At 28.8% G+C, this 253,900-nt stretch overlaps 3 protein-coding genes across 7 annotated transcripts; 2 read left to right on the top strand and 1 right to left on the bottom strand.

Annotated features, from left to right (window-relative positions):
* The first annotated feature begins 34,448 nt into the window (after positions 1-34,448).
* On the top strand, positions 34,449-126,575 carry LOC123296662 (anion exchange protein 2). Of its 5 annotated transcripts, none has more exons than XM_044878231.1 (10): positions 34,449-34,572; positions 93,677-93,938; positions 100,685-101,183; positions 117,230-117,944; positions 120,120-120,275; positions 122,674-124,230; positions 124,871-125,127; positions 125,197-125,411; positions 125,674-126,053; positions 126,351-126,575. In XM_044878231.1, exons 1-10 carry the CDS (start codon positions 34,516-34,518, stop codon positions 126,423-126,425), a joined length of 4,173 nt encoding a protein of 1,390 aa, XP_044734166.1. In that variant the 5' UTR covers positions 34,449-34,515; the 3' UTR covers positions 126,426-126,575. The 5 variants fall into 5 exon arrangements, with proteins under 5 accessions (XP_044734166.1, XP_044734164.1, XP_044734167.1 ...); XM_044878229.1 differs by lacking the exon at positions 34,449-34,572 and adding an exon at positions 76,393-76,554; XM_044878230.1 differs by lacking the exon at positions 34,449-34,572 and adding an exon at positions 79,419-79,504.
* Positions 126,576-131,743: 5,168 nt separating this feature from the next.
* Positions 131,744-133,175, top strand: LOC123296073. Its single transcript, XM_044877534.1, has 3 exons — positions 131,744-132,018; positions 132,184-132,628; positions 133,147-133,175. Exons 1-3 carry the CDS (start codon positions 131,836-131,838, stop codon positions 133,173-133,175), a joined length of 657 nt encoding a protein of 218 aa, XP_044733469.1. The 5' UTR covers positions 131,744-131,835.
* A 1,473-nt stretch (positions 133,176-134,648) lies between these two features.
* Positions 134,649-135,369, bottom strand: LOC123296683 (U6 snRNA-associated Sm-like protein LSm5). Its single transcript, XM_044878264.1, has 3 exons — positions 135,216-135,369; positions 134,952-135,148; positions 134,649-134,870 (listed from the first exon to the last, which is right to left on the bottom strand). Exons 1-3 carry the CDS (start codon positions 135,259-135,261, stop codon positions 134,829-134,831), a joined length of 285 nt encoding a protein of 94 aa, XP_044734199.1. The 5' UTR covers positions 135,262-135,369; the 3' UTR covers positions 134,649-134,828.
* Positions 135,370-253,900: the final 118,531 nt, after the last annotated feature.

Genomic DNA, 253,900 nt, shown 5'->3' with positions numbered 1-253,900 from the left:
CTTCGTCCCACTAACAGGGGTAATTCAGTGCCAAAGTGCTGGGACTTCAGCATGTCTCGAAAAGTGCAAGTACAATCGTAAAAATCCCGTTATTTTGAGAATTAATGATCGAAATTTTACGTACGTTTAAAGATTTCCTTTTCCACCCAAGTATTTTTTCTTTTCAATTATAAGAAACTATCCAATTGTCTTTTCATTCAATACCCCGAAAAATAAATAAATCTATATATATATATATATATATATATATATATATATATATATATATATATATATATATATATATATAAATGTTATGTTGGTTAGTGTACGCTTCAAAAAGTTCTGCATCGATTCAGCTCAAATTTTTACACGATATACAACCCGCTTAAAGGGTGGTTTTTACCTATTTTTGTTCTCAGCGCAAGTGGGTTATGGTGGGGGGAGTGGTGATGAACAATCAATTATTTTCAAATATACCCAGGTAAGGTATCGAATAAAAGAGCATGACGTGTACAATATCTACATAACTATAATCCCCGATGCAAGGGGATATGGGAGTGGAATGGAAGTGGGGATGAACAATCTGAACTCTTTTATCGGGAGGTTGTCAAATTTTATAAAATTTACAAGCTGTTAAACTTCTCATCTATTTTCATGCAATCATAATGTGCCACAGCGAAGCGTGAAAGGGTACAGCTAGTAGGTAATTTGGATGTTTTAAGCGATTATTCTATAAAATATTTAAATGTTATAAAAAAACGTTTACTGCCCAGCTATGCTATTATGTTTTACCTACTTATTTTCTGTTTATGAAACTTTTATGATGATAAAATTTTATTTGTAATCAAATCGTAAAAATAATGTATTATTGCATATCGTTGTAAAAATTGTTTTAAAATGTGTTATTTTAAATTATTCGTGATTTTATTTTTTAATTATTGATGTACCGTTGATTTATCAATTTTGCACTAAGGTAAATTGTTCATTTACTTGTTTTTTAAAATACCATTAAATTATTACTAAAACTGTTGTGTTTTTATAAAAGGGTATCTCAAACAAATATTTGAAATTTTGTAACTGTATTGTACAGTGATTTGGAGTTTAAAGTATAATACAGTATATCTTGACTTATGCTACCGCTTTTGGCGCAAATTCTAATTATTTTTCTCTTTTGTATACATTTCATACAAGAGTGTATAGGATAATATATAACTTGATATACGCGAATTCGACTTAGGTGGGGCTGCTATTAGAATTCGACTTAGGTGGGATTTGTAGGTAGAGCTGCTATTAAGCAGTGCCACCTACAGTGTGTCGCATTTAAGATGTAGGCACCCTCATATTTTCGTTATATATAGGAGTATCGATTTGAAACTGTATACTTTCATACAGGGTGATGGGTCACATTTTTGAACATCTTTGAACATCTGAACTTATAACTCAGCCTACTATCAATTGACAAATAGGGCCGATTCTTAATATTTGGCTGCCTAGCATCAGAGATGGTTATAGATATCGAAAAAATTATTAGAATAAGTTGCTTAGAATATTTTTTTAAACCGGGTTTCATGACAAAATTCGCATTTTTTCATTATTTTGGTCCACACTCATAATTATTATAAGTTTATTGAATTATTTGAATACATAAAACTATTAAATTATCAATTTGTTCAGTTTTTACATTCATCCATAACACATCCATAACATTTTATAACTAGTGTGCTATGGAATGTTAAAACTGGAAAAATTGATAATTTAATAGTGTAATAGTGTTTTGTATGAAAATATTTCAATAAACTTGTAATAAATTTGAGTAAAGATTAAATTTAATATTAAGAAAATTAATTAAGCGAATTTGGTCATGAAAATCGGTGTATTGATATAAAAAAATATTCAAAGCATCTTTTTCTGATAGTTTTTTTTCGATATCTCAAACCATCTTTGACTCTAGACAAAATATTAAGAATCGGCCCTATTTATCAATTTGTAGTAGAGGCTGAGTTTACAATTCTGATTTCGTAAAGTATCTTAAAAAATGTTCCAAAAATTAGTTTTTCGAAAACGGAATATATTCCGCAGGAATTGAAATTCTACTAACACTACCAGTTATTATCATATAAAATAAAAATCGCCATAGCTAATTTTAAAAGAATGGAAGTGTATTTAAACAGAATAGTAATTACTGCCTTCAATATCACCAATTTTGTTGTCTTAATAATTCACGAAGCGTGTGATATCAAGTTTATAAAAATAGTGATATCAAGTTTATAAAGAATGACTTGATGCTTTCTACGATGTTTACAATGTTGTTCAAACTATAAAATTTTTCAATCTACAATGTTGTTCATCCGTTTTACTGGAAGTTTATTGAAAATGTTATTTGTATTATTAGTTATTTTTCATTTAATGACTCTATTAATAGATTTCTCTAGGTGCTTGTTTTATCTATTTATATGAACTATTCCAGTTATTAGACCCGGTAAAATCCGTCATTGAACATGAACAATTTTTGCATGGGAACATTTTTACAGGATCCTGTTTAAAAAATGCTTCTGAACGTAAAAGTGCTGGTTGCTGGTGGGTAACCTGGTAGGATATTGTTTAAAGTAATTTTTTTAAACAAATAAATAATAATGACCGAATCGCTTCGGAATTAACAAAAAATTTTCTTAAACATTTTTTTCTAAACCCTCCAGTTTTCGAGTAAAAAATTCGTAAAATTCATCTCTGAAGAAATGTATGAAAAAATCAGATTTTTTACAAGTATAAAATTTTTATTTGTAGTAAAAAGCTTATTCAACAACATCCCGTAAAAATTGTTGACCTAATTGCATTTTAATAGGTTGATTGTTGATTGTACGCGCAACAAACCACTCAAAAATACCGATTTTCTCTTCTATACATGCTAGAGAGATGGAATTTTCACCAATCGACTCGAAATAAAGTCAAATAAATAGAAAAGTTCGAAAAGAAGCTCGTAAAATTGCGATTTTTTCAAATTTTACGAATTTTTTACTCGAAAACCTAAGGGTTTAGAGATAAGAGTAATTACAATTAGCTTTCAACCATCTAAAAATGAGGCAAAAAGATCTATTTTCTGCGTTAAATTAAGATTATTATTATTAATGGAGAACCCACTCTTTTCCTTCTCTTTTCCTCAGAATCTCTTTTTATGATTTCTTAAATATTCATATTTTAGGAAATATTTTTGAAAAACCAAATTACTCTTTATTTATCTTTAACTGCTTATAACTTTAGCAAGTTTTTATGTGCTTTAAATATTTCCGGCTCATTTTTCTAGACATCATGTCGAATCCAACGAGCTATCACATGTATTTCTGCGACCAGTATTTCTGTATTTCACCAATTTGAACTTGTTGCTTAAATTGGAAGAATAAAATGATTAGTTAAAATAATTTCCTGAAGGAGTACGCCTACTGAGTCTATTTTATTTACGTTTATTATGTAAATATATATATTGATCGCTTTGAGGTTGTTGGTGCAATGGATATAGCAAATTTGAAAAATTCTACAAAATTCGAAATAAAATAAAAATCCATTATTTTTCTTTAAAATTACAGGCTATTTTATTAAACTTTGGGGTGCAGTATCTCGAAAAATGGTTCAGTTCACGCAAAAACCTTTCAGAGATATTTTGATATTACTCATTTGTAACAAAGACAATTTGAACAAATTCTTAAGTAGATCGGAATCACGATGTTGCAACCCCTTTAAAAGTGGTGAAGGAAACTGTGACAATTTTCAATCTAGAAACTTTAGTTTTTGTGTTTCTCAGATTCTCATATAAGTACCATATAAAACAGATAACAGAATTCGTTCCTCATATTTTCTATACTCAATTTTCAGAACGCGATCTCAAAATGTTAGATTACGTAACTCAATATTTTTTTAATTAATCTTAAGCTGAAACCTAGCACTGAATCTCTTGTACTAAACCAACCGCCTTAATAACGTCATTTGTTATTAATAAATAAATAATACATAAACATTCTGTTCTTTGAAGAATTTGATTTCGTCAATTAGTTGTTTTCCTATTGAAATAAACGTGTTTAAAACTAATTTATCGAACGACGCAATATGCACAAGAATGTAAAAACAAATTGATTAAATGCTTAAGTATGAATGTATGTTTAAAGACTAGTGCGTCATATGCCATAAAAATGTACTGACTTGATACATTTCTGCCACCAAGTTAAAACAATATAGCATAGAGGGTGAATTATATTGCTTATAGAGGTAACTAATATTTCTTATATATGTTGTTTTTAGCAAGTGTAGCACCAGTTTTCAAGACCAAATATCGCGAAAATTTTACTGAAGAAATTTTGACCGTAGTGTGGTATTAAAAACGATATTTTTACGGCTTTTTTTCTTTTAAATATTGTAATTTATTCTTCAAAAATATTTTCTTTAATTATAAGACGGGTGCCACCTGTGAATGGGAAATAGAACTATTATTAAATTTTAGAACACTAGCGCTACTTGTGTAGGGAAAATGAAATTATTGTTAATATAATAAAAAGAACAAAATGGATTGATTTACAAGTTTCGAAACAATCTAATGTAATGGTGTCACGTTTTTTTACCGATCCACGCCCTGTATTTCTTTTTGAGTCGTGAGCTAAAGAAGTTTCACTTCTAAAATCATTTTGCAAATGCTTTAAGAATTGTCACAATCGGTTTTTGGGAAACTGCCCAGAAACAATAGCAGGTTCTATAAGAAATATTGCCTACATCTTTTAAATAGTTTTATCATGATATCAGGGCAATATCAAGTCGACGGCATTTGACGATCTATTAAATATATATGTTCATACACATTTATAAAGAAATATATATTAATTATAATGAGTAAAATTCAAAGAAAAGAACAATGGTACAACAATTAATTCGCGCCTACAACCATTATTTCTGATACTTTCGTTTTGCAAAGAAATGTAATATAGAGCGTATTTGTCAAGTAAGAACAAAAATTTTAACCTCTTCTCAATTTTTTGATTTTGCGTTTCAAAATATTACGAAAATGCAAACAAAAATATGGTGTTATCTAAATTTCCACCACGATTTTAATGGCACCTCAATTTTTTGAATTAATAAAGTTGTTTTATCTCCATAGTAAAACAACTGAATTTTTCAAATAAAACAAAAATTGATCATGAATTTTTTTTTAATGTTACACCCCTAAAATGCACAAAAGTTGAATATAACAACGAATGAATTATATATAACACAATCCAACATTGTAAATTTGAGTCTACATTTATCACTGTAGGATATCCGGTTACGTAGCTTTTATCAAACAAAAATTTATAAGACTGTTGAAATATACTGATAATATCAAATGTTATTGTTTATAAATGTTAATATACAAGGTGTCCCGATATCCCCGTATATAAATTTGAGGGTATATTCCAGAAATAGACAGCAAGCGATACGACTACGTCTCCGTTTTGATTACCACTTGCGTTTACTTTGCCTTCCCCGCGCCGTACTCCCGGCCATGCGACAAGGGGAATCCTCACCTCTTTTCTTTTCAATTGAAAATATCTTTTTACATAACTGGCAAAAGCTAAGTGAAAATGAAATATTCATAATAATCACAATAAAAATAGTAACGATAATTAAAATTAATTTAATTTGGGTTATACTCTGTCATATTGCCGCGGTGTTCTCGAGCACGGCGTTGGAGAAAGGAAAGTTAGTGCCAGTGGCCAAAAGAAGACGTACCTGTCTGTTGCCGGGCTATTGGGGTGATTTTATTGGCTATCTTTGAGCGTTAATAACTCTGTTAATTTTGAGTTGCGAATAAAACGGAAAAAGAAAAAATGTCTTAAAATTTTGCATTTACCTCAATTTTATATTCGAATGATTTCGAGACGCCCTGTATACAGAATAATTCGCAAATACTCTGACAAATTTCGGAAATGGGTTCCTTGCATCCAAACTTTAAATTTTATTTTGATTAAATGAAAGGGTTTAGACGATATTTACAAATGAAATGTTTTACTTCATTTGGTACAAAGGACTCCCAAAATTTGTCCGAACATTTTCTAATCATACTGTATATTGTTGAAATTATATTTTTCGAACATATTCAGACTGCAAAGTAACTACTGCAGATGGTCATGGAAATTGTCTTATCTGATTTTTAGTCAACAAATATTAATTACCAAGCGTGAATCATTTTTCGCTGTGCTACGCACTTTCATTATCCATGTCTAATTTAGGCAAAAGCTAGTTAACAGATAGCTAGTTAACTTGGTTCATGACATTTGGTTGATTAGTAGACAAGGATTCAAATATCATGTCTGTTGCCATCTCCTATTTGGATAGCTCATATGGTCATGCATCAGAAATTGATTTTATTCGCCACTCCAAGAAACTATTAGTGACACTGGTACAAACAACCCAAGGTACAAACAACCCAAGGTACAAACAAACAAAAAATTAGTAAAAATCATCTTTTTTGGGTCATTTAATAATAATAGGCTTTATTTTCGTTTAAATCCAGAGAACCTTGTGGAGTGGTATTTATTTATAAATTTTCATTTATCCATTGAAGCTGATTAGTTCGGATAATTTGTTGAAATATTTTTTAAAATCTAAAATCCATATATAATTAAAAAATTTATATAATATATAGTATTAAAAATATGAACAAATTTAATTTAATTAAAAAAAAAAAAATTGAATAAATAAATAATTGAAAATTGTAAATAATAGCTATTGATAGTTAGTCTTTATATTCTAAAAATAACATTTTTTTATAATAATATTATGACAATAATGATACTCTGGTTTGATACTAGTTAATAATAATTTTATAATACTGCCATTATTTGACATTTAAAATCATTGAATGTAAATACAGGATGATGCAGAATATAAATAAAAGTGTGCTATTTTGAAATCGCTATAAAACAAAACAAACCATTGGGTGGGTCTGGTGTAACCCTTGAGGTCCACACAAGTAATGAATTCGAACATCCCAGTATAATAAAGAGTTATAAAAAAAAATTCGACCGAATGTTACGAAATTCTTTTCGGATCATATTGTTAATACTCTCCGTTCGACACCTCAACGAAGTCGATATCATCTTTTGTTCGCGCGATATCGATGAGGAATAAAAAAAATAATTTGAAAAAACAAAAAACCAGACTGAGTTAAAAATAAACTGAAAAGAGAAAAACAATATCAGCAGTTTCCATAGCGACTTTGACAGAAAGGACCCATTATTGGGAAGATTTGAGCTGGTGTAGATTTTAATTGGTCCCGACGGTTAAAGTCGCTATGGAAACTGCTGAACTTGTTTTTCTCTTTTCATTTTATATTTACCTCAATCGGGTTTTTTGTTTTTTCAAATAATTTTTATTTTATTTTACTTTTTTTAATTAGAATGTCTGTTGGTCGCTATATTGAATTTCCAACACTGCCATATCTTCAGTAACACTCGCATGGTTAAGACAAACATAAACAGACTGATAAACACACTACCACCCTCAGTCGGGTAAAAAGTAACTATGAACGTACATACATACACACACAGACACACCCATACTTGCTGTTCTTCTCCAAATGCCTTGTCCTGACCATGAAATGTAAAAATATGTTTAAAATTTCCATTTCAAGAGTCGGACCCATTACAATAACTTCCTATGCCCGGAAGTCAACAAAAAACTATCAGCTTTTGTAAATTATTTTTTGCCATCTTCAAATACGTAAAAAAGTATTTTTAAGAGGGGTTTGAAAAAATTCAATACTATCCCCTGTTCCTATAAACTTTGTGTAATGTTTTGTTGTCAAGAATAAATTTAAGTTATAAACACATATTTTTATACACCCTGTCTGTGTAGGTATGTATACATATCATATTATTTTATTAGTTAATGAATTGTGAAAAAATTTAATTAGAAATATCAGCGCAATTGTAATTGAATCAAGAGGAAAAATAATATCTATGGAATTATTATATATAGTTATTCTATAACTTCCATTGTAGTATGATAGTGTGCTTTTGGGAATTATATTAATAATAACCATAGTGCTTTAATACTATTAATGAATTTTAATTGCTTCTTGGGCTTCTTATACGATCCAATAAAAGAGAATATGCATGACTTCTATTTTTATTTTTTTTAGCTTTAAAGCTCATTCATGTAACAAACAGCAGAGAAAAATTATTTTTCGAATAACTATAAAAACAATCACGATAAAAGCCTTCAAAGATTTCTTTGTATATGCGTATGGCCGTAGTAGCCTCTAACGTCATAGTCGGATCTCTCTGTATGTCTAATTAGTACTTTAAAATACTTAATATCATTAATATTTCTTGGCCGATTTTAATTTTAATTTCATTTTTTTTCGCCTCTTGTACGGTGTTTTCATATTTTTATATATGAAAAATATATCAAGGTATACTAAGTAAGTCCCAAGTTTGTAACGCTTATGAATATTGATGCTACGGACAAAATTTGGGTATGGGTGTTCATAAAATCACCTAATTAGTCTAATTCCAGTTGTCTATCTGTCTGTTGTCTGTCGCCACGATAGCTAAAAAAAGAAAAGAGTTATATCAAGCTCAAATTTGCATTGCGTAGTTAGGACGTAAAATGCGAGGTCTAGTTCGTAAATGAGCAACATACGTCAATTGGGTCTTGTAAACCGTTAGAGTTAGAACAAAAGTTTAAATGTAAAAAATGTTTCTTATAAATAAAAAAAAACTTTTGTTTGAATCGTTTTTTTTTGTAAACATCACTTTTTACCCACGAGGGCGCAAATTAGGTGCAAATATAGTATGTATTATATGGGAATATCAGTTATAGAATAGTGGATATCTTTCTTATGTGACATCAAAAAAATAAACGATTGCGTCATCCTATACATGGTATTTCAACAATTAACTTAGTCAATTGTTTGTTTTCACTTGTTTTTATTCAGTATACCTTCAATTCAAATAATTATTTTTGATATTAAACTCATATACCTCAGTAAAGGATAACCACACATCGATATCGATAAAACATATCCAGTTTGTGGTGGTATTACTATTGACAATTTTAATCGTCAATCAAATTATGTATTTTTCTTTGATCTTGTATGATGGAAGTTGAGAATAAAAGAGGTAACTTTTTAGTATTTTATTACATTCAGCATGATAGTTGACAGTTACGAAATACAGATAAAAATAGATTAATATTCCTCCAATAAATTCTTTTCATTTGATCATGATGTTAAGACGATTCACATTTCAAATATCAAATAAAAAAAAAAAAATGTTGTCTAGTAGAAACTGAAATATTCCTTCTATGTGTCAACTAATCAATAAACGAAATATAAGGTATAATTTTACTGCAAAGGAACAATCCAGCTGCCTTCACCAGTCTTTCCAAATTTCGGATTCGTCAATTTTGCTCATATTGCAGCAAAAGTTTCGACATGGACGTTGGAATGTCAATATAATGCCTGCTTCTAAAGAGTTTTGAAAAATATTTAATGCGTTGATTAAAAGTTGCGTTGAATTTCCCAGAATTATGTAGAACTTTTAAAAAATTTGCTGGAATATTGTAAAATTTTTGAAAGTCCTAGAGAAAAATTTGAAGGCCATCTCAAGCTATTCGACGCTCTTTGGATAGTAAGAATAATGAAAGTATTTAAAAATCTTCATGTCAATCATTAAAACCATCGCTTCAATAAGGTTTGTGCTCAGTTAAAAAAAGGTAAATTCACTTTAGACTTCACTTTGGATATTTGATGAAACTAAAAACATACCTCAGCTTATAATCAAAGCTTTCGCCTCAAAGTGAGGCGAAAGCGACAAAACTAACTCTCATCCAGGCGTTTTTATCTGTTTTCAACTTGTGTCGAAGCTATGCATATTTTGAAAAATTCGTAACGCAGGAGCTACGTTAGCTAAGCGAAATCCCTCAGAGATTAAATTTTTATTTCGAAAACTAAGCGGTTAGAGAAAAAATCCCAGGAGTATTTTTTTTGTTTAAAATTGATCAAAAAATACAAACATATTTTTTATTTTGTATTTTGCGCACATACTTTTCTTCGAAAATTCGCTAAAAATACGAACGATACACGTGTCAGATAGCGGGCTGTTTCAACATTTTCTTGGTATGGCATATTACAACATGAAAAGATTATTCTGATGTTTTGTTACAGATCCATAAAATCAATAAAATTTATTTCTCATACATTCATTTCATTTTTTATTAAACGCCTATAATTACATATTTTGTGAATAAATGTAGTGTAAAAAACTTGTTGTTGTAATATGAGAGTACCTACCTGAAAACTGTATTTATTGAAAAGTTAAATAAACTTTGGTTTCAACAAAAATATCTGTAGGCGCTCTTTTTAAATAAAAAAAATTGTTATTTAATAATTTAGGTGCAGTGGTTTGGATTCAGTATTTTTGAAAGTGTGTCAAAAACGTTTTTTATAGTTTTAAAATTCTGTATGGGTATTGTTGAAATGTTTGATGTGTTCTATTCGATGTGTGCAGAATAGAATTTAGTGCCGCCACGCGATATCACTCTTTTTTTATTAATTATATTAGATAGGTAAATTTTTAATAATTTATTATTAAAATAATACGGTAGTTGCCTATTGTCGATTTTGCCATCCCTATATGTTATAAATGTGAAAGTAAGGATGTTTGTTTGTTTGTTACGCTTTCACGCAAAAACTAATAAACGGATTTGAATAAAACTGAACAATAACGTAGCTCATACATCAGAATCACACATGATCATCAGTATATGAAATATACCAAGGTATACTCTAGCCCGAAGTTTGTAACGCTTAAAAATATTGATGCTATGAATAAAATTTTGGTATGAAAAGAGATATCAAGCTTTTATAGCGTGCTGAGGACGTAAAAAGTGAGGTCGAGTTCGTAAATGAGCAACATAGGTCAATTAGGTTTTGGGTCCGTAGGATCCATCTTGTAAACCGTTAGAGATAGAACAAAAGTTTAAATGTAAAAATGTTCCTTTTAAAAAAATAAACAACTTTTGTTTGAAACATTTTTTCGTAAACATCACATAGTTTATACCCGTGAGGGCATAAACTATGCGCTAGTTGTATAGTATGTATTATATGGGTATATCCGTTATATATGTATGACATGTATGAATGTGTAATGTGACAGAGTAATGAACACCGTCTATACATGGTATTTCAACAATTAACTCAGTCAATTTGTTTTCACTTGTTTTAGAATATTTTATGGCTATTGTCAAGAAGAGCAGTTGTGCGATAAATAATAATGTTTAGAAAATTGAGATCATGAACAGGAAAATGTATTGTTCTGAGAATTCTTCATTTCTTTACTTGCTGGCGATTACTGCTGATGTTAATAGAATAGCTAAGTTCAATTAAATTTCTCGTTAAAAAACCTTTAGAAAAATTTTTGCACTTTTAAACTGATTTCATATAATTTTGCATTTTGGTAAGGTCAATACACACCTAACTTTTTTGTGGGTCTAACTATTATTGATTTATTATTGTATGAGAGAATATTTTGTGGATTAAATATCTAATGAGCTGATATTTTTATAACCTGTTTATATTTTGTGTCAATACATATAAAATCCTCTACAATACGCCTTTACAATGAATTTATGAAAACCTCTTGTGTTTGGGAAGTTTGTTAAATATCATTTATCTCATGAAAATGTTTAAAATTAATATCCAAATTGGTTAGCTAGGAGCATTTTTAGTGTAAAATTAAAAATAAGGGATACTAATTCTTCAAAAGATTGACGGAGAGCATTTTATTATTTAATTATACCTTTGATTTTGGTTCTAGAAGCCACTTTTTTCGTTCTTTTAGACCTTGCTTATTCAGTTTAATTATTTAAATTGAGTGCCTCAGTGCACGATGTGGCGATCCAAAAGATCAAGTGTGTATCTCTGTACGACATTTACTGCGCGGTCGCATTTAAGCCGATTTGCTTTATGCAGGAAAAAGTGACTAATCACACAAATTTAATGTTTCTTGATGAAAACTGTCAATATCCCTTCGATTCGGCTATCAAAATAAGTGGATTTTATGGCGTGTCTGCTTCATATTCATCCTCAAATACAGAAGGCAGTGACAGATTTCACTCGACGTTTTTCTCGTTTGCCCTTTGAGAATATTGAAAGATGTGTAATATCTACTAACTGGCGAAAAACTTGAGGAACCGCGGTTTGCCAATCGCCTCGAAAATTAAATTTACAATTTTATACCAAAATGGAAGTCTAAACAATTTTTCTGATGATGCTTCGTGTATGTACTAAATGGCTTTAAGAGTATAGACAAGAAGTGACAATCATATCAAATGCAATACTTTTGTCATTTTTCAACTATTTGGCTATTTGCAAGGCTTATTTTTACCGTTTCCCGCAGCTTTTATGCATTCTGAAAGTCAATTAAAACCGGATAAAACCGTTTAGACTTCTATTTTTTTATGAAAGTCACGTAGCAGCTGTTCAAATTAACCCCATATTATATTAATTTCTACATATTTTTCCGTATTCTTGGAGTGAAATTTGTCACCATCTCCCAGTTATATAGTGTGTGTAAACTGTATATAGAGGTAATGAACAAATATAGATGTGTTTTAAGTCATAGTGAATTTAGTATAATATTAATTCATGATTTATTAAAATTGCTAAATTTTGTTTGTCATTAAACACATCATGATCATTATAACATGTGGTTATTACCAATTTTGCACGAATGGAAAATTACTGCTGATTATAAATATGATATGTAATTATTTGTTTGTAATTATTTCTAAGAATTTAAATTCATAACATTCATATGATGATTATAGATAGCCATGTGTAATTCGAATCTATAAAGTGTTTGATACGTGAATGTTTATATCTTATATCGTTATAAAAATTAAAGAATTCACTAAAAATACTTCCTAGGATCTAGAAAAGAGAGATGGACGTCTTTAAAAGAAAATAAATTTTATGCTGGAGAATAGATAGAGCCTAAAAAATGAGCCTGGATTCCATTTGCATTTGGAGGTAAGAATACTTCCAAAAAATATTTCTAGTCTACTCCGATAATTTTCATTCACGTTTAATTCGAAATGTTACGTTTAAAATGTTTTTTCTTAAATCTTACTACCATTTAAATCATTGATACCATGTTTGATTAACAAACGTTGGTGACCACGGCATGCCACCCGTTCCTGTCGTTGGCGAGATGAAGAATATCAATATTTGATATGTTTAATTTTAAGCTTTCAAGATAACTATGACGTTTTCTTTCTCTCGCCAAAGATCCACAAATTTTTCCTGTAAGGATATCTTATTCTAGTCACTTGTTTCTAATAATATGACCCACGAAATTGAGCTGACGAAATCTTAGTCTTTATTAGTTCACGGCCTACACCCGTTTTTCGTAGAACAAGTTCATTTGTTGTTCGTTGGGTCCATGATATCCGCTGGGAGCGACGCAGGAACCACATTTCTGTCGCAGCTAATAGTTTTTCAGCAGCAGTTGACTCTGTCCATGTGTCGCATGCATATATTAAAACTACCGTCATATACTTTTGCTTAATTATTTGGTTCATTCTAAAATATATAAAAATTTTGCCACTATTTGTCAACTTAGTTTTATTTTTTTTAACCACAGCCAAGATAGTATAAACGTAGCCAAGGTCCAATTTACGTAGCATAAAAAAAATTGTTAAATTCGTATTTTTCGAAATAAACGTGATTGAGAAATATTGGAGTAACTATATATTATTTGGAGGAATTCTACCCCTATGATTGAAAAGTCTTTATTGCACAGAGTCGATTAACGGACAGGATTAAAGATGTTAAGATTAGCTTAGATAAAGCAATAATAATTACAGGCAGTACATTATGGTTTGCGTTAAATCGAAGTACAGCAAAATTTAAACATTGGGTTGGATGCGTCCATAGAATGCAAAACCTAAGTTTTCCTCCTCCAAAACGGGAGATTATTTCAAATGGAATGAAGCATTTCCGTAAATATTAAATGGATGGACCATTTTGACGCTAAGGATCCTACGATTAACGAAAAATTGACGTTTAGGCGTTAAACTATGATTGTCATAGATTGTCGCCACGAATCCTCCCGCGTCTTGTTAATCGATTCTGACGTTTTATAGTTCTATGGTGAACCAGTGAATGCTTTTATACGCAGGAATATGAATCAGCCGGGCAACCACTTTCCGTTAATCAGGTAAACAGAATGAGCAGTCTGATACTTGACATCTGTTTTTTATACCTACAAAAAAATATTATAAAAGGCGAGCGATATACTATTTAAATTATTTGGAAAATTTATTTAAAAATGATTTGCTAATTGACATGAATCAGGTCAATAGAATAAATCAAAATTACACGTAAATAAACCAACATTTAAAAAAAAACACACCCAAAATCCAACCTTGAATATAATTTGAATACAATACTGACATATTGGCATTACAACAGCGAAAACAGGCAGACTTATTCTCATTATAAATTATAAATATTATACATCTCATTTTTAAAATTCATGAAGATGATTGGAATCAATAAATCAATATAAGTGGATTAATAAATATTAATAAAGTCAAGTAATTGTACGTGTCAACTTTTCTTCACAAATTTTTAATGGCATTAACGGTTTTGTTGGATGACGGATATTGGTATCGTGAATAATGGAGAAAATAATTTCTTTAAAAACTGTTGGAAGCTGGGTTTGCTCTCAGTAGATTGAATGACCCCATTTACACGCCGGAAAAAAATTAAAATAATCGGCCGTTTCATATTGAAATAAAGTAAAAATAGTTTCAAACAATTGCCTAACGATTCAAACAAGTACAGCTAAATATTTGTATTTACAATAGAATGAGATTGAATTTAAAATATGAATTCATTGGTACAAAATCACTGAAGTTAAATAAGCAAAATCATTAGGTTGATTTTAGTTTAAAGTCATGCATTTTATTGATGCAAAATAAAATTGTACTTAGTTAGAATATATAATCGTGTAAATAAAGCGATGAATTAAAAGAAAATTTCTTTGCGTTTGCTTTAAATAGAGGATTTGGTTATAATGATCGCATATCTATCATGTCTAGTCCATATCTGATTGAGCCCACTACATGAAGATTGCTGGTATTAAGAAATTTTTTTTCAGTGCACTGTAAGTCTTAAGCGAGAGTCTCAAAGTATTTCAGAATATTTGAAAATAGATTTAGAAGTTTTAGAACCAAAGGCTGTTTAGTAAGATTAAAATTCGATGACCAAAAGTGAATATGAAATCTATGGAACTAGAGTTACAAAATCTGGGAATACTGACATTTCTGACACCCTGACATTGCATATAGTTATTTATAAATGGCAATAACCAAGTAGTGAAATGTTATTTATAAACCTATGTACCAGTTCTGAATTTCTCAGAAACAAAGATCTGCTTATATATTTCTTTGAATTTTTAAAGTAGTTTATATTTTTTATGCATATATTTGCTAACTTTTATTTATTTTCTTAGGCATAATATAAATTATGTAGTATAAGTATATTCTTTGAAACGTCCAGGAGATCTCACGCGATCCGTAATATTTTCAGTATTCAGTTGTTTTTCTTCAGTATTCAGTCTTCAGCAGTGATACCCATTCCAAATTTGCAATATTTATCACAATTTTATTTCCTTAATTTCGATTTTGTATGTTTCTTGTTTTAACGAATTTTTGGCAACGGATAATGGCCGAGGATATGTGTTGCTAAAAAGCCTTTAGAAAGTTAGAAAATGGAAAAGAATTGGCAAGATAATGATTTTGTAAGAAAACAATTTTCTGCGTTTTAAAAGTTTCTGCCAATCGAGTGTGAACGTGGAATCGTGTGGCCAACAAAAGATATAATTATGAGATCTGCGAAGGGCCGAGTAAGATAAATAAGATATGCGAAGGGCCGAGCGTTTGAAGAATGAAAAACAAATTTTTTGAATTTTTCAAATGTGGGTGGGGTCACAGTGGAACAAATGTAAATCTGTAATTTATGGTAATGTCAAATGACTATTTTTACAGAAATCTGTAATTTATTGTAATGTCAAATTAAATTAATTTTTATTTTATTTTTTATTTTTTTTTATTAAAATATTAATATATCTTTATAAATAATATTTCATGTGTTATTCTGAAGTATGAGCTATATTGCTGTACAGTTTCTTTGAAAACAATTCTCTAGTTTTAGCGTGAAAGCGTAACAAACAAATAAACAAACAAGCAAACATGCTTACTTTCGCATTTGTAATATATAGAGATAAGCAAGTATTCCAATTAAATTAATTCTATGTAGAAATTAAAATCAATTACACCGGATAATCTAGATTCTTCGTAAGACATAATGTAAGCTATTCAGAAAAGCTATTCATGTTTTATGTGTTGTAGCGAAATAAAAATGTAAATTGACATAAGAATGGTTATTTCTTGTTTTAAAATTTTCAATTAATTTGTATGAATTAAAAATAAAAATTAACACAATTAATTAAACATTATAAACACACATGCTTCGTGTAATGGTTGCAATTGTTGTTAAATAATAATAATTAACATTTGTTCATATAATAACATATTGGCTGGCATAGAATCCGGCTAAATGGTTTAAGGATAATGCGTCCTCTTGTACAACTGTAATTTACATTAATTATCCTTGTGTTACTTGTGTGTTAATTAAATAATATCAATTTTTATTTTTCTTCGTTTTTAGTATTCCGTACCAAAATGTTATGTTAATTGCTATTAATGCCTACTCTAAATGTCTGACAATTCTTTATATATATATATATATATATATATATATATATATATATATATATATATATATATATATATATATATATATATATATATATATATATATATATATATATATATATATATATATATATATATATATATATATATATATATATATATATATATATATATGTTATTGTTAGTTATTTATCACTAGTACTTGAAGGTCTTGATTTAGCGTCTATACACCCAGTATTAACGTGTCGGAAGATTTTAGAAAAAAATATTATAAAAAATCATTGGCAACATTTCTCAATCTAATTAGTTAATCGAAAACTTCTAAGTAAGATTTCCTTAAATAACTTTTAACGGTATTGAATTTCAAACTTTGGGTTGAGCTTGAATTGAAACATTTTGGAATTTTATGCTAATGTCGAATTTCAGGTAACAGCTTTGTCGCTTTTTCTTTCAAATTTTCAATTTAGAATCGCGAGACGCAATTATAACATCAGTAACTGCTTTAACTTTTCCATGTGATTCATTGACGCCGAGACTTAACTGATATTATTATCTATAAAGGTTCGAGTAGACTCGATTTTGATTTGTTTTTGTCTTTTCATTTTAGAGTACAATATATGAGGGCGTTATTGATGTCATTAGTATCTGAATTTAGTCGATAATATTATGATGTTCGATTAAATTTCGAGTGTATATTTATTCACTCGAAAAATTTCGAGTGGGAAAAACTATCTTCTCATCCTACGTTAGGTCCTATTTTAACTTCAAACCAAGGTAATAGAAATAATATCTAAAATTGAAATAAAAGTCTTTAAATAATTTTATTTATTTTCTTTGTCTATTCTTTTTACGGTTTAAGGTATTTTGATATCGAAATAATTTCAGTTGTTTGATAACACTTTCGTTTTGGTATCGAAACACCTACAGCTAAATATTGTAAAATTCTTATTTTTTTCGATTGACCAGTAGGTGTAAATAAGGACATTTACTCTTCCAACCGGCAATTCAATTTCATTTTAACCATTATATCATACAGCAGCAATTCCTCTATTTACTTCCATATTCAAAGTCAACAATAAGCGATTCCGACAACGTTGTATATTGAAAGGTTTTAAAAATACAAAACAAGATGAAATCATTTTTAAATCCCCTTCATTAATTTAAAATATATATTAAATGTTGAAATAATACTTTGTGCTAGTTCCTTACTGCAGGGCAGTTAACACTACCTTGACACGATTCATTTATCACATGAGCTTGACATCCACTTAACAGTTGATATTTTTTATTTTGCTAGTAATGTATGATATTGATCTAAATTTATAATCGAAAAAAGGATAATTGTTGTCTATTAATAACAATAAGGTTAACTAGACTATTAAAAGTTTACTAACCTCAGCTCAATAAGTATAAACAGCTGCAAGTTTTAAATGTAGACTATGTGAATAGGATATTGCACAGCTATCTTTCATCGATGTGAATTAATTTTCAATAGCTCATACTTTGGTAAAATAGAAAAAATATTATGTAATTAGTAATAGAGCGTAAGACAATGACATTAACTTGCTTCTACCTACTTTCGAGAGGGCTAAAAAGTAAGCTTCTAGTTTTATTTTTCCATTCATCGACCTTAAACCAATTTTTTTGTGGACCTTGAGTTTCTTTACAAAATCACGTTTGTATTTAAACCTCTTTAGGTACAATTTAAGGCAGTATTTTGATCTAAACAAATTGAAGAAATCAATTTTCTGCTGCTTCAAAAGAAGGCAAAACAACTCGGTTAGAAGAAATAACTTTGCAAGACATTTTATATGGCCCAATTTATGGATCTGGGATCGCCGTTTAATCCAAAATGAGTATTATTATTATTCGAGTTTCTACGCCGGAATTGTCTATCAAACTAAAGACGCGTTTTTCTTGAAACTTATACATTTTTCGAGGTGGTTGACATGATATCTCAAGTTCTATACTTGATCGATTTCTTTGAAATTCGTAGGGAATCTCCTTTATCGCCTGAACCATGAATTATAAAAAAATTCTTTACCATTTATAAAAAATTCGATAATATAAAAAAAAAGAGTAAAACAAGGTTGAGGTTCTTTTTTTGGCTGAACATCTTTACAAATTAATAATTTTTTTAATTTTTTGTTTCGGATCACTACAAGGGCTGGAATCGTGTCAACCAGGGTGTCGTGTTTTCATAGCTCCCACTTTACCGCCCTGTTCGAAGAATTTTTAATTTTTTTTTACAATTTTTTAAAATTATATTTTTAAAATGTCAATAAATATTATATGGCAATAAAAATGTTTGTCATTTATTTATAATCTTAGTTTGAAAAATGCATACAATTTAGGCTTCTAGACCAGAATACCTCTTAAATAATTTTTAACAATTGAAAATTGAGAATCAAACAATCTGTAATTACTCTTCAAAACTTTACAAAAGATATTCAAAGATGATTTTAAGATTTTGAAAAGCTCAATTTCATTTATTTGCATTAATTTTTAGTTTTGAAAATAACCTTTCTGGAGTTTTTCCAAACATTAAACTCTTAATAATTGAAAAAAAGCTGAATTTAAAAAAAAATCACCAAAGCTCCTTTTTGACGTCAAATTTCCCAAAAACAACGAGAAACTTCATTTGGTTCAAAATCATTGACATTAGTTTCTGCGTAGAGTGTGGGATATACAAAAATTGGACCAATAAGATTTATGGCAACAACCGGAATATTAATCTATAAAGTTTTTTGAACAAGAATCAATTGACAATATTCGGTCATCAACTTTTGCACACTATATATACCTAGCGCCTGCTCCAATTCTGAATCTTGTGATCTTTGACACAACTGAAGCTAGGCATTCTCGGAAAAACATGTAAATTCTGTGGTTTTACAATGAGTTCATTAGGTGCGCTTTATTGGTGTTTTTATTGTGGCGAATGTTTTTTCCCAACCGTCCAGAAAATTTTTTAGAAATTATTTGAAACCTCTAGTATCCCAACAAATTTAATTTAATTTTTTCTAAATTAGCATATCTACTATAATTTATGAGATATTTTTCAATTTATTGATACATACTTCACTTTTTTTTTATGCATATTAAAAACAAAGCATGCAGTTAGTGTAACGACCCTGAATAATGATTTTTCTTTGACATGATTCGAAATCATTCTTTAAATAACAAAAAAAAGTATTTAAAAGTAAAATCAAGTGATCTATGATTTGCATTTTTTTAGAAATGTGTGTATAAATAATAAAATCATGTGATTTATTTATTATTAATTATTTAGATATTAACATGTAGATAGGGTCTGTTTTTACCCGAATACAAAATATAGTAATCAATTTCAATACCATAAGTATGGATAAAAGTTTTACTTGTACTTCTATAGCAAGTTCTAAGTAAATTTACCATACTATGAAAACTAAAGAATTAAATAAATACTTGTATCAATAATTTGCTCGTGAGAAATTACCTTTTGAAGTCTATGAGTAGATTAAGGCTGTGATTGGCGTCAATTTGAACAGAGTTAAACATGTTACCTTTGAGTAAGTCTGATAAGCTAAATTACCAAAATGTAAAGTTATCGTTATGTTACGTTTTAAAAAGGTTTTTGTTCAATTAGTTTAATAAATGGGTTTTCTTTAATCTGTTTGTTTTATTTTTGATTCCATCGATACGTTTTGCTAAGTACAATAGGAATTATAGTTGCGTTGCCGGGATTTAGAAAAAATGGACTGAAAAAATGAGACCCGGAAAAAAGACCGAAAAAAATTTCTGTAATAGAATCCCATTTTTTAACGCAAGGGCTAAAAACTTCAGTATTCAACCAACTCCTCTATAACCTACTCGTAATTACAGCAATACTGCTGGTTTATAAAATTTTCAGTCTTTTTTGCCGGGTCAATTTTTTCCGATCAAGTTATACATTTTTCAAGGTATACGTCATAACTAATATTATAAATGCGAAAGTTACTCTGCCTGCCTGTTACACCTTCACTTCTGAACCAATTTTGATGATTTCCGGTTTAGAGATAAATCGGACATAGAAAAAGAACATAGAGCACTTTTTGTCGTGAAAATAAAATAAAAAACGGGGTGAAATAGGGGATGAAAGTTTGTATGAGGAACCAATAAATTCTTAAGTCTCACTTTAAGCCCGTTATCGTTCTATTTTAAGGCAGCGGTAAATGTGGTTTGAAAAGTGAATATACATCGCGAAGACTAACGCGTTAATCGCCGTGATTTATCTAAATCACGGCTGATTAGCTATGGTCCTCACGGTTGTCAGCATATCTATGCTCGTCACGAAAATATGAGAGCTGAGGCTCGATTTCTGATGGCTGGGATATTTGTTCACTTTTATGTCGTGATAAATAAAACATACCCAATTGTCATGGTAGTATCAAGATCTAGGACAGATTTATTATTTAACATTCTCTTGGTCAAGGATTGTTTTATTTTATTTTTATAAGAATTTTTTTTCCACACGTAATTATACTTGCAATGATATCATTTTTTTGCAATTAAAAATTATTAATTTCACTGTTTCAATGGTTACCATGTGATTCTTGTTAAACGAATTGTTAATTACCAATATTTATACACATATAAATTGTTGTTATCTTATCATGTCCATATCGACGTGATAATCTAGGAGCCCAGACTACTTATTAGAGAAAAGTACTGCGATTCGGAAGTTTTCAATGAACATCGGATGCCAAAAATTAAAAATTTGATTAATTATGCATTTTTGTTTTTAGAGAAAAGAAACATATTTATACGCGAAATAAATGATATATTCATATCAGCCACTAACCGGGAAAATCAAAAATTATCAGTAAGATGATGAATTCTTAGGAAACCGAGAAAATTTTAAATTGTCAGAGAATACGATTGATCAAGTTATTATGGAAATCGTGGAAGCCTTAGAAATAACAAAAAGATTGAGAAGTGTCGTACCTTGGTAAATTACAAATGTAGCGCGTACTTTTTTTGTTTACAAGATATCTTAATGAAACTTTAAGGTATTCATTTAAGTCAAATGCGTGTTTTATTCTTTAAAGAATTTAATTTTATAGCTACTTTTAGTTTTTACTGCATGAAATTATGTAATATTAGTTTAAAAGACATACTTCTGATCTAGTAGTCAATCCCACATGTGCGTACATTACGTTTGGTTTGATCAGGATATTTAGTATGATATAACATACAAAATTTTATTGTACTGACTTGAAATTATCTCTCTCATCTTTAACTTCTGATAACTTTTCAACTCAATTTTTTTAAATGATAAAACATAAAGTTTTGACAAAAAATACAAATTGATAGTTATAAAAAGTTTTTTTCATTTTCACAAAATTCAGTCTGCTGCAGTCTTTCTGGTTTTAACTCCCAACCAGCATACAAATATCTTGCAATAAGGAATATAGTACCAAAAATTTTGAAAATCTTGAGATTTTACGAATTAAAAGGTACGATTGTACGTTATTTGAATGATCTAGATTATTCAATTGATACGCAATAAATAACCACCGATTAAAATAGATTTATTTAAATTCAATGTTTCATTCGACAAATTATTTAAATATATTATATATATATATATCTATAATTAATTTCAAAGTTATAATTAGATTTAGTTTACATAGATTTTAGTATTTATTTCAATATGTTGTTCAACGGAAATTTAATTATATCTACAACTATAACAAAACTAAATGAATGGAGATGCATAGAGAAGATGTCGTTAACTCATATTAAACTAGCTTTTATTTCAAAATTGTGTATCATAATGATATACATTGTTTCATTAGTAGAAGGAACTTGTTAAACTGAGTGAATCGGAAGGAACTAGTTTATTGACAAACCGTTTATTGACGGAACTATTTTATTGACAACCAAAATTTTTCCAGTTCCCGTGACGGAATACACTTCTGAGAATGTTCTTTTGAAAAAGATTATCCAACGGAATATAAAAAACACAAACCTCCTCAGAATTTGTTGCCATGTGTTTGAAAGCTCGTAGATTTAGAAAATGAAAAAAGTTCTACCAACCGTTATATTATTCGTTATTATTTCAATAAATAATATACGTAATGACCTTGTAATTTATAAATAATTAAGTTTTTTTGAGAAAATTATGTATTAATTTTCTTGAATGATTTTTAATTTTTGGTATAATTATCTTTAAGTTAGTTAAAAACATTTATGCATGAAATCATAAGCTTACTCAGTAAAGATAGTGCAGTGACCGAAGATTAAAATCATAAAATCTCTGAAGTGTTTCTATCGCCTTTTTTTTTTTAAATAATAGGGATAGGAGTAATGGCATCTAAGGATGAGTACTAATAATCTTTGATGGATTTTAAAGTATTTATATCAAACAACTCGTTCTTTAAAAAAAAAAGTTTTAAAATGAGAAAAGTTACTTGTTTTTATCATGAGAGATAGAAAGCCTTTAACTTCATTGTTATCATTTAAAAATTGACTAAAAACTTCATGTTAAGAGAAAATAATGTCCCGGACATTTTTTGCCCATGGGAAAAACCTCTGCTAATCTCAGAGGTTTTTGCAGTAAATGAACCGTACTATAATTTTAGTTTTCGTTGGTATTTTTTTTGTATTGTTTATTCTTATTCAATTGAAAATGACTTGGTATTTTTCTAAAAATTAAAAAGGTAAAATAGTATTTATGTGTTTATTAAAATTCAATTAATTTTTTTTACATTAATAATGTTTTACTGTAACTTTGGAAGTCACGGTACAAAGTTTTATGTTCTGCTATAAATGTGGTTTTTTTTGTTGCACCTTAAACTATGTCAAAAATTTCCAATGAAATTTTATCATGATTAGATTAAGGTCACGAAAAATACGTTTTTTTTTTGTAGAAGAAGATATTTGTATAATACTGATTATTATGATAACTGATTTAAAATAAAGCTTAACTTCGAAGTAATTTAAAATTGCGAAAAAATTATGGATTATTCTAAACACATAAAATAATTTATTACCGTTGGAAATTTATCTTAAAATTAATGTTTCAACTTAATTTTAAACTAAAAATGTTGATATAATTGGCGTAAAATTTTTTGGGTTCGTTAAGCTCTTATAATAGGTTGGCTGATAAGTCCCCGGTCTGACACATATATGGCGTCGCTAGTATTAAATGCATATTATTTTTATATAGTACCAACCTTCAAATGATTCGTGTCAAAATTTGACGTCTGTAAGTCAATTAGTTTGTGAGATAGAGCGTCTTTTGTGAAGCAACTTGTGTTATTGTGAAAAAAATGGAAAAAAAGGAATTTCGTGTTTTGATAAAATACTGTTTTCTGAAGGGAAAAAATACAGTGGAAGCAAAAACTTGGCTTGATAATGAGTTTCCGGACTCTGTATTTTTTCCCTTCAGAAAACAGTATTTTATCAAAACACGAAATTCCTTTTTTTCCATTTTTTTCACAATAACACAAGTTGCTTCACAAAAGACGCTCTATCTCACAAACTAATTGACTTACAGACGTCAAATTTTGACACGAATCATTTGAAGGTTGGTACTATATAAAAATAATATGCATTTAATACTAGCGACGCCATATATGTGTCAGACCGGGGACTTATCAGCCAACCTGTATCAATATACTTAACAAGATCATGTGAAAAGAGTTTAAAAATTTTAATACTTTGTTTATAATAATTTTTTTAAGTTAATAAAACATGAAAAATCATACATTTTTAGTTAATTTTAAAAAATTATTATAAACAAAGTATTAAAATTTTTTAAACTCTTTTGACGTGATCTATTTTTTTTTCATCTTTAATTGTTTATAACTTTTACAATTTTTTATGTGCTGAAAAACGCTTCTGGCACATTTCACCAATTTGAACTTGTTGACTAGACTACTACTGCATAAAAAGAAGAGAAAAGAATTTCGTCTTTTCCTTTACACTCTATGTTATTTTCGCACGAAAAAAGTAAAATATACTATTCTTTCGGGGATATTGTTTAATTGATGTTTATTGCTAGATCTATATCCTCATCATAGATATGGAATTGGGATTTTGAACCAAATTTTTTGTTGAGAAAAATGGAAAGATCTATAAGTTTTATAACAAAACTGTTATTATTTTTTCATAATTTTAAAGTTGCAGTTTTAAAAGAACTTTTCAAAAGAGAAACGAAAGTGCCCGACAAAAATAATGTTCGTAAAACATCGTTGTGACGTAATAATGTTAATTGAATAGTTTACACCGTATACAGTTATTGATTAACATTATTAAATTATTTTTTTTTTTACAAAATTCCAATTGTTGGTTAATTTTAGCCATGGTATACTTATAATTTCACAAAGACTATAAAAACAATTAGAACACTGATAACAAATAGGTATCTACAGTGAATGTAATATATTGTTCTTGTTATTGGTAAAAGTAATCCAGTTTTTTATTTTATTTTAAATTATATTATTTCATTTGAAATAATATAATTTATTAAAATTAAATGCGAAATACTAATATGACTACCATGTATGAATAATAATCAGTTGAAAGAGATGCTTCTTAATTCAATTCAATAACATTTCGCTTTTAAACGAAAAAATTTCATTAAATCTTCATCGATCCGACCTAATAGATGTCAAAAATGACCATCGTTAAAATTTATATATACATTGAATTTCAAACACTACGATTATACCCTTTACTTTATCCTTTTTAAATTTGGATATGATGTTATAGGTGTTCATTTTCTACCTGTCCTGGTTTTATTTTTCTAAAATCCTGTTAATATTCGAAATTTTCATTGTTTAAACCCAGGTACTTTTTCGTTATTCCACTGTACCTGAATGTAAACAAAGAACATTTGGAAAATTAACCGGATTTTCGAAAAATAAAAGCACACAGGGCAGATAGATTATGATTACTTGTAACATATCCAAATGACAATAAAAATGGATTTTAATTTTTGGTGCGGAGCCCTAACTTTTTTGAAAATAAAATTCAGCTAATGTGTTACTGGCTTATAATGTAGCATTCTATTGGTGAAGGAATTTTTACAATCGATTAAGTAGTGAACTCAAAAATGACGGTTTGTATATATTTTCATACAAACTTTCATCCCTTTAAGACATGAATTTCGAAAAATCCTTTCTTAAATGACACCTACATGTATAAAATCAATTTCCTCTCGAAATTTCAAACTTTTATGATTAAGGATATAGGCTGGACGTTGATATATCTGATAGGTTTCTGATTTTAAATAATATATAAAAAGCATTAAGTAAACAATGATCAAAATCGGAGCTACTATTGAGGACTTCTGAGTAAAAACATTCATTGATGCGACTATACCTAAAATTTAATTATAACTAGTCAAAACCTCGAAGGTTATACTATACAATTTTCGTGTGTATGGAAGTAAAATTATTGCATTATCATGTGTGTAGATAGGATAAATAGATAGTAGTTATATTTATTATATTTTTTGTACCTATAACTTTTAAATGAATAATATTTTAAAGGTCATTGTATATCAACAACACACTTACAATTCACTTAATACACTCAACATCAGATAATTGAATACACTTTGAGTAAAACATTACTTCGAAAGTTTTCTGCAATAATTTATTTTTCAGTGCAATCTCGATATCAGAAATCTATTAACTTGTACTAAAGTACTAGTAATCCTTGTACTTTAAATTATCTCTATTATGTTGAACTTCTTATAACTCACAAGTCATTTTTTGAATGAAAAAACATAAATTTTGGAAAAAAAATACAAATTGACAGATTGTTAAATGTTTTTGCATACACTAAAACTCATGGCAAGCTGAATTGATTAAAAAAGAAATCTTAACGTTCGATAAGGAACATAGTTCCAATAATTATTTATAAAAAAACTGAATATATTTAGAAAAATATACCATGTACCTACTCTTATTTTTTTGGCATGTGAATCGCCGTGTTACAGTGACGCCATCTGTTTAGCTACAACTCTATACACAGCTTCATTAAAGAATAACAACTTTAGGTTAAGTAATAATAATAATTAGTACGTATGGCCAAACGAAAAAACTTATGTCAGGTCAGTTCCATTTATTGTACATGAATGTGTACAAAACATAGCAAAACGTACAATATAAATTTGCAAATGTATAAAATATGAAAGTAAGTATAAAAAATTATATTTAGTTATTAAATAAGAGATAATGATTGATAGGTTTACATAAAAGTCAATGAACTGCTCTTTTTTATAGTTTTTATTTATTCTTAAGGTAAATTTGTAGGTAATGCTTTGGCTAGTGTTTTATATTTATTGCTAACCAAACAAATTTTTTATTGAAGTCAAATCTAAAAGAATCATCATGTGACGACTCTCTATTCAGTTTATGCAATTCAATTTTATAATTAATGTGAAAAAATTAATATGATTTATTATTGAATGTTTCTAGTAATATTATTTATTAGTTTTTATACCTTGCTATGGAGTTAAAAATGGGAATCTATATAGGCGCAATCGGGGCAATTGCCCTCTTCAAAGAGTAAAAAATATAAAAATCCATTATCAGTAATTTTCGTGGTATCACCAGAATTGCTCCAAAAATAGAAGCTTTGCGTCATTTCGTGTAAGATTATAGGCGATATCTTAAAAGTTACACACCCAATCATAATAAATGAACCCGAATTTGTACTTTTTGGGTCGAAATTTCCCATGATACTAAGTAAGTTTTACAAAATACTGAAATAATTCTTTTAATTCGTAATTTTCCAGTTTTTCAAACAGTTATAGCCCTTTTTGCGTTCGATTTGAATAACAATAATTAGAGCAATTTTCGCACAAAAAATGCAAAGATTGGATCCTTTTGATGTTTAGTTTTTGAGATGTTTTTTTAAGTAAGACCCAATGTCAGTACGCAACGAAACAAACTAAAAAGTAACAGCACAACATGTATAAAATTAATAATTTCTGATAAATTTTCATTTTTTACAATTATTTCAAATCATTTTTCTGTACCCGCTATGTCCTAAAAATTGTCTGCAGTGATAGAATTTTATTTTTTAATACAACCCAATCTATTATTTAAGACAACCTATAAAAATAAATTCTAGAAACGACACATGCATATCTACCAGCAAGTGTATAAATAAAATTTATAACAATAAAATGAATCTTTAATTCTTGTGTTGAATTTTCTCTTCCTGTAAACAAATCGGAAGTTATTATTTATTAATATTTCATTAGGGAAATAGAGAATTAAATAAGTTTTCTTACATTACATCCAGATAAGTAATAATTTTAGATATTAGCCGATGTTGCATTATTTTTTTATCAGATAAATTACATTATTTACATTAAAAAATACATGTCATTTATGTGATTATACACTATGCCTCATTTTAATATTTATCCGCGAATATTTCGCCAGGGTAGCCCTTTATGATTATCATATTCTGTCTTATTTTAGTGTTGAAACTGTCATCGTAGAGGACTTCCTCGATTATTTAGTTACTGATGTTGCTAATATTTACACAATAATGTTCTTAATCAAAAACTGTCCACGGTGCAATTTGTTCAATTCGAAGGATTTTTATTATGACAATAAATTTGATTTGAAAATTCAAGACCATTTAAGATCAACCAAATTTTCATTTAACACTGAAGAACTTTTGAAACTTGTATAAGTCCGATATACACTAGTTCTATAGGGAAACGCAGATGGGATAAGGCGGCTTTCCTAACTAAGCAATATTTTGTGAGAAGCTGGAAATTTAAAAAAATTCCAATTTCGTCATATTTAGTTTACTTCAACTACATCAAAAATATATGTAATATAAATATATTAGAAATTTGTACATTTTGTGCATCATTTTGCATGAAAACTATACGTCAGTTTGTTTTGGCATTAATCTTTAAGTGTCTATCAACAATTATCGCAAGGTACAGACACATCACAAATTTTATACAAGCATGACTCGATCAAAACGAACAAACATGAAAATTCTGTACGAACGTGACTTAAATAGAACGAATATAAAAGTTTTACAACTGACTTCTTATCGTGATACCAACAAAATAAGCTGAAAAGTTCTATAAACACTAAAATCATGAGCAAAATAAATTATCACTACTCTAGTTGTTCAGGTCAAATCCATCGTGGTGGCGATTCAGCAATCATAGTGTTAATTTTTGATTTTTGATCCTGACCACGCGGTGACCCAGCAAAATTTTCAAAATCTCAGCCACCCTTCACTACCGGGAGAGGCCCGAGCAGGTGGCAACTCTACCAACGGTCAAATTTGACAAGTTTGATTTTTTATGTGTATTAAAGGCTTACAAAAAATTATAAGTGATTTAAAAGCGATAATAAGCAATCTCGTATAACTCAATTTAATATAATATTTTTGTACATATTTGTCATTGGTGAATGTATTGTATATTTGATATTGAAACTGATCGTTAAGTTTTGTATGGCTAGATAAATAATTTTTTATTACATGTAAACATATTATATATGCAAAATATATGGGTATCATTATATGTATATAGATCACTTATGATAATTACCATAAGAAAAGAAGATATTATGTTGTTTGTACATTTGCAGAGTATTTAAAATTTACATATTCTAAATTTCATTATGTAAATCTATATTGACATTTGTCGCATTTTAACTTACACGTACATACAATATGATAAATATGTGGTTATGTATGACATTTTATTTTAAATTATAATCAAGAAGACTAGAAAAGAAGGAAAGTTAACTCTGGCTTTTAGTGGGCCCTTATATGTGAGGCACTTCTAAATTCGTTGATTGTCCTGAGAAACCATCAGCGCCGCCAAATTCAGATAAGCGAACTTACAAGTACCGGGTGTATATGGGTCCAGCGAATACATTGCCCGAGATCCAGTGTTACCTCTCCCTCTTTTATAAATATCTAAATTATAATGAAGTGCAATTCATCTATAAGTCTGTTCCTAAATACAAACCGTCACGAGAAACCATGATGGGCGGCATGATATATGCATTTCAAAGTGTTCAGTGTTATGCATAATGTGTTTTAACGCGACTGTCTCTTTTTTTCGATACTACGCCCCGATATACCCGTGGAAAACTTTAGAACCCGTTGTCATTTTAGAGTCAACAATAGGTAATTTATAGTTTATTAAATTTAATGAACTCTACGGCGGAGAAGAGGTGAAGAAAAATGAATGGGTGTAAAATGCTACACATGATGAGTGGTGTCTTCGGGATACTGTCCCTTAATTTGCGGTAATGTCCCATTTTGAGTAAAAATAAAAATGACTTGGTCGTTAGCCGTCGAAGATTTAAACATAATGACCGCTAGTCTGGAATATAGGTTATATCGTGTTTGGTATCAAAAGTAAACCAATGAAAAGCATATTTTAAGCGAATAATGCATTTGTATAAGGTACCTGTGGTAAATAAGTGCCACGCGATAGTAAGTTTACTCACTATGCACACATGCGCTTAGTCGATGTAAACGTTACGGCATTGGTCCGCAGCCCCTGCCACCTTTTCATTCAAGAAAAAACTACCTTCTCATTGATTGAAGGATCTTTTTATTATACCACCGCTATATAACAAGACCCAAGGAACCTCTACACGTGGATCTAAATGCCTACTATAAGCCTTATTGTTTACAAAAGTCGAGATTTTTTAAAGATTATTTGAAATTTGTTTTAGTATCACCTGTTTAAAACCTAAATAAACTGTTGAATATAATGAAGGCCATACATTGCATTTAAGATTACAGAGTGATACAGAGAGAAAAAAAACTGTTTAAGACAGGTTAAAACTAGTCTAGACGCGTTTATATTCTTAACAAAAAACAAATCTTTTTGGTTGAATCTACTTTCAGTTTCAATTCTTGAATAAAACCATATATGCACCTGTTCAAGTATTATATTTACCTTTATACAGTGTAGATAGACCTTTTAGGATATAATACTCTGGTTATATGGTATGAACGAACAAAAGTTAAAAGAAATTGTTATGGTGTTGCATATAATTCTGGTTATAACCGGTTAAAACCTGTTTAAATGTTTAAACGTACAAGTCACATGATTTATAGTATCAAATGACATTCCATTTAATATAAATATTATTATATTTCTATAATTTTTTTTTATATCAACAAATCACGTATCGCTATGATTGGGGAACCATTTCATATGAATAAAAAAATCCGTTTTACTTGTTATCAAGTACGCCAATTCCAAACTCTCTCCACTTCCAGATTCTATTTTTAGTATAACATATAAGACCGATACTCGAGAGAGCATTGCACGCTGGAATCTGTTTGTGGAATGTTTGAAACTATAGATACTTGTTCAAAGGTACACACACTATCTAATAGCATGCAAACCTACTAACTTGCTGGGAATATCATTTACTATTAACAACTTTTTTCATCCGTGAAGCTAACCCCTTTGAGTTGACAGAAACTAACTGAGCTAGTGGAAGCAAAGATAAACATACTACGGATACATACTACTGTATATAAGTATGCTTTTTAAAAAAATGATTGCAGTCGTAGGACCCCCGTTGGGAACGAAGTTCCTTACGAAGCTGTTTAGAAACAAATGTAAACGTTAAATAAATACATATAGGTATCTGATCAATCTGTACCATTTGCCATTTTTGTACTATTTTAAAGCATATTTTGTTATGACGATTTATGCCAGTTTGCTCACCATGGCAAGCCGCGTTAAGGAACTTTGTTATTTTAACTAGTGGAGTACTAGTGGAGTACTAGCGGAATTTTACGAGTGTAATATTTGATTTCGGATCTTTCACGATTGTGTCTCAGTTGTTTAATGACCTTAAGTGAATCATTGAAAAATATTTTGAACTTGAGCTCAATTCAATTATAGATGATATTTCTTAAAACTAAATCAGGCTTTTTATCAGAGCACTGCTTGGTAATTGAGAACAAAAAAATTCCAGAAAATAATTTAAACATTCCTTGTCTCAGAAAGTGATGCAGAATACATAAACAGTGCAATGACAATGTAGGTGATAATCTTAAACTGCAATAATACATCCTATTATTTACGATTTGAGTCTAGATACTAAGAGGAAAGAACATGTTACTTTCACTGAGTAAAAATGGTGCAGGTGCAAAAATGTACCTTCATGATACTATATTTATTTATGTTTGTTGAATTGGCTGCAGGATATTTTAATCAAAGGTACAAAATCTATCGATAAAGTGCTCAAAATGTAAACGATTTAACACCTCGCTTGTGATTATTAAATAAAGTGTGGATTGTTATAAATTACATATCATCAAATTTGTATAATGCTCCAAAAAGACATTGAAAATTTAATTACAGCTGTTGATTATAGCATTCTAGTAATCAATAATCATATAACATAAATTGTTAAATTATGAATTGTTGTTCTTGACATGTGTTGTCATAATCATTTTGTGACAAAAATTAAATAATGATATTACTCAAATAATGTGTGGGAGATATTTAATTTATTTCGGTTATGTCACCTTTTTACAATTTTTGTTTGTTTGTAAAAATTCATATTTAATAATTTTGCTTACTATGACTTGAATTGTTTGAGATGATCGGTTAATTTTCCTCATGTAACCTGATTATCTGAGAAATTTTTGGTAACACCTAGGTGATTTGAGAGTGAGATTTAATCCAGTAGGTAACGATTCTCGTACATTTTAAAGTATACACATTAAAATTATTTGAAAAGCAAATGCTGCAAGCTAGCATAAATTAAAGCCAGCACATGAAATTTCTACTTTTAAGAACACATCATTCGGCTTTTATGTTTAAAATATTTCTTTTGTGTTTTATTTTAAAACATCATCTATGACGTGAATTTTAATTGACAAATTATGGCCTGCAAACATTTTTACTTCTATATAAATGATTAAAAATTGATGTTTTAACGAATTTTCATATTTTGAGATTTTCTGATGCCAAAAACAACAGTTGTGAACATTTATCTGTTTGCACGAAGTAAATAAATTGATAAACACTATGTGCATATGTTATCATAGACTCTGAAAGAAGCTGGGTTGTAAAATATGAAGAACGAAATCGGTTACTGATTTGTATATTTGTAAGAATTTGGAACCAAGAACTCATATTGCTAGAATGAACATTTACGCAGTTATCCACTCCAGATTTTAGGAGGTTGCCAACAACAACATTCTTCTGATCGATCTAATAATTTCCGAAAGAGATATGTAACTTCTATTTAATATAACAAAGCTTTGTCATCATAAGACTCAAAAAAAAATATCAAAAATATCTTCTTTACTTAGTATGAGATTTGCAGATTTCCATTGCAATGCTTTTTTGAAATAATTTTGTACTTGTTCTTGTCCAAATTCTGAAGACTTCAATTCTTCTCGTTGAAGTTTCTCATTTTCCAAAAAATTTATGCATGCTAACGCACTTGTGTCACTATTAAAATACTTTGTTCTAAATCACACTGGCTTAGTGTGACATGCCAGGAAAGTATTCTGGCTTAAAAAATGTGCTCAGATATATCGAATATATCTATTTTTTTAGATAGTCTTGTATGAATGTGGAAGTTGTATGAGTGTACGATGAATAATTTTAAAATAATTAATGAAGTAATCAATAATCATAAAATTGATTAGAATAATTACATAAACAGAATATTAAATAATATTATTTTTTATATTATTAACAGAGTTTAGCGAGTCAATCAGCAATCACATAGCTTAGCGTAACAAGCAGTTAACAGACAATGTATTATATATAAACAATGAAAAAATGCAATGCCTCTTTTTTTACGTCTACAACAGACATATTAAAATTTTATTTATTTTTAATTTCCAGATAACAAACCGTTGGTAATATAACAACAATTCAGATTGGTGTCGTGGTGTGGGGGGACTATTTTAAAATACACTTTGTGCAGAAAGACTGAAAGCAAAAATAAAACACAAGACATTAGAGGAAAGTGGAGGGTACACGACGTGCTGGCGACGTTGTACATTTATACACACTGTAACGTAGTAACACTAACACAGCACTGGATGGACATCATCTCCAAGCAGACTTAGTGTGTGCATCATCAACAAAATATTCTCTCCTTCTTGTGTTTAGCTTGTCGACAACAACGATATTCTGTCTGGTGTGTTCGACGAAGTCTACCATCAAAATGCAAACAACACATTTAAATGAAAACTAAATATATGAACTATTCTTGTTGTAAACAACATTAATATTATTGTGAAGGCGATTGATACACCACAATTTGAAAAGTAAATCGAAACCACGCGACTTTAATTTGTTACAACAAACATTAAAATAATAAAGAACAATAATTATTAATTTATTATCAACAGTGTTTGTGTTTAGAACAGTTTCCATCACGGCTCCCCAACGCCTCATGCGGTCCTCAACGCAACTATCTCGTATTGGTCGTGCTCCACGAAAAAAGATCCACCAACCTTAAATAAACGCGCGAACTTTTAAGTGTGTGTTTGAAGTTTTTCTTTAATGTGACAGTTTTAATTTTTCTTAAAAATATTTCTTTTTAAAATTACATTTTGATTTTATCAGTGAATTTTAACATTTTCAATTTTAAACATCGATTCAGTATTTATTTACTTAATTTTTGTGTATATGTAGTTCTTTGAACGGATATTTTTTATTTGGATTTTAGTTTTAATTATTTATTATTTATTTGTGTGAAGATGAGTCGAAGATCTACTAAGAAGTTGTCCTTTTTGGGATTTCGGAATAGAAGTTCGGTAAGTTTTATAAATGTTTTTACTTTTTTTTATTTATTTTGTGAAATTTTAATACCTACGTTTTATATAGCTGAATGTAAGCAGGTTTGACTGTAACGCCATAATTTTAGGTTTATTTATTTTTTCCCCGGTATTTTAGAGTAGTTCATACAAACCAGTTGCGTCTTCACATGGAAAGAAACATGGCCAGTTCTATGGCCCTTTACTTTACTTAACCATTCAAAGACCTCGTGATCATACTTTTCGTAGATATTTCATATTTTCGACTGGAATATTTCTAAAACGCAACAAATTTCTGGTTTTTTAATGAAATCAGGTCCCAATTGGATCCTATTTTACTTACAAATTTTATCCTTGTTGTTTTCCAATGTTTCTATCATAGAATTCATTCAATAAACATGACCTTCAGAAACATATTCGACAAAATCATAGCATTTTCGAAAGATTCAAATCGTATTTTTCGATATGCTATACCCGAGTAACCCTCGGAAAATTTCCCTCATTAAAGTAAAAATTGTGTCAAAGAGGACATCCTAGAAAATAAAATATCCTCGCTTCAATTCGTCTTATGATCTATTAATGTGCCTTCATGAAAAAAATAGGACAATCAGATATTATAGAAGTGTAGTTATAGCAGTAGATATCTACTGGAAATTTTCCATCGATATAAATATTGGTGAAAATTTTGCTGAAAGCACATTTTTCGCATGTTTAATTATAAAATGAGGCGAGATAAGAGCATCAGAAAAATTCAATTAACAGAAAAATTGGAAAAAATTTCATTTTCCACAACGTCACCTCCCGGAAAATCGGAAAACTGCTTTATTTGCACTAGCCAAAATCACGAAAAAACCCACAATTCTTGTAAAGTGCGAAAAAGCACAAGTACAATAAAGGTGGAGCCTTTGGAAGTCTCTGATGGCGTGGGCAGGATATTAGAGTGTGCCATATAATATTGAAATCTGTAACCTTTTTTCTGCCCAATCACAAAGGGGAAAACTTTGGAATTATTTCCTTTAATAGAATCACATAATATTTAAAAATTCTGAAAGATTGAACGTTAAAATATTCAAATAAACGCCGTTCTTCGAGCAGATATTTACAAAATGTAAAAATCTTTTATATGTAAATCTTAATATTTTTTGTGATTCTTTTTTAAATGTTTGATTCAAGATGAGTTGAGCACTCAAAAGAAGTGAAAAGTGGCATTTTTTTTATGAGTTGCTTAGAGGATTCAGTTAAGTATGTGAAAACATAAAGTCCCGGAAGTTTCTGTATTTCTTCCGTGAATCATGGACCGAATTGGTCGGATCATACTTCTGGAGAATAAATTCAATGTATTGTTTTACTACATTCATTCAATAAATGTACTAAAACAACAAGACTAAAGTAATGATGGTAATATCCTATCTTAAATTAACGTATATTTTGTTCGATGCCTCCAAATGGCCCAAAAGATTACCAAATTTCACTTAAGAATGTACCAGCACCAAGGTAATTTTAAATAGAAAGCTTGATTTTTTATAAGAAATTGGATTAAGTCTAAATCAATTCTAAAAATTTTAGGGGGTTTGCCCGATTATTTAAATAAATAAATGACTTCAAAAGTAGGCATACTTAACATTGATTTTATGGTAAAACGGTAGATGGATGATATGTTTCCACATATTTCTCCAAAACTAGTCGATAGTCGGATATCGAAAAATTGTATTGTTATTTTTCGTCTACATTCATAAAGTTATAACAAAATTCATCATCAAAGCTGAAAATAAGGTACAAATAATTTCAACCACAAGTCTAAACTTGCCTTGGTGCTCGTACTACCTTAACTGCGTTCAAAACTTTGTACTACTTAAATTCAAAACAAAATCGTTAACCTTAAAATTGTTATCTAGTTAGATATTATATACAAACAAAAAACATAACATAATAGATGAAATACAATGAATTGAATTGTAAAAAATATAAAATAGTATTATTATTTTGAATTCGTTTAAAATAATAATATAGAAAATAAAATAAATAATTTTGTTGGCAACATTTTAATTATATTGATTTATTTCAATTGATAATGGAATGCACTTCATTTATTTTATTCTTGAATATTATTGATATGGGTCGGCTGCTAACAACACTTCAAATTATATTCATGTCAACACTTTAAATTATCTTAATGTCTGCCATTGATGCAAGTATTTAGTTTACTGTAAAATATAATAGGGAATATTCATGAAATTTAAATTGGGTTCAAATTTTTTTTCCGTAATTTTATTGGCTGGCCATTTAAACTAAACCATTATTTTAGTAATTAAAATCTTTTTAATTACTTAAAAATAATTAATAAAAGTACAAATTCAGAGAGAGAAATTCAAATTTCTAAAACGGACGTAACGTCAAAGTATGCGGCTTGTCAGACTTGTTGACATACTGTATGATATTAATTAGTTATATTTTGTAGGGTATTACTATGAAAATATACTATGATTACTACATCCGTGGGTATTACACCTGTAAGAAACAGTACATTGAACTGTCACCAAATACCAGCTCACATATTAACACGTCATTAACTCAGAGCGCCAAAAAGACTGCGTTTAAACATAAAAAAATTATTCTCTATTTAAAATATTTTTTTACACTTATATTTTTTATTATGTTATAACGGTGTAAACAACGAACTAAAAATATAAAAAAAATAACCGAATATTCCTTAATGGTGCTAACTTTAATTGTTACCCTGACCATTAGATATTGAGAACTAATAAATAGCTTAAGTTCACAACAAGTAAGAGATACAAGAAAATTTATTGTAGAATATTATTTTCACTTTTGTCTGAAACATTTTCCCATCAACTTAATAAATTTGGAGGAAGTCAAATAATCAAAAGCAAAATCAAAATTTATCGATTCTATCCAAATTTTGGTTACTCTGGGTGGGAATTAAATTATTGCCAACCATCATTTTTAATAGCTAGTGTATGTATGGTGTAGTTAGCTGCCGGTCCATTATTATTATTCTTAAATTAACTTAACTGTTTAAATTAAAGAATGGATGTTTTCGTATTTTGTTTTTATTTTAAAATAAATACTTTTAAATACCTAAATATGTGACATATTTTTTTATTCAAGACTTTTAATGATGATGTATTGTATATAATTAATTATGAAACTTCTAGCAACTTCCATTCATGATTTATTGTTGATTCATATTAATAATGCTAGTTAAGAGAGATTAATAATGCTAGTTAAGAGAGATTAACATCTAAAAAAATAAAGCAAATTAAATAATTTAGCCAAGAAAATGTGATTTTTTTGCACGATTAAGTTATAGTGGCTGCTTCAGTGTAGATCATAAGCTTCGTAGTGATATTTAGGAAAATACCATCCCTTTCACAGACACTATCAACGGTTTCATGAACTATTTGGAGCTGTTAATAATAGCATAAATACCAGTTTATCCAAGTGAGTGACCCTTTCCTCTTGCTACGTCCTCCTATATTGCATTTGGAGACTCTTGCAAATTTGATAATCTCTTCAGAACGTCACTGATTATACCCCGACCATGCCTGTCTTACACTACCTCAAGTATAATCTTCTCAGTTAAGGTGGATTTCTTTTAAGATAATTTCATTAAGGGCAAAGTTGTAGTTTGTGAAAATTACTCCCAAACTCCCATAAATTGTATGAACTAAGTATCATTCTTCAACGGAAATATTCCTATAACGGAATTGTTCCTAAGTCTTGTACCATAAATATATCATGGTATACTAAGTTTAGTCCCAAGTTTGTAACGCTTAAAAATATTGATCTTACAGGCATCCAACAGGCACCAAACCATTATTACCAATACTGAATAACTTTATTTCTCTAAATCAAACTTACGGTTCAATATCAAACCATATAGAAACTCTCTAAATAGTAAGTAACATAATATAGGAATTGTGTTTATTAAATAAACTCTCGAATTAATGCTATAACATCATGAAAAACTATTAACTTTATACCTGTCATTGACCTGCGTAACATAAATTGAATAATTAAAAATAGATATGTTTTAGATAATATGCAGTCTATTTCTATATTTAATTACTAAAAAATAGATGATCATAAAAATAGTATTGCATTCGTGTTACATGGCTACATCGTCCAATCACCCAACCGGAGCAATAAATGGACAGAAATAACAAACATATATCATTATGAACTATACAATCATTTGCTAACTTAGAAATAATTTCACTAAGATCAGTGATTTTAGACGTATCAATTTGTTGATATACATACCAGTTTTTAGCGACAAATACCAGCTTTTAACGGCATCTGTACCAGATTTATTGGGCCACTATTTGACTTCATTGACTGAGATAGTCTTGATGGAAATATTAATAATCAAAACTAAAATATTCTTCGTTACCATGTTTGAAATAATAAGCATTAAAAAGATATATTAATATAATTTTCTACAAATTCAAAATATTTTTATATTTTCAATTTTTTAAATGTTCAAATTTAGGTACATAATACCAATAAAATTTTTTTGGACTCCTTAGAAGCACATTTCCTTAGTTGGGCTTGCTCAGTGTTGTTAGACTGTCAATGAATTACGTTCAGTCAAATTTTTCACTATGCAATCTTCATACCTAATACGGAGAAATAATGCTCTTTAGATAAGATCGTTAACTTTCAGTGATAATGGAAGTAAGCTTAATCAAAATTTAATGGATTGAAAACTAATTAAAGTATAGTAAATTTATTTTAATTGGCTTTGATTTGTTATTGTCATCATCTTTCAATGCGCGATATATTTAAATACTAAACAATTAAATTTTTGATAACAGCGAGCTGAGCTTTATTTGCTAGAGAAATTATTGTTTTCCGTCATAAAATTCGTTAATCAGTGCTATTCAATCTTTTATTTTTAAACTTGAAGCATACTGCAAAATTTTGGTTCCTACATGTAAATTCAAAATTGTGTCTCAAAATATATTTTTACCTTCAAAATTTCCTATTTTTAACTTAAAAAACCCATACTTTTTAATAACTTTTCCCATTATCATAAATGCTTTTAATATATTTTATTATTTTTAATGTTATGTTAATATTTTTTGAATTAAAATATGTGTTTCTACAAAATTACAATAATCTGTGAGTCACCGGTAAAATCTGAGCTCATACATTCATTTAATGGCGGAGCTTTAAAAATCAGTACGTAATAACTGCATGAAATTGATTATAAATAAATTATTAATGCTTGTAAACAGGAAGAAATGAAACCTACATGACTAATGAATTATGTGTAGTTAATGGAAATAAATTTTCTCGATAATATGGATTAAATTTGTAAATATTTGTAGTATATTTGTAGATTTTATCTGTGATAAAATCAAAAACTATTTGATAGTTTGTCCAAACTACAAGTTGGTATTTACGCTTCAAGCAGTAATGAAACGATATGAATCTCGGTAAAGGCACTTAAGTTTCAAAAATGTAGGATTTTGCTCTGGTTGTATGGATAAAATTAGAATGCTTGTGAAGGTTTTTTAATGTTAATTTTTTCCAACATTCCCGGCGAATATCGGCGTTAAGCTCAAGTTTTAAGTCGGCTGTGAAATATGCCAGAAAATATGGGTTTATTACGAAAAATGATCAAAAAACTTGCTTAACTCATTTATAAACAAAAATACCAAGAAATGTTGTTATTGCAAAATAAATTAATAGCATATTTTCTTGTCATTTTTAATGAGTAATAAAACAATGTCATATGTGTAATAAGACAACGTTATTTTATGGTATGTGCTTAAATGTCATCCTATCATATTATTTTCATCAGAACACACACAGATGCAATATGACAAAATAAGTTTAAAAGCAAGATTTAAAAAATATAAATATTTTGAGGGAAAAATCTTTATTATGAAATTGCTACAAGATTTCAGGTGGTTGTGCGATTATGGCGCAAACCTGAATCTTCAAGAAAAATTATCTGAAATTATCCGAAAATCGTGATAAGAAATACTAGTCATCAACTCGTACAAGACTTGAGCTTTTTTTGTGTATTCTACATGATTAACTGAGCAAGAGAGATCGAATTATTCCATTAATTTTATTGTTGATAATTATGGAACACAAATTTTACTGAATATTTTACTAACTCCATGAAACTTGGATTAACCTTTTTTGACAGCTATGTTTAGCAGTAAAATTGTGCTATCTTATACCGATTCATGTTTATTGACACCTTTGTGTATCACATCGACCGTAGTGACACCATTGCTTGCAGCATAACCAACTCCGTACGCGGTATGCCTAGGGTAGCGGGTTCGATTGTCGCCGTCGCAATAAAAATTAATAATAGTTATGATGGGCTGGCGTTGTACATGAAATATGCATGAAGGAGGTGTACACGGCTATCAGCCGAAACGTGGGAATACACATAATGGTATCACAATGGATCCTATGACCTAAGTGTGTCCCTAGTGGAAAGCCAATATAACCTTACCAAACCTATCACATCGATCCGATACAATTATTGATTTGTCAAAGGATGTCGCGCCATCCTTATGTAAAATGACATTTTATCAAACTTTTAGCAAAATTTGGGAAATGTTTCTAGATAATAGGACAAAAGTATCAACTTTACAAGGCCAATATCTCATTTATGTGATTGTGACATTTAAGGTATTTGTATGATTCATATAATTTCCATAAACTTAATATTAATCGCCTAATTTTGAGATAAAATGAGTCGAAAATTAAGAATTTAAGAATTGTATTTACTCCTTCCTTCTTTTTTTGGGATCTTTTGATTCTTTGATGAAAATCAAAGTTACGCCCAATTTAAATGATGCACTCTTTATTTTACCACCTTTTATTTTTTGTTATTTGTACTTGTTATTGTCAATTAGTCGTCAAAACAAACCTTAAGTATGAATGGATAATATTAAATAACATCATATGATTATTGCATAGTAAGTAGGTACATAATTGTTGTTTTTTTATAAATAAACCTGTGAATTATACGTGATGTAAGCAATTATTTGTTTGTAATTGAACTTGTAAACAATATGTTATCGGTATTAATGAATTAACATTACAGTTTATGCTATTTGACTAAGGTTTATTGTCATATATCAGTGCGAAATCTGTTAGCTTTTTTCTTGCCTAAGGAGATTTTGCCCACTTTTCACTCTCTTACTCTCTTTCCTTATCAGAAGAAAATTGGGAGATAGAAAATGGAATAAAAGATAGCCATTTATAGTGCAAATTCGTTATCGATAAAGATTTAGTTTAGTTATTACATTGTTGCCATCCTAAAATCAATTTCAACAATAAACATCACCATCTAAATTAAGCCTCCATCGACAATGATACGGAATTATTTCATTAATCGATTAGAGAATTCCACTACTGGTAATTAAATCGAGCCTATCACAATTCAGTTGGAATAAGTGATATTCCAGGTGATAATCTACCTGAAAAAATTTTGTGAATTTGGAAATATCAGAGAATTTTTCAATTCTGAAAATTTCAAGGAAAAGCAAAGGGATTTGATTTTTGATTTAACATATTGATCATGAAAAATAATAAAAGTATTTTCTTCCAGTCTTCAAACTCTGAAGATCTGATTGTTTATCGATATTAATCCCTACAATCAGCATCAATTTGTTGGTGTCCAATTTACCTTAATCAAAGATTTTTTTTTTCAAAATCTTATTAACGCATTCAGTATTTCTTTATTTTTTGCACCTTTATTAGACTAACAAAAACAGAGAATTTTTGCTATATGATGAAATAGTCACTCAATAGGTTAACAATAGGAAACAGTTAACAATAGGTTAACAATAATTCTAGTACAGATCTCAAAGAAGAATATAACTGCTTTTAGGCTACTTTGAACCGTGGATGAATGTTGTAAATGAATGGGTTTTACCCAGGTAAATAGGATTAATGATTATTATCGTTTAATGATTTTATTTTAGTTTTATTTTGCTAAATTATAGGATATTCATCATGATTTTATTATTAACAAATTGAATAATAATATTAAATGACTTATTTTGTAAATTATTTTTATTCATTTGTCAAAATAATTATGACATTGACACATTAATATATTCTACTGCTTTTTACTGGTTTTTACCTATTATAAAAATGATTGTATTTTATTCACAAAAAGATATTTTATATATTCTTCTTTTCGAATAAAGTACCAGTTTTAGAGTAGATTTATCCAAATAAAAATATGCGAATAGAGGGAATAGAATAGACCTTTGTCCTGATGCCGATTTCAATTTGTGTTTTGTTAAAATTTGAAAATGTGGTAGAATAGATGACAAGATCTGAAATCAAAATTAAAATCGATTGATAAACATAAATGATATAAGCAATTAAATAATTTTTCTATCTTATTATTACAAAATAAAACAACTTTTGATATGTAGTCTCCATGACAATCGCTGGTTTGCAGGTTATGACGCCAACAAGTGCTATTTTCCTTTCTTTCTATTAGTACATTTAAATCCTTCATATTTTCGTAGTTATTGATGTTATCCAAAAAATGATTTCACACGATTTTTTGGTTCGCTAACGAACTACTTTTGCAGCAATAAGTAAATTTTAGAACAAAGGCTCATTTTATTTATATTGGTATTGTTTCCCAGCGCTTCTATATAATAAGTTTTGCTGCTTCAATAATTGCATAAAAATTTTGAACACAGAATTTCGTCCAAATAGAATTATCCAAAAAATTGACGTAACTTCAGAAACCTGTACACTTTCAACCATTTTAATAATGTAGTTCTATTGTAATTATCATCGTCCTACCACTTTGCGTCGAGAATTCAAAGGTTGGGGAAAATGTTTCCTTTTTTTATGATTTAGCAAGTTTGTTTTTTTTTCTAGAAAATTCAGCAAGCTTACACTTTTGACTTTGAAGATCGAGGAAAAATTGAAGATCATTTATCGCGGATATGTGCGTATCCGAAATTTGGTCAATTTTTTAAGAATTATTTTCTGACGAAATTCTATGCCCGTTAGTGTAGTACCTACCAAATATCTTTGGTAAAACGTAACACTTTACGTGACACACCCAGTAAATGACATGAAGTTTTCATTACCGTTATAATTAAAAGCTTATAAAACTATAATATATTTCAATAAAATTAATTGATAGTAACTTGCTGTAATATTTATTGTTTATTGACATGATTTGACGATTAGGTAATGTTTTTACGACAAGTTCTTACGTTTCGGTTAATGGCTGTAAAATTTGAAATGTCAAAATACATAAAATACGAAGACATTTTTGAATATTTTGAGAATACTGTTAATGTATACTTGATAGGAAGCCAAAGTTCGTATCGATTAGAAATATTCTTCATAGAAACAAAATTCCTGTTGTGTCGCGTTTGCCCAATAATATTATGTTCTGAAAAGAGAGCATGCAGGAATTTGTTCAATGTCAAATGCCAGAAAGCAAATTAAAAGATCATGTGCTGTTTTCAAAAAACAAACATTTTTGTTTGAACTATTTTTTTCTTAAATCCAATAGCTTTCCGTATTAACAGAGCATTTAAATAATTAACTCTGTTAATTGTTATGTCTCTAATTATTCTTAAATTATTCTTGTTTTATAAAATTCAAAGGAATTGCATTAAGTTTTTTGGTACCAGATCAAGCAACGTTTGAAAGAGTTTATTTTTTTCTTCCTTATTGTACCTCGGTAGGAATGAAGTACGCCTGACTTTTGCAGAACAAATTAAAATAACATTTCTTAATTATAAAATTAAATCGTATTAAAATTACTACAACGGCAACACGTCTGGCAGTTGTAATTTATAGTGCTAAAAGAGCATAAAAATTAATTTATTTTGCAGCTTTTTCGGGAACATGGACTGGTAAATCCCTACCCAATTTCTATACGAAAAGAAATATAAAAAGTCTAGCCGCCTTGTAACCAAAACTTTTTATGAAGTTGCTATCCTTGAAATAGTAATTGGAATACCGTTAAAATGGAGCATTCCTTCACTTGTAAGTGATGAGTTACAGATACTTCCCAAAATTACCGTAAAGGGTCATGGATTTTGATTGTGACAAATTTCAAAAGAACCAATTTATTATTTGTCCAACCAATTTTAAAACATTGAAATATATGATGAATCGTCTAGTCCCTAGTCATTTGCGACACCCCCGCGTAAAAGTATTACATACAATAAGGAAGTTTAATAATTTTGACTTGGTATTATGTATATGAGCTATATTTGGAAGCTGTTAGATATTTATAGATTTAAACACGCTGCTACATGCTACTTGTTAGTATGTAGAGTGAGAAAGGTATATTTTAGTTTCGTTCTATTTCACATCTGGAGGTCAAGGTTGGGAAACTACATACCGTGCCATGGCGCACTAACAGACTTTACCAATTTAACCATATATAGGCGAACAGTAAAAAGGATCGTTTACAATGAATATCGCTTGTAGAAAAGTCATCTACAAAATTGCTATGATGAAAATTGATAGCTATTTATGAGAAATTTGTTGCCCCTTGCTTGTCTTGCTGTTTTCTGTTGCAGGCACAATACATCGCTCAGTGTGTAGTTTTTATCAACAAATTAAATCAAGCATATAGATAGAGTATGTATTCTAAGATATAGGATAAAGAATAAGCTCCTGAGTCGATGTGTAGCATTTCCTAATGGCAGATCTGGCATTTTCGAGATAGAGGGGGGTGTAGAAATCTAATAACGATAACTCAAAGCATCCTTTATTTTATAAACCGAGAAAAATAGTGGCAGGCAAAATTTTTTGGAGTTTCGCAGGGGGGTTGGATTGAAGTAAACGGAAAAAAGTGGGTCCTAACTGGATAAACTCAAGTGCGATTTTCTTGCTTGTGGACAAAAAAGTGCGAAACTTTGCTGTACATATTTGGTGGTTGAATAATATACATTAATTAATACAGCTAAGTGTCGCATTTTTTTATCCACAAGTATACTTATATGGAAAAATAGTGGCAGGCACCGTAAAATGAAAATGTGATGGTGAGTACATGACTTGGGTCAAGTGTCGATCTTTTTTAGCGGTAAGATGGATCGGGTTTTTTGCATTCGATTGGTTACCTCGGGGGTTTTTGGGGTAGCTGAACTCGAATATCACAACGAAATAGGCCCTCGAGGTACCTGGTGCCCAGGGTGGGCAGTATATACCTAGTCTCTTGGAGTTTTATGCGAGTATGTAACATATTTTGTCACTGTGCGTCCTATTTTCGTTCTTTCTAGACACCATGAACCTCGACAGGAACCTCAAAGACCATCTTAGTAGTGATATTTGAGTTCAGCGCCCCAAAAACACCCGGAGTAACAAAATTATAGTCATTTATTTCCATCGATATTTTCCCGTTTTTCCGTTTTTCATTTCTACCACTTCAATTTTGTTCACAAAATTTGTAGACGACTATACTTACGAATCGAATGCAAAAAACCGTTTTCCGATCCGCCTTACTGCTAAAAAAATCGACAGTTTATTCCTTTATTTAGTCGACCAAAACTTTTTTTAAAATTTGGATACTATTTTAATTAATTTCTGAATGAATTGTCAATATTTTGTTTAATTAAATATTTCAATTTATAAAATGAATCTGAAATTTTCTTTTTGTGGTGGAATTAAAAGTTAACATCTCTTTTCTTAGCAATTGTCGTTTCTCCATTATTAGTAATACCTACATTCATTGCAAACGTAGCAGAAGTAAAACAGTAGTAGTGTAACAGCAAATATACGCAGACACACACGACTACCATGTCTTTTTGTACATAAATGGTGGAAATGATATGTACTAACAAAGGATGAAAAACATAATGAGAAAAAGATGAAAATATTTGTGCCTACTACTCGTGAGAAATCGATTTTCACAACGACATATCCTCTCCATCCACCACTCACTACTAACTGTGGTGTGTTGGTATTGTCAATTTTCTCAAACATTTATTCAAGTAGCTACCTACCTATACTTTTTTTTTTTCTGTGCATTTATTCTTGTATATAATATATTTCCTGCCCTTTCGGTTTTCTTCCACCCTTCTTGTATTAGTTTAACTTTGACCTTTGTAATATTTCATAAATATCAATATCGCTTTATTAAAAATAGAAAATGCATGTGTCTAAAAAGTTTCAGACTTTTAGATGATTGATAAAATCATTTAGGATTTTCTCAAAGGACGATTTAGCAATAAAGTCAGGATTTAGTAACCGTAATAGGAAAGTTATTCAATGAATATAAAAGTAAACAAGGGAATGTACTGAAAAATATTTTAACACTTTTTTACTTCTATGTTCAATGAGTCTCCGTTATGCAAGGTGCCCCAGATCAAGAACAGAAATACTTCTAATTTCCAGCCAATAAGATTATTTGCAGTTTTTCGATTATAATTAGTTATTTAGAAATTCTTAATAATGCTGATAATCAAAGTTGTAGTTAAATTTTATGGAAATTAACACGTTTATTAAATACAAAAAAAAAAGGAAAAGTACATGGTTACGGAAGAAGCGATTTTTCTCAAATCGCCATTTGTAAGGATGTAAGGAGAACCGTTTGTAAGAATGTAAGGAGAAAAATTGTTTGCACATTTTTAAGGATTTTGTGCAATCACATTCAGTACGTGATGTACAAATGAACTGTAGTAATTTTGTATTTTAGAACTTTGAACATAAATATCTTCGTAAATATTAAAGTTAGAAATTTCCAAGAAGATAAACTGTAAATTCTATTTCCTACTACAACTACAACTAAAACTTAAGTTATCATCAAAATTTGTAAAAAACTCCGAGGAAACCAAAGTTTTAGTCGAATCCTACAGGCTTTGAAAAAATCACTTAGCCACCAATGATTAGTAAAATTAAATCACCTGGACCAAATAAACTGACGAGATTGGTCTCTTATAAACAGTTATCACAGTTAAACCCAGTCTCTAAATCCACTTTGTAATTTTTAACTTCAAGCCTAAAAATTTAAATTTTTCAACGATGTTAGCCACTTGTTTTTCTCACGACAAGAAAAGTAATTGAGGTGAAATTATCGGCCTGTGTAACTGTCACTGTTATTGTACCTCGCAATAGAATTGACCGATTTAGTTTTAGGGTTCAGAGCTTACACAACACGCTTCAAAACATAAAAAGAACAGAGTATTGAAAAAAATTTTTTATATCAATATTAAATGAAAGTAAACACCACGTGATTTCGATTCGTTGTTCGTTATAGTTTTTAGTTTATTTTGTATATTTATTTTACATGTTTTGTAAATAATGAAAGGAAAGCGAAATACGAGACATAGAAAATGTATTATTTACTCGTATACAGCGAACATTGTATTTCAATAAATTATTTTTTATAATTATAGGAATAAAAAAGCTTTTACCCAGGGCTTCACCCAGATATTGTAATTCAACATTTCAAAATAATATAATCTTAAACAACATTATGAGAGCAATATACATTTTAATGAGATTTTTGTCTATGGGAACAAGAAAATTTATAGGAATTCATAAAAATTCATTAATTAATATTCCAAGAGATATTTATTATGATTTTACTTATAATACAAATTATCGAAAAACAAGTGAAAACAAACAATTGACTGAGTTAATTGTTGAAATACCATGCATAGTCAGTGTTGATTTCTTTATCACATAACACATACATACATGTCACACATGCATAACTGATATTCAAGTATACATATACATACTATAAAATTTCCGCCTAATTGACGCCGTCACGGGTAAACAGTGATGTTTGCGAAAAAATGTTTCAAATAAAAGTTGTTCATTTTTTGATAAGGAACATTTTTTTTCATTTAAAGTTTTGTTCTATCTCTAACGGCTTACAAGGTGGGTCCTACGGACCCAAGACCCAATAGACCTATGATGCTCATTTACGAACTCGACCTCACTTTTTACGTCCTGAGTACGCTGTACAAATTTCAGCTCGATATCTTTTTTCGTTTTTGAGTTATCGTGTCCACAGACGGACGGACGGACAACCGGAAATGGACTAATTAGGTGATTCTATGAACACCTATAGCATAATTTTGTGCGTGACATCAATATATTTAAGCGTTACAAACTTCGGACTAAACTTAGTATACCTTGCATATTACATATATGCATGGTATAATATATTTAAGGTAAATAATGGCAGTTCAAGTGCCAGGTTTTAATAATTTAGCCACTTTTGGCTGAAGTCAGAAGCTGAAAATATATCTAATCGATTCAGCATAGCCAACCTCAACTTCGTTATTTACCAAACAATTTTTTTCTCCAAATTGCAGGTAAAATGAATCATAGAATAATTTTCCGTTTATAATGGACTCACGGTCTAAAAACTATTATAACTAATTTTATGCATATTTTATCAATGGACACGCACATTTGTTCTGATTATTTTTATTTTATCAACAATAATTTTCATGATGTATTTGACATTGTAATATAATAAAGTATTGACAAAACAAGAATTTTTTTGTTGAGATAAGTACAATATCTTTGGTACCATACCGTGCTCACGGATCCTAATATTAGATTTTTATTTAAATTAATTGAAAATAAAACATTTTATAACTAAATGGTTTTCGTTCACGAAACAAAGCATGCGATTGGTCTTTTTATAAACTATTAACTTTTCAATATTTAACTTTTTCGTAATTGATGGTAGATATTCATACTTCCAACGGTTCACGGCACGGAAATAATTTGACGATTGTTTATGAATATGTGACTTTCTTAAATATTTTAGAAGTGTGGCATAGTTTCTTAAAACTCCAAGAGTAGTTATATTTCAGTCAATTCACTTAAATATTTGGAGGCTGATCAAAGTAGACTTTTCTCAATGTGGGTGGGAAATAAAGATTGCATATGTATCTGAGTGTTACAAAAAATGCACGGATTGCATGTAATACTATATGCTAATTCGTGCATTTTTTGTGACACTGAGTATAAATTCATTTAAACTTTATATAACTTTAATAGTTTCTAGATATTTCTTTCTACACGGTAAGAAATTTTTTGTGGATATCAATATGTCAGTATCGGTGTGAACGTCATATTGTAAAATGTATTGAGGGAAAGTAGTAACATTAGCAATGGTTATCGCGGACGAGTCAATGAAGTATGGACGTTAGGTCCATTCTGGTTGACGATACTTCTAGTGGATAGCCCTATTCAATACTGTAATGTTTATGCTAACATAGATACTATATGTATCTGTGTTTATACCATATCAGCATTGTAGTAAACGCCATGCAATTCTTGTATCGATATAAAATCGTAATTTGCGTGCTTTTTAAAAGATAGATTAGATAAATGCCGTATTTTGCATTACCATACCGAAGATACCGTATCATGCGTTACAAATTTGTTTCAAATAATGCTATTATTTTCTGATATCCAGGGTATTTGTCAGATCATTTCGATCAAAAAGCGATAAGATGCATCTTAAAAATACGGTCGTTCTGGTAAAAAGACGTAAATTTCCATTGTTACTTAAAAATTTAAGAATTTGCTAAACAAAATTTGTAAATCTTAATTTTTTTTTTTTTTTTCTGGAAATGCCTTTCTATTACGTTCAACTATTTTCTTAAATGATAAAATAGTTCAAAGACCTTAAAAAGCCATAGATTTAGAAAAAAAGAAGTAGATCTATAGATTAAGTTTGCTTGTATTACATGATTTTGGTAAGGAAAGTAACGTCAAAGCATTTTATTGAATTAAAAACGTATAGAAGCCGATATTCTTTCGACTTGATTATAAAACATGAATTTCGATCGGAAAAAAGCATATAAATATTGGTCAAAATCGCTTCGAAATATGAACTAAATGAACAAAAAGACTTTCACGAAAATCATTTTCATTGTTTACAGTTTAGACATTTAAAAAAAATATTCGCGGATATTACTTACTAAGATAATTTAATCATATTTTTTACTCTATTATCGGTATAACGTCTTTCGAAAAGGATAATGTACTCTTGTTATAAGGTTTGGGTTTTTTTGTAGACATTGAGGATAACCTCTTTTCTGCAAAGTCAAATAATAAAATATTATAAATGTTGAGAACTTTTAACATTCGTACTCGTTATTCATGTTATTTTAATTCATTTGATTACAAAATACAAATATTACTTTTCTTATCATAAATTGATAATCTAAACTCATTTGCATGATACCTTACTATGTATAGGGTGTCCTCCACTTATCAAGAATTTTACTAATTAAATTATTAGTAATATATCCAATAGGGAAAAATAATTATTTTTGATTTTTTTTGTTTTAATAAAAGTTTATTCACGTAACAAACAGCAGAGAAATATTTTATTTTTCTAATAACTATAAAAACAACCAAGATAAAGGTCATTAAAGATTTGTTTGTATTTCTTTCTAGCAAACCAGAATTTAGCATGGAAATCTTATGGCAAACATATATCATGGTCTTTTTCATTAATTTTTTAATACTCGATAATCGGAAAAGTCCTTAATCGGAACATTTTTCGTACGCTCGCTTTTTCCAAACCGCTATCTGCCAATCACTCAAAAATGATGTTGTTTGTTTGTAAATACATCTAACATAATTTTTATGATTCTAAAAATACAATAACATAAGAGTTCCATTTATCGAGACTTTACTGTACTAAAGAAAATGGTTGATTTAAATTTATAATCCTTGTTGGACACTCTATTCCTGTAGGTATTATGTCATTGTTATGCAATGTGTAATTGATATGATAGCACGCACAATTATTATACATACCTACGTTTTATTTTTCCATAAATTGCTTGGTATAAATATTATCAAGTACATAAAAGTCTTAAATCATTTTGTATTTTTACATGTCCACAAATTTTAAATAATTATTTCAGTTTTGCATATAAATTTTTAATTATATCCATATCGATTAAAACATACAATCTGCGTCTATATAAGGTGGTGCAAGCTATAAAAGCAAGACCTCAGCAAATGTTAGATATCGTTAAAATAATGACAATTTCTCAATACACTTATAGCCGGGAAATAATTTTTGAGAGTAAATAGGTATTACCAAATTTACTTAGAAAAATTGCTGAAAAATTACTGTTTTTTCCCTTCTATAAAAAATTTAAATTAAACACATTGGCAAAATTTGCTTTTTATGAGATAAACGCAATCAATTTGTTCCTAAAATTTTTTTCTCTATTCGAGCATATTCGGTTTTTACTGATTTCAGGGACGAATACGAAACATATTTTTTATTTTAAAAGAAATTGAACTGAATAATAAATTTTCCGCTGCCTTAGCCCACTATTTTAATGTAATATTATAAAGAAAGGCTTATGAGAGCGTTCAGATAATTTGTATGTAAAACCCTCAATTTTGGACGTATCAAAAATCTAGCGGAGTATAAAGGGCACAAGTACACTTATACGCTCTATTTCATCTGGCTAATCAGTTGGTATTCCGCGTCTCTTGTTTTTATATTTAGACTATTCATTCCGTTTTTAGTAATATTCTTTATGATAAAAATAAAATATGATATTATTGAAATAATGTATTATTAACCAGTGTTTGGAATTAGATAATATTCTAACTTTTTAAGTAGGTGTATATTATAATGAAAAGAGATAATTGTATAAAATTTGATACAAAAGAAACAAAGATAAATGGTGTTTGATTAGTATTCAATACCTAACACATATAATGGACACAAAATACACATACATTTTATAAATACATATATATTATTCCTTATTCCTTTTATATAACGATAAAACGTTACCTTGTTAACGTTGTCGACAGCTGTTTTCTATTTACAGCTTTTTATCCAGTTTATGTTTCTCATACAATAAATAAGGGAACATAAAAGCTTTTCATCAATAGATACTTTCACTTTGAAAGCTGTTCAGAAATTAAATTTTAAAAAAAACAGAAGTTCTTGGAAAATTTTTTTAGTGGAAGATATTCATTTTGTATTTTGTATTGATAGTGTATTATTTGTTTACAATGTGAACGTGGCTTGTATTATGTGTGTGCCTATTTGGAACATTGTATGGTACATGGAAAAAGGAAAATGTACAAATGACTTTTCTGTAGTTTTTAATGGGAAACAAATTTTTGTGGTTGTAACACCAGTAAGTTCAACTAAAATTTATTGTTTAACATTAATATCGTGCATGCGTCCCATTTTCTCATCATTTGTTTTACAAAAGCGTTAATTTTCTAGATTTTTTTCAAGATTTCCGGATGTTTCTTACGAAACTATAGAAGCTAGAATATGTCTTTGTCGGTATCTTCAGTTAATCGTGGCAATTCGGTCTGATAATATTCAGATGATAGGTCGTGATAATCTTTAAAAAGTGGAATTTTTTACTGTGAAAATTAATTGTCCAAAGCTTTAAAATGTAGATGGTTCCAAAATATGTTGATAATTTGAAAAGAACAACAAAATCAGGCAAAATAAGAAATTCTTTTTCGTCAAAGTAATGAAAGATATCCAATAATTAAGGCATTAATCAGTCTTTCAAAAGAAATAAATTTAGTTTTTCCCTACAAAATCAATCAACTGCTGAGAAATCAATTAAAACACATTTCAAACAAAGCCTTAAAACTTGAAATTTGTTGCAAATATTTCAAGCACTTGTCGCAGTTTTAACGGTAAATTTTTCTCCCAATGAACCTATTTCGAACTTAGTGTAAACATAGGATCAACGACCTAGTACCCTTGGGTACTTATAAGGTATATCCTGTGACATTAAAATTAAATGAGTGGAAAGTATGCATGACTGTTTTTCTTTTTTTAAAGTTGCAACATTTAATTAGACGATTAATTAGTATAGAAATCTTAATATATATATTTCTTGTGTGCGTGTGTATGTAATTGAACTCCTCCTAGACGGCTGGACCGATTTTGATGAAATTTTTTGTGTGTGTTCGTGGAGATTCGAGAATGGTTTAGATTTACAATTTGGTCCAGTACAACTGTTTTTGAGGGCTCCGTACCAAAAAAATGAAATTTCATTAAATGGTGGGAGCGCATATAAATCATATCACATTATGTATACTATGTGTACTATGTATTTTTAATAGTATTCAGGTATTGTCAATAGGCATTTATTAGAGCCATATGCGAGCGCAGCGAGCTCTACTATCAAAGGTCAGGCCAAAGGTCGAAGGTCAGGCCACTCCAATAAATAGGAGTTAAATTGGGGTTTAGCGGGATGGGTTTAGCGGACAGGCTAAACGTAGTATAGGTATTCATGAATTGGAGTTACGTTTTTACGGGACAACGTCCGTCGGGGCCGCTAGTAATTATATAATAATCCATGACATTGATTTCTCGAATATATCCTCTCTTCAATGTCTTGTTATAAATCTTCCATCCACTGTCATATCTCATAAATTGTAAAACCTTAGCAGAACATCCGTAAAATCTGTAATAAAAAATTGGAATAAATAGGAAAATATTCCCTATTTATGAATATGGTCTAAGAGCCGGTATAAGGTCCATCTTCATCCATCTGAAAACCAGATGAGACATTTTAAACATTTTGAGAGATTTTTAAACACTCCTCCTATCATATTTTTTCTATCGAAAAGTGTTCATGGCCAATTTTAATTAAATTAATTTTTATCAATTTTTCCAATGAACGGTTTTTTCTGGCAAGCCTACATGATTATTTTCGTAATAAAATTATCTTTCTTCTGATACCAATTTCCATTGGTAAACAGATCGGTGCAGTTACTAATATTGACTTATTCATATGGTATGAGCAAGATCTGTTAGCAAATCGAAATTAGTATCAGAAGAAAGACCGTTCATGGAAAAAATTTGCTAAAATTAGTTTAATTAAAAATAGCCATCAACACTTTTCGATAGAAAAACTATGAATAGGAGTGTTAATCAATAAAATTTCATAAAAAGTATGTCCCATCTGGTTGTTAGATGTGTGAATATGGACCTTATATCGTATCTTGTACTATAATAGGATTTTTTTACTAGAGATATACCCTAATAAAATCAAGAAAGTTTTTTGTAACTTTCAGTAAAGCTTACAAATTTTTCGCAAGAAATTTCATTATTCAAAAGGACTGAAAAGTGTGTTTGAGTTTACATTTTTCGTAACTGCTAAATTTTTGTTGCATTTTAACTGAAAAAATTCAATGGTGTAACTGACCATCGAAAAACGATAGACATTGGTTGAAATAAGAAGAACGTGATTTTGAAAAGAAATGGTATCGGCATTCTCTGTAGAAACCAGTTTAGTGCTCAGTTATTCGACTAATGCTTCTTCTAAAATTTAGTTCAATACGGGGGTCGTTTATTTTTCAACGATTTTTGTATTTTTCCATATAATATTAAGTTATTTAGTATACCGACTAATTCTCAGGAACTTGTAAGTAATTTAATTATATCCTTTTTATACAACACGTCTATTTACTGAAAGATTTCAGTTAAACGGGATACTATGGTATCGTGTATAATCAATCTGCTATATTCACGTCTCGTTTGTACGTCATTCTAAAGACTAAATACTAATTAATTCAATATTAATACCGGATATATCAAGTGATCATATACATAAAATCGAAGGATATAGACTACAACGTAACCAGTTTAACAATGTAATAAGTTAATCTTTATAGCAATCAAGTGTAGAATGCAAAATTTTTCCATTTAAAAGACAATTTGTGCCTCTTTAAAAACACTTAAGTATGAAATATTCTTCATACACTGAAAAAAATTCTTAATAACAGCCGGTATGAGGTTGTCACAACCTCATCGCGAGAGCAAATATGGCGGATGAGGCCACGAATGCGGTACAACTACAGTAGGGGGTTGAGTGGTGAAGTTGCCACAAACGCATGAGTTGTTTATATGAAAGTAATATAATGTCTAACAAATTTCATATATTGTTGTTTTGAAATGCAACATAGTTTAAATCAGTATTTTTTTTGATTGGTTCTACCACTTATAAATATCATAACAAAATTGTGATGTGATTGGTACAACCGCATGAGCAGGTTTATTAGGAGTCGGACTTGAGCCAGCGACATATGGATTACTTTTGATTTAAGTGTCTCAAGTCCACCGCTGTATCAACTGGGCTTCAGATGGTTGTTATATATTATAAAAATGATTAATAAGTTTATTTCAAACTCTTTGTAAATTAGTAACAACAATCTTCATGTAGTTGACACAACCACACATTGGCTAGATATGACCGGTATGTGTTCGTAGTAAAAATCTTATATATTTAAAGCAAACGCAAATAAATTTTCTTTTAATTCGTCTATTCGTCAACGAAGATTTTCCATCAATAAAATGCATGACTTTAAACTAAAATCAATGTCTTTCATAAAAGTGATGATTTTTTTTTTGTATTATTTAACTTCAGTGATTTTGTATCAGTGAATTTATGTTTTAACTTCAATCACATTCTATTGTAAATACAAATATTTAGCTGCACTTGCTCCAATCATTAGGAAATTGATTGAAAGTATTTTTATTTTATTTCAATATGAATTTTTTCACAATTGTTGTCTAAATTAAATGCCCATTTTTACTCAATATTTATCGAATATCTAACCAATTAACTGAACTTAGTTATAAGTTATTATTTATTATTGATGTCTATAGAATATTACGTAGGCCACAATTATATACGTCAAACAAAACCAAAGTACAGATTCAAAAATATACACGGTGTTTGCTAAATGAATTCTAAAATATGTTTTATATATATATAATTATTGCGTAATTTTTATTAACTTTGATTTTTAAGGTTCTAAAATGAGCCTTGATATTATATCAAAGATCGTCTCCATTATGAGCTCTATAATCTCTCACAACTATTAAAGATCAGAAAAATTTGGAACAACATGTTATACAGTGCATCCAATTAAGTCAGCACCATATAGAAAACTTTTTATTATTTTTTGACTGAAAAAAGTTACTTTGATAACAAGTCCCACATGGCCTAGAACGCAATATGAAATAATCAGATATCAATTTGTTGCATTCGTATACGAGGTCTGTCGAAAAATGTAAATTTTACTCACGTTCTTTTATTTTTACAATATCGACAATATTTATTCAGAAACAAGTTGATTCTAATTGAAAGGGGTCAGATATTCAATATTATCTATCAACCATAAACAAATAGATATTTTATTTTTACTAACTCTTCTCTGCATTAGCATTGGTAATTTATATCTACAGATCAACATTAAATCTAGGATGCACTGACAAATTCTAGGTATAATGATGCGTTTTATCGAGTCCAACATTTCAAAAAACAAAGTAAATTTTTAAAGCACACAGTTTAATTTAAGCAGTTTGATTTTGGAATTCTGATTTAAAATAACTTATATTTACCAAAAATATAAATTTGAATCAATCAAATTGTACCATTAGGTTCGAAAACATACTTTAAAGTTCAAAAAGTAATCCTCGACAAAACGCATCAAGTATAGTATCGAATTGTCTACACGTCGATCTGTAGACATAAATAATCAATGCTACTACTGAGAAGATTTAGTAAAATCACAAAACCTATTTTTTCGTGATAGATAGTGTTGGAAATCTGACCATAGTTTTCAAATAGGCCCATCTTTTATCTATAAATCTTGTTGAAAGTGTAAAAATAAAGATACTTTCACTCTATGGAAAAATTATCGTTTTCATGTTGCAGTATTCTACGTTATGCAGGGCTTTTTATTAAGAACAACTTTTTTCAAAAAACAAATAATAAAACGGTTTTCCATATAATGACGACTTAATTGGACACACTGTATAATGTTATGTATTGTGTGCCTCATTTCAACACAACAAAATTCAACAAAGGATTGTGTGCTTACGATATATAACACATACAAAACAGCATGAAAATCTATTGGCCTTGACCCATTTTATTTTAATATATGATATCCAATGTGTGCTATATTTGGCATGGTTATATTATTATTATATAACAACAAACATATAAAGTTTGTTGTTTTTTGGTTCGGGTGTAGTACACTGAATATGAGTAGAAAAAGATAGTAATTTTACTATATAGGACTATATTATAAACGAGCGTCGTGTTCAAAGATTTTCCTTTTTCTACTCTAAACTCAGTGGGATTAGTGTAGGTATTCATTAATGTACAAAAGGAACAAACGTAGTATACATAACCGTCTTTGAAGCTACATACACAAAGCTGCATCGATGTCCGTTGAAATGTTTCCAGATGAGTTCCCGTATATAGCAATAATAAACCAACAAACGATAATACTTTTATCTTGAATCTGTATCCAAAAACTAGGTATTTTATTAATTAGTACATACACACAATTGCAAAGTACCTATTTCACTAAATCTTTATCGGAAATAGTCTCTTAGTCGTAGAGTATAAAATTTTAGGAAATTTAGGACAGAACTCTTCAAGAAAAATGTCTGAATGCCCTCAAAGTTCGAAAATTTTTAATTTTCAAGATATTTGGTTCGTATATTTTATTATACAAATAATTTGTAAGAAATAGGAGATAATCCTGATGTCGAATTGACCATATTACCCAAAAAATGTAAAACTAGACTTGATACCATAACAAAATTTGAAAGTGAAATTAAAATTGATTAAAAACCGAAGAAGTTATATGCGATCAAATATTACATTGAAGGTGACTCACCTTCTTTAAGTAAAACAAAGTTTTATATGTAATTTTAAAATTCGTCGCTTGGATAAGAACAAAGTAACCGACTCCACCCACATCATAAATTTAATTCTTTATGGATGTAGTATAATAAATAAAGATAAAAAACTAATGATGTGGGTGGCCTCTATTATAGACTTATATGTCAAAGAAACGGAGGTTAAACCATTTTTTTAAATATGTAATCTCTATGGCGATACCCACGTATTACGTCACCAGTGGGTATCTTCCTCTAACATTCATAACTTACATACTATACTAGTAAAGATTTTTAAAAACCAACTTCACTTTTCTATTCGTGAAGTGAAAATTTTTCATCTGAAGTGATAAAAATTTAGCCCGATCCCCTATATTCAATTTTTTTAATAAGTTTTACCCCTTTTAAGCGTTTTAATGAATAGACTCTTAACCCTTAATATTCTAAAAATCCAAACAACGAAAGATTTTTCTATTTTAGTAGCGATAAAATCATAAAACAGTACCGGTAAAATGGTCGAATGTTTTTAGATTTCTCTGAATTCCAGATCAGAATTTATTATCTTGATGACTTCGCAATTTTTCTGTTTTATCGCTGCTGTAAAAGATAAATGAGACAATTTATACGTTTTGAAGTCTTTGAAAAATAACCATGAGTATTTTTTTTGACTAATTTGATCGTCGTATGATGTTTATAAGCTGGGATTTTAAAAAATCCTTTGTACCTTTAACAGAATAATAAATTCTACACACTTAATAAAAATGTTTTTTTGCATTGCATTAGGAAAATATTAAATGAATTTGTTTCTATGCATACTTGTTTACGTATGAGACTATAATTATGTTTTAAACTATGAACAGCCTTTCAAAGATGTAAAGTAGTTTTTTACTCTCAATTTCAAAAACACAAAAGAAAGAAAATATTATTTTCATAAATATAACATACATAAAAGTACTAAGTTAATGTTATTAATTAGGATTGTTTGTCGTTTGTATAATTAACGTAGTAAATCTAACTCTAACCAACTTTTTATTTAATTTTAATTTGTTACTTAAATATATTATAAATATAATGAAGTATTGCGATCGAAAAAAAAAATCGATATCGGGGTTTCAACGGAAATACAAGTTTTGAGGGTCCCTGATTCCAAAAAGGAGGTTTTTAAAAAATGTTGCGTCAGTCGGTATGTCGGTATGTCTGTTACCAAGCTGAAGCCTTCAATTTTCAACCGATTTTTCTCAAACTCGGTACATAGGTTCAGTTTGGTCATAATTCCAGACAATTTTTTCATTTTATCCCTAGGCCTTTTTTTAAGGGTACTTCCCTCTAGGCCAAAACAGGATTTTTGGGGTTTTCTCAAAAACGGCTCTAACAATTTCGATTAAACTTGGCACAAGGCTAGACCTTAAGGTGTTCCTAAGATTGGTATAAGCCACATATTCGGAAAATTCGAGAAGGCCCACACCCTAGAGAAAATCTTTCCAAATACAGGAAAATGGGATTTTCTAGGGAGAGGCTGAGGGTACAGCAATGAAACTTCGTATCAGGGTTTATATCAGCAAGGTCCTAGGTTTTATATAACTCCCCTCTGGGACCCCACCCCTTGGAGCCGTGGAGCAGGAGGGGATGAAATCGTCAAAAGTGGTCATATCAACCCTCCCCAAAATTGATCAAATATTATTTAAAATGTCTTCTTAAGTAACTTTTGTAACTTGGTAATCTTTGCTTAACCTCATCCTTACCAAACTACATCTTTCTAAATATTATATTAAATCCAACAAAAATATTACAAGAATAATATATCAATTTTATAATATAATAAAGTCTTGTCCGATATTTCGCACCGTTTATTTATCCTGGCATAACAGAAATATTAAAAAACCCATTCCTCAACATGCTTAAAGTCGTTTTTCTACATCGAAGTCCTGGTTCTGGTAACATTTGAATTTCAAATCTATCCCAATATCTAGATCAATTTTTGCTTTAGCCTGGTGGTCGTTACGATTTTGTGCCAAAAAATTTGACCAGCTTTCGTAAGTTTGTATAGACCCTAATTCTAACAGAATGTTCCGCTACACTTGATTCAAATTTGATTATATGAAAAGCTTTGGACATTTCTTATTCGAAAAGGTTGAGCTGAAGGGATCTGAATCAATTCGATTGATTTGAGTCTCCGACGAAATTGACACTAAAATGCAGTCAGAATCTTACGACTCGCAACAAATCGCAAACCCCTCGCCTTTTCTAATAGTCGAGTAAACTTACCAATCAAGAACACTTAGTTTTAATGGCCTCCACCCTACATAATGCCCTTAAGACTAAAAGAAATTTGATAAATGAATTAATTATTCATCATATATTTAAATGAAATATATATTTTAGAGAAGAATTAATCTGAAATGTCTGTATTTACTTAACATTTAGGTGAAATAAAATATGACTTTTACAACACAATTATTAATTTACACATTGTCATACTCAGTCAACTCAATAATGTAAATATTGTTTTATTATTATTATTAATATTAAGTACTATTTGAACTATTATTATATGCAAATTTACATATATCTGTTAAAAAATATACAATCAAAAAATACGAGAGCCAATGCTAAATAATGCGATAACAAATTTGATTCATTATGACGTATCTTAAGAAAGAAAACAATCATAGGAGTCAAAAAAAAAAAAAAGATAATCATCCAGAGAAGCGGTCTAAGCTAGTATCTCATATTACTTTAATTTATATATACAAAATGTCCTGAATGACTGATCAACGAACAGCCTAAACCGCTCATTGTAGAGACCTGGAACTTGAAGGGTGTGTTCTTTGTATGACGTAGACATCCAATAAGAAATTATATCCCTAAGGTGGTGAAATACGGTACAAAGTGAGGGCAAGGTCTATATCGCGGTGGTCTTTACTGTTAAGTCGAGCGAAACGGGTGGGTATCAAGCTAGTTATTTATAATCAGAGTACAAATAAACGCGCCGACTACTCCTTGCCTTTACAACAAAACAAACACTTATTGTTAAGCATTTTTAGAACAACAACATGTCTGACAAAAAAGTTAGATGCTCGTCGTATCTGGAAGAATAATATCTGCACTTACCTAGATGTAAGAGTGTCTAACGTAGAAATCGAAAAATACACCGGGCCCTTAACTTTATGTTATTCCGTATGTATGCTGTGTTTAACTTTACACTATCATCTTTTTCTCGTTTTAAGCAGTGCTCTAGGGATTATCGTGCTTCATTTTGAAGTTATTGAGTCATTGATTAAGGTTTCTATGTTCATGGGTACGTATTTGTTGTTAAGGTGAGATAACTCAAGAATTATGTGTTTTTTGGATATGAATAATGATATTTGTTTAAAATATAACGAGGGAAATCTTAAAATTTAAAAAAAAATTTCTGTGGTTCTTGGTCTAATATTTGCAAACGAACTATTCATCATGTTTCTATTATCAATAAAATTGACTAAAACCAGCTATGTGTGCTTGGATTTACTTAAACAAGTTAAGGTAGTTTCTGAGAAAAATATTAAGTGAAATTTTGCAAATAAAAAAAATCCTCGAGCTGAAACAACAAATATATTTGCAACGGTTGAAAAAGAGCAGATGACCTTCAAATAACTGATAAGATTTCCATTCAGTTGAAAATAATTTCCACTATTCAAGCTTTTAAATGTAAGGAAAATCGCTTTGAAATCCATTAGGGATTATAAAACGAAAGTAAAACTTTTAACATCTTTTTTTTTAATAGAGGATTTCTATGAATTTATCCGGTTATGATTTCTTGAGCGATCAAATTTTAATTGTTAGTTTTCCGTGAACTGGAAGAACAAGAAAATTAAACGATTAAATGAAAAATACACCGGAAAATTTTAAATATTTAATAGTCGAACAAATTATTGGTTCGATATTCTACTGAATTTTTTTTTGTACAAAAATTATTTATAGATTAAATGCATTTTCCTTACTTTATATATCACTTTCACTTGGCATTTTATTTATTAACATATCATGTGGTGAAAAACAATTTTCACATGATGGGGGAAAGTTGTGGAAAGTTGTTTAAGTAGCCCCGATATCTAGGTCGGCTTACTTCAATTTTTTTTAATTTGATTTTCTTTTATTTCACATGAAATCTGTTAATTTATTTTCATTAGTAATGAACTTTTTCTAAAAATTTAGAAAATCTTAGCAATACATGTATTTTGAAATTAGTTAGTTAGGTTAGGTTATTTTGGCTGTCCACGGCTGTACAACACACACCGCTACCCTAAGCATACCACGTTCGGAATTGATTACGCTGCAACCAACTGAGCCACTTGGGTCGACAAATTAGTGAGTTAAAAATTTAATCAAAGTTTTTAATTTAGTTTAAATAAGTGGAACAGAATTATGAAGGCGAAAATTGTCAATGTGAATGTGAAATGTTAATACCGTAAATTTCATTAAAATAATATAAAAACTCATGTATTTACTCATTTTCCGACAAACTTCAGAACCATCGACCAAGTGATCGAATCATCATAAATCTTGGCGAATGTAGTTTGATCATAAGGAGTATAATGGTAGACCACAAAGTCGAGGAAATTATTGGAACAAATACTTTTGTGGAGATTTTTAAACAAAAGTTCGACAAATTAAAAAATTCTTATGGAAGTTAAACTGAGGCTTTTCTCCTTTACGAATACTAGTCGAGAGATAAGAGTGGATTCCAAATAAAAAAAACCACCGTAACTTGAAGATATTCTTTTAAAATTTCCGCGATTCCTCTTTCTTACCAAATTCTCCTAAGTGGAAAATGATTTCATAACAATATTACTGTTTTTAGGAGCATGCATTTCTTTTAAGTTACTTCATTCTCAAATCCTTTGTATTCCAACACTGGTAGTGAAGACTCCCTGCTTTCTTCTGACAATGAACAATGAGCCTGGAATTAAGTACAAATCACAACAGGATACTCTTTTCTCCATCTATAGAAAGTAAATACATTTGTGAAAATAATATTGTATAATAATTATAGGGCATTAGAAATAAAATATTACTATTGCAGATATTGATTGTTTCAATGAAATACACATAAGGAGTTCTGTTTTAAATGAAATCTGACGCTGTTCGCTTTAAGGGTGTACATAGTGCTGTTCAAATCATCAGAGCGTTTATCTCTATATTTTAGTAAATACTTTTTCTGGAACATAGTCAATGTTTTTAAGATGAACCTAAACCTTCTTTGGATCAAACCTCTTTTAAAAATTGGAAGCATTTAAAAGTTTTGGTGAAAGATCGTGTTTTGCGTTTTTTCATAATGCGAGATTAAATTTAGCAGTTATTTAAAAAAAAAAGACAAAATGGAGTTCATGAATGTTGAACATTTATTTGAAATATTTTTTCTGAGAATGATACTTTCTCAAATATATTGACATCAAGTTTTATAGTGAAACCTTTAAAACCTAAAGTTCTCAGTAATTTATCTGAAAAACTAAGAATTATTTCCAATTGGCAAAAATTTTACCTAAAGTTGTTGAAAAATAATTTTCAAATCCATTCAGTATACTCAAATTGTCGAAATAAATTTGTTCTCTTAAAATTATGAAAAATCCCAAAACCTTTTAAATACTTGCTTTATTTACTCATTATAGTCATATCATATTAATGACTAATAATGTTTACCGACGTATAATGACAAATAATTTTTATCTAAAACCATAAATAATAAATAAAAATAACCGTGATACGATGACAGCACGACCATGCTCAAAATATAAATTTTTTTACAAAACAACATATACAGATAAAATTGAAATTTGATCGTTGTAATATTTCAAGGATTTTGAATACGATTGCCGTCGAATCTATTGTTATTACGGAAAGTTTGATTTTCTTTACCAGCGTCAAATAAGAATCTCAATAATTTAAAGATGCTTAAACATTTTTTATCCTCAGAATAGAGTAGCAAGGTATCCGGGTGTTTTTCAAAACAGAATTTAGTTGTTTACATAATGTAAGCTGTTTGCAGATACCCGGGCACCTCGTTACTCTGATTAAATTGTCATTCAAAAAAAATTATCTTATAAAGTTATATTTTTCTATAATAACTCTAAGCTTAGCAGCCTTTACTATTAAATAGACTTTATCATTTAATGAATCAATCGGACAAAGCATTGTAACACAAGGCAAAAATTAAACTGAAAAAAGAATAAACCTAACTTAAAAGAAAAAAAACCTAAAGAGAAAATCATTAAGAAAGCATATTAACCATTATGTCAGGATAAGTATTAAGTATTATACTTATTTAAGTTGCATCCTCTAAAAAAATCAAAAATTAAGAATAATATTAAGATCATAAGATAATGCAAACAACTGATCAGCTAGATTTGCAAGTGTGGGAAAATGGAATCCCTAAGTGTACAAGGTTATTCATGTTTACGCACGTTTTTTTTTTTTTTTTTTTGACATTGAGAAAGGAAAACACCTTTTAAAAATAGATGATATATTTATTTAATTAATCATAATCACACTTATAGCTTTATAAATGGTCTATTTTTGATGTCACTACATATACAAATAATAAAATAACACTGCGAATGATTATTATAGAGCGTTTATTTTCTGTTTGAATGATTTTTTGTCAGTTTAATAACATTTTCTGCTACGAAATTTTACATATCCGAGGATCCCTCATTAAGAATACGTGGAAAATCTGTAGTTGAAAAGCGAACTTATAGTTGATGGATCATTGAGGGTAGTATACAAAAAAAAGAAGATAAAATTTTAAATTAGATGCCTTTAACCAACAACTCGAAGTCACTTATTATTCAATATTTTTAAGTTTCAGGAACTTAAAACTAATTATATTTAACGAAAATTTATTATTTTGCATTTACGACTGCCATGTACTATTGATACACATAACCTCAAATTTTTAGGGGTAAAATATTTTTTAACTTTTTTAATGTTCTACATATAATTTTCTGGAACTTCGAGACTTATAAAAACATTTTTTTTTAAACAGAGGTAAGCCTTTTTTGAAGAATTTTAATCTAGTTAATTTCAGATGAACCATATTAAAAAAAGGAAAATTTTCGAAAAAAATTAATATTTTTTAAACAGAAAATTAAATCATATCTTTCTTAATAACTTACTATTATGTAGTAATTCTAAAATCTAATCATTGTTCATAATCACAACATTGTTAATTCTCATAATCATAGATTTATTTCATAATTAAATAATATAAATATAAATAATAAAACAGATTTTAAAATCCGTCTTTCTTTGGTGATTTAATAAAATGGGCTTTTATAAAAATCAGAGCATCAACAGCTTTGTCCGACAACCTTTTTCTAATTTTTGAAACTCGTTTGTTTATGTTGCTCTTGCTTTTTTCCCAGACTCTCGGGTACATTTTCTTGGATATTTTTTATTGCTTGTTCAATTATTTGAAAATAAAAATGATTACATAACAATTTCGACAATTTTGATTCGTCTTAAGTCTTGACCAGAAAATCCCGGAACTCGAGACAACTAAAATTATGAATTATACCGCGACTTCGAGACTTCGGGACTCAAACTCTAGTTAATAATCTTATCCCACTTGTATCGTAAATAACTATTTCCTAATTCGATGACAACAACTTCTATTCTAATTTTTCTTTTTATAAAAAGCTAAAAATGAACATTATTATAATCAAAGTGATAATTATTCTCCATGGACGTGACAACACTTTTATTAAGTAAATTGTTCATAGTCATTCGTTGATGATGCTGATGCACCTCCAAATAAAAAGAAAACATTATAATGCACATTATTTCTGTGATAAAGTGACACGGTGTGACGCGACTCAACTCAACCCGCATCCGACCCCGTTTAATAATGGTTACAGTACTGTGATATTTGATATTTTTGAAAGCATGTGATGTTCGGTTTTTCTTCTTTTCTACTATCTTATTATTATTTATATTATTTTAAAAAAAAATCTTTTTCTTGAGAATATCATCTTTTAAATATTATAATGGTATGTTATTTTTTTTTTAAATTATTTTTCCATGCTTTTCTTTCTTAATATATACTAAAACCTTGTTCATATTTCATAATAGATCTAAAGCCAGTAGTGGTTGTTGTTATCAAGGACATCAGATGAGATGAAAAGGATACTTAGAGAGCTATCAATTTTTGGGACAAATTTTGGAAATATTTTAATTGAAATTGAAATATTTGAGTTGAGCTTGTTCTTTGAATTATTGTTTTGAATTACCTTATTATTTTACCATTTCATTTTTCAAATGAATTGCCAGGTTTATTTGAACCATTCACTTTCATAGTAATTATTTATATGTTAAAATTATGTCATACTTGTTAAATTTTTAGTTTTTTCGAGTACGGACCCTAAGCTCCCACTTGAACATAGCTAAGAACACTTTCCGTTAAAGAACCTTTTAAATGAAACCAAAAAAAAAATTAAAATCAGTTCATCCGTATAAGCGCTACGATGCCACAGACAGACACACACACATAGCGGCCGAACTTATAACACCCCTTTTTTTTCGTTCGGGGGTTAAAAATGATTTTTGCATTATGTATTCAATTATACACTAAGTGAGAATTTTTGATATTGTTTTATACCTAGACCTTGTTTATTTTTCAGTAAATTTTGCTTTGCTAAATTCGAATTCGAGCTGAAAATTCTCCAGCAACTCTAGTCTTCGAGGATTTCTACTCTAAATCTAGAAAAAAATTATTTTTCCTCAATATTTTCCAGCAAAACGATTTACACTCTCAGAAAGTATTAGTCATTCCTTTCCTAGCATTAACTTATTGGTAAGTTTTTGACGTGCTCAATCCATATTTAGAGTAAAAATTTTCGAAAACGCGAGCTTTTGAAGCAATTTTGACACAGATTCGAATTTAGCGCACCAAAATCTTACCAAAAAGTGATAATGTTTCTTAAGAAAGAAAGAATTTCGATCAATTTTATCATTATGTGAATATCGCCCTCAATTTATTAATATGCATCAATTTTAAGCTAGCCGCACAATACGAATTTTCTAGGCCTTCTGAAAAAGAAATCCCTGCCTATAAAAATTTTTATAAACCAATTACAGTCTCTGTATATTTTCAGCTGCTCTGAAATGACTATCAAATACTATGTCTGGCACTAGACGCTTGTTCATATTTTATAAGGATATAGATCAAACAAAAAGGTTTTGTTATTTATATAAGAGATGTTTTTCAGAATCAAACTATTTACGGTATGAATAGAAAACTTTTAGATCGTAAGATGTTGATAGATCATGGTGCCTTATTTTTTGCTTCTGTGTCGCGTTTTAGGAGACTGAAATGACATTATGATCAATACATTATTGAAAATTGGATAGGAAAAAAATACTGGATTGAAGTTAATGCGTTTACTTAACTGTTCATATTTTTATAACGTTCTCAGTGGCGGATGTACACATTTACCGCCAGTAGGCTATACAATTTTTCCCACCCCTACTAACTTCTGCAATTCAATACGCTAGTTCACAATGGCTTTTTCTCTGTATTACCTAGTATGATTTTGAACTAAGGGATCGTTGAGTCAATTATTAGATTTTTCTTACATCTTAAGGTTTAGTGAAGTTTACTCAAGAAATAGTTCATGTAATAGCTCGCTCTTTCCCTTTTAAAATATCTGACTCTATGCATAAGAACCTAACGTGTTTGGCCTTTCTTGACTTAGAGTAAATTGTTGATAGTTTTTCAACCGCTTTAATCAAGAAACGCTTCTCTGACCAATTATCAATTTGTTGCTGGTGTACTTTGAGTCATGCAAAGTGCTATATCCAAGTTTGGATAAATGCTCTGCAAATTCTATTTTCGCAGGAACGAAGATAGACTTTTTCATAATCCAGAATAGGTCATAATCCAGGTTTATTAAAATTATTTCAGACAAAACATTGAAAGTATTCCTGAACACTTTCATCCACTTTCTCATTAGAATACATTTTCTCCATGAAAAAGGCTTTTTCCGTCCGGGTCGATGGTAACAATTCACTCATTTTGATTAAACATGAAAACTTTTCCGTTGTAGACCTTCTATTTCCTTAATTTCTTGAGATCTTGATTTTTAAGCGCTAATAGAGCATGCGTTTGAGATTGATTATATGGGTCTAATAAGTATGGGTAAAATTACTAAATTTAATATAAAGCGTTTAGTAATTGACGTTGGAGTATTCGGTTTATTGCATAATACTAAAATATTGTAATTTTTGTTAAATTTTCGAGACTTCTTTTCTACGTGTATGTAATAATGTTTTTGTTTGTTTGCTTATTTTATTTTTTTTATTTTTTGTAAGAAGACTCAGAAATCTGGTGAGTCAATTATTTTTCACATCCTAAAATTTCCCTCTATAGGTTCCAGCCTACTCAGCTTGTTGGTAAATCCACCACTGAACGTTCTTATAAGGTAAATATTTATTTAGTCAACAATCTCCATTTATCTAAGAAAATAAGTATCTGACTGTTCTTCTTAAACCAAGAATGAATGTATTTAATTGTTGCCAATGTTGAGAGCATATTTTCATACAACTATAGATTTTTTGTTTATAGTGTTTTTTATAGAAATTTGCAACCTTACTTATATTTTTTATTATATAAATTATTACCAAACTTACTAAAATTGGTTACGTTATTTTTCTCCCTCCAACGCTACTATTGCCCTCACTACACTGCCTCCGTTTATTCCGTTTTCTTATTGCTTATAAAATAATTAAAAAATATAATATAATTATTATCGACTTAATATTTTGAAAGACACGCATTTAATTAAATAGAGTAGAGAGTTTGGGCGCTGACATTTTGAAAATACATGGATTGAAATTTTTGTTGGTATTAGTTCAGAGGAACGAATTTAAGATTCATATACCGAACAACAACCTCGGGCGGTAATATTTGAAATAAAAACAAAAATAACATTTTTCTTAATCGGACAATTCCATTCAAAATAGATATTGATACGGAGAATTCCATTTTCTAAACTCTTTTGATCAAGCCTAATTTCAACACTTTTGCAACCTGCTACCCTTCTTTTTATCGTTTTCTAATGCTTGGTATTAGGTATTATATCAGTAAGCATTCCATATCCGAAAAAGAAATTTCATCTTGTGGATTAGACATTACATGTATTTGTCATGAATATTGACTCTAAAACACTTGATTTGCTTTAAAAAAAAAAAAATTACGAATTTACGCTGCAATTTCGGCACCCAGATCTCCTGTTCTCGAGACCGAGTACTGTTTAAATTGTAATTAAAAAGAAATTTATAAAAAAAGAGAATATCAATAATTCACATCTTCAATGTTACATTACATTTGAATAACCTTCAAATTGAATGGTTTAAAAATATATAAAACCTAAATTGATTTCATGAAAAATTATACAAGAAAATTTATTCAATGAAAAATTACACACTTAAAATATTTACCAAAGCCATTTAAAATTAAAGTTGACATTTACATTTGTATATTACATTCTTTTTATTAATTTATAGCTATTACTATTGACGTAGCCTTGCCTAATATATATACAAATTATTCATTCTTATCAAATTCATATTTTATTTTTAAATTTGAATTTAAAAAAAAAAAACAAGTGAAAACAGACAATTGATTGAGTTAATTGTTGAAATACTATGCATAGACAGTGTTGATTACTCTATCACATTACACATACATACATGTCACACATACATAATGGATATTCCCATATAATACATACAAAAAATTTACGCCTGATTTGCGCCCTTACGGCTAAACAGTGATGTTTACGAAAAAATATTTCAAACAAACGTTGGTTATTTTTTTATAAGGAAAATTTTTTGATGGGTCCAAGACCCAATTGACCTATGTTGTCCATTTACGAACTCGACCTCACTATTTATATCCTGGGCACGCTGTAAATTTCAGCTTGATATCATTTTTCGTTTTTGAGTGTTGACAGACAGACGGACAGACAACCGAAAATGGACTAATTAGTTGATTTTATAAACACCTATACCAAAATTTTGTTCGTAGCATCAATATTTTTAAGCGTTGCAAACTTGGGACTAAACTTAGTATACCTTGTATATTAAATGTATAATACATGGTATAAAAAAAACGCTTCAAATGATTCGCAACAGTGAATTGTGCAATAAGTGCGAAAAATTGAGAATTACACACGAGAACAGATTTTAAAGACTACAAGCCCATCCTAAAATTTTCCGGGTGAAATGACCCACCATAAATTTTGAAAAATATGCTCCTATATGTAAAAGTAACTTTAGCACCATGGCGTTACTTTTGAGCGGTACAGGTGAATACAGCTGACAATATGAATGTCACACCCCTTGGTGTCTCACCCCTGCATCAGCAAATATGTACGACTTTGGTGGATACTAACTCAACATAGGCCTTTGAAGCGAATTACATAAATGTCGTACAGAAACAAGTCCGGTAACTTGAAAATAGTTGATAATCTTGATGTCGAATTGGCCATATTACCCATAAAAATGTAAAACTAGATTTGATACCATGACAAAATTTGAAAGGGAAATTAAAATTGATTAGAAAACGAAGAAGTTATAAGCAATCAAAGATTGCATTCAAAGTTTAATCATTTCTTCATTTCTTTTAGGAACTTGGAACATAGAAAAAAAATAGTACGATTCCCTATTATGAAGAGAGTTTATAATTGCCAACGATTCAAGCTAATAACGGCTAGTATTTGGTATATTGCTAGATATTAGAAAGAGGCTTCTTTGCCTTTCTTCAATATTATTAGACAATTTAGCCAATACGCATGCATTTCCAAGATTAATTATTTAGTGCTTGCCTTCAAAAGTCTGTGTGATTCAAGTTAATGAATCTATGTATTAATTTCTTACTGACAAGCGCATATTTTTTTTAATTAACAATTTTCAATGAATATTGATGTTAGTTGTCTGCATTTGAATGAAAACTTTCTAAAAAAGAAAAATTTAAGCTTAGAAATTAAAAAAAAAGTCAACTCCGATTGGTAAGATTTGCTTTTGACAGGTTTTTGTTATTTTGCCAGCGCCGGTTGCGGAGTATCTCTTTTTAAATGTTATGAAATTTATGATGGTAATAATTATGATCACAATACATGGCAGAACTACTAATATTACATAAAATGCTGTCGAGATACTCTACACATGATATTATGATATGTGTAAGTAAATTTATGTGGCGTGGCTTGAATAAATATTGAATATTAAGTATTAAATATAAAATACATACATAATAACATAGGAAGGAAAAGCTTTAAAAACTTGAATAAAAAATGTGTACACTTTTGATCAAAAATGTCTATCATTCACAATTATTCTAATAGACAATAGCAAGCAAGTAAAGAGTAATAATTCCTAGACGGAAAGTCCCATATAAAACAAAAGTGGTGATGTTTGAAGAATTTTGTTATAACTTCATGAATGTAGACGAAAAATAAAATTTTTAGATATCAGCCTTGGATTTCGAAATATTGAAAGCTAAATAATTAATTAAACAAAATTTTCAATATTTTTTTCAATTTGTGTTCCCACTACCGTGCTCATTCATCCTTAATTAGTAGGACAACAGGTTTTTTTTCTTCAATAATTTATTATGGTTTTTACTTTAATTTAAATAGTTTGTTTTTAATTTCCACCTACTAGTTTTGGAGAAATCTATGAAAACATACAAACCATCTACCGTTTTCCCCATAAGACCAATGTTAAATATGCCTACTTTTGATGTCATTTATTTATTTAAATAATCGGGCAACCTCTCCCCCTCCAATATTCAGAATTGATTTAGACTGAGTTCAACTTCATAATAAATTTAAGCCTTTTATCTAAAATGGCGCTCGTGCATCATTTTTGTTTATTCCACTTCAATGATTTTGTATCAATGAATTTATATTTTCTATTCAATCCCATTCTCTTGTAAATACAAATATTTAGCTGTACTTGTTCCAATCATTCAGAAATTGTTTGAAAGTATTTTTTTTTATTTCAATAAGAAACGGTCATTATTTTAATTTCTTTTAGTGTAGTTTTCAAATTATATTTAGATTTTGAATTTTGACCAAATATTTTTCGTAATTTTCGTAACAGCATAACAGCAACTGTGATTGTATTATACATGCTATCAAATACTTTTCGTCGAGCCCGAATTATGCTCGCCATTCTGCTATCGTTAGAGTTATATACGTACTATAGACAACAAAATAAAAAATATTAGTAAACTTTCTTTTGCGATTAGATTAATAGCAGTGGCGGATTTACCAGCAGGCTGAGTAGGCTGGAGCCTAGGGCGGCAAATTTTAAGGGGCGGCAAATTTAGTTCATAAATTTTTTATTTCGATTGACAAAATTTAGAAAAAATTATAATACACACACAAAATACGAATTTCAAAAATTATGGAGGAATTAAAATATTCAACAAAAACCGAAATATAGTCCTATATACAGTGCTAAATAATAAATATCTCAAAATCTCTGCATAAACAATTGCTAAACGCTTTTGATTATAATGTAATGATCATGAATTTTTAGAATATCGCAATAGCGATTCCATATTATAGTCGAAATTTAGTTATTTTTACATATTTTCTTCACTGATAATTACTATAATTTTTTCTCCGTGTACCTAATAATTATGAGATCTCCTTACACAATTCAATCTTGATACAATATCGATGGTCTAATCATGATTGCTGCAGCAAGTTTGCAAATTGTCAAATTCTATTCCAGAAAGTTATTTCTTTATGCGTAAAAAATACTGACTAATTTTTATTAAATAAAAAACTAGTTCGATATCTTATAGAGATTCAGAATAAGTATAGTCTTTTTGTTTAAATCAATCGAATAACTGATATTTGAACGATTGCAACATGACAATAAAAAAATTCCCTCTACTAAATATGAAGTTAGACAATTTGCGGATTAGAAAATGGATACATTTTATCAGTTAATTATTTTATTTGTAGTAAGAAAAAGTTTGGAAAATCCAAATGATCATGCCTTAAGCGCTTATGTCGTACACGAATTATTTAAATTGAATGTTTACATTTGTTAACTTTTTCACAAAGCGAACTTTTTTAGAAAATACAAATAATTTTTATGAGCTCAGCGATTATTTTTCTTTTTGATAAGTTGCTTTTTAAATAATATACATGTACATCGTATTTGTTAGACACGGTTTAATGTGAGAAAACATCGGATTTAGATTTTTAGGCTAGATTTTTTGTGTAAGCTTTATTCCTATTACATAAGTATTGTATAGTTTTAACACATACCTTAACTTACTTTAAAATTGGTACATGTTTGAGATATTTTTTGCATAAAATATTGTTTTTTGATAATTCTTTGCTGTAAAAATAATCAAGGATCTAACACGGTACCATAGTTCTCGATGATACTAACCATACGGGAAAAGTTGATGTAATGAGGATAATGGAGCACAAATCATAAAGTTGCAATTTTATTGATAGATAATTGATATGATTGTGAACTAAGATATCAAAATTTAGAGGCGGCAAAAATTGAATAGCCTACGGGCGGCAAATCTCTAAATCCGCCACTGATTAATAGTTAAAATCTCGATTGTACCTTGATATGAAAGTTAAAGTAAGTATACGTGCATAAAGGTTAAAGTTCATTTTATTAAGTGTAAATAATATAATTCATTACCATAAAGCAAGCAGGAATGTTCCATGTTTATTAGTATTAAGAAATGAAAAATACAATTAGTATTCTAAACATGTTTTCACCTTGTTTTTTTCACATACAGTTATTGAATCGGCATTGATCATTGTGACAACTTTTTTTTTTTTTTGGTAATTTTTTCACAAGAAACGGTAACATTTACGTAAATTATTAAAATGACATCCTTGTACAAAAAGGAGGTTGCGTAATTGTACTACTTACATTCATAGCGAGTAATTTGGTGAAGTTTAAAACTTGTTACATATAGGTACTATGAAAACTTTTTATTTATCTTCGAAAAAGATGATCAAATATAAAAACGATTGATTTAACGTTTTTGTATAGATGTCCAAAAAATCATCTAAGTAGTAATAGTAATATTGCATACTCAGAACGTAAAAAGTGAGAATTTTTGTTTGAGACATTTTTTCGTAAATATCATTGTTTTTCTGTCAACGCGCAAATTAAGACGAAACTGGTGTCCATTTTCGGCAAAACTATAAGATTGGGAGTTGAAAACTTGTATACAGGTGGTAATTAATTAATTTTTTATTTAAAAACTGAAAAATTTTAAAACTTAAAAACACCGATTTGTATATATGAAATAAGTTTACTTCAATATCCGGAAGAAAGTCAATCGCAAAATTTTAAGTGAATCTGTAAAAAAAAAAACTGAATGAAATGATGATGGTGTTACAGATAAAATCTGATTAATCGGCTATACTCAAGCATCAGCATCAGTTTCTTTAAACATGCGTAAGATGTGCGTCTGCACACTCAAAATTCGAAATTCAAGCATACAGGGTGTGTCATTTTAATCTATAATAGCTTATAGCTCGTTTTGTATTAACCAATAAAAAAAAAAAACACTTAAACAACAGCTGCAGAGTATGATGGGGTACATCATGATCTGACATCAGATTGGATCTAGTTCTTCGGTTTTCTTTATGAGAAAATTTCTATCCTAAACGGTAAGAGCTAGACTAACACTTTAAATTAGAAAGTTGATCCTCATAAAAAAAGTAACATTTTTCGTCTAAACCATTTTTTCGAAAATCGTCAACTTTCGGAGAAAATTCGACTTTAAAAATATGCCATTATTGCATTTAATCGAAAGAAAATACGCTAACTAGGGAAAAATGCTTTAGCCAAAAGTTGTCAAGGGCAATAAAAGACATTCGTCTTGTATTCATGACCTACAATTATCAATAAACTTTAAGCGCATTTTCTTTCGATTAAATGCAATAATGGCATATTTTTAAGTCGAATTTCCTCCGAAAGCTACTTTTTTTCGAAACAAAAAATGCTAGTCTTTTTATGAGGTCGAAGACCGTTTAAAGCCTAAATTGTCTATTAAAGTATCCCGCAGAACTAGGTCCAATCTGATGTCAGAATATGATATACCCCATCAATCTCTGCAAATTTTGATAAAATTATTTTTTGATTGCTTAGCTACAAAACAAGCTATTAGCCATTATAGATTAAAATAACTCACCCTGCATGTCAACTTAACAAAGACACGCTGTATATTTTTTGTTCACATCTATCGTCAACAATGAAGCTTGTCATTTTGAAATAAAACGAACAAGTTTTCTATATATATATTATTAATAATCCAAATTGCAGTAGAGAGTATGTACCACATATATTATACATATATATTTTAAATCAAGATGAATTATGTACACACAAATATGTACATAATATACCTTTAGTTAAGGGATGATGTTGCGCATTGAGGAGTCATCATTGTGCGTCGGTCCTGACCTAGACGACGCGCTGGTCCGGGGTTGGTAGCATCGTCGGGACGGTATCACCAGTGCTGTTCGCACTAGGTCAGTGTTCGAGTCATATTTATACAATTGTCTGTTATAAAAAGAAGTTATAACACATATCCCGTTTTACTATAGTACATACAATATTAACTTCCGTGTTCGGAAAAAAGTTTGTTAAAAGTTAATTTTAACTTAATAAGATAATTGAACTTTTTCTTCAATGATTATTAATTATATCTATTTAAAAAGTTTATCGGCTTAATTTAAATTAATATTTTTAAAAAAATGACAAAAAAAAGAGCTCGATTTAAATCGTTTCTGAACACTGATGATGTAGATTGATTTTTGTAATTAACAAACAAAAAATTATTATTTTTTAATTGTTAATCTCGATGTACCTATAAAAATCGGCCTTAGTATTAAAATATTGAAGTACCTCAATTTAAAAAAAGAAACAAAATAATAAATATATAAAAATATAAAAATATTCCCTACTTTATAAAAATTTAAAAAAAAATTATATATATTTATATACATGGTGGTTATAAAGTCTATTTACATATTTTTGTTAAAATAAAGTGCGGAACAAATATTTTACATACATATATTTATTTTTTGGGAAGCCTAAAGTTATAATAAATATGGTTAAATTAAATTTATTTTTGGGATATTAATTTTTGGATGCCTACTTCAACCGCAGCTGAGAGAGGGTCTCAGAACGTATCACAGAAATCATTTCTGCAGAAAGCTAGCGGTAAAGTTTTAAGATGGTTACGGAAATTAGGACAGCAGGTTAGTTATTTTTCATTTCACGTTTAATAATATGATGCATTGAAATAAAATTATGATTGTTTCGTAATAAAATATATATTATTGATTTTATTTGTATGCAAATAAGGTGTAATTATTTGTTTTTGATTGGAGGGAAATATTATAATCGCTGTTGTAAAATTTTCTAATTGTTCTAAATTAAATTTTATTGTTCGTGTAATAAGTATGTAATTTTGTTTGTACCGGGAGAGAGATGGAAACCTGCTATGTACAAATTTTTGATTGACGTGAAACTTTATAATTTTTTTAAGAATCCTCTTAAATATTCATTGGTGGAAACAAAAACTATAAAGAAAAGTGGTTTTCCAGATAAGAATGATTAAAGCTACAATTGAATTTCAAGTAATGTGTAATATTCTACCTGCCCTGGATACTTTATTTTTCAAAATTTTTTTAATTTTCCCCATTTTCACACTCAGGTACAGTGGAATCTTCTTTAATAGGCAGATATTTTTACCGACCTTAGGACTACAGAAATTTTTCTTATTCCACTGTACCTAGGAGTACTTCGCCAATAACTCGCCGAATTTTTTATTCCAAGTGTTCAACCGTTTCTGGTTTATCGGCGTTGATTTTACGTGACTTTACGAGAGGTGTCGTGGAACACCCGGTAGGAACTATATTCCTTTCGTACCTTGATACATTATAAATGTACCGCTTACTTATTTACAAGATATTTTTCTGAAAAGGTATTAATTTTAGAATTCAAATACTTGTTTGATTCTTTAACGAATTCAATTTTATAACTACTTTTAATTTACTGTATAAAATAATCACTATAAGTTTAAAAAAGACATATTTTTTATTTAGTCTGTCAACCCAATATGTTTGGTTTGATCAGAATATTTATTATGAGATGAAAATTTCATTGTACTTACTTTAAATTAGCTTTGTTATCTTTAACTTCGGATAACTTTCACAGCTAATTTTTTTTAATGATAAAACATAAAATTTGGACAAAAAATACAAATTGACAATTATTATAATATTTTTAAATTTTCTCAAAATTCATGGCAAGTTGAATCGATTGAAAAAGTTTTAATTTCCGAGGTTACCTAAATGAAAATAGTTGAATTTTGGTGTCGATTTTTTTTTCTTCACTTTTTTGGTTTTACCTCCCAACCAGCAAACTAATCAGAACGATAACGTGCGATAAGGGATATAGTTCCGAAAATTGAGTTTTTGTGTAAGTGCGATCTGGACAGATTTAATGTGGTCGACTCTCCAGCTATAATGAATAATAAAAATGTATAATTTTAATCTGATTATTGTTAATTGGTTTAGGTAATCTTTATTATGCATGTTTACTTCTAGCGCTTATAAAGTATATGCCAACGTAAGAGTATAATTTCCGTTAGGTTGTTAACTAACTAGTCAATTTGTATATTATCTGGAGAAAAAAACTGCCAAAAACCACCCAGCCTGTACTAACTCGACCTGAATAAACCAACTTAACATATTGCAATGAGTTGATTTTCGTTAATAGGTATTGAATTAGCGCTAGTTGAAGTGGTTTATTGTAACTAGTTTACAATCTGCCAAATTTTACAATATAACGTTAACATGACAATAATGACGATGCTACGAATATACTACGTTTTAATACAAGAGCAATGTAACTAAAAAATTATGACTATCCGCGAAAATTTTATAGCTGCTCTACTGAAAATTATTTACTGTTGTAATGCTGAACTTGACCAAACTTTCACCAATATCTCGGAACGCTGAAAGAAATTTAGTTTTTAAACTTTCAATTTTAGATTCAGCACCTAAAAAATATCACAAAAAACAGGTTATTTGAATTTTTTGCTCGAAGAACTTTTTTTCCGCACATATAAACTTGACAAAGTCTCGTTAAAGAATGTTATTTCTACTAGAAATAATCTAATTTTATATATTGATAAAATAATTTGGCGCTACAAAAAAGGGGGAGAAAAATATAACTAAGATAAGAGGCTTAAACTGGATTTCAGCAGGCATTGAATAAATAGATGAAAGTTAATAAACCATAGTTCGAGCTGGTAGACAAGCTCTTCGATGCAGTATTTTTGTCGCACAAAATATTTCATTCTTTAATAAAATATTATTAATTTTATCAAGTGGTCATAGTTTCCGAAAAATTTCTTCCTGCGCTTTTTAAGACCGATAGCTTAAATATGACGTGATCATTTTCATTAGAAAACGCAGCACTTTCGAAAAACACGTTTGATAGATTCGCGTAGTTTCAAGTATATATTGATCATTTAACAAAAACAGGGTGCTGTCCCGCGAACTAATAATAATGTATAGTAGTTGTCATTCATTGCCCGTTCTTTTAATGGTATAGTTATTCCCAAGCCCACTACAGGTTTTTTAAAATTTCAGCCTGCTTATGAGTGAGGTTTAAGCCATATTGACTGCTTGGCGACATCAGTGATTTTCTCAATACTGATGTGCAGATTGTTGCTATTCTTCTAATAAATCCTTGAAAGGATGATGTTTAAGCACTCTAAAATTTCTTTTCTGAGAATTTCTATCTATTTTAAACTAACAATATATAAAATTCCTTAAAATATAATCGTGTATATGAATAACTTAAAATTTAATAAAATGTATGAGTTGTTTTTACAATCACACCTTAAATTTTATTACAAAATAATATGCATGTTCTTACCGGCATAAAATTTGTTATCAAATTAGTCAATTTAAATGGCAATAGTAGCGAGCCATAATAATATTTTTAGGTAATTTTTACATAACCTAGTTTTAAGTTGTATGAAATTTTAATAGAATGTAATTAATTTTATGATTTTAAAAACTTGTATCTATAATATTTTTTATTATTAAATTTATTGATTTGTGATAAATGAACCATGGAAATTTTAGTTTTGAGCAAAATAAATTTGTGTGTACATTAAAGACAATTCCTGAGGTAGGCAAATCATAATTTTGTTACGATTTTAGTTTTATTTATATTTTAATTCTTAAAAATCGCTGTATTTTCTACAGTTAATAGCTATTAGATCCAATATTCGTTATATCAGATTTGTAATAGTCTATTTTGTTCAATTAGTGGTTAATAAAAAAATTAAGGAACCAAAATAATAAATTTAAATAATTTTTAACTTCCTGTCTTTTAACACGCTTTTTTAGCTCAGTGAGTATCTATGTAATGGAATCTTGGAACGTGATTTAACCTACTTCAAAACGTCGGATTGAATTGAAATTATTTTAAACTATTTATTTTTAATAACCGGTTTTTTCACATATGATACACTTAAAAGATGATTTTTCGTTACTAGGAAATTGTCATCGTTAAAGACTTAAGACAACTTAAAAAACAAGTTTTTGTATCTAGCTGAACTAAAAAGCAGAAGATAATTAAAGTTAAAAAAAAATGTGATGAGTGAAAAAAGTCATTTTCATCGTAAAAAAATCTAGGGTGCTTTTTAAGATAATTAAGTTACTTTTACTTTTACCAATATCCGTCACTATAATATTTACAATAATTGGAATCTAGCAACCCACGCTTTTTTACCATAAAATGATTTTTTTTAACTTATAGAAATTATTTTCTACTTTTTAGTACCATAGCAACAAAAGCGTGTTTTTTAGTTTTTTAAACTATAATTTATTTTTATTTTGACGTAGGAAAGTCACCACCGTGTATCTAATTGTGCGAATTCCTTGACAAGTGTAAATAAAATTGATGATAGTAAAATTAGCTTGAGATGAGATTTATCAATTAATTTTTAGCCTACAAAAAGGGTCGGGCATATATGTAAACTTTCTGTTTATATTTGGCAAGAGAACACCTAAAATAGTTTGATGCAATTTTAAAACACTTTAAATTATGAAATACAAAAATTTAATATTATATAATAATAAAATATTGATATACTTTATAATATGCGCAATAAGAATATTGTTCGTTTCGTTTGAAAAGGTCATTAAAAAGAATTTTTATTAACATTGAATTTTATCAATTTAAGATCAAAATAAAAATTTATAAATAAAAAATGACGCGATACACACTTATATGGTGGCTTTTGTTAAAAATAAAATCGACACACAGGAGCTGCGTAAACTAACCGTATGCTAAATAAATTTCGATTTTTGCCCCAATTTCCTATAGATCAGTTTTTTGTATTTTTAAAATACGTATTTTCGACTACCAAGTAGTCATCATCAGTAAGAATTAGCTAGTGATTACTCTTATTATGAATGTTACTCTTTGCTAATTTGGTGGCGGACTGCACTTGAAGAAGTGTCATATATGTATTTGTCATTTGTTGAACAATTAAATTTTGTAACATCAATTATATATATAATAAACACAAGATTCGTATGTCTTGTGAGAATTACAATTCTAATAGACGGAGCTTTGATTCAAAATTTCTCAACTTGAACTTGAATTTACAAAATAACTCTAATAGTAGTTGCTGTGGAAAAATAACTAGGTACTCTAAAACAGCTTTTACGACAACGATAAGCTTTTTCTGGAGAAAATAATCAGCTCACCAGTGGTGTTTTCCGGTTTTATGAAAAATAATTTTATATAATATAAAAATAAGAATAAATGGGAGAGAATATCCCACTCTTTCAACTTGGTGCAAAGCGATAGGGAATGATAATATTTTTTGATCATTTTTAAAGTTGAAAAACTGCACACTTTTGAATGAATTGCATGCAGGGGCGGACTGGCGGTAAACGGACTACCGGAAATTTACAGAAGGGTCGATCCAAATCGCAAATAAGGGTAAACGGATTTTACTGGTAACGAGGCCCAATCTTGTCCGGTTTAATTATTCTGGTTTTTCGTTGGTGATTCCACCGGCTCACCGAGAATTGACCTCAATTTTCTGTATGGCTAGGAAGCTCCTGATTGTATACGGTCAAGATCATTTTTCGCGAAAATATAGAGATTTGAAATGTTTTTTTTTTTTTTTTTGTTTTTTTTTTTTGATAACTCTCCATAGCTCATTTTAACTGAAACGGAAACTCGCTAAAAAGTCAAATAATAATAAAAGTATAAATAAATAAAAAACAATAAAAAGACCATCATTTTTATCTATGCATCAAATTAAGTAAATTACTTCAAATTATGTCATTATTAATAAATATACCGACTTGAGCTGACTTAGCGCATCACAAACTTATTAACTTATTAATTTATTAATAAAATATTTGTATATTTATTTAAGTGTCACATCATATGATTTAGCGATGGATGATTGTTTGCGACTTTTTTTTAATTAAAATCATTTGACAATTTTTATTTACAAAGATAATTAAAAATAATAATAATTACGGTTATTTTTATAAACTCAAATAAATTGTAAAAACGATAATAATACAGGAAATATAGACATGGCAATTATGTAGGAAAGTCGTCAAAGTCGGCGACTTTCAACCGATTTCGATCATATATCTGACTCACTTCCATAACATTCGTTGAATGAATTTGGGAAATCTGAGCACAATGTTACAAAGGTCTGGGAAAAATGACCTTTTGCTATAAACCGTCGAGTAATGGGGATTTTAAAAAATGTATTGTTTCAGCATTACCGTCAAGATTTCTGAAATACATTTTGTTAAAATATATCTCCTTTGGGACACACAATAAAATTATTAATCAGCTTGATTAATAGTAATTGTATAAATCTGATTAATAATAATTTTATAAATAGCTACATATTTTTATTGTGGGGCCTGAAGGGGATATATTTTAACAAAATTCATAATACAGCCCACAGAAATGCTCATCTTAATTTAAACATGCTGAAATGATTAAAAACGACGTGAAATTTCAATTTCGGAAATTTTCGGAATATCAATATCACGAAATTTTCTCCAAATATCGCCTCAAAGTAATTCATAGTAGGTTTTATAAACTTTCACCGTTCTCTATGACCCAAGTTCAATAAAAATATATAATCCATAAACCAAATATACAACGATTCGATCAATTTGGTCTCTGGTTCCGAAATGTAAACCAAATAAAATAGAGATAATATATGCTTTTGGACATTTTGCTCAGAAAATTGAAATTTTCTAATAATCAGTTTATTTTCTTCGTATTTTCACATTCATTACGACGATGATTTCATGTTCTTTTTAATACACGAATTGTATAATTGTCATTTTCAATGAATTATTATAATTTTTTTAAAGATTTTCATTCGATTCATTAAAATTTTTATTTTATACTTAAATTATAATAATATAATGATAAATTTTTATCACATTTTTATGTTGATTGTCTCTTTAATAATAATATATTTAGGGGGGCGTATATGAAAATTTTATCAAAATTTGCATACTCCTATTTTATGCAAACTCCTATTTACACGGGGAAATTTTCCTGATATATTGTGGATGATTAATATAATGTATCAAGACTATACAATCATAAAAATATTCCAGACACTTATGTAATCGCTACTTTTTTTTAAAATAATCTTAGTATAATTAGTAATTTATTTTTCGAAATTAATCCAGAACAATGTTGTCGAAACGAATCAATCCAATTTGAAGATACATTTTTATAGCTAGATCATTGGCTTTATTTTTATAAAATTAAAAAAAAAAATAAATATAGACAAAATAAAGCCTTCAAATTTTTTCTTTCATATCTTCAAAATTTGCCACTGTGAAGATACACTAATAACGTTTTCGAGATTAAATTTTAAGGTATATTTCGAAGAAAAAAATTAAAAATTAAATAGTCGTCATGTATGGGAAAAATATATGATTTATAAGAAAAATTATTTTCTACTTTTTAGTATAACAAAAACTTTCCCCTAAAACGTATTTTTTATTTACATTTTTTAATAACTGAAATATCTAAATCCCCATGTCATGAAATCAACTTTTTCCTACGTTGCCAGCTAATACAAGTACAATAATTTATGAAGGGAACAATTTGAAATTATAATTTTTTATCGCAAAAATGAGCCATTATTTCATCTTTTTATTTAAAATTTCAAATATTTCAGCTTTCACAAAAACGCTGTGTTCGATGCTGCATTTTTTTTTCCTTTTTCGTAAAGGTTCCAGAACACTTTGTACTTTGATAGATTATATTAATTGACATTATTATTGAAACTACGATCAGCGCTGGATTTACACTAGAGGCAGTCGGGGTTCACAATATTTTTAATTAATTCTCTTAATTAATTAGGTTTCGAATCCTCTTTAGATGACTCGAGATAAATTTGTGCACTTCTATGCTTGTTGTATCGAAAAAATAATGGAAAACAATTCACCTTCAGATCTTTTGAACTTTTTGCATGTAAGCGACCATTACACTGAGTTTCCGAACGTAGAAATCGCATATCGAATATTCAAAACATTAGGTGTAACAAACTGTAGAGAAGAACGATCGTTTTCATGTTTGAAAAGAATTAAAAACTACTAACGTTCTACAATGAGTTCAAATAGACTCAATAGCTAAGCTATTCTATTGCATCGAATTAGAAGTACTTCAACGTTTGGATGTTGAAGATTTAATCGACCAATTTGCGCAATTATTATATATATACTATAATCGCAAAATTTATAATTCTGAAAACAAAAACAAATTTTGTTATTGAAGTATATAATGTATAGTAAATTTTCTTTAATAAATTATTTAATTTTTGAAAAATAAGATATGAAAATCATAACTTTAAGTAAAATTTCAGCGTTGAGACGACATTTTCTACAATGCCCAGAGGCGACGCTAAGTTTAAATCCGATCCTGACTGCGATGGATAGTTTTAACACAAAAGATTTTACCGATGTATTTCGTCATTTTTTGTAGCGTAAACTAAACAATATTATACTATTTACTTACTTTACGTATAGTGTACGTATAAACCGAATACTTCAATGTTAAGAACTACTCTATTCTCCGTGTCTAATAGTTTGATGAGGTTGGCAATTGTATATATTTTGTGTAATGTTTATTGCATATATTTATAATACTTGTGTTTGAATTTGTATAGCAATTTATGCTAAATTCATTTATGCAGCAAATTTAATTCAACATTCAACTTTCTATAAGATATTATTGCAGAACGAGAAGAAGTAGCTCGTTGAAAACTCGACGCTATTCTTAATTCAATTTCTGCACTTAATACGGATATTCGATAAAGTATAAGCAATCGAGATTTAACGATTAATTCTTCGGGCTCAATCAAAATTTAGGTAGTTGATAGGATGTTTAATAAATAATATATCAAAGTTTCTGGCATGAAGAATGTGTGACAAGTTTGGAAATGGAAAGTAAAAATTAAAAAAAAAGGTCTTAAATAATTTACGTTCTCATGGGTAAACAGTGATTTTTACGAAAAAAAAATGTTTCAAACAAAAATTGTTTATTTAAAAATATTATTTTGACCATTTAAACTTTTGTTCTATCTCTAACGGTTTACATGATGAGTCTTGACCTATACTGCTCACCTACGAATTCGACCACACTTTTTATGTGCTGAGCACGCTATGAAAATCTCAGCTTGATATCTCTTTCTTTATTGAGTTATCGTGTTTACAGACAGACAGACAGACAAGCGGAAATGGACTAATTAGGTGAACAACTATACCAAAATTTTGTTGATAGCATCAATTTTTTTAAGCGTTACAAACTTGGTATTAAACTTAGTATACCTTGATATATTTCATATATAACAGGTTGGCTGATAAGTCCCCGGTCTGACACATAGATGGCGTCGCTAGTATTAAATGCATATTATTTTTATATAGTACCAACCTTCAAATGATTCGTGTCAAAATTTGACGTCTGTAAGTCAATTAGTTTGTGAGATAGAGCGTCTTTTGTGAAGCAACTTTTGTTATTGTGAAAAAAATGGAAAAAATGGAATTTCGTGTTTTGATAAAATACTGTTTTCTGAAGGGAAAAAATACAGAGTCCGGAAACTCATTATCAAGCCAAGTTTTTGCTTCCACTGTATTTTTTCCCTTCAGAAAACAGTATTTTATCAAAACACGAAATTCCATTTTTTCCATTTTTTTCACAATAACAAAAGTTGCTTCACAAAAGACGCTCTATCTCACAAACTAATTGACTTACAGACGTCAAATTTTGACACGAATCATTTGAAGGTTGGTACTATATAAAAATAATATGCATTTAATACTAGCGACGCCATCTATGTGTCAGACCGGGGACTTATCAGCCAACCTATTATATATGATATCAAAATAGAAAAACAGTATAATATTCAATATTTTCTATCGAAAAAATTATATTCGTTCTTACGATTGAAAAAAAAAATTAAAGAAAGACGTTGCTATATCTCAGAGAAAATAGTGACAAATGGCATTTGGATGAGTTTGGCATGGAGGAATTGTAAATAATTACGTTTTCTTCGTGTCCAAATGCCAAAACTTTATTTATTTTTTAAATGCATTGTAATCACTATGATTTTACCATCGACAATTTCCATTAAATCTGTCTGTTAAAAAAATATGAAAAGGTTACATTGAATTACGATTACTTTTTGGATATCGATCATTGGATATTTAATAAAATATTGTATAATAAAGTTATTTTATAATATTAATATTTACTATTCAAACAACTTTGGCTATAAATGTTATATCATTTTACATTTAGTCATTATAAACTTAACCGTATACTATCACGAATATTGAATATGGTGTATACCGTAACTATGACGTTAAAAGACCAGGCTAGCAGAGTGAGTGATATGGACTATATAGAGTATAACTTGTAAGAAGTTTCTTTGTAGTTTTTGAATCCGATTTACCAATTACGAGATAGTCTCCGTACAATATTGTAAAAATGTTTTGGATCACACTTATAAAAGCATGTATAACTAACTATACTACAAATGCGTAGTTAACCAATGCGTTACTTTTAACTCTTATGTACAATGCGGAAATATTCTCGTAAAAAATAAAATGTATACATATAATTTTATATACAATAAATAAAAATATTGTATAGTATACAATAAAATTCATGAACTTTGAGTAAGTATATCTCAGAAATTAAACGGTTAATAATTTTGTTTTGTTATTTTTTTTTTAACTCAGAACAAGTACATTAATGCTCAGTTGGTTTTTTTTTTGAAAAAGTTTTAAATCTAGTTTTATTTTTTCTAAAATTAAAAAACTTGTTAAAAACACCTCTTCTCCTATGCTCTTCATGTTAATTATCCGAACTTTAATTTAATTTTTCTCTAGTTAATCGACTTCAAATTTCCATGGTAATTGTATTATAATATCCTTAATAAGTAACAAGACATCAGCCTTAAATACAAAATTTGAGATTATTTTGTATTTAAGTTAAGTTGTAAATTGTCGATAAATATTGAACTTAATGAAAAAACAAGTGAAAATAAACAATTGATTTAATTTTTGAAACACCTAGGCATGCAAAAATGATTAGTTTAGGATATTTTTTACATAAGTAGTTTTGTAATATAATGAATTCACTAGAAAATAATATTTCATTTTACTAGAATTAAATAATTTTATTCTAGTATAATATTCAAATTATAAAAAATAACCAAACATGTGAGGTGTGACAAAAAGGTGTTCTTTTTCATAAGAACCAATGTGGTATATTGGTATAGAACTTAAAATTGTTATTCATAATAAAAACCGGAAAAAATGTAGTCAAACGTCTGCAATATGTATAACTCGAATAATATAACTGTTATACTTTGATGACAAAAGGATGGTTTCCTTGATATCATATACATATTGCAGACGTTTGACTACATTTTTTCCGGTTTTTATTATGAATAACAATGTAGGGAGTTTTTGAGGAGAAAAATCAATCTAGCTAGGTTTCATTTTTAGAAAACGTCGATTTATTTCGGAAGCTTTAATCTCGGAAACGGCCCCAATGATGTTCATGAAATTTAGTATGCAGGGGGGTGAGGGGGCTATAAATAGATCTAGCTAGGTTTAGATTTACCACTAAAAAAATTAATATATAGTGTCCTATTTTTCAACTCAAGGGCTCAAAACTTCAGAACCCAACCAACTCCTCTATAGTCGAGAAACTCAATCCAACCAACTCGTAATTACAACAATACTCTGAGTCAATAAAGTTTTCGGTTTATTTTTTACGGATCTATTTTCCGATTTCTCATATTTCTCTACTAATAAATAGACATAAAATATATTAAATAGGCAATGGATTTGGATAATTTTTTTGCTAATGCCATGAACGAATTATATTATACGCATTTTTACGTGTGGTGGCCGAAAAAGACGATTCTCCACAAAACAATGTGTGTGTTCTCCACAACACACTTTTGATAATTATAAATTAAGTAAATTCAAGTTTAATTATTATCCTTCTGGTCAATTTACTAGAAAACGCAATTATATCGATTATTCGCACCCATTAATTTCAATCATTGCATCCCACTAAATAATCTTCCTGGACAATTTTGTATTTTCTGCACAGTTTTTACTGTAAACTCGATTGGATTTAAATTTCTTTGCATTTTTTAATAATATTTCAACTAAAAAACATAATCATTAAAAGCATTTTTTCTCAACTTTATTAAGAACTAACTGCGCCCCGGGGTGTTACCCAAGAGAGTAGTTTTATTCGCGATTAAAAGAGATTTTGAGAGTTTTAACCGTTACTGTGTAAATTAATTAAGCCTCCTTGAGAAAAATGTTCTAAAACTCTTTTTCACGAACTTTTACTAAACCCTTTAAAAAAACACAGTTCCTGTATGATATCCCACAGGAATCGAGCATTTTTTCAGGATTAAAATTAGCCTTGTTATTTTCTGACCTCTAAACTACCACTACCTATGCAAAAAATCGTGTCGATCTTTTTCTCTATGAAAAATTAAAACAAATCTATCCCACGGAAACCATATATTTTACCGAGATAAAAGACTATATCTATCTTTGTGCCAAATTTCATTCGGTTCCGTTCAGTCATTCTGGCGTCATTGTATAACAAACATCCTTCCATCCATCCAAACTTTCAAGATTATAAAATATATCAGATTGTTTGATTCTGATCTCTTACTCTTACTCTAGTTACCCTAATATGGGTAGGTATCTCTACTTTTAGGTGTCTTTTTGAAAGTTTTCTTAAACCTATTTATTTTTCAATTTTTACGATCGTTGTAAAATTTGTATCATTGTATCGAACAAATATCTGGAGTAATGCAAGATTTTATGAATAAAATTGATTACAGAGCTACCTCTGACATTTGCCAAGAGTCAAATAAGTAATCAATAAATGTATAAGAATAATTGGAAGGTATACAGATATACTGTATCGAAATCTAATGTAATTGAACATAATATGTGAAGTGAGATATTTTTAATGATAAGTCCATGCGTTACACAAGCATATAACTGCAAAATATACAGCTCTGAATTTGATATGATCACCACCAAACATATCACGATCGCACACCAAAAAAGTGGGCAGGATAGTTTTCACCTAGTTTTCATCTATTGAGAATTTTTAAATATTTAAGAATAACCTTTGAATATGGAAGTAAACAGAGCAAGCGGCATTTCTGAATATTTATGAATTTTTAGTTTTAAAGTGATTAATATAATATTAAATTAAAAATTAAAAGCAACCCCCGGCATAAATCCTAGTGTGTCCCAACCCAGAACAGCCACTCTAACCTAACCTAATCATGAATCTGGCCCAACGAATTTTTTTCCTCTTCGAAATGAGGACCTATGAGAGCAGCAGGCGCTGGCGGTCGACAGCTAGAACTTCCTCGAAGGTTGAGGTCGGAGCGGTCCAACGATTTTTTACCACAACCTCTTATTTTATCGCTGAACTGAACCACACACTCTTACCCAGCGCCCCCACACATAATGTTTTCGCTCAACTGAACCACTCACATTCTCACACTCACGTACACAGACTCTAAAACTATGTTTCATCTCTATGTGATTTAACATATAAGGCTTGCCTTTTTTGTGTATCATTTTGTCACAGAATCGGCTCAGTACTCCTTTGAACCAAATTTATTATTATTATTATTTTTTTTTTTTGAGAGGTAATTTGATCGTATGTAATTAGGTATGTCTTAAGAAAATCTGCTCATTGATAAGAAGATCATCTAAACTCAACCTTGAAACATTACTAAGGGTTTCGTATCTGTGAAGAACTAGAAAAGAAGTGATGATGTTCTAACGAATGAGCAGATTTTCCTGAGACATACCTAAGAACACTCTCGATCAGATTATCTTTCAAGTAAAAAAAAAACAAGATTGGTAAATTCGTTTAAGAGCTACTACGATGGAACTATTTTAAGCCGAAGATCAATAAACAATAAATTAATGAGTAAATTATACGAGCCGCCATTAGTAGTTAATTAATTCATTTTCATAGCTTCCAAAATGAATTTTTTTAGCAACTAAATTTTTTAATTGGCTAAACAACTTTTAAGTCAATGGTCACTGTATGTAAGAGAAAAACATAAAAATTGTAATGCAAAAAAGGATCTCTTTCTCAATTTGGTATAAGACGCTAAAATCAATACTAAATTTTGTATGTCAGTTTCTCTTACTTTTGTGTTCAAATATAGTACAAGTAACTCAAGGAATGTATATGAACATAATGTTTTCTTAGATGTTAAATTAACAATATATGTTTAGCTAGAACCTTGAAACCTTTACTTAGAATCATTCTCCATTAAACTAAAGCCTTTGATATTAACATAAATTCTCAGTATGCGTAATTTACCATATGTTCGAATAAACTGATCGAATAAGCTTTAACCAGAATCATAATCCATTAAAATGGAGCTTTAGATATTTGCTTAAATTCTCAGTATGCGTAATTTACCATTATATGCTCAATAAACTGAATAAAAATTTTCTTATCAATCCTATTTGTATATTTGCATTTAGTTTTAAAAATTAGACTCGCTTTGGACGCAAGGGGTCAAAAAAAACGTAAGTTTTGGACATTTTTCTAATTTCTCGGAAGATTTCAAAGAAAACAATGAAATTTTCCGATTTTTCCGTAAGTTTCAAGAAATTTCCGTGTCGAATGCAAAATGTAAACATCTTTCTAGTATGTATATAACTAAAAAACGTAATTTTGGGGGTTGGAGATGTGGGTATGAAAGTTTTCGAAATATTCTGATAATTTTACTTTATTTCGGATGAAAATGTACACAACAGTAAAAAGTTAATTTGGGAGATGTTTTTCCGTTTTTCTAGGTAGTTATAATGAAAAAGATCCAATTTTTTTCGTAGATTTCAAACAATTCCGCACCGAATGCAAAAAGCCATGTCTTTCTAGCATGGCTAGAATTTGTGTACTTATGTCCGACTAAACACTTTGTTCACTATATCATCTCAGCTTAAAATTCGTTTTTTGATTTAACGAATGCAGAATTTAAGTTAGTAAAAATTTAATTTATATATTAGTAGTGTCAAAATAACGTTAGTTTTGGATTAAACCGTTCGGACTATAAGGTATTCTATATTGTAACACGTATATATTGGTATCGTTTATTTTATTAAATTCCATTAACATGTAAGCTATATTTTAACCTTCAGTGCTTTCAATGTCATAAGGATTGATTGTAAGAACTTCTACTTTATAATAGTGGATATAGTATTAAAGTGGGTATTTCTATATAAGTAATGAGTATACGTACCTTGGAAACGATCAGTTAAGACATACAATTTCACTTATACAAAAGTAGACAAAAATAAAATGTTATTATAACTTTTTGTACAAATATGAGTGTCGTTAACTTATCGCACGTCATTTGCTTACAGTAACTATTTACATTTTGTCGTTTATTTAACAAAAACTATTAAACCTATATAATAATCGGTTATAAACTTGAAATGGAATCTACAGTAAAATCCTACCCTAATTTTGCGTTTTAATTTAATCAAAATTCAATGCAAAAAAAGCAGATCTGTTTTAGCTATGTTCAATCAAAAAAAATTTGTGTCTAGGGGTGTGATCTAAAAGCACAATAGATAAAATCAAAGAAAATGATTTGCTCGTTACTCAATTTTATCTCGTTTACGAACAAGTTTTTACCATTCATTATCAATCAACAAATTTTCATCATCATTAGCTTCGTTAAATAGCAAACAATTTCGAACAAGTAAGATGCACGATATAAAACCGATTATATCTACATTGACATAGCTACACGTATACAAAATAAATAATAGTAATTTTAATCACAGGGTACAGGGCAGCTACGAACGATAATCAAAAAAGATGAAACTCTATTCACATAAATCGCTAGAATTTATTAGCATATACACAATATAATTCTGTTAATAGCAATATTACAGTAATCCTATCCGAAATGCTATATAGTATATAGTAAATCTTATTTTTGAGGGAAAGTTCGATTTTTTTGTTACGGTTAGGCTGGTCAAAGATAAGTTTAAATTTGAAAAGGCGGGATGATACCCCTTGGAGGAAGGCCCTCATCTTGGTTTGAAGGGGTGAGATGGTTTTTTTTCAATAACTGCTCCACTATTGATTTTTCGACATTCTCTACAAAAAAGGTCTCATGTGTTTTTTTCGTTAGTCAAACAATAAACAATCTACTGAAAAGTTAGTTCAAAATTTGAGAGAATAGGCAGCATAACAAGCAATAACATCTGTATAACAATAATTATTTACTATGACTAGTTGTTCTCGTGCTAGAGGTTGCCATAGTTGCGCACTTTCGAACAAAGCGCATACAGAGTTATTTAAAAGCTTATGCGCCTCTAAACCATTAATAACCCTATTTGATATTAAATACCCATATAAATGTTGATGATATGGAATATTTGCAATGTGAGCTTCAAAATTATTTGTTTCAAATTTTGCACTTACTTTTCAGTAGATTGTTTAATTTGTAACTTAAAAAAATAATGCATCAGACCTTTTTTTGTAAAAAAACTACTAAAATCAATAGTGTAGCAGTAAAACACAACTTTAAAACAAGATGGCGGCCTTTCCCCAAAGAGTAGCATTCCACCTCTTCAAATTAAAGCTTTTCTTTGACCAGCCTAACCGTAATCAAAAATTCGGACTTTCCCCCAAAAATGCGATTTAAAAATCTAGGATGACTTACATGACTTTTGATTAAAAAACTCATACACCTAAACCATACTTGCTTATCATTTACTTATAGTCAACAAAACATTCAAGAGTTTTTTAGATCAATCGTTAATTCTTCTGAATTTCTGAATTAATAATAAGAATATTGGCCTATTTTGATTTAAAATCACTCTATTGATTTAGAAAATCATTCATGATTGCTCCTCATTAGTTTAAATTAAACTTTATATACAATAAGCTTGGAAATTGTTAGAAACTATTCAAAATATTCGTGTAACGTTGTATATATTCTGAAATGAATTTCATAAACGATAGCTTCGATAACTTTGAATAAACTAATTAAATTATAGTTTTACAATGATACAAGATGTCTTAGTAGCAATATCTCGTTCTTCAGGATCCTTCAACAGAAGTAATCATCTGCAACTAATTTTGAGAGAATTCGATGAAAGAGCTTTTATGGTATGGTAGCTTAGACTACTACAGTGTAAGCTATTATCATAGAGCTAAAATTATATTCCAAAACTTGCTATTCAAATTCAATTATCTTCAAAATTAGCAATTTTTGCTGTTTATAAAGCTTGTTTAATTGGCATTTACCCGAAGAAAATTTCAAAAACTTACCGTACACTTCAAAGAATAAAAATATCATTTTTACTATTTTATAAAGGCTGTATATTATAATGGCGAAAATATATTTTAAATTAAATCCATTTTAAATATTACACTAGTTTTGGTGTGATATTAGCAGTGTAATGTTGAACTTTTGGGCAAGGATTTATTAATTTGATATGGTGCCCATATCAGATTTATAATTTACAAAAGTTGTTATTTTTGGCACATTTTTCTTGATAATTGAAAAAAGGCAAGGTTCGAATAGTTCATCATTTTGGGACACCCCGTAAAAGTTTATTTATGTCAATAATATTCGATATATTAATATAATATTTCAATGGAATTTTGATATATTCTATGATATTCATCAAATAGAACATAAATAACTAATTCTATCATCGCTTTTCTCATTGATTACAGAATGAAAATGGTAGTCATGGCGGTGGAAGTGGCACAGAAGTGCGTTTGGATGAAGAAATGGAGAAAGTGTTTGCAATGTCAGGTGGTATACACGATGATAAATTTGATGTATCAATACTTACAAGTGGTAATGAACCACCTGATCACAGTCATCAAGCAACTGGTACACAAAATGGTGATGGTAGTATTGATGGGACAAATGGGATACCACAAACCACCACATCAGCAGCGGCACGTCAATATACAGAACGAGAATATAGTTGTAAGTACATTCTAAGTTCTACATCATTTAGATTAGTTTCCTCGAAAAACGATTATAAGCTTTAAACCAAAAGATATTTTAAACTTTAAAAAAAAAAAAAAAATATTCAAATTTTTATACGAATTTCATCAAGTTTTAAGGATGTATGAGCATGACAACAATGTTTGATTTAAAGGCTCAAAATTTGTTTGTAGGTAGTCTTTTACTCAAAGAATATGTGGTTAAAATTTCAGCTTAGGTAACCGTGCAAATTTTTAAGAAAAAAGTCATTAAATATCGATATAAAATACATTGGCTCTTATGGAGGAATCTCAAAAAACGACATATTTTGGAAGTTTTTGATAATTTTCATTTGGAATGAATGAAAACAAATTAAAAAAAAACTTTTTAATAGAAAGTAAACATATTAGCAATGAATTAGAAAAGAAAAAAACTAAGTGTCACCGTCCATATAAGGGATGTAAGAGCAGGGTAGAATAAGGGTTGAAATTATTTTTTTCTTATTTTCAACTTTGATGATGAATTTTGTTATAACTTCATGAATGTAGACGAAAAATAAGAATAAAATTTTTCGATATGTGTCTTGGTTTTCGAAATATCGAAAGCTAAATAATTAAACAAAATTTTCAATTTTCGATATTTTGAAAATTAAGCCAGATATCGAAAAATTTTATTCTTACTTTTCGTCTTATATCGTCAAGTAATAATATAAATTAATCATCAAAATTGAAAATATCTATTTTTAAATTTGTGCCCCCACTACCATGCTCATACATCCTTAATACGAATATCAAAAATTCAGGTTTCTGTCCGTACATTGTCTGAATGCCCGGTCAATCTTAAGTTGTTGAATAAAATTAAAAAAGAATTATATCTTACTATACTTCCAACCACCTGTTTTGCCACCCTTAATACAAATTACATTTCGGATAGTACTAATTTTTTTCTATATAGAATATTATTTAGCAATGTAAGTAAATATTATGTATTCTAAAAACAAGCGAACAAACACAGAATAACGAAGTAAAAAAGACTTAAGAATGAAATAATGAGAAAGAAACACAAAGAATAAATGTCAATTTTATATTATTTGTATTGATGTGATACCATTTATGTTTATTTACTAAATATACACCCAGGCGTAATCAAATATGAGCCTTTTTTTAGGAATCCGTAGCTCAATAGTGGTAATAGAATCCTTTTTAATGGATTATTCCTTGCTGACGCAATGCCACCACAACCATTTATAAGTTGATCATCATTCAATTTCCACAATAAAATTGTGTTATGAGGATGACTTTCACTAATATTTTCAACTTATAAATTAAAATGATGAAAATTGATTTACGCGCATATCAATATCATTATCGTTATAAAGACACTTAAAAATGTAATAAAAATTATTTTATATATTTATAATGACTATTTAAAATTTTATTTCCGTGCACTAAATTGTATGCGTCATTGCTGTCTAAAAAATAGAGAGATTTCTAAAATGGCAGCGAGTCTTCAGTCTGTCCATGTATCATAGCTTTTTCCGAATCTTCTGAGCAAAAAAAGTTGAAGCTGTGCATATTTAGAAATAACTCAATCTCGTATGTTTATTTTAAATAAACGAAGTATAATTTTTGGGAGTTAATTTGGGTGTTTACACTGGTTAGTGGAAAATCAAAAAATTAAAAGAAAAAACTTGTGTCAAATGCATCGTGTTACATATCAAATGAAAGGCTCTTTATGATAAACTTATGTATTTTATATGTAACTTATTATCACCCGGAGACTTCGTATCCAAGTTCTACTTAGAGAATACGAAATAAAAAGTATGAACAAATCTGCTAAAAAAAATACTAAAACCTGCCTTGAAAGTCTCATTGAAATCTCGAATGAGCAAAATTCTATAAAAATACCAAGAATTTCTAGTTTATTATATATTTCCAATATTCCAAGGAAATCGAATTTTCAGTTTTCGAACTAGCGCAAACATATTGTCAGTCGGACAATTAAGACATTCAATTTTATTCATGTAGATTTTAAAATGCTCTTTGAAATAATTTTAAAATAAAATTTACAGAAATTAAACAACCCTTTGTATTTAAAAACTACTATTCATAGATCACAAGTTGCCTGAGTTTTTAAATTTCCACAGAAAACGGTAAATAATAGTTTAAAGTTTTTTTTTAAATTATTTTAAAAGCTTCTTAACAAGTATAAATAACTACTTGTTAAGAAGCACACAATAAAAGTGATTTAATATAAATTAAATTTTCTTTACAAGAAGCTCTTTCTTGGAAAAATATGATTTGACTTGACACAACAAATGTTGTTATAATAACAATATTGGTTTATATTTTCACCAGTGTAACGCTGAAATTTCAACCTTAAAATTTTAATACTATGCACAGTGGAGTATTTATATCAAATTTCTAGCCAAAAGTAATAAAACTCAACTCTTTTGTTTTGAAAATTGTTTATGGGTGTAGTGAGATAACCACTTCATCATCAACCGGCCACTTGAGTTACCTCAACCTCGTCCTCCGCCTGTTTTGTAAATCACAATCTATCTGCTCTTACGGATGCATGTTATTATTGTTGTCGCCTTCGATTTAACGTGTCATTCAATTTACGTTTATTGTGTTTGTTAGTGCAATTAAGTAAGGATTTGTTTTTATATTGAAAACGAAGGTTAAATTATAATATAATTAAAATTTGTTATCTCTTTATTAATATAATTAAAAATTTGCCGTTAAAAAAGTAATTTTTTTCATTAAATTTATCATACTCAAAGCTTTTTGTTTCTATCAGATTTTGTCGAGCAAACAAAGCAAAGTTTAAGTATTTCTATTTCATGTTTATGAAAATAAATTTTGCGCGAGCTTCTTTTAAAACTAAATAAAGATATATTAAGATAGCTTAAAGCAAAAAAAGGAGCAAACAGTTTTTCAGTGAAACTTTGTAACTTATAATTATAAAATCACATTACGTGGAAACAAAAGCAAGCATAGATAAGACAAAAAGTGGTCCAGAATTAGAAAAAATTGAAAAAGAAAAGCAATAATTAAAGACCAATACGACTAAAAATTTTTTATTATTATTATTGTCAAATAAAAGGTATTTTGTATCTAAATAGTCTTTTGATTCAGTTTTGACCATAAAAACTCCTTCATTATATTTTGTCCAGAAATTTGATATAAATACTCCATTGTGCGTCGATACGCCCGTTCGGCTCGCATTTGACCGGTGCTTTATAATATTGATGAACACCAATGAATGTTTTGATATTCCTACTACACGTAATAAAGTAGTGTTTTTTTTATTCAATTTCTACATACATAAAACATGTTCTTCTATGTATAAAAAGGACTGAACTAATATTGTTCTAAGTATCTATTCTCGTATTTATTTTCATTTTCTTTTGTTTTGCAAGTAGAAAAAAATCTATCAAAGCATATATATAAAATAATAATAATACATGTATACTAATAAAGTATTTTGTTTGTGATCACAATACCATCACGATTGTCGCAATAAGATTAGCTTAGCTTGTTGTCGTCTATTTTCCATAAAGCCATCCAATGACACAATAATAATATATTCTTCATGATCAGTATTACACTCTGTTTTCTTTCTGCTTTGCAACAAACAGATAGATTGTTTCATTTAATTTCAATTTGTATTGAAATGAACACAGTATATTGTCAAACGTTTATATACGCCCGTGAGATAAGAACTACTTACTCCACCCATTTTTGCGTGGAATAAATAGTTTATTACCGCACACATTTTTACTTCTCACTGCTTTTCAGCCAATCAAACTGACCAAATAACTGTCAAAATCTAAACTAAAATAAAGACTAATGTGTATGGTCATCGCCCTTGCGTAAAATGCGTAAGCTAAAGATAGCCATATTAAACTTGGCTAATTCTTGATGCTCGTCAGTGTTGTTTAAATACATTCTGTCTGGCAATGAAACAAAAACTTTTGGGAACATTTGAAACCCTTTTTATACATTAAATGCTCTCACCAGTCTCAATGGCCATTCAACGCTCGATTGCCAATTGCTTCTTTGACTTCCCATAAGCCCCATATCTCCAAACTTAACTACCGTTGCAGCTTCAAGCAGAAAAATTTCTCGTAGATAAGGGTGGAGGCCAGCACTACAAGGGTGGTTTGCAGTATCTTTTTACATTTTAGCTCAAGGTGATTGGTTTTACCCAAAATTAGTGGGTATCGAAAAGAATTCCAATTAGATCGGATCAAATTTGCTTGTGCAAAATTAGTGGGTTTCAAAAAAAATTCCAGTAAGATCAGATCAAATTTGCCTGTGTTATCAAAAAAATCAAATTTTTTAACTTTGTGACGTCATCGGAATCCAAAAAATTTAATTTTGCTCTATCAAATCCAAATTTTATCCAATTTTGATAAACCAAGTATATAATCCTACTAAATTTGGGACGTTCTTTTCAAATTTGTTATCAAAATTAACCTAGCTCTAATAAACTTCAAGAATGTGGAGTCCTGGTCCCGGAATGAAGCAAATAAGTGATAACTAGCGAAAAACTTACATCACAGCTGGAAATTATGGCCCAAAATTAGTGGGTTTCAAAAAAAATTCCAGTAAGATCAGATCAAATTTGCCTGTGTTATCAAAAAAATCAAATTTTTTAACTTTGTGACGTCATCGGAATCCAAAAAATTTAATTTTGGTCTATCAAATCCAAATTTTATCCAATTTTGATAAACCAAGTATATAATCCTACTAAATTTGGGACGTTCTTTTCAAATTTGTTATCAAAATTAACCTAGCTCTAATAGATTTCAAGAATGTGGAGTCCTGGTATCGGAATGAAGCAAATAAGTGATAACTAGCGAAAAACTTACATCACAGCTGGAAATTATGGCCCAAAATTAGTGGGTTTCAAAAAAATTCCAGTAAGATCAGATCAAATTTGCCTGTGTTATCAAAAAAATCAAATTTTTAAACTTTGTGACGTCATCGGAATCCAAAAAGTTTAATTTTGCTCTATCAAATCTAAATTTTATCCAATTTTGATAAACCAAGTATATAATCCTACTAAATTTGGGACGTTCTTTTCAAATTTGTTATCAAAATTAACCTAGCTCTAATAAATTTCAAGAATGTGGAGTCCTGGTCCCGGAATGAAGCAAATAAGTGATAACTAGCGAAAAACTTACATCACAGCTGGAAATTATGGCCCAAAATTAGTGGGTTTCAAAAAAAATTCCAGTAAGATCAGATCAAATTTGCCTGTGTTATCAAAAAAATCAAATTTTTTAACTTTGTGACGTCATCGGAATCCAAAAAGTTTAATTTTGCTCTATCAAATCTAAATTTTATCCAATTTTGATAAACCAAGTATATAATCCTACTAAATTTGGGACGTTCTTTTCAAATTTGTTATCAAAATTAACCTAGCTCTAATAAATTTCAAGAATGTGGAGTCCTGGTCCCGGAATGAAGCAAATAAGTGATAACTAGCGAAAAACTTACATCACAGCTGGAAATTATGGCCCAAAATTAGTGGGTTTCAAAAAAAATTCCAGTAAGATCAGATCAAATTTGCCTGTGTTATCAAAAAAATCAAATTTTTTAACTTTGTGACGTCATCGGAATCCAAAAAATTTAATTTTGCTCTATCAAATCCAAATTTTATCCAATTTTGATAAACCAAGTATGTAATCCTACTAAATTTGGGACGTTCTTTTCAAATTTGATATCAAAATTAACCTAGCTCTAATAGATTTCAAGAATGTGGAGTCCTGGTCCCGGAATGAACCAAATAAGTGATAACTAGCGAAAAACTTACATCACAGCTGGAAAGTATGGCAAAAAATTAGTGGGTTTCAAAAAAAATTCCAGTAAGATCAGATCAAATTTGCCTGTATTATCAAAAAAATCAAATTTTTTAACTTTGTGACGTCATCGGAATCCAAAAAATTTAATTTTTCTCTATCACATCCAAATTTTATCCAGATTTGATAAATCAAGTATGTAATGCTACTAAATTTGGGTTATACTTTTCAAGAATTTTCCGTCGATATGCCCACAGTGCTAGAACAGCCTTAAAAGAATGAAAATTGAATAATAGTTTCAATGAATTTAACTAAGCTAATAACGAATATTTTTGTATGCATTTTATAACATTAAATTACTTCCAAAAATTTCTTACATTAGATAAACATATATTTTTAATTTACGTTAAGTGTATATCCTGATGATGTACTTCTATTCCCGGAATTGGGTACAAAGCTATTTTGTATCACTAAATTAGAGAAAAAACAAAAGTTTTCGCAAAATTTTCTAGTTTTTGAAGCGTTTTCTAGAAAACATTTTTGCCCTCTCTCGAGGAAACAATGATGATTACGAAAAATGTTAACATAAGCAAAACTCAAAATTTTAATATTACTGAAAACCATGTAAATATTTTAAGCAACATATCTCAAAAACTATAAGACATACGGAGCTGTGGGTTGGCTTCAATTGTTTCAAATTTAATATACTTTAAAAATGATAACAGTAACAATTGTCAAAAGCTCAAAGTCAAATGCTCAATTTTTTTTTTTTTTTTTTGCTTGCAAAATATTTTTTTACACTTTTCTAAGGGGTCCAAATAACATACCAAAAAATCACCTTTAGATCGCGTCTTACGATTTTTTTTGTAATTTGACTGGCGTATTAGTTTTTATTTTCATTTCATTTAACTAATAATTTGATTTTCTTTTCCAGTTCATCGCAAGAAGAGCTACCCACATATGCATGCACCATTAAAAGCAATACATTCACGCTCAATGAAACGTCGCATCACATCACCACAATTAAGTGAATCTGAACAATCTGTACAAGATAGTCCATCGTTTAATTTACAACAACATTCACAACAGCAACAATCATTACTATCATTCTCAACAACAGACGGGGGCGTTGGTGGTGATGGTATCACATCATCACCACCAATTAGCGTTATTACACCAATATTAACCAGCCCCGATGGTGGTGGAACGTCATCAGAAACTGCAACAAATGTACCAGAAGATGAGATATTCAGTTCTGGTTCAGAGGTCTTACAGATTGGTAGCGATAGTCCTGTGTTAGGGTCACCACCTGATAAACGTGTACAATTTATTACTGGATGTATATCGGATATACCAGAACATTCGGATGATAATGGTGTTGGTAATGGAAAAGTAGATGATGGTCCTACTGGAAGAAAAAATCGAAGGAAAAGGTAAGTAACTTTTAAGCCATTCTTAAACTAAGTGTGAATTTAGAAAACAGCTATCGGCACAATATTCCCCTCCAAAAAGTAAGGCTATTATTTTAACAAATAACGTCTCTAACCATGATACCAATAATACAGTACTTAAAATTTAAAAATCTTAGGAACAAAAACATTCAGCCCATTTGATGGGTTAAGTATTTTTCAAAATAACTCCGAAATTATAGCTTTTGCTACAGGATTTTATGCGATATCTCAAAAACTACTTATCCAATCGTTAAATGAAACCTACCAAGTTTCCTAAAATTCTGAAACATACAATTTTTTATGATTTTTTCGATTTTTTCAAGTTGTTCGCCTTAAGGATGTACGAGAGCCATGGCAATTTTGAAGGAAAGGCTTGATTTTTTTTTTAGGAAGTTGGACTAAATCTAAATGAATTAGGATAATTTTTGCGGGAATTTCCCGATTAATTAAATATATAAATAGCTTCAAAAGTACGCCTATTTAACATTTGCCTTATGGGAAAACTGTAGATGGAGGTTATGTTTTCATAGATTTCTTCAAAACTAGTCGGTGGACATTAAACAAAAACTATTTAAATTAAAGTTAAAACCTTAATATATTATTGAAAACAACCAAAAAAACCCGCTGTGCTCGACTAATTAAGGATATTAAGACAGTTTTTTTAAATTTTGTAAACACTTGTATACAAATAATCCATAACAATAATTTATTCTCGACCTTAAAACTAATGCTGATCATACATTTGACTATCTACAAACGTATTCCTTTCTACTTTGACTTCTTTATACGAATAACCTTCAATTCTTTTACAATCTTGATTCTTGGCATTGATTACTATTATATTCTAAGTGATAAAATAATCACACTTTGAACATACTATCGAAAAATTTCACTGTGTCTGTCTAATAATAATTGGCTGTATGTAATAAAATTTCACAGTCCTATTCATCTATTGGCATACGTAATTAGTTGTTCACGTGAATAGTTTTATTTTCGATATCAACACATGTATCTACATTGTTATGACTAATATTTCAATTTGTAAACCGGGTGCTCAGACAATTTATACACATCGTTTAAAACGCAAAATGTTCTGCGAATGTGAAATTTGAAATCGTATATCAGTAAGTCGAGCATGTAGGATCGATTATATATGTTCTCAGCTTCCTGTGGCTTATCGCAGACTCGTTCGTAAGAGAAAGAACCACACTTAAAATTAGTTCGTTATAAATATAAAATAACTAAAAACTTTTGCTAGAAACATTTTTTAAAAAATGAATACTAGAAATTTATTGTAAAATAGAAAGTTTTTAAATCGATTTCAGCTATGCGTTTTTAAAAAAAAAACTGTTCCCACAAGAGTTTTAGTTTATTTTATTTTAAAAAAAAAAACTGATTAGGCCCCTGCCCTGAAGTCGATTTCAATGTATCTTTCATTAACATATGAAAATGCACGAGAAGGTCTTACTTCAATCAAAATTAAAATCGATTTCCTTTTCAAAATCTTTAGAAGTACGCAAAATATGAGCGTTTAAAATTCCTAATTTAAAAAAAAGAGGGAAAAAAGAGGAGATATAGGTCAGTGACGTCATTTTCCGATATTCTCATAGAGATTACATATAAAACTTTATTCTTAATCTTAAATCCTTCATATTTTCGAAGTGATTGGTGTTATCCAAAAATTGATTTCACACGATGTTTTGGCTGGATAACGATTTTGAAATGAGAAGCAATAAAAAAATTTTCGAACAAAGGCCCTTTACGAAAACGAGTCTGAGTAAGGTAATTTTATTGGGAATAGGAAACTGTTAAACGTGTTTAATCGATCCAACTTTGCCAATTTATTATTAACAGCAGGTAATAAGTTTTACATTCATCGAAACATCGTTAGGTTTTTCTTTCAAATACTTATTCCCGTTGCTGATAGAGATACAATGTATTTAAAATTGTATTGAAAACATGCTCAATAGATTCGTTATAGGCGTTATTCGTTATTCTCATAAAAGAATCCAAGTTTTACATTCAACTACATATTATTTTGGATTTTAAATATAAAAGAGGGTTACCGGCAGTCTGAGACACTCGGTATACTTACTGTTTGTTTTCTTTTTTTAGTTATATAATGTTTTGAGGTGAATAATCGTATATTTCTCCACCGATCTTTAACACAATCTTTAGGCACTTAAGCTAGGTGGGTCAGTTTTTAGAAAATTTGCAAGCATTTTAAATCAACTTCAAACAAAAATAAAAAGTTTGTTTCAAAAAGATTTCAGATTCCAAAATTAATAAGAATTCTCTAAAAAAATATGTTTATCAAAAAAAAAAAACTTTTCATTTCCCCAATATTAACCGACTCGGTGGCCGTGCGAGTTAAAGCGGAATCTACTGTACTCGTTTGGCTACTGATTGGGTGGTTGTGGGTCCAGGCAGCGGCAGTCTTATCTATTATAATTATAATTAATAGGGCGGTAACTTGATCGCAATGCCGTCGCTTGGACAAGAACGAAGTAACCGACTGTACCCACATAAAAAATTTAATTTTACGTATGTATGTAGTTTAAAAATAGAATAAAAGATTAAGAATAATGATGTGGGTGGCCTCTGTTATGGATAGATATCGGAAAAACGGAGGTTAAACCCTATACATACTATACATATATTTCCCCAATATTATCATAATTTATTGTTGTATTGGAATCTTTATTATAGAGAAAGAAAACAAACAGATCGAGAAAATAAAATTCGAAACGAGAAAATATCTAACAAAAGATGATGAGAAAAGACATTTTTCTTTTAAATTTTGAGTGTAGGGGTAAGGATTTTTCATAACTTAAAAAAGCTCCGATAAATATTCGTTAATCAAAACATTTGGAGTAAATGGTAATATTTGATTCAACAAGCATTATATTTTGCATATCGGGAGACAAAAAAAATTATTTTAATTACCTGAAACATTCCAACTATGTATTTATAAAAATGTAAATACATTCCTAGCAAATAAATATCAAATTCTTGACCTTATTTATTATAATAGTAATTGAAACAAAATGATTAAAACTAATTCGTTTAAGTTTCGAGAAAAGTCATTCAAAAACAGTTTGCCAAAGGTCACAAATACAATTAATACATTAAGAAAACTCAGTTAATTATCGATCGAATGAGCTTTTATCAACACAATCGTACCATTTCAAGCGAAATATATTACTATTGTATTATAAAGTTATAGGAACTACCTACAAGTGTTTAAAAAAAGTAATTAAAAAGAGAGTTTTGTATTGTTTTAGAAACAGCTGTTGGCGGTAAATTAAAATTGTTACATTTCTTATATAATGTTTTAGCTAAAACAATTTTAAATTACAGAATTAATAAAGTTATTTTAAAAAATTATGAGCGAAGTAATCACATAACTTCCGTTTTGTTTGCAAAAAATAAACTTAATGAATTCCTCAAAAAAAAAAAATAGAAACGTTTTGTCCCAGTATTTAACTTATATGCTTGGTTTTAAGATGATACAAAAACTAATCCTATTTTTCGATAACTTATCTTCGATATAATCTTGATGAGTTCATAAATTTGTTTCGAATAATGTGGATAAGAAGATAAGTTCGCATTCGCGGGGGTAAAATTTTTCTATTCAATTTTTTTGCTTAGTCTTTCGAGAAATGTTTCTAAACAAGAATAATGTAATTGTTCAAAAAAATGAAAAGTTTAGAATGTATCACTCCGTAATTAATCTGAGGTTTTTTGAAAGTATTAGGAAAGATTACAAATTTTGACCAAATCAAAACATTCATTTTTTATTCAATTGTTTTCAACTTCGAAACTGAAAAATGTAATTTTTTGAACATTAGAAATTATTTGCAGCTCGAAAAATCAAACCAACCTTACGAAAAAATAAAAGCAGATCTTTTTGTGTAAAATGGCGCAAAAACCTACAATAAAATTCATTTGCGTGAAGAAAAATTTTAAAAAAGGAATTCGGATCAGATTCTTATCCGGTGCGCTTTGCAAAATTGAGCTAAAAAAATTTCCCCGGTGAATGCGAACTTACCTCGTTTAAATCAAATAGCTTCAAATCTTCGTAACTCATGGAAGTAAAATTTCATTTAGTCGTTTTGTTAAATAATTGTAATTATTCTTCATTTATCTATTTAAATCGATGGTTCTATGAAAATTTAATTGTTTTTCTTTTCTTAATTTGTATTCTTTTATTCTCCTAATTATTTTAACAAATTCCGTCTTTACACTAATTTAAATTCCTTTTTAATTTTTATGTATTTTAATTTTTATTTCGGAAAGAAAACGAAAAATTTGAAAAAATTAAAAATTAACAAAAAAAATTAAATGATCTCACTGGAATTCGAATCCGAGAGTTATTACTCGCAAAGCAAAAAAGGATAATTATCACAAACAAATACGCTGTTGATTTTCCGCTTTTCTATATATCCCAAATAACCCAAATTGATCGCAGAATGTTGAAATTTTGGATGTAGGACTATTCCTTCTAGTTTTCACTTTTTGGAAAATGACTTCTGATTGGAATATACCTAAAAATTTCTGGATTTCAAATACCTACTATATTATACTTTGTGATATTTAAATAACCGAAGCATTTCCCGCCCACACAGATTAAAAGCTTGGTTTTCCGAGAATTTTATAACGTTTATGTCATAAACTTCTCGATGCTACAAGTCGTTGTTTCTATTTTCAGCCATCAAAATTAGTATTTGAAAAAATCTGACAAATAAATAATGACAAAATGTTAAAATGATTATTATTTTTCTGATATTAACACAATTGTGCTAATGAATTTATTTTTAAAACCTGATGTTAATTGTGTTAATAATTTGATAGTTTGTAAAAACAAACTGTATGGGATAACTTAAATTAGGTTTTTGTTATGTTTACTTTTAATAACATCACCAAATAATAATCGTAATTTTAATTAGTTCAAATTTTCTATGGAAAATTTCCTGCTGGGTATAACGCCAACTTAAATGCAGTTACCAAACTTTTACTAATTTATTCAAGAAAAGTTATGATTAAACATAAATATACGTATTTGATATCAGAATTTATAATGAGCTTACTAAGTAATTTTAAACTAAATAAATTGATACCCTAATATTAACAGGTTGTATCTGAATTACGCTGCGTTATTTTAGAATTGTGAACCTACTAAAGGGTCACTACAATCTTCCGATTTATAGCCATTAAGTAAGTTATTTTCTTTAACTGTATGGCTTATTTATTGCATGTCACCTCGATAATAGCTATCTATAATCGAGACATTATGTATTATTTAAAGTTGAGAAATATGTTTATATAAACTTTTCCGGTTTTTTCGAGCGATAGAACACATGTCTAAACAAGTGAAAACAATTCATTGACTGACAGATGAAATTAAATAAAAGCTCGTAAAATTGTGCCGCATAATTCTGAATATCCTGTACACATAATATTTATAACAAAAAGAAAAAAATGCGAATATAACGGATAAGAACGGAATAATTTAAGTTCATATGTTCAAATTCTATCAATTCCATTTGTTTTGGGTGAAAATAATACAAAATTCATTGACATTGAACCGTATGATTTCGGTACAATCAATTTAAAAAAGAGGAGGGGGGGAATGTCTTTTGTTTAATCTTTCAACAATATTAATAATGATAAACAGTTTAAATAGCATATACAGGATATTTAAACAGTTACTCTTATTATGTTCAAATGCTTTAAAAGAATTTACAAAAGATTTTTTAAATATCACTGAAATTTTTTACATATTAAAAATTATACAGGGTTATCCAAGTTATAGATAATAATCAATACACTTATCACTCAGTTAAAGATGCAATTTGACGGTATGAGCCAAAAATCATTTCTTATTATAGGCTTATGAGGATAAATTACAAAAACCAGCGAGTGAGATATGATTGTGTTATGATCCGCTTTACAGAAACAATTATTGTGCCACTCATTTTACTGCAAATACAACAACGTCTTATGATGCCCTATCTATACTTTGGGTATTGCGTGCCAAATTTCCAATTCTTCTACGCAGCCGTTTTCATAACATTAATATCCTTTTTCAAAAATTCTAAAGCTTGTAAACAGAGAGGACGTTTTCCCGACGTGAATGTTAACGTTATCCTACCATTTGATAATGTACTGATGTTATAACTTGGACCACCCGGTATTTATTATTTAAGTATTTGTACAATCAGGGAAGGTTAAACTTATAGGTACTAAATATTTTTGTTAATTTCCTCTTTTTACGTTCATTATATGATCACATTTAAAAAATAAATAAATAAGAACACTAATAATTACTTAATAATGATATGTCATTTAGCTTTTTAAGAACATTTAAAACGTATTTAACACAATTATTATTATTTTAACATATATATAAATTCACAGAAACTATTCTATCTACTTCACTTACTTACCTACTAAATGTACTTAAAACTTTTTTTAATAAATATTTATCCTATTTATTTATCTAGTGCAGTTTTTAGTTTTTAATTTATGTGATTATTATTTAAAAGTGTTCAAGAATCAATTATTTTTTATAAATATTCAATAAGTGCATATTTTAATAATTAATAATTATCTATTTGTAAATAACATTTTTATTCATTAATTTTTTTTTAATAAATTTTAATGCAGTCAATTCGTAAGTTAGTATAGTATGGTGATAAATCTATTTTAGAAATAAATGGAAAGTGAAAAAATTACACATCGGCTGAGAATCGAACCTCGGACTTTTAGTTTTCGTGGTTTTTGGTCATGTGGTCGATGTGCCTTATTTTTCGTTATTCACTATACATATTTATCTTAAGGGCATGGATTAATATGACTCCAAAAATAATTATCCAAATGTAATAAAATTTGGAAAGCACAATTTTAGCATGAAAACGGAGGAGGGAACTCAAAAATGTTTTTAAAAAAATTAGAAATCAGTTTTCCCGTTTTCATGTTAAGATTATACCTACCAAATTTCATAACTGGATAATTATTTTTTTTAATGATCCAATGAAAATTTTCTTCCAATCGAAAGTGTTCAAGTGAATATGGCGAGCATAGATAATAAATATTTATATTATACTAATGTCGAGCCCATAAAAAAATTAGCACTAGGTCTTCGAATATTCAAGATTAAGAAACAGAAACATCTAATTCGAATTTCTTGATATGTTATCCACGCAGTTGACTATCAAATTTCTTCTTTCTTCTTCAAACTTTATTATAGTCTACTTTCTCATAAGAAAATGAGACACCGTAATCTGTTTTTATGTAACTGTCTTATTATACTTAAATTTCATGACTATTAGGTGTTCACCGATCATTAATGAATAATAAATCCACTTAAGTATCAATAATTAATTGATAGGTACTTATTTTTAAATAAAATTTTCATTCATTAATATTTAAATTATTAAATTTTAAATTTAGCTATTTATGTATTTCATCATTAATGCAGTCAGTAATATCCGTAAGTTGATGTCGTGATAAATCAATTTTTTATATTGACAAACTATCTTAAATTATTAACTACAAGGTCAATTTTGAGGGTAATTTAGTTTTTCTTGTCATGAATTAAATATACTTAATCATTAACTTATTTTTCTTCAGAAATAAAGTAATCTTGTAAAAATTTTCTTGGAATGAAATATTTTTTGATTGAATCTTGCTGTTTATTATTTTTAACGATTCTTTATCATTTTGTCTACTGGTATTTTTACGAGATTCTTTATCGATTGGTATTTTTACGAGAAACATTTTCTTCAACTACAAAGTACAATGCAATTAATGATGACATTAATTACAATTAACATAGGCTTATACCTACAACTTTGTGCTTTTACACAACATAACAAAAATTAATCGAACACAACTCAATAATATCGTCCGCGAATATTTTCACAAAGGTGTGTCCCTTCATACTTTTCTAATCAATAATAAACTTTATTATATTGTATTAGTTCCTTATACCAAATTTAATAGTGTATTTCGTATCTGCCGCATGGACTTAAGCTAATCTTAAGAACCGTCAAAAATGTTATTCGCACCTAGCATAAATACAAATCTTCTATAACTAGTGCCTATCACCTTAAATGAATTAGCGAGGTGACAAAGCACAAAGATAAACGGGCATATCACAGCGGTGGTGTTAAACGTCCAGCTGTTGATTAATCACAAGGAAAGAAAAAGATTGTTTCGACGGTAGCACGTTACATGCATGTGATTTTTAATTTTTAAATGAATCCATTCTTATGGTTGACGCGTGATACCATCAAGTTAGTCCGGTTATTTGAACAATTAAATTGAGTTAGTTTGAATATTTATATTCATATTTAAATGTGCCGTAACTTTCGAAAAAAATAAACGATTTTGAAAAAACATTTTAGTGTTGTTAACTTAATTACTTTTAAAATGCGCAATAAATATAAATTGGTCTACCTGAAAATCGAAAGCTGCATTTGCTAAGATGTGGGAGAAGAAACGGTTGAAAATGAATAAATACATGAATTAAATCCTAAGAAAAAAAAAGAGGGTGAAGCATAAAAACTGAACATCCTGTATATTTATAGTATCCAGTTGATGTGCACGGTGTATATGTGGTTCGATTCTATATTTGAAAAATTCGGTTGTACATTCGACGTTTGTATATTCTTACGCGGTTTTATCGGCTCAAAATTTCATGTTGGTAACTGACGGTCTATAATATATTTAAAAATGCCATCGTATAGTAAGCAGATTCATAAACAAAAAAACGTGTGTTGCGATTTTTGTGATAATGTAAGATAAAAAAAGTTTTTGAGTGATTTTGTGTGTGACACCATATATCTCGCATTTTTCATTCATATGGTTTTTTTTCTTCTTTGTTGTCTCACTTTATTTTTTGAATATCACCCTGTAAAGTAATAGTTTTTTAAACTTCAACCACTTCCGGTTTTTCTTAAAAAATATTATTGAATGAGGATTTTATTTAATAACACGTGCCTACCTTAACAAAAACATTGTCATAGAATTCATATTATTACGTTTGCTTGAAAAAAAATAAAAAATAGAAGACCTAGTACTTGACAATATTGAAATCATTGCCAAAATATTTCATCTTGAACTTTTAAAATATGTAATGAATATTGTTGTCATAAGTTTTATAACTAAATAGTCGTGTTCAAACAATCAAAACTTCAACAATGAGACATCGATTCAAAAATTATTATTAATTTTAAAACAAATTTTTAGATAAAAGTATAAAAGAAATAACTTTTTATAAAATGTTTATAAAAAATTGATATAAAATTAATTTATTTATTTTTAAATAATTATTTATTTGTTGAGTGAAGTGTAAATTACTTTTATAAAGTTTAAATGATATTTTATTTATTGACAAATTGCCAATTAATTTATAAATTAGATTATAATTTATTATATATTTTAATAATAAAATAATAATAATATAAAAGTGTAAAATTATGAATCCTGGTAATGGGTCTGATGAACATCATAACGAAAAATGGTATGCATTTTATTATTTTAAATAACTTATGTTTGTTTGTCTTAACCAGATTTGATTGACTTAAAAATTCAAATAATTTTTAAAGTAAATAAAAATTATTAGCGGTCTTTTTAATACTACGTCACATATCATAGTAAATTTTAATGTATTTGGATATTTTTTTAGAAATAAATAATCGAATTCAAAAAAATCTTATGTGGGTACAGAGTGGGTCCACTATTTCAAATTGTGAGGTGGAATCAGATCCCAGATAAAAAACAAATTAATTTAAATATTCAAATTGATGTCCCTGTTGGTTGATAACTTTCGATTTTTCACTATTTCGGGCTTATGGGCCAAAAGCGATCCAATAAGTAATACATGGTTTAAAAAAGGAAACCAAATCTGTTTTAACTAAGGCATAGCCAACTATGCTTCCTAATTTAAAAAAAAAAAAACACAACTTTGGATCATAACTCGAAAACCGATCGTTTTATAAAAAATGCCTTTAGTATGTCAAAGTTATATTCTCTTAATTTTTCAAACAACGACGTTATTCACATAAGTTTAAAAGTCAAAAACTCAAACTTTTGCTTAAAGCTCGACGCCAATGAACTTGTCTCAAAAATAGAGATCGAGAGAATACTATGCATTTTTTCCTATCTCGTTTAGTTATTAAGTTATGATAAACAAGTGGAAACAAACAATTGACTGAGTTAATTGTTGAAATACTATGTATAGGCAGTGTTGATTACTCTATCACATTACACATATACATATACATGTCACACATGCATAACTGATAATTTCATATTAATATATACTATAAAATTTGCATCTAATGTGTGCCCTCGTAATTAAACAGTGATGTTTACAAAAAAATGTTTCAATCGAAAATTGTTTATTTTTTGATAAGGAACATCTTTAATATTCAAACTTTTGTTCTATCTCTAACGGTTTACAAGATGGGTCCTACGTATCCCAGACCCAACTGACTTATGTTGCTCATTTACAAACTCGACGTCACTTTTTACGTCCTGAGTGCGCTGTAAAAATTTCAGCATGATATCTTTTTTTGTTTTTGAGTTATCGTGTTCACAGACGGACAACTGAAAATGGACTAATTAGATGATTCTATGAACACCTATACCAAAATTTTGATCATAGCATCAATATTTGTAAGCGTTACAAACTTGGGACTAAACTTTATATACTATGTAATTTCATGTATGCATGGAATAAAAAGCAGTTTTATTCAAACAGGTGTTGAATTTTAAATAATACCTAACGTTGATTATATACTTGATAATACCAACTATAGAAAAGTCCATGCGAAATTTACTCGTTCATTCGTTACTTTACAAATTATTTCTTATGAATTCGTGTTTTAAAAGAAATCACGAAAAAATTTAATTTTTATTAGTTTATCACAGAAATTTATTTATATAGAAAACATTTTATTTATTAAGATATATAAACTTTGAAGTAGTTCGGATTTTTGAGCAAGTACGGTGAATGTTCACTAATTTTTGCGGTAAATGATCGTTCAAAGTCCATTGATCACAGTTTTGGAGCCTCTTGCGGTGCAAAATTGTGAATTACTTCATTTTAAAATTGTGATTTTTAACACAGTGCCTTATAGAAGAACTCACAATAATGTTAATTGTATAAAAATTAATCGGAGCTTCAAAAAAGTTTCCATCATGAAGAAAATTTATCACAGATTCGTTCTATGCAAAAAAAAAGATTACCTTACGGTTCTTTCAAAAAATAAAACAAAAAAAATCTAGTCAAATTGACGTATAAATTTTATCTTTTACGATATTTTTAAAGCTTTTTATTATACAATAAATATAAATTAGTTGCTAATTTGACTAGTACTATAATGACGGTCGAACTACTTTAAACCACATTTAAAAGAAGTAAGCAAACCGTGCATGCTACAAGTACATCACTTGCACAAAGGTAACTTATTATTGATAAGCGTGTCAAGTGATCCTAGCTAGTAGCCGTTTGATAATGAAAGTTAAAGCAATATGGATGCAAGAATTTTAATTGTCTCTAATACTTGTTATGAATGATGACATGTTAATATTTATGGCATGTAACAGCTGTTTATTAGTCATGGTATGATGTCTAGTTTACACGAGCTTCAAGCTTGTCGTCATATCTTATATCTTTTCTTAAGTTTAAGTTAAGGATGTAGCGCCAGGACAAGTTTGGATAAAAGGCTTGCCCCTTATATACGAAATATATATCAAGGTATACTAAGTTTAGATCCAAGTTTGTAACGCTTAAAAATATTGATGCTACGAACAAATTTTTGGTATAGGTTTTCATAAAATCACCCATACCAATAATTCATAAAATCACCTATAGAATAATGGAATTATTTTCTATAGAGTAATGGAATTATTCTATTTCCGGTTGTCTGTTCGTCTGCCTGACGAAAGCTGAAATTTTTATAGCTTAGTCAGGGCAAAAAAGTGATGTTGAGTTCGTAAATGAGCAACATAGGTCAATTGGGTCTTGGATCTGTATGACCCATTTTGTGAACCGTTTGAGATTACAAAAGTTTAAATATAAAAAATGTTCCTTATAAAAAAATAAACAACTTTTGTTTCCATTTTTCCCAAAACTATAAAAGATAGGGAGTTGAAAATTTGCAAGTAGCTTCAAGTAGTGGTCTTGTGAAACATTTTCGAAAAAAAAAAGTCTAGAAAACACTTTCGAAAACCAAATAAATGGCGGCCGTATAATTAGTTAGTTAGTTTTCTATAGTTAGTTTTTTAAAGTCTTCTAATTTATAAAAAATAATACAAGAACTGACATTCAAAACTTTGGTTTTTCAACAATTGACTCAGTCAATTGTTTGTTTTCACTTGTTTTTTATATGAAGTTGGACTATTTAAACTTTAATTTATTATTGAAAACAAAAAAATTCCGTTGTGTCCGACTAATTAAGGATGTATGAGCACGGAAATAACTTGACAATATAAGACGAAAAGTAAGAATAAAATTTTTCGATATATGGGGTAATTTTCAAAATATCGAAAATTGAAAATTTTGTGTATTTATTTAGCTTTTAATATTTCGAAAACCAAGGCAGATATTGAAAAATTTTGTTCTTATTTTTCGTCTACATTCATGACAGAAAATCGTTATTTTATTTAACAATCAAGCACTTAAAATGCAATTTGGCCAATAAGTAAGCTTTACACAACAAATACAAATTTTATACATATTAAAAATCTGATTTTTTCTGATACACTTTTTGAAAAGTAAAAATCGTAACATCGCGTTTTTTCAAATTTTACAAATTTTCTTCTCGAAAACTGGAGGGCTTAGAGAAAAATTTCTAAGAACATTTTTATTAATTTTGACCACAATTATATGATAAAAATTTCGAAGCGAAAAAATTAGTTTAAACAATTTTCCATTCGAAAAATAATCATGCTCAATGACGGATTTTGCCGGGACTATAGAGTAAAAAAGACCTTACCTAAATAAAAGCATTACTCACTCTGCTAGTACTTTAAAGTCTAATACAACTATATTGAGCCTGCAAACTATTGGATTATCCTATTTATCTGGTACTATATTTTCTTATTTAATTATTATTGATACATTTGATGATTGAACTCTAAATAAAACGATTTAATTAAAAATAATCAGTGATGCATACATTATTAAAATTATTATTCTATCCTGTGTTTATACAGCTATGAAATTGTTTATCATCATTTTGTATGAATACTTATGCTAATGTGGGGGGGGGGGGGGGGGTTATATGTCTATTTATATACTTTTATTTGATGAATAGATAAAATTCTATGTGTACAATTGAATGATGGCAATTCGAGGAAATGAAAAATGATAATTCGAGGAAAGCTAAAAATACATATTATGTATTTGACTAATTGATAATGACACCCTCTATACTATACACCCTCTGTTCAAAGCGAAAAAATATATTCCCATCACCTCCAACATTTAGATTACTAGTTCGAATGATAGTTTCGAATTCCGTATTGAAATCATGCATATTAATGTATTGTTTTATAGGTTTTTAAAACGTATGCAATGTTTCAATTATTCAAGTTGGTGAAAATTAAATTAAGTTGAAGAACTCAAAGCTACGAAGTAATATCACTAGAATACCTAAAATTAAGGTAGTACGAGCGCCAAGGCAAGTTTAGACTTGTGATTGGAAAAAAACCGCACTTTATAATGTAATTTATTCAGGAACAGACAAAGCCTTGAGTACTATAATACATAAAAACTGTCTGATGAAATAATTTATGTTTTTATAAAAATACACTGTGTATTTCTATTTCTAAAACAATAACATTTTCTTATCATTAGTTAAACATTCAATGAACACATGTGTATTAATATATGGCATCTTTGTTACACTATTTTTAATTCGTATGTACACATCTTCTTTCATTAGAGATATTAATTAATGGTGTATTGTAACCCTCAATAGTCTGCTGTAAAGTGTAATTGTTGCCAAAAATAAAAAATCTCGTGTGAACGCAAGTATACAACCTCTAAACAGAGTGTCCCCAAAAAATGTATACGCTGGTGAAATTTCAACAGAATTCACAATTACTTATTTGTGAGATTAATTTGAAGAAGAAATAACAGTCCAAAGTATCCGGAAGACTTTTTTCGGAAGACCTCGTTCATCTGCCGGCTGCACAAAAGAAAGAGGAGTCTTCGAAGTATTAGTAATCTCCTAGAAAATTCCTTTTTCTCTGTGGGAGCATTTCAAGCACAATGTTTATAGAATAAGGCCATCTACAATCAGTAAGATAAAAGCCTTAATTATCACCTGTACCTAGATCACAATGGCCACCAATCTGAACGGACTAAACCGTTCAGAGAATCGAACGTATTTTTCACCAAAGGCGTATTAAAGGATGATTAATTGATAAATTAAACGCTAGAATACATTTTATATAAAATAATTTTATTTACGTGCTTACTTAAATTACAAATTACAACTGTGGTTTTTTTTCGTGAAAGCGTTGATTAGCGTTAATCGTGCCCATATGGATGAATCCGCCACTGTCAAACTTTTACAGTTAAAATTAAAAAAAAAAGATTGTGTTCCTTCTTGTGAGCAATTTTATCGTTGGCGACACACTGTATATTAATATAGATAGTATCGATAGTATCGATATTTACAGAGTATATGATTTAATCACTTTTAATATTTGATATATACGTATAGATGTGTAAAATTTAATTTTGTGTTTATGGAAATATTATAATCGTTGTTAACCATAGTAAATACGAATGAATGAATATTGTAGTATATAAATGTCGAAACATAACGAATTTAATATTACGGTATTGTTAACGTCACTATAGAAATAGAAAAAGGAATATTTGTGAAATCATCCATTATCAATTATATTATTGTATCAACTGCCAAATATTCAAATATTATTTCATTTCTATTTTCATAGTTTTCCCCTTCTATTTATACTTTAATATATTTCTAAAAGTTTTCCTACTTTATGTAATGTGCTGTCTCTAATGATTTAATTTTTTTTATATACAGGCTGATACTATTAAGATGAGCCTTTGAAATTTTAACAGAGACGAAAATACAGCATAACACAATAAGTATACCTATCATGTGCTAATATTATTAACAATCAATCTCTTTCATTTATGAAGCAGTGATTGCGTACTAAATTTAATGTGAGATTTCTTGCTCAAAAATATTAAAAAGGGTTCATACAAAACAATATTGTAAGACAATAATTTGTTTTGAGTATTTAATGCAAGGTTGAGAAATAACAAAAAAAATTCCATTGATTATTTCCTTAGAGACTTATTTTCAAAATTTTGATATAATATAATACCTTAAATCATCTACCAACACACTTGCAATTTCTATGTTTCAATGGCTAATCTTAAAGGTAACAGCGTGTACACAAGATCTATAATTCAATAAAAATAGTATTTTCATAACATTTCCTGCACAAAAGAGAAAGCGGAATAAAACTAAAAACTGATTTGACTAAGTGGTTACTGATTTAATGCGGCAAAAAAGCTAATGTCTATCTTTAAAGTGCAAACTGTCTACACTACATTCAACTGCTATAAAAAATGAGAATCGTACAGTCACAGTTTCGCATTTCTTTAGCAAATCTGTTTTCACCATCAAACTGTCAATAAGAGTTTGTACCCTAAATCTCTGAAAATGGCAATGAAATGGTAGATAAGCGCTCTATGCTTCGTCTCCAAAAGACTGATCTTTAAATATATTTTATAAAAAATCGATAATATGAACTTTTCAAAAAATTTGATTCTTTCCAGTAAATTATAATTTTTTGATCAACAGAAATGTTATTGTAATTTTTTACGTAAAATTACACATTAAAAATTTTTCAAACTAAACTTAGTTTTACTTTCCATATTATCCGCCTCTCGGCTAAAAAACATTTAAAATAAAAATATCTATTTTGAAAAATTTACTGATGTTGGTATTTTTTTTCCACAGCCGGCATCATCACAGCAGCTACCATCATCGATTTCGCAAATACTCATTACAAGAAGATCCAGAAAGTCGTAAACGATCTGGAAGTTCAGGTGGTGATCGTGAGAATAACAGACGTGTATCAATACAACCAGAAGATGCTACCTTACAAGAAGCTGATATTGATGATTTAACAAGTCATCGATCAGATGATGCTCGTGGTTTACGGCGCCATAAAATCCCACAAAAAATTCCAAGTACTGTACATATCGGACGACGTGAAAATGTCGGACCATTACACCATGTGCTGCCAATACAAACGCTCAGAAAAATATACGATCATAGTCCACATTCCGTGTTTGTACAATTGGATGAACTACAAGGTGACGGCGAGGAACGAGAATGGAAAGAAACGGCACGGTGGATCAAGTATGAAGAAGACGTTGAAGAAGGTGCTGATCGTTGGGGTCGACCACATGTGGCATCCCTTAGTTTTCATTCACTATTAAATTTACGTCGATGTCTTGAAACGGGTGTTGTGCTATTAGACATGGAAGAGAAAGATTTACCAGGTGTTGCATATCGTGTTGTTGAACAAATGGTTACAGATGAATTAATTCAGGAGTCCGATAAACCAATTGTGATGCGGGCACTTTTATTAAGGCATCGGCATGTTAACGAACATGAAAGAGGTTTTCGTTTTGGCAAAAGACATTATTCAAGCTACACATCACTACAGGTATGTGTCTATGTTGTTTAAAAAAAATTTACTTTGTTTTTGTGAATTCTTTTCAGTGAATTCGGCAAAATCTCATTTCTTCTAAATTTGTTTACGGAGGCAACATTACTGATACATTCTGTAAAAAATTTAAATAAAAAATGCTTTGCCTTTGCTCTAACGCTTACTTATCATTCATAAAAATTTTAAACAAGAAATAAAATATATGAAATTTTTATTACAGTGTTGTAACGGATATCCAAGTACTCAAGAATTATCATGTAATTAAAATTCTTATCCTGTCTCGTATATTCATTTCGTTTATAATCTTATCCGTTACATTTCTCATAACTGAAGAAAATAAAAGACAAATGTTTATTTATTTTGTTTTAAACCATGGAAGAAAAACGTACATAAATACCATTTAAAATTTGTAGATACAACTTTTTATCATTTTATTTAAACCTTTGGTAATTATCAAAGAAGATAAAATAGACAAGAAGCTAAGTTGGTAGTAGTACATACGCATAGCTAATCGAAAATGATAGCATTGGGTTAAAAAAGCACAGGCCTGTTTGGGTTAAAAAAGCACCCGTATTATTTATTTATTTATAAACGGGCAGCTAACCCTTTACAAATACAATAGTACTGACATTAAAGTAAATAAAAAAAAAAAATTAAAATACGAAAGACAATTAAAGTTATTTAAAAAAAAAAACAACAATATTTTTAATACTGGGTGCTTTCAAGTAAGAAGCACAGACAAGCTTTTTGACTGTTCTTTTAATGTATGCAATTCATTAGATTCCCATGACAGAGAGTAGTTCTATCATACTGTGCTTTAAATTAAATGAAATACATACTCTGAAACTAAAGTGTGTTATGTATAATTGATATAAAAATAATTTTTTTTTTCCGCGAGGTCTTTTACTTTCAAAATTTCACAAAGCAACACCCTTTGGTTTTCACCGAAGGTACCTCTATCAATCAGTCAGGGATAATGACAGGAATGATACCTCTATCAAGGAAAAGTTATAGTTCTAAATGCTCTAATGGCTTTAATCTTTGGTGATTCTATTTTTTATATGAATAATATAAAATTCGATAACACGTAGAAACAGTATGTCTTATTATTACGTAGAAACAGATCATAGTATTCTCTTCTCTTTATTATCCTCTTTGATAATCATCCAAATTCTTATTGGATTGTTCACGTGGAGATAAGATCAATATTTTTTGTGATCGGTGTAAATTAATTCGTGACGAAAAGTATCGCCATGGTGTCTTGATGGAATAATGTAATAAAGGAATGAACATTTTTCTCTAATCAGAGCAGTGAAACAAATGACTTTCCATTTTGAATTTTCAGCGAAAAATGTTAAAAAACAATAAATGAAAACTAACATTTTACAATAAATTATTCTCATTTGTGAATTGAAACGATTAGCTGATTATATTTACCAATATATGGCCAGTTGTTTCTAAGTCCGCGGGACAGCACCCCTAATTGTTACCTAATCAATGAATACTTGAAACTTCGTGAGTGGCGGCTTCTTTTAGGCGAGTCTTCCAAACTTTCTCTACGACTTTTTTTCGAAAGTGTTGCGTTTTCAAATGAGCATGATAACGTCATATTTAAGCTATCGATCTGAAAGGAGCAGGAAATTTTTCAGACATTATGGCCACTTGATAACATTAATAATTATTAAATATTCTGTAAAAGCAACTATATATGATTCGAAAAACATAATACTTGAGTGCGGTATGTTCGAGGTGATAGGCAAGCTCATCGTTGCAGTATTTTTGTCAGACAAAGTATATTATTGTTTAATAATTGTTAATGTAATCAAGTTGTCATAGTGTCAAATATAACGTTATTGTGCTCATTTGAAAACGCAGCACTTTTGAAATAGGTCGTAGAGAGAAAATTTATTAGACTCGCCAAAAGGAAGCCGCTCACGAAGTTTCAAGAATGTATTGGTCATTTAACAAAAAGGTTACTGTCCCACGGACTATGTTCCATCTGATTCAATAAATAAAAATTGATCTTAGAAATGTGACAATCCTAATAAGCTTATAGCAACAAAGTTGTAAAAAACTTAATTCGATGATAGGGATCGAAATTAAAAACTCCATGGTCTTATAAAATGTATGTAAATATTAATAAAATGTTATGATATTTGTTATTGTATGCAGTCATTGTGGTTGGAAGATGGCTCAATGGGTTGTGGTGAACGGTCACCACATGGTGGCCGATGCTCTGTATGCTCACAACTTGGGCGTCGTAGCCCAACGACTGGAATACAACGAACTCAAAGACGCTTCTCTGCATATAGTCTTCATGGGGCCCATGTAAATTTATATTACACGTCTTAAGACATCCAATATTTTTTTCCATCAAAACAATTTTTTGATAAAGCTTTTTCTCATCATTGAGTTTTTGTACACGTCATCTGTTTTGATTGTAGACACAAATCCTACTCATTTTATACAATATAATTTTACTAAACTTTGAAATATTGGTCAACTATCTAGCCAATACCATGTTCTAAAAATTAATTTATGTGGTTTCTTATTTCCCAATTTTTGTTCCACTTTCTTTTCAAATTATTTGAACCCTCAAAAAACATAACTTAAATATTTAAACCCTCGGTTTTTACGGCCAGTGCGTATGACATTTTGGGTTTTTGGTGGGTAGATTACTTTTGATTACCCTCCATATTATATTTAAAACGAGTGTCCTTCGTAACTAAATATCTATAATATACGCGAAAGAAACATATGTCATTGAAAAACCTGACTCTGAATAGCCAGATATACTTGTTACATTAAATAGTTCTTGTTATTTGAGGGTTAAAATAAGTCTTGTTTGCCACTAAAATTACAATTTGTCTTGAACACAATTTTTTATAACGTATAGAATTTTCCTCGTTAATTTATGGAAACTTCCACTTCAGTCTCGGGATTATTTAATAAAAAGACATAGGCGCATCGAAAAGAGGGTTGAATAGTCAACTACTCCCTCTGGGTATAGACTGATCATTCATTTGATTGATTGATTATGATTTGCCTCCCTCTAAACTTAAAATTACTGACTTCTAAAAGCCCATGTAAAAAGATACATGTCAAACTATTTGAATGAATAAAAGTATTTAAGATAATAAAATCGTCTGGGAAACTTAAATTCCATACTAAACAAGCAAGAGTTGCTAGATTTACCAAGCCGGACATGTAAAGCATGAATACGACCCAATTTTTCCGCAATGTTTCCCAAAAGATAATGAATTGAGAATAGAGAATAGTAAAGGATTAACACTCTTAAGCTTAATTTTGCCTTATTTAGAAGCACAATAAACCCAGAAATTCACATCATGGCAATATTATTGTATTACCATGGCATAATTCTCAAAATCAGATTCTGGTTATAAGGTTGTCTCTAAGTTAAGTCAAAAACTGAGTGAAAGCAAATTATATTTTGTTCTTTTTCTAATACTAAAACAACGTCTTAAAAGTTTCAATTAATTTTTCGAACATGATGGGAGTTATAATAAACTTCTTATATTCTTTACATAATTTTTTCTAATTTAACAAAATCATTTGCAGCTACATTGCTTGATTGCTACCTTTTGTATTTAAACATTTTTTATTTATGTTTAATACATTCTTCACACGAATTCATAAATTTCAATCTTTTTAAACATTGTATAACAATTTTTGTTTTTAGGTTTATTCATTTAGATTTCATCAAGATGTTTTTGTGACTAGATAATATTATTTCCCACATACTCCCAGAATTTGCATGCTTAATTTTATTATTTAGAAAATTATAACTAATGAATAAAAAAGGTAACGATTTTGACGAAATTAAAAGTATTCCCCTGCGTTGCTTTTAAAAATTAATGCTTGCTCTTATCGACCGCGACGTTAAACGTGAGGTGAATTAACGCGTTTGTACATTCTTTCTTATTGAGACCTATTCGAAATTTTAAATCGAAACGAAAATAATTTTTCATCAATTTTGATCTGGACAAAAGAATTTAAAACAAAAAAAATTTTAATTATACAATTTTCTCCTTATTATTATAAAAAAAACCAAAAATTTTGTTTTTCAATTTTGATGAAAACTTCGTTTAAATAATTCCAAGATGTAAAAAATGATGATGCAAGGTAAAAATTCGTTCTGAATTTTGGTTCTCGATAAATCAGCTTCAAATAAATTCCAATTTCGTAATTTTTGAGTTAAAATTATTACCTGAATGAACTTTTATGCACTTTTCTAAGGAGAATTTAGTATCGTAATCGTAAACTTTAAAATCTTTTCAAAATTATGGCTCTAAAAGATTAGCCTCACAGGACCACTGAGTTTTTACAAAAATTTTCCTTTTATTATTGTTCAAAAATATTTTTAAAACTTCTTTTGGATCCATACCATGCACGAATATTATCAGCTATACAATAAATAGCCAATGAAACTCGTGCGTGGCATTTAATTTTAAATTGGCGATTTTCGTTTGTTGGCGAAATTTCTTAATTGTACCAGTTAATTAAAATTTTAAAATAAATATTAAATCCTTTTTTAAATTTTCCCACAAAAAAATAATGCGTTTAAGAAGAAAATTACAACTGTTACAATGTTAGTTACAATTTTCTATGTTTTTTCTGTAGTATTTTTGGTTTTTTAATCATTATTTAAAAACTATCTTTAAAAATTTACGATTAAAAAAATAATTTTCTCTTATTTATTTTACAGAATTTGTCTGATAATGATAAACGTAAAGCAAGTTTATTAAATTTCGATGATAGACGTAAAACGAGTTTAGTAAACATGGAAGCGATGTCACGCAATGGTTCAATGGTTCATACAGATCCTGATGGACGTTTGGTTGTGCCAGATAATCATATAATTGTCGATATGAAAGAAGAAACATATGCGTCAAGTAATGAAGATTTAAAGAAAGCTCAAAACGATGCAATTTTAAAAAGAATACCAGTAGGTTCTGAAGCCACAACCGTATTAGTAGGTTCCGTTGATTTTCTTGAACAACCAACAATTGCGTTTGTTCGTTTAGCCGAAGGTATATTAATGCCTTCAATAACAGAAGTGAATATACCCGTACGCTTCTTATTCATTTTGCTTGGACCAAGCACTGCTGATTTGGATTATCATGAAATTGGTCGTTCAATATCTACACTTATGGCAAATCCATCATTTCATAAAATTGCATACAAAGCTGATGATCGCAAAGCCTTATTATCAGCTATTAATGAATTTTTAGATGATAGCATAGTGTTACCTCCAGGTGATTGGGAACAAAAAGCTCTATTGCCATTTGACGAACTTAAAGCGAAAAGTGAAGCAATACGAAAAAGAAAACAGAAAGCATTACAAAAAGGCAGTAATGATGAAGCGACAAAAGCATTAATTTCATCGGATGATGGGGATGGTAAAAAACCACCATTCTTTGATCCATTAAAACGTACACGACGTCCGTTCGGTGGTTTAATCAATGATTTACGTAGACGTTATCCATTTTACGTGTCGGATATCACGGACGGTTTAAATGGACAATGTATTGCTGCAGCAATATTTATGTATTTTGCTGCTTTGTCCGGTGCAATCACATTTGGTGGTTTAATGAGTGATAAAACAGAAAATCTAATTGGAATCTCGGAAACGTTAGTTGCAACAGCCATGTCTGGAGTGTTTATGGCACTTTTAGCCGGTCAACCATTAGTTATTGTTGGTACAACTGGACCTTTGTTATTGTTCGATGAAAGTTTATATCAGTTTTGTTTAGCAAGTGGCATTGAGTTTTTAACAATGCGTGTATATATAGGATTATGGATTGGTATAATTGCCATATTAGTGGCGAGTGTCGAAGGAAGTGTATTAGTGAAATTATTTACAAGGTTTACAGAGGAAATTTTTTCAGCTTTAATATCGTTAATTTATATTATGGAAAGTTTTATGAAATTAATTTACGTTTATGGGCAACATCCTTTATTAGCAAATTATTGTGGTATATCTGATTATTTTTTGGCAAGTATGTTAAATAATTCAAATACAACAAATACAACACCTACGTATGATTTGAATGATACAATGTTAATGGATGCTCCAATCACTGTCAATAATCAAAGTATGGTATCAGAAAAAATTCAACAGATTGTTCCCGTAAATGATATTGATAGTTTGCCAGTGAATCAACCCAATACAGCATTGTTTTGTACAATATTAGCTTTGGGTACATTCACAATTGCATATTATCTGAGATTGTTCCGAAATAGTCAATTTTTGGGCAGAAGTGTAAGGGCTATATTTATTTATTTGTTTAAAGTCAGAACACTGATACATGTCGGAAGCATAATAATTTATTGCAAGGACTTGAATGCTTTTTTCTAAATGAATAAATTGTTGATGAAAATTTTTTAGATCTGCTTATTTATCTAAGAATTTCTTACAATCAGAAAAATAAACGAAAATGAGCAGTTTTAAAAGGAAAAATGATTTATTTATTTATACAATTAGTCATTATTTAGTTTGGCAGAAGCGAATTTTTTTATAAACAATTTTTTAAGCAAGTACGAAAATGATACAATCTGCTTATATTTCATTTTTTTTAACTTTTTGGGCTTCATAATTATCTATGGGATAATAAGAAGTCAAACATATGAGGCTGACGGAAAAGCTAGAGTGAAATTATCTATATATATATATATTGATTTTAGTGAATGTATACGATTTCACCACTACTATTTAAATATAAATTTTCAATGGAATTTCAAAAAAAAAATTAATTGAAAATTTTTAAATATATACTTTACAATTGTCTGTAAAATTTTGTATCCATGCAAATTTGCTTTTATGCTTCCTCGTTTTTGTGTTAATGAAATTCCGCTTATTGATTATAAGCTTTAGATTTTTGTTTAATTTTAACTACTTTTAGGCACGGCGAGCACTTGGTGATTTTGGCGTTCCCATTGCCATTGTAATAATGGTTAGTTTAGATTATTTTATTCCTCAAACATACACCGAAAAATTAAGAGTACCTGAAGGTTTGTCACCGTCAAATCCTGAGGTACGAGGTTGGATTATTAGTCCTGGAGGCTATGAGCACCCTATACAATTATGGTTATGTTTTGCTGCGGGCGTCCCAGCGTTACTTGTATATATTTTAGTATTTATGGAAACACATATATCAGAGTAAGTTCGACCTGTTCTTGTAAATTAAAAAGTTTAAATGAAATTTAATTTTTTTAATTTTAATTTTAGATTAATCATTGATAAAAAAGAGCGAAAATTAAAGAAAGGCTCTGGATTTCATTTGGATATCGTGTTAGTTTGTATGATGAATGCAGTTTGTGGTATTATTGGTGGTCCATGGTTAAGTGCTGCTACAGTAAGATCTGTTTCTCATGTTTCTGCACTTACTGTAATGTCTCGAACTCATGCACCTGGTGAAAAACCTCATATAGTTGAAGTAAAAGGTTCGTATTTATATTTATTTATTCTTTAATCTATTCTTATATATTATACAAACAAAAACTATCTGTTGCAAAATCAATATCTTAATATATATGTTTTAATTATTAAAGAAGATGTTGGAAGGAAACAAACAGTTGGTTTAGAAAGTTATTGCAAAATATTATCTCTTTCTGTCTCCAGAAAGCGGTAAAAACCAATTCCCTGGCATATTTTCCAAAAATTATATTTCTTAATATTAATAAACTGATTTTGTTTTGATTTTAGAACAACGCTTAAGTGCATTTATTGTAGCAGTATTAATTGGTGTATCAGTTCTAATGTCACCACTACTTCGTTTGGTTCCTATGTCCGTCCTATTTGGAGTATTCTTATATATGGGTGTATCATCTACAAATGGAATACAATTCTTTGAAAGAATGCAATTATTTTTTATGCCCGTAAAACATCATCCAAATGCTGCATATGTTCGTCGCGTACCCACATACAAAATTCATTTATTCACATTCATTCAATTATTATGTTTAGCAATGTTATGGATTGTTAAATCAACAAAAGCATCACTAGCATTTCCATTCTTTTTACTTCTTATGTTACCATTACGGGCACAAATGAAACATATGTTTACAGAGCGTGAACTTCGTGCGGTAAGTTATTCATTTTTATTTTAAACTTTCTTCTAGTGTCCGGTATTCAAAAATAAAACAATTACATAATAGCCGATTTGTTATTCGACCCCTTAGTTTATAAATATGATGTTTTCACACTTCTTGTCAAAAATTATTCGATACAATCACATGAATTTCTCTCATATGGACTGTTACGTGAAATAGTTTTTTGCGGAAAACACTTGTGGTAAACAGATAGATTTGCTTTTTTGAGTACAGACCATTAATCACTTTTAATATTTGATATATATTTATGTTTATATTTTGTAATTACAGTTGGATGGGGATCAAGCAGATGACGGTGATACCGATGAACCAGATTTCTATGCAGAGGCTCCATTGCCGGGCTAAAATAAAATTTACAATAATAATAATTGTTTTAAGACAAAAAAAAACACTCAAATAGTTTATTTTTAATAAATAATGTCAACCAAAATCATAATTAAGATTTCACTAAAGCTCATCATGAAGTAGATTTTAAAAGTATTGTACTATATTTAATTATAATTAATATAATTACTAAAAATTGATTTTAAAAATTCAATATTTTTGCTTACTAAAAATAGTAATCAAAAAGAGCCAAAAACAAAAATTCAATAATATTCCTAATCTCAAACAAAGAAAACAAAATGAGAAATTTGGAAATAGATTTTAGGATGATTATAATTAATAGAATTATATTAAAATGTATATTTTTTAGTAAACTGTGATTGATAAAATTGTTACAATATCAGTTTGAAATTCTATTTTTATTGTTCCAATATACAATTACTTACAATAACTTTACATCGAAGTTTCATAAATATTATACTTTTTGTGTTTTTTTTTAAATAATAATTTTTTTATTATTACTAGTTTTTATTTTTCTATAAGGTTTTTATTTAAAACTTTTAAACACTTTGTTGGTGTTATTCTAAATAAAATGAGAAATTTTTTTTCCTGCCATTCGTAGCAGAATGTAAATAAAAATTTTTTTAATCGAAATTTTCCCTGTTTTGTTTATGATTATTATTAATCGGAAAATATTTATAAATTATTAATTTTCACAATGGATTTTACATTTGTAAATTTTCAAAATTTACAAAATTTTACATTAAATATAGTGACTATACTACGAAGAAATTTTTTTGTTCGAAAATGCATGTTCAAAAGTTTAAATATATTAAGCCAAAGGATAATGGAGGATAATTTTTCATAGCCTAGAATTATTTCATATTTTGTTCGTACTCTATTTTGAATGAAATGTGGCATCGTGGCAATCTCGCGAATAAATTATTGTTATTTATTCATATCAAAGTCCGTGGATATATAATTATTACAAAGCATTGTACTCTGATTCCGCGCGTTAATTGCCATCAAGACGTTGGATGAATCGCAAACATTAAAATTATCGCTTACATATATCCTATCATCTACACCTCACCACCTACTTTTGATAATGTCTTTCTGGAAAACCCATCCAATTACTGATTAAACTGTGTGCGCCTAGTGTAAGCATATGTGCATCTTGCAGAAAATAATTAATTAGAGTTGAATATCTATCTCTCTGACATTCTAATGAAATAAACGATGGAAGACAGAGTCTGTACTATGAGAGGAAAAAACGAACTTAAAGTTTAACATTCTTTCAAAATTGGTGTCTTGATAATGTCTCTTAAGTTTCGAATTTCAGTGAAATAGGACTTTGATTTACAACAAGATACTTGTGGCAAAAGATAATATTAAAAACAGTTTTTGAATAACACATTATACGTTTTACGAGATTTAACCTAAATTTAATTACCACACTAAGTGGTTACATCTTACTGAACAATCTTGCTATTAAAAAGGTGACCTCCTTCCTTCTGAGTGAATACATTGACATAAAATTGTATTTTTAGGACTATTGTATTTTATAAACTGAATTCTTGGCTTTTGGTATGAAAATTAATAATTGTCGTTGCCAAATTTTCAAATAATTAATGCCAAGTTATGGCCAATGGAAAGTTTTCAATTTTCAAAAATGTCAAAGTAGTGTTTTTCCATTGTCCGTTTTGCCAAGGTGATTAGAGAAAAATAATAATTGTTCCAGTAAAATTAATATCAAGAGAGAAAAAGTTTCTCATTCTAAAAATCTCAAAAATAGAAATAGATACCGTTACCAAAATAAATTTTGAACGTATATTATATATATTGATAAATTACAAAAAGACATAGTTTCCTAACATATTTTTAAAAAAAATGAAAAGAGAGTATTTTTTTCACAATTAAGATATATATTTTTGAAAAAGCTGCAATACAAAAAGTAGAAAATATATTTTTTTGAAATAAATTTTTTTTTCGCAAATAAATTTATAAAATATATAATTTAATAACCACAGACTTATATACTATGTACATATAAGTCTGTGATAATAACATAGATGCCTTTCTTATAATTATGAAACAATTTGCAAAACGCTTCATTATTTTGACATTATGTGTCGTTAGAGTAATAAATTATAGCACAAGATGAATTTTTTAATTTATAAATAAAGTCTTTCAATACTAATTTGCATTTAAATATAATTAAAAAGCAACAGAGCGGTTTGTTAAAAAAGGAATACGCACATAACTTTATAAAGCCGTCTAATTTTCAAAACAAATATGTTAGAATATATTTGATGTTTCCTATAATATTCTAATATGCTTCACGCTTCTGAGCTCCCTGGGTATGGAATAGAGGCCCATAAACTTATTGGAAAAATCAACACTGTCGAAGCAAATATTATCACAGTATAAAAATTCGTATTGAAAGATACCATAAAAATAAAATCAAACTTTGAAAAAACGAAAAAGTTTAAAAATTTCAATTTGTAAAATTCTTTAATTCATTCAAAATCGTACAAAAGAGTTAAATTGGGTCTATTTTGCCGATTAAACGACACATATCCACGCTTCCATTATAAGTTATAAAATAACAAAATATATTTTTCAAATAGAGTCAGTAAAAGAAAATGAAGATAAAATATATTTTATAAACAATAAATGATAAGACAAATATTTCTAATTAGTAAATTCTTCTTTTTTTTTATAAATGAATTTAATTAAAAAAATATAAATAAATTTTCGACCAATGTTTAAAAAAAATATTCATTTAATATAAAATTAATAAAAACTGTAAATATTTTAAAAACAATATATATATTTTTAATCTAAATTTTTAATGACTATAAACAAATATTTTTGCCCAAGGTGTTGACTACAATGCGTTAGTTTTACAGGATCTATTATGTACAAAACAATTTTTTCTCAGGCCAGATTTTAAAATAAAATTTTTATTTACATCCAGGTAAGTTTGCACGTTTATAAAATCAGTTATTAAACCAAAGGAATTAAATTTTGGAATGATATTCAAAAGGAAATCCTATGTAATAGAGATCAAAGGTCTTTTTTTCAGTTTTCGTTTTTATGGAACTAATCATTTTATGGAACTCGAGTAAGAAATAATTTACAGAAAAATGGTAATATATTTTAATCAATACATTTTTACTGAGGACTTTGATAAATTACAATCAATATTTTAATATAATAATTAAAATATGTGGTGGTTGGGTCCATTCTTGCAATTTTAGATCCTTAAAACTGCTTACTAATATTGTTCAACACCTGATCTGTACATACTAACAAATTTTTCTAACGAGGTGATATTAAAATGAGACTGGCAATAATTTATTTTAATTATTGATAATAGATATATTATCATATTAAAATAAAATTAATGGTATATGATTCGTTTTCAACAACTTGAAAGGTGAAACGGTTATTAAAGTGCATGCAATATTTTTTAAAAGTTAAAAAAAAGTTTCTCAAGTACGTAGTATATAAAATTAATATGTAAATTAATTGTGCCTGATAATATTTTGGCTATTAACATTTAATTTTTATGTTTCATATTTTAAAAGCTGTCTACCACTACTTGGTTTTTTTGATATCTTATTTTTTATATTGATAATAGGTGCCAACGGCTGTCGAGAAATAAGGATACATCGATTATTTTTTAAATTATATTTTAGTTTTTGATAAAATCTCATGCTTTACTCATCCTACCACTCCATCGTATACTTTTCTTACTTAATCTATCGTTTTTAAGGATTTTCCTTATATAGAAAAAAAAAATCAACTCGAATTTTGGTTTTTTTGGCTCCTTGTGAAACTATATATGTGCTTTACCACCTTTTCCGCTGATAATTTCATTTATCGGTTGCTCAATTACTTTCAGAGTCAGGGACTCGTTAATTAATATCTAGTTAGCCATTATTTTCCTATTGATTTATTTTAATATACAAGTACAAAGCAATACGAAATTTTGACGGAAATGATGGTCTTTTGTAAACTTTATTCGCATGATAATTTCATGTTGTGATTAATTTTTTATCTAAAATCCTTATTTGTGTCTTTATGAATTAATTTTTTTATTGTAAAAAAATCAGACGAGAGTGCTATCAATATAAAAAATAACATATAGTTAATTTATTATTATCATTAAAAAGTTCTTAAATAAGCAAACAAAAATTCTGAAACTGTGTAGAATAGAAATTAAATTCAAAATTTAGTTAAAAAATTTTAAACTAAAAAAAAAAAAAAAAACAATAACGCTCGATTTTTTTAGCTCTATTAAACAACAAGCGTTGAACCATCAACTGTTATGGGTATATCGAAAGTATATTTATTTAAAGAATTAATTCAATATTTATATTTCTGTTTTACGAACATTAAAAATGAGGACAAATCGTCATGCTACTAAAAAATAAGATGTAATTCATCTTTTCTATACAGTAGAAGAAAGTACATTATTTACGACTAAAAATCTCGAGAGTTGCAGAAGTGTGTAATTAACAAAGTATTCTCCAGTTTTGCATCAAATACATTTTGAAATAATAATTTATTAATTTTCGAGTTAATTATATATCTTTTAAAATAATTACCAGGTCAAATAATAGTATTCTAAACTGTGATTGAAATGTAGTAAATTTAATATTAATAATTAAATAATATTAATACTTAAATATAATCATACTTCGGTATTCATTATGGAAAGTATATTATTTTTTTCTCATTATTTTGTATTATTATTATGTAATATCCTTGTAAAAACTTCATATAAATTATGGTTAATAAATTTCGGATAATTAGTTAATTCGTTTTTCTTAATTGTGCACTCCCGTACCTATATATATATATATATATATATATATAATACTCCTATATGGTCAGTTCCTATAAGTGGAAAGTATCCCGACAAAGTGAGGCAGATAGTCAATGAACCCGCGCTTATCATTTAAAAATTCCCATATTTACAGCGTGCATATGCGCAATAAAAAGGAGGAAAGCATTCGCGATTGAATTGATGAAAAATTAAAATAATTAATATATGGGAAATACTTATAATCCAACAATTGCTACTATTAAACGAAAAATTTATAATTCCTTAAAATACATTGATTAAAGTGGAAATCAATAGTATGGGGGGCTAACTTAATGACAAATCATTGTTTAAAAAATAATAAATAAACAACGATCGAACAAATAATTTTAATTTTCAAACAATGAAGAACAAACGACGAACAATGGATTAAAAAAGATTTAAAATTAATTAACCCAAAAAAAATTTTTGTTAGCTGTTCTTAGGCTATGACATTTGTCACGTGACAAACGTAAACAAAAAACAATACATATTAAAAATATTACTGATTTATGACGTAACCTAGATGATTTCGGGATTGAGAATTTATTTACAAAAATGGCAACTTTCAAGTGCTGTATGGTTTCTCAATGTACAAGTTCAACAACAAGGACTCCAGAAAAGATATTTGTTCCGGTCCCAATAGATCCTAACAGACGGAAAAAATGGCTTAACTTAACAAATCGAAAACGAAGTGTTGGACCTAAGTCAAATGTCTATATGTGTGAAGATCATTTTAATGTAAGTATTTTTTGCAATACACATTACAGTAATAGAACTATTGAGTTTATTTTAAACTTGGCCTTTATTAACACAAATAAAGTTGTTTTTTATACGATCTTCACATCACTATTATCTAGGACAAATGAATTCTCACTCTACTTTTAAGCTAATGTTAAATTACAGATGCATGAGGATATCATTAATTACATGCAATTCAAAATGGGTTTCGCTAAAAAACTACTAGTGATGGATACGGCTGTGCCATCAAAATTTAATTGCCAAGAAGATCACAAGAAACGGCTGTGTGACCTTAGTGACTGTCATTTGTTTATTTGTGAAGAAAATATTAAACTTGAAAAAGAATTAAATACTGAACTAATAATTAAAGAAGAAATATTTGAAGAAAGAGACATAACGGAACATGAACTTATTCAAGAAGAACTACTAGAAAAAACTGTTACAAATACAATAGAACCTAGAAGAAAAGTACATTTAAATGAGCACATCTTACCGTACGAATTTGTAGCTATTAAACTTGAACAACAATTGAATTCAGAAGAATACATCAAGGATGGAATATTAGATGAAAATGTTTTAGAACATCAGCGTACAGAAATTAGAAATAAATGTTTTCCATGTGAAGTTTGTGATAAAACATTTACTCGGAAAAACTATTTAATTAGACATAAACTCACTCATACTGGAAAAAAACCTTTTTCATGTGATTTTTGTGATAAAACATTAGTTCAGAAAGTACACTTAAATAAACATAAACTAACTCACACTGGAGAAAAACCTTTTAAATAGACTTAATCAGTTATTCATACATAATTTATACTGAGTTATTAAAGTAAAGTATGGAAATTACAGCTAGTAGTCTGTGCATCTAATAACCAACGGTTTTTAAAACCGTAATAACTTTAAAACAAAACCCCTCGTTATTTTCCGATCTCACTTGCTGAACTTGCTGTTCTTCTTGAGCATAATAGCTATTCTATTTAATGTCGGTGCGGCTACGCTGGAATTTACACGATCGTTAAGAGAGGTGGATATGTTATACCCGACCACAATGGCCATGTAACATTTATTTAGACAGCTTGTTTATTGTTTTTTGATGAATTAAATATTTTTTTTCAAAATTTTAAGCTTCGGCTACAGTAGTGTTTGCACAATAAAACAAAGAACAATTAATGTACCAAGCCTATTTGTATGCAATACATTATTTCAATATGCCAAAGTTGCGTTGATCTCGATTGCAATTAACTTTATTTTACGTAATTCATAATTTGAAGTTAACGTGATGTTATGTATATTTTTGAATATATGTATATTCTAAGTTATGTTATAAAAAATCAGGAGACAATGTCTCATCTTCTCTGTCACTGCCCAGCTTTTGTTATGAGGAGATGGATTTACTTGAGCCAGCCTCTCTGTGACGACCTCTCCGGTCTAAAGTCAGTCGACGTCAAAGCCCTTCTTTTATTTTTATTTTTCATACATAATATATTTAACTACCCATTTATCTAATATAGAAAACTAATTTTAAAATAAGATAGATTCAGTGTAATATAATGTATTTACATGGGTAAAATATACCCGACAACAAAGATCGTTTTCTATTTAAACGCCGGATTAAATATTAAAATATGTAATGTATTTAAAAGTAAAATGTGATTTGTATATAATGATAAATAAAATACTTTACGTAAAATTGTCACGCTTTCATTTTGTACCAAAGAAAGTTGATTTGAGAAATATTCATAAAAACTCGATTAATAAATTATGTCGATAAAAGTACATAATAACTCAAAATAAGAATTTGGAACACGTTATGCCAGAATCGAAGAGAAGGGCAAAACTTTCAAAGTCAAGGCTGACTGAGACTGGTTGAGCTATTATTTTATTGCCAGCTCGTCTACTTTTATTGGAAAAAAATTGATACAACTTATTTCTCTCTTTTGGAGGACACTTCGGATTTTTTAGATTGTGATAGTGTAGTCACTAGTTTGTTAAAAAATGAGTGTCGCAAGTGTTTTCTTACGTAAATGAGATATTCAATTTAGAAAACACATTTTTATTAAAATGTATTAAAAACTGCATGTCTTCATTGTAAATACTAACATATCAGCTTTCTTTAAAAATCCTCTGGCATTAAATGAAACCACCCCCAAGCGGATGTTTTAATATCTTTATTTTCGTAACAGTGCCCTGTAAAGTATGGCGTATATTTGAGTATTTATGGGGGATACATAAAAGAGCGCTCATATCAGCAGTAATTATGTTTTATTGAAACGATCTTACTACTTCAGTGTTATTTTCTTATATAAAATTAATGACGAATTATCCGGCAAATGGTGTTTTTTCAAAATATATATTCACTGTCCGAATGTGGTTATTACGAGACAACTACTTATATATTTTATCTATGCAGTAAACTTTTTATAGAATCAAATTCATTCGGTGTGATCTTTTTAAATCCAGTACAGAAAGGCGTCTGTTGACAGCAAAAATGTACGCATCTGGGGCTCTATATAGATATAATAGATCCCTGTATAGCCACATTAACGTGTACTGATGATTAATATTCATACCTTTTAATTTTAAAGTCAAAAAATATTCATTAGACATACATAATCAAATTATTTATTGTAAAAATAATTTGTACATTATTTGATGTCGAAAATGATCGACGAAAATTCACAAATATATTTGATTAGACAAATATTTATACCCTAAAATGACAGTAAAGGCATTTTATTAAAAAATTTTTAGTTGAAAAAATATACAAAAAGATTTCTTATCAAATTAAATTAATGTTATTATTGTTGTTAAGTCGCTGTAGAATCTGGCATGTCTCCTCCTGGTACGAGCTACAAAACAAATATAAACAAACAAATGAATAAAATAAAATAAACATAAACTTTTTTTTTAAATAAACAAAAAAATAATACCATTGTTATGTTGTTTCCATTTAGTAATATTTGATCTAATTTTGTTATTCTGCGGCCCTCTGGGGTGGATTCATATTCTATAACATCTTCCAGTAACATGTTTACAAAATCATCAAAACCTAATAAGGTACCTACAATTTCTTTATCATTTTTCATTATTATGTGTATTCGAGATCCAATGCATTTATCCACAAGTTCTAAAAAAAAATTCACATTTTTATAAACTTAACCTTAAAAAAAATTTCTTTTAAATTCGAAATTTACCCAAAGGTAGTAAAGTTGATGGATTTGTCGCCACGGATGTTGTCATGTTTATAAAAATCTATAGAATTCACGATATTAAATAATCAATAAACATTAATTCGATGAAAAATTATAATTATTTTGAAATGACAAACACTAACCACAAACCGGCGAATAGTATATAATGTTAACTTCAGGTGGCAGAAATCTACACACTTCGTATTCTTTTTATGGAATGTTTTGCTAAGTCTTGAAAAACATCATCAAATTCAACGATGTTATTTAAAATTTCATTAGCAAAACATTTTTGTTTGATAATGAACCTTGTGAAACAGAAAGGGACTAAAGTGTAATAATAAAGTATCACTTTTTTGACAAATTTTATTAGAATGATTCCAAGTCCAGAGATTCCTACCCTTTTCATATACGTATTTCTTCCTTTGAAATTTAACTTTAACCCTTGTAGTGTTTCTCTATAAATGTCAGCTTTTCGAACACTTTTTATATTATACTTATTTTTTAAACCGTCGAACCAACTGTTGTATGTTTTTTCTCGTAATAATGACAAATAAGTAACTATGTCGGTGAAAGATCCGTTGATTGTTTCCACGAATAAAAGATGAATACAATTACCAAATTGTATATACAATATACAATACCTGGCAATAAATAAAATAAAATAAAAATAAAATTATTGCCTATGTTTTATTCACTGATAATCATAATTTATATGTAAATAATTTAATATTTGATTCAGGAAAAGGTACCATTTTAAATGAAATTACTGTGTCCATAATATAAATGAATCAATAATGAAGTAAAATAACTCAGTATAATTTTAATGCAGATTCGCGTTAGTTCGCAACGTATCGTAGTCACTCGAGTCCAGTGTGTGTATACAGCCCAAGATGGTTGGATGTGTATTTTAACATTGCGTTGAATAGATGAACACAAAAACATTAATTAAAATGAAATTCTAAGTGAAAATATATAAAAATCAGTGACAATAATGCGTGCCGTGCTTAATTTAATGGATTTTTAAGAATATTTTTTACAATTTAGGTAAGAAAAGTGTAAAATTACAATCAAATGAATTGAGTCATGTTTTCGACATGCGAATGTTTTTCAATAGTTTTTCTTCATTGATTTCTATGTTATTGGTATTATAAAAAAAAGCATGTTTTAAAAAATTTACTTTTATGTGTGATATTATTTTAACTATATTGAAGAAAAGTGTTATGTGTTTATGTTATAATTTAGTGTTGCGTGGGAAATTATTGTTACGAGGTTTTGACAAATTTATTTCTAATTAATTACAACAGTGTTTTTATTTTTATATTATATGAAAATGTTTGTAAATTTGATGTCGTTTGGTGTTTTATGCTGGTTATAAAACTTTAAAAGGCAAGATATTTATTTATTTAAAAAAATACTAACCATAGATTAAGAAAAATAATTTCTTTGAAGGTTAAACAGGAATGTTTGGAAATTATTTTGTTATTAGTTGTTAAATAATTATTATAACTGTTGTTATTGTATACTGAACCTGTTGTAATTAGTCTTGTTTCAAATAATAACTTTTGACAGTAAACTTGACGCATAGCGTCTAGTGATGAGTTATTTATTTGGAATTTATATTATAATCTTCTCGAGAGTCTGTGCCCGGTGGTGTGGTTTCCAGTTAGACACAATAATTTCAACTGTTAAAGAACAATTTGTAATGAAATTCATGCAACTTGAAGTTTTGGTATACAAAATTATACAAAAGTAGATATATTTTACTATTTATTTATGCGAATATTCATAAATTATTGTTTTATGTGTATAAATAGAAATTTTCCTAGTAAATTATGAACGCAGTTTTTGTAATAAAATATACATTCCTACAACTGAAAATAAAACTTTTTTTTTATTAAACTTTGTGAGTTTTATTTAAAGAGAAAATTCATACGGGAAGGCGATCTACCTGAAAAGATTTAAAAATCTCACGAATGTCTATAATTGTATTCTGAAGATCTGACAAAATTATGTTTTGGCATATTTTTAGATAGATTATAATATAAAATTATTTGTTTAATTATTAAACTTCAAAAACAGTTTGGGAATTTTTTCTATAATCAAGGACCTATGGTCCAAGAGCTCGCTGCAAAAAACCTGGCCTATCGAGTTACCGGATGAAGTATTTTTTAAATGATACTACTCACTGTAACTATTAAAAAAATCATTTAGTGCCAGGGCAAATATGGTGCATAACCTTGCTATATTTTTTCTAAGGTACATTTTTTGGACATAAACTGTACCAATCGAGTAACCGCTTGAAACTGATTTTAAAATGTAGTTTCGAGTGAGTAGAAAATAATTATGAACAACTGCCTCGGTCAATCTGGTGCTAACCCCATGGCACGACACATTTTTTAATTTTTTTTTTGTTGTGTTACCGTACCTATCGATTAACCGCTTCAAACTGTAATTAAATTGAAGTTTAAACATTTCTTATTAAGAAAATATATTAGTGCCACTTCTATTTTAGTGACAAATGCCCGGCACGATACTTTATATTCCTTCAAGTCCCATACTATTGCTCATATAATCTATAACAGATACATTGGGGAATAAATGAATAAACATCTAATGGATAACAATTACAGTAATTTTTAAGTGATTTTTTTTATTTATACGAGTATTTTATAAAGTATCAACATAAAATACAATGAAAGTTCTCTCATATACATATTTTACTATAAAATTAATTAAAAAACTTAAATATCTAAAAATATACATTGAACTATATATATAGAATTATTATTAAATGTCATCATGATCATCATCATCACTATCGTCATGATCATCGTCACTTTTATCATAATTATCATCATGGTCACCTTTATTTTCATGATTATCATCGTTATTATCGTTATGGTCACTGTCATTTTTTTTGTTGTAATCATCATTATCATAAGAATCATCGTTACAATTATCAATTTCATTAAGCTCTACTTCATCAAGTTCCACCATAACAATGTCTTCAACTAAGAGAGGTGTTAGATCACCTTCGAACCAAAGCGGTTCAATTTTATTGTCATTTACTGTCCATCCGCATTGTTCTGGTGAGAAATTGATGCAGTTAGCTTCAGTAGCATTCTGCCACATTGAAGTTACATAGATAGTTCGTAAAATTTTTTGTTTCAGTGACTTCCAACATGGTGGAAGTTGAGTTGAATCAAATCTTTTTACATTTTTCATAAAATATTCTGCTACAGACGTTGACGTAAATCGATTTTGAAACATTAATAATCTCGCATCATTTACATTGTTACAACTTATTCCATAAATTTTACAAGTATATTCTTGCAATATTTCCATACTTCTTAAATTATCAATTTCGTCTATATTCGCGCTCAATGTTCGCATCAAGTTTGGACAGCTTTTGACAAGTTTTGATATTTAAATTTTTTTAATTAATTTTATAGTAAAATATATGAGAGAACTTTCATTGTATTTTATGTTGATATTTGATGTTTATTCATTTATTCCCCAATGTATCTGTTATAGATTATATGAGCAATAGTATGGGACTTGAAGGAATATAAAGTATCGTGCCGGGCATTTGTCACTAAAATAGAAGTGGCACTAATATATTTTCTTAATAAGAAATGTTTAAACTTCAATTTAATTACAGTTTGAAGCGGTTACTCGATAGGTACGGTAACACAACAAAAAAAAATTAAAAAATGTGTCGTGCCATGGGGTTAGCACCAGATTGACCGAGGCAGTTGTTCATAATTATTTTCTACTCACTCGAAACTACATTTTAAAATCAGTTTCAAGCGGTTACTCGATTGGTACAGTTTATGTCCAAAAAATGTACCTTAGAAAAAATATACCAAGGTTATGCACCATATTTGCCCTGGCACTAAATGATTTTTTTAATAGTTACAGTGAGTAGTATCATTTAAAAAATACTTCATCCGGTAACTCGATAGGCCAGGTTTTTTGCAGCGAGCTCTTGCTCCACTACCAGGAAAAAGTTTTTGAAAATCAATTCATTCATCGCTCTGTTACTTAAATAATTAAATGCTGATCGGTAAAATTGTTTTTATTTTACTTATCAAAAAGAATATTAAAAGGATTTGATTTTGAGCGATGCATAATTTCCACATTCTACGAAATAAAAAAAAATTGACCAAGTGCGTCTAGTACACGCCTAAAAGAGTCCCGTAATATGACCTACGAGAGGAAAAACAAAGAAACATTTTAGCGAATTTTTAGAAAAAATTACAAATTTTTTTTGTTTTAAATATTTAAAAAATAACAAAAAAAAAAGTTATATTTTTAAAAAAATAATATTTATTAATACTATACGTTTTGTATGTTTTTACATTATGTATTTTAGGGCACTTTTGGTTCATTTTGACCCCTACAGAGGCACTTTGCTGGCCTCCTTATCTCTATTGTTGAAATTTAAAAAAAAAAGTGTCTAAATACCATAAAAATAATAACAATCGATTTTTGTGTTTTATTGACAAAAGAGCATTGTCTTTTTTACAGAAAAAATCAAAAGTTTTCCCAAAAAACCACATTTTTTCAAAATTTTTCAAAAATTCCGCCAATAAAGATCGTTCCGAGGCAAACTTTTTTGCAACTTTTTTGGATTTTTGTTATTGATAACATAACGAACCCATCATCCTTGGTCACCTTAAAGTGACCTTGGAATCCTTTAAGTATAAAGTATTGAGGAAGAACCATACAAATCATACAATCATAGTGTAATTTCAACAAAATCTAAAATAATTATATTAAGGACGTACACTCATGAGACTTGTTAATAGAAAAAAATTATTATGAGAATATCAAAGTTTAAATGATTAGAAAAAAAATAACTGTTATCGAATTAATTTCGTTGAATTAAAGTGACAAAAAGCGCAAGGTTTAAAATGGGACTAAATGGATAATATAAATCGATATTTCTCAAAAATAATATCGAAAACTATATTTGAAACTTTAATCAGTTAATAATCATTTAAATTTTTAAGGACCATCATTCGCCAGTAATAGAAAAAATAAATTAGTAGATAATGATTCGAATTAACATAACCTGTTATGAGAATGGTTATGTTATTTAGTGTATTTTTAATTAAGTAATTACTCTCTTATCGGATCATTATCTACTAATTTATTTGTTTCTATTATTGACGAGTGATAATCTATTCGCACAGTGCGTGAGTTTTATAGGAGGCGTTTCCATGGTAACGATACACTACTTTAATTATAGAATTGTATGGATGCATATATAATTGTATGGATTGCATTTATGACTTACATTGAAAATTTAATATTATTGTCTCACAAATTTAAATAAATAATTATGATAATTTACATTTGAAAAATAATATTTGTGCAATTTGATTTCTTATTTTCACAATTTCTTAATACATTAAGTTTAATTAATTCGTGTTTTTCAATAATTTTAATTTGATATTTTCTAAAACATTAACATGTAAAGAATTGCAAATTAGTCATAACAGCCTCCTTTATCGCCAAAATTTTTCACTGGAAGCGCTGGCATCGATTTTATTGTCCCTACCATGACTACGCACACAACGAATAACAGAAAATTGACATACTATTTCCCTATGAACGCACACAGTAAAACATGATGAATGAACATCCTTAAATCGTCGGTGATTTGGCATGATATGAAAAAGTAATTTCTTTAATGAAGTTTGTTTTCATTTAGCTGGAAAGAAAATCTGAATATAAAATTGATATTAGTTTCACTCGTTATTTAAAATAATATACATATTGTATAAGTCTGACTGACTAGTTGATAGTAAAACGTTGGTTCTTCTCACCATATGCAAATAATTATGCGCTTTGGATAAAGCATGAAGCACGTGTCACGTACAAATGAGTATCATTTATGAATTCAAATTTAACAATAACATTTCATTTCAACTTTTCATTTCATTCGAAAGAAGAATCAACTTGATGCTATTTCAAAAGAGAGGTGTGTAAGTGTTAGTATCTCAGTACGTATTGTATAGGTATTGTGTGTAGTAATAGTATGTAGTCCTGTCATTATAGCATTTTAAATGGAATTTTTGGAACTATGTTCCTTATCGCAAGTTAGCGTTCTGCTTTGTTTGCTGCCAAAAAAAAGACCAAAAACCGAATAATTTCATCTAGGTTACCTAGGGAAACTAAGTCTTTATCAATAGAGCTTTTCATTTACAAAACGATTCTTTTTTTATTTCGGACAGCTTTCATTCAAGTAAAGACAAATCACATGTCTTTTATCCTAGTCAAAAAGCGCTGTTTGATAAAGATAAAATACTTTATATTTTCTTAGGTTGAGTAATTTTTTGTCCAAAACAAAAAAAAAAAAAATCGATGAAGAGGTCTATCGATTCAGCTTGCAAAATTTTGAGAAAATGCAAAAATATTTTTATATTTGTCAATTTGTATTTTTTGTCAAAATTTTATATTTTATCATTTAATGAGTTGTGACAGTTACAGAAGTTAAAGATAACTTAAAGTAGTACAATGAAATTTTTATGTTATGTCATAATAAATACCCTGCTCAAACCAAATGTAGGTAATGTACGCACATATTGGGTTGACTACTAAATCTTATATGCTTTTTCTACTAAATCTTGTATGTCTTTTTTAAGCTAATATTACAATTAATACATACAGTAAAAACTAAAGGTAGCTAAAAAATTAAATTCTTTAAAGAATCAAACAAGTATTTGTCTTTTAAAAAAAATACCTTATATTTGCAGAAAAATATCGTGTAAATAAAAAAAGTAAACGCTACATTTATATTGTCCCAAGGTAAGAAAGGAATTTAGTTCCTATCGAGTGTCCCACGACACATCTCGTGTGTTTTTTGTATCTCGACCTATTGGGTCAATTTTTTGTTTATATATATGTTAAGGGAAGTGCAAAGATCAAAATCTACTTCTAACTGGGTGGCACTAGAAAGTTTGATAATTGCTAGTGGCCAGATAAGCCAATTATTGGAAACCACTTTGGAGGTAATTTTTAAAAATTTTAAAACTTTGAAAATCTTTAACAAAATCGACCAGAAAAGTACCCTCGAAGATTTTCGGGGTCACTGATCACGATTCCGAAGTCAGAAATTGGCTAAAAAATTGTACTCAAATGTTTTTTGTGATCCTGATAATCCCCGAGTATACTTTTTTTGGACCATTTTGTTATATTAATGAATATTCTAAGCGTTGAGTTATATTTGGCCCATATAATTCAAAGTTTAAAATTTTTTAAAATCAACCCAGGAATGGATTACAATAATTGATCTACTTGGCCAATATCGTAAAACCTTCTAGCGACACCAGGTTAGATGTAGATTTTGAACTATGTACCTTCCAGAAAATTAAAAAAAATTTGGCTCAATAGGTTGAGATACAAAAAAATTACCCGTTTTGTACTTTTTTCGTGCAAAATGACAGGACTATAATGATGTATAGATGTATTCAATTTATTTCATATATTTATACTGTTATCTATTTTACTTTTTGTACCGAATAAAATGAGTAAAAGGGAAAATTTTAAAACACAACTCCAGGGTTAAACAATTTCGAAAAATATTTATGATGGAAATATTGGCAAAGCCCGCAGAAAATTGTGTCTGTGGTTATCGAAAAAAATATTTACGCAGCTTCTTTTTTCATTTTCAATATCAGCAGATTCACAAACCGGGAAAATCGAAAATTAGAAGAAAATATGATCAGGAATTCTTATCGAAATCAGAAAAAAGTAAAAAATGTCAACAAATTTTTGAATCTGCCCAACCCAATAAAATGGATTTTTATGATCTTTGTGTTTGCATTTTATCTCCAACAAGGACTTTTATTTTAATCACAAACAAAATTTTTATTATTTTTTACCAATAATAACCCTATTTTTAGTATTTTATTGGTACGCTAAGAAAGAGCCCAAGAAATTAAAAACTTTTCTTCTATTTTTGGAAAATATTGTAAAAGATTAATCTTTTAGCCAAATTAGGGCCTAAATTTTATTGTTTTTTGGATTTTTTTCTCCCAATTTTTTTTTGCAAAAATAGAACAAAAATTTTTAGATACCGTCTGAAATCTTGAGATACCGGTTGAAACTCTCCAAAATATAGGGCTTCATGTACTATTTCGAGATGTACCAATTGTTCGATCAATTGTCAAATGACTTTAACACTAAAGTCGGTAAAATTCCTAAATAAAAAGTTACTTGTAATTTTTTCGAAAAAGAATTTACTTACCTAAGTACCTACTTATTAAAAAAAATAGCAAAAAGTCCATAATTTGTGTAGGCTTTACCCAAATAACATCAAAATCGAATTCATCAAATTATTTTCTGTATAGATTCTGAGAAATCGACTAGATTTCTGGAATATCGATTAGATGGATCTAGATTTCTAGGATCAATTTCATTAAAAAGAAAGTTTTCATTAAAAGAAATTTAAAACTCGGGACAAAAATCTGCTACATGAATGAAAATTCAAACACACTTTGTTTCTGTAGAACAAATTTTTTATTCTACGCTATAGTAGCCTAAATCTAGAGTACACATAACTCTGGAGATTTTAGTGGCTTGGTGTAGGATATTGCCATGTTGCTAAGCCACAAAATGCAAACCACAAAAGTATTTAATGTACTTTTTGACTAGGGGATCAACAAAACATAATTTTTTCCATTCAAACTCTCAAGTTAATGATTTTTATTATCTTCTTCATTGTTTGGGCTACATATTTAAAGCCGCTCTATTTTTTAAGAGCTACAGCTTTATTATTTCCTGCATGTTTAATTGTTTAGGATGCTTTTTCATATAAAAGCATTATTATAGTTTCACCTTGATGAATATTTAAGTTTGAATTCTACATGATATATAAATGTATTTTCTGATAAGCACATTAAATAAAACCGATTAAATTATTTGCTTATTTAGTTAAATAAAATTTTATTAGCAATGCAATTCCTAATGAGATATCTATATATTTAAAAGATTATATTATACTACAAGTTGACGAATGGTTGAGCTTATCTATGAAAATTGATTAAGTATAGCATTTAGAACAATTATTTCAAAATTTCAATTACTAGAATCACGTAGTATTTGAAAGTCATTTCAGAAAGCGTGAAAAATTTGTAATGTTCAGATAAACTTAAAATTGATGAATATTCACTGTAGACGATGTTCGAATAAGAAGACAAATAAATAGAAACTGAAAAAATTATTTTATCCATGGCGCAAAGGAGACAGTCTTTGGTTCATAAGAGGCCAAATAAGAAATTTTGGCATAAAAATTTCATAAATTCAACAGTATTTTGGCATAAATCCAACTTACCTAACTAAATCAATGGCCAATGGTGCGGAGAGGCAGTGGCCTTGACCTAACCTCCCCTCGATACGTCCATGAATGACAATTCTTGGAAGTATCGATTTGAAAAATGGGTCCAGGATACCCTCATATACAATTTTAGTAAATATCTTAAAAATTATTTGCCCAGTCGTCAAACAGACTAGGTTTTTTGGGTCAAAATGAAACGATTTTATATGGAAATCTGAGACAAAATAATTTTTCCAATTTTTTAAACTTTTCTTAAGTTTGAACTGCATATGCGACTCTATGACTAGGTTAATTTGCCTGAATGTTCCTCGGGATCCTATAAACACGTTACAAAAAGTTTCATTAAAATCGGTGCTCCTTGCTGGCGAACTAAGCTTTTGGCTCAAGATTAGGCAAAATAGGAATTTTTGGCTTAAAGGAGGACAAGTCGGATAGTTGTTAGGCTTAAAAGTTTTACAAATAAAACTGTCATAAACTAATAATCAGTCAACTAAATTAATGGCAAATCCAGGTCCAGGAAGAGGGTAGCAATATTTAAGGTAATTCTTAATTCATAAATTGATTTTATTTGAAGAAAACTAAATCTGTTAAATGTATGTAGGTACAGGTAAATTAAATGTAATACGTGAATAATTTATATTCTATACAGTTATAATAATTTACTTGTAACGTGTAAAATCATTTTATTCACACAATAAATTGTACTTCATTTTACATCTAGAGCCAAGCGTAGTATTTGAAATTATTTCAGAACGATTGATTTGCTGTTCTAACAACTTTAACTTAGTGAACAGAAGCAAGAAGCCAAATTTATTCTCCTCTCATGTATTCACGCAACTCACTGTAGATGACAAAAACATAATCATTTCCTATATTTAAATATACATTTTTTAAAGAGATGCTACAGCGTTCAAGTTAGCAACTAGTTCGAAAAATTCGTTCAAAGAATTGATAAATCTTCCTGCATGACAATTCTTATTATACGCATGTTTATATGAAATATACATATTATTACATGTATTAAGTTTAGTCCTAAGTTTGTAACGCTTAAAAATTATTGGTATAGGTGTTCATAGAATCATCTAATTAGTCCATGTACGATTGTCCGTCCGTCCGCCTGTCAACTTGATAACTCAAAAACGGAAAAAATATCAAGCTGAAATTTTTACAGCGCATTCAGTACGTAAAAAGTGAGATCGAGGTCGTAAATGAGCAACATTGATCTCTTGGTTCTTGGGTCCGTAGGACCCATCTTCTTAACCGTTAGAGATAGAACAAAAGTTTAAATGTAAAAATTGTTTCTTATATACAAATATATAACTTTTGATTGATACATTTTTTCGTAACTATCACTGTTTATCCGTGAGGGCGCAAATTATGCCCAAATTGTATAGTATGTATTATATGGGAATATCAGTTATGCATGTGTGACATGTATGTATATATAATGTGATAGAGTAATCAACACTGTCTGCCATGGTATTACACCAATTAACTCAGTCAATTGTTTCTTTTCACTTGTTTTTTTAATACTATTTTCTTATTAAGACTAGAATTGACATTTAAGTAGTCTTCGACATGTTCCAAATAATACAAGGTCAAATGAATTCAATGAATTATAATTGTTTTTTTCTTTTTGAAGTGTCTCTTTAGTAAAAGTTTTTGTTACTAAATATGATTAAACTATTTTTTGAATATTCATTTTTAGACTATTTTATTATTATAGATTCCAAACCTTATTAATTTATTGTAACAATATAAATTTAAATGTATTTAGTATATGTTTGTATGTATGTGTGATGTGTATATTAAAATAATAGGTTCAATGAACGAATAAATACTAAAATTGAAAACAACAAAAACATTAATTAATTTATTTATTAATAACAATATAAAATATAGTTTAAAATATATAAAATATAAATCGATCAAGCGTTAACTATATATATATCAATGTTTTATGTTTTTACAGGGTTCTATTTGTACACTAGTGTTTTAACGTTACAAAATTTCTAATTATTTTCTAATGTTTAGTAATTTTATTCTTTCGAAGAATTATATTCAATGTGTAACAATATGGAATTTGTTAATAGCATGCATTTTTCTTGGTTTTGAGTTAAATCATAATTATAAAATAAATAAATACGCGATAATTGAACTGAAGTTTTTTGAACTTTTGTGTGTTTTTTATTATTTTAATATTTCTGTGTTTATTTGTTTATACGGAAGAAGTTGCGATGGTTATTTCTGTTGACAATTTTCAACTTTTTCGTCCAGTAGACTCAAAGACAGTAGTCAGTAAGGGTATCGTTTTTTCGTCAAATTGAAAGCGAAAATTTAAATTTAATACCCATGTTTAGGAATTAGAATAACTTTACTTTTTTTGCTGTCCATTTGATCGAACTATGCATTGAATTAAGAAAAATGATTCGGAAAAAGATGTGAATTGTTTTATAAGGAACAACTTTCCAATTTGAAATGTTTTGCTATTTCCTAAAAGTTGATAGTTCGATATGGCTTTTAAATGTTTAAATTTGGTTACAGTATTTTCTATATTAATCTTACAGGATACGTTTTACATCTCAAAGATTTAAATGCAAGACTAAACGTTTCGGAATCAGTGTGTGTAGAACTTCAATCATTTTTATATGTGTTTTATACACAAACCATTTGTATTGACAGGTTATTTGTATTAAGTTTCATTTAAATAATTATGTACCGATATTAATCATTCGAGTGGTAATAATATTAAATACGGAACCTTAATAACAAGTAGTAATACAGTTTAAGTGTTATTTAATCAATAATACTAATATTTTAAAAATAATTTCAAGTGAAATCATCAACATAACTCAATATTTATTGTATTAAACACATAATAATATTAACGAATGATAATAGATTGAACAATTGACAATCAATTTAATCTTCAATAATAATATTGTCTAATAGAGCAGGCGCAATATTCGAGTTGAGTGTTCAAAATCTGAGGAACGCATTTTGTCAATTGATTCTTGGTCAGAAAAGCTTATAGATTCCGGATGTTGCCGGAACCCTGTTGGTCCAATTTTTGTATATCCCTTCCCCTTCCCAGAAACAGTTAAATGTCAATTTTTTGAATCAAATAAAGCTATCCGAGATTATTTGGATAATTTTACGTCAAAAAGACTCCTTGTGATTTTTATACCATGTATATATGAAATATATCATAGTAAATTAATTAGTTTAGTCCCAAGTTTGTAACGCTTAAAAATATTCATGGTACGAACAAAATTTTTGTATAGGTGTTCATAAAATCACCTAATAAGTTCATTTTCGGTTGTCTGTCCGTCTGTCTGTCAACACGATAACTTAAAAACAAAAATGATAACAAGCTGAAATTTTTATAGCGTGCTTAGAACATAAAAAGTGAAGTCGAGTGCGTAACTGAGCAACATAGGTTAATTGGGTCTTGAATCCGTCGGTTCCATCTTGTAAATCGTTAGAGATATAACAAAAGTTTAAACGTAAAAAATGTTCTTTATATAAAAATAAACAACTTTTGTTTGAAATTTTTTTTTGTAAACAGAACTGTTTACCCACGAGGGCGTTTATTAGATGCTAATTTTATAGTATGTATTATATGGTAATATCAGTTATAAATGTGTGGCTATCTAAGAGTGGATATCTTTCTTTACTTACGAGTTGCCAACACAAACGATAGCGTAATCAACACTGTCTATACATGGTATTTCAACAATTAACTCAGTCTGGTTTGTTTTCACTTGTTTTCCTTAAGTTCACCGTTGTTATTAACAGTTTAATGTTTGAAACTCTGAAAGGTTATTTTTAAAGCTGAAAATTAATGCAAATAAATTAAATTTTTGAGCTTTTCAAAATCTTAAAATAATTTTTGAATATATTTTATAAAGTTCTGAAGAGTAATTAGAGGTTGTTTTGTACTAAATATACAAAAATCAAGTTAACTTTAGAAATAATATTTTACAAAAAGCTTAGAAATATTGAATTTTAGAAAAAAATACATTAATTTTGAAGTTAAAATTTTTGTAGAACCTGCTTTAAGATTTCTGGTTGTAGAAGAAGACACTTTATTTTTTTATTGAAGAACAAATTTAAATTGATATTTTCATTTAACGTCATGAAAATATGTTATCCCGAATATCTTGATTAAATTTTTATTACATAAATCTATTTGTGATCTTTTTTGTTAAATAAAATTTGCATTTAGGTTGAAATGTGTTATATATGTGTTTAAAAAAAATTATTTATATTTGAGGGTCAAGTTTATGGGTTATTGACACTATAGTTGGTATGTTTTATTCAATTACCCGTTTTTGAACGTTCAAATGGGGGTAGATTATCGCCCTCTTGTGCATTTCTATATATTTTCGTATATTCAAATTTAAAAAAAAAAAGGTTTTCGGTATTTTTGCATGATTGATTTTTATAAAGAGTTTTTTTTTTTGTTAAATTCTGTGAAATAAAATAAAGTTATGGTGTAAGCTAATTTTGTTGTTGTTGAAATTATATGGTAATTTTTTGTATTAAAAAAAGTGAATTTGACTCGTAATTTTTTATAAAATTTAATTTAATTTTGTGAAACGTTCAAGAATTTCATTAATAGTAGTTTGTACGATTGGTGTACAAAGTTAAGTTTTACTGATGAGGTATAAATATATTGAGCTGACGCTTAGATTGCACCCTTACGAAGACGCAATCCTTACAAGTTGCAGAATGTTTAAATTTGTGAGTAAAAATGAAATTGAATTTTTTATTAAAGTTGAAATCAAATGAACACAATAATTTAACGACCACGGCTTGTATTTTTTCCACACAAAAGAATATATTTTTCATTAATTAAATATTATTTAGTTGATATTATTGGTCTAAATTTTTTTTTAAATGATTAAATAAATTGTATTTTCAACAAAAATGACAATCTCACGAAATCATAGTTATGTATTAACAATGATGGATTATAAATAGTGATAGCCATTTATAACGTTGTGCTTTCGTCCATTCTCGTTCGTTATTATACATTCTTATTATTAAATATTCTAAAGATATTCCATTATTCGAAAGTTATCCCAAATAAGCTCCTGAATCAATGTGGAGTATTTTCTCTCATAAGATACATACAGATAGAAGATTTTCCAGCCATTTTTGAGTTAGAAGTGGGTGTATAAATCTGGGGAAAAAAGTGGACCCTAACCGCATGGTAGCAACGGTAAGTCGAAGCATCTATTTTTATAAACCAGGAAAATGAGTAGCAGACAAAACTTTTTTTTGGTTTCGAAGGGGGGAGTAAATTAAAACGAAAAAACAGTGCAGGTTCATAAGCGGATAAACTCAAGTGCGATTTGCTTGTTATAACATTAAATTTTATAGAATAATATTTACCCCTCAATGAGAGAAAATGCTCCACATCGACTCTTATTCGATCGAGTCTTATTTACTACGAAGCAGGATTTTCGGATTTTTGTACGTGCCATATCTTAGCATAGGTTAAATTCTGATTGAATTTTTAGCGATTAACCATTTTAAAAACTTTGGTAGTATAGCTGAGCCAATACGTTATGTATGGCATTTACTATTTTTTTTAATGAAAAAGTAATTCTCCTTGATTTCCTTCGAGTAAGATTTATTTTTTGACATATTTTTCTATGTTATTTTCCATTAAATATTGTTTTAAAATATTCACTTTTCTTTTGTTAAAAAAAAGACATTCATTATATTATTATTCATTTAAATAATTCACTTGTGTATTAACATGATAGGGGTGGTAATGGGTGCAAGAGGGGGGAATTAAACATATGGTAGCAGTGGTTCGTTCATATGTGATACATTATTTACAATTTAGTTTATAAATATCGATTATTTTATTAGCAACCATATTGCGTGTTTTAGTCTAGTTTCTATACCAACAGCGAAAAAACCACCCCCAACAATTGTTTAAAAATGAAGTACATACACACAGTTCATGTAGTTTCCTTCTAATGTTTAAAATTATCGATTTTAAACTAAGTTTCTAATTTGTTATGGTATGTGCATTCCCACAATTTTCTTGTGTGAAAAAGTAGGACATTGTTAGGCTAGGGTTTTATTTACGTTTTATTACGGTAATTAAGTATGAATTAACATAATCATTGCATTACGTATGTTTTACTACTGAGTGCATTATTTTTAAATAATTATTAATTTTATAATAAATACTTTGATTTATGGTTATCTGTTTCACAGGAGTTAAATTTAAAATCGAATGAAGTGATAATGTAAATATAACTTCGCATTTAGTCTTTCCTATTTGTTGTCAGTAATTTAAAAGACATTTGAAAAACATGCGGAACGATTATAATTTTTTTAAATATAATAACACAAAAATGAAAAGGGAACTCGAGTAAATTTATCGAGATTCGAGAGCCACAAATAACCCTTCAAAGAGCCGAATGTGGTTCGCGAGCCGCAGGTTAGCCACCCCTGCATTAACAAATTCTTGGTATTATATTATACTCTCTTTTTTACACAATTTTCTAAATATTTAGAGTCGATAATTTGAAGAAACAACATAAAGATAAAAGGTTTCTTAATGCTGATATTTTACGAATAAGGGATATAACTGAAGATTATTAATACCTTTCATAAAAATGTTTTTATGATTTTTTTCTGATTATCAAAAACGAAGACGATTCACGATAAGAAATGTATGGAGTTAACTACAATGCTGATATGGTATAAAGACAGATGCATATAGATATCTATGTTAGCATAAATAATATTACAGAATTGAATAGAGCTATCCACCAGAAGTATTGTGATATCGCCAACCAGTATTTTTCGTGTGTAACACTTTTCACGACTTTTCTGCCTTGATTCCTAGAGTATTCTGCCTACAGTTGACCTATTATGTTTAAATGTGACCACCATCCTACGTACAATTGATATTCTACTGCAACCATACAAATGTTAACTCTATATAAGTATGTACCTATAATGTGTCAAGGGTGTTAAAGATCAATACAATTTCATTTAAATTTAGCAATAATATCAGTATTATTATTATTATTAAATACTAAATAGTTAATATTAGTAATAAATTGTGGTACTTATATACTCCAAATAATTATTATAAAATGTAATTAGTTTACCACATCATTAATTCAATCTGTTGGTATTGTGTTGTTTGATACAATCTGTTTGTTCATTGATTATTTAATTTTCAATGATATAATAAATGTTTACAGTGCGACCGACACTACTGCTTTTTTTATTAAAAGGCGGCAACATATGTTTTAAATACGATATTTACCTAAGGGTGTTTTTAAGTACTTTTTATATACACCCAAAGTGTCACCTGATAAAATAGTCTATTGAATTACGCATAACTAATTAGGTTTGCGAACTACAAAATCTTAAAAAGAATTTTGTGATCCTCTGATATTTATAACGTTTTATATATGGAACCCCAAACTCACACTTGAAACGTATCTTAGAACACTCTCCATTAAATTACCTTTTTCCTTAGAGCCTTCTCCAACCTGAACCGATTTTGAAGATCACCGCTTATTTTTTAGTTGTTCCGGGTACGGAACCCTAAACTCGAACTAGAATCAGAGTTACGATCACTCCACATTAAATTACCTTTTTGACGAAATAAAAAAATACAAATCGGTTCATCCGATTAGGCGCTACGATGCCACAGACAGCCTCACAGACAGGGAAACACACATAAAGGTCAAACTTATCAACAACCCTTTGTTTGGTTCAGGGGTTAAAAATAGGATTGTAGGTAGATCTTTATAAGCAAAACACAAAATATGCATCTCAAATGATGTCACTAGGTGTAGCAATTGTAAAATCATCAAAAATGTAAAGATTGTTTAATTTTCAATTAGCACAGGCAATATGTCAAATAGTTAGATCAAATCACAGATTATACGCCGATTGCCGCCGCATACCCTTCATTGCAGTATTGATGCGCTTTGTAAGTTATATCATCAAAAGAGTGATGTAATATGTAACTAATCTGAATCATTGTTTTCCAAGGTATTGTGCGAGAAAATTGCTTAATCGTGATTGTCATTTTCTCTTAAGAAGAAGTAAAAAGATAATATTTTTTATCCGTAAATACACACTTATCTATGCAATTATGAAAATAAATCTATGCAATGTATTGAAATCTTTTTTACAATAATTCTTATTTTGATAAATGATAAATTCATAAAAATATTTTATCTTATTAAAAAACTGGTTATTATCTTCTAAACATAAAAACATAAAAGACATAAATTTTAAGTAATTTAATAAACTGAGTATATTAATTACTAATTAAAAAATTCTAATTAAATAATAAAACTATAGAAAGAGAAATGGGATATATATTTTATTTATATATTTATGTCATATGTTTTAGTACATAGAACGGAGTAGTATCATCGTCGAAACATGAGAGTGTAGTATATATAGTAATGTACATACTATAGTAAGTAATAAATTTCATTAACACAATCATTCGAAATCTGTACAAGGACAAAGTAAGTATACAGGCACTATTCTACCAACGAACGAACTAGAGCATTATGTTAATATGACGGTATTATATTTTGCAGTTATATTTCCTTGTCGACTTTTTATAATAATTCTAGGTAAATGATATTATGTCGGGAAAAGTAGCTTATTGCTTACCGGTGCTTAAATCGTACCTGGTGCCTTTTTCATAAGCTTAATGGTGCTTAAATAGTGCCTGGTGCTTTTGTTATAACTGGTGGTTTATTGCGAAATTTGATCTCAAATAAACCGTATTCAGTGGCGGTTTACTCTGAAAAACAAATACGTCAAAAAATTAAGCAAGTTTGCTATAATATTTTGATATTTTATGTAGCTCTTAGGAATATACAGGTGTTTTTTTAAGGCGCTATGTTCACATGAGAAAAGTCATTCTATCTGCTTTCTTCTTAAGAGCTTCTTTCTTAGAGTTATCCAACAACGGTAAATCATAAAGGTTTTTAGATTTTTGAACTTTGATTTTTGAAACACAAGCGGACATTATAAAAACAGTTCGCTATTTAGAATTTAATTTCCGAAGGCTACGATTGAACTGTTGATTTAGTAATATTATCAAAAATCATTGTAGTCCACAACTTTTAAGTAGAATATATTGTGAGATTATGCTAAAGTGGTTTTGATACTATTGCTACGATATATGTATGGTTTTATGTATATTATAGTTCATGTAACAACGAATGCCAGCAATGCGGTATTGAAAAACTCTTGTGAATGTTTTAAAACAATTGAAAGCAAGGAAACACCCCTTTACGTCTATATTTAATCTGCCCTGGGCTGAAATGTATGTATAATTTTCAATGTGTTATCAACCATTAACAAACAGATATCAACCGTTAATGATTTCGAAAACTGAACGGAAGCTAGCAGACAATTCTTGAAATTATCTTGTTGAAAATGAGTACATTTTCCAAGTTTAATTTAGCGATAACTTGAAATCCTGTCATTTTCATGACTTGTGACCATGAGATCCTTTCATTTGTCATTGTGTTTATAAATTTTTGAAAATTTACGTTAAAAAGAAAATAATGGTTAAATAGAACATTCTCTATTCTATAAATTTTTAATTGCATTTTCTATGTCAAGTTAATGGCGACATAAGAAAAGTATTTTTCTATAACGTCTTTTATTAAAAATAATGACTTTTTAGTTTAGACTAAAAAGTATTTAGTTTTTTTTAATAATAAAAATAAAACAGACCTGCAGTCATTCATTTATTGAACAGAAACTATATAATATAGAGTGGTCCATGAAAAAGATGCATAAATAAGTTTCGAGAAACGACTGTATTATAATAAAAAATAAACATGGAATCAGCTGAAACAATTCTACAAATTAATTTCCGGAGAATGGTTTACTTCAAATATTTGTCTTTTGGACTTCTTTCGGCTCTTTCTTCATGCTGTCTAATTTTTTGAAATAACTGTGCAAATATAACGATTTAATTGCTAGATTTGTTCGTTAATGAATAATCTAAAATTTCCTAAAAATGAACTGCGAACGTGACTTCACCTCTAACATTTCGACACGCTAAGAAATATTCCTTTCCTCGTATTTACCCGACATATTTTATGACTGGACCCACTGGATTCAAATCCAATCAGCTTGTCTAATATATCATTTAAGCTGTTCAGTTTTAGTTTTCTAAAGACTTTGAAAAATATTACGTAATTTTCATGAAACATAATTTTAGTTATATGGTTTAATAAATAGTATTTTAAATTAATTGGTTTTGGCTTGAATGTCAATTGAATTTGATGATGAAGGGTGTATTAAATTCTATAAACGATAAATAAAAATAGTTATGGGATTTATTAAAAATAGCTTTTAAAAATATTTTTAAAAGCAATGAACTCGATATATTTTTTAAAATGTTATTTCATATAATCTCTAAAAATATTTATTTAATTGGAAATGTAAATTCAATTAGATAATATTTAATAATGCATCGTATTGTTAGAATTCCGTACCGAACGTTTATAAACTAGTCAAAAATTATATGAGGGATAGTAAAAAAGGGTACTAGGATAAGTTTGAAACTGAAAATTTTTGGTATCGCTATTTATAGGGAAGTACAATAGAGTAAGTGTTATTCTACAGTTAACAGAATCGAAAATTTTCGATTTAATGTACACGTTAATTCAGCTATGTTCATAATGGATATTTACATTGAAGCTTTAATAACGAATTTTCAAAATTACAAAAAAATAAACGAATAAAATACAAAAAATAATTATATCCATCAAATATGTGTATTTGCGCGTGAAAATTAATTTGTTTTAAAATGCATGACCATATTTTAACGATAACTATTTTAGTTTCATTGTATTTTAAAATGCGTCATTATTAAAGATGAATTCAATAATCACGTTTCAGGTATTATTACAATCCATAAAATTATTTCAAATATCTTAGTCAGCGATAATGAAATAGAAATTCATTTTGGTCTAGAACCATGTTGACCGAAAACTTGAGATTTTATTGTTGAGGTTGTGCTTAATAACTTTTCCTCTACGAAAATGTTCGTAATAAGGGCTTTAAGAGGGCTTTGAAAATTTTAATTGGAAAGCAAACTTAAAATTGATATATATTCATTATGATAAATATTAAATTATGCCACATAAATTTTATGATTTTTTTATATCTTTTTGAGAATTTGACCCTTTTTTTTGATTGTTTGAAAAAAAGTTTCACAAGAAAAAAGAGCAGACCTAAAATTGTATACGTAAATTAGAAACAACGATTTGATCAGTTGTAAAAACATATAATTCAGGAAAATATTACCTTGCAGACGACCTATATATAAAATAAAACTAAAAGTTTAATTTAATCCGACCCTTTAAAAATTGAAATGTTCACGGTTTTGGATGATGCACACACTACTACCAACGCAATTAATTTCAAATTCCTCCTGAAAGACAAGTACCTAATGTAATAATTTTCATATAAAAAATTTTTTAGAAGCGGTTTATAACAAACTACCAATTTTCCAGCCTATCTGAATTAAGTGTCAAATTCTACACCTGACCCTAAACCTTTTATATATAGTGTTCAATTCATAGAAAATGTTATAATATTTCTTATCTTCGTTGACCTACTAATAATAATGGAATGCATCAATCAACAGAAGTAATGCAGCTAGCTACTTGAAGTAATGAAGTAATAAATTATGATTTTAAATATGGGCTGTCTCAAAACTATCTTATTAGAAGAGCAAAGTTATTGGTGAAGAAGATAAAATTTTAATTTTAAGAAGACAGTTCTTTTTCTGTATCATTTTGATGTGCCATTTAAAAGGCACTTTCTTTAACTATATCGTTTAACTACATCACACTTTCTTTAACCATATCGTTTGTAATGTTGATTTTTCGATTCGTATAAGTCAAAATATTTTACAAAAAGAAAAGAAAATTTACTACAGTTTATCCACATTTTCTTTTTCAAATTTTTACGTTTTAAAGCTTAATACAAAAATTTGGTGTATTTTTGAACGTTAATCTCCGTAAATATTTAACTTAAAAATGATAAACGAATAAGACTCTCTACAATCCATTGGAGCGTTTGTAGTTTAATATGATAAATAAATAACCTGATTTTTCAAATCCAGTTTCAGCGAACTTGAAAATTTTTTTTTCTTCACTACATTAAATTACAAACGATTTAGAGCAGTTCTGAGTACTTTTAATAGGAGATCGGACTAAATTTTTTTTATCATTTCAGATAAAGAATTCTCACTCCACGAATAGAAAAGTGAAGTTGGTTTTTAAAAATCTTTACTAGTATGATAGATATTAAAATTCCTAATTAAACAAAGGGGAAGATACCCATTAGTGACTTCATACTATATCGCCATAGAGATGGGCAACCTTTGATTGCTTATAACTTTTTCGTTTTTTAATCAATTTTAATTTCACTTCCAAATTTTGTCACGTTATCAAGCTTAGTTTTACATTTTTATGAGTAATATGGCCAATTCGACATCAGGATTATCCCTTATTACCGTATCATAATTATTCATCATCCTAGCTTTAAATTATTTAAATGTAAATTTAATAAATGTAAAACTACGAAAAAAATTGAAAAACATGTCAGTTCCATCGCTTAACTTACAAAATAAGTACTAAAGCTGACTCGAAATCAAAAGTAAAAATAGCACGCACGACGTCCAAGAATAATTCGAATCGAAATATCAAACATGTTGTAAATAATGTCGCGTCTGTGATTAATTGTTTTAAACTTATGGGTAAAAGGACTCGTAAATGTCGTTTACAGTCAAAGTAAAAAAGGTCATATTTAGATTCCGCCCTCTAAACCATGTAACATTTGTTTGAAACATTTTTTTTTGTTAAACTAACTCTACAAGCTATTTATTTAAATGATGGTCAGAAGGGTACTACTACGGGAATTGAAATTACAGAATTGAAATTGTTTGAGTAATTCAAAACAAATTTCATTTGTATTTTTTACAAATTATTATCGATTAAATTACGGATCTGGATAGAATGTATTGTTGTTATAAATTGAAATTGCTGTTGAATGTTAAAAGATAGAAATAAAAAACATATGACATAAAACGTATTTAAAAATCAAAGCACGTATATTTATGGTTGGAACTTAATAATTTATTATGATTCGTAATCAGTTTTGTAGTGTAACTTAATGTAGGGATAATTCTATTTTATTAGATTACTTCAACAGTGTGTCGAAAAAGCATCATAACATATTCACAACTAACTCTTCTACATTTGTCTCGGAAAGATTTTGTAGACCTTTAAAAGATAACAGGGTGCTCCCTTTTTTTTTCTGACCAAGTGATGTTCAAAAGGTTTATAGCTAAAATGAGGTGAGAACAGGAGAGATCTACGTAAAATATCAAAAAAACTGTTTTACATTTTCCGAAACTTACACTTTTTTTATCAATTCTACCATGCTTACTACATTAATCCTATAATAAAACCTAGCATTGTGAAACGATAGGTATTAGAAGAGCGGAAAGATATTGGTATAATGATTATTGCCAATAGTAAAACTTAACGGCTTCAAACTAGTGTCCGGGAGAGAAAATGGGGTGTTTTAGCTGTTAGGCTGCCCTAGTAGTAGGAGCCCAGCACTCCGTACATTACTCCGTACGCATTTCACCTCCTTGCTAAATAAATTAATAGTAGTAAATCTAATCCCTTAAAAAATGGAAGTTAAATGATAAACCCTTCATTTCTCTCCAGTACACTGAAATAGTTTTCGACTTCATTGGAGACAAAAACGAGATACTAATATATCATAATCTTACGGTCTATTGTGGAAACTCAGGTAATTTTGTTGTAAATATTGCCATATTGCAAGACTTTACACATTGACAGTTGATTGGAAGTAATGAAATTTTATTAGATTGAATTATTTTGGGTTCAACATTTTTTTGGTACTTGTGAGGCTTTATTTTGGTTTGTTAAAGCTCGACCGATCGTTGAATAAATGAGCGATATTCGTTGTGCTCAACCTCATCCACCTCCTGTGTACAAACAAGGGAGGTGGAAGGGACAACTGAATCGATCGCAGCGCTGCTTTCTTATGACAGACATTAATTAAACTTCTTGCATTAGAAATTGTAAAAATAAAAGACGAAATTGCAGAAATAATGTTTTTTAAATGTGAATTACCAAAAGAAGTCATTTAAATTTGTTAGAAAAAAGTATTAAATTTTCAATATAAACCATATATACAAACCATAGATTTCCATTCATAAAATTATATTAATAAAGTAGGTAGTGTATCATTACACCGAAAACTCCTAAAATAAAACTCATACACGGTAGGAATACCTAAAATAGGTTAAATATATTTGCGAACATTTATCTTGGAATATTTTATTATTCGGTATTCTATCAGAGATATTTTGCCTATGGATAACAGATTTATACTGTTTCGGACTATCGAATTCCATAACTAAGACTTATTGAACTGATATAAACGTGAAAGAATTCTGCAAATATTTTGCAAATTTTTATACTCATTGTTTAATTGAAAATAACATGAATTTATTTAAAATAAACGTTACAGATTCAAAATGATGTGAATTATGAAGACAGTCTAAAGAATATCATCTGTACCAGTACCACTAGAAGAAGTATTATCTATTTGATTTAAAATACAACTCGTCAAGCAATCTGCTCACGCAACAGTAAACTGCTAGGCAGCATCAGCAACAACTAATAATAATCTTAGAACGACCAAGACCAATACACATAACTAACATGTAGAATTCATTCTCATGACAATAAATTAATATTAGAGTTAATAAGTAATACGTGAGCACATTAAATCCAAAGTCTTATTACATTCAATTTAAGATATCGTTTTAACTAACTTTTGAACGTTTCTTTTTTGTATTTATAAAGCCTGTTTTATATGGCTCTAGTTTTCTTGATACCAAACAATGCTTAAGGGCTGTTAGCGTATTAGATTAAATCATTAAATCATTAAAAGGATCCTTAAATGGATTTTTTCTGGCAAAAAACCTTAAGTGTGAGCAGTCTTATCCTTATGGGAAATCATTAAATAATTTCCTCGGAGATTGAAATTGATTAAAATGACGGAGAAGTTGATGATGATTTATTTAGTGAATAATAGGAAAATTGATCACCATTTTCCTGGCAAAAGATTTTTGTTTTTTTGCATGTATTTTAAAAAATGTATGATATTATCCGATTTGTGTATGGAGATTTTCGATTTTCCGGAAAAACGGGAAAAAATTTTACTATTCTTATTTATTTACTGTATAAATCGTCATTTTGGACTTTCTCAAAATCATAAATTCGATTTACTTACATTGAATAAAGACTTTTTCACAGAAGTGAAAAAGAGCTGCATATTTTAAGAACTGAAGCTCTAGGCGTTAAGGTTGATGCGGAACCTCCATATTGATAAGAGATTTATATTTGAGAAAAAAGAAAAGCCATCTGAAATCGTTGGTTATTCTATGTACAAATTGCCCTTAAAATTTAGGGGTCATACTTCCAACTTTTCAAACTAAAATTTCAAACTTTCATTAAGTCTTTCAAGTTGCAAAAAGAATTTTTCTCAAAATAATAAATCATTGGGGGCTTTGTTATCTCTAAAGTTATAAATCCTTAGTTACCTAAAGTTCTACAAGTTTAATAAAATTAATAATAAATTATAAATTCTATATTTCAAAAACAAATTTTTATATCATATTCTATGTATTCAATACGGTTTTTTAGTATGGGACAGAGTCAACCAAACTACTGTTGAAAAAATATTACAATTCATTAAATTTTTATGACGAAGCTGCCACATTCAAATAAATATAAATTTATGCTATTATGTGCACAGATATAAAGTGCATTTAGAATTTGGTGGTGATTCAACATTTATTTTTATGCTATTTTCAAAGGAACAAAAAAACCAAACGAGTCCATTAACTTTTATGAGTACAAAATATTTTAAAACAATTATTAAGGATATTCGATTTGTACACGCAGACTTTAAAAACAATTCTAAATTTTAGAAATTTAATAAAACAAATATACAAAAGCTAAATACTCCTACCTCTGGTGAAATATCTTATGCTCGATAGTTGGTCAAAAATTATATGATCGTTTTGAAAATTTGACAGTTAGATGTTCCACATGTCTTCCAACCTCGAACTTCGCAGAAAAGAGAAACTTATGGAGAAGAGAATACAGAAAATTTCCCATTTCTTGGTTAACACTCTTTTGTAATCGTTACTATCAATTTCGTCTCTGTCTTATACAATTGGCAGACTGACAAGCTCTTTTCAAGTAAATTTCATATAAAACTTCGTTTCAAGAAAGAGACGGACATAATTTTTATTATTCGTTTTAAATTTAATTTTCAAGTTTTATTGTGGTATTAAGTCCAATTTTACTGTTTCAGATGTAATGTGCAAAATTCAGTAACAGTTATCTATACAATTTGATAATGTTCATTTTATGATCGAATAACCTTAATAAAAGCACTCACTCCCACTTTTTCCACAGAGAATACACTTTAATTTGTCGATGTTTATTATTTTTGTAGGAGTGTTTTTGTCTCATATAATATTATAAGAAGTATTGTCAGCCAGACTCATTAAATATAATAAATACCGTTTGAACAATTATGACTAGGATAATAATATTTATATCATCGGTTGACCACAACTGACAACGGTCTGCTATATAATGATTATGGGTTTTAATTATCAATTAATTTTATTTCAAAGTATTTTTCTTGTCTCATTGGTGATTTTGATCTCTTATGCTGTTTTCTCAAGTTAATATACATTAATTTGTGAAATTTTTTTAAAAGTAAAACTAAGGTTGTTAAGAGTGAACCTTCCAATAAAGAGTTGAATGGTATTTAATAATTTTAATAATTACCCCGGCTGCATATGCAGTAAAGTGATTTTTCTCCTTAGTAGAATATTCCAGCATTACACGTACTTTCCAGATGACATCTTTTCTGGAGTTCTTTATTATGATAGTTTACGAACCATCATTTTTTTCATAACTAATTTACCATCTAACACTTATCATCAAAATCGCCTGGGTTGTTTGTTCAGTGTAAGTGCTTTAAATAAATTACGAAGTTTCGATTTCAAACTTTTTTTTCCAAATAATTGCAATTTCTCAGTTTTTAAACGTCCATAGAGAACCTCATGAAATTGATTACTTTTTAGAAAAGTATGTGACCGTGCGGCCAATATCTCTTTTTCCTCCTCAACCTTCAGACTTTTTCAGGTCCGTAGTACAGATATAGAGAACGAACAACTGGGCGCTCGATCACCGTGTCTCTCGTACATTTCTGTCTGTATTTATTTTTCTGCTGAATAAGGAACGCTCAGTCCATTCTCTATGTCTATGGATTTTAAGCACCTGAAATAAAAAGCTCAATATAGCATTATAAATGTTAGTATTATGAAACTAAATTTTTATATTTATTTCAAACTTTTGTGTACTTTATATAGTGAAAGCCCCTCATACGTGATACTTTTTATAGCTTTTTCCATCTCAACACATTACACCACTTAAAAGTGAGACTGTAAACTTCAATCGAAAACGCACATTACTTATTTTCATTCTCAAACTCGGGTCTTCTGGATATCCGGTGAAATATGTGACGAATTCTGTCAATCCTGTTCTACGCGAGTTCTATCTAGGGGACCCGGATTCGAGTTCCGGATTCTGTGTAATTTTTTCGTAATTATTTGTTCAAATTATATGATATAAATTTCATATTTTGTATTCATCTTTCATAGATCATTTTAGCTGAAAGATAATAATTTCTACACTGTATATTATATTTATAATTGCTATTGATGATTATTTTTGTTCCAAAAAAAAGTTAATAATCTACAAAACTGTTGAATGAAAAGTGTAATATTTCTAAGAATCAAACCATATGTTTTATTCATGTATGTGACACCTACTTACACACTTCCTGATTTTTTTTGTATAACATTATGTAAATACATTGCGTAAATTTTTGTATCATATTTTATTTTAATAAAGGGTGATCCAAATTCAATTTCCTAACTTTAATGAAAATAAGAACACACAAAATTCACTATTATACTTAGTTATATTTTTATTAATCGAATATTCAGTATACTCCATATAATATGAAAAATGATGTCAGCCAAATGGCAGCCTCTGAACCATCTGCAGCAGTTTATATGTTCGAGGTAATTTTCTATGGCTTTTAAAGTTTGGGGGGGGGGAGGTTATTATGGTTATAACTCTTCGAATTTCAGCTGTTTTGTTACCAACGATGCAGGGTATTCTTGGCTGAACGCACGCTACGATGATGCACATGCATAAACTTATCTTTAATGCTTACAGTTTCCGCGAACTTTTGCACAATATGATGAGAATTGTTCGCTCACTTGGAAGATTTAATTGAATATAATCTTCCCGTAAAAAGCTATTTTCAATTCTTACAGAATTTTTATTTCTAGCATTAGTTAAACTATTAACGATACACTACTTATTTCCAACTGCATTTTGAAATTTTTTTCAAGATACCATTGATTTTCGCCGAAAACAAATCTACTCAGTCAGTACAGCAAGCGAATACCCTTAAATATTTTAACTTCCGTTTAGAGGTATTCAATTTAAACATAATTTAACAATGTCGAAAAAAATATTAATGATTATACCATGTATGTGTTCCGTTGTTTTAAACCCTATTAATTTTAACAGCATAACAACACCAGTCGATTACTGAAGGATTTCGTATTTTTATTTATTACACACATATGTGACGTGGTTGTTATTTACATGTTATAAAAAGGGGGATACCCATCCCTTAAATATAAATAAGGTAAAAAGGTAAATTGAAATATATTCAAATTTTTATGAATATTTTCATGAGTATTCATAAAATTTTATATATTCTCGTTTACTAGGGTTAATTGATAGAAAATACATTCGGTTTTTATATATGACTAAATTGTGGAAAATAAAGGTACTTAAACGAGGAAGCCAGATTAAAAATCAGTTATAGCTTTGTTTTCTATTAACTTTTTTTTTTTTTGTGAAAACAACATACAATAATTATTTATTGCGTGGCCATAAATCGGAAAAATTTCCAAATTCCCAAAATTTAAGAAGAGTGAAAAGATCTTGTAAACTTGCCAACAATAAAAAAATTTATATGTTTGTCTCTACTCTATATAAAATATATATTAAGGTATACTAATTTTAGTCCCAAGTTCGTAACGCTTAGAAATTGATGCCACAAACTAAATTTTGGTATAGGTGTTTATAAAATCATCTAAGTAGTCCATTTCCGTTTGTCCGCTCGTCTGTGCGTCTGCCCGTCAATATGATAACTCAAAAACGTAAAGGGACATTAAGATGAAATTTTTATAGCATTCTCAGGACGCGAAAAGTGAGACACAATTCGTAAATGAGCAACATAGGTCAATTGAGTCTGTATGACCTATCTTGTAATTCGTTAGAGATAGGAGACAAATTTTAATAAAAAAATTGTTCCTTATAAAAAAATGCAATTTATGTTTGAAATATTTTTTCGCAAGCATAATTGCTTATCCGTGAATTAGGATAAGCGCAAATAAGGATAAAACTTTGGTGTTAACTTTCTCCAAATTTATAAAAGATACTGAGTTGAACTACTGGTATTGCGGCAGATTCTCGGAAAACGAAAAAAATTCTAGAAAATACTTTCAATTAAGTTTTCGAAAACCAAAACAAACGGTTTTTATCGGTTTCTTAAACTTTTCTAATTTATTAAAATTAATGCAAGCACTGACATTCAACACTTCTTCGTATACAAGATATTTCAATAATTAATTCAGTCAATTGTTTATTTTCACTTGTTTTTAAATTTAAATTACTTAGAACAATGTAATGTTTCCAAACCAAAAACAAATTTACTTGTGATTTTTACGATTTCATCGATACTCCTGATTTTATGGGATTTTATCATTGTTTATCATTACATTGTTTCAAAAGATTTTAAGAAATTCAATACTTTGGTATCCAGTTTTTGAAATATAGAAGGTTTTTTGAGATTTTGAGATTAATAAATGTTTGAGTAAGAACTACTCCATGTACCAAGTTTGACAAATTCCAAAACAAAAAGTTGCATCTGACTTCCTCGTTTTTTAACAGAGACCATTTAACCTGAATTATGTTTTTCGGAAAGTTTTTTTGAAGAAATAATACTGATTTGCTTTATTCATTTGATTCTTATTTGGAGGTTATAAACTTTTTAACTATTATTTATTAAATTTTAATGATTATTTATTTTGTAAAATGATTTTAGCAGAACGTGGATACATTTAGCTTAATTTTAATTAAACAAACATAAATATGTTTCTATAATTGATTATATAAATCAAATATTTTGATTAAATTTAATATTTACTTGTAAACTTCCTATAATATGAGATTTCATGAAATGTAAATAATACTAATGAACTAACCGTTGCGTTCTGTAAAACATATTTATTTTATATTGTAACAATAGCCTTTTTACAAACTCAATATGGTTATGTAATGATTCGACAGAGGGGTAAAAAATGTAAACGTGTTGCTGAAAAATTTTCAGTTATAGGCAACGGCAGAATGATATGAACGAGATGCCATCCTACATAATTAATTATTTTTGAAAAGATATTCAGATTCTAATCATTGATGGTAGGGGGGGTCATGTTTAGGAGGTCTTCAAACGCTAACCTCTTGGTAGCCGGACACCTTATATATGCGTCAAATCCGGTAGTTTTGATTCTTTGCTGATTTGTTTATGATGTTGGTCCAATGAATAAAACAAATTTGTGACCTCAAACTTTGTTAAAATTAAAAAACCGTGAAAATTTCGGCTTTTTTCAGATTTTGGCGGTTGGAACCCAAAAGGACTAGTTTTTGATAGTACCTTGTCAGGATGTTTTTAAACTAAATTTGCTACAATATGAGATTAGAAATGATTCCGTAAACCCAATGGTTTCCGAAATAAAGGCTTTCAAGTTGTGTCCGATTCTCGAGGTCACAAACTTGAATTATTCATTCGGCCAACATCACAAAGAAGTATGCAAAAAAATCAGAACTAACGAATTTGACGCAAGCTTCAAAGTATATAGTTACTGGACTATGTAGAATATACGCCACATTGATATACAGTAGGTTTCTCATTGTCTATGGTAGGAGAAATTTCCCTATTTTCTAATCGTTAAAGCACACATTTCCAAGAAAGTAAAATAAAAATTGTATGATGATGTAATAGGTTGGCTGATAAGTCCCCGGTCTGACACATAAATGGCGTCGCTAGTATTAAATGCATATTATTTTTATATAGTACCAACCTTCAAATGATTCGTGTCAAAATTTGACGTCTGTAAGTCAATTAGTTTGTGAGATAGAGCGTCTTTTGTGAAGCAACTTTTGTTATTGTGAAAAAAATGGAAAAAAAGGAATTTCGTGTTTTGATAAAATACTGTTTTCTGAAGGGAAAAAATACAGTGGAAGCAAAAACTTGGCTTGATAATGAGTTTCCGGACTCTGTATTTTTTCCCTTCAGAAAACAGTATTTTATCAAAACACGAAATTCCATTTTTTCCATTTTTTTCACAATAACAAAAGTTGCTTCACAAAAGACGCTCTATCTCACAAACTAATTGACTTACAGACGTCAAATTTTGACACGAATCATTTGAAGGTTGGTACTATATAAAAATAATATGCATTTAATACTAGCGACGCCATTTATGTGTCAGACCGGGGACTTATCAGCCAACCTGTTATATAAATGGTATTCCACTCCTAAGTTCATAAAATAAGGCTATTTATCAAACAAAATAAATTTTTAACAATTATTTTTTCATCGTTAAAATATTTTGAGTACAATTACAAACCATTTGAAATAATTGTATTATTTCAAACGAGTATAATAACCATTTGAAATAATTATGTACGTGGAATGTAAATCCTTCCTTTTTTGGAAAAAGTATATTTTTGAACAAATGTCACGAATTCTAATTAAGTTGGTTTATTTATATGTTTTTCTTTTAAATAAAAATCAGTTGTAATAAATCAACGATAATTGTTGAAAGTTATTTGATATTTAAGGTATTTCTAATTCTAATAAACTAATGTAATTTACATTTTTTTGGTATCAACTTTCTGATATAAAGTAAATTATTGCAACAGATTAAAGTGCACTTAATCATTTACAGTTTAAGGTTGTACAATATCTTAAGGACGTACATTCATGAGACTTATTAATAGACAAATAAAAATAATTATGATAATATAAAAGTTAAAATAATTTTGAAGAAAAAAATTGTTTATTCAAAGCAGAAACATCCCAAAATATATTTTTTCATAAGCGATTTCGGACGATACTGAATAGGAAATACTTCATCAATCATTAAATGAATTCGACTTTATGTTTGTGCCAAGTAGTAATAAGTAGTTGTTTGATTATCCAAGGGATTAAGTGCTAAAAAAAATTACAAAAAAATTGATTGAAGTTTTTTGCCTACAATTTCGTCAGCTATAGCACACAGTAATTTTGACTTAAAAAACACCAAAATGGTAAAGTTAATACCCAAAAGCTATCCAAAATCCCAAAGAGCCTTTTCTAGAATCGATTTCAGGAGATGTTTTAGAAAATATTCAAAAATGTATTCGTAACTTATTTAACAACTGTTATCGTTCAAAAACTTAATTCTAAATTTAGAAATTGACAAATTTTTATTTTGTTTTTTTCTGTTACAGGTAAGTCAACCGATCTCGATGGTTTAAATGCTGTGATATGTTAATCGAACGGCTCTTTGGAAGATGGGAACAAGGGAACAAGTAAGAATTCAAGAAAAGTTTCAGAATAAATAGAAATTACGTTTTTGACATCGATACTAATTCAGAGAAGCCAACAACACACTTTGGCTATTGCGTTGTATCTCATTTTCGAATAAAAATAACTTGATTCTTAAAACTTTCGAATTAATTTTTCACATTAGATTTTACAGCCAAGGTTCCTGGATGTATTGAACGGAAAAAGAAAGTAAGGTCCAACCAAAGTAATATTTTTCTCTGAAAATAATCATTCGAAGAATGTAGCCTAATAAAAAAATAGATGTTTCAAAATGTCATTTTCTTGATTTTGAAATTTGTTAACTAATATTTTTTATAGCTGGAAAAACACATACCGTATTCATTGATCCAAAATGGCAACCATACCATAACCTTATTTTCTTTCTCTTTTCAATAGATCCACGGACCTCGATCATAGCTGAAATTATTCGTGGGATAATACTCTTAGAGTTGTATTTAAAACGAAATTCAAAATAAACAAACACTTCATAAATTAAATAATATATTTATTGCTCCAATCGGTTGTAGATAATAATATTTTAATAGGTTATTGTTTGGTTTCTTAAATATACCGGAAATGATTATATAATGAGGCATACATATGCGATATACCATTATTATAATATTTCAAGCACTATTTAATATTATAGGTGACATATGAATGCCTTTGTTTGTTTAAAAAATGCATTGCATATGTGTTTTAAGTTGCGTTTGTAGTGCGTAGGTGCTTTGTTTTCTTACACAAATTAGCACTTATTTTAAAACACATTTAAATGTAGAACCAGATTCAAAGGGAATCAGTTATGATAATGACCGTCTCCAAAAAGTATGCACTGAAAAAAAATCTTAATCCCAATCGATATGAGTCTCAACCTCATCGCGAGATCAAATATAGCGAATGGTGCCACGAATGTGATACAACAGCCGTACAGGGTTGAGTGGTGAAGTTGACACAAACGCTTGCGTTGTTTGTATGAAAGTAACATACTGTGTAAAAAATTTCAAATATTGTTGTTTTGAAATTCAACATAGTTTTAAACAATCTTTTTTTGATTGGTTCTACCACTTATAAATATTATAACAAAATACCGTAGCGATTGTCACAACCACATGAGCAGGTTTGTTCCGTTTATTTTTAAAAACAAGTGAAAACAAACAATTGATTGAGTTAATTGTTGAAATACCATGTATAGACAGTGTTGATTACTCTGTCACATTACACATACATACATGTCACACATTTAAAACTGATATTCCCATATAATACATACTATACAATTGGCGCATAATTTGCGCTCTCACGAGTAAACAGTGATGTTTACGAAAAAATGTTTCAAACAAGAGTTGGTTAGTTTTTTATAAGGAATATTTTTTACACGGACCCAAGACCCAATTGACCTATGTTGCTCATTTACGAACTCGACCTCACTTTTTACGTCCTTAGTACGCTATAAAAATTTCATCTTGATATCTTTTTTCGTTTCTGAGTTATCGTGTTGACAGACAGACGGATAGACAACCGAAAATGGATTAATTAGGTGATTTTATAAACACTTATACCAAAATTTTGTTCATAGCATCAATATTTTTAAGCTTTACAAACTTGGGACTAAACTTAGAATACCTTGGTATATTTCATATACATGGTATAAAAATTAGCTACATGAGCAGGTAAAAAAATAAAAGGTTTATTCCTGCTAATAGTTTTATTCCAAAAAAAAATTTTAGCATTAAAATCTCTTATATTTTGTCCGGAAATTTGGTATAAATACTCTACTGTGCGTCGTACGTTTGCTAATGGTGGGATCTATTTTTAGATTTAAACACATTTTACATAAAATCTTCATGCGTATACAAATATTTTTAATTAGTCATCGTCAATATTTTATGGAATATCATAAAACAATACTAAGTGGCATACCGTGCATGTTTTTCAGTCGAAATTATATAGAATAGGTTTTGGATGGCGTAGTGTGTTGTTGTAAAAAAAGATAATTATAATCTGCGCAAATAAAAAATAAATTTAATATTTAGGGTTGAAAACATTCATGAAAATACGAGATTAGTGTATTATTTATTGGCATTTTATTTTTATACCATGCATATATGTAAAATGCAAGGTATATTAAGTTAAGTCCCAAGTTTGTAACGCTGAAAAATATTGATACTGTGAACAAAATTTTGGTATAGGTATTACATAAAATCACGTAATTAGTCCATTGCCGGTTGTCTGTCTCTTTGTCGTCTGTCGCCTGCCCGTCTGTCATCACGATTACTCAAAAACGAAAAAAGATATCAAGCTGATATTTTTATAGCGTGCTGAAGACGTAAAAAGTGAGGCCGAATTCGTAAATGAGCAACATAGGTCAATTGGGTATTGGGTCCGTAGGACCCATCTTGTAAACTGTTAGAGATAGAACAAAAGTGTAAGTGTAAAAAATGTTCCTTATAAAAAAATAAACAACTTTTGTTGGAAATATTTTTTCGTAAACATCACTGTTTACCCGTGAGAGCGTAAATTGTATAGTATGTTTTATATGGGTATATCAGTTATATGTGTGTGACATGTATGTATGTGTTATGTGACAGAGTAATCAACACTGTCCATACATGGTATTTCAATAATTCACTCAGTCAATTGTTTGTTTAGCCAGCCTATCGAAAAAATAAAATTACTCGTCTTTACACTTACAACCAGTTTGATGAACAAAAGCATTTGTTTCTTATGACATGAGAGGAAAATTTTCGATTTTAATTAGTTTTTCACAAAAATGGTTCAACAATTTTGCTTACTTGATTTGTTTCCTATTTCAATTTCTTCTTATTCATTAAATTTTTAAAAATATGTTTCAAAGAAAAGTTATTTTTAAAAAGGCACATTTTTCAATTCATGCTTTACAGTTTCTTTGAAAATTTCTTGGAAAAATACATAGTCATTTTTTAATTTAAAAGAATTTTAATAAATGTTGTCTTTTGTAAAAAAACTTGTATCGAATAGACGATTTCTTAGAACATTTCTATTAAGAATTTTATTCTCTATTAGCAGTTATCCGCATGCGTCGCTAAGAAATTTTAACTTTAAAAAGGAAGGATGCCGCGTTATATTCTTCCATTCTCTTGCCCACACTTAGCTTCCCTTTTGTTCACAACGTAATGGATTTTATTTTTTTGTGTGCAGAATCCAAAGTGGGAAAATCCCTTACCCTGTATAAATTCAATATTCGCTCAAAATTTCTATCATTAAAGGTTTAAGCTAGGCGCTGATATATGTCAGTCGGGACATTGATTTGATATAGATATCGTTGTAATGACCGAATGCGCTTCTCACGAAATTTGTCATATAATAAATACACTCTTAAAAATTTCTATGTTAATATTATTAATAATTTTGGAATCTATAGCGCATAACGATTTACTAGGAAAAATACAATCATAGTTTGTAAAATTTCTAATATTGTTTATGAAATTAATTGTTATTTCACCATAAAAATTTGGTATTTTTGGAATCTGACCGAGAAGATTAGTGCGGGACTTTTTCTAATTTTTCTGACAGTATATCGTCGTTTTTTTATATAATAAATGACATTCTGGTAACACCTGTAGGTTGATTTCTTTTGCCTGAAACTGGAAGTTGTAACTATATCGTTCGATTTGTGTGAAAAAGTTCAATCACAGACCAAACATTAAAAATTCACGGATTTTATTTTGTATTCCAAATTTCATCGGCCTCTCTCTGCCTATCTTTCACTTTCATTTACATGGAATCCAATTTGACGTCTCCAATGATGGCAGTATCATAGTGATTTGAAATTTTGCATATCTTTTCAGATCTATGTGTATCCTTGTCACATGATTTGGAGGATTACATGTAATCATAATAATATGTAAAATAAAGGAAAATTCCAGAAACATTTACTATAGATTACACAACAAACAAATAATACCAAATATTATAAATATACATATGTTTGTATAATTTTAGTATGAATTCCTCTAGAGCAAGCATGGGCGAATTATTTTAAGTCGAAGGCACCATTGTTATAACTTTATTGGGTGCCATAAACTTTATTGTTTGTCTCTTTATCCAATTCCGCATTGCTCATAGAGGAGGCAGCGAGACAGGTATATGACTCTTCTACTTATCTCAGTTTTTCTTACAGTAATGAGATAGGTAGAAAAAAAATGTCATCTCTCTGTCTTACTCGTATTTTTGGTTGTCACTGGTTAGGTTGTCACTGTCTTACTCGTATTTTAGACACATAAGTATGAGGGACCTCTCTAAGCCACGTTTGCCCATGCCTGCTCTAGAGATATATTAATTCATATAAACAAGTATATAAAGTTTTTCCACTGAAAAACATACATTTGCATATTTATATAGTTTTAATAATTATACACAACAAACAAAATAGCTACACAACATTTTATAAACTTTACTTAAGGAAAGTTTGTGTTTTCATTTTTATTATTTATGAAAATATTTGATGTTATGAAATGTACATCTGTTTGTTGAAAAAAAAATTATTTACATTCTCAATATTTTTATTCCTTTGTGTAAGTTTTAAATTTATTTTTTGATCATTTTTAAATTTGCATTAAATAAATTTTATATATGAATGTAGTTTAATAAATAAAGATTAAAAAAGAATGATGTGGATGGCCTTTGTTATAGACTTATATGTCAGAGAAACGGCGGTTAAACTCCATTATTTTTATTATTACTAATTGACATACGAACTAGACTTGTGAATGATATAATATAAATTATATATTCTATGATTCTTTGTTTGTTTATACCGTAGAGATTGGTGTTTATACTTCAACGGCCATTACAGTGCTTACATCAATGGTATCTTGTTGTCACGTTTAAAGGACGTTTATTTTAAAATTATTTTCTTTTTAAATAAAATTTTTTTTTTTAAATTTTAAATTATAATTCTTTATTCTATAAGAAATAAAAACATCATGAAAAAATTGATTTCAAGACGGCTAGATTTCTTTTTTTTTACCTTCGAACCCAAAAAAAAAGTGTTATAAGTTTAACCGCTATGTGTGTCTGTCTGCCTGTGGCATCGTAGCGCTTAAACGGATGGACCGATTTGGATTAGGGAGTGTTCTTAGATACGTTTAAAATACGAATTAAGGATTCCGTACCCGAAAAATTTCTCGGGGTTTTTTAAATTTTGTAAATTTCACTTATTTATTGAAATTAGTCAGTGCCAGGCGTACTTAATGTTGGTACACCTGGCACCTGAAAACGCTTTCGTTTACTGCATTTACTAGTGTGGAAAAGAGCTGCGAAATTTTATTTTAAAATCAATTAAAGGCAATTGTTTTAAAATCATTAAGCAACCTTTTAGCCATATAAATTATAATTGCCCAACAGTTTTGCCGTTTAACTAATATCCTCTAGTGTGACTGTAATTTTTATGTGATTGCCATAGTTTTGTAATTAATTCCAGGTAATTAATTATAGTGCTTTAATTGCATCCAGCGTTAGTTAATTAAACCGCTGTCGGGTGCAAAGCGTATTTTACCCTTAGCTAAGTTCAAAAAGGACAGAAATATCAAAAATTCACTCTTTTAAAATTCACTCTCAGAGACGCACTTATAAAATAAGTACCATAGTATATTATTTCTATTTTAAATATGAAGAAGATTAATTTAACATTCGTTTTTATGCTAAATAAATAGTTACTATTTTGTTTTGCAATTAAAAAGTTTCCAAGATTATAAAAATAGTGTAAAAAAATCCAGAAATATGAATGTCTGGAATGCATATGTTTTATAATAAAATGTATCATACTCACTCTTCAGATTAAAATAAAAAGCGAATTAATTATAATAACATTTTTTAAATGATATTATTATTATACTTCTAGAGTTACATTGTTCTCAGTCTTAAGACAAAAAAAATGCTTTTAATCTAAACATATTCATTGTAGGAGTTGAAAAAAAACCAATTTGTATAATGCATAGGCGGAAGGTGCAGCATTGTAAGTTACCTTAACAAGTCATGCACCTTACTTCCAACATACATATAATATTTACCCAGAAAGACATATGTAAGTAATATTTACAGAAACTTGAAGCAAGTTTAGAAATTATATTCAAAATACGTAATATAGGTTCAAAACTGAGAAACACACCAGCACTTTCTACACTTACAGCTGCTTGTTATAATACCATGTATGTATCAAATATATCATAGTATATTAAGTTTGTAACGCTTAAAAATATTGATGCTACGCACAAAATTTTGGTATAGGTGTTCATATAATTACCTAATTAATCCATTTTCGGTTGTCTGCCCGTCTGTCAACACGATAACTCAAAGCTGAAATTTTTACAGCGTACTCAGGACATAAAAAGTGAGGTCGAGTTCGTAAATGAGCAATTTAGGTCAATTGGATATTGGATCCGTAGGACCCATTTTGTAAATCGTTAGAGATAGGACAAAAATAATCAAGGAATCTCTAATTTGTGTTTCTAACATAAATATTTCGGAAAACATTGACTTACTAAAGCTATAACTTTCTATAGCTAAAACTTTACGGGCCCAGTAACTCAAAAGCGCGGTTCCTCTAATGTTAACCTTACACCAACTCAAATTTTTGACTCTTATGACTATACCTAGTCATAAAACTATGAACGAATAAAGGTGTTTTTGCTAGAAGTAGCGAGGAATCAGTGATTATCTTGATTTGCTTGGTCTTCTGTCTGAAAATCAAGTTGTAGTTATTGGGAAAATCCATGTAAAGGAGGGGGAAGTAGGGGAGGCCAAACACATTAGAACAATAAAATTTTGTTAGAAAAGGGTCTTGAAACTCACTGTTTATTGTGTATAAAATTTAATATTTATAAATCATTCGGCATCCGAAATGGAACTTGATTTCTTATATAAAATTTCGGAGAACAAAATATTATTTAAGAATGGGTTTAGTACCTCCCCCAAGATAAGGTCAATCTCCGCCCTCAGGACGCTTACGTAATTAATGAATTTCCTCTTATGGAATAATGCCATAATTTCTTAGTGGCCAATGACCTATTTAATTTTTTTATTTAAACAGCATTGTAAGTTACTATGATTTCTTAATATATATATTTATTCAACGCCTCCTGAAATTTGTTATAGGTCTTTTTCCTTATAGTAGCAGCAACAGTTTTCTATTCCTATTGAAGTTATAAAAATCGGTTAATTTATAAATTATATTCCAAATTGTTGGCTAATTAATGTATAACAATTAATTATTTACAATCATTTATAACTGTAAATATTTGTACGACATTGAAACGGTTGAATACACTCATTCCACAAAAGGTAAAACATGGTAGTCTATCTGGGCATGCAGAGATTTCATTCACTTTTTAAGATGAATTAAAAAATAATATAAATATGATATTTCAACGTTAATAAATCACTTGTGTAACAACTGGTAATTAATGTAATGTTTTAAAACAAATATATATAGGTATGCATTTGTGTGTGGACAGTTATTTATATGAAAACTTAAAATAGTCGTTAATTAAAATAGAAAACGTGAATAATTTTTTATCTATAAATAGATTTATCTAAAATTATTACTATTCAAGTGCATACAAGAACGCATATGTTTAATGAAGGGGTCTGTAAATATGGTAAACTTCAGTTAAGTTAATACAACAGCAAATAAAAACCCAAAAACTATTAAACCTGCAATATGGTATTACATCGAGTTTTTCGTTTAATTTAAATTCGAGGAAAACAAGAAATTCTCGCAGTAATTACAAATAATTGATGAATTTTTTATTTCCATGTCTTATTACTTGAATATCGTCTAATTGGATAATTATCAATTTGAAGCTGCAGCCTGTAACAAATTATGAAGTGATTCGGTTAATATTACTTATTTGTTAAAGAAAATTAGTTTAAACAATATCCTACCGGGTTCACCACCGGTTTTTTGTAGAAAAAAAATTTGTATGCACTACCGGACCTTTACAACAGTTCCTCTAAAATATGTTTTTGATAAAATGAATTACCAAAATGTAAAACAGACACTTTACCTACAAATCTATTGGTAATAATAGATATAAGTACTACATACTGTTTGAGAACCATATCGTTAGCCATTTACAATATATGAAATAAGAAGAGTTTTATAGACGTTCTTATGTATAAAACAAAGAGGGAATGTGTACTGTGTGTTATGCGTGCGTTATACTGTATTGTTTGTGTATAACTTCAAGTCTGATCGACTTTGTTCATGTATATACAATCCCCTCTTTGTTTTATACATTAGAATTTCCATCAGAACTTCATACAATATAAATGACTAACGATATGGTTTACAAACAGTATAAGTTTTTAATTTCATAACCTTAATAGTTAAAAATAGTTTTTAAATAAATATGGTTAATCGGTTTGGTATATGCAGGATATTTTTACAATTGTTCTATTGCTATTTTAATTTACATTTAATACCTTCTGTCAATTATTTAAAGATTTATTTATTCAAAATATCCACTCATCCACACTTAGTAGCTTCTTTTGTAACTTTTTCAACTAAAAACAACTTCGGTTTAACTTTGAATAGAAATGTGTCAATTTAAATGGGTTTTTGTGAACGTTTGTATTTTTCTTAATGAGTCATTTTGTTTAATAGTTGCATTGCATTTAAATTAGTGTAACTTAATTAATGTCGCGTGGGTACACCTGTTTTAATGTATTCAACATACCTATCATTTATTCAAAGTTAACCGTAATTTTACATTTAAAAAAAAGTACGCGGGTTACTTTTTGCCAATTATATTAGTATCCAGACTACACGGGACGAAATATTGGTGTGAACGCCATACTGGGTACTGTACTTCTGGTGGATAGTCCTATTCAATATTCTAATATAACATTTTCATTATAGTTAGATATATGAATAACAAAGGAAAAAAATAGTGCCCGGAGAGTCAATGTTCTATTACTCGGAAAGTTTCTCTCCTAATGACTTCAAATTTTCGGAGAATATTTCTTTTAAGTTGTAGTATCAGAAAATTAAAAACAGCAAATGAAAAAAATTAAATCATTTTTTGATCTTTCTCTTGGAAATAAGTATGGTATCTGCTACTATCTAAATTCGAAAATAGTATTTGAATCATATCAGCCCCTGAAAGATGTATCAACTTTTTTCAAATTTTTAGCTTACTCAAATATCTATGCTAAAACATTTAGTAACTAAAAGTTAAATTTGATGTTTAAATTATACTTTACAATTGTAGTATGTTGTACCCTACTTTAATAATGATTGACGATTATATTTTAATAATTCCATTTAAATAAAAAACATCGCACCTTTTATTTTTGTAAGGTTTTGTGAATGAAAGGATTCACTGTCACATACAATGATTAATTGACCTATCTCCTAGTAGCAAATATATACAGGCGAATCATAAAGTTGGCCATGTTTGAAAATGATTTGCTTAGGGCTTGAGACAGTGTGCTGCAGGATTGTTGCTAAATCCGGGCTAGGATGTAAGACTAGACCTCAACGAGAATTCTTTCGCTAGCTGTTATTAAATTCCAACTAGACGAAAAGCTTCTTTTACTTTAATTAGTTATTTATTTAGTTTTAATTAGTTTTTTTTATATAGTTTCAATCAATATCTAAGAAATTGTTATACTGACTCTTAAATAAATCAATCCCTCACCAATAATCTTGTAAAAATACTCTGATCGGATTTCGAACCCCAGATGGTATTGTTTGCAATTGTACGCTATACCACTCAGCCATCTGCGCAATTACTATGATAAGCGTTGTAGTATGTATACAGGTGTCTCTCTTTTAAGTTGACATATGCTTGAAACTCTAAAATTAATTTTTATAGATAAAACTGCTTCAAGCAAAAAATGCTGGGTGCGTAGGCGCACTGACATTTAACTTGACATAATATTTCAAAATCAATGAAAATCTCGGGTTGATGAGTATATTACCTCGGGTGGATAAGCGTAAATATGATTAGATGTCGATGGTAGGGATGTTGGTTATGCTTGATCAAGGTAAGTTTTGAATTATTTGCCTAGCGGGAAACTCACTATAAACTAATCAGGTTTTTTTGGTTTATAATCAAAGCCCGTTTAAGTAAATTCGATTAAACTGTTCTTGATCAGGGTCAGTTAAGGTCTTCATTAATTCAACTTCATCAAACTTGCCCACCATTCTGCCTTTTTTTGGACAATGCTCTGTTTAGAGCAAATGTAATTGTGAAAAATACCTAGTTACTCGTTAATAATGAAAAACAATAGCACAAACTGGAAAATTTTCCGTGCTTTGATTTTTTTTTCTGTAAAATCTCACTGCTAATTTTTGTGTTTTGATTTTATTTCTTGAGATTTTCGAAGACTTAATTAACACCCCATATAAAGATATTTCACAGTACTTTTCTGTTTTGATGTTAACATTGTAAATGGATTTAGTGTAATGCTGACAGCAAATAAATTTCGTGTATCTTTTATGAAAGACGTCATCAGATAAATAGGGTAATACTACGGCTTAGTGTTGTTTATTTCTTTTTTCTGTGTATTTATTGATTATCAATAGAATATATACTAAGTTTGAATGTAAATATTGTTTACTAGTATCTACTGATTCTCATAAATAACATTTTCATTCACCAAATGGTTTAGGTTGTTGTTCATGAAAATCTGTGTTATTCTCTATTATTTTCATTGTGTTTCTGCTTTTTTTTTAAACATAAACAAACATTTAGTTATTTGAAAAAGTGGTGTGAATGAACTTCATTCATTCTTAAGAAACAAAATTGGGGATTGTTTCATTATGAAAATTTCAAAAAATGATTTAAATACTCAAAACTACATGACATGTATTGAGTGAAAAAAACTTAAAAACAAATGAAAACAAACAATTGACTGAGTTAATTGTTGAGGTACCATGTATAGACAGTGTTGATTACTATGCCACATTACACATACATACATGCCACACATATATAACTGATATTCCCATTAATGCATACCATACGAGTAAACAGTGATGTTTACGAAAAAATTTAGGTTTTTATAAAGAACGTTTTTTACATTTTAACTCTTGTTCTATCTCTAACGGTTTACAAGATGAGTCTTACGGATAATACGTTTTTAAAACGTACTAAATAGTATAAAATAAATAAATTGTTATAATTGAAAATTAAAAATTAATGTTAGAAAGCGTGGGGTGCTCTTCTTGTATTCTTATTGTGCCATCGGGCATCCCACGCTGTTACATTACGAGTATAATAATTCAATTATTTTAAACTTTAAAGAAAGTTTTGAAAACTTTGTATATTAAAAGACTGTTTATGTTTTTAAGCTAAGCTTGTTCAAAAACTGGCCTGAAAAATGTTTCCACTACCGACCTATAATGAATTTTTCTAGTATAATTGATATGCTTTTTATTTCGACATTTTGGTTCAATTTTAATAGGATTTTATCTCAATTTGATAATTAAATTGAAATTTTCCCAGTATGTAAGTCTTTCAGAAAGTTAAATGTGTTGTCGTTTAATCATATACGGTTTTTAATTAATTCACAACTAAATTCGTTAGGTATTGTACTATAAAATTATTTTACGTAGGTACTATTTACGTACCTACAATTTACAAGTGTTACGGCGGTGGGTATGCGAGACATTTACTATAGTGCAGGTAATTAAATATATCTAAAGGAATTTATAGTAATTTGTTCGTGTATGCCAACTGAATATACTTCACTTGCCCATAAATATTAGAACACCATTTTATCCCAACATTTAGTTACAACATAGATTTTCACTTAGTGTCCGTATATTCAAACAATGGACTATGGTATTGTTATTTCTACTGAAAATATTTTACTGTGTAGTTAAGGTAGTTTAGCAGTGACGAGGTGAAATTAATTTTAATGATACAAGATATTTTATAATAAACTAGCGGACCCGACAGACGTTGTCCTGTGGAAACGTAACTCCAATTCATAGCTATAGCTATATAATAGCTATTCTATTATGAAATTTTTTCCCTATCTATTGGACACACCACGGCTTAACATTTGGCGTGTCTGGAGCCTTCAACAGTGGAGCTCTAATAAATACCTATTCACAATACTTGAATAATAATAAATAATACCTTAAAATATTAAAAATCTATAGTACATGATAAGTTGTAATATAATATAACTAGCTGACCCGGCGAATTTTGTTCCGCCTTAATGGCAATAAATAGTTTTATATATAATAAAAAATAAATTAAAAAAAAAATACAAAAAAAATTAAATACCTACATTAATCATTCATACGGAACATTCATACGGAATAATCATTCCCGTTTTTGTTATACCACGTTTTATAGTGACTGACGTTTCATGTCAAGTCACACGGGAATGCTGTCGAACGGGATAAAATCTCATATCTTATGTCCTTCTCCTGGCTCTAAACTACCTCCCTGCCAATTTTCAGCTAAATCGGTTCAGCCGTTCTTCAGTTATAAGTGGAGTAACTAACACGACTTTCTTTTATATATGATTTATATGCGCTCCCACCATTTAATGAAATTTTGTTTAGTGGGCCGTATGGTGAATCAAAACCATCATCAGATCCACTTAAACACACAAAAAATTTCATCGAAGTCGGGCCATCCCTTTAGGAGGAGCTCAGTGACTTATATCTACACGCAAGAAATATTTAATCATTAATATTTTATTGATCCAATTTAAAGCGTATTATAGATAAAGGTGATAGTAAAATTTATAAAAACTGTTTTGACTAAAATTAGATCTAATTCAATTATCACTTGTTATTTATTTCATGTACATAACCTCCAATTTATCCATTTTTTTTTACAAAAGCTAACGTAATTTTTATTTCTAGCTTTATTGAACAGAGACCCTTACATGAGCCCATGTAGTTTTAACATATATATTTATTACCGATTTTTATGGGGCTATGATATTTAGAATAAATTTGAAAAAAAAGTAATTAACTATGAACTTCAGTGTCATACTACCTTAAAAGGTATATACAATCAAGCGATATATAATGAACCTATATTATTTGCCTAAACAAACATACTTCAATTAAATGCATGAAGGCAAAGATGGCAAGATCAAAAGTAGTGATGACGTACCAAGAAGCGCTGCTCTGGAAATGTGTGGCATAGTGTAGTTACGTTGGGTCCCCAACTGTATGCAAAGGGACATTTTGTGGCAAACAAATCGCTGTAGAAACAACAAATTCCACTTTTTCTGTGTTTGAAGATTAAGTAATCAAATTTTCGAAGCTCTCCGAAATAAAGTATTCCATTAATTTCATTGTCACTCAGACACATAAAAAGGCTTTCTCTGTAAGTTATCATTTCTGAAAAAGGGCTTTGTACTGAGGACTAGATGAACAACGGGAAATTCGGTGATCTTAAATTTAAAATTAGTTTTTCTAAATGAGCTTACACCTAGAAATGCGAAGACTTAAGACAGGTTAATGGTTTTAAAACATGGAAACTCACTCAGGTAATAGTCTATAGCAAATTGCTATAATCCCTTCAAAATTACCTAGCTGAAGTTAACTTTTAAAAATTTTTGATGTCTGCTTCTGTACATCCACATATATAGGTATAATTTAAGTTTCAACGTTAATCCGTATTGTTATTTAAATTTCTGTAATCATATAATAGTTTTAGTTGATATATGCATTCGACCCGAACAGACCTCACTAAAGATAATATTAAAAGGTTTCATACAAATAACGTATACATAATATTTATATATTATGTAATATCTTCTACTAACTAATTAATTATTTTATTTAACAATTTTGTTGTTATATAAGATATGATTTTATGTCCTTTTAAGCTTTAATTGCCCATTTTCTATATAGTTTTGTTGTATTCCTATTGTTTGTAGTATAATATTTTCGAAATAAACTAGCTTGCATCGGCGCACGAGTGAAAGTTTATGAAAACACTCGTTATCCATTGTTTATATTTTTTTACTAAATTTTTTATTCAAATTTTAAACCTCGAAAGTTTTTCGATTATCTTTGACATTTTTTTGGCGTATACTATACTATATAAATAACTTGTCAATATAGAAGAATACACATATACCAAGAGTCGAACCCGGAATCTCTTGTATTCATGCCAAGCGCCTCAACCAAATGGGCCATACGTACTTTTGTCAAAATGTATAATTTTATAATACCTTTATTATAACATTCTAAAGAAAACTCTTCGCCCAATATGCGCCAGTATGATCTAGATTAATAATATATCTATTATGTTATTTGGACAAATTTTAGATATACATCTACATATCCTTTAGTTTTTCGTAAATTTTCCTTTCATTTTCTTATGTATTAGAAGATCCTGTATTTTATAAATACAGGATTATATATATAGTGTGTACCTAGCGTCAGAGATGCTTATAGATATCAAAAAAAATTATTAGAAAAAGTTGCTTAGAATGTGTTTTTATACCAATATACACACTCAAAATTATTACAAAGGTTATTGAAATATTTGGTTACATAACACTATTAAATTATCAATATATTAGTCGCGATATTGAATATCCCCCCTCCAGATTATTTTCCCCATCTGAAATGCTTTAAAGAATAATGCTAATAAAATGCTTTTGATTTTAAATAATATACAAAAAGAATAATTTTGAAAAAAAAAGTCATCAAAATCGGAGCTGTCATTGAGGACTCCCTAAGAAAGGCTATTTTATGTATTCCTTTATCCGACTAAATCACGTGTAAAGATTCCGTTACATAGAATACATAGCTATATATTCCAAGCTAATAAAAGAGTGTTAAAAAGTTGATGCATAAACTTTCTAAGATATTAATTTCATTCATAAATATTAAACGATTGTGATAATTCATTATGATACAAATTACAAAGTATTAACAATATACATAATATCTTATCGTTTGGACTACTTAACTCAATAATTTGATGCACATGATAAATTTTCATTATTTATTATATCTACGTTATGGCAGTGCAATGATGATGATTACTTTCAATTTCCATACATAATTTTATTATTATGAATTATGATGTATGATTTTGATTATGATTATGATTAACTAACCAACCATATTTTACAAATTTTGAATTTCACTTCTTTAAATTTCACTTGTTAAATATTAAATTTAACGATATTTAATTCATTCAATGAATCTGAAGTGTTTTAATTGTATAATGTTTTATCAATTTTTCTTTCATTATAATAATATAACAATATTGTAGGTGTTGATGATGATTGTGGGTGTAGTTGTTTGACGCCAGTTTGAATCGGAAATAAATAATTTGTTAGAAAACATAGATCAATTTATTTTCAAAGACGTTGCGTAATCAACGTAGTATGAACGCTAGAGACCAGTTTTTTAACAAACAAGCTATTTTATTAACCTTTGACTAAAAAGAAGGATGTATTAAATGTAATCTGTCTCTGTATATGTGTGTCTGCCTGTGGCATCGTATCCCCTAAACGAATGAACTAATTTTGATTTTTGTTTGTTAAAAAGGTAATTTGATCGAGAATGTTCTTAGCTACGCTTCAAGCACGGGGGTTCCATACCCGACAATAACTAAAAAAAGTGATGATCTTCAAACGGCTGGGTAGATTTCCTTAAATGTATACTAGAAACTAAAATAGATTATTGTATACTATTAATTTGTTAAATAATAAGTTGTCAACACGTAAGCTTACAAAAAAATAGTTATTTACGATACTAGTGGGATAACAGCATTTTTAACATACGCTTGAGAAATTTGCATTACGATTACGAAGCACGAGTTGGGACATCGCAGAAGTACGTTAGTAATGCTTTATCACACGTATATATCGTACAAAATTTTATCTACGCCCCAAAAAAGTGAAAATAAACTACATATAATTGTTATTTAAAATTTGTCTTGCCTTATTGACGAAATAGAACATAAAAAAAGCTACTGTAGTAACTTGTTTTATTAGTTTACATTTGGACAATAATTTGGAGTATGGTGATGAATTCATTGCGATCCAAAAAGTGCGGTTATAATTCACTGTCGCACTAAGATATTAATTAACTATTTTTCCCACACATATTGAGCAAGAAAAGTAGTTCTTATCTCACGGGCGTAGGTTAAAAGAATTAGCTACCGAAAACTTTTTATTTGTTGTGAGATATCATGTAAATTTCGTGTAATTTAAGTTCATATTTTATTAAAATGTCCATATTTTATTCAAATAACCTTTTACAACCTGCTTCCAAATAATCAAATCAAAATGTGACAGTGCAACAACATACACATATTTCATCGAATATTCGATAATTCAGCCGAGAATCAGAACATTCGATATTCGCTCATATTATTGTTATTGCCATCTCTAATTCAAATATATGCAGTCAAACAACTACACAAATAATTCTTATCTTTACTACATTTATTTAATTAAATGAAACTAAATACTTTAGTTGGCATTTTCTACGATCAGGAATTCAATTTGTTACTTGATTGTAATTAACCTCTGGAGAGATATGGTACTTTTTGCTTATCACTTGATGCCTTTGATTGTAATTTGTTTTGTAGACATGTATTTTTTTTTAGAAGATCAAATATAATTATAGACATAAAAATGGTAGTTAAATGTATATTGTTTTGTAACATTTTTTTATGAGGTCTAGAGAAAAGGTATAATATGTCATTTATTTTAACGGTAATTTATACTAAATCTCAGTTTGTGATTTATTATATTTCAACAGTTAACTATTATTATACGATAATACTACACACGATACGATGTAATCATATCATCAAACCCATACAAGGAAATTACATTGTATTGTTTTTAATGGCTAACATCAAATGCTACTTTATCCATGTTTTTTTCTTTTTTTTGATTTTTTTTGTTACTATTATTTCTAAAATTTTATTTTATATCTTTTTCACTTTTATGTTTAATTAGCCGTAACTCACTCACTGGACCGACCATTCCTAATACGATAAAATTTTGTTAAAAATAAATTTTAAACAGTTCTGCGAAAAATCCACGAATTCAGTTATCGAATTTTCTCAATATCAAACTTAAGAAATGTGTTATCAAAGACTAAAGTGATTCACATTTCTTCGGTATCAAGTTTTTGTTCTACTTGAAGGAGAAGGAAAAATCCTCCAAAAATTAATACTTTCTACATAACTGAACAATGACAAACAACCACTTAAAATGGCGTCCTGACTTCACAATTTTCCAAACAAGACACGAATATAGTGATTGTTTCATTGTCTTCCATTGTTCCCTTAAGGATAGACAAAACATAATATCTTTTCTCCCCATAAACGTCTATAGGTAGGCATTATGTCCTATACTCCTTTGATCCGTATATCGAATTTAAAATTTTCCTTGACATATTAATAAAATACTTAAAAAAAGTTTCATAGTAGTTTTTTCGAATATTACTTATTCGAGAGATATAATCTAAAAAAAAAAACAGTATTTACATAAAAATATTCTTTACTTAAAAGATTATCTACTTGATTTCTTAGCAAATAATTTACTATCCAGATACAATTCTTATGAGAAAAATTAAAATAAATAATAATGTACTTTCATTGGTGGTTTATGAGAGTAGGTTCATTACAAGTAAACCTCGATAATTTATTAAATAATATGTTAAAATTAGTGATACCACGAGCTAAGAATCAATAACAATACAACAATACGAAATCTAACGAAATATAAATTGGTACAAAAATGAGTGGTGAATCTTCAGAAAACTTCTTTACTGGTAGTGAACTAAAAAGTAAAAAATTTTATTATAATTTAAAATTCATGTACGAGTCTAGGATCTGCACGATAGCTGTTAAACAGATTCATTTTAATCAAGGATGATAGTAGAGCATCCCATGCTTTTAACATTTAACATATCTGTATCAGCATTGATATATCTAGCTTTGATTTGTCAGTCTTGACCAAGTTTTAGTAATTGAGCCTTGATTTGTTGTTTGTGAACCCTTTATCAAAGGTTGGATTGGCTAACCCAAGGCTAATGAACCAAGTTTCTTTTTAATTTATATTATTGTCTTATGCAATTATGTTAGTATAGACAATGAATATGTGGGAACAAATCGAAACCTCCTAACCTTACCTGTAGAAAATCCGTAGTATTAAATAAACAGATCTAATATGCATAAATCTTAGAACTTACCTTGGAAATAATATCTAATATGCATAAATCTTAGAAAACGTTAAATCCAGATAAAAAGCAATCATGCTATAAATGTAAAATTATTTTTACTTGCACCCAGACTTGGATCAAAACAGGAAATCAGGCTTCACATAATAATTGACACCCAACGTCGAAACGAAGTTATCATTCTATGCTGATACGTGCTTGGGTCGGCATATATATTTTTTTCATATTTTAATTTTGAATCTTAGTCTTAATAACAAAAATTCAACTTACTTTTTATTCATGGGGGAAAAAGTTTGCCACTGAACAGGTGAAGAGGCTTGTCAATACGCTTATGTTTTTGGAGGCTTAATACCGATTTGAGTTTTATTTCACACACGGAGCACGAGAGAGTTTCACTGTAATTACATTAAAATTAATATCAAAGGTACGCTCAAGTTATTAAAAATTTTTTATTCTAAAATTTCCAGCAAGAATGTAAGTAAGATTATAATTATTTATTCATTAAATTTTACATAAACACTATTTAATATAATAAATTCTATTTCAATTCTTTTAATAATTCTTTTATTCTAATATCGTTCAAGGCTTCTCTGCAAGAACTTTACCGGATGTATCAGACGAACACCCTTAAAATTTCGAATTTCTTTTGTATTAAAGAAGGTTTTATGGCTCTTAGGTATAGGTACTGTTTGATTATCAATTCTTTTATTTCTCGTATTTAGTATTTTAACAATTAACTCAGTCAATTGTTTGTTTTCACTTGTCTGTTATGCTTTGAATTATGATATTTAGATTACTTCTATTTGTGTAAGAAGCATTTGTAAATTAAAATCATAACGAAACTTATTTTTATTAAAAACTTGCATGATACTCGCCCACTTCCTTGGGCTTAAAAGTAAAGACTGGTAAAGACCACCGTGTCATACTCTTCATCTCCCTTGTTCTCACTTATCCTCCCTGCAACACTCGAAATAGGGGTAGGGATTGTTCTACACACAGATTAAATGAACAATTTCAATTTTTTTTAAATGTAAATATTCATAATTCATTGAGTATGCCAGAATTGGATTTTTACCAAGTAAGGCCATGAATTGGATTTTTACCATTTTTACATTTGAACGTTTACCGATTTTACACAAATCTTTAATGTATGATTCAAACTGATGATCATAGATGGTGCAGTGAAATGTCAGACTAAATTTAATTTTTTTAATTAAAAAATATATTTTTATAAATTATAGCTCATGTGTTACTCTGATGTATGAGCAATAATACTGTAAAGTTTCAATCAAATCCATTCAGTAGTTTTTGCGTGAAAGCATCACAAACAAACAAACAACTTTACTTTTACATTTATAATATTTCACATAGAGACTCATTGAATCCTTTATTATCTATTCAAGAATAGTAGATCACTAATGCATCTTATCAATCTTAGTTATTCTGTAACACTTGGTATATTTGAATGAATGCAAGTAGACTAACTTACACATCTATTGAAATTAATTCCACATTGAATTCTCGTCTATATTCAAATGGAAATGAACGATAATAATTTATTCAAAAATATTATGAATAATGAATAATATCGTTCGTTCATACTGTGTTCTGTGTTGTCTTTCATATAAAGCTAACATTTATAAATCTTACCACCATTATAATAACCATGGATTTTTGTTTGTTTAGAAATGGTTTTAAATAAATAAAAAAGAAAAAAAAGAAGCTCTATAGTTTTATTTTACTAGGTAGTTTTTTGTGTCTGGATTCACTTGTTGTGTGTATTTTACATACACAATTCTCCCAATGAATATAAAGCAAATTGTTGTTGAGACGTAGTTCTATTCCAGTATTTTTTTCTGTAATTTCTTAATACTTACTTTCTAATGAAATTTTCTCATGGAAATATAAAAATAAGGCAGAAAAATAATTCTACTTTTTATGTTTTTATGTCAAAATATTTCTACTGCACAATTTTCCTACTTAAATAAAACTACTTTTAAATACTTCTTCATTAAAATATTGCTTCTTTTTAAAAAATATACTCTTAGGATTCTGAACCGTTGATTTTCAAATAAATAAATATAATATGTCATTTAAGTTGCCCGGAAATTGTGTTTAAAAAAAATTCTTTGAGTGTGGAAACTGAATTGCAGAATTTGACTCATGTTTTGAGAATGTTGGCAATAATATTAACAAAAAATAATATTTACGATTTATATTTAAAATATATTTATTATTGTTTAATTGATTTGGTTATGAATATAATAATTCTAATTATATATTTTATTAAATCATATAATTTCGTTGCATGCAATTTGATGCATTATTAAATATGAATTTTAAATTAAAATTATTGTTAAATTCAAATAAATTTATATTGAATGTACGTCGAAATAAAGCGTAATGTATAAAAACTTGTTTTTCTTAAATTTTGATGTCGTTTTCGAGTAATTTATTGTGCCCGAGAATTCTTTATAAAATGTTACTTTGAAATTCAAATTTGAATATTATTTTTCATAAAAACGCCAGCAGTTTTTATATTCTTTCAAAAATTCGTTAGGTTCGGTAGAAATTCAATATTAAAAACTTCTTTTTGGTAAAAAGTTAATGAGACCATTTACTCTTTACTTGTTAAAATGTTAAGTAAATTACCTTTCTGTTTAACAAACCAATTTCTTATTTATGTTTTCCTTCTATCTCTTATAAGTTTCGATTCGCTAGTTGATTTATATGATTCCGAAGGAAATTTTCTTATTTGTTTGTTATTTTACAAAATATTACCCATTTTAAAAAACGACTCATGCTATAGACATACAGTTTTTTTTTTTGCTTTTGTTGTAACAAATAATTCTAATAAAACAAACGTTATGTAATGAATGACACAATATATTTTAGTAAATAACATAATTTGAATAAAATTTTATTAATGTTGTTTTTATTATAAAATAAAATAATATTAAAATTATACAGCCAAGTAAATATGTTTCATCATTGCTATAAAAAGGGTTCGATACTATCCTACCTTTGTAACGGGCTGGTAATTCTTGTTTCTTATTGATCGTATGCAAGATCAATGGTTACCATCTCGTACATATTACTTTGGTTACACAAACAACCAATAACCCCCAGAAAGTGGATTTAAAGACGTCAAATGGTTGTTCTTATTTCTTCTCCACATTTCAGCTTTAATATGTAAGAACAAGCTCTTACACCTTAAACCGAAAAAACATACAAATTATTTTTGAGTATGTTTTTAGCAAAAATAGATTGGTAGTTCTTTAATATAAGTAAAAACAAGTGTTTATTGTAAGTGCTCAAATGCAAGAGCTTTCAACACCTGTCATGTTCATGTATGGAAAACTAGTTAAAATTTCACTTTTAAATTCGATGTGGCAAGAAGTGGGCCCAAAGCAGCCCCTTGCACGAAAAATTAAGACGCAACTTTCATCAACTGTTCGGATTCCTTAAAAGGAAATTGCAAGCCTTCCCCGAGAATTTTCATTTACACTTACTTCGAAACATAACGATTCAAAATGGTTTTTTCCAATTTGATTGCTATTTATATAAATACAAAACTTGATAAATGGCAAACGAGTTAGCCAGTTAACTTTTAATTTTAAACGGATATTTAAGAGGATCGAAATAGTTTAAAATTCTGGAAATAGCATTCCTCGCTCTAAAATAATTAAAAATTCGTATTCCATTTATCAATTTTGTCATGTTTGTATTTGGTATATTTAGAAGTAAACGTATTGAAAATTACCGAAGCAGGCTAGAAATGTCAAGAAATTCCAAAGAATGTGATTTGATTGAAGATCAGATTCCCGAAATAATTTTAGGACTGAGGACCGGTCTAGTTTAAATATTATGTACCATTCGCGAATGTCATTAGAGACGATTACTATTTTGTATTTTATTCCTATGTACAAAAATAATCCTTAAATTAAATCGTATACAGTTTTCCAAATAATTTGTATTAACAGTATTTAGGAATTAACTAGAAAAGAGTTATTTTTGGTGATTTTTTATGGATGAAGAAATTGTATAAAACCGAGAATTGCCTGTTAAAAAGTTACGGAATTGAACTTTTCTGAAATAAATAACTATTACAGTGTTTTATTTTTATTATATAATTATGTATAATACTGGCGACAGCATTGTTCATTATTTATTTTTTTTTTTATAAGTAATTACTTTTTTCTTTTTTTTTTTTTTTACTGAAGAAGATTTTGCTTGCAGTTGATGGGTAAAAATATTTTCAATTTAAATGATATACGTAGATATATTTAACCATTGCATTGATGCAAACGTTGCTTTGATTTTTCGTTTATAAATATTGAATTCGTATAATAGTCGTAAGAATCGACCTTCGCCCATCTGATAATCATATGAGACATATTTTTTTATCGAAAAGTGTTCATGGCTATTTTTAAATTAATTTTTTTTCATAATGGTTTTTTGCAAGCCAGTTTATACCATTATTTTCGTAATTAAATTATCCGCCCTTTGGCATCAATTTTGATTGGGTAACAGGTGTGGTAAATTTGAAAAGCATAACTCAAATTCAGTCAGGTAACATGCGTGTTTTATCAAAATTGGATATAATTTAGATGTTTTAAATTTTTTAAATTTTGATAACGTCATTAAGTTCAAAAACTATTTTTTTTTGCCAGATTTTATGGTATTGGAGTTTAATTTTTTTGAAACCCAATCATTTTGGGCTCAAATTAAAAAATCAGATCCAAAAGTAAAATGGTATCTCGAAAATTTTCTTGATTATACTAATTCTAGTTTTTTTTTCAAGTTTTGCTTTCAAAAAGTCATACTTTAGTAACAAAATTTTATGAATGATACATTATTGAACTTTATTTCTTTAAAAGAACTATCCGATTGAAAAAAAAACTTTCTTTCTATGCTGAAATATAGCTAAGATAAGTAAATCAATACCAAATATATACATTTTGATGCATACGAAATCGACTGGGATAGTAAAAATATTAGTTTTTAAACATCTCTCTATTTTGCTATAAATTTTAAAATAAATATAACATATTGTTTATATATGAATTTTGATTACGTGTTGCTATTTTACAATTCGAGACTATTTTATAATGTTATTCGTCACATCTTCCAACTTGAATAAAAAATATCTATGCTAAAAAAAATAACAAATACAGAACGTTTCAAATAAACAAAGAAATTGTTTCTAAATGCCAGAAAAGTTTATTAATTTCTACAACGAATATTCTTTAAAAAAATCAGCATATCCACGACATTTCTAACAGATTTCTGATTAATACCAGCTCGGAATGTATGGTTTTTTAAAAGGAATTATCACGATTTACTCTGATATAAGAAAAGAACATTCCCTTCGATGACTCCTTCCTGATTGTAACCTACCCGAAACCTTTAAAGATTGTTGAGTTTAATGAATTTTTGTTAAATAAATATCAAAAATTTTATTTCTGAAATGTCTAAAAAAAAAATATATGTACGGGCGTTCAAAAATATGTGACATTTATATATGCAAATTTATATTAAAATTTCTTATTTTTTACGAACGCTAGTTTACAAAAATAGATAAAAACTGCCCAACATGTTTTCGTTCGGTTACGATAACAAACTGGAAAATACCAAGGATTTCCAAGAAAATGTTATAGACCAAATATCAATATAATAAACCAAAAGCGAATGTTGTCTTAACCGATTTCAGAATACTATCCGTTCAAATAATGATAATGCTGCATTCTGTATCATTCAGAGACACATATGTTACATGATGCACGCATACATAATATATGGGAATAGAAGTAATATTTATCTCTCTTATCGCCTGCAGCTATAATTGCTGGTTTTAGTGGAATTTTTACACGGTGGTTCGAAATAAGTATGCAAAGTAACTTCGTTTGTAAAATAGCTGTGACGAGGATGAAAAAGTTCTATCGTGAAAACTGCAAGTGGTGACAAGGTATGTGATTTTTTTGTTATTCTTATAAGAGAATAAAGTAAAATTTGATATCTATTTTGGCAGACAAAAAACTTGAGCCTATCTATGTACCGCATCTGCGTGCCTGACTGCAGGAAAGGAGGAAATCAAGCTTAAAGAAAAATAGTTCAATTTCTTTCCCCTTCGTGGTACATCAAAACTTAATGGATTGCTTTGGACTGTTAATTTTTTTCAAGCTTTGACCAAGGCTAATTTGAACCATCATTGATTTTTCAATTCTTTAAACGTTTGTTTAAATGTTCAACAAATATCAAATTCTTATTGATATTTGTTGCTTTAATGGTGGTAGTATTTAGTAATAAAGGCTTCTTACATATAATTATAATGCTCTAAAAAAATTTAACTATTTGAGAATGAAATCATAACATAGGCTTGAAAACGCGTAAAGTAAGTTTGATTGATAAAAATGCTTCAAGAAAAAAATTTTGGGTGTGTAGGTGCACATCTTACGCAAGCATTTAACTTTACCTAGGTTTTCAAGCTCAATGAAAAACTCACTTTACTCCATAAATGGTTATAGATAAATGAACATTTTAAAATGAGGAAGTTGTTATTGATTAAAAAAGTAACATTTTTTTGTTCGAATAATTTTTCCGTAAACCGAACAGTTCCGTAAACCACCTTGCCTCAATCTTGGCTCAGTTGTTTTTCTTATATGTCTTTTAACTCTATGGAAAATATTGAGCAATTTATTCGTTTTATTTGCACCACTCGGTGCGTGGAGAACATTGTGTGATTATTTAAGTAGTTATGAATTGTGGTAGTTCCTCTGCTCTGTCTATTTTCATGATGATAGTTTGTTGTAATTAACAGAAACACAAACTAACAATGTAACGTAGACGCTAAGTTAGTTTAGTTGTGCTAAATTGCAATAACACATCCAAAGATGATCATGTTAAATATTAAAACGATGCGATGATCTCATACGGTATGTCTGTCTATCTTTCGTTGAAACAACATCGTCATCAGTTTCTTTGTGTGCATTATTATTTTTATTTTAAATAATATTATTTATTTTAATTAAATGATTTCAGAATGACCACAGTGTCTTTTTAATAGAGTCAATTTAGCAAATGTGTATGGAATAAAACCCAGTGTTATCAAACTCTAAGTATTTAAAAAAATGCATAAATTATTGGACTGAAAATTTGAATAATTCATAACTGAAGAAAAAACAGTTACAGTACTACAGATTCCCGGAAAAAGAATGAAAAAAAAACATCAAACAAAAATTGTCAAAAAAGATTCAAATCAAAACTCAGAGCACTATTTTGCTTGTATGGATAAAAAAAGTTGAGTATCATATCCAGGCTGTGCCAACCTTATCACCTCGGGTTATTTTTGCCCCCCGTGTCTTTAATCACCGTTTTTTTCTGTATACACTCGACTAAAACTATTTTCAAAGTTATTTTAGTATCCATAAGTACGAGTGATTCATTCTAACAAAATAAAATTCATTTATGCTCAAAAAATTTTATTTTCACTGTATTTAATCAAAATTTTCAATAACGGGCGTTTTTGAGTCGGTGCAAATAAAAAAAATGTTTCAAACTTTAATCTGTCATCTGATGGTGTATTTGCCTATAGCATTGTCCAGGCAGGCTTATCAATCAATGGAGATTGACTTGTTTGAAGCATGGTTTAAATGTTTATTAATTATGGGATTTAGCTACAGTTTGATGAATCATCAGATTATTTCCTAGCCTGTACCTTCAGATAATTTAAATTCGGGTAGAAATTTTATATGTAGGAGCGTTCGGGAAAATTTTGATATTGGTAGTTATAAAAGGTTCTATTTCTCTATATTTCTTCCAAAATAACACTCAAATCTCAAAAATGTTTACTGATTTTAATCCGACGTTCTTTAAATTTCAATTTTACAAATTCCAATAAGAAATTATGGGTTTTTCACGAGAAGTAGCTAGCCCTAACTTACCAAGCAAGCTTAGATGGAAAACTGATGATAATATTGGAGAATTACGCGATCAAGTATTTTTGAAAAAAAAAAGAAATATTTTTAGTGTCTTTCTTATGGTTATAAAGTTTATTCTGTTAAATTTCAAAATATAATACGCTTTGGTAAATGTTTTTCGAATTGATTTAAAGGTATGCTAGGTGATTGATATTGGTATGCTTATTGATTTAAATGTTCAATTAAAACTAAAATATATAAATATTTATAAACTAATAATTTTTTTCAATTTTGTTTTAGGTAAGGAAGATAAGATGGTAGACTTATTTCTCTGCATTTAAATTCGTTAAATATATCTAATTGAGGTACGTAAAATATTGAATACTGGCTAAATATTAAGGTGACTTGAAAAATATTTATGCAAAAAATTATGGAATTCACATAAAACCAATGGCAAAGTGTGTTTAACAGAATTAGCGAATAGTCTGGCATTTGTATGGACTCTTTCTGTTCTTTTTTATTTAAATTGTCACAAATTTTAGGCATTTAATAACCTTATATTAAAAAAAATAGTAATTGCAATTTGCAAAAACCTGTACTAAGAAAAAAAATGAGTGGAATTTTACAGCCTACATTAAAAATTATGTGCTTGCAGTCGTCAATTTAATATCCTGGCAAAACATGGAGCATTAATAATCATTGAACATCAGTCACAAACGGATTATAAAATTACAAAGTTACCCATAGCTATGTAGTTTAATCAAAGGAAGGTGAATTTTATATTAATACAAGAAAACAAAAGGAACCCAAGAGACGCAGACAGAGCCATAAAGAAAAAACTAATATGAAACAAGTTTTATAATATTTATATAGTAGTAGTTTATCTGAGTATATCCGTTCAATTTTAACTTCTATTCCCATTTTTGAAAAAAAAATGATAATTGGAAGTTGTAGAAAATATAAATAGTAATTGTAAACGTGTCTGTGGAAAAATTTAAGCACCAAACTCAAACTTAGGGCTTTTACGTTAAAAGTAAATTTAAAAAAGAAAAACAAATTCTCCCCGTCGCAGACCTATTCTCCAAACTATAAGAAAGAAGATAGAAAATTGGTGGGCTAGAGTGTCCAATTTTACTATCTCGATCTGATAATATTAAAGAAGTGAATGGGGTGAAATACGATTTTTCAAAAAAATCTTTATTCCATTTTCAGCCCTTTAATATATGAAAAACTTTTTGGTATGAAGTTGGGAACAATAAGTCATTCATTTTAACTATAAAACATCCGAATTAAATGGAAACCCTCTATTTCTTATTATACTTCCGGAGTAAAGCTCTGGAAATCTTGTGGATAAAATTTCTGGAATGTACATGGTTGAAGCGAATTTTGACATAGTCAAACTAGGTGTGGTAGAAATTGAACCGATTAGTTTGTTACAAATTCGAAATTTTTAATGTAATAAAAGAATAAGGGTTTTATAATAAATTTTATTTGCATAAAGTCTTTAGCAAAAATCAAAATTTTCAAAACATTTAGTTAAAACAAGTGAAAACCAACAATTGACTGAGTTATTTGTTGAAATACCATATATAGACAGTGTTGATTAATCTGTCACATTACACATATATACATGTCAAACATACATAACTGATATTGCCATATAATAGATAATATACAATTTGCGCCCTCGCAAAAGTTGTTTATTTTTTTATTAGGAACATTTTACAACGGTTAACAAGATGGGTCGTTGACCCCCTCACTTTTTACGTCCTGAGCACGCTATAAAAATTTCAGCTTGGTACATGGTATCAAAAGGATTTCTACAGATGCAAAATGTGACTAGAAGTTGAAGTGAAATCATTTGCAATGTTTTTTTACACTTGATGAAGTGATTTTTTAAATGAAAACGAAAAATAAATTACTTAACAAGTGGGTTCAAGTACTTTGTACTCATGTTTTTTAATTAATCAAGAATAGTTTTTTCTTTTTTTTTTTTTTTTTTGTTAATATAAATTGATATTCATGTTACATATAATAATTAATAAGTACATTCATTTATGATAAAATACCATCTCAATTAAAAAATAGCGAAGTTATTTAATATTTTAATAGTAACGGAAATTGTTAATAATTGTTCATTTTTATAATCAAAATAAATTACTAGTTTTGTAATATAAACATTTATTTAAAAACCGCTTAATATATTTCATACAAAAGACATTTTGTTTAATCTGAATGATGTATAAAAATAATAAAACCTGATCTTCATTTTATCAATTTGTGTTTTGTTTTATTTTTGATAAATTATTCTTTTTATTTTGATAATTTTTTGTATTATTCAAATAAAAATTAAATTTGTTTAAAGAAAATGTAGTTACTCTTTTTTAACCAGAGTTGCCATACAGTATCAAAAACTCGTGTCACAGAAGTCTCCAAAAATAAAGTGAATTATCATATTGTTTTGGTTTTCATACCAAAGGCATATATTTTTTTTTTATTTAAACTTTTTTATACCATGTGTACGAAATATATCAAGGTATATATTAAGTTTAGTCCCAAGTTTGTAACGCTTCAAAATATCGATGCTATCAATAAAATTTTGGTATAGGTGTTAAAATCACTTAATTAGTCCATTTCCGGCTGTACGTCTGTCTGGCTGTCCGCTTGTCAACACGATAACTTAAAAACGAAAGATATCCAGTTGAAACTTTTACAGCGTGCTTAGGTCGTTAAAAGTGAGGTCGAGTTCGTAAATGAGCAAGTTCGTTAATCAGGTCAAGTTCGTAAATGAGGTCAATTGGGCCTTGGGACCGTAGGACCCATCATGTAAACCGTTATAGATAGAACAAAAATTTAATTGTTAGAAATGTTCCTTATAAAAAAATAATTAACTTTTGCTTGAAACATCTTTTCGAAAACATCACTGTTTACCCGTGAGGGCGCAAATTAGATTCAAAGATTGTATAGTATGTATTATATGGGAATATCAGTCATGTGTGTGTGACATGTATGTATGGCTGGCTATCTCTCTTTACTAACATGACGAGAAAAAATAAACGATTCCGTAATCGACACTGTCTATACATGGTGTGTCTGTCTGTGGCCTCGTAGCTCCTAATCGGTTGAACCGATTTTGATTTGTTTGTTTGAAATTTAATTTGTAATAGGTAATGAAGAGTGTAGTTAGTTTCGTATCAAGTACAATATTATGGCTCCGTGTTCGAAAACAACTAGAAAAAGTGATGATTTTCAGACGGCTTAGTCGATTTTTTTGAAACAGAGTTCAGAACACTCTCGATCAAATAACATTTCAAACAAGAAAATTAAAATAGTTTCTTTCATTTTGGAGCTACGATGCCACAAACGAATAAATCAGACCTGATTTTGTGTCGGGATCTACGGGTACGTTTTCGCTAACCTCGTAAACTGCTGATTCGAAATAGATTGAATGATTATTTTCTGTATTAGAGGTCTAAGGTGAAAGTCATACGCTAGACTGAATTCCTCTTTGGGAGTTAAGAATAGTAACTTCGGTTCCACGGAGTAAAAGGAGTAAGAAGGTCAAGGGAGTAAGAGTTTTTTATGTTGCAAACGTTAAAGTTTGTTTATTTAAAATTTTTTATATTCATAAAATATATTCATTCTTTATTCGAAAGTTGGGGTTTTCCAGCGAAGTGGGCTTGTAATTGCTAGTTCCTAATACATTCATCTTGATTTTTGAATCATTGTGTTAAGAAGTAACAAGTTTAACTTATCTATACAAGATAGGTATGGCCTACTTAGGCGCACAGGCTTACAAAACTAAATGCAAAAAGTGAAATGTACGAAAATTAAACTCCGGACAAATGCGGGTCTTTCATTGTATAAAAAAGTAAGAACATTCATCACGTTAACAAGTACAACAACAACAACAACAACAAAATTTTTTATCCTGTTAGGAGCCACGATGCCACAAACAGGAACACAGATAGGCAAATAGACATATGCGTTATATTTCTTGGGATACACCTGTTAAAAGGTTGTTTAAAAAATTTGTATCAAATCTGTTATTTATAAAAAAAGTTGTGTCGTTTAATGTTATCATTTAAAAAATGTCAGTAAATTTACTAAATTAATTTGCATGATTAAAAAACAGATAGTAAATATTTAAATTACTTAAATGCTTTTACTATCTGTTGTATTTTAAGTTTTAATCTTTTGAATTTAAATATGCAATAACTTTTTTTATCTTAGTGCATCATAAAACATCAGAATAAACGTTTTTTCAAATAGGAACTCTCTTTATGGAAATTTACTTCCATTCACGTTATACTTGAATGATTTGGAAATGTTACTGAGTTAGGACCAAAAATCAGAAATTATCAGAGTGTATGATTGATCGGAAATTATTTTGGAAGTCAGGAAAATCTATGATATCAGGAAAAAGTATGATAAAATCTTAAATTCCTCAGATAAAAAATCAGTTCATTTTTCAATCAGATGAGTAATTACGAAGGACTGGCAAAAATATCGTATAAAACTTCAAGCGAATTTGAAAAATACTCGACTGATTGTCAATTGAACCTATAACATTTACATTGTTGGTATTTTTTTCAAAGGAGTATCCCTTAAGAAAATCGCAAAATCTCGATGAAACTTTCCAATTCGGATAAAAATCAATACACAATATATTAAATCGCGAAGGTATCGCTAAAATCCTATATGAATATCGCGATTTTTAAATTTTTTAGAAACTGATTGTCTGTTGGCTAAACGGACTGAATTTTTGTGATTTTTAAAAACCGAAACAACATTCCCCAATTAAATCATCAAAAACCAATTACAAGTAAAATCATAAAAAATAAATTTTGTTCTTAAATTCTTTTTAACGTTTTTCATCAGTTATCATTTAAGAAAGTTTTATGAGGGAAAATTGTAAAACCAAGTTTATTAATTTTTGTGAATTTCCAAAAAAAAAAGTAGGAAAACATGATAAATTATATTGAAAAACCTTATCGAAGAGCTCCAAAAAAGTTATATATTTCAATTGCGGAAACTGTGAACTTCCAGTCAGAAAATACATGTCGATCAAACTACACTTAAAAACAATTCTAAGGATATCGTGTAATTGCAAAGATTTTCGAACATCACGACTTTGCTAAATAGTAGAAGTAGAAGTACCTAACGTTTTTGCATTATTGTATCTTAGATTTATAATAATAATAAAAAATAGCGACCATTTTTTACCTATATGCTGTTGCTGTTGTATATAAATGATACCTAATTATTATAAAGAAATAGGTTACATTACAATGAGTAAGCTATTTTGTTGTATAAAATGCGGAAGATAATATGTTATGTTAGCTAGGTATATTATAATATTTTTATATTATAAGCTCTATACCGGGAGCTCCAAAGAGTGTTTAAAAATATTGTTAATTAGGTGGGTGATACCAGAAATAGCAACTCTTTTTGAGAGATTATTTTAAGATTGCTGACTGCTGAATGTTTCTTTAATTATTGAACTTAAGTGACTACGTTAACTAATGCTGGATGTATGCTAGTAAAGCGTTTCTATCTGGCAAATGAAAATTAGTTTCTTTAATTATAGTCACTTTAAGGCATTTTTAAGGCGATCATGCATGCGTCAACGATATAAATAGAGAAAAAATTGTAATAATACAAAAGTTTAAATGGTTTTGAGAGATTTTAAAAAGAAATGTACACTTGTCCAATTCATTTCGTTGAATTTCACGTTTAAAAGGTGACAAAAAATAAAGTTATACATAGGGCTCAACGGACAATATTAATAATATATTACCTAAATTTTGAGAATTTATAAAATTTTTAAATTTTCTGTTCATTTAAAATTTACATTGGTGGCCTATACTATTTCTTTCCTATACTATTAGTGGCACAAAAATGTCCTTAAAATCACAACCACACTTAAATGACTTTACCATTTTTTTTAAAAATAGTTTCTGTCGCGGTATATGGCGCCATAAAAACTGTTTGGCAACTATAATTTTAATTTCCAAAAGGGTATGAAGAATAATTAAAAATTTTTTTTTTCGCAAATTTTTTCGGGCATCTTCGGGAAACTTTAATTAACGCAATCACGACAATCGCTCTCATGTACTAGACGTACTTTGTCTTTCAATAATATAAGAAATATCCAAAATTCACACGTCTGGAAATCAACAATGATATACATGATATATGTGATATAATTAATGGAATACGTGTGAAGCCCGTCTGTAAGTGTCTCTGCTTTTCAAATTAGATTTAAAAATGGCAACAAAAAATTACAGCAAGCAGGATTAAAAACTAATATAAAGAACAATTGAATGTTATGGAAATGGCATATGAAAATTGCGTCAATTGGACAAACACAAGAATAAAAAAACAAGTGCAGGAATACTATTTAAAAAGGTATCAATGCAGATGTATTCATGCATACCCCATTTCGAAACTGGCGCACCATATCTGAATATATTAAATAGAGAACAAAGGAGAATCCTAGCTTCGTTCAGTCTAAACACTTACACCTGGAACAATGTACGAAATTCATTAGGAGACAAGATGTGCGTCCTATGTGGTGGGTTAGAATCTGGACAACATTTACTTATGAATTGTGAAGATACCAGAGAAACAGAGAGAGATCGAGTTTTTGCAATAGGATTGAATAACCTAACGGACATTTTGAAAGTTTCTGATTATGATACAGCAGTAGCAGTGACGACTAAATTTCATACTATCGAAGAGGAAAAATTTGTTGTTTTGATGACCAAGTTTGTTGCTTTATACACATTAAAATATGACAGTTAGAGCCATTCTACCTGATTTTTTTAATTATTAAATTACAAAGAAATTTATGTTATTTAATTTAATTTTTTTTAAAAACACAAACTGTAATTTTATAATGATTAATTTGCCTTTTTGTATATCAATAAAGAATATATATAAATTTCATTAGATTTATTACTTTTGAGTGTTCTTGTACTCATACATCTCTACATGTATGAGAGAATATGAAAGAATTTTTAAATAGCTTTCATATGTATGTATTATTTGTGGGTATTCCACTGTATATAAAAAGTTTTTGCTGAACTAAGCTGAAATTCAATTAATCCATTATTATTCTCTTCTACATTATACTCAGTATATATACATGTTGTAGGTACTAGCCAGGCAGGGAAAGATGTATTAAAAAGGAAAAAAAAAATAGACAAAAGTTATAACTCTATTTATAAATAAAATAGGTATAATAATGTTTTATACAAGAATAAGAAGTAAAATGGGATAAAATTATCTTTTACGTCATTGTTGTTATGGATGGAGCTGGACCAGATTTAATAGTATATAAACATTAATATCATTTAGATTATTATTTTATAAAATTTTTTTTCTTATGAAATATTTTTTTGTAGTCTTAAAAAGATAATGGGTATTATTAAAGTAAAAATTAGTTAATATAAATGAAAACAAACAATTGACTGAGTTAATTGTTGAAATACCATGTATACATAGTGTTGATTACTCTGTCACATTACGCATACATACATGTCACACATATAACTGATATACCCATGTAATACATACTATACAATTTGCGCATAGTTGGTGTTCTCACGGATAAACAAAAGTAATTTTGTCACAAAATTTTAGGAACTACTTATACGGTAATTGAAGATAAAATAAAAATTCTTAAACTTGTGGGGAGAGTGGAAAATTGATGCTTGGCAAATGAAAACAACGAATTCTAGGAACTAAAAAAATTACTTTTCTCTACGAAAAATATTAAAATTTTGCGATTTCTGCGAAAAACTAAAAAACGAATCTTTTTGGCATTGACAAAAATTTTTTTTCTATTGTTGAAAAATTGTTGCAAACGAAAATTATAATATGGAAGGAATTGATGATATGCATTAAAGATGATATTATTGATATGTGATATGATTTAAAAATTAAAAAAATTAAATTAAAATTAAAAAAATTGGGAAATATGTGAACTTTTTGAAAATGATTGCTGCTCATCCAAATTGTTGTCTATTTGCAAAGTTTTATTTTTTTGCATTCATATAGAAAATTTGTAATATATGGATACGAAATAAATCTTTTTCAGTTATCAATTATAGTTATCAAATGACGTACATACGCGTGTTTGCGATAGCCACATTATATAGACACATATAAAAAGCCTTTAAGACTCAATATAGTTTATATATCTGAAAACACAGATTCTTTTTCTACCATGTAAAATGTTTATATATATTTTTGATCAATACTCCCGACTATAATTGATTTGAATTTTTAATAACTGTCGCTAATATTTTAGTAATAAATGTTTAACTACACATTTTGCTCATTCGGCACAAACACCCATTATTCTAGTTTCATAATCTGAACTTAACATAAACCTACATAATCGTACATAACAGGTCTGTTTTAATTTATCATTTTCATTTTTTAGTTGTATTTTAGTTAAGGTAATATCAACCATGAAACATTCGATGTTGAGTTTTTAACATATATATCTTTTTTCAGCATCCAGTAATTTGCAGGTGATTAAAACGAGAGATAAACAAAAATTTACTAAAGAAATTAGAAAGACGATCTGAAATTTTCAATTTCTTTCGTATTTCTTTTTTCTTTTCTTGTCGTATTTTTGTCTGCTATTCTGAAGAGGCCTTTCATGAATTACTTAAAGATGATTTTGATTTTTGACACAGTAACCATTTTCAACATAAAATCAAATTTCATGAGAAAATAGATTTTTCGTGTACGAATATGTGTGCACACGATAGCTCAAAAACGAAAAAAGATATCAAGCTGAAACTTTTAAAGCGTACTCAAGACCAAAATAGTAAGTTTAAGTTCGCAAATGCGACATAGGTGAATTTACTCCTCACTCATATCATTTCATCTTGTAAACCATTAGAGAAAGACCAAAGTTTTAATGTAAAAAATGTTTGCTATACGGACTGAAGACCCAATTGACCTATGTTGCTAGTTTACGAACTTACATTTTATGACCTAAGTACGCTATAAACATTTCAGCTTGTTACCTTTTTTCGTTTTTGAGTTTCCGTGTTCACAGACATTCTTATTTGAAAAATCGTTTTTCGCGATTTTCTCATGAAGTTTGAGCTTTAATAAAAAAAAAAGTTTCAGTCCTTAAAAACAACCCCCATTTCCAAGAGTTTCGAATTTAATTGGTTTTTACTATGTTACTTACACCCCAAACTAACATTTCCACCTAGTTGCTGCTGGTTTTGTCTGCAACTTTTGCTGCTACATTTGATACTTTCCGAGTTACAGGAATTTAAACAGTTAAATTGTTAATAAGTTTTGGTTGCCCCACTTTATGGAAAATCTAAACACATATTCGTAATCAGCAACCTAAAACCCTTCAAGAAATACTCTCTATTCATGCCGGTTTTACTTCTTAGGAAACCCTTATCCCGCGTAAGGACTAAAACATATTTACGCCTGCACTATATTAAACAGCACCATGCTATACAATATCATTTCACCATGCGCTGCTGAATCGTTCACTGTCACGGTAGTGTTTATGTACATATACACATAGATTCAGTCGACTAACCGGCTTTAAAAGTTGACTTTCCATTTACAGATGTCAAGGTTAAATCATCAAGTGCTTTTTCTCTTTGTAAATTCACTCTTGTTTGTATATTTTCTAATTCATAATAACAATAATAACATATGTATATTGCATATTATATATTTTTATTTTATAAAATTTGTGACATGTTATTTACAAAATAATTTTACTTTCTCATACATAAATAATGTAATTTTGCATTTATTGCAAATTGCATTGCATTACGCTGTTGAAATATTTGACATCTTCAATAGATCATAATGAAAGGCGTGTAAAGTTGGCAGTGCAAAATCATCTTGACATTATACATTTTTTATGAGATTTTTCAATTTCTTTTTATCATTCGGGAAGTTTACCTTCGCGTATAACGTAAGCTGGAAAGTTAAGCAGTTCCAAATTTTCCGTTTTTGTAGTTTTCAATGATTAGCACTCCAATTTTTGTTTGAGGGCTAATAATTGAAAATGTGCATCAAATTTTGAGATCGGTTGGTCCAAACCAACTTTTCCGAAGATTTCTTACAAGGTGTATATAAATGCTTATTTCCTTTATGTGATGATGGTATGAAACAACATGTAATTCTGAGATTGTCAAATATTTCAACCGCAAATTCTAAGCTAGTTACAAGTTGCAACGTGCACTGCTAATTTCCGAGTGAAATTTATTAATTATTACAGTTTAAAATTATTAAACTGAAAATTAATATTTGGTCAAAACCATGAAATTGAGATAATTTTACACATTTTTAAAAAGAAAGAGTATCTATTCAGAAGATGCTATTGTTTGCATAATGTGTCGAAAAATTCAAGTATTGTTAGTTTTAAATGTATTTTTGTTTTATACATCATTGGGACTTTGAACGGGTTTGGAATGCTTTTGACATCATTTCTAATGTGAGTCAGTGACTACAAATGATTAAGTTAATATATTCCACCCTAAATCTTATAATTAGGACGGCAACTTACATATATAAGGGGCGCATTTTTTGGTTAACCAGAAACTGTCTTTATTTGAACGATACAGATATGGATGTTTGTTAAACTCTACATTTCGATTAAAGAAATGGTATCGCGGGCGATTCATATCTTTAGCATTAAAAGTACAATACCAAAGTCGATATAGTGAAGTATTCTATTCTAATGAGAAAATAATCCGTTGAGTTAATTGAAAAGTCCTTAACGATTGGAAACAATGAGCTTTCATTGAAAAAAAAATGAACGCATTGTATGTAGGAATTTTTTGCACTGAAAAAAGGAGTCCAAGTAATCAACGTTTATTAATGGAATAATTGTAATTTATTTGGTGAAAATTCATTATCTTTTTTAAGTATACCTATCATAAAACTTTCGAAACAAGTGACAGGAATGAAATTGAATGCAGTAGTTTTGAAATTAATTGTATTAGATAACCACAAGTTGGCAACCCTATTTTATCGTATAATATTACTTTATAGATATAATTTTATATGAAACGAATTTTAAAATAAATTCAAAAGAATTTGTTTGGTTTAAAAAAAAAATGTCCAAATAGAATTGAAATAAAATAAAATCAAGTATTAAATTTCAAATGGCCAATGATCGACAAAAATACATGTTATTTAAAAAATATGTTCATGGTATCATCAAGAAGTTATGTGTTTTTATTATATACAGAATAAATATCAAATTCTAAGAATCATAAATACTCACATACTCTTATACGGCGACAGTTACGTGTTATTATTCGATTAGTCGATGATAAGAAGTATGGTTGGCTGGCTGTGGATACTTATATTATAGGTTAAATTGTTGTACCTTGAATCACCTTACAGATTCTGGAAAGATACTATCTTCGAGGCACCAATCACATGAAAACAAAGTTAAGCGTGGGTCTGGTACAACCCTTGAGACACGAATAACTTCTCTGTATAATAGTTATACAAAACAAAAAATAAAAATTGTACACATACGTTTTTCGGTCACTACAGTATTTATTTATATAAATTATCTTTGAGAAGTATATCAGATGAATGTTTTTCTAATATTTGAATCTTATATTGCCGTTAATACGCGTAGATCGACATCTCAACGTAATCGATATCATTTTGCTCGCTCGGTATCGATCAGGAAAAATATGACTACAGACGTACGTACGTACGTACACACACATACACATATATAGTTCTACTCCAAATTATGTTGGGATGCTATTTCTACTTTTAAAATAGGTTTGAAACCGCGCTTTTTACAATCGAACTCATTGCAATAACTTCCTTATAGACTAGAAAGTTAAAAAAAATTCTGAGAAAAACTTTGAACTTTACAACAATGTGGGTGGCTTCTGTGATAAGGTGTATGTCAGAAAAAAGGTATATTATTATTATTATTACAACAATGCGTCGTCATAATCCATTGATCAAAAAAACGTACTGTACTACAGATTAATGATTATGTGCAAGTACTGAATGATACAATTATTTTGTCCACTTTTATAAGAATGGTATAGTAATAGTGGAAAAAAGATGTTCTGTTCACTCTGAGTCAATCAAAAAGCAGTTGAAGTTGTGACTGGACGAGAAGAGGAAACTTGTAGGGTTTTCAATGTTTCAGTCAGCCTTCTTTACTGCAAATTTTCTAAGATTACAGCGTTGCGGTCGATTTGGCTGCCCCCTCCACCCAGTGTGCTCCTTGCCAATAAGAAAAGACTTATATTTTCTATCTTAATATTATATTGTTATATAAGGTACTACAGTCTCTGCTGCAGTTCAATGCGGCTATGCGGTGATGAATTCTCTATGCTCTTTCACAACCGATCATTATTTCAGTACCTTAAATAGAAGTAGTATTTGTATTGATTGGTATGTATAAATTACTACAAAGACAATTGATGTGGTTTTCGAATCACATATGCTGTCGTCTCATGTAATATCCATTTATTATTGATTTTATTTTAATTATATTTTACACTGCACAAGAAATTATTTATAAGAATCTTAGTTTACAATTGCTTACATTTTCTACATAATATTTCCCGAAGATTTCATTAATGATCTTGCGTAATGAATTGAAATTCATTAAACTTTGATAGATGGGTACGGTTAAATACGGTTTTGTGCATTCGATTCGTTAAATCTTCAGCAAACTTTCTGATCTAAATTGATGAATAAGAAATTAAAATATGCAATTTGCATTTTAAATGGATCGTAAATACTAAATTCACATTTCGGTTAATATTGATGAAAATGAATCAAAAGTCGTTACTCAGGGACTTGTTACTAAGATTCTGAATCGGGTTCAGCGACCCCAAAAAACCTCGAGTAACGAGCTAAGACCGATTGTATGACGAATTTTTCGAAAACTCCATATTTATAGTAATTATTTTGTTTAATTTTTGAATTTTAATACAGTTAGGAGGCAAACTTCCTAAACACTCTCTCAAATTGTTCATTTCGATTTGTTACTCTGTATACTATGACAAGTGTGATTGGACGATAGCGTGTGTGTTCGGCTGTAAATCGTTTAATTGTAAATTGACAGTTAGCCATTGTTAGTTTATAATCCTACGAAAACATAAAGTTATATGTAAATCTTATTATTCGTTCATAATCTATCGTAAGTTTGCAAAATGACTAGATACTAACGATTCTTCCTATGATCCGGTGTCATATACATCATAATATTGCTAATGTAAGTGCTGTATAGAATTTGTCAAATAGATAAACTTTGTATCTGACAGTCTCTGGTTTTACATTCATCATTCATACATTTAATTTATACATGGATTATTCAAAGTCCGAAATATGTCTGACAATCATAATCTAAACAAACATCTTAAAATTAATAACTCGAACATTGTTTGATTCGACACACTCGTTCTAGTGTACCGGTAAGATTTATCTATGCAAGTAAACTGAAACGAGTGTGCATGTCGTGCACAGGCGTAGCGACCTGCGCAGGCAACAGGAGAATCAAAATTCAATCGTTTACAAAGATTGATTTAATCTTTCTTAAAGCGTTTTGACTGTACTGGAGGTTTCCATTCATCGGAACGATGAAGTGTTTCCATTATTAAGACTCTACTGTATACCCTAATACTCTATAGCCTCTTGTACTTTGAAATAAGGTCAGCTTGTTTACACTTTGTATAAATTAATAAATGTGTTAATAAATATTAAATTATATGTATTAATAATACGTATAATTATAAATTCTGTTAATGTAATGAGAGACGGATTTTGCACACAACACAAAATAATCAGCTATATACTTTATATTTTACTAACTTGGTATTCGCCCGCTTCGCATGACTAAAAAGTAAAGACCACCGTGCTATAGGCGTTCTATAACACTCGAAATAGAGGTAGGGATTGTTTTATAAATGTAAAATATACAGGGCGTTCATTTATATTGACTGCAGATCGTTGGCCTACAGAATAAGCTCATACAGACGAAGAAAAAAGTTATTTATCAATTTTGATCTGATGCCTACTTTGCGAGATAATTAACAAAATAATTAATTAATATAATATTAATAAAAAGTAAATAACTTATCGAATACACAGTTCAATAAAATATTGAAGGATGTGTATTGAATTTTTATGGGATACTAGCGTAATACCCGCTCGCTTCACTGGGCTTAAAAGTAAAACCACCGCTTAATAGCCTCCAACTCTCTTGATCTCACTCTTGATCCTCCTTTCATAACACTCGCAAGGATTGTGATACATAGCTAAAATATATGCACAGTATATCAGAAAAGATGATCATGAATTGTTTGACATTCACTATTTTAAATACAATGTCAGATTAAATTAATTTTTTTAATTTTTTTGTTTTTTAAATATCTTTATAAATTATAGCGCATGTGTTATTCTGATGTATGAGCTATATTGTTGTACAGTTTCATTCAAATCCGTTCTGTAGTTTCTGTGTGAAAGCGTAACAAACAAACAAACAAACCTCCTTACTTTCACATTTATTATATATAGGGATATCATCTTGTACATTATTTAAATATGTATCAAATTTGAAAACCATCATTCTGTTTATTCTATCAAAATAATATTTATATCAGAAAATATGTATCATAAATTTTATACCAAAATATCATTTTATAGGTAAAATTTCATAACATTATAATAAAAAGTAATGGTGTGGAAACTGAAATTATTGTGTGCGTAAAAAGTATTTGTACGCACACAGTAAGAAGAAGATACACAAACTGTAGAGACGGATATTATGCTTTTGTACCTTGTGTCACTATTACATTTTACCCAGTCACTGTGTGTATTTTATATATGTAGTAAATCGGTGTGTAACGTGACAACATATGTTACAATTTTAATTTATGATTCTGATATTGTTATTAAAAGTACCGTCAAAAAGTTATCAAATCTCTCCAATCTTAATTTCAATTCGATACATAAAAATCATCTCCATGGTAGACTGCCCGCTAATAAGAAGAGTATAATGTATGAGTAAGACGTTCTTATGCATAAAACAAAGAAAACAACACAGTAGCTGTGTAAAAACCACATAGCCATACTGTTTGGTGATCTATTGGTGTTGCCAAATTGTATATGTTTTTAAACAAATTAGTTTTTGCAAGAAGTATATCTGACAACCTTGGTTGAACAGATGTCCATGAATTGTATCTCCTTCACCCTGTTTGTTCCATATTATTTTATTTACTTTTTAACTATCTTTGCCAGTTATTTTAGGATTAAAACTTGTTTAAGATATAAACATATAAAAAAATCCTAAAAACCAGCGAAAATCAATTTTGATATATAAATGTATGTATATTATATTAGAGTTGGTGTCTACGGGTCCGAAAATGCTTTTTTAAAATTAACTATAAAAACTTAATGTTGAGAAACTATTCGTGTCAGATATTAACGAACCGAATTCGTTGTTTACTTAGAATGTAATCCAAATACCAATGAAACACTACTGTTGTCGTAATATCCCTTTAACAGCTTATTTCAAACTCTATTACTCTTCAAAATGTACCTCTGTGTCATTAAGAAAGCACGTGCTTTTCCATTCTAAGTGTTATAACTATAACATAAAATGGTTTAAGCTTTGCGTTTATTTTGAGTTAGAGTATCCATTCAGTTTGAAAACATTGTGTAGTTCCGAACAGGTACGACGCACATAATATACGAAACAGCCATCGTACGTGTTTTCTACCATGTAAACTAAAACAGATATACTTTATAAATTATAATATGATAAAATGGATACCAAAATCTATAAATCTCAATTTATGATATGTGTGTGTTGTATAAGGACTGATTCAAACACGAAATTGTATCACATCGTAGATGAACACTGGATGAATTGGAAGAAATTAAATTTACTTGGTTTTTTTTTATATTTTCTCCTTAACCAACCTGTCTACTGTCATATAAATAATATTAGATGGTGCTATTATTCGCTTCAATACAGCTTCGAACAGAGAATCTTTCGCAAAACTACAATTTATTTTTAGAATTTTTTTATTACATTTCGATTAGCTTTCATGTTGAAAAAAGATGGGCAAATTCAATTTTTCAAATGCCTCCTCGAAAAATTCCAAAATCGTGTAAAACAGCTGATGCAAGTTCGAAAATGATGACTAGTTGATGTGTTTGTGTTTTCAATGGTTTTCTACTAGTAGTAAAATAAGAGATTATTTCATGTAAGGGGGCTTAAGCCTCCGCTTTGAATCTGATCGATCCGCTAGAGTGAATTGCAAAAACCTACACTGACTCTAGATCTAATTTGGCAACACGAAGATCAAGGAAGGTTCTATTTTTTGTCCACTTGTTCTATGACTTTCGCTATAAAGTATGCTTCGAGGTAAATGTCGAGCACATTAAGATAATCTTATGGTTGTTATTCTTGCATTTATGCTGAACATTCAGCATTAAGCATCTTTTTTCTTTGGTTTTAGAGTTACCAGAATTTTTGGTTTGGTTAAAAAATATAAATAAAAAATTAATCATTCTTTTTTCTGAAGATTAATGTAGGTTTTCCATGCTTGAATTTGTTAAGATTATCAATTTTTTATTGCCAAGTTGAGCAATTTTGAATCCTCATTCTTAAAGCTCGTATCCATTCTTCTGCAATTTAGTAAAGTTTTTTTGGCTTCTGATAATATTTTTGGCTCGAAGTATATTTGTATATTTTTTTTATACAATGCATTCAGAATTTAATGAAACTTGGCATAGTTGTCCATTAATATATCATAATTAACCAGTTAAATTTTTAGGGGCCTTCAGAGAACTGAAAAATAGATATTTTAAAGAAATTTTAACATCGATCCTTATGGAAAATCACAGATTTTATTTTATTTCACAAAACTGGACGTTCAGATTTTCAGTTCTCTGAAGGCCCCTAAAAATTTAACTGGTTAATTATGATATAATAATGGACAACTATGCCAAGTCTCATTAAGTTCTGAATGCAAAGTCTATTACCGATAGTACTACCTTAACGAGAAAGAAAGTTTACAGTTTTTCTTTTATTAAAAGCGTAAGGTCAGTAACATTGAAAAATGGATATAATTAACTTTGAAGAAAATTAATTACACGTAAAATACATTAATTGTTAATTAAAGCATGAACAATTCAATTAATCAATTTTAAACTGTAAGTTATTTGTTGATGGGGAGAAACTTGTCAAGTACAAGTTATAGGTACAGTTAGTTACATTAAAAATTAAATATTCCTGTGCAGATCAATAAAGAACGTTCAATTCTGTCATAGCTCATGTATCTAGATTCTAGTTATACAGGGTGGGACTTTTTATTGTCTTTGTTGAATTGTTTTGGAGATATCTATTAATCGTTTCATAAGTCTGTTTGATATTCGGGGAAAAATAATGGCACAATAGCAGTTTTGTTTGATGGTGTTACAATAATCTAAAATTATTTTATTGAAAACTCCGTTTATATTTGTTACAAATTGAGCGTCTTGTTCAAAACAAAAAGACCTTCGAGATAATATCACTGTATTCATTTTTTCATAATCTTTTTGAAGTATAACTTAGCTTTTGAAGTAAAGCTTATTGCAATATTTTTATATTTTAGGTTTATTAGTATCAATTCGTGCAGTGTGTAAAATTTCAATTGAAAAAGCTGCAAAAATTGTTGATTTAACAATCATTTTTGGCCCCTTTAACAATATAAATTAGATTTGCCAGACAGTTTTGACCTTGCACCACACCAAATTCTAATATTTAAAAAAAAAAACTTTGATTTAGTTTTATAAATTAAAGAATGTAATTTTAATTTGTCAGGTAGAAATTATATTGCTTTTCTAGCGTGCATCCAGCGGCAATCGGATAAAATAGACAGAAAAAATAAACCGAAAATTTTATAGATCCAGAGAATTGTTGTAATTACGAGTTGGTTGGGTGAAGTTTTTGGCCTTTGCGTTCAAAAATGGGACAATATTACAGAAATTTTTTCTGCTTTGGTTAAAGAAAAGACACTCTGAGGCACAAGGCGTCCTTCGTCCTAAGTTCAATAAGTCAAAAAATATTCGAAATTCAGCGGCCTTAAAATAAAATCTCGAAAATGTTACCAGTCATAATTCTACCCGTTAACGGATCGGAATAATGTAACAAAGGGTTTGGAATATTTCTATCAGTGTCTTCAAGACTATGACTAGTTTCATATTATTTCAATATCGAGTCATGGCTTAAACATTTTTCGTTAACACGTGTATATGCAACCGTAATATTTTGAGTCAATATATTAAAAATACCAACTCTGTATCGCAAGATATGGTACATATGTTAACGGTACGATATTCACTCACATTCCTGGAACAAATTAGTGCCTGGTAGATACACGTTTTATGAATTTTAATACACACGTTTATTAATTATTTATATTATAAAGTATTTTATATTATTGATTTGGTATGCTGTATACGACGGCTGTGATAAATCTTATGGTACAAGAGCTTGTAGCATTTTGGAGAGTTTATTTTACGACGACTGAATTTCGTTTTTTTTTTACTTGTTGGATTTAGGTAGGGGGTAAAGTAGGTATTGTAAAATTCCATTATGTGTCGATAAACCATAAATTCACATTATTACTAAATAATAATTATTAAGTGAAATAATTTTAATTGAAAACGTTTCTTGGATGTTAAATGTATAACAATTATCTTATGATTTAATATTTTATTCTTAATACCTTTTCTATATCAAAATATTAACGTTAACCTACATTCAGAGTATGTAATACTAAATACCATTAGATTAAAAAATTATGTGGAAAAAAATAATGATTAGAATAGCCTTGTACAGAAATTAAACTAAATTTTAATTAACACTATTGTTGTCATCGGAGATTAAAATTTTTACAGTTAAAAAATATATAATGTTTTTTAATAATTTATAAACAGTATTTTTTTTTCTTAATTAATCTGAATTATAATTTTGAATAGGATAAATTTCTTTTAATATTTTTTCGGTATCTGCCTAAAGTTCCAATTATATCTCAAAACGTTTTCGGTATATTTTAAGGAATTTTATTTACTTTTGCTATATGCCCAATGTATTATATAATTTTTTGGGCTTTTTTTTTTACTTTGAATTGTGTTTTTTTTTTTTTTTTTTTTTTAATTAGGAAAATATTGTGGAGTACAAATTTTGTGTAAAAAGAAATGTTTGGTACCTACGTCTTGAGAGGTTTGGCATCTAAGCAGTAACACAAGCATTTATCAGAAATGTATGAAATACAAGTGAATTTAAAAAATTTAAAAACCCTCGAAAAAATTGTTGGGTACGGAAACCTAAACTAGCACTTGAAACATATATAAGAACACTCTCTATTAAATTACCTTTTTCCTTAAAGCATTTTGAAGATTGTCGCCAATTTTTTTGTTTTTTCTGGTACGGAAAACTAAACTTGAATGCGGTTTTCGGCATTCAATTTGTTGGATCGTCGGAAAATTTTGCGCCCTCAATTGATTTATAAGAAATTTAAAATATGCAATTTGTATATTAATATGTATTTTATAATTGCATTTTAAATTAACCGTAAATAAACTAAATTCACAATTCGGTTAATAGTGATGAAAATGATTCCAAACTTGTTACTTTGGGGTAGCTGAACACGAGTATCGCGTCAGAATTGGTCTCCTGGTGCTCAGGGTAAATGGTATGCCCTTCGTCTGTTGGAGTTTTCAGGAATTTGTTATATAATCGGTCAAAACTTGTTACTGGGGAGTTTTTGGGAGAGCCGGACACCCTAAAAAACATCCGAGTAACGAGTTTGGACCGATTATATAACGAATTTCCCGAAAATTCAAAGATGCGACGGAGATACCCTGGACACCAGATACCTCGGAGACCAATTCTGTCGCTGTATTTTTGTTCAGCGACCCCAAATACTTACGCGTATTATTTTTGGAATCATTTTCATCATTATAAACCGAGTTTTGAATTTAATAAGTATATTTACGGTTATTTTATAATGCAATTATAAAATCCAAAATTTCCTGCCGGTCTATAACGAATCGAAAGCCGACAACCACATTTAAATCCGACCTACTGTTCAAATTATTCGCACTTTAGCCGTTTTTAGTGTTTCGTTTTAAATGTTTAAAATGTTTAGAAATAAAACCGGTAAATGATTTGAAACCAAAATGCTTTTTTTATTTTAACACACAAATACCTTCAAAAAGTGACTACAAAATTTAAACACTCAATCAAATCATTCAAAACATACTAGAATTCGCACTGTAATAGCAATATTAATTTGCTACTTTATTTATGACTTTATTCCAATTTATTACATGCGGCATTTCTACTTGTAAGATCGCACGAAGCATATACATTAAATGAATAGTTTAATTAGTACATATTAAATTTATATTGAAAATATTATTGGATAATAAAATATATACTGGTACCTACTATTTGGAACAACATATTGATGTGGTTAAATGCTCTTAAACATTATATTTGAATATAAAATAAAATAAATAATAATGAATGAATGAATGAAAAGTATTTTAGAATATAAATAAACAAAATAAAATTCTTTTATATGTGATAGATCGGATTTTATACGCCTCAAATATTTTAAACAATTATATATGTTATTATTATTACATTATACTACATACTTACTTAAAACAATTATATTGGGTCTTTCAATAAGAGTGATACTATTTCAAATCAATACATCGTATAAAACAAAGTCGCTTCCGCCTATCTGCCCTTAATCGATATGTATGCTTAGATCCTTAAAACTACGCAAAGAATGTTTCTAATAGATAGAGTCATTCAAGAGGAAGGATTTTATGTACAATACATGTATAATATAGTAGAGTAAGGGGTTTAAAGGGATGTGCTTCAAAAAATTAATAAGTTGTACATGGATTAAGTTCAAACATTGACAAGCAATATAACCAGCTTCAAGGATTATTTTTATCTATTTTTAACCTTCGGGGGAGGGGGTGGAAAGGTGGAGCGTGAAAGTGGGGATGAATAATCGCATATTATCAAATATACCCAAGTGGCGGGTATCGAATAAAAAAGCATGACGTGTAAATTACAAAACTGTAAACCCTACGCAAGGGTGTTAAAGTGGAAATGTTGCCCAGCAAAGCGAGACGATTCTACGTATAAGTAAATTGTGCTTTATTTTGTAGCTTTGGCATTGAAATTATGTTGTGCACAAAATATCGTATAAATTTCCACCAGAATTTTTGTAGACCTATAATTGAATGTTAGGTTAGGAGAGACACACTTAGGTCATTGGGCCCATTGTGATACCATAAATGACCTTTACCACCTTCTCTGTAGTTACCAGCCCATCACACCACATTAATTAAATTAATTTTGTTGTTAGGGAATCTAACACTAGGGTTGACTTTTTGAATGTTGGAAGTTTTTCAATTACACCACTTCTATTATATTGAATATTGATTTCCAGGTCTGAAATTGTTTGTAAATTATCCACATCGTATTCACTCTTGAGATAAATTTAAAGAAAATAATCAAATGCAAAGCAAACTCGAATGGAGTCCTGTTTTAGGAGTCGGATTTGACGATTTCAAGATATTTTGCTCACATCATAACTTTGATGTCTTCAATCGCGGCTCCAAGAAACTAAAGATTCCACTTAAATGACAGCTTAATAAGCTATATACATCTGTCTCTATGATATAAACAAATAATAAACCATAGAACATTTAATTCTCCAGTTCGGAAGTCCATTCGAAATTCCGATTTCATGTCATCATATATTTTATGTACTAAGATAATGTTTACATAATCTTAGCTCTTCATTTCGTATTTAAATCAGTATTTAGCTTAGTATTGTGGTGCCTCTGTGGTGCACCAAAAAAAAAAGCAAAATAAAGCACAATTTATTTAAAGTGATTTAATTAATTCAAATTTAAAAAAATCTCATTCTTATTGAAAAACCTTGTATTAAATATACTTTCTTTCCATCATCAATTCAAACAGATATTATGTATGCTTCATTTTAAAACAATCAATTTGATTGAATGAGAAGACTAACTGAGACTGGGAGAGGTGTATTCACTCAACTTCTGTTTCCACATAAATGAACAACTATTCTTTTTTTAATTATGAATATATTTAATAAAATGATTGATTTAACCTATTTAATATCTAAATCAACACTTCTTGCATTATTGTTAATGAATTTATTTTATTTTATTTCATTATGTATTTATATTTCTAGGAATCCACAGCAAAACTATATATTGTTCTACTAATAGAAGACTATTGATGTTAAAACACCTTATTTTCAAAGTAGACTTCTACCATTATTTTCGTTACTAAAATATTTTTCTTCTAATACCAATTTCGATTGGTTAATAGATCCATGTAGTTACCTATAAAGACTTACCTGTTCATACGATATAAACAGATTTACAACCATCTGTTAACCAATCGAAATTAGTATCAGAAGAAAGATAATTTAATAACGAAAATAATGGTATAGGCCTGCCTGACAAAAACTGTTCATAGGAAAAATTGATTAAAATTAATTTCATTAAAAATAATCTAGAACACGGCGATAGAAAAACTGTCACGGTTGGTTAGGTAAGGTTATATTGGCTTTCCACGAAGGACACACTTAAGGCTATAGAGCCCATTGTGATAAACCAACCTGTTTAACCAACTTTCCGCTCATAATTTCATTTATCAGCTCCTCAATTTCAGAGGCTGAGTGCAGTTTCTTCATGCATATACCATGCACTACACCAGCCCCTCACAACTATTAACTAAATTAATTTTGTTGCGACGGCGGGAATCGAATCCGCTACTCTAAGCATAATACTGCGGGTGGAATTGGTTACACCTTAACCAACTGAGCTAAAAGAAAAAACTATGATGGGCATGTTTAAAATTCAATAAAATTTCATAAAAAATATGTCTCATCTGAGTATCAGATGGATCATGATCGACCTTATACCGCTTCTTGTACTACAAATTGAGTCATGTTTTCGTCGGTTAATCAATTTTTATTAACTCTTAGATATCTGGGAGTTGTATGAAAGTCTTTAATAATGCATTTTTGAGGTTAGTGATGAATGTGCTTTCGTGTTCATTAAACAGTTTGTAATAACAAAATAAATCAATAATGAACTATACTGTTCAAACACTGTGTTTATTTATTAATTAAAATTGGCCGTCAGGATGAGTTTGGTTTCGCATGGAGGGGCTATGCACCACATGCAAATATATCATTTATAAATTGAGTTATTCTATTCATTTACATTATATTTTACTTACAAACATGCTGGTCAGACACAGTTATTGGCATTTATCAGAATTTATTAAACTAGAATGCATAGTTTATATGAATTCCAATCATATTACTATGGCAATAATTGAAAGGGATCAAATACTCTGACCTATTACAGGTTTGATTTTCATAAAATAAAACTGCATTCATATATTCAATTCTTAGAATATTTAAAACTCAAATCAATTCTTAGAATCACGTCAAATAACATCTGTTATAACCTACTCAAATAGTTTTCATTCAACGATTAAATTTTTTTTCTACCCAAAGAGCTTGACGAAGTTTATACTATCGATAAATGGATTAAAGTTAAATCATTATTTAATTCCACTTGTAACATATGACAATGGCATTTTAGCCCGATAGCTGGTAGACATTTTTGGGTAGGTGTTTGAGGCATTCTGAAAATTCGTCTGATCTTAGAAACCACTCCCATACTCTCCTAATACAAAAATGCAGACCTGGCTGGAGGATAGCGATATCTTTAGAATTATTATGTTATCAAACATATTAAATTTTCTAAACATATAAAAGTCTGTAGTTCGACTCTTTTATCGAGCTAGAGACTTACCTGTAAGTTTTTAAAGTTTAATTTTTTTTAGAAATTATATTGCTTATAAACATACGTACAGCACGCAATATGTCTGAGAAATAATTTTTTACCAAGACATGGCTATAGATAAAAAGACCTGAAAGTTTGGCCGGCAGATCATAAAAGTTTGCGCCTCAACAAATATATAAACTAATAGGTTCTTCGAGTCAAATATCACTGAGGCAAACGGCTTATATGGACAAATATCGAAAATATGGTCAGAAAATTCGGTCGAGTTATTAAAAAATTCGTTATTTCACATTCCAAGTACAGAAAATTGTCTCCACAAATCAAATCAAGTATGAAATCAAAGCATATTCTGAATGGGGGTCTTAAGGACCCGTATCTGAATTAAGAATGCGTAGTTCTAATACGCCAAATATAATAAGAAAGCGTAGCGAACACAAGAGAACACTAAATGCAATATTAATGATAATACTTGCACACCTACAATTTGCTTAGATGTGAGCTGAATTAGGTAAATCACAGATTCATAATAGACACAGCTTGTGGTATTATTTTCTTTAATTATTATATAATAGATATTATTTCATGAAATAATTAAATAGATTATTTTGAAACAGTTTAAATTGTAATTCCATTTTTAGATGTAACCTGAATATTCTTGTATTATAGTTATAATATATAAACATATAATTTTCTTTAAACCCATGTAACAAAGTGTATTTTAATTATTAATATTATCTAAAATTTAGGAAATTAGTATAAGTAACATTGTTATTACTTTAAAATTGTATAATTTTTAATTAAATGTCAAATTTAATTACTTTATGATATTGCACGGTTTATTTTTAATCATAAATGATTTTATAAAATAATATTGACTGTGTCATTTTATATTAAGAGATCGTTTTCTAGAAAAACGATTAGTCTAATTTTAAAACTTTTGACTCGTTCACTGAACAACCTCATCGTTTGTACCTTGAGACGCTTCCTTCAAAATGTAACTAAGAAACAACAGTTCTCTTCAAGGAAAAGGATCGAAAGCATTACAAGTTTTTTTTGTGTACATTCGCTTTTCTGAGCGTTCAGTAAAAGGGTTTTTTTCATTGGATTAGGACCAAAAAAATTTGTTGTTAATCCCCGAACCAAAAAAAGCGGTGTTATAAGTTTAACTTCTATGTGTGTGTGTGAGTCTGCCTATGGCATCGTAGCGCCTTGGCGGATAAACTGATTTTGAGAGTGTTTTTAGCTATATTTCAAGTGCGAGTTTAGAGGTGAGATCCGTATCCGGAACTGTTAGAAATAGACCATGATCCACAAAATCGGTTCAGTTTGGAGAAGGCTCTAAGGAAAACGATAATTTAATGAAGAATGTTCTTAGATATGTTTCCAGTGCGAGTTAAGGGTTCTTTGCCTGAAAAATTTGTCGTTGTTTTTTTAAATTTTGTAAATGTCACTTGTATAGTTTCCACTTTTTGTACGTTTTCACTAAGTAATTGTAACATTAAATGCTTGTGATCATTGATCAGTGGTAAACGACGTTTTTTAATCTATTGCACAAGACGGTATGACTTCTCATTTTACTTCCTCAACATTTTCTGTTTTGTTTAAAATTGAATGTTATTCAAATAACAAAACACAATATACAACTTGTGAATAAACACACAGGTAACCATCTAACTTTACTTTTTTTACTAAAAATTTTAATTTCTATTTGACTTAATAGCAAAAGCACATGGACAACCATTCTTCCGCATGCTTACACTTTAGTAAGTACCCTTCTTTTTTGGTTTCTTGAAGCTTGGCAACATGTGTCAATAAACTGATGAATTATACAAAGTATGATCATGATACAAAGATCTCCCGTAAACCAAAGAATTGCAGTAATAAAATGTTACTATCGATTTATTTCAACAATAAAATTTTAGTAAAAAATAAAACAATAAATAGTGATTTGAATTTAATTACAGAAAGATTTTAAAATAATAAAATTGAAATAAAATAAAAAGTATGATGTGGGATATAGTGAAATTGAAAACATTGTAACATTTTAAAAGAATTGATTTTTTTATATTTTATATTATATCAACGCTATCAATGTCAACAAACAACGTTCATTTAATATTATTGATGTTACTGCCTGAAAGTATAGGAAAGTTGTCAATGTTCGCGATATTTTTTTTAAATTTATATCCATAGTTTCCGTTTAAGAAAAAATCCTTGTAAATTACGTTTTGAAGCATAAAAAATAGAAAGAGTAATCTTCACTATAAAAATAGTCCACGACAATTTTCATTTTTAAGTCGTTATTGGAGAGAATTATCTGGTTTACATATTTTTAAGCGTGAACTCCAATATACATTCACAATACTTATCATGGTGATTCTTTTTTTTTTTTTTTGGTTCACTTACATACGCGAATTGAATTTGTTTTTACCAGTGTGCTTACCTATACAAATGTCCTTTCAAAATGTTTCTAGTACTATTTACAATACCATTATATTTAAAGTATTCTACTCTCAATTCACCAATATTCAATTTCACTATTGATTAAATATAGTATAGATGTATATACCTATATTATACTTTACATTATATATAACAGTGGCGTATCATTTATTTAACGTTATAGGTTTATGGGTTAACCCACAATCACTGTTTGTAAAAATTAATTTAAGTCCCGGCAAAATCCGTTATTGAGCATTCTTAATTTTCGAATGGAAACTTCGTAAAAAAAATTTATCATATAATTGGGGTCAAAATTAACAAATAATGATCATAGACATTTTCTCTAAGCCCTTCAGTTTTCGAGTAAGAAATTCGTAAAATTTGAAAAGACTCGATTTTCATCCTTCAAAAACTCGGATTTTTAATTGTAGTGTAAAGCTTACTCAACAACATCCCGTAAAAGTTTTTGGCCTAATTGCATTTTATTTTCTGTTCTATGCGTGACAAAATAAAGTAAAATTAACAGAAAAGATCGAAACTCATTTCCAATTTTCCGGGAGATTGCGTTGTGAAAAAGGAAATTTTCCGAAGTTTTTTTTTTTTACTTGACTTTATTTCGAGTCGATCAGTGAAAAATTTGGTTAATATTAAATGATTGCAGTGTATAGTGTGTAATAGAATGAGTCTCCAAATTTTGACTACGATAAGAAGTTTGTAGATAAGGTTAGGTTCGGTTATATTGGCTTGCCAAGATAGACACACTTAAACCATAAGGCCCATTAACAGTATAGCAATTTTGGTTAAAAATTAATTTGTTTTTCGACAAAGCATTTAAAAGGTGTAAACTTTTTAACTTAAAAATTTTCCCAATATTAGGAAAAAAATCTTACGTTCAATTTTTATTTTTACGCTGCTGTTAATTTATTTACAGACGTACTCTATACTTATTTTCCAGAACACTGACTTTACTTCAAAGAAATATTTTTCATTCGTAACAGATATAGTTGGAAATGTATTTTTTAACGATGTTTTCATGTCTTTAATACATTTATGTCTGTATCCAAAGAAGTTTGTGAAAAAAATATAAAGGTATACATAGCTACCAGGAAACTTGAAGTCGACCAAGTTGTGCCAAGTTTTACATCTGAATCATTTAAACGAAACCTGATCCTATTATTTGGAACAATCTGATTTTACAAATGTATTTAAAACTCCTGACGGTTAAAGAAATAAGTGACTAATAATTTGCAAATGCCCACTTTAATTACAATTAATGTATTATATAATTTCGAACATAAAAGTTGAATAAATTTCGAAGAAAAACTGATCATGATCATTTAATTAAATACTTTTTATTTGACGATTTCGATTAAATGCTAGATTAACTCCAAGATAAAAACGAATCGTGCCAAAATTTCATCCTTATTAAAAAAAAAGTTTTATATGTTTGCTTGATATCGTTTTGACATAGATGGTGAATTTTTACATTAGTAATTTTAAAAGTTTGATTAGTGTAATAACAAAGGATGGGCACAAGCCGGCGGATATGAAAAATTTAGTTAAATTTTGTTTTGTAACGTTCTACTCCGCTTATATTCGATACAATAAAATACCACTAGATGAATTCTTTTAAAACTTTGCGATACTTTATTATTTAACACAAAGGTACATTAATTGTTCCACACCAAATCAATTTACAATTTTAATTTCCAAATTATTTACAACAATATATTTAACAATAATTCAACTTCTTTTAACACTGCACTATAATAGCGTCCGTTCATAATGACTGTCCATAGAGAACTGTTTTGTTATTTTACAGTACCCATAACTACACTTTTACATATGAACTATGTATTTTATATATTTAAACGAGCAATTCTTGTATATATATATATATATATATATATCAACGATCTTGGAAATGGCTCCAACGATTTTCATGAAAATCAGTATGTAGGGGTTTTTTGGGGCGATAAGTCGATCTAGCTAGGTTTCATTTATCAGAAATGTCGTTTTATACGTCTTTTCATGAAAAATTCATCAGACATCTATTGGTGTATAACGTAGTTAATGAAATTTATCAGAAATGTCGTTTTATACGTCTTTTCATGAAAAATTCATCAGACATCTATTGGTGTATAACGTAGTTAATGAAATACAATGCAAATTATAACATAACAAATAGGAGGCGTTTGAGTAGTCTAAAGTGAAAAATATGACTCTTGCTGACATCTATTGGCGAATAACCGAGCGAAGCTCGGTCATCCAGATATTTATTTTTATAATTCGTATATGCTACCTTAGAAACGACCTTCGTAGCCATCCACGGTACTAGTCTCGTTGTAAAAACCTACGTTGTAAGTTATCTATCTTAGGAATCTAAAAAGTTATTTTAATTTTTAATAAAGAAGTTAGTAATCCTCTTAAGAATGACTATTTTATACTCGAAGAAAATTTTTATCTAAGTGAATAATAATTTAATAATTGAGTTTTCGATTTAGTGAAAAAGAAACAGTTTTGTTTTCGTAAACTAAATGGTATCTGGAAAACACTTCGAATGAATTTATATGTTTGTTCATTCGTTTAAAAAAAGCTGTCAATATGTTCTAAAGTTTTACTACTAGTGTGATCAAATAAAAAAAAAATGGCGTCAATTTTTAGATAATTCTGAGTTCGGAGAAAAAAATTGAATTTAGTAGATCATTATGATACAAATTGAGGAAACTAAAATGTAACATTTTTTGATGGTCGGAAGGGGTCCAAAAAAAATGGTAAAGTGGCCTAATCCGGTCTTTCGCGTCAGACACCGTCGGATGGAGTTAAAAATAAAAAAGTGTTCAATAAGCTTACGCGCCGTAAAAAGGCGAAAAGAATGAGCTGCGAATGAACCCGATTGGTCCATCGATGTCCCCACAAATTGCAAAAAACCATCGATTTTGCTCGAAATTTCAAAACTTCATAGCTCTTGTTGTTTTAAAGATTCAAAGCTGAGATTTAAATGGATTGTAGCTTTTGTACTCATGAAGTATCACACACAATTTCAGCAAGATCGAATGTATACTTTTTGCAAACCGCAGCTGAATGCAAAAAACAGGACTTTTGTAAAATGGCCCTAAAAAAGTTGTGGTGCGGTAACGCGCTATTTTTTTTACGCGATCATATGCTTCAATAGTTAAAGTAATACATACTAAAGTGTCAACCTCTCATCTTAAGTTAAAGTAAATAAAATATTAATTTTAAATTACTATTATTTTAAATTATAACATTAAAAATAGGATGGGAGTAATGGGAGCAATTATTAAGACTATAATGTCACATAACTTCTGTCTCTTAATAATTGCTCTCATTACTCCCATCCTATTTTTAATGTTATAATTTAAAATAATAGTAATTTAAAATTAATATTTTATTAACTTTTACTTAAGATGAGAGGTTGACACTTTAGTATGTATTACTTTAACTATTGAAGCATATGATCGCGTAAAAAAAATAGCGCGTTACCGCACCACAACTTTTTTAGGGCCATTTTACAAAAGTCCTGTTTTTTGCATTCAGCTGCGGTTTGCAAAAAGTATACATTCGATCTTGCTGAAATTGTGTGTGATACTTCATGAGTACAAAAGCTACAATCCATTTAAATCTCAGCTTTGAATCTTTAAAACAACAAGAGCTATGAAGTTTTGAAATTTCGAGCAAAATCGATGGTTTTTTGCAATTTGTGGGGACATCGATGGACCAATCGGGTTCATTCGCAGCTCATTCTTTTCGCCTTTTTACGGCGCGTAAGCTTATTGAACACTTTTTTATTTTTAACTCCATCCGACGGTGTCTGACGCGAAAGACCGGATTAGGCCACTTTACCATTTTTTTTGGACCCCTTCCGACCATCAAAAAATGTTACATTTTAGTTTCCTCAATTTGTATCATAATGATCTACTAAATTCAATTTTTTTCTCCGAACTCAGAATTAAATTATTCAAAAAGTTAATTTGATCATATCATACATCAATTTTAAGGTTACTTTATCATTTTTAAAACAAAATGACAAGGGTGCAGAAATAAGCCAAGTGTATAATACATAATAATATTAGATATGTTCGAAGATTACGAATAGGTGAACAAAGTTTAAATTGAAGTACTGTTTGATTTATAATATCGTATACAGAACATTCACTTTTCGAATGACTTTGGATACTTATTTAAATGTTGAAAATTTGGTTATGTATTCCGTTTTATTTAAATGTCAAGTAAAAAGAAAAGAACGTCTTTCGTCGTACTAATTTCAAGATAAAGATGGACAGAAGATCGTTAAAGATAAATTTTTTGAACTGTTACGATAACCTCTGTTTCAAGTGTAAAAAATATGTAATTGACGGTCGGCAGAAATGAAACTTTTTATACCATGTATATATGAAATATACATAGTATATTAAGTTTAGTCCCAAGTTTGTAACGCTTAAAAATAATGATGCTAGGAAAAAAATTTTGTCATAGGTGTTCATAAAATCACCTAATTAGTCCATTTCCGGTTGTCCGTCCGTCCGTCCGTCCGTCTGTGGACAGGATAACTCAAAAACGAAAAAAGATATCGAGCTGAAATTCTTACAGCGTACTCAGGACGTAAAAAGTGAGGTCAAGTTTGTAAATGAGCATCATAGGTCAATTGGGTCTTGGGTCCGTAGGACCCATCTTGTAAACCGTTAGAGATAGAAAAAAAGTTTAAATGTAAAAAATGTTCCTTATCAAAAAAAACAACTTTTGTTTGAAACATTTTTTCGTAAACATCACTGTTTACCCGTGATTGCGCCCATTAGGCGGAAATTTTATAATATGTACTATACTTGATTATCAGTTATGTATGTGTCACATGTTTGTATGTGTAATGTGATAAAGAAATCAACACTGACTATACATGGTATTTCAACAATTAACTCAGTCAATTGTTTGTTTTCACTTGTTTATTGCTAGTATGAATAATTAAAGTTTCATAATTCGTAAATTGAAATTATGGGTATAAAAAAATTATTATAAATAATAATGTTATAAATAATCGAAGCCCAGTAGCAATACCACTGATCCACAAGGCAAATTGAGCTCATATTGAATTTTTAACGTTTAGTTTTCATCTCTAAGCGTTACAGGTCATGCGAGTTCGGTGGTTTGTCCGCATTCAAAAATACTTTTTCACTTCAAAATTTAACAGTAAATACAATACAGAGAGTAAATAAAAAATTTTATCACAATAACTGAGTCCATCATCTTTTAGAAATTGTTTGGTACTCTAAAAAAAAAAGCTTATATCTCAAAACCTACAGTCCTCAATTTTTGGTCGATATAAATTATTATAGCGATTTAGTAAACGTGAATGAAAATTATCGGAGTAAGATTGAAATATTTTTTGAAAGAAAACTAACAATTAATGTAACCTGTGTCTAGACCGTAGTCCCGACTCATTTAATGACGGGGAATTGCTTTAATATAATTGTCACGAAATCCCTAGATTCGAAGTGTATGTTTTTTTTTTTAATTTACAATTTCCGATATTTATAATAAATCGACAAAAGTTCAAAGTTTTTTAAAAATATTAAAGAGCACACGGTTCACGAAGATAGTATGATATTGTAAATAAGGTTATAACTTCCTGATATGATTTTCAATTTATATTCGGCTACTATTAGAAATTCGGTGTTATTTCCTTTTCTTCTTATACATTTTGTACAGTCACATAATAATGTGAAAATTATAAGCCATGTAAAGTTGGCACCCCTTAGTATAAATTTTATAAATTTCATTAACATGACCATTAACACCCGTTTCTGAAAAATTGAAGGTATACCTTGTTTACAAGATACAGGCATTAAAATTTGATCATATCTTTCTATTAATGAATAGTTGTAGTTCCTATTTGCGTAAGGTAGTACGAGTGGCAAGGCAAGTTTAGACTTGTGGTTGAACCGCCCCTAAAATTTGCAGAATTTATTAAGACTTATTTTGATCTCATATTTAAAAAGAATCAAGCCTGTTATCCCAAATTGCTCAGAATTGCACTTACATCCTTAAACTTTAAAATAAGATAAATACTAAAATTTTCTCAAGTGAAGGGTGAGTGTTACTAAAAATAGTATTCATGTTGAAAAATAGGGTAAAAAACATTGACATGTTATTAAAAGGTAGTCAAAATAATTTTTATATAAAGATGGGCAAACAATTTCCATAAAACAAATCTTGTTAGGAATTAATGAATGCGCAGATAAAAATTTAATTCTGCTTATATTTTGTATTTGTTCAACTTAATTATAATCGGCTATAAAATCTATACCTAATAAAATTTGAAAAATTTTTGGCTAAAAAGGGGTGTTTACTTCACACAGTTGAAGGTCAACATTGTAAGACATTTACTGTACCATTTTATCGAAAATAAAGGTGACACTTTTAGACAGTTTATTAAGTGTAAAGTTGCTAAGGATAAATAATTAATTGAATTTATTCCATGAAAATTTTAAAAAGTTATTTAACGTTAAAAGTTATTTTTAGTTTTGTAAACTAATGTCTATACCTCCAATCTCAGGCTCTATTTTCTTTTACCAACAGAGGAAGTTAGCTTTTATTTGGTTTTAAATACAATCCGAAGTCTATACTAACTGCTATACTTGCCAGATTGGTGGATGTATATTAAAGTACACATAAAATTCACTGCTAATAACAAAACCAACCAATTTTTAAGATCAAGGACGGTACCACAAGAAAATCGTTGTTTAGCAATAAAAGATGTTATATTTTAGTTAAAAATCATTAACTTTTGTGCGGATATTTAGAGATATAATCGACCTACTTAATTGTTAGATCTTTGTCTACCTAAAACGATTGTAAGAGGCTTAAGCCTTTAAGTTTTTCCCATTTTGAGTATATAAGTGATTGTAAGAAGGTGTAAATGTACGTAAAGAGTGTATTTTTTATGGTTTTTCATAACTACGAAATACACTTAGTAAAATATAAATGTCGTTTAATATCAAACAGCTATTCATGTGTTCTGCTATGAAAATGTGTTCTGTTATGTTCAAAAAATCATCAGTAAGATGTATGCTTTTATTCAGTTTAAGATTTATATAATCTTATCAATGATGTCTGACTGTATGTATGGGGTGTTACATGATAACGGAGAAAACTTTTTGAAGAAAAATGTTAAAGTTTCAAAAGTAGGTAGCCAAATACATTCTATAAAAATTGATCAATTTGAAATTGGATTGAACCTTTCTTGTGGACTAGTGGTATCGCTGCTGGACTGCCATTTAAAAAACCTGCGTTCGAAATTCAACCTAGTCTATATATTTTCTCAATTATTTATGGTGTAAGAGACGGCATAAGGTCAATCTTCACCCATATGATAACCAGATGAGACACTTTTTTTATGAAATTTTATTGATTTTTAAACATGCCTATCATAGTTTTTCTATCGAAAAGTGTTCATGGTTATTTTTAATTCAATTAATTTTTTCCATAAACGGGTTTTTTCAGGCAAGCCTATACCATTAATTTCGTAATTAAATTATCTTTCTTCTGATATTAATTTCGAATAGCTAACAGATTGGTGAAGTTACCTCATCAAGTATTTATGTATCAAGTTAATATAAGTAACTACACCAATCTGTTAGCCAATCGAAAGCGGTATCAGAAGAAAGATAATATCGAAAATAATGGTATAGGCTTGCCTGAAAAAAACCGTTCATGGAAAAAATTAATTAAAATTAATGAAATTAAAATAGCCATGAACACTTTTCGATAGAAAAAATATGATAGGCATTTTTAAAAATAAAAATATGGCTCAACTGGTTATCAAATGGATGACGATAGACCTTATACCGTCTCTTATAATATTATTATACTTTTTTTATACCCACGTTTTTTAGCCTTGATACTTTTATTTTAAAAACCGTAGCGTTTCGTATTTGACACATAGTACATTCGTTTTTTAATACATGCAATTTATTATATTATTGTGAATAAAAGGATGATATTATTTGGTAGTATTCCATCCAAGTATAAAATTCAATTCTTAAGTGGCTATGTGATTTAGATAGATGTATGGCTCCTACATACTTCAATTTTGATAGGTTCATGTAAGGAGGTTATGTGTATCTGACGTCGAGGTAGTTCGAATAATAATATAATTGAAGTGAAGGCAAAGTATAACCGACTGAACTGTTAGAGATAAATGGATGACCAGAATCCATGTTGAAAGAACAGATACAAGAGGCACACACAAGATGGTACGTGTGTCGATAGGCAAAGCTTACGAGCGTATTCTTTGGTCAATTTTAAGTTTAAAGTGCTTTATATACTTTTGTCCATAACTCAATACTTAAGGAGCTATGTGCACTATTATGTCCCCATAGAAAATAGTCGAGAGGAGTTTAAAAATAGTAAATTAATCTGATATGAAATTGTTTTGTCATATTTTGGTTATGATGTTAAGATTAATTTAATGGCTACGTTTACAAATCAAGAATATACCGATATTCACTTTATTTACTAACATTGTGGTAGTGCAAGAACAAGCGGTAGTGCAAATGCAAGAACATCAGTGGGGGAATATCAGCGGCGGCTTGTTGATCGTAGAATGTTGTTAAATGTGCATTGTTGTTTAGCAGAAGATGGTAATTTTTGTAAGGCTAATGTAGAACGACCCGTGCTGCAAGAGTTTCCCGAGGAAGAAGCTATCCTTAACATGGTAGAAAATAGTCCCTCTAGTTTAATTCAATAGTGCCCATAACTACCTTACTATTGGGTTTTGGACATTCTTACCAGTATTTGAAAAGAAACTAGCGTGCCTAGACCTTCTTCTGAGAACACATTAATAGTTTCTAGGAAAACATTTTTTATGTGTCTTTAAATGCAGGACTCTAGTTACTTATTATTAATACGCTTTGGTAAATAGGATGAAAAGACGAAAAGTTGCATTTCATCATGAAGTATGAAAATTGATTAATTTTCGATAATTGCACATTTTTGCTATTATGATAAATACCAAATATTACAGTGTTAACAGTCGGACAAAATAGTATCTGATAGTTTTATCAGCTTGCAAAAATATTAGTAATGAATAAAAACTTCTTTTTTTTTTTAAATACTAAGAGTGAAGACGAAATTTTCAGAAGTATCTATTTTCATTTTCAGTATTAATATGAACATATTTTTGACTGTCTGTTGCCGTAATCACCCGGCAAATCTGTCTGCAGTTTGTGAGGGAAATAAGAAGGTTTATTAGGTATACCATACAGTATTAGGTTAAACTTTATTTCGGTTATCGAATTTCACGAATTTCAAGACGTTCGAAATAAATAAATGATAGAGTGTCGCATAAAATTACATCAACTTGAATATTTGCATCTATTGTAAAGCAGATGACATGAATAAACAATATAAAGCATATACAAGAGTTTTTCAAATAGTTTTAAAACCTCCTTAAATATTTAAAAAATAATCCTTTTTTCCAACTGTTTGACAATTCTGTCTAAACCGCCATCTACTTAAAATTGTCGTTTGATATTTAAGCTTATGATTGAAGTATTGAATTTAAATTTCGATTTCTTTCTCTAAAATATGCTTTAATACTATGGATTATTCTTGCTTTATATTAGTTCTCTTCATATAAATCTAGAAACAGAAAACATCTCTATTGTCTATGTATATAGAAACATGAAATGCTGTGAAATTCTGTCATTATAAAACGTTTGTTTGATACCATTAATTTTTTTATATTAAAAAATATGTTCTTTTTGTTTCAGGTAAGCAAGAAAAAATTGTTTTTGTTATTAAGATATAAAAAGTGGAAGTGCAACGAAGTGTTACAGGTAAAGTCATGCTCCGATGTAAAAGATTTCTAAAACCCTAGGTTTGAGTAAAAATTTATATGAGTAAAAATCGAAAATTGGCTCTTTGCCATTAATGTATTAAAAATAAAATCTTTCAAATGATTCCATTATTGTTGGCTTCCATCCCACGCTCCGATTGCTATTTAAGATCAAAGTACTATTTCTTTAATTAATCTTAAAAAATTCATGCGAATAATCCACAAAAAAAAATATATATTTTCAAAAATAATAATTTCGATAAATATATAATTGAAACGTCGTAGAACTGGTTTTATTTAAAATTTCGATATTCTAAGGCAGGTCTATGGTTCTCATTCTTAGCGCGCTTTCGTCTGATGCCCATTTTTTAATATTACAACTAGTGCGCTATGGAATGTTAAAACTGGAGAAATTGATAATTTAATAGTTTTTTGTATTCAAATATTTTAATAAAATTGTAATAATTGTGAGTGTGAACCAAAATAATGAAAAAAAATTAAAAATGCTAATTTTGTCATGAAAATCGGTAAATGCGTATACAAAATATTCTAAGCAACTTTTTAAAAAAGGTTTTTTTTTCGATATCTCTAACAATCTCTGACGCTAGCCAAAATATTAAGAATCGACCAAATTGACAATTTAAAGTAAGGTAAGCTTGAAGTTCTGATTTCAGTGAAGTATCTTAAATCTTAAGTCGATATTCCTATAAATAACGAAATGAGAGGGTAGGGTGTCTTCATCTTAAATGCGACACACTGTATAAGTAACAAGATGATATTTATAATAAAAATAAAATTTTATGTGATTTGATAGCACGCGTTGCACATATAAACAACACGTTGATGCAATACTAATGAATAAATAATTGATTTCGTACGTAGGCAGATTCTTACTCTTGCTTGCACATTAATATTATTGACAGTACACGAGCGTTATATTATAATCATGGATCAATGGACGACGAGACAGACGGCTGTCGGTATAATATTGATGGTATAAATCGTTAACCTTTATATAACAAACCAAACAATTGTGTAGGCACAAACAACAAACACTATTGTAATTAATGTTCCGTTATTAAAGTTATTGAAGAGGAAATAATTGTAAATGCATTTAGGTTATGAATAGTGTGCAAATATTAATTATTAATATTATTATTGTTATCAGTAATTTATAGATAGTTTATATCAGATATTTACTAATAAGCACATGTATGTATAGATCTGTAGGTATAAATATAATTTAGATAAAAAGACCGATGACTTTTACAAACAAACACGAATTTGGGAAATGATTTGACTGAAGGTATAATTTTATACTATTCAAGATACTTTTAGTTTGTTTCTTTCACTACGGGAAAAAAAACACCAATTATTTTATTTTTTTCTAAAATATAAACTGAATTGATCCAAGATATCGTTGTATGTATATACAAGATTTTGGATATGTCAGAAAGTAAACATCCAATCGTCCGCGTTTTTTCTTTTTTAAAAACTCCCTACAAAATTTTTCGGATACGGAACCCTAAAGTTGCACTTGAAACATGGGTAAGATCAATTTCCATTAAATTACATTTCAAACGAAAAAAAAAAAATCAAAATCGGCTTAGGTGCTACGATTCCACAGACAGATAGACAGCCTTGTTTGACACGAAGCGCTCAACCATACTAGGCGCCGGGCGGCGAAAATCAAACGGGCTATTTTCTCAAGTCTTCGTAAACAACCTTTGGGAACCTTGTGTGGCGTCTTTTTTATAGAAATTTGTATCGAAAAGTTTCGATAAATCAAAATAACAATTTTACGTATACTTTTTAAATTTTAATGCCTCTTAAATGTTGTCGCCATTGGCCCAAGTTTCACGACTCTAAGCCTAAATCCACCTCTGATTGCAGCCAGTGGGGGTGCACCTTAAAAAACAAATCCATAAAAACCAAGTTTTTATTGTACTCCCTTTCTTATCGTTTAAATTTTGAATAATTCAAAATTATGCTATAATTAAATTTATTCAATCGTCGCTTTGAATCTGTCTGCAAAGTTTCATCTCCATTGGATCACGGCAAAAGGGTTTAAAAAGTTTTTCCGCTGACATGCAGACACGCCGACACTATGATTGAAAAGAAAAGTAGTCAAAAGAGCTACTATTGCTGTTATGGACCTTACTTGATAAGTTAAGACTACCTAAAAATTATGACTCGTTTAGTCAAATGACTATTTACCAGAATTCGTTTGTGTCTTACACCTCCTCATTGATCTCGTATAAAAGGTGGTAGTAAGTACTATTTGTTCTATTCATTGATTTATTTTTCTCAATATAAAGTGGGTATTTATTAAATCTATAAATATACATTTACACTTAATAGAATAAAATAATGAATTTTTAATAAATGTGCTTATGGATTATTAGCCCGTTGGTTGTTTAAATTGATCTTATAGCGGAATGATGGATAGAACTGTGGAAAGTAATTTCATTTTAAAATGGGAAAGAACTTTTTGATGAATACCTACAGTTAAAACCGGTTATAAGGACGAAAATGAAAGATTCCGACCTAATCCCTATATAAACACATACATGCGTTTATTGGATATAACAGCTTCGATTATAACGACATACGCAGAAAATTTTCATTTGCCAAAATAATCTTTTTTTGAGTATTGTGAATTCGAAACGGCCAATACCTTTTAATCGTCTAATTGATTACATTTTCTACTAAATTTTTTAATGATATTATGTGAAAGTATTATTGCTGTAATGTTTATATAGCGATAGAATAAAACAGTATTTATTGTTTTGTGTTTACAAACAATCAATTGTTATTAAATTCACATTGTTCTGCGTTACTATTGTAGGCATCATGGATGAGTATGTCAATACACATATTAATCTGGTAGCACGGCGAGTTTTAAATCTCGCTTAACTTAACACTTAAGATTTCCCGCAGAGGTCAGTTACGATGTTCTGACCTCTTGCATTCTTTCTACTGCTACTTTGATATAAAAAAAGGCAAAGCCATTTATAACTCTCCAGTTCCATAACTAATTGTAAGTTAATTTATTAGACAAGACTGGATTTAAATTTAAACCACAGATTAAAACGTTACACACGCTTTCATTTGACGACGTGTGGTAGAATTTGTGCAATTCCTCCATGAAATGGAAACATTCTTTATTTATAATAATAATAATAATAATAATAATAATTGGATTTAACCTCCGTTTCTCTGACATATACATCTAAAACAGAGGCCACCCACATCATTAGTTTTTAATCTTTAATTTATTAAACTACATTCGTATACAATTTATTAAATTTATGATGTGGATGGAATCGGGTACCTCGTTCTTATCCAAGCGACGACAATGTGATCAATTTTACCGCCCCACACTTATAATTGCTCACAATGCCCCTGCCTGGACTCGAACCAGCAACGTAAGTCTAATTAGACAAACGGTTAAAGTCGCGCATTAACACGCTCAGCCACTTACTCTCTTTAAGTTTTATTTTATAACGTGGATGAGCACCAATGGTCCCACATAAAAATGGAGTTAAAACAAGCTGTACAAGAAGTTAAAACTGATCAAATAGCAGACGTAACGAATAATATTGAATATTGAATGAGAACTTTCGAGGAAATGGTTATTTGATATTTTCGATCGAAATTCCGCCTGGCTGTAAGGCTATAGGTATCCTAATATGTTATATGTTGTATTCAAATTTAATGTTTACGAAATACTACAAAACGGTTTTTCAAACAACATACATACAGACATACAAATGTAAAATGTTTTCCATTTAAAAAGATAAAATAAAAACTTAAATTGATGAGTATGACATATGATAACCGCTAAATGTTATTCGCAGCTTCACAGGCAACGCAGTGTGGAACAATGCCTTGCAAATTATTGAAAGTAAGTCAGAGCTACTAGACGTGTACCGCAAGATTAGTTATGCTTGCCTTTTTACCGTACTCAAACAATGATATCGAATAATGCCATAAATGCTTTCGAACCGAACCTATGCAATCGATTAATCAAAAACTTGTATACTAATAAGCGAAAACTTACAATTGACTGACTTATTTGTTGAAATACCTTGTATAGAAAGTGTTGAGTCTGTGATTGTATTTTTTTTTTATATAATAGCAGAGTTTTCAAAAGTTTTTCTAGATTTTTTTCTAGATTTGAGAGTGTTTCAGTTTTCTAGATTTGAGAATGTTGTTGTTTTGAGAAGACAATCACTTCATGTAATCTGCAAATTTTTCAACTCCCTATCGTTTATTGTGTTGGAGATAATGGATACCAAACTTTTGTCATAATTTGGGCTCACGGGTAAACAGTGTTGTTTGCGAAAAAATGTTTCAAACAAAATTTGTTAATTGTTTTATAAGGAACATATTTTACATCTTTTAAACTTTTGTTTTATCTCTTACGATTTACAAGATGGTTCCTGTGGACCCCAGCCCCAATTGACCTTAAATGCGCATTTTTTTTCCTGAGCACGCTATACAAATTTTATTTTCGTTTTTGAGTTACGCAAATGAATTATTTAGGTGATTTTATGAGCACCTATACCAAAAATTTGTTCTTAGCATCATTATTTCTAAACGTTTACAACCTTGGGACTAAACTTAGTATACCTTGATATATATTACATATATAACAGGGTATACAATTTTTTGTGATATCCTATACACAATTGATTCAAGTTTAAGGTACATATAAAATATCATTTTAAATGGAAACCCTTTATACGTACTAACTTCTACTTATTACCTATTCAAATACAAAGTTAGTTGAATGTTCTTCTTGTATTATTGTTGTTACTTGTTTGTTTATGCATTGTTTATTGAAAACCTATTTGTTTATTTACTATAAATAACAATAATAATACGGTTGCCTTGACTGATATTTTCAATCTTTTATGTGTTTTATAAATTCATTCATTCTTTTTTACTACATCTTTTTAGTTAGTCATTTTGTTAAATTTACAACGACCTGTTTCACACGAGAATGCATGTTTTATGACAAAAATATGTGACATAAAGTAAATTTTGTATAATCAATTTATTATTAACTTATTTCAAATACTATCCTTATTGTACATCGAACACAAAAGAAGTCATTATGAAAATAACAATAGCGTAAAAATGCATTTTCATCATTTAAATAATTTCCACAAATTGGCTTGTAAATGGATGCATAAAATATACAAAAATTTATTACCGCATTGTCATGACATAGTTTGTGCCTAAAGCAAAATCAGCCTTTGTGTCTATAATGCTCAGAATAGAGTTAAATTAAAATTGACATTGTCCATTGTAATAAACTATTATAATATGATGGAATAAAAGCTTATAATAAAAATAGTTATTAAACAAATCAAAAAACCCGACTGAGTTTAATATAAACTGAAAAGAAAAAACAAGATTAGAAGTTTACATAACGACTTTAATAACAGTCGGGATCCATTAAAATCTACACCGGCTGGAATCTTTTAATTAAAAACACAGTTTTTTAATTAAAAATTGTATTAATTTGTGTAGAATTGCATATCAAGTAAAATTTATAGCCTATCAGATAAAAATCATAATTTTCTCAACAACGATTTTTCTCATTAACGAACTCGACCTTTCAAATATCAAAACCCTTCTTGATACCTCTAGATGCGACCTCTAGAGAGGGTATGTACACATAAACCTATAGATACATACATACATTCGTGAAGATTCAGATATATATATATATATATATATATATATATATATATATATATATATATATATATATATATATATATATATATATATATATATATATATATATATATATATATATATATATATATATATATATATATATATATATATATATATATATATATATATACACGATGGACATTTTTAACATCTATTAGGTAGGATTGATGTAAATTTGAAATTTTTTTTTCAAAATTACATCATCATTACAAAATCAGTAGCCCCATTTTCTTCGGAAATTCGCTAAAATCAAAATAGGTTCATTCGTTTAGGAGCTACGATTCCCCAGATGAATTGCTCAAACTTTATTTGTGTCATCGTAGTTTCTAAACGGTAGAACCGATTTTTGTTAAGTTGTTGTTGATATTACTGAAATACATGCTGAAACAACTAAAAATATTGATGTAATAAATCTAACGGGAGTAAATCACAAAATACTATTACAACATTGCACTGACAAAATCTTATATACGTATCAAAATGATTATTGTGCAATGAACCTGACCAAAAACATACATACGGCGAGCTAAATATAACAAGTATCCATGATAAGTATGATTAATTACTTTGTAATTGGTAATTGATTTACCGGAATTAAAAAGAAATATTTCTTGTCATTCTTTTTTTTTTCATAGAAATATTAATGGATTTCAACGTTACTGAAACAAATTTAGTAGAAACATTGTTGTTGTAATTTTTTTTAACTTATAACAATAAAATATTTTCGCTTGATATATGTGTTAAAAATGATTTAATACGCGCGTCACGTATATTGTTGTCAAAGTCACCACAATATCCGCACGAAAAAATATATTATTATTGTTATTTTATGAACAATAAAGATGTATTAAAATATGACCTCGTGTCGGACTTTGTACCGTAAAGCGTATGGCCAAAAAAAAAAATTACATTACAATGCGAGTGTGATTTGAATGTAATAAAATCTTTGTGGAATGTTTTCTGTTTTTTTTTTTTTACTAACCGACAAATTGTCTAACGCTTTGTTAAAGTCTTGCACGTATTTATGATTTTTTTTTATTAGATTTAATTTAATACTTATAATACTAGCCATTACTCACCGGCTTCGCCAGACAGTTCCAACTTTCGTTAAAAACAACTAGCAAAACTTATGTAGAGGATGCTTGGTAAAATAACCAACGTTCATTATCCTTATCCTCTTATGTCTTTTACAGCCCTCATTACTTCGTTTTGACTCTGCTACCCCCTTTTATTTTGGAAACAGATTTTCGGCCTAACATACACGATATACAACTCGCGTTTTACACGATATGCAACTCGCTTAGAGGATGGTTTTTATCTATTTTTATCCTCGGAATAAGTGGGATATGGAGGGGGAAGTGGAGATGAACAATCAATTATTTTCAAATATACCCAAGTAAGTTATCGAATAAAAGAGCATGACGTGTACATAACCTCCATTACTATATTCCCCGACGCAAGGGGATATGGGAGTGGAATGAAAGTGGGAATGAACAATCTGAACTCTTTTATCGGGAAGTTGTCAAATTTTATAAAATTTACAAGCTGTTAATCTTATCATCTATTTCCATGCAACCATAATGTGCTACAGCGAAGCGTGAAAGGGTACAGCTAATATTATATATATTTAAATTTATAACCCCTTCCTCTCAAAATATTTAAAAAAGCTTCATAAGTGAAAATATATAGAACAGTAGACCTTTAATTTTACTAATTTCAACAACCGCTTAATTTTTCTAATTTTTTACAAACCTTTTCTGGCCTTTCACTCCTTCGGGGGTTAATTGGTTAGAAGATATAGTAACCTATGTTCATTCTCAAGATACAAGTTATCTCTAGACATGCAGGCAGACAGGTCTGTAGACAGACAGACAGAATTGCTTTCGCATTTATAATATTAAGAGTAGGTTATAGGTACTGATTGTTCTGAATTATTCGTATTTACATTCTTATTAATAATTTTGCAATGTTTTATAATTTGATTATGACTGGTTTGAGTGTCACGTTTTCCGATATGCTTCAGAATTTGCAAATATAATATCAGTTTTGACTAGTATGAGCAGAAAACTTGCTTATATTGATGTATAAATTTTCTCAGAAACGAGAAAATATGTTCATGATTTTCTAGACAGTAATAAATATTATTGGATTGAAGTAAATGCGCTTATTACAAGTAAGCATTCCTTGTATCAACGATTTCAATACTTAATTCAAGAAATTGAGTATTTGTAATAAGTTAATATTTTCTTGCAACTAGCACTTTTTATACCATGTATATGAAATATGCCAAGGTATACTAAGTTTAGTTTTAGCCAATTTTGTAACGCTTAAAAACATTGATGCTATGAACAAAATTTTGGTATAGGTGCTCATAAAATCACCTAATTAGTATATTTCCGGTTGTCTGTCTGTCGTCTGTCATCACGATTACTCAAAAACAAAAAGAGATATGAAACTGAAAAGTGAGGTCGAGTTCGTAAATGAGCAACATGAGTCAATTGGGTCTTGTAAACCGTTAGAGATAGAACAAAAGTTTAAATGTTAAAAATGTTCCTTATAAAAAAATAAACCACTTTTGTTTGAAAAATGTTTTTGTAAACATCAGTGTTTACCCGTGAGAGCGCAAATTATGCTCAAATTGTATAGTATGTATTATATGGGTATATCAGTTATATATGTGTGACATCTATGTATGTGTAATGAGTAATCAACACTGTCTATACATGGTATCTCAACAATTAACTCAGATGATTGTTTGTTTTCACTTGTTTTACTGTGTAATAAAAATAGTTCGTTCAGAAAATTCTTGATTTTTATCTATAGTTTTATATTTCGAACGTGAATATGAAAAAAAAAAAAAAAACGTAAAGGGAAATTTGTTCATATGAATGCGAATTTTTCACTTCGCCTACAATGTTATATTTGAACACAAACGAAGATAATTTTCTATAAAGTGTTGTACATAGAATATCTATTTTCAGGTTGGGATTATCCACTGAATCATTGCGTTGGATAAATTTATGACATCAAAGTGTTTTTTTTTGTCGTATTTTTTTCTTTACCAGTAAAATAAATTTGTTCACTTTTGAGTTTAAATTATTATTTATTCATATTTAAATTTTGTATAATGTGAATATAAATTTATTATTGAAAATAAAATTAAATTTTCATTTCATTTTAATCATTTTAAATATGTATAGAATATATTTAATGTCAATATACTTTTATATAATTTACCGACAACTTTTTCAATAAAAATAAATTGTTTTCTATGTTTCTTTTATATTTATTTTATCATTCACATTTATACAAAATTAAAGGGAGAGTATTGTACCTAGGACCATAATTTACATTTGTATTGCCTTTTTTAAATATAAAAATGGAAAGTATACTTATTCGTCAATAGAAACTTTAAATATAATCAATGGTACAAAGAAAAATATGTTATGAATTACACACTTATGTAATCATCCTCATCGATTGTAGGGTTCAACAGTATTATATAAAGAAAATGCACGGATTTCATATAGTACTATTTGTAATTAGTGAAATTTTTGTGACACAGAGTATACCTACCTATATATAATTAGGTGTTTCTCATAAAAAACAATATTTTTTGTTTGAAATTTTTTTTTGAAAATATGAAAAAAGTTTACATATGCAAAAGCATTAGAACTTTTAAACTTTGTTTGCTCCTAATGTATGTTTCCGTTTTTTTTAAAACTTTCTCACAGTTCAAAAATAACAGCCAAAATTTATCTGTTTTACATTCGATTTCATCGATTTTTCAAAAAGAAGTTTCAAACAAAAAATTTTAGTTATTTTATTTTCTATATTATTATAACTCGAAAGTGGTACCGCTTACCAATAACGAAAACTAGGTACTCAATCCAAGGTGCCGAAGTGCTTTCTGGGACGTACTGTATTTATGTAAATATACAGAAGATCGTAGGTCAATTATACGATAAAATGAACTTTCAGTAAGTTTTTTAGTGATTTTTTTTTTTAACAATGCCTTCTTGTCTATATAATTTTTTTAAACAATTAATTATAATTTGTATCAATAAGTCTGTCGTTAATGAATAGTGGCATCCAACTAGTAGTTATAATTATTATTATTTTATTATTTTACCAATGAATTGTGTGTGATGACTAAATTATTAAAATGTATATTAATAACTTTTTAGTAAAGCGGCATCATTTGGCATCAGTTCAAAATATAAATATCTCCTTCATCACGATCTACGTTTATCTTTTATTTTACAGAGTGGCATTGTAATTTTTTTTTTTAATGAATCCATGCAATGTTTCGTTTTTATACTTTGTATTTATATTTATACCAATTTAAAAGCTCACCTGTTCAAAGATAAATTGCTTGATTGAAGTGTTTCACTAAGAAATTATGCGTTTATTTTATTATTTTTATAAGGTGTTATTTTCTAACTATATTTCATAAATTTTTGAATGTTACAGTAAATGCAGGGTTTTTTTTTATTAATTTTTTTCGAGCGTGAATTTGTGGAATTCCATGACCAATAAATAAAACAAAATTATTTTGAAAAATATTGCAAAATAATTTAGTTTTATCTATTTGCAGGAGTTTTCATCGAAACTCCAGCCAAAAGTTTTTGGTAGTTTATTCGATTTGACTTTTGATGATTCTATTAAACTGAGTGTTGTTTGTTACTACATACCAACATTTTGATAATATATATGATTTTAGTAAATATTTCAGAAAATACGCATTAAATTGTCAAAAGAACTTGATATTTGTTTTTTCTGGATCAAAATTACTAAAGAAAATGATTTTTATCTAAATCTAACACTCAACAAAAATTTCCGATTTATTGCAGTTTTCTTAAGGGTACGTACTCTTTTTTTATGAAAAGCTCAATCCAAAATTTCTGTACCTATCATTTGAAAGAAGTAAATATCGTGATTAACTAATGTCACTCACATAGGAATATCGGAGATGGCTCATTTTTTTCGAAATTTTAAAATAATTTTTAAATGGTAGCGTACTACGTAAACGTTTTGCGTATATGATTGAGTTTAGCTCACAACAGATTTTTGTTACTTATTTTAGCTTTGTGCCTGGATAGTCGCTATCTGCTGCTTTGCTGGATCATTCCAAATTTATCAGTACCAACACACAGTTCTATATTTTTAAAAGATCATTAAGGAGGTTGGCCTGGTTACGACCTCAGACCATGGTTGTACTCCGGTTGTTTACATTCGCTCAGAAAAACTACGAATACTTAGCTAGGTTTATACAAGGAAAAGAGGATCAAAAGGGTGAGATGATGGGATATGAACAATAAAGGCTGAATAATTATATGGCTGCATAGGACGACCAGGAAATTTTTGTAAACTTTGTTAACGTGTTTATCTGTGGCGGCGGCCAGAAAATATTTGTAATCTTTATTACCGTTTACCTATCATCCATGTCGATCCCATCCCATGCCATTATTTAGTTTCGAGCGAGATGTAATAAACATCCATACAAACAAATATACTTTAATTTGATAAAACTAGTATTTGTTAATCTAGACAATCAGTATAGAAATAAATAAGTCTAAAGAACCCTTATAGAAATAGTTTTGTTTCATACTTAATAATAATTTGTATAACTTTTGAGTGTTGTTTCAAAATTGACTTGTAGTGAACTCTTATGTCTGTCTACTGCACTGTGACATGCTAAAAACCTTTATGTTGTTACTGTTACAAATGAAAATAAGTGCATGGCTTTTATGGAATTTTCGTAGTTTAAATACTTATAAATATTTTTACACTTGTAAGCAATTAAAATAGTTTCTAATAATTAATGTCAGTTATATTTGTCCAAAAAATAACTGCGGTTGGTAAACAAAATATTTTCGTATGTTGATTTCTATGTTGTATGTTTTTGTCCAGGTAGTATTTTTAACAAGTGTGTATTTAATTTATCTTCTAATGTGCTACGAAGAACCTTTTCCAAAATAATATATAAAAGATTGGAAAACTTATTAGCACATGCAAATTTTATATATTTTAATAACTCTTTGTATATTTTAATTTTATAAAAATAAAATAACATTTTTAGTATGCAAATATTCAAAATTTCATTCATTTGTTCTTTAAAATTTAATTTGTGCCTGTTATTAGTATTCCGTTACTAAATTTGAAAGTAGGTTACTATTTATTTCATTAACTTTTAGCGCTTCTGTGTAAGGAACACGAGTTAGAAAAGAAACAGTTTCTACTTTCACTTAGAACACTGAGTATCAATCATATTTAAGACAAAATGAAAATTGCCAAATACAATTTTTGTCTTTTGTCTATAAATTTGAATAATTTTGTCAAATATGTCATGGTTTCTGAAAAAGTGGAATAAAAATTCATGTAGTTTTTGTGATGGATCAAAGTCTACAAATTTTAATTGCTGTTGACATAATCAATTGCTTTATTTGATTCAGCGTTGAGAGTTTTGAGTCGAAATGGTGGAATCCCAACCAAATAATCATGCAGCTGGGTACTAGATCCCTGTTCTGGAAGATTCTTTTACGGTTCAAGATTTAAACGAGTAATAATATCGGAAACAAGTCCAACGATTTTCATGAAATTTAGTATGCAGAGGATTTCGAGGGCGATAAGTCAATCTAGCTAGGTTTTGATTTACCAAAAAGAAAAAAAATAACGAGCAAAGGTCACCCAGGAACTAAACATATTATACATAATTCATAAATTTTTAGCCTTTAATAGAAATTCATTTCAGACTTTCTGCATCCCTGTTGCATATAGGATTGTTCAATAAGATAGTACCACGTAAATGTAAGAAACTTTGTCCAAAATAAAGATGATACCTCTTAAATGGTAAAAGCACGTTGTCCAAAAAGGTGCTACCACCCTAATGGGAGAAACGTTTGTTTTAAAAATGAAATATTTTATAATAATATATTATTATACACACTGTTTTTAAAATCATTTCCCTTTGTACATGAATGGGTGTGAGAGAGTACATATTCATTAAGGAATGTGTGTAAGAAAGATACTATAAGATGCTTGTATTCGTACTATTGTACTGTTCACTAGCATTCAAGGAAACAACTAATAGTACCTTTCTTATACACATTGCTTAATGCATATGTATTCTCTCACATTCATAGGATAAGTGATTATATATTTAAAAGATCGCTTCAATACTACATTTTTATATACTCAGCTTCCTCCTTGTAACCCCTTGTTAGACAACGTGTCTCCATATCGTTCTTAAATTAGTAACGTTTTATTGAACAACCCTGTAGTTTTTTAGTCGTTTAAATCAATCTTTTTGTTTGATGGTTTTATTTCGTAGTGATAACATGCATTGGGAATGGTATTTAATGAAACAAATACTTCTGCATTTTATAAATACTAATTAATGCTTGTACGACGAACTAGTATTATTAAAATACTCCCTGTCTACATTAATCGTTTTCTCCGTTTCATAATATTCACTAAGTACGTACGCTATTTATGATTATTTTGCTTTTTTTTTCCATTCCATTGTTTATGTGATAATGTAACCGATTCAATGTTGGGTAAGGATTTTTGTATTGAAATCGAAATAAATTATTGTACTCAAGTTTTTTTTTCTGTTTTAAGTGGTTTTTTTATATTCAAAAAAAGTTATTTCATCCGAGATTTTGTTTTAGTGTTTCTGTCTATGGCACGATGGTTTTAATCAATCAATTAATCATTTTCGTTTGAATAAAAAAAATTTTTAATTACTAAACTTTATCGTGAGTAAATTCTTCATAAATAAAAAAAAGGGAAATATTAATTTTTATATTTAGCAGGAAGATTTTGGTAAGCCTGTGCATCGCGATCAGTTTGATTTTATGTAACTCTGTTTTTTTCAAAGGTGTGTTTCAGAAATCTAAAATCTAAAAAGAATTAATTGAAAAAAAATCGTGATGAATAAATTTTGTTTGCGAAACTTGTTCGATGTTGTATGCCCAGTGAGTGGCAAAATTTCTGAGTATGAACGTTTATCGCTGGCTAATCGATTCTATAGAAAAGAAATTCTTATATTATAGTATTTAGTTTGTTACCAGAAATATTCTTTATGGTTCTCACGAGCGTATTTCCTAGCTGTTCGTCTATTATTTTTCCAAAATAGGAATTTTTACTCAGTTTTAGGGGAAGTCTAAAAGCCTAAGTCTCGCAATCTGAAAGCCTAACAAAAATCTATATGCGAAAACTTCATTTATCTAGTTAATTTATATTTAAAATGAGTTAGTTTTTGATTGAACTAGTTACACAATAAATAGTGCTACTCATTTGGAACATATAAACAATAGGACGTGTTATGTTAAAACTTAAAAAGTAAATTTACGAAACCTCGTCAACACTGTCTATCTTCTTGTATTTATGATTTTTTTTTTTGTATTTTCTTTTATATAAATGCTATGATGAATGACTAAGGGGTGTAGATTTTTTATCTGTACTGTCGTAGTCAACAAAAAGGGTGAGTATCAAATGAATCACTTTTGCCAATTAATTTAAAATTCACAAATCAAAAAATACAAACTTCTAAGGCATTTTATTTATATCTTTAAAGGTCAATGTTAAAGTAAATATTAGACCCAAAGTTAAATTTCTCTTTGAGAATTATTTAAAAATGATCTTTGCCGCTATAAATAAAATACGAATTTGTCTAAAAATAACATAAATATAACAGTATTTTGACATAACGAACTTATCCCACTAAATCAATGGTAAAAGTACGTAGGGCGTACCCTCAGTATGCATTTGTACTGATATAAGATATTATTAATGTAATACTTTTAATGTACACAAGTGTATTTAGATGTAAGTATAGGAAATGAAATCAAATCTTGTGTGTATTTAACATCCATTATTAGACTTTTCCTTTCAGTATTTCCTTTTTGAAGGTTGAAAGCATGTTGATTAGAAGAGTGGTTTTGTGTTCATTGAAAATGAATCAAAATTCTCCTCGCTTGTACTGACTGCCTGGTATAGCTGTAGTTGTGTACTACATACGTCATATATTTTAACTCTCTTTCATTCTCTTTGTTCATCATTAATAGGCAACCAGTTTTGTAATGAATCAGGTAGTAGACCGTAAGATGATGATACATTTCGGTACCTTATTATCTTTCTACTGCTTGGCAGGGATCTGAAAATAACTTTCGTGTAAACTAAAAGCAGAATATTACGTGCATTGCATGTAAAAAAGTTTTCTTTTTTTCAAAACTTTAACCGAATGAATGTCTGTGTTGGAAAATAACGTCCAAATTACGAGAATTGTCTGCGTTTTAGAAGTTTTTACTAATTTAAGTCGATAATCTGAGTCTCTAAAAAATTATTGTCATAAGATTTATGAATAGTCAAGTTAAAGAAAGACTTTAAAAACGGTAGCATGGGGTTCACAAATAACAAATTTTCTTTTCTTATATCAACAGCGCAACGTGGAACATAAATACTTCATTATCTCACGATCTATATGGAATGAAAATTTGTAAATAAAGGTAGTAAATAGGTAATAAATTACAGGACATACATAAAGGGTATCTCAAAATTAACGCAATATTTAAATTTTACGCTTTTTGTACGATAAACTGTTGGCAATAAAACATAAAGACAGTGTGCTGCCAGCTGACATTCTAAGATTTTTAGCAATGAAAGGCTAAGTGAGCCACTAAAACCATAGGATCTGTTGTGATACCAAATATGGGTTGGCCTATCCCCGATTACTATCTCATGAACCAATTAGAGTTGTTTGAAAACTGCTTTGACGTCACCGAATTTTAGATTAGAGAGGTCGTCAAAGGAAGGTTGACTCAAAAGAGCCATTCTCCTGATGGAAAAAGTTGGGCAGTGAAAGGAAAAATGAGACATCATTTTCAGAATAGTGATTTAACTTCTTCAAATGTTAAAAGATAATTTCGATAAATTGGGCATACCATACTTAAGCGCCCAAATCAGAAAACGTAACACCGTTGAATTTTTTCTAAAGTTATTTTTGAATTCTTGCACTACAGGGAAATTTAGAACAGTGTTAAAGAATTCAATAACATTAATTCTAAATGGTCCAGGAAAATCTCGATTAAAAAACTCGTATATGCCAGCAAATCCTTCGAGTATACATTATTATTTAAGAAAAAACTTAACGATTTTTAATTTAAAACTTTTTTTTCTATCAAAATTATTTCTTTCGTTACTTTTTGAACAACCTTTACCTCTGCTGCACTAGTAGTAGATGGTAGATTTTAACCATCCACCAGCCACTGGATAGACAGACAGCCACTGGATAGACACACGTATGTACGTTTATTTAACTGCATTCATTGATGTTGGTTTTTTGTGTGTAAATTTTAAAGCTGCACACAAAAATGTAGTCGTTTTGTAGCTACAATTTTTTATCGAATGTGAAAGGAAATAAATGACTATACAAATGTAATGTGAATTTCCGATTATGTGTATATACGGTGCTAGAATCAGAGAAATAATTTCTGGTTTAAATATTTAAGCCAATATAAAGCAATGAGAATAATAGTGGTGCTTTGTGTTGATTTTCTAATTAGAATGTCTTATTGGTGTAATATGGAACATGACAAGTTAAAAAACAACAAAAAAGACGGAGTATAAAAATTTCTTACGGAGTTAAAAAATCACAAAAATTTTTTTTTTAGAAATTAAAAAAACTTGATATATATAGGGTAATTTTGAGCCAAAATAAATACAAAAATCGGGTAAATTTGTCGTTTGGGTCAGCAGTTATAATACCTAAAATATTGTAAAAAACTTTTTTTTCTTCGGATTTTTATTTTGGAGATATCTCCAAAAATATTGATCTATTTCTTATAAGCTGAACTTGTATGTCTTTTGATCCTATTTAACTTGAATAATAAGTAGAACTGTTTTAACATTGGGGTTAATTTTAAAGCAATTTTTAAGATATGTGTTGTTCTGATTGGTAGACTGTATTTTACTGATTGGTATAAATTGGTGTATTTGGATACACTCTTCGCATAATATATTAAGGAAATACGATACATTTTGAATTGGACGCGATTTGATTTCTTTAACTTAATCCCTTAGTCTGCCTTGGATGTTTGGATTTACTTCCGATAAGCGGGTAAGTAAAGCTTGATTAACTTGACTCATTTTTAACCTGCGAACTAAAAAAAGGGGTGTTATTTTAACCTCCGAACTAAAAGAAGGGGGTGTTATAAGTTTGACCGCTATGTGTGCGTGTGTGTGTGTTTGTCTGTCTTTGGCATCGTAGCGCCTAAACGGATGAACCGATTTTAATTTTTTTCGTTTCATTTGAAAAGTAATTTGTCGGAGAGTGTTTCTAACTTTGTTCAAGTGCGAGCTTTTTTCCGTACCCGAAAAAACTAAAAAATTGACGATGATCTTCAAAATCGATTCAGTTTGGAAAAGACATGACATCTAATTTTAACAAATAATAAATAATTCCTATGGAAATGAATGGTCAAATAAACCTGGCTCAATTCATTTCGAAAAGTGAAATGGTAAAATAATTAGGTAATTCAAAACAATAATTCAAAATAACAAAGTCAACTCAAATATTTTAATTTCAAATAAAATATTTCCAAAAATTCGTCCCAAAAAATGATAGCTCTCTAAGTATCCTTTTCATCTCATCTAATGTCTTTGACCATCACTTTGATATTGATTTAAGAAGGAGTGTTATAAGTTTAAAGTGTTTATCTGTGCATCTGTGAGTTTTTCAGTGGCATCGTAGCCCCTAAACGGTCGAACCTACTTGGTTGAGGAGGTTTTTTTAAATTTTGTAAATTTGACTTGTTCGAAAATTCTGTTTGAAGTTAAAGAATAATTTTAAAAACCAATAACATTTGAAGTCTCATTTAGTATCATGTGATAGTAAAATAAAAGAGGTTTTATTTTTATAGAAAAAGTATACCATTATCAATTCTATACATGTGTCATTGACTTTTACTTTTCATCTTTTTCGAATATTCTATTTGAATGTCAAACTTACAAATTGTTTCAAAACCATTATGTTTAATGTGTTCAATTCGTTTTCACTTCACTTCAAACGTTACTGTTAAATTACTCTCATTGGTCTTTCTTTGTAATTTATTACTTGTTTGTTATATTATTTTGCTTTCAAATAACTGCCATTTATTTGAAGCTTTTAAAAAATATTCTTAATTTTTTGTTTGTTTCTGGTTTACAGTTTGTTTGTATTTAGCGTCATTTTTTCTCGAATATGTATTGAAATGTGGATTAAACCCATATGGAAGACATTATTCGTTAATTAACTATACCCATGCTTAAATTTAGAAGGAAAACTAGTCAAGGGGTAGGTCTGGTGCGATCCTTGAGGTTAACACAAATAACTTCCCACTATAATAAAGACTTAAAAAAAATCCAATTTTATATTATGAAACCAAGTTATTTTCCTTTTTAAATCTAAATCGTTCATTGAAGCGGGCGGGTAACTGCTATTTTCAATAAAATATGAAACACGTTTTCAATCGATTCTGTTAAAGAATCTTTATGACAAATATGCAGTAGATTGGATCAAGGAATCAAGTTGTCCCATACTTTGCCTTCATTTTCAACCTCTTTGGGGTAGAGTTTCGGAAAATCCTTTCTTATCGTATGCCTACGTCATAAAAAAACACATCTTCTGTTCGTTGCTCCGTCAATCAGTCAGTCATTCATTCAAGACAATGTATTTTATAGGCATAAATAGGTAGATTACCCTTGAGAATTAATACAGATAAATTTTTTCCAAAAATTTCCAGAATTTATATCGTATAAGATATTGTAATGGAATCACAACGTGGTTAAACTAGTAGGTACGTCAAGCAATTGTTGCGTTATAATGATCAGAGTTGCAAAAAATGTGACAAAGTTTGATAAAGGTTAGAGAAGAGTTAAAAAAAAACGAAATTTTGCATGACGTATATTTTTAATGACCAATAACCACTGATCTCAGAAAGTTCCGTATTTCTACAATTGTGAAAACCTGACCTACATTTTTAGTAAAGTGATACTCAAGATGAAGGTCATTTACTATTTTTACCTATGGTTTGTTGACGTGTAGAATCGTACAGGCGGTGGTAAACGTCCTAAGGAAGTTTTTCCTAAATTATCTGACATTTGCTACACGGTAAGAAATTTTTTGTACATATCACTATGTCAGTATCGGTGTGAAATGATTAGACCATTGAGGGAATAGTAACATAAGCAATAGTTATGGCGGACGAACCAATGACGTCCATACTGATTGGCGATACCCGCAATACTTCTGATGGATAGCTCTATTCAATACTGTAATATTACGTATGCTGACATAGATAATATAGCAACTATCCTTATACCATACCAGCATTGTAGTAAACGCCAAACATTTTTATCGTGAGTTTCATTCATATTATTATGCGCTCTTTATCACACACAAATCGATTCAAGGGTAAATAAAACGTAGGGTATATTATAACTCGAGTTCAGCTGTTTTAAACCCTCAGAACCCCTGCCCCTGCCTGTTCTAATATGAATAAATTTTCAATCGATCTATGACGTTATTTGATGTGAAAAAACCATTTCATTAATTATTCTGAATAGATAGATAGCTCTCCGAATTGTATAATTAACATTATTGTTAATGAACTAAAACAGTACGATTATACGTCACATCCGTTTCAAATGATCTATTTACGTAAATTGAAAAAAAAAAATTATTTGCATCATTAATTAAGTTAAATGTTTTAAAACTATAAATAGATAATTTTCATCAGATTTATTCAATATTTGCATACATTGATTTACCTATTACGTTATATAAATAGAATACTTTTGAAGTGGACTTATTCAACATTTTATTTGTAACTAATTAAAATGTGTATATATTTCTACGTTTTTTTATGCTTTTCCAAACTAAAAGTTATTGAACAAATATTGGCCGCGTTCTGAAGATTGATTATTTGAATGCCTGAGCAAATAGGAACAATAGTGTCTAAGGCATGAATAATGATTTTATATTTAACTATCAGTTAACCATTCGCTTCGCTGAGTAACGACTTTAAATACATACATGTACTTAAAAAAATGACAATCAATAAGAATTTCATATAAATTTTTGAATTTATAGAGAATGAATTTTTCGAAAATACCCATACAAGAAACTTTTGTTTTGAATCGTGATCTGATATATGACTTTGTACATTTCTAACTTCAATATTGACCAAGTTTCATACAAACTTTCACCCCTCATTTGAACTCCTTTGGGATGAATTTTCCAAAACCCTTTTTTGGTACACATTTACGTCATTTAAGGAACGTTTGCGATAAATTTGATGTTTCTAGACCCGGCGGTTACAGCTGTGGTTTGATCGACGAGTCAGTGACTCAGTAAGTCTGTTCCTTTTAAAATATTTTTGTCTATTCGATATTTTCCGTTCCAGCAGCATATGCATTTATTTTCAAATTTTTCTTTCAGCCTTAAAGTAAGTCACAGAATTTAGATCCGGTAGAATACCCATTTATATTTTGTAAATAATACAAATATTTCGTCTTTTTCAATCTATTTTTGTTGTATAGTTTTATCAACAACATTTATATAAAAGACTGGTGAAGTGTGAGTTGAACTAGAGCAGGTTCCGTCAAGAATCATATCATAACTCTTATGGTAGGTCCACACGAAACCAACTTCACACACTTCTATTAGTGCAGGCTCTGGATGGGGTTGAGTGTGCAAAATATGAGTACCGCATTTTGTCAGTTGATTCTTGATCAGAAAAGCTTATAGATTAATATTATGGATCTTGCCAGAAACCCCATTGGTGCAATTTTTGCATACCCCCCCCCTCCTCCACAGAAACAGTTAAATGACATTTTTTTGAATCAAGTAAAAGTTACTCTAGATTCTACGGGCCATTTAACGTCAAAAAGGCGCCTTGTGATTTTTTCGTTTTCGAGATATTAACAGTTTAATGTTGAAACTCCAAAAAAGCTGAAAAACGGGGCTCACAATTACATTTTTGAGCTTATCAAAATTCTATAATAATGTTTGAACATCCTTTAATAAGTTCTGAAATTGTGGTCCAACAGAATATTATTTTCGCTTATATTTTCTTCTAAAGATTAAGATAAGCCCTATATTTAATTTTTTGTTTCAAAATTTTGCACTCAATAGCTGTCTACTTAGTGAGCAGGAATGGTTAATTTTCGTGCATTTTCTTCAAAATTTTCCAAACTATACATGTATATTCCTTATAACGAGTCATTTTTTAAACATTTTTTTTTTTAAATTTTTATACTTACCCAAACTCCTAAAATTAGAATTATACTTTTTGTACTTTACATTCGTGATTAGGTAGCCATACTCAAATAAGTACCATCAATTCAATCAATAAGTACCATCAGGCAGGCATAAGACTGATCCTAAAGAGGTTGTTTTTTTTATTTTCGATAACGGAACCCTAAACAAAATAGTTATTCAAACACCGCATCGAAGAATGTATAGAAAAATAATGCATATCATTATCTATCGTTTTTCTTTTTAAAAATTACATTTTCTATTTTGTTTGTCTTTTGCTCTTTTTTAAAGTAATGCAAATGTGTTACATTTTATCAAAGTTGACATTTTAAAAATAAATTTTCATATTATTCACGGATCATAAAGTTTTATCAGAGGCTCTTTCCAAACGGTAAATAATTTATTATTATATATTTAATACTAAATCTACTTTAATTTTTGTATATGATTTATTAACTTTTTGTGGTCTTTATTTAAAACATTAAGTGTATAATTTTGTACACCTGTGTTAATTATGTCTAAAGAAACTAACAAACTAAATCTTTATTAATAGATCTCGGTTTCGTTACTTAGCCATTGGCATTCTTATTGAAAGGCATTGGCGATAATAATTCTTAGACATTCTAAAGAAGGTTTATAATAAATAATATCGGTTACATGAACGTTTCGATTAGGTTACTTTACTTTCCTTGGCTCTTGAAGGAGACCTTCAGTGACTAACTGGAGCCGTAATACACAATGCTTTACGGTTTACAATACAAAATCAACTTGATACGATTCCTTCCTTTAAAATCGGACGGTCGAATATAATCCAATCAATCCATACGTAAAAATACCAATAATTGTTTGATCGTTTTGCACTACATATAATACAGTAACCTTGTCGATTGAAACTACGGAGTAGTCTGCATTAAATCCGGTAGTTACGATGTTTTGCAGACTTGTTTATGATGTTGGTTTAATACATAATCCAAGTTTGTGACCCCGAGCGCTGAACTCAACTTCAGTCAAAAATCGAAAAATTAGTGAAAATTTTGGTTTATGGTGCTTAGAACTCTCCCTAAAGGACTAATTTTTTGATAAATCCTTCCAGAACGTTTTTATAGTAGACTAAATTTGCTACAATGTGAGACGAGAATGGACTCTGTAGACCCTATACTTTCCGATATAAAGCCTTTCAAAATTTATCGACGTAACTTTATACATCAAAGCTAACGTCAAATCCGGTAGTTCTGATTTTTAGTAGGTAAGATAAAAGGAAGGTTTTAGTAGGTAAGTGGAAATACCTCCCGCTAGAGTGGTTGGAGTGACGTTTAAAATATTGCAAAAAATAGAGAAGTTAGAAAAAATTATGAATTTTGAACAGATTTTCTCGAAAAGTATTGGGTCTTCAGTGACGATTCTAGTCTCATATTATAGCAAATTTAGTCTACTTTAAAGACATTTTAAAAAGGTACTTCAAAAACTAACAGGGATTTTTTCGATTTTGACAAAGTTGCTTTCGTCGCTCAAGATCTCAAACTTGGATTATTCATTGGGACAACATCTTAAAAAAGTCTGTTAAAAATCAGAATTACCGGATTTGATGCAGAAATATTGCACTCTAATGAAACAACCTTTATATTTTCCGTTTTTCAGATATTATAAATATATGAAATAGTTTAGAAATATGTGTATATAGTAATTTATATGGCATAAGAATAAAGTATTGGTTGCTTATATTTCATGAAATATGTTTGTTGATCTACAAAAATAATATTTGTCTAAAGAATTTAAAGGATTATTTTCGAAGAAAAAAATTTTTTAATGGAAATTTTTTCCCATTATGTTTAAAAATTAAATAGGGCTTTTTGTTGTGTGTATATTTTTTAAATAACAATATGATGCTTCTATACACTATAACATTTTCATCTTTTTAGGAGCACATATTATGTTATAGCCATAATGTTTCTTGAGATGAAAATCTTCTTAAAAAATACACACATATATATGACGTATCGTATAAATTGATAAGGTTCTTTGTTTGTCATGTTTCCCGTTTTTCGATAAAATAAACAAACAAAAAACTTTTATACTTTTTTAAGAAAGAAATACCTTTCAAAAATTCATACATAAGCGCTTTTAATACTCTGAAAATAAGTATAAAACTTATAGAGGGTGAAATGAAAATGCATGAGGCATTTTCAAGTGTTTGAGTCAAAGATTTTAGGCCATAAAAAGAGATTTTGAACGATCGAAAAGGATTTTTATACTTCAAAGTGTGCATTTAGTTGTTAGTAGTATCACGGAAAATTCAATTACAAAAGGAAAACTATCACATTCATATAATTTAAAAAATTCTGCTTTTTGTCCTTTTAATCGGAAAATAAAGGTTCTTCAAATTCGCTTGTGTTGGTAAATGGCAAATTCTACCACTGGTTGCACCACATATACAGGTTTAGTCATTTTAATCTATAATGGCTAATAGCTTGTTTTATAGTTCGCCAATCAAAAAATCACTTAAACAATAGTTGCAAAGTTTTGAAGGGGAGCATCATGTTCTGACATTAGATTGGACATAGTTCTTTGATTTTTTTTAATAGCCAAATTATATCTTAACGGTAAGCGATAGACTCACACTTTAGAAAGTTGATCCTCATGAAAAAAACATTTTTTCGTTAATCGTCAGCCTTCGGAAGAAATGCGACTCAAAAATATATCATTATTGCATTTAATCGGAAGAAAATGAAGATAAATGCCTAAGCCGAAAGTTGTCAAGGGAAATAGAGGGCATTCGCCTGTGTCCATGATTTTGATCTAAAATTATTGATAAGTTTAAAGCGTATTTACTTTCGATGAACTGAAATAATGAATTGTCTATTAAAGCAACCCGCAGAACTATTTCCGATCTGATGTCAAAACGTGATGTTCCCCATCAATCTCTGTAACTTTTGTGAAAGTTATTTTTTGACTGCTTAGCTACAAAACGAGCTATTAGCCATTATCGATTAAAATGACCCACCCTGTATACAATCAAAATCAAAATGTATTAAATTACAGAGTTTGCTTCC

Source organism: Chrysoperla carnea, chromosome 3 (assembly GCF_905475395.1).
Source record: "Chrysoperla carnea chromosome 3, inChrCarn1.1, whole genome shotgun sequence".
Classification (NCBI taxonomy): domain Eukaryota; kingdom Metazoa; phylum Arthropoda; class Insecta; order Neuroptera; family Chrysopidae; genus Chrysoperla; species Chrysoperla carnea.
Note: the sequence above shows the minus strand (reverse complement) of the source record. Positions and strands in the feature narration are given on the sequence as shown.

Coding starts and splice junctions, on each gene's coding strand:
- LOC123296662 (XM_044878229.1), top strand. CDS start 76,444: ATGCCTACTTCAACCGCAGCTGAGAGAGGGTCTCAGAACGTATCACAG. Junction 101,184..117,229: donor AGAAAAAATCGAAGGAAAAG/GTAAGTAACTTT, acceptor TTTTTTCCACAG/CCGGCATCATCACAGCAGCT. Junction 117,945..120,119: donor CAAGCTACACATCACTACAG/GTATGTGTCTAT, acceptor TATTGTATGCAG/TCATTGTGGTTGGAAGATGG.
- LOC123296073 (XM_044877534.1), top strand. CDS start 131,836: ATGGCAACTTTCAAGTGCTGTATGGTTTCTCAATGTACAAGTTCAACA. Junction 132,019..132,183: donor TGTGTGAAGATCATTTTAAT/GTAAGTATTTTT, acceptor GTTAAATTACAG/ATGCATGAGGATATCATTAA. Junction 132,629..133,146: donor TACAGAAATTAGAAATAAAT/GTTTTCCATGTG, acceptor CAAAATTTTAAG/CTTCGGCTACAGTAGTGTTT.
- LOC123296683 (XM_044878264.1), bottom strand. CDS start 135,261: ATGACAACATCCGTGGCGACAAATCCATCAACTTTACTACCTTTGG. Junction 135,149..135,215: donor ATCAACTTTACTACCTTTGG/GTAAATTTCGAA, acceptor ATTTTTTTTTAG/AACTTGTGGATAAATGCATT. Junction 134,871..134,951: donor ATGGAAACAACATAACAATG/GTATTATTTTTT, acceptor TTTGTTTTGTAG/CTCGTACCAGGAGGAGACAT.